Source organism: Melospiza georgiana, chromosome 16, assembly GCF_028018845.1.
Source record: "Melospiza georgiana isolate bMelGeo1 chromosome 16, bMelGeo1.pri, whole genome shotgun sequence".
Classification (NCBI taxonomy): Eukaryota; Metazoa; Chordata; class Aves; order Passeriformes; family Passerellidae; genus Melospiza; species Melospiza georgiana.
In genome coordinates this window covers 16,253,435-16,495,275 of record NC_080445.1, presented here as the reverse complement: position 1 = coordinate 16,495,275, position 241,841 = coordinate 16,253,435, and the positions used below count along the sequence as shown (strand labels likewise).

At 44.0% G+C, this 241,841-nt stretch overlaps 7 protein-coding genes and 1 pseudogene across 11 annotated transcripts; 3 read left to right on the top strand and 5 right to left on the bottom strand.

Moving 5' to 3' along the window:
• Window positions 1–20,040: 20,040 nt before the first annotated feature.
• On the top strand, window positions 20,041–30,920 carry LOC131090276 (major facilitator superfamily domain-containing protein 1-like; annotated as a pseudogene).
• Window positions 30,921–32,825: 1,905 nt separating this feature from the next.
• On the bottom strand, window positions 32,826–45,979 carry JPT2 (Jupiter microtubule associated homolog 2). The gene is made up of 5 exons (XM_058035487.1): window positions 45,910–45,979; window positions 39,913–40,061; window positions 39,318–39,460; window positions 37,019–37,064; window positions 32,826–36,263 (listed from the first exon to the last, which is right to left on the bottom strand). Exons 1-5 carry the CDS (start codon window positions 45,951–45,953, stop codon window positions 36,079–36,081), a joined length of 567 nt encoding a protein of 188 aa, XP_057891470.1. The 5' UTR covers window positions 45,954–45,979; the 3' UTR covers window positions 32,826–36,078.
• Window positions 45,980–50,640: 4,661 nt separating this feature from the next.
• Window positions 50,641–99,763, bottom strand: CRAMP1 (cramped chromatin regulator homolog 1). 3 transcript variants are annotated; one of them, XR_009115306.1, is made up of 22 exons: window positions 99,481–99,763; window positions 96,937–97,286; window positions 87,758–87,951; window positions 86,169–86,322; window positions 83,217–83,300; window positions 80,729–80,777; window positions 72,611–72,696; window positions 71,783–71,906; window positions 70,623–70,704; window positions 68,300–69,559; window positions 65,934–66,108; window positions 63,596–63,777; window positions 62,860–62,934; window positions 61,561–61,642; window positions 60,769–60,873; window positions 59,952–60,130; window positions 59,345–59,413; window positions 57,816–58,050; window positions 57,332–57,496; window positions 56,531–56,676; window positions 53,647–54,215; window positions 50,641–51,829 (listed from the first exon to the last, which is right to left on the bottom strand). XR_009115306.1 is itself a non-coding variant. In XM_058035485.1 (21 exons), the coding sequence occupies exons 2-21, from the start codon at window positions 97,283–97,285 to the stop codon at window positions 54,051–54,053; spliced, it is 3,960 nt and encodes a 1,319-aa protein (XP_057891468.1). In that variant the 5' UTR covers window position 97,286; window positions 99,481–99,763; the 3' UTR covers window positions 52,793–54,050. The 3 variants fall into 3 exon arrangements, 2 of the variants coding, with proteins under 2 accessions (XP_057891468.1, XP_057891469.1); XM_058035485.1 differs by lacking the exon at window positions 50,641–51,829 and having other exon boundaries at window positions 52,793–54,215; XM_058035486.1 differs by lacking the exon at window positions 50,641–51,829 and having other exon boundaries at window positions 52,793–54,215; window positions 87,758–87,948.
• Window positions 99,764–105,115: 5,352 nt separating this feature from the next.
• Window positions 105,116–189,807, top strand: IFT140 (intraflagellar transport 140). Of its 2 annotated transcripts, XM_058035914.1 has the most exons (30): window positions 105,116–105,241; window positions 109,677–109,852; window positions 110,966–111,187; window positions 114,540–114,661; window positions 115,330–115,472; window positions 119,124–119,299; window positions 122,331–122,422; window positions 123,548–123,654; window positions 124,809–124,957; window positions 132,107–132,310; window positions 132,711–132,783; window positions 133,905–133,996; window positions 134,792–134,919; window positions 136,427–136,544; window positions 136,976–137,103; window positions 140,719–140,866; window positions 142,428–142,559; window positions 144,418–144,614; window positions 179,613–179,790; window positions 181,969–182,159; window positions 183,172–183,267; window positions 183,617–183,749; window positions 183,839–183,982; window positions 184,362–184,490; window positions 184,685–184,867; window positions 185,558–185,764; window positions 185,925–186,137; window positions 186,217–186,383; window positions 187,354–187,495; window positions 188,035–189,807. In XM_058035914.1, the coding sequence occupies exons 2-30, from the start codon at window positions 109,706–109,708 to the stop codon at window positions 188,233–188,235; spliced, it is 4,362 nt and encodes a 1,453-aa protein (XP_057891897.1). In that variant the 5' UTR covers window positions 105,116–105,241; window positions 109,677–109,705; the 3' UTR covers window positions 188,236–189,807. The 2 variants fall into 2 exon arrangements, with proteins under 2 accessions (XP_057891897.1, XP_057891898.1); XM_058035915.1 differs by lacking the exons at window positions 105,116–105,241; window positions 109,677–109,852; window positions 114,540–114,661 and having other exon boundaries at window positions 111,104–111,187; window positions 188,035–189,806.
• Window positions 144,916–172,298, bottom strand: TMEM204 (transmembrane protein 204). Its single transcript, XM_058035919.1, has 3 exons — window positions 171,634–172,298; window positions 158,711–158,866; window positions 144,916–147,051 (listed from the first exon to the last, which is right to left on the bottom strand). The coding sequence occupies exons 1-3, from the start codon at window positions 171,911–171,913 to the stop codon at window positions 146,807–146,809; spliced, it is 681 nt and encodes a 226-aa protein (XP_057891902.1). The 5' UTR covers window positions 171,914–172,298; the 3' UTR covers window positions 144,916–146,806.
• An 18-nt stretch (window positions 189,808–189,825) lies between the features above and the next one.
• TELO2 (telomere maintenance 2) lies at window positions 189,826–207,955 on the bottom strand. 2 transcript variants are annotated; one of them, XM_058035917.1, is made up of 20 exons: window positions 207,633–207,955; window positions 206,968–207,245; window positions 206,407–206,475; window positions 205,321–205,468; window positions 204,839–204,941; window positions 204,032–204,100; window positions 203,037–203,178; window positions 201,682–201,818; window positions 200,879–200,967; window positions 199,516–199,626; window positions 198,662–198,747; window positions 198,316–198,413; window positions 197,310–197,426; window positions 196,284–196,355; window positions 195,575–195,745; window positions 194,841–194,932; window positions 194,174–194,273; window positions 193,611–193,675; window positions 192,898–193,013; window positions 189,826–189,929 (listed from the first exon to the last, which is right to left on the bottom strand). In XM_058035917.1, the coding sequence occupies exons 1-20, from the start codon at window positions 207,953–207,955 to the stop codon at window positions 189,826–189,828; spliced, it is 2,490 nt and encodes an 829-aa protein (XP_057891900.1). The 2 variants fall into 2 exon arrangements, with proteins under 2 accessions (XP_057891900.1, XP_057891901.1); XM_058035918.1 differs by lacking the exon at window positions 207,633–207,955 and having other exon boundaries at window positions 199,516–199,623; window positions 206,968–207,334.
• A 164-nt stretch (window positions 207,956–208,119) lies between these two features.
• Window positions 208,120–216,699, bottom strand: RNPS1 (RNA binding protein with serine rich domain 1). The gene is made up of 7 exons (XM_058035858.1): window positions 216,657–216,699; window positions 213,396–213,551; window positions 212,928–213,119; window positions 211,683–211,785; window positions 210,990–211,143; window positions 210,390–210,531; window positions 208,120–209,194 (listed from the first exon to the last, which is right to left on the bottom strand). Coding segments are annotated over exons 1-7 (855 nt in total). The 5' UTR covers window positions 216,659–216,699; the 3' UTR covers window positions 208,120–209,088.
• An 11,265-nt stretch (window positions 216,700–227,964) lies between these two features.
• On the top strand, window positions 227,965–230,403 carry LOC131090495 (uncharacterized). The gene is made up of 3 exons (XM_058035905.1): window positions 227,965–228,571; window positions 228,703–228,875; window positions 229,600–230,403. Exons 1-3 carry the CDS (start codon window positions 228,196–228,198, stop codon window positions 229,975–229,977), a joined length of 927 nt encoding a protein of 308 aa, XP_057891888.1. The 5' UTR covers window positions 227,965–228,195; the 3' UTR covers window positions 229,978–230,403.
• The last annotated feature ends 11,438 nt before the right edge of the window (window positions 230,404–241,841 follow it).

Below are 241,841 nucleotides of genomic sequence, written 5' to 3'. Positions count from 1 at the left end.
AAAGTTGGCAAGCAAAATATTTGCTTATTCTACCTTTTTGGGGTTTTATTGCATCTAGCATAGGAGTTTATCTAAGATTGAAGTTGTTAGTTGCTTAGCACTAAAAGCAAACTAAAAACTGACTGTGCTATACATATGCAATTGTGTTATGGCTGTAAGGGTGCTTTGCTGAAGAGCTTACCTTTCCAAGTAGGCAAAGTAAAGGCACAAGGAGTGAGAAATGGATAGGAACAGAGACTATGCAAGGAAAATCAGGATTCTTTTGTAATAACCATATGATCTCCAATTAACTACTGGGGTTTTTTCCCTTAGACAGGTGGAACTTTGCTTTGTGAAAGAGTAAGTATTTTTAGGTGTCTTGGTGTAGAAATTCTCAGTTCAGTCAAAGAAAGAACAGAGATAACTTCTACCAGACTGAACCTGGTAATCTTAGTGGAAAAAATTTAAACAATTATTATTTCTCTTTCTGTAGCCATTGTTTATAGATATTTTCCAGAGTGTGCTATTCATAGTTCACCAATAGTGTGAGATGTTTCTACTTTGAGACCAATCAAGTACCACCTTAGTGAGTCACATTATAAAAAGACATGCTACTTTCATTAAACGCTTTTGCCTTCTGATCCACCTGAAGACTGGAGTTTTCTTTCCATCCCTGACTCAACAGCCTCATCTTGGTTTGAAAGACAGGTATCTGCCAAGGAAGGTGGGAACCTCCCTTGGAATAGAAAATGTGACTCCCTTACCTCCAAATTATTATAACTCTGAAAAGCCCCCCTGAAAGGGGCTTTTAGGAAAAGGTATGATAAAAGGAATAACGGTTCTTTACTAGTAGATATATATATGTATGTAAAACAAGGCAAACAATTATCAACAATGGCAGCAACAACAAACCAGAAACCCACCCACAGCCTTGTCTCAGCTGCAGGCGCCTTCCCCCTTTGGTGCAGTTCCGGTCACAGCCAGCAGGGGCACTGGTGGCTCCTGGCCTGGCAGGGCGAGTGCGGTAATTACCCCGCGGCTGCAGGGGGCGCTGTGGCGTGAGCTCAGCCGCTTCTCCGCGCGGTGACGGCAACTCACCTGGTGGAGCAGAGAGAAAAGGGGCTTTGTTTGCAAACCCACAGGGGCAGCCAGTCCCAGTGCCCCTCCAGGCGGGGAAATGGGCTGCAGCGGCAGAGGTGGGCGCCCAGGCTGACAAACAAGATGTAGCAGAAAACCCTAGCTTTAGCACGAGCTGCAAGCATTGGATGGACGCGGCTTGTTGGGTTAGGGTGCAGCAAGAAAGCCCGAGGCAGCGGCAGCTAGCAGTGGGCTGGGCAGCAGCAGCTGGGCTTCTCTGTAGCAGCGGCCCCACACACCCAGAAGACACACCCTTGGGGAAGAGGGAAGGGTTTAGGGTTCTGGGTTTTCCCTGGCAGTAATAGGTTTTCCCTATTACCAAGTAGATGGTAATGGTCCTTTCCAGTCAGATCAGGTATTACTAAGGTCCCAGTTCAATGGCTGCTCTTGGGAGCAGAGGCTCACCCACAGTAAGGAAGAAAGCAGTAATGGGCTGGACTCCACAGTGACAGCAAATTACCCTATGGTAGCAGCAGCTCAACTGTTCCTCTCTGATCCCTAGAGCAGAAAAAAAAGCCAAGCCCAGCCCCCTGACCCCCCAGTAAAATGTCTCCAGCTACCTTTGCCCTTCCCAAGACAAAAGCCGCCCCCCCCTGCCCCCCGCTGTCTGCAGCGAGCTGCAGCCCTTCCCCCACCTTGGGCACTTCTTTTGTCTATCTTGAGTGCTGGTCATTATTATCTCTTAGGCAACAGATGGGAGAAAATTCCCTGAGGGGGGAAAAAATCCTAACATTAGGTTGCTACTTTGATGGCACACAAAAAACGAAAATATGATCGTGTTTTTAGTACCTAGAATACACCTTCAATTAGTACTGAGCTGAAATTCAAGGTGTTGTTTCAACAGCAAAAGATGGACCACAGTAACATAGGACAGTTGTGGTAGAGGAAGAATTTATGAAAACTGGGTTTTATGTGAGAAACAGAGTTCACTTTCTAATTTTTTTTAAGTTTAATACAAGATAAAAGAAGAATTCAGTGCTGGGGTGTTTTTGGCCAAAGACCACACTGGTAGCTTAAAATCATGTTCTCTATATACAGTTACATTGCTGGGGTTACATGTATATTCATTATGTTATAGATGAGTGAATGGTTGACTCTCACAATTAAGGGGTGAACATTATATGTATGTTAAAAGAAGTTTTATAAATGTATAGATATGTTTACTGCAATGTGCTCCCTCCCCCCACTATGTGTTATCACGGGATGGTTTTGGTAATCTGGGGGTTTGGGAGGCTTGGCTTGTTACTATGGCTGCACCTGCCCTCCAATCAGAATGTAAGAAAGCAACCTCTGCCACTGGACAGCAAGGTAGGAGTTGACTGACAAGGATCTAGGAGAGGCTGGCAAAAATAAAGGCAAAATCAATCACATGGTCTTTCCCTCACCCACCCTAGTATCCCCCCGGAGGTCTCTTCCTGAGTTACCCCTCCCCTCGCCACTCCTCACTGGCATCCCATTGGCTGTGGACCTCCTCCTCCAAACCCCATTCCCCCAGGTATAAAAGTCTCCACGCCCTCTTTCTCACCTGGGGAGTCACCAGAGCCTGAGGTGTCTCCTAGCAAGTCACTAAACAGAGGATGTCCGTCCCCGCGGGGAGAAGAGCCCTTCCCGTCTTTTGCTTTCATCTGTGTAAGATCGTGTGGGCTACAGTCAATAGCTAGTCAGAGTGGACCCACACAGCCCGTCCGAGCCACGGTCTTACAGAATACAATCCTGTTGGTCAGGGTGTTGGCAGCAGTCCAGTTGGATTGGTGGCCGCAATCCTCCTGGAATGGCAGATGCGGTTATGTTGGAGCAGTGATCCTGTAGAAAGGGTGTAGTCTTCCTCTGAAGATCCAGTGGGAAAGATGGCTGTTCCTCTGGGAATCCAGTGGAGAGACTGACTGTTCTGTCCCAAATCCCAGATTATATCCAGGTGGGGATGCTTATCCCTGGATGGAGCATCTCACAGTGGGCTGTTATCATTCTCTGAGTCATGGTGGGTCCATTAAACAGGAATGGAGAGAGTTATCTCTGAGTCATGGATAAAGGCATTGATAGGCCCATTAACAGCAGATAAGGAAAAAAACAATGCCCCTCCTGGTTTCAACAGCTCCTGAGGATGGGAATAGAATACATCTTAATATTGTAACCTAGGATATGCTGGTTTTCCTTATTTAGTCCTTTTGTTGCATTTTTCCTAAGGTTGAATAAACCTTTTAAAATTTTTAAAGTGAGCAGTTGTTTCTCACAATTAGTTTATACATTATTAAACATTCCTTTGATTTTTTTATGTTCCAGGAACTATTGTTTTGTTTTAACCTCTGACTTGTCTGCAGGATATTCTGTAGATCAGGTCTGTATATTTTATTTCTTCCTGTAGTTCCTTCCTGTTGTTTCACACTCCCTGATAGCACAGAGTCAATAAATCTTTCCTGGATGCTTATGCTCTGTTTTTTTTAACTGTTATCATTTGAAGAGGCCAGTCCGCAGATGTAAGAAACAGAATTGATTTATACCTTTCTCTGACTTAGTTACATAAAAGTATTTTAGTCTCTATTTTAACATTTTGCTAAAGCCTACAATATATTTATCACATTACTATTCATATGAACTATACAGTGCATATGTTAGAAACAGGACCATGCTCCCAGTACTAAAAGTGATTTCAGCATTTATTATAATAAAAAGGCTTAAAGCAAGGGGCCTGCAGGCCGAGCAGGAGTGTTTCCATCGAGGATGCTGCAGCGCCGGCGCTGGGGCTCCTTGAGCAGTGATGTCCCCGATGTTCCAGGTAGAGCGGCACAGATACAGGGGGTCAGAAGCCCCTTCTTCTCCTGGTTTTTGTCCCTTTGGATTGGTTTCTTTTTGGATCCTTCATTTGCATGAAGTTTGAAGGCACTTGATTGGCCCATTACAGTTCTGTCCAGGCTGGCTCGTTTCACTTGGGCGGTGGTGCACTTTACTTAGGTGTATTATGGTACATTGAGTAGCATATTTCTTATAACTACCCTTTTAACCCCTTTTATCATAACCAAACTAACAGTACATGCTTAACAATTATTAACTATTTTACGGCAGTTTTTAACCTATTTTTGACACATGCATAAACTGACAGATTGTACTATTTAACTACTACTATTTAAAGTAGTTAAAAGTAAGTATAAGTTGTACTGTATCAAAATACTTGTGATGCAAAAAGCTAATCTATGAATGTGAAAACCAATATTATATTATCATCTATAATATTTACAAGTAATTATTCTTGTTTAAAAATACATGGACAGCAGGAACTACTTGTGCTTTCTTTCAATAAGGCAGTAGTATCTGGAGGGGTGACTGACAAGCTTTAGCTACTAGGATAGGAGTGTATAAAACCTTTTTTAAAAGGTTTATTTCTGTCTAGAATAAGAACTGGTTAGTGGCATTCCTATTTAAAATTTTAAAAGGAGTTTGTGATTTGGCTTCAAATTGTCAGGAAAATTCATGCACAAACACCAGAGGTTTATGTCCAAAAAGGAGACAGAGGAGTCCTGTAACTTTATTTGAATAAAGGGAGAGGTTATGGGGCATTTCCCCTGGGGTTTCTCAGTATTTGGAGGACACAGCCTCCTTTTTATCCTCATTTCCTGGCCGCATGTCACTCTTTCTTTCCCCATTGGCTGAAGTACTTCACAGGTACAGACTTTCTGAAACGCCCAATACCTGGAACACCTAATACATAAGATCCTCTTCTAATGTACAACCCCCTCCCCCCCCTTTGTCTTTTTCTTGTGTCACTCAGTGGAATTCTTTACAGAATTTATGGTTCTTCACATTGTTTCTTTCATCTCTCAGTATTCAATTTGATTTATCAGCAGACCTGCAGTTTGTTTGTAAAGACAAATCTCTCATTTCATTTATCAATCAGTGGAATCCTTCCCATTGTTTCTTTTATCTCTTAGTATCTAGTTTATTTACCAGCAGATCTACATTTTGTTTGTAAAGACAAGTCCCTCATTCCTTTCAAATAGTTTAATGAAGTTCAGAAGCTTATTCCATATTTGTTAAGGTCAGGAATACCCATTGTGGTAGTTTTACAAAACCTCATTTGTCAAGTAATTTCTGAACTGTGACTGGTGGTGACTGGTGCTTTGGCCAGGGAATGTGTGTCATACAGATTGTCAGCCTTTATTTTTCAATAGACAACCTGCCATGTATCTTGGAAACCTTTACCAGTATGTCCTCCTTTAAAGTTTTAATTTTTAGTTTACAGCCACAGGGCGTAAGCAGTTGACCAACAGTTAACTCATGTAACCATGAGTAAACTAGTGAGTCAGCAAATATTAATCACAAGACTAAGAAGCAGGATGCACCTTAGCTTTGTTAAGATAAGAGAAACAAAATGTACCTTGTTAAGATAAAATGAACAAAACCTGTTGAAACTGGCATAGAAAACGTGTAACCAGCCAGCAAAGGACGGGGGGTGCTTCAGAAAGGTGAAGAGCACAAAGTGAGGAAGACTGCCAGTCTTTGGCAGAACAACCCGAGGAAGGCCTAGAGCCTTCTTCAATGCAACCACCAGAGTACACTGTGCTTCTGTGTCACATATGCTAATGATACTAATAACTTCTGAGAATTGATTTGTATAACCACTCCTATTGCAAGGAATGTAATGAATATGCATGACATTTAACCATAGATTATGCTGTGTAAAAGTGCTGGGTTAGCATGTTAGGAGGAGCGATCCCCCACATACTCACCTCACTGAGTCAGTCTCTGAGGTGACTCTTAGCTCAGCTTTGGAGTGAATCAGGAGCTATCTCAAATCAGACATCATCCGTGTTAGGTACTTAGAGACCACAGACTCTACTATTTCTGTTTGTTCTGTTCTTGTCTGACTGCAGACTCCGTGTAGTTGTCTACATTATTATAGAGTTCTATTAATTAAATGAGCTGAAAAAAAAAAGATAAAACTATGGGTTGGAAACATTCACAACCAGGAAATTTTTGTATAGACTAGCTGTGTCCATCTATCATCACTTGGCAAACAATACTCTTGTTAGTCAAAATGTAATTATTGGCTTCAGTGTATCATTTTGCTTTCTCTAACCAACAGAGAAACAGGTGAATATGCTGGTGTGTTCCCTCTAATCCTTTATATTGCTTCAGTGTAGCAAGTGGCACTGGAATAAGTGTGCACAATAAACAAAATAAAAACATATTCAACCAGGCAAGACTGTGAAAATACTAAGCAGGATCTTAGGCTGCTGCTCCCTGTTCAACACTAATGTTACATCAAGGAGGTGTTTGGAAGTTTCTGATAGCACTGTACCCAATGCTTCAGTGTGCAGAGGATGGGGAAGGGAAAGGGAACAGAAAATAGGGGAAGGGGAAGGGAAAGGGGAAGGGAAAGAGAAAGGGAAAGGGAAGCAGAAGGGGAAGTCAGGCCTTGTAGGGAAGGCTCAGGAGAGGTTTTGTTTAGTGTTCACAAAACATTAATGAAAGCAACTTTCATTCTGGGTGAAGGCCCCAAGATCCACAAACATGGATTTCTGTATCCCTGAAAGCAACTCCAACTCTTTCTTCATACTCTATTTTATTTAACTTCATTAAAGAACATAAGAAAGCAGAGGTGAATTCACTATAAGCAGTGTGATTCTGTATTTGAAATGCTTCAGATGGTTATATTTTTTACAATATTTTGATCAAAACACAGATTTATAAACTTTGCTGTAACGTTTTTAATCATATGATTTGATGAAGGTTGAAGTACCCTGCTCATTTCTGTGCAGAGGTGGTTTGGCAACAGAAAAGTTTTTTTCTCCCCTGCCTTCTGGACAATGTTAAAAATGGCATCTTTGCCTAAAGCAAATGCCTTTTGCCACAGTCCCCCAAATTAGCACGTATCCCGTTACCTTTTGATCTGTAACAATAAACTGCTGGACTTGTGCACTACCTACCTTGTCCCCAACACTCACAGCTGAAGGTCCCCTGAGAGGTCTGTCATCTGTCAGGAAATGATGGTTGAGTGGTGCAGCATTGTGCTAATTGCCAAACCTTAAGTGAAGTGGGATCTACTCCGAGGAAGTGTAGAACAGAGAGGTCCTGTGTTCCAGCCTTGTATTCCACTAATTCTCATTGCTGTGTTATTGATATCAAAGTGTGCTTTGCAGGGAAGGTGATAATAACATTCACAGTGGATATAAACATCACAAGTGCATACAAAAGTGTAAGTTCAGAGTTGGTTTCTTTCTATTAACTTGCATGCAAGCTTTATTAATTTTTTTATGCATATTAAAACAATGAGTAGACCTTGAACTGAAGGTAAACAAGATTTCCTGAATGAGGCTGTAATATATGTTGGGAAATAATTCATGCTATAAAAGAAAGTATTTTATAAAGATTGTGAAATCCAAACAAGTCTCTGACCACAAGCAGCCCAAGAGGCAGACGTCTATTCAAATTCCAAAATTCCTGAAGGACAGGAGAACAATCGGCAGTTAATTTATTAATAGATGCACCCAGCCGATGATCACTGTTATCCCGAGAGCCATCGGAAGATGCCTAAGAGCGATCATCGCCCTGTTGCTAATCGATCAGGATAGCCAAAGTCCTCAGAAAGATACATGTGAATACGCGACTTCCCGGGATTCGATCAACGATGGCTATCAACCAGGAAACGGCGATTGTCCAGCTCTGCACAGTGAAAGAACCAACTACGAATATGCAGAGTTACAAAAGAAACTGGGACTCTTCCGCCTCGGGCGCAATAAACTGTATAAAACATCCCCGCTAGAAGCGGCTCTTGTGAACGGGGAAGGGTCCCATGCGATAGAGGGGGGATCCAGGTTCACCCAGCGCTGAACCCAGGCTCGACGCTGTCTCTTTGGCTGTGGTGGATTTGAGGACCATATTTTGGTCGCAGAAAAAGATAAATAAATCTTTTCGCATTTTTGATAATTTGGCTTTTGATTGATCATTTATAACAAGGCCAAGATGTTCTAACCTGCTGATCTTACACATTTTACTCCCTGCCCTATACAGTATAGAGTGGACAGAAAAAGCAAGCTATGTTATACATAAACTGTAGCCTCTGCTAGGACAGGTATCTCATGTTAAACTAAGAAAGAGCTAAAAAATGTAGTAAAAGATGCAGAAATGCTGGCTGCTTCTAAAATGTTTTGTAGCAGCCCTTCTGCACCCAATAGCGTTCCATCCAGTGAGAGACAGAAAGATGAATGGAGTAGGATAGGAGATAGCCAGTATTACTGTTGTGTATATATTCAGTACCCACACGCTGCTTTCTTTCTCCTGTCCTGGACTCCAACCCCTGCCCCACTTTTCCTGCTGTACTCTCAGCCTACAAGCTGCAGGGGCAGACAGGCCTGGCTGAGGACAATTTCTTCAAGCAGGAAGGTGCAGCTGCACGCACCTTCACACACCAGTGGCTCAAAAATTTACAGCAACATCCCCATGTATTTCATTGCTTTGTACAAAGCAATATGTCTTGGATTAGAGACAAGTTTAAGAGAAAATGCTCTGGAATTGATGAAGGTTGAAGTGTTTTCTTCAGTGTTTCCTCTGAAGAAAACGGTTTCAGCAATTTCTTCCCACAAATAAGAAATTAATGTTAATGGATGAAAGCGGGGAAAGACAGCCATTTACTGACAAACCAAGTGTTCACATGGCACTGGGAAAAAAGTGAATAAATACTAGATATTGAATTGTCAGAACCATACCACACCCACACTGGGGGGAAAAAAGGAAAAAAAACCCCAACGCTTAAAAAAAAAAAAAAAGCCACAAAAACAAACAAAAACAAAAAAAAAAAAAAAAAAGAAAAAAATAAACCAAGAAATAAGCCACGGCTGATCACATGGTGGGGAAGAGGAAGAAAAATGGCGAAAAATGGCTTTTGTCTCAGGGAAGAAAAAAACCAAGTTCACGCCGCAGTTCGAGAAAAAACATATAGGAACCTGGTGCATCTCTGGTCTCCTCTTTCCAGCACGTGAAGCTGGCGGATTTCGGGTTCTTTCGTCCGCTGGGTCGGCTTTCCTGAGGTCTGGGCCGGGACGGACTGGCCATTCGGCTCGCCCGCTTCTCTCGTCGGTAGTCCTCTCTGACCAAACCAAACCGAACAGGTCAGGAGAAAAATAAAGGCTGCCAAGGGATTGTTGCCACAGTCTCCAAGGCCGGGGCAAGGGAAAAACTTTTCTGCCTAGGCTAACAAAAAAAAAAAAAAAGAAAAACAAGCTGACCGAGCTACTAAGCAACAAAAAGAGCTGATATGATATATTCCACTTGATTGGCCAGTTAATAAAAAATATTTTTCTCACACACCGTTCTTGAGAAGAACAGGAAAACAAGGTGGAAAAACACTACCTGCAGATTGTTTATACTAACAAGTTATCACATTGTTACAGCTTCCTAAAAATTCTCACAAGCCCCTGTGAGAAACAATTGTCATTTCTCTCTCCCTGACCAGCTGGCGTCCACATATGGCAATAAAGGGTGTAGGACAAGTACCAAAGAGTGAAGTTGCCTTTATTAGACACTCAGCAAAAAGGGAAATGTGACAAGAACAAAGAATATAATTAACTAACAGGTCTGCTTAACTCAGTGCCATAGTAAATCCATAGTAAGTTTGTGTCTGTGCTGAACCTGTGGAAGCCATGGTCTCTAAGCTAGTTGGGATGAACTACAGCAAGTGGAGCAGCAATGCCAGGGAAGGGGATTTATTAATTACATGAAAGAGAGCTCTCACAACAGCAGGACATCACAGGAAAAAATACACCGAAGCTCACAAACACACACCAACACCCAGACACTGAAGCGCACAAGCGCACACCAACATGGGGTTTCCTGCCACTGTGAACACTTCTCCTTCCTGCTATTTGTTCCATGCTTTGGGATTTTCCTCCCTTTCAGCCCCGAAGTCAGCAGCACATATCGCTGACAAGCCTCTGACAGCAGCGGCAGTGAAGGGAGATCTGGCAGCAGAATATTCCCTGGGGACCCTGCGAGCCTGAGAGGAGACACAGGCTGGTCAGTGAGAACAACACACAGCCATTACACAGCCATTAGAAGGACATGGCAAAATATGTTGAACTACTACATAATAACCCTCCTGCTGACTCTCTTTTCAGAGGAAACACACATTTTTTTGCAAAATTAAGTATAACACCTGAAAAAATAAAATTTCTCTCCTATCTGAAAACCTTATCTATACTACAGCTGTACTTTAACCTGACTATTCATGACTGAAGAGAATTTTTCTTTTCAAAAAGGTTTAATACATGTCACAAACCAAATCTTGCTGTTTTCTCTCATGTAAAGTAATCCCTTGGAAACAGAATGCAAATAATGACATATGCTTCAATAAGTTAAATGTTAAAGGACTGTTTATAACACTTGAGAAATCCCTGAGACTGAGAGCTTGTTGATAGAAAATCCAGATAAACAAGAAGACGCATATACCAGGAGAGATTTCCTGTTTTCAGATAGAAAATTAAATCTATTACATCAGAAAAAAAACTGGCACAAGAGGATCAGGGGCAGGAGATGACTTGATACTACTTCCAGGGACTTTTCTGTAAAACTTACATTAAAATTACAATTCTCTGCATAGGTTGTTATGAGAGGACTAAAACCAGGACTTCCAAGAGCTCTAGAAAATAAAAAAAGTGCTACCATTTTGCAATAAATTTGCAGCCAAGGCAAAATGTTATTATGATATATTTATGGATGCACAAGTGAAGGAACAAGGTAATAGTTCAAATGAAAATCAGAAGGACTGAGCATCTATAAATTCAAGTTAATTATTAAGATGACTGGGATTTGACAGAGCATAAGAGGCCCAATAACCAGGAGACAATACTAAACTCGTATATACCCTTACAAGGTAGAACCTAAGGTAAATATTGAGTAAACCAGCTTCTGACAAACATGCTCCAGGATTTACAAGCCATCATGGATCCTCCTCCTCAAAGGGTTTCTTCAAGGATGATTTCCATAGATTATGTTCAAAATTTCTGTCTTACTTGTCAGCTAATTTATTTTTCTTAACAAATATTAGTCTTCTTCCTTGAAGCAATAATGGAAGAAGAATGCTAGTCTCTATCTGGTTTGGTCTGGTTCTTGTGCCTTAATTGCTGTGAGTAGATGAGGTTTCTGATGCGCTGTTGGTTCTTTGGTTTTAATTTTTTTGCTCTCCTTCCTCTATTTCCCTTGTAAAAGTCCACACCTCATCCCCTCCATAAGGGCTTGTTACTAGATACAGGATGGAAATAGCAACACTGATGGAAAATACTATTGTTCAAGGTTCAGAGTGACATCCCAAATGGTGTCTGGATCATAGGTTTTTAATCAGTCATGTCTATTAGATCTGGTTATCTCTTGGGAAGTTCTCACAACAGCACAGACACCAGAGTTGCTGACGTGTGGATTCAGGAAGAAGTATTAAACCTGGCCATGTTGAGAAAATTAATGGATTAAGCACCTGAAATATTTTTATGCGTGTCCCTTTCCTCACTAAAAACAGCCTAGAGATTCTTCTGGACACAGGGTAGCCTGAATCTGTACAAACATTGATGCAACCATTACAAATCTCTCATGAGTATCTGACCTCTCCATCACTATTCATATATATATCCTATATCCTCATTCTCACTAAGGGCTTAGAAAGCAAACCCACTACCAATCTATATTCCAGGTCACTTAGGGGCTGGTGCTAAAAAGGAGGAAAAATAGTAAAATTCAAAAACTAAGTTAATTCTACACAAGAAATTCACGCAGCCTGTTATCCAAGGATTGAAAGGAGGGAGAGGGCAATATGTCATAAATGTGAAAAAAAAAATAATATTTACATAGATATAACATGGAACATTATGCAATATATATAATGATAGATACTCCCATATACACATACAATATATACAGAAAATATTTCTAAAATGTAGATATAGATATAGATGATATTGATAGATATAGCTATAGCTATAGATGATTGTCATGGTTTGAAGCTGGCACAATGCCAGTGCCCCCATGAAAATAGATGCTGCCTGGTGTCTGCTGTAAGATGTGACCCGGAATAGAGCAAAACAGGCTCCAACTTAGGAATAAAGAAAAAAAAAAACTTTATTAACCTGCAACTATATGTAAAAAGAAACACACACAGAACTCAGAATGAAAACCTTCTAAAAACATTCCTCCTCCCCCACCAAATTTCCAGTACATCACAATAGGACAAAACCTTGGATTCTCAATTCAGGTACCACCCCTCAGATCACCAACTCAGTCCATCTCCACCCTTCAGATAATCAATTCTCAGTTCATCAAGAAGAGAGGAGTCCCTCTTGTGCCATAGGCTTCCTCAGGAAACACAGTTGACTTCTTGTGTTTCCATGTCACATGTGGCACCACCTGGAGATCCTTTGCCATCGTGACATCTTTCTTCCATGTCCAGTGCTCTCACCACTGCACATGGACCAGGGCTGCTTCTGGGGTTTCCCTTTTGAAGGATGATTTGCCCAGTTCCAAAAAGAGCATAGTCTGTCACTTTTGGGACACCTGTCTCCCCCACATTTCACCCCCTGGGGCCGAGGTGTCTCAAGAACAGAGATCTTTTTCTTCCCTGAAGATGGAGGGCACCACCACCCTCCTCACCCGTTGTCTCTGTTCATGCACTCCGTTACATAACATCACTGCACTCTCTTGGCTCCAAGCCATTGCCTCCCCCTAACTGAAGTCTCTGTGTCACAGGAAAAAATGTTTCTGTCCATGGCTATACAAGAAAAGTCCAGTCAAAGGCCACTCCATCACCTCCTCCCACCTAGGATTCTTCTCAACTTCTCTCAGACATCTTTCACTTGCACAAACTTGCATCACACTAGCCCATTTCCTCCTATTTCATCTTTATCTTCTCATTCAGCCCTAAAAGGATCAGCATTTTGTGAGGTTTCCATCATCCAAGAATATTGGAATATGATCCCAATATTACCAGGTAGATTGTGCCTGAGCTTGTCTGACCCTTGCTGCTGGCCAAAGGCAGCAACTGTGGTATTTCACCCCAGAGACACCTTTGGCTGGCTGGAGGTTGCAGCTGGGACCTGAAACAAGTCCAGGCTTGTAGAAACTCAGTTTTGTCACAGACATCTTTTGTGAAAAATCCTTTCTTTAGGATTTTTCCTCCTTCTGGGAAGCTGAGGCCCCAGAAAGAGAATGTAAACAATGGTTATCTGCTGCTGTGGAATGTAACAGGTGCACCTGTGATTGGCCCATGTTCCATGTTTACAATTAAGGGCCAATCAAAGACCAAGCTTTCTCTGGGACAGATCAGAGAGATCCTTTTGTTTATTCATTCCTTTTTCTATTCTTAGCTTAGCAGCTTCTGAACTTTTGTCTCTATTCCTTTTAGTATAGTCTTAATGTATTATATATCATAAATTAATAAATCCAGCCTTCTGATCATGAGATCAAGATTCTCATCTGTCTCTTCACCCCTGAGGAACCCTTGCAAGCCCTGTAACACAGTTTACCTCAGGTGGAAGGCTTCAGGCGATGGTGAAGAGGAAAAGAGAGCGGATTCTGTCGGAGGGTTTATATCCAGAGTTTATTCTATGGTCACAGACATCTGAATCTTTAGGTAACAGCTCCAACAGAATCGTGAGCACATGGCCTGAGTGACTTTTTAAGCTCAGGGACAGGGAGAGGGAAGGGACAGGTGAACCACCAACCAGGTGGGAAGGGGAGGGTCTCAGGGGACAAGGGACACATAGATCGGCCAATGACCCCCAGGCCTGAATTGCATCCTTTGAACTTGACCAGACACGATGGCCTTGCTGGAATGTTAAAACTGATTGACAGAACTCACTCAGCAACGGGGCGAGGGGGAAGGGAGAGGGGTATTGCCACACCTGGGAAGGGACTGGGAAGTTTAAAGCAGGAAATTGCAACACACTGCAACACAAGAAAAGGATTAAAATCTCAGGCTCTGCCTGTCCAGAGCTCCCATGCTGCCCTGCCGTGCACCTTCTCACCGCACCCCCTGCTTCTCCTTCTCGGCCATGCTGCCCGCACAAGATATCAAATTTTGAGGCGGCACAATCACAGGCACAGGCTCTCTCTCTCTCTGGGGGGGCTGCCCGGTGCCTCTCAGTGCTCCTCCACCCTTCCATCCTCAGGGCCCTTCGCCTCCCCTCTCTGTCCAAGGCCCGGCTCCCCTCACCCGGCCGCATGGCTTCCCCTGCCCGCCCAGCCTGGGCAGCTCTGAACCTCTCACCCACCGCAACCAAGAGAGCTTCTCCTGGGCTTTAACCCCCTGTGTGCTCAGAGGCGTATCCATGTCCTCAGGGGCCACACCAGGTGCCAATATTCAAATCTTAGCACCTATTGGTTTGACCACAGCATCCCAAAAAACTCACTTCCTTTTTAAACCAGGACACTCCACCCTTCTCCTCTGAGAACACACAATTCCAAAATTATTATCAAAATTACATGAAACACACTTCTACTTATATCGCTAGATTTTCACTATCAATCCACCTTAAACTAATACATGCTTTGCTCTTATTCCTCTTTGATCCCATCTCACAGTTGTATCTTATCACTTGCCCAAAATTCGATTCCTGGTCATGGGAACCAAAAATGTCATGGTTGGATGCTGGCACAATGCCAGTTTCCCCATGAAAATATATGCTCCCTGGTGCCTGCTGTGAGATGTGATCATCTCGCATCATGTTCAGCAAGTAAGCTGGGGAGGAGGTTTTTCCAAGGTATCCATGGTGATCATTGCCTGGGACCAGTTGGACATAAGTCTGTTGATGGTCAGTGATTGCTTGTGCACCACTTGGTGTGGGTTTTCCCTTCATTTTTGTTCCCTTTCACTTATTTATATTCTGCATCACAACTTACAAATTTTGTGGGTTTTTTTCCTCACTTTTGCCCTCTTGCCCTTTGCCTTGGTTTGAAAAGACAGGTGTCTGCTAAGGAAGGCAGGAGCCTCTCTTGAAATGGAAAATGTCAACCACCTCCCTCCGAATTGTTATAATTTTGAAATTAAGGGGCTCTCAGGCAAGGATATGGGAGTAGGAATAACAGTTCTGTATTAGGGAAAATAAAAATGCAGTAATACAGAACAACACTGACAAGAGTCAGAACAGGACCTGGCACCCTGTGGTGTTGGCACCATCCAGGGTGGTGGCACAGTCCCATTCAGTGGCGGCTGCAGCCCTCCTGCAGTGCCAGCTGTGGTTCTGTTGGAGCAGGGATCCTGCACAAGGGGGGAGTTTTCCTCTGAAGGTCCAGGGATGCTGTAGATTACCCTGGTCTTCCTCTGGGAATCCAGTGGGAAAAGGCTGCTGTGGTTTTCCAAATGTCAGATTCTATCCAGGTGGGAATGCTTGGCTCCTCCCCCTGGGAGGAGCATCTCCCAATGGGATGATGGAATCATTTTATCAGCCATGCAGTGAGACTCAATGGCCCATTAACAGAAGATATCTCCTGGAGGCAGGGTGGGTCTGGAAGAGGTAAAGAAAACTGCCCCACCTGGTTTTAACAGGTGGCCCAATTAACAGAAGATAACTGCCCCACCTCTGACAGATGGCAATAAAATACACACTCCCAGCCACATCTTGCATTTGCAACTTAAGACACCCTTCCAGTTCTCATCTCCATCCCACTGGGATGCATGAGCAGGTGACTGCATGTCAGGGGCTCTGTCTGCCCAGCACAGCTGGGTAAGGACATGGGTTGGCAGCATGAAGCATCCTCCTCACATAAGACAAGAACGCTGTTTCTGCATCCTCCACACCTGCAGATCAAGGAAGGGGGAAATCATAGGGTAGGCCAAAATAAAAACTACACGACTGCAGAACTAATGTCTAAAGCAACAGCATTTATAAAAATAGACTTTTAGGATTCCTTGTAGATTGACTCTTCACAAGTCAGTTACTCCTAAAATTATTCTTGAACTATTTTCAGTAGATATTATTGAAAAACTTTTGTTTAACATCACATTTCCTTCTGTGTGTGAATCTTTGATCCACTGACACAAGTGAGTGGGAAGAAACTCCTGAGTTCGCAAACCTGCTGCCAGCCATGAGGGACAGACTGCCATGTCATAATCTTGCTCATGTATTTCCCAAGGTCTGTTTAAGACCAGGTAACGCACTGGTCTGCAAAGATGTCATTGAGGGTTTGCCTTATTGATGGCTCTTTATGCCTCATTTGGCTAGGAAATCCTCTTCAAATGGAAAGAGAAATATACTTGCCCTTTCAATCATATATGGGCTTGGAGTGTGGAATGCATTGTTTTCCCTTGTCATTGGCATGCTCCCGTGATAATGAAGAACCTCTAATTAACACTTGGCTGGTTTCTATCAATTCATTCGTGCTATTCCTTCAGAGAGCTCTTCTCTGTGTCTTAAATAAAGTGTTGGGAGGCTGCAGGTCGAGCTGGGCCCCCTGCACCCACGGCCCAACTGGGGCTTGGCGGGACCCACCGGAGGGACGTGATGGGAGGGTGAGGAGGATCCCCTCTACCTCAGCCTCTTACAGGTTTGCCATACTGCTCTTCAACCACCTTCTCACCAGCAGTTCCAGGGCATGAATGCCAAGGGTTGGTTTTGGGGGTACGTGTTTGGCCTCTGTCCAGGCCATGTGAAAAGGGCTGAACCAGCGAAACAGAGGCATTGGCAGCGGAGTTTCCAAACCTTTTCCTGTGGTGTCGCTACCAGAGTCACGTTCCAGGGTTTTACCTCCCAGATGCTGGGGGTGAGCAGTTGTTACAGGCATATCCACTGTGGAGATGCATGAGCCACGGCAAGCTGGGAGGGGTTTGAGCTTTCTCTGCTGCCAGGATAACTGGGAATGTAACACCTGCCCTTGCTCAATGGTTGTCAGCTCCCCATCTCCACACTAAAAAATGCCAATCAGGACTTTGCACCACTGCATGTAGGAGACCCATAGCATTGACCATAATTACCTGCCCTGGGCTGGCAGACAGTGGTCAAGAAGAGGCACTGGAGGTAGGGCACAAGAAAAACTTTCCTCAGTCTCCAGATACAACTCCTGGTACTGCAAGGCATCACTTCACGTTTGCTGACCCAGAGACAGAGATGTGCAGGGGGATTGGAGGATGACTCTATCTTGTAAAAACTAGTTACAGCCTTAGATGATGGAAAATGCTATTGTTCAAGGTTCAAACCCACATTCTTGCAGATTGTTGGGATTTCTGTAGAGATGCCAGAGTGCCAAAGCTTAGTTTCTGAACGTCTGACAGATTCTTATTTGACTCATTTTCCTGTCATGTCTGCATTTAGTTCCATGTCTCCTGAGAGGATTTGCCTCACATGTGCTGTCTTCTGGCAGGTCAGTGTCTGTAGATGGAGAGTCACCATCCTATTCTCTGTGTGTCTCAGTAGCCAGGGCAAAATAACTACAGCTTGCAAGTTGGTTGTTTTTTCTTTTTAATTTGAATGCAGTCAATCCTTAATATTCAGACAGTGAACTCCAGGCTAAATTAGGTGCAGTTTGTTATGGCAAACATGAGCTTGACCCCTGAAAAATAGGTCAGTATTATGTCACATTTTGCAACCTAGGTAAGTTTATGGGGTAGTAAAACTAAGCCATATTTTTCTGTTACTTGTACTGTGCAAACAGAATTTTTATCTGTTGACAATTTCGACATATTTTTACTCTAGTGAGTTTAGCCTCTCCCTGTCACACACCAGTGGTACCACAGTAGCTGGAGCAGATGAGATGAATACTTGCAGTGAAATACTTCATTCTAGAGAGCTGCTTCCTTGCATCCTCAGATATTTCCGCTGCAGCAGATCTGAAGGGTTATGAATACAATGGCCATATAAAAAAACACCTAATTAAAATCATATTTATCTTGTGCTTATTTGAGATGTTTAGCTTGTGCCTGCTGGTATGAAGACCCAGAGCTCATCTTTTAATGCAGATGGATTTTCAGTAGCTGGAAGATCATAGCAGGGGTTTTCCTGATCATATGGTGTTGAGGAGATGTTGCTTTTCAGTAGCTGTGTTGGTTTTGAACAGAATGGTTTTTTTGGTAGTTTTTTTTGGGGGGGGGGGCACAGAGGTGGCTTCTGCTGGAAGTTTCCACCAAGCCCAGCAGAGCCAATCCCTGATGGCTCTGAAGATGGACATGCTGCTGGCCAAGGCTGGGCCAATGCGAGATGATGATAACGGCTCTGTGATAACAAATATTTAGGAAAAAAAAATCAAAACAAAGTGGGGCACAGTTTTCTAGCCAGAGAAGAGGAGGAGGTGAGAACATGTGAGGGGAACACCAAGGTCATTTGAGAAGGAGGGGAAAGGAGGTGCTCCAGGTGCTGGAGCTGAGATTCCTCTGCAGGCAGTGGTGAAGTAGATTGTCACCCTGCAGCCTGTGGGGGTCCATGGGGGATGCAGATCCACCCACACACTGTGGGGATCCAGGGGGATGCAGAGATCCACCCACAGCCTGTGGGGGTCCATGGGGATGCAGATCCACCCACAGCCCGTGGGGGTCCATGGGGATGCAGAGATCCACCCACAGCCTGTGGGGGTCCAGGGGGATGCAGATCCACCCACAGCCTGTGGGGATCCAGGGGGATGCAGATCCACCCACAGCCCTTGGGGTCCATGGGGATGCAGATCCACCCACAGCCCGTGGGGGTCCATGGGGATGCAGAGATCCACGCACAGCCCATGGGGATCCAGGGGGATGCAGATCCACCTGCAGCCTGTGTGGGAGGTGCCCAGGCCAGAGCAGGTGGGTACTGGTGGAGGCTGTGAGCCCCTTGCAGACCTGGTGGAGAGAGGGGGCCCTTGCTTCCAGGCTGGAGCAGCCTATCCTGGGAGGAGTGCACCCCGTGGAAGAGTGACCCACACTGCAGCAGTTTGGGGACACTGTGTGTCTGTGGGAGGGGCTCATGTTGCAGCAGATTGCAGGGAGCTGCTGCTTGGAACCACAGAGACTGGAACCACACTGCAGAATTCATGGAGAACTGACTCATGTGGGAGGGACCCCACAGCATTGCAGGGCAAGGACCCCTCTCCCTGAGCAGTGGAAGAAAACCTGGGGTGATGAACTGACCAAACCCTCCAGGCCCTGTCTTGTTGCACTGTTGGCGGGAAGGAGGGAGGGGTTGGGGGAAAAACGTGTTTTTAAGGGCTTAATTTACTTCTCATTCTTCTCATCTGATTTTGTTAGGAATAAATTCAATTTGTACCTCTAAGCTGAGCCTGTTTTGCTTTTGGAGTGTTTTTTTCCCCAGTCCTTAACTCATGAAGCCTTCATTACATTTTTCTCTCCTCTGGCCAGCTGGGGCAGGGGAGGGTGAGTGAGCGACTTTGGTGGTTGCCTGGCATTTGGCCAGCATCAAACAACAACAGTAGTTAACGCTATTAAATCATGCCAAGTCTACCAGTTTCCTACTCTTCAGCAAATGCTTTAGAACTATGAATTAATGCAGACTAACACTAAGTTTCATATTTACATGTTGCTTAAAACTTTATACTATGTAACAAGGAGTCAGATCAAGGTGAACTATAGCCAAGAAACGAAGGGATCAGATAAAGCCGATGGTGGAGTTTCCTGGCTTTGCTTCTGGACTGAAATGTGCATAAAAGTGCTGAGCTACTGCTGCCACTGCCACAAGAAGGGAAAGGGAAGCTGCACTGTGCCATTGGCCAGTCACTTCCCATTTGACAAGGGCTGGCTTTCAGGGAGAAGACACAAGCCCCCTAATGGCTGATTGGTCATGGAAGTGGGAAATGAGCAGACAAAATAGAAATCTAGCAGGGAAGAACTTCATTTTTAAAGACATACATGAGTTTTTGTCTGTATCTGCACCTCACAAATGCTTTGTGATTTGTGCAGAACCTGACCTCAATGGAACTTACCATAACAGCATCAGGTGTAATTGCACAGTGGACTGTGTGGAAGGCTTGTGAATGACTCCAGCTCAGTAAAACCTGCCATGGGCAATCTATGCTTGGATGTGAGTCACTTTGCTCTAGCTTTGGGAGTGGGTGTTTTGATAGTTGCTTCCAGGCAGTGAGACGTACATTTCTGTTCTGGTTTTCTCCTAGAAATGCAGTGATGGTTATTCTGGCTGGATACCTGATTGATAAAGTGGGAAATTGCTGTCAATTCTGGGATTCAATTAATTTATTCTTGTACTGAAGTGGAATGTCAGGCTGCCCTTTCAATGCATTCAAATAATTCAAAGGGATGATTAAAGCTTCCACTGTACTAACACCACAGAGGTGGGAAGGGTAAGGACAGCTTTGTGTGTGGATGAGATGGTCAGCTAAGCAACTGAGACATTCATCTTTTGACCACTGACTTAGGCTGAATTGACACAGCATGGCAGTAACCACACTTTTTGCTGACACAGACGTGACAGAGACTAGTATTGCATGTTTTTGATGGGACAAACTGATAAAGCAGGATTCTGCTCCCAGCTCTGGCATTTGCTCTGGTGTTTGCTGAAAGCTAAGACTTCCGGCAGATGCAGTCACACTTTTTCTGTCTCATTCTGCTGTGTCTTAAGTTGCAAATGCAAGATGTGGCTGGGAGTGTGTATTTTATTGCCATCTGTCAGAGGTGGGGCAGTTATCTTCTGTTAATTGGGCCACCTGTTAAAACCAGGTGGGGCAGTTTTCTTTACCTCTTCCAGACCCACCCTGCCTCCAGGAGATATCTTCTGTTAATGGGCCATTGAGTCTCACTGCATGGCTGATAAAATGATTCCATCATCCCATTGGGAGATGCTCCTCCCAGGGGGAGGAGCCAAGCATTCCCACCTGGATAGAATCTGACATTTGGAAAACCACAGCAGCCTTTTCCCACTGGATTCCCAGAGGAAGACCAGGGTAATCTACAGCATCCCTGGACCTTCAGAGGAAAACTCCCCCCTTGTGCAGGATCCCTGCTCCAACAGAACCACAGCTGGCACTGCAGGAGGGCTGCAGCCGCCACTGAATGGGACTGTGCCACCACCCTGGATGGTGCCAACACCACAGGGTGCCAGGTCCTGTTCTGACTCTTGTCAGTGTTGTTCTGTATTACTGCATTTTTATTTTCCCTAATACAGAACTGTTATTCCTACTCCCATATCCTTGCCTGAGAGCCCCTTAATTTCAAAATTATAACAATTCAGAGGGAGGTGGTTGACATTTTCCATTACAAGAGAGGCTCCTGCCCTCCTTAGCAGACACCTGTCTTTTCAAACCAAGACATGCTGTTAAAGAGGGAGTCGGGGATGATTTTTTTGGATAGATTTCTCAGACGAAAATAAAGAGCAAACGGGACAATATTTTATCTGAGAACCGTTTATTGGTAAAGGAGTGTTCCTACTGAAGGGGATAGAAACGCGAGCAGAGAGGGGAAAAGAGAGACGGAGAGAGAAACAGAAGACAGGGACAGTGTTACCGTAGGAACCTCAGCGCTCTGTCAGCATCAGCATGGCAAACGGCGCTGCGTGTCGCAAGCCACAGCGAGCTGCGTGGCTCTAGTGGCGGCTTGGCACCGCTTTCCAAGCGGCAGCGTGCCTCCGGCATCGGCTGCAAGCACAGCGAGCCTCGCCGGCTCCTGTGAGAGGCCGGGCGCAAACCGGCTCCTGCTGGCCGCTGCGGGTCGGGGCTGCGGGGGATGCGGCCGCAGCTGGGTGAAGGAAACACAGCGGGGGCGGCGGAGCGAGAGGTCAGCGTGGGGATGAGCTGGTGCGCGGAAATGGTGAAGCAAGGCAAAGCAGGTGTGGACAGGGAAGCAGGACCACCAGGACGAAAAACTGAGGAGGGAAGGGCCAAACCAACAGTACAGGCGAGCCCCCACTTCCTCCAAGAAACCCACAGAATAAAGGCTCTCGTTGTGTCGCAGTTAACTGCTTTTATTCGCTAAAGCTCCTCCCCATAGCCCGATTTCCTGGGCATTCTTCCCAGGCATCCGGGCATTTCTCCCACCCGCGAGTGCCGGGGAGGGGGATGTCGCTCCCAGGCCGGTCGTGGAAGCCTCCCCTGCCCCGAGTGGCCGGGCAAAGCCTGCCCGGGGGCAGGGCTGCCAGCACACCTACAGCCTTCACAGGAATCTTCCATGTGTGCAACATTTGTTGAGGCATAAATAAAATCCACATTAGTCCTTCTCACTCGGTATCACAGAGGTAAATGTCTTAGGAGAGAGAGGCACAGACGAGATCATGTTCTCTAGGTCATAGCCTGCAATGGAGCTCAGGGCAGAGTCAGAGCCTACAGAGTTCAGAGTTCTCTTAAGAGTCCCCTGCCTAAGTTCCCACCACTGAAAATATCATTATTTTGATGATTGCCAACTCATTTAATAAAGAGACCAGTCTTTACAAAATTGAAAGTGGTGAGTAAACTGATACAGTTTATTGGTGTGTTTTGAGGTTCTTTAGCTTTTTGACACAGAATGCCTTTGTCCTGACTTATGCATTTCTGTTGAGGTTTGTGCATTTTTTGTTTCTTCCTAGATTTTACTTTCTTCCTAGATGTTACTTTCTCTTTTGTCACTGTGCTGGGATCCCTCATGTTTGCTTTAGGCTTGCACTTCAAGGGCTTGCCATACCTCCTCCCAATGATGTTCATGGCTCTTTGGTTTGGAAATGGGTCACTTAGTAGTAAGGAATTCACATATACATATTTTCATATTTACATTTTGTAACATATGTTATAAAAGAATTCATGCTTAAGGGGAGAATGTATATATAATAAAAATTGTAAAATACTCTGACGAGCCTCTGACCACGAGCAGCCTGGAGACAGATAACTACATTGGAATTACGAAACTCCTGGAGGCAGCAGGAGAACAATCCTTTGTCTACTAATGAAAGAACTGGCCAGCATGGAGATGGACTTTCTCTGGAGCCATCAGGGAACACCCAAGGGTGAGCATTGCTTGGTAGATATCATCAATCAAGATAACCAAAGTCGCCAAGGAACATACCTCTGAATACACGACTTTCCCTGACATGATCAGCACCTGCCACTACTCAGGAAACAGCGATTGTCTGGCCCTGCACAGTGCAAGAAACCTTCTTACATAAGCGGGGTTACAAAAGAAATCAGGGCACCTCTGCCTCAGGCATGAAAAACTGTATAAAACAGCCCCGCTGGAAACAGCATTCATGAACAGAGGGATATCCGATGGGATAGAGGTCGGATCCAGGTACACCCAGCACCGATCCCGGGCTCAGCGCTCTCTCTTTGGCTGTGGTTTTTGAGGCTCAGCGCTCTCTCTTTGGCTGTGGTTTTTGAGGACCGTATTTTGGTTGCGAAGATAAAAATCTTTCACATTTATTAATTTGGATTTCTGGCTGATCATTTATAATACATCTTATGAAAGGGTCATGATACATTTTTGCCTTCTAGACCCTTGTCCTACCAGTTGGCTTCACTTCCTCTTCCCCAGTGACTTTTGTTGTTGGCAGACCACTGCTCCTTGATTTAATGAGTGCTGAAATGTTTAATTCTTCCCATCTAACAAGTTTGTCCTTCTCTCAAGGGTGGGCACTGACATGTGATTTCTCTGCCTTTGAAATTATTTTTGCTTGCCTTTATAGGATGGCTAAGTTCACCTCCCATGCCCCTGCATGATTTAGTACAAATGGACTGTGAGGCGAGCACATAACTTCTCTGGCACATGCCTCCTCTTGGCATGTGTAGACCAGCTTCCAGCGTGAGCTCTCCAGCTTGAGAGAGCTCTTGCTTCTGTGCCATGCTGTTGGTCAAGCCTGTCTGTTCAAGAGAGGATTTTTCTCTTAGGTAAGTTGCACAGAATTGTTACCACAACTTTCTGGTTCAAGGGGAAGGAGCCGGCACTGGCATTTGGATTGAATCTCTCTCCAGTCTTGGGAGTGTCTTCAATTTCTTCACCCAGAATTTTGAGACAAAATTTGGAATGCAGTGGACACTCCTTTAGTGTTTTCTAGACCCAGGCCAGCTTGCTTTGTCCAATGATTAAAAGAACCTGAAAGAGGTAGTGAGGTAAACCGGAAGTGGCACATGATTTTCCAGTTTTTCCTGTTGCTTTCTATGTGCAATGAGTGGTGTTTTCTGCACTGATGCCAGAAAACCCGCTCTAACTCTCTAGTGTCAGCCTGACAGTTTTATTTTCTTGACATATTTTAACATCTGCAGTCACAGATGGTCAGTACTTAATATAGGAGTACTCCCATGGAATAGAAACTTCAGAGTGAAAGAGACAGGAATGAAATGTGTTTGTTCTTCTGTACTGTGCCCAGCAGAACCTGCTGATTCTGCAGCAGTGTCTGTACTGGTCCCAGCAAAAGATGTCTTGCACATGGCTGATTGAAACCACATGTTTAAATTACTGTGAGAAGACCCTTAATTGCATATTTCTTAGTGTGAATCTGTTCTAGGGCTTGTATCTTTAAAAGATTGAGCTTCTCTCCTTCTTTTGGTGCAGTGAGATGACATCTGTCTCAAGTGGAAGGGTTAAACAGCACATGAGTAGTCTACTGGAATGGTGATGTTAGGGAGACTTGCTTCAGTGATTAGAGAAGTGCAATAATTGAAAAGTGTTATTTACAAAACAAGGCAGTATAAGCCACCATCCAGAGAAAAGAGATGAATGTCTTGCAGAAGTTGAAACTGATTAGTGTCCTCTGATTCCAGCTCTCTGAGAAAGCTGTGGTGGGCACGGGATGTCACATCTTGTTTGACATTTAGTTTTGTGCTCAGGCAGCATTTGCAAGCACAGCACAGTACTTCTGTCAATACTTCTGTGTCAATATTTCTGTCAGTGAAGGGGTCAATACATCAGATAAAGTGTGCATTCATCTCAGAAGCTGTTTCAGAAAACAAAATGTGTAAAGAACTCATTCTGAGAAGAACATCTGCAGCAGATGACCATTGTAAAACTTGCTTTGGTATAGGCAGCATAACCAGACTCACTACTCTGGAGCTGCCTGTGCTCACAGACCAGACTGCTGGGGCAACTGCAGCAGGTCAAACCAATGAAGAGGTACAGCCTGGCTTCCTGTGCAGCCATGATATGCCTCCCCTGCTCTGGGGACCAGAGAAGTTTCCCAATGCTTTTATCTTGGCTTTATTGCATAGTTCTGCTGCAGGTCAGGAGCATTCTAGCCATAGGCCAGCTGAGCTCTGTCTGAGAGACTGGTGGCTTTAGCCTCGCTGGCCTCAGGCAGTCCTGCAGCCATGGGAGCTCAGCGGACAGAGCTCAGGGATTGTGACAGGGTGGTACAAGGTGAAGGGTCCTACTCTGTTTTAAGAGAATCCAGGCTTAGCAGTTATGGAGAATTCCGCATTTTACATGCAGTGGGTTTTGTCATTCAGTGTTCTCCACTCCCAGGAATTTCCAACACCTCTTGTTTTTCCCAGGGAGCCTCCTCTGTGTGCTGGGGCTTGTTTCAGCCCTTACAGTCAGCGTACTTGATAAAGTGGGTAGCTGGGCTCGGATGGTGTTATCCAGCAAGAATCCAAAAAAGTGGTAGGTGTTTTTTTTTCCATCTCTATCCTGGAAATCCCAGGTACAGGAGCACTGCCACCGGAGTGTAGGGAAGGCTGCAGCAACAGGAGCCAGTCCTAACCAGGAGAGGGCATTCGTACCCCTCGGTTCAACCCTGCAGAGCAGCGCTGAGATCGCATCTGTGAGCCACCAGCCCAGAGCTCCCTGCCGAGAGCCTTCCAGAGCTCAGGGAGTGCTCAGAATGGCAGCAGCTTTCTGACCCAGTTACTTTCTGACTGTAGGTGGCTCAGAGGAGCGTTCTGCTGGCCTCCCTCTGAACTGCTTTCTGGCTCACAGGATCCAGGATAGCAAATAGCTAATCTGGGCAGTACTGGTCCCTTGCCAGCCCTTATCTTCAATTCCTCCTTGCATTCTGTCTAGGAACAAGCATTACAAGCAACTTTGGTCTGCAATTTTTATGCACTTTGATCTATTAGATGGCTTCCCTCTCATGACAATACTCTCAACTGGTTTCTGTAGTTGTGTTGTGACTCCTGTTCATACTGTACCTTTCCGCTGTGTTTCTCTTAAGGGTGTGCAGTGGACTCTTAACAGATCCTGCTCAAAGCAGTCTCTTGCTGCCAGAACCTTCATAAAAATAAGAAATCTTTTTTGTTTTCTTTACTGGATAGTGTTACAGAAGGAATGTTTTAGAGTCAGTACACCTCAAATTTCACTTAGAGGTATATGAGCTGCCTTTTATTTCCCTTTAACCTGTTGTTACTTAATCTCTTGTGCCCTTCAGTGGCTTGCAGAAAGTGGCAAGGGTGTGAAGCTGGGCTATTTTCTTGGGGAGTGAGGGCACATCTTGTCTTTGCAGCAGATTCAGGACATACAGCACCTTCCCCTTCCCTTCCAGCTCCTGGCCCTCACCATCGTGTTCTTCTAAAACGGCATCTTCCCCTTTGTGGCAGACACCAGGTACTGTTCCATGGCTGTGGCCCACTGACTGACATGAGCCAACAGAGCTTTGCAAGCCTCAATTTTGGAGTGACTGGGAAATATAGGGGTAATAGGCTTGTTCCTTCCACTCGTGAAATGTGGAGAAACATGCCTTTGACACCTAAAGGTTTGAGGGTTCTTTGACCTTTCTTTCCCTTCATAGATGAGAGAAGCTTCTGAAAGACTGCAAAAATACCTTAAAGGAAAATGATTCACCCAATATTTAAAGCTTCAAACACTGCCAAAGGAGGATCAGAAGGATTTGGGAGAAGGGAAGGAAATACTCAATTTAAAAATCAGCCCATAGACATTTCACCTTTGTGACAGACAAGCAAAGTGGGTTCTCTTGAGCTGGGTGGGGTGTCAACATCACAGGCCTGGGGCAGCTCTGCCCTGCAGTTGCTGCACTCTGCTATGTCTGGAATATAACTGGGCTTGTTCAGCCTGGGTTTGTACAAGAGGAAGCCTCTGTATCTGGTGAAAGCTTCAGACTTCCTTTTTAATGCCTGCCTTTGCTTAAAAGCAAGCAGCAACCTGGATACCTAAATTAAGACTCCTGCTTCTGTCCTGGGGCTCTGCCACAGACTTGTTTTGCTGCTTTGTTGCGCTTTGTGGATGATGTAGCAGCTTCTGTCACATTGTGAGGATGAACTTTTGTATTAGGTAAGGCCTGAAGTAAAAAAAAATATAATTATTTTGGTAGTATTTCATTAGTGATTTGAAAAAGGCCACTGTGAAATCAGGAGGGAAGAAATGTCATCAGCATGACAACTGATGGGAAGCAGCCATATAGATAGCCAAATCAAATTAAAGTAGATACAAGATGTTTAAATAAACCTCAGTGAATGACTGTAAATTCTATAAAGAATTTGAGGAAGTTTAATGAAATTTCTGCATGTCCCTAACAAAACTGAAAGGCTTCTTTTGACAGTTTTTTGTTGTTGTTGTTTTTTTTTTTTTTTTTTTTTCTGTAACCAGGTCTTCCTAAAGGAATTTCCTGTGCAATTCCTAGTATTTCTTGAATGCAGATGTTCAATATTTTTTCTTGCTGCTAGATTATTTTTAAACCATGGTCCTGCCCCTCAGCATTCACCCCCTTGAACTGATAAGGCTTTTAGCCTCTTAAAAGAGGACGTCAAAACTTCATGTATCATGGACAAGCAATGGCACACTGCTGCTGTGAGCTGTGTTGAAATAGGAAACACGTGCTCCACTTTCACCTGCAGTTTCACTCTGCACTTGCAGAAGTGTCTTGAAAGTGTCTGAAAATACCAGCTCCTCTGTGGTGTGTATTAATTAAAAAGAAAGTAAACCATCAAAGGCTTGGCACTACAAACCAGAGAGAATCAAGCTTATTTACAAGTCCTCTCATTCAAACCCTTCCTGCCCATATGCTTGTGCTCAAACTTACTTTCTATCAGAAAATAACCAGATCAAGACTACTAATTATTTTATTTTCTTGGCTTCATTTTATTTTTAGCAAGTTTATCCAGGATAAATATTCTGGTTAAAATCAGCAGGCAGCTGCTTATATTTTTGGGGCAGTATATGAAAGCTCCCTCATTCTCTCTCCAGCAGTTGCCGTATTAATTGTGAGTACCCAAAACATGAAGCACTCACTGATAACTTTTTCCTGATTTTTTGAAATGTCCACTACAGCCCCCTCAAACAGAATTTCACCTGTTGGGGCTAGACAAAGAGTCCTTTACATCCTTGCAAACTGCAAGACACACCTTAACCTGACTTAAATTACAAGAAGTAACATTTGGAAATTTTTACCTCTGTCCTGTAATTGTGCTATGGTAGCATCAACCCATGGTATTGGGCTGTATGTTTTGGGAAGTCTGAGATGGAAACAGAAAGGACTGGGATAAGCTTTGCAAGTAGATCGGAAAGGACAATTTGCATGCAATCAGGCCCTGTTTTGTCACAGCTTCCATTCCTAATTTCCATAATTATCATGGTATAATGTTTTCCCTTCCCCTTTGTTAAAACCTGGGGTTTCGCTTGAGTACCGGACACCTAGTAACGCTTCAGTCTCAGTTCAGAGGTGTGCAAGAGGTAGAACAGCTGCTCTGCTACACTGCCAACAGCCAGGACATGCCATGTCACTGCCATGCCTGCCAGCCCACTCTGCACAGCCCCGTGTGCCACTGGGACCTAGGGGAAACAGGGCCCCCTGGAAGAGGCTCTCTGTTCATTCCCTTCACCAGGACTATGTTGGACTGAGAGGTGTCCTTGCTGTTGTCCGTGCCATGCTGACTCTGCCAGTCTTTGCTCTCCAGGCATTCACATCTGTGCCCCTACTGGTCTCTACCATCTGGCTGGGGATCACTTACTCCTTTGCTACTGGGAGTTCCCAACTGTAGCTGGGTCAACACTCCTACACCTGGATGGCATATTACTGCTGCCCTGGTTTCCTGCTGAGCAGGTTTCACAGCCACAGTTTGAAGTTACTGACTCTGCAAGCCTTAATAAGTCATCTTTGCTTAGTAAACAAATCACCCTAAAGAATCAACATGAAGCAGAAGGCAGAGCATAGAGCAAACAGAGTTTGAACATCTCCATGGATGGAGATTCTGCAGCCTCTCTGGGCCACCTGTTCCAGTGTCTGAGCCCTTGCAGGAAAAATGTATGTCCTTGTGTTCAGATGGAATTCTGTGTGGTTTCCCTTGTGCCCATTGCCTCCTGTCCAGAGCAGAGTCTGGCCCCTCATCCTTTCTTCCTCCCAGCAGGTACTTGAGCACACTGGTCAGATCTCCCAGAATCTTCTTGAGCAGCCCCAGTTCCCTCAGCCCCTCCTCCTGTGACAGATGCTTCAGTCAGTCCCTTTATCACCTTTGTGGCCCATCACTGCACTCCCTAAATCACATCTGTCTTGTACTAGGGAGGCCAAAGCTGCACCCAGTGCTCCATGTAAGGCCTCATCAGTATTTTAACACAGCTGGCAAGTCAGACTCCTGCTAGATGGTGGCTTCAAAATATCCTTAGGCCTCCAGTTGCTGCACTACTCTTCAGTGCTGAAATCCTGCACTTGCATTTTTTCAGAGGAAAAATCTCATGATGAATTTCCAGCTGTAACTATGAAAAACCACATGCAGCAGGGCTGTAAAGGAACATTGGGGACTTGCAAACAGAAGAAAATATGTGTTTAGAACTGATTTGTATGTTAATACCTTGGCTTAAATGCAGTGACTTCAGCCTGGTCTGCTGAAGCCATCAAATTTCTTAGTTTATGCCATGTGATGCAGCAGCTAAATGCAAAGGGGGTTGGTGCTGTGACAACTGCTGGGATAACCGCTCAAAGTCCTGTACTTACTCCTTCACGGGAGAAGCTCACTCAAAAGCCAGCCACTCCTGTTTGACATCCCACATCTACCTCCAAATTACTAGAAAAGAAATCCCAGTCTTCTGTTTTGAAGAAGAGTTGACATACTTTCCTTAAAGTCTGCCAATGGTTAACAAGATTCTAATTGGTGTGGCACCAAAACCTCAGTGCCTGCTCTGCTGGGTGTCACTGGGAAGCATTCCTGTCCCTCTCCTGTGTTCACTGCCTATATAGAGAACTTCTGTTGGCTAGAGAGGGTTTTATAGAAACCATCGAGCAAAGATCCTTGCACTTGCTTACAAAAGCCCTGTCACAGAATCTGAAGATGTAGGGACATCCTGGTGACCTTTGGTCTCTTGCACAAAGACCATCTTCAAGGTGGGACGACTCTACTGGAGCCTCTCACAGGCAGAGTTCTTCTGGACAGACTGCTCCTGTCTTTCAGCTCAGATGGATAAAGCTCAAAGCTGACATAAGAGTAGGGAGGGAGATGATGACCCTTCCTTGAACAGTACCTGCTCACCTCTACTGGGCACACTGACTGCTTAATCTTACTAAGCTGATGACCAGGAAGCCACCTTCACTTTGCTGGTCTTCCCCATTTTTACTGGACACCTGCAGCTGGGATACCAGAGCTCAGCTCTAAGCTTTCAAAAAGGCAATTGCAAGGCTCTCATACTTTGATTGAGCTTGTCATGGAAATTAAAGGGTGGCATGCATAGAGGTCAACATGCTGCAAGAAGTGGAAGGAAACAATCAGGGTTTTTTTAGTTTAACATTTGTAGTGTCGCACTGATCATAATTATGGGTAACTGAAACCCCCTTACACTGTCCCAAACCTTACACAAGCTGGGCCTTAACATTTAAGCTGCACATACTCTCTGGCAGAACATTCTTCTTGCCAAAGACACAGTGGATTGAGACTCATAAAATACAGACTGAAGCCTGAAAGTGGATATTAGTTCAGGTAGTTCACACTTGGACGTGTGCTGCCCTTCATGTCCAAGTGCATGCTCCCAGCAGCCAGGAGGTTAAACATTGATACAGTAGAGCACACATTTATGTAAGTCTGTGGGACAAGACAGTGGAGAAAAAGCCATCATTTTTATGATATTCATGAAGAACCTGGCATAATGTTAAGTTCCCGTTACCTCCACAGGCCCCTGTGCTTCGGACACACCTGGACACAGAGCGAGCTGTGGTTTTGGCTTAAGTGGCACACAGCACACACCCAAGCAGCAGCAGAGGAGGGGTCACAGAGAAGCCAAAGGCAGCAACAGATACTATTTCAAATATCCATATACGTAGGGGGGAGGAGGAAAGCATTGGGTAAGAATCAGAAGGCAGCTGGACCTAGAGAGGCTGGTAAGTAAAGCAAATTCCTGCATTCTTGCTGGCTATGGAGAGTATTTTGATCTGCTTGAGGAAGAAGAGGTTGTCCTGCTAGCAATACAAAGAACTTGAAAGAAAGGGAAAACCAATTCAAGATGAGACTGTCTTAATTCCCAGAAGCAAGATGAAACTACAAAAGTGATCAGGACTACTAATTTAGCCCAATAATTTAAATCTGCCTATTCCTGCTCACCAACTACTTTCAAAGGGAGGAGTGGTGACTGGGCATAGCCTAGGCAGCCAGCTTAGCCTGATGGGAGGCTTCTAGCATCAGTTTTTGGCCAGCAATGAATTGTTACCCAGTCCACTTCTTGCACAGCTGATAAGCAGTAATGACAGAAACATTATGACCAAATCTCCTCCCGGTCAGGATGCTGTGACTTGTCTTTGCTCCTTAAGAAACAATGGAAAATTCCAGCTTCAATGACATTTAATCCATCACCCTTTCCACAGGGAAGTGATACAGCAGAGCTTCAAGCTGAAATTCAACAAGAGACACATCAGGGGCTTGGACAAATCACTGGGTGGCCAGCTCCACCACAAAGTCACCCAGATAGCCAAGACACTTGGACATCCATACACCACTGTGATCATATTGTACATAAGCAACTCTGACAGCCTTCCAGGGAACATACTACAGCAGTTACTCATTTAGTGCTTAAGTAACTATCTCCACACATCACTACTTTGTGTATCTTCTCTCACTAGACAAGCCCCAAGAACGAACTTTGGATATTCCAAGTCTGATTAGCCAGTATAAATAATTCAAAAAACTCACAGTAATGCTGCTTAAAACACCAACGGAGAGGATACTGATCTTCCTCATTGAGAGTGCAATGCAGGATGTGATGCAACAGAGGGACAGTATCAGACCATGCTTGCTTAAAAGGTTTTGTACAGTAGCCAGAAATCTTCACAGGGAAAAACATGCATGATCTGGGTTAACTGGCACACATGGGGATCAGGAGTGATGACACACTGCAGCTGGGCAGTTCACTAGAGCCTGAGGACAGACATGGTGACATATTTAGGGACTAAGCAACACATATGCCTAGAACCACACACTATTCATGAAAGCATGCAAGCCATCCTTTAACCACTTCCTAGGCTAAGCTCACTATGGACACCATACTTTTCCTTTCCAGACTGAAGCAGCAACTCTGATAACATTCTGTCCCAAGTTACAAACCAGTAGTTTCAGGGAAAGCCATGAAGTAACATACACAGCTGCAAACTGGAGCTATACTGCAGTCTACTGTTGGCTGCAGCTCAAAGGAAAAACAGTACTTCATTGCTAATGTGCTATCTAGAGAGGACATTGCCACATTCCCATGCTACGCAGATCCCACCTGTTGCAGTGTCATTTCAGGGTTTACCTCAGAAACCCGGGTCCCTCCCCTGAAAATTCCCTGCCAGGTGTGTCAATCATCCTTCCTTTCCCCACCCTGACCCCTGCCAAGCACTGTCCCTCGATCCTGGAATTCCACAGGGACCTCGAGTGATTGGCAGATTCAAAGCATGCCCTGTACCCCTGGGGGGGCATTGGGCCATCCATGGGTCCTTTGTCCCTTAAGACCTCCTCACACGTACCTGGTTGGTGGCTTCCTACCCCTTCCCTCCCCCTCTCCCCCCGGGTAAAAGGGCAGGCAACCATGCACTCCGGGAGTTCTGTTGGAGCTGTTGCTGCACTCAGAGGCCTGTGGGCCAGAAAAAACACTCTGGATTGAAACCCTCCATCAGAACTGACTCCTTTCCTTCACCATCGCCCTAAAGCTTCTCCATCAGAGGTAACCCTAAAGAGCACACCCTCTTATGGGAGGAAGCTCCATCCCGCAGCCACCAGAGCCCTGGCATGCCTGGACTTGTCTCCATGTGCCCAGGTGTAACACCCAGCCAGCCAAAAGTGTCTCTGGGTAGAAAGACCACAGTTGCTGCTATTTGGTTCAGCAGCAATGGCCAGACAAGCTAAGGCACGGCCCGTTCAGCAATATTGGTAAAAATACCAATACCCACCCAAACTGTACATGCTTCAGAGGAGAGTTCTGAACTGTAAATGGCCAAACACAGAAGTCACTGTAGAAATGAGGGCTGGCCCAGAGGCTGTGAGAGCATCACAGCCTGGAAGTTCAGGGATGAATGCCACAGACACAACATCCCGGCTGAGAGGCCACTGTGTCCAGCTCACCCAGAATTACAATATCAGTAGCTGGAGTTCCCTCCTCTGTCAGCCAAGGCAGTCTGGCACATGAAGGGTGTTTTATGCACTCACTAGAAACACACAAGTGAGGGTATGACTTCTCCACATAAAGAATATCCCTCACTCAAGGGGAATTACTATGTTTTTTCTACAAATAGCCTTAATTATTTAAAATATTTGAATATTTATTCTATTTACAATATTGCTGAAGAACATAACAGAAGCCCAGCAGGGAACAGAACATCATGGAATGATGCCCACAAAAAGGCATTAAACTGAGCTCTTGCTACTGTACTACCCCCTCCCCAGGGATAAGAGGTGTCTGTCTCATGGGCAGCCTTGGGCTGGATGTCACAGCTCCTGAGCACAGTCCCATGTACAGAAGGCCTGAAAACATACGTGCAATTTTTCCCATTTCGGACCATAAAATTCACCAGTGCATCTATGGTGAAATACAGTACTGACCAATTTATAAAAGCAGGCATCTGTAGCACACAATAAAGTAACAAAATACTTGTTTATTGGTAACTGCACGTTCTGTCATTTGATTTCCAATCCCCTTCTGCCCCAGAGAAATGCTCAGATCAATCTTACATGAAGAATTGAAAACATTGTTTCCATTTCAAAGAAAGAAATACAACAAATTTAACATAGTTTAACTAATTTAAGGCCTAGTTAAAATTTGCTCTTTAAAGGACAGGCACTGAAGCCAATGCACATTAGGTACTAAATATTTCCTACACCAGTTTGCTCTGGTGTAGGAAGCAGCTTCTGGTTGCTTTTCTATATGACAGCTTCCTGTCAAGCACTGGAACAAGGAACTGAAATGGCTAATGTGTCTGAGACTCAGACAGAGGCTGGAGAGCACAGACTCAGGAAGAGGGGCTAAGAAATACATATTGGGAAGTAACATATGTTCATTCCAGGGCTGCAGTTTGAACTACTGCCTTGTTTTCCTGGGGGAAAATTAACAGGCAGCTCCAAACCAATCTGAAAGGTACAAAGGCATTTGAATCCCTACTTGCCATGGCTGTTTCTATCCCAGCACTGCCCCTATGTTTCTCTATTTGAAAAGGCAGCTAAGTCTTAAAGCAGTCACCCACAGCTGCTGGCACAAGGGAGCTGAGCAGCCTAGGAAGCATTACAATCACAGAACGGTTTAGCACCTGGCCCAGCATCCCATCTCAACGGCAGCAGGTCTCAGGGAATGTGGGCAAGAACAGCAGTGGATATACACAATAAGGCCACTTGTTCTTTGGTGTACCTGAACAACGCCTGTTTTGATATGTCAGATTTAAAAGATCAGTATTCAATATATTTAAGAGAAAGCACCTAGAGATAACACTCATATATCAAAGCTCTGGATATGATAATAAAATCCATTCAGAGAACAAATCCTCCCCCAAAAACATCTGTGCAAAACATCTTCCAAACATGATTTATGACAAATTTTAGTAATACAAACCTTCTGTTTGTGCTGGCTTTGATTTTCCAACTAAGGTAATCAAAATCAACTACAATTCACATAGCTGGGGAGAACTCACATAGTTTTCCCAACAAAAATCTGAGACAGTCAAAGGCAAAGATAAGGCTGATGCAAGACAGAAGAATTGACTAACAGACTCAGCACAGGCAAAACCAACAGGAAATTCACTGTGGTGGAGACAGGAGAACTGTCCTGGTTTCCACAGGGAGCCAAGTGAAAACCTGTGAAAGCCCTTTCTACAAAGGCTGGGTCAGAGAGACCTGGCTGACACCTCAGCATATGCTCCATGGTAAACTTCCAAGTTGCCTCTGTTCAAAGAGTACCATAAAGCTATTGTTTGCATCCACATTTTTACCAGAAAACATACAAGCACTCAACTGGAAGCACCTACACGAAACAGCAAGTTGGACTGCCACATGTGAAGAACTAGTTACAGTAATCAGCAAATTACTAAAAGCATCCAAAAGACCTGAATACCTAGGCAGGGGAAGACCACAATCTTTACAAATATATGATTGTTTAGGAGTATAAAAGAAACTTTCAACATATTTTGTCCTTATATCAGCAATCATGTGCTGCAAGCAAGAAAGAAGAAAAAGAAGCAATAACTGAAGACACTCTGAACCATGTCAGCACTACCTGTTCCAGCGGAACACATTTACAGTCACACGACTGCAAGTCAGCTCACGCTGGAAGCTGCATCCCATTGCCCAGGGGAAAGCTCAGCCTACCTGCCGTACTCCAGAATCTTCAAATGTGACCTTCAGGCCCCTTCCCATTCACAGTGTTAGATGTGTTGACTGTATGGAAGCCCGATTCTGCAAGAGCGTCCTGAGGCACAAGCTAGCTAGTTATGTTCTTACCTAACAGTCTGAGGAACTCACCACTAAGTAGCACTAATTATTCACGAAGTTACACTAATGTCTGGCTCTGCCACCCACCCAGGCAGGCCAGTACTCACATCTCCCACAAAGCACCCATTCCCTCCCCAGCCTTTCCTCCCAAATCTCCAGATTCCTACGTACTCCAACATAACCCTCATTCATCTGCCTAAGAATCTATTCACAAGCAATAGTGTATTAACTGACCTCACCGCCACAGACAAGAGTTTCTCCATTAGTGACAGTGACATGATGACCCTAATAGAATGCAATGCTGGATTTCCCCCCTGGTGGATTGAGGACTTTGTTGTGTGAGCGTGGCCTTGGTCCTAGTCGGGGTTCGTGATTGTCCATCTTGGGTTCTGGCTCCTTGCGTTGCTCCTCTTTGCCCAGAGCTTTTTTCTCGCCTCTGTCTTCCAGGTATGGTTTAGTATTTTCTGTAGCTACATTAAAGAAAACATAATAGATCATCAGATCACTCACTATTCTGTAGTGCACAAAGTGCCTCATCCTCTGTCGCTGCATTTTTCCCACATCTCCCATCCACAGCACGCCCAGGTTTCTCATTACCTGTTCAGTTTTCCTGAAGGAAACATGTAGTAAGAAAAGAATTTCACTTTTCACAATTACTCCTCTCTTCTTTCAGCAATCTTTCTAATATTTCATATCCTTTCTAAGGATATAAAGACTGAGCAATACACCTTCAGAATTATTTTGGCAGTTGCAGGCAACTAAGAGATACAATGTACCAAATAATCTTTTCATACTGAGCTTGAAAGCAGGGATCCCATAATTCTTTAACAGTTAGTTTAGCAATAATAAATTTTGTCAGCCAGCTGTTTATTATTTACAACTACAGAAAGCCAAAATTAGCCATTTGAAGGAGATGGCAAGAGAGGAAGTGGTAATCTGATGTTTTGCCATATGCAGATTCCATACATATTTGTATATACACACACATGGTATCAAGCAAAGTCTAAACGTAGAGACACAGAGTATCACAACTCACACCTGTCCCCTCCTCAATAAGAGGAAGAGAACCATTTCCCTGAGACAAACAATTAGATTTCTGATTAAACTTTTCAGTCATATTATCCTAAAAACATGAGGCTAGGCTAATGTTTAAGCAGAAGGACAAGAAACTTCCTCATAGCTTATCTTCCCAAGGAGAACAAAGAAAAGAATTTCTCTTGCTGACCTTCTAGCTTCTTTGGGATTTCCTCTTCTTTTAAGACAATGTGATCCTGCAAAGAAATCAAAAACTATCTTAGTGTATTATTGTTCTCAAACAGCAAGTCTGCCACAAAATCCTTCTGGAAATTTTGCTTAATTTTTAAGTTTATAGATCACTGATCAAATAAAAGCAAGCTGTGTGCAGCCCTTCATCCCTTCCACTTCTACAGAACCCCAAAAGCAGGGGAACAAATCTTCTATGTTATGGCAAGATGCACATCTCAGACAATTCACTGAAACATAAATGAAGAGGCTACATTAAATCATCAAAATGTAAGCACAGCAGTAGAGTGTGAACTGCCAGACAATTTTAGAGGCCTTCCCCAACCTTAAGGATTCATTGATTTTAAGATCAGGAATTACCCTTCTTGTCAAGTATCTGCTATCACACAGGACAAGCTGATACAGCAAATATAATACAAACAGCCCTATTTGTATGCAGCAATTCCTGTCTTCACCAAGTACCCCAACAGTCAGGTAATAATCAAAACTTTTTAAGACCATTTCCCCAACAATCTGAACTGACTGTTGGAAATACACAGCCACACTTCAGAAAAGTGTGTTTTCCCAGACATGAAAATCAACTCCCATGTCTTCTTTCCAGCTCACTACCTCCCACAATTCCAATGCTCTAATTAATAACATAAATTCCACAATGGTGTCTTCCATTTAGTCAGGAATTAATGGGAATTAAAGTTACATTTCTAAAAAAGTAGCTAAAAAGAAAGTGCAACCATCCCAATAAAGGGGTACAGAGAAGCAAAGCAAAGCCCTCTCCTACACCAACAGCAGTACTCCTGTCAAAACCTAGATCCCAATCTTATTTTTCCTCCTCATCTTTTCATATGGCCCCAGATATTACTCAGAACATGCAAAAAAAAGAAAGCACTCTACCAACACCTTAAATTTAAGGGGAAAAAAACAAAGACAAGAAAGGTAAATTGGACTGATCCTCTTTTCCTAAGCTTCAGGAAAAACTAGACACATTGCGTTTTCAGCACAACGACAATTTCTGTCCTGGTTCCAGTCAGTACAGGGTTAATTTTTGCAGTAGCCAGTGAGGGCATGGCAGGGACCTGAAGCTTATTCTAGACCACATCATGTGCAGGGTGTGGGGTGGGCACTGGTGGCTGAGCAGCTGGGGTAGAGCTGTGTTCCACGCGGCAAGGCCCCGCGTGTGAACTGTTCATCCTTCCTGTACGCTCCATTAGTAATTTTGTTGCTGTTACTGTTCTTTTCTTACCTCATTGCTCTTTCCAGTAAATTGTTCATATAGCAACCCATGATTTCACCTTCTACCTCCAATTTCCCCCCAGGGGGGCGGGGGAAGGGGGAGGGGAGCATGAGTGGTGCACGTTTCAGAGTGTTTTCAGTGGGAGCACTAAACTGGGGAATACCATTCCTAAACCACAGCAGTTTCATAGAATGTTAAATTTCCATGTTATTTGATGTGCCAGAAACATTATCACCCCGATAGCTACTCACTTATTAGTACTTAGAGTAGGGGCAGCAGGTTGTAAATCTGCATATAGGGCACTTAAATACAGTAACTGGTAACATATCCTGCTTTTTCCAAACACAGATGTGGTCATAACTACAAGTAACTATTACACATCCAAGCTTTAAGATCAAAACTCAACTGTATAATCTATGTATAACAACTCTAACACTATAATAAGAGACACTTTTATCTATCTTGTACAAATCAAGTATCTGCTGGGCCTAACACCACTGATCTTGAAGTTCAGTTTTTTACTGTTGATCACTGCAAGCCTACTCTGCTGAAGTGCTTTTAAGGTGACTGTAGATACATGTATTTAAGAGAGCTGAAGTGCATAGCCAGGCCTCACAAAGGTTTATGACTGTAGCTCACCAACTTCCCAAGTCTGCATCAAGATCACATCTGCTAAAATGCAGAATAAGGAGAAATATTTTCTCCCTATCCAGTTTAAATGCCTCCTGGCTCTGTCAAGAGCTCTAGTTGTACCTCACTTACAAGAAAGATAAAAGGCTTTTTCCTTTTCTTTTTTTTTTTTTTTGAATGCACATCCATAGTCTAATTAATACTTTCACAACAAACTGCAGAGATCTGATACACCCAAAATAACAAGTTATCAAAAAGACTTTGGGAATAACTGTCTAACTCAAAGTCACTCCATGCACATTCAGTTCTGTTCTTAGGGAGAGCACAGGCATATGACAGAGCACGACAGGACCCTGGAGCAGCTTGCTGCTTGATCTGACAGCAACAGAAGTACAAATACCTTGGGTTTGTTTGGGTGTGCTCGCACAATGCTAGGAGAGACAGGAGACCCAAAGATGTCGCTTGTCTTCCCACCAGGTGGATTCAAGCGTGGACGAGGCTGAGCAGAACTAGAGTCCTCAAAAATGCCACTTTCTTTTCCTCCTGCAAGGCAGTTGTTAAGACTTTTTTTCTAGATTATTTTTATCACATTATATTAAAAAAAATATATAAAAATTGAAGGACTTGTACAACCCTGCTGCCTAGGGACTTAGTCCTATTTGCCTAGTTGAAATCCTTTGTTACAATTCACTGGCAGGTCTCAAACTGAGTAACTGCTGACAACTCTACAGTACGAAACGGTTTCCTTTCATCATTTCTTAGAATCTCAATTTGGAAAGAATTAAGACTTGAATAACGTGCTAAAAAGTCTGTGAATGCAAATCACTGAAATATTAATATATCCAGAAGTTTGAAGAGATTTGTTGTTCAAACCTACTCGGTATGTAAGAATGCAACATAAAAAGACAGATCCCAGTGCTCCAGTTTAGGAGCACAAAACCATTCTATGCTGCAATTCAGAGGCCAGTCACAGAGAAGGAGGGGGCAGCTTTTACCTGGAGGGTTTGTTCTTTTTGGAATGTTCTGAGGTTTTTCTGATGCTCCAAAGATATCGGATGCCATCCGGTGTGGCCTGCTTGAAGAAGACACTTCTTCTGTACTCCCAAAGAGATTACTAGAATCTCCCCCTGGGGGTTTCAATACCCTATATGACAGAATAAGAAACAAGATATGAAAGTTCATTTAAAATTTATAGCATTCAAAATATTTGATACTCCCTTCCCATTCTCTCCTTGTATGTAACTATCCTAATTTTAATTTATTTTAGGTAATTCTACTATATCCATGAAGTATCTACATTTCAAGAGCTGTTTTAATATTCTTAAGTTCAGCACAAATAATGCCAACCTCCTGGTCAATCAACTTGATCATTAAGGTATCTATGATTAGGTGGAATGATCCTAACAGTGCCACCTACACAAATGGCTACACTATCTGTGGTGTTCCAGAAGTAACAGAGATTATGATGGCTAGGATTTTAAAAATAACCATTAGAGAATCAGACTTTGTGCTAAACTGCATATACCAACTTTGAATCTGTGATACAATTCATACCCACTGACTTTTAAATAAAGGCAGACATTTCACAACTACTAAAAAATTTGCTAGTCTCAACCATCAGTTATCATAATAGCTGCTGTAGTTTAGAATGGAGAGACAGAATACCAAAAAGTCAATTATTTAGCAGTCAAGCTGCAAATCCATTAAAACTAAAGCTTTGCACCAGAGGATATCAAATGGATCTGCAGAAAAATTGGAGCTTACAGGAGAAATCATCTGACTTCTTGAAAACTTACCAAAAGTCATTTGGTTATCCTTCAGTAGTAATTCCATAGTTAATGCCTAAGTTTTGTTCAACATTTGCTGGTGCTTCAGTAGTAATTCCATAGTTAATGCCTAAGTCTTGTTCAACACACTACAGGTCCCTCCCCAAAAAGGAACCAAATTACTATTGGGAGTAGAATCAGTGGAAATCAATTGGAAAAATAATTGGAAAATTAACAGAAAAAGCACAGGAAAGAGATTAATACCTAAATATGGCTGAAAGAAGTTCAGCACAAAAAAAAAAAGGCCTAGGAGTGCTGGTGGACAATGGCTGAACATGAGCTGAGTGTGCCCAGGTGGGCAAGAAGGCCAATGACATCCTGGCCTGTGCCAGGACCAGGACAGCAACCTCTGCTGGGCACTGGTGAGGCACCTCAAACCGTGGGGGCAGTTTTGGGGCCATCGTGACAATAAAGACTTTAAGTGGCTGGAGCATATCCATAAAAGAGAATGGAGCTGGGGACAGCTCTGGATGAGGAGCAACTCAGGAGAACGTACTGGCTGCGCACAACGCCCTGACGGGAGACTGCAGCCAGGGGGATTTGGGCACTGACGCCAGGGATGTGAGGAACAGCCCCAAGCTGTGCCAGGAGAGGGCACACCGGACATCAGGAGGAATTTCTTCACAGGAAGAGATGTTGAACATTGGAATGGGCTGCCCTGGGCAGTGGTAGAGTCACCATCCCTGGAGGTGCTCACAAAATGACTCAATGTGGCACTTAATGCTCTGGTCTAGCTGACAAGTAATCAAAGGTTGAACTCCATGATCTCAGAGGCCTTATCCAACCTTAAGGATTCTGGGATTCTGTATTAAAAATAATTTTTACAGTTACATCTACCAATTACCCACAGTGTTAGCAGCTGAACAAAGGTAGCAGCTCAATTACACTACTTCTAATCTTAACCCTTGATCTAGAACCTAAAGTAACCTTTGCTTTTAAACCAAGAGAACAGTTATAAATTGCAAGATCTTGATCCCATTCTACTTGAACAATTCAGATATAAGTAAATTATTACAACCCCTCCTCTCCCTAGCCCTGTGACAGCAAAATGTCATCACAGGTGAGCTACATCAAGTATAAAATGAGGAACCTCTTGGTGCCAAGATCTACTGCAGTTTAAGATTTAATTTCACAAAAGTAGAGATATTTGGCTGCTCTGTCAGAAAATGAGCTTAGTGTGCATTTCAGATCTCAAGATGCAGAATGCAGTTTTAGGCCTTTTAGGGGGGAGAAAAAAGTTCTTCTTTTAGTCTGGAAACAGTTTATATACACAGCACTAGCCTCGGAGGGGCTGCCTTTGCTGGCCAATTTCAATATTTTAATTCTTAGTACAATTGTGGACTTAATACACACTTTTAGCTTAAGGAGTAACTAGAACTGCAGCAGACAGGACAACTCCTTGTCCAAAGCACAGGTTAGATCATACAAAGCTTATTTATTTACAATTTAGTGTCCAATAGACTACAGATCCAACTAGCCTCTGTGCTCTCCACGTATTTTAGAAGACTTAAACCCACAATTAAAGCAGACATTGTATAGGTAAATTATGTATTTCAAACATTCACAATGCTTCACCATGAGACAGTTTAAGTACTTAAAGCAGGGAGACAAAGAAAAGGGAACTCTACAAATAAGTAGTTTGGGAAGGAGTCTCTGTTAAAGTGGACTCCTCTCACATAATTTAAATTATTTTTTACTTTACCTATTCTTTCCAGCTATTTTTAAACTGCATTTCGTCCTTCTTGCATTCCAACTACAATAAGTATACCAGCAAAGAGACTGAAAGGAAGTAAAAAGCTGTTTATTATTTATTAAAGCCCAGATTAATTCAATTTACCACACTGTTTGCTTAACACATGCCTACAAGCATAGGAGGGAATAATAAAATAACTACATTCAGATTCTTTAAAAGAAAAATAGCCAGTCATAAGAATCAAATTACTTCTCATCCTTATAATGGGTTTTAAGAGCTATTGCAGAAAGAAATTCTAGAGAAAATCCATTTTAAGATTAAAAGTCTTGATAACTCAGTAAAGAAACTTCATCAAAATAAATCCACCAATTAATCTTACACTGTCCTTTCATTTTCAGCTTAGTAGCCACACTATGAAAACCCTACTGTTGAATAATTGACCAGAGGCATCACTGGTGGTACTTACAAGGTAGAAATCAGCACAAGCACCTTTTCTGCCAGCACCACACAAAATGATGTCCTGACTCTACATACACAAAGTGGATTTACCATCTCAATTTCAAGAACTTCGTAATGCTGGGAACCTTCCTTCCAAGCATTACATAAACTTTCAGTGTCACCAGGTTAATAAAATTTGAACTAATACAAAGTCAGATAACTAAGTAATTTACAGGAATTACCAAAAATAACCTTGAAGTACAGCAACAAAGTCTGTCGGCTGATGCTAACAAGAGGAGAGGGCTTTGCACTTGCTTCCTCCAACCAAATATGTGGGAGACTACAATTTTCTTTCTGTGCAGCCTCTAGAGCACTGCTGGCCTCCCTGTACTACGTACTCAGTTCTAGAGCAGTGAGACATGCAGGTCCCCTACACCAAGTAAGAAAATCAGACTTCACCTGTAAATCCTACCAAAGGAAAACAGCATGCTAAACTCAGTTAGCCAAGATGACCAGCTCCAACAGAGTACACAGAAATTTAACATATAATTTAACATATGTACAGTAACATATGTTAAATTATATGTTAAAAAACTTCAGTTAAAATATGTTTAAAAACTTTAGATTATACTTTATAGTCATTTTAGTTTACATCAGTATTATGCCAGTTTATACAGAGACATTTTTGTTTCTTGTAGCCAGGTATGTTGGGTCTTTATTCCTTTGGAAAGGTACTGCTTTATTCTTTCAAATCATGAAAAAACAACCCTTTGTCTTCTACAAAATCTAAATCTGCCTCTCTCTCCCTCCCCTCCAGCAGACCAGAAGTTTGTGAACTCCTCTAAAACAGCTAAATCAAGAGCCCTATTCTGCAATATTTGTCCCACTAGTTGCTTTGTTCTCTTCTGGCAGATTTGAAGAATTTTAATTAGTTTTTCTGGTATTTTATTTTTTATATCCCCTACATTTTAAAACACTTGAATTTGATTGCCCTTTCCTCATTAAGCCTTTCAGCCAACCTATAGAAGGTTTATTCATTACTTCAAGACACCCGCTACATAATTGTTTTTAATCCTGCCTGAAAGTTAACCACTGAAGTTTTACCAGTCTTTAGACTGTTCTAATACAGCAGATAAGTGCTGCATTATATATAAGAGACTGGCAGAAAGCAGGAACTGCAGGCCCTAAAACAAGACCAGAGGTCCTGGGGTGGTTCTGCTGTGGGATCAATGGAGATCCACGGCTCGTTAACCAGCTCCCTCACATACAAACAGCAAGCTGTTTTATGCAACCATGATCTTGAGCTGAAAGCCCCAAGAGCGCTGCAGTGGCCCCGACAGGAGCAGAGGAACATGAGCATTACATTTCCAAGATGGTTGAATTTACCATTGTCAGCTCTTTGCAGTGGTTGTGAAACTGCTCATACACGGGACAAATCGAGTGCATTAATACACTGCGTCTTTATAGCACAACAGCAGAATGAGACAACTCTGCCCTGTTTTGCTTTTAGAAGCTCTTAGACATGTAGTACCATGTTTTACTTTGAAAAAGCAAAACTTGCTTAAAAATACAGAGTGTCATTGTTGAAGTTTGAAAAAATAAAACTAGGCAGTTAATTCGATTCAGCAAACTAGTTGCTTGCTCTATCACTGTACATATTTAAAGGATCACTAGAAACACATTTCACTGGACAATTAAGTGAAAGCTTTCACTTAAAATCTTCTTAGCCTAATTTATTTCTAACAGTAATACCCCTGTACTATGAAGTTCTCAAAACGCAAACACGTGTTTAGAATTTTCTAGGCATGATTTTCACACTAGGAAGACGTTTTTTCCCCACTTTCACAGCTGCTGGTGGTTGCTGCTGGGATTTTGAATAAGGCTCAGATTTAAAAAGAGCAACTTCTACGTACCAAGAACTGCAAAAGGATTTGGATTCTCGCTAAACAAAGTTTTTGTTCAGGGAATGAGTAAGCCGTGTCTTCAAACCAGGTACCTTTACCCTTGATGGCACAGGCCATGAGTCGATATAGTAAATGCCTCAGAGACCACGCTGCAAACCCGCTAAGGAAGTTCCTGCGGTGCTGCCAGTCTCTGGTACAGGCTCCAGCCTGCTCTCAGGCACCACAAACACACCCCGACACGGCAACAGGAGGAAGCTGTAAGGCCACCTCTGCTCGCTGCTAACTAACACGTTGCAATGGTCTGCCTGGAAACCCAATTTATGCGTTAAACGTAGTTTCAAAATTATTATGAAAACAGACCTCAGAGACTACACCAAGGACAGAGCATCCTCAAAAGTCTTCTAAAACCATGTTACAGCTTGGACCTACTGGAATACTAGAAAACTTACAGCGTTCTTGGACAATTTCGAAACCCTTCCTCCTTCCCCACGCGACAGCCTCGCACATGGATTAATCACTGCACTCACGCACTGCAGTATTCAGGGTAACTGCCCTCCTCCAAACAAAGCAATATGTTTCAACTTCGTAGGGCGAAAAACAAGCCGACATCTGTAGGCGTTCGTGCACAGAGAGTAGCTGGGGCCCCTCGCTCCCCGTGAGTAGAAACACGGCGGGAGAAGGCGCTCCCCAGCGCTGGGCCCTTCTCTCCGCGCCAGAGTCCCTGCAGCAGCTCTGGGGTCGGGCCGGGAGCGGCAACCGTGGGTGCCCCGCCCGGCCCTGGGGCTCTCCTGGCGCGCCCGGGGCAGCACCAACGGGAGCGCAGTGCGGCCGCTCCCCGCCCAGCCCCCGGGGCGCGGGACAAGCAAACCGAGGGACCGCGAAGGCGCCAGCCGCGCACTAGCTTCTATCCGGCGGTACGGCAGGAAGGGGGCTCCGCTTCCTCCCGCCGCGGCCAAGAGGTCCCTCGGGGGAGCCCGATCTCCTCGGTCAGTACACTACATCCCCGACCCAACCCCCTCTGCCCCTGGAGTCTGCACCTCCCGCGCTCGAACAAAGCCCCGCCAAGGGCTCCGCGACGCCGTACGACTCTTCCCCCCGGCCCGCCCTGCTGAGCGTCCTCCACCGCCCCACCTGGAGCTCGGCTTGGCCGGCTCGGCCTCAGCGCCCTGGAACATGGTGGCACTCAGCAGCTTCGCTCCGCAGCCCCGCTCCAACAGCGCCGCGGGGAGGCCGGCCTCCCCGCCTTGCCCGACTATTGGCCGATTTAGCTGCCCATCATGACGAGCAGCCTATCGAAGGCAGTTAAGTCGCTCGAGATCCTGCCTGTTCGGCCAGCCTCGCAGAGGGAGGGAAGCTTAAAGGGACCCGCGTCGGCGCTTATCCTTGATGCCTTCCATTGGTTGCTCTGCCCGTCCGTCAGAGGAAACTGCACAGCCATTGGCTGGAGGAAGGGCGGGGCGAGCAGCGGGAGTGTATTTAATGCAACGGGGTGGGGCTAGGGGGTGTGGGCTGCAGTAGCGGAGAGGGGTTTGCTTCGTGCTTCAGCCTTCCCGGCGAGACTTTTTGTGGGTTTCACCTCGAAATGGCGGTGCAACGCAGAAAACAGAAGGAAGATCATAGTATGGAATAATCTCAAGGAGGACTTCGTAACCTGCTGCCCTACACAGCGTTTCCGAGTTCGAGGATAGCCGAGCGGCACGCCCTGAGCCCTGCCCGCAGCCGGCAGCCCCTCAGGCGCAGGGGGAGGGTTTCAGTGCGGGAGATCGAAGCCGCTCCAGTGAGCGCGGGCGACCCGGGCAAGCGAACAGGACATGGATCGGGAAGGGCGCTGCCGCGCAGGCAGTTTGCTCAGTTTTCTGGTCATCACGGTTGCTGAGAGAACTCAAATATATGGTGCCCGCTCAGCAGGGAACTGAGTCCCCTAAACTCACCAAAAAAGATGCAGTCTCAGACTGAAGTCCCAAAAAAACCATGCAAAAACCCCATATAGCTAACCAGGCTTCAGGCTGTAGCCAATGGCTGAGCCTGTCAGTGAACTGTATCAGTGATGGGCGGCTGCAGTGAAGCGATACGCGGAATAAACTCCACAAGCAGATGTAGTTATGAAGTGGGTATGTATGTCAGCGCCTGGCACAAGCGAGACAGCTGTCGTGAGAACTTGTGCCCCGAGCCTCGGGCTGTCCCACATCTTTATTCACAAAGGTGTTCCATATGCAATACATTGCACAACTTTGCCATGCATATTCAACCCCTGGCCCCGCCTGTTCTCGCCTCCCATGGCAATCAGATCCACGCCCTTCTGGGCACGCCTTGTTTGCTGTGGTGGTCGCACGGGGGTCTCTGGTTGTCTCTGAGGCTGAAGATTGTGGTCTTCCTCAGGACTGAACTTCGGAACTTTTCTCCTTTGCGCATGCGCTTTTGGTTTCTTGGTGCTTATCTGAGTAATCTGTCGGCCTTGATTAGCTTGGAGACAGAGGAGTTCCTTTATCTGGGCTTTTAGTATCTCTTGGTCTTCTCTAGTATTTTTCTGTATGCAAGAAACTTAAGAAATTTGCATTTTCCTATGCCCTTTGCACCACGGCAGAGGTTTCTTAAGTAAAAAGGCTAAAATTCAACATATAGTTCTACAGGCTAAACTTTAAATACTTAATTCATATTGCTAATTCAAGTGAACTCCAAAAATCTCTATTTCAGCATCAGATAAGACCAAGTGGATGACCTGTCCAGCCTGGTAGTAGAGCTACAAGACAAACTAGAAAGGCTGAGAAGTATTAGAAAATCAGAGAGAGACATAGACTGGTGGGACCATGGCCTTCCTAAGACAGGAGCATCCAAAAGAAAGGAGATCCTCTATCCATCCTCCAGCAAAGAGCAGGCACCAGTTGGGAAGTGAGAAGCAAGTGGAGGGCAATCCATACTCAGGGAAGCAAGCAAAGTTCTTCTTTGCCCACCTTGCTTTTCCCTCACAATACCCTCATCACAGGCAAACCCAAGAAAAGTGGGTTGGATGAGTGGACAGTGGGATGGATTGAGAACGGCCTGCGTGGCAGATCCCAGAGGCTCGTGATCAGTAGTAGAGTAAGGTTGGAGACCTGTCACTAGTGGTGTCCCCCAGGGTTCTCTGCTGGGCTCAGTGTTGTATAACTTTATCAGTGATTGGATGAAAGAGCAGATGTGTCCTCAGCAAGTTCACTGCTGATACAAAGGAGTGGCTGATATTTCAGAGGGTTTTGCAGGCCTTCAGAGGGACCTCAACAGCTTAGGGAGGTGGGTAGAGAAGAACCTTCTGAAATTCAACAAGGGGAAACGCAGGTCTTGCACCTGTGGAGGAACAGCCCTGGTCACCAGTACAGGCTGGGAGCCAACCCACTTGACAGCAGTGCTGCAGAGTAGGATCTGGGTGTCCTGGTGCACAGCTATCTGTCCCTGACCAGCTGTGTGTCTTGGGGCCAAAAAGGGCAATATTGTCCAGGGCTTAGAAAGAGTATTGCCAGCAGGTTGAGGGAGATGATCCTGCCCCTCAACTCCTGGTGAAGCCACATTTGGAGCATTGTGTACACATCTGGCCCCCTCAGTACAAGAGAGACATGGAGTGCCTTGAGCACTATCAGAGTGCAATTAAGTTGGTCAAGGGCCTGGAGAATCTCTCTAATGAGAAAAGGCTGAGGGAGTTGACCTTGAGAAGAGATGGCTGAGAGGGGACCTTATTAATGTGTATGAGATGTGTACCCATCTAAATGTGTAATGTGTACCCATCTAAAAGGTGGGTAGTGAGAGGATGGACCAGGCTATTCTTTTTGGTGTCAGCTAGTAAATCAAGGGGCAAAGGCACCAACTGATGCCCAGGAAGTTCCATGCAAACATGAGGAAGAACTTCTTCACTGTGCAGTATCTTGTTTTGCTAATAATTTTTCAGACTCATTTCTTTTGTTTTTACAGTCTTAAATTTTGGTCATTAAGGGCAAAATTAGCTAAATTGTGAGAAGGATTCAGTTGCAGCTTTGACAAAAGGTGGAAAAGACATAAAGGTCTTTTATACTGACAAAAGCTCACAACCAGTGGAGGGGTGAAGCTGCACAGAAAGAGCTCAAACTTGGTCATAGCCCAATTTTCTCAGTAAACAAGCAGGAGAGATAACTATGCACTTTTTAGATGGGAAGGAAGTATCAAAATAATACTAATAAAACTTATGTTGAACTTTTTAGAACATTCTTCATTTCTGATCAATTATACACTTGTACTTTCTCAGTGCAACATTAAAGCTGCCTTTTTGTATGTCCTAGACACCAAAATCGTAAAAGTGTACAAAAAGGAGTTAGTTACTGACCTAGATCACAGGAACTTCAGGCCTTGAGCCCAACTTGCCCAAAGCAGGCTGTGCTAGCTCAGCCCACCTTTCTATGGGCTTTAGTTAGTTTTATCTTGGAAAGCTCTGAAGATAGACTACGCAACCCTATCAGGGCTTCCTGTCCTTGAGTGTCCTAGGGTGAAAAGCTGTTTCTGGTAGTGGCTGCATAAAACATGATGGCCTGAATGCAACCTCCACAGCCAAGTCTCTGCTTATCTGAAACTCTGAATAGGGGAAAAAAAAAATAAAACCCCCAAGGTATACACTATCATTTTTATTGTACCTTCTTGGTGGTGGTTGGAATTTTTTTGGTGGTTGTCTTGTTTGTTATTCTCTCTTTCTTCCCCTTGTTTCTGGTGCCCATGGCCCAAGACAGGCCATTCATGATAACCAGCCCTCTGGTTTGCCACATTTCTGAAGCTCAGCATGAGCAGACACTACTGAGAATGGAAGGTATAAAGCAAAAACAATCCTACCAAAATTTTCTCTGATCATGGTGAGAAGCATCAAAATTCTGGGATGGGAGATGCCAATGGGAGTTAGGCAACTGATTTCACTGCAATTAAATCACCCTGAAAGACTTGGCCTTATGGAAAAATCTTAACTCCCACCCCCAACAAGGACATGATCATGTAAATAAAGCTTAAATGAAAAAAAATCGGAGAGGACATGAACAGCAAGGAATACACTGGACACAAGTTAGACCAAGTATTAGTATGTATTTATGCACAAGAATAAAAACAGCTTTACAAGTTGAATTGGAAATTTAAACAGAAGAAGTTTAACAGCTTTTGTATATTATATTAAATAACCAAAACACCTTTTTCCAAAATTGGTAAAGAATAAATAATATAATTTACAGTATGGTACAAAAAATAATCAGTAAGGACAGGCATTTTGCTTTATACATACACTATATAGGTATATTTATAATCTATAAAACAAATTCACATCTCAAACAAGCCAGAAACCTTAGATGATATGGCTTAACTATTATTAAAAGAAACAGCATTACATTCTGCTGCCAGAACCGTAAGCTCTAAAGCAGTTATCATGTTCAATAATTAATGATAACTTATTGCCGTAGTGCTTGCCAAGGTTTCACTTAGGTAACATTTACAACTTGCTGTGAAATTAACAGACTGAAAGGTTTGAAAAGGTTAAAAAAAAGTGCAGTACTTTCCTTATAAATGCATCTGAAGTCTGAGCGTAGAAAACAAAATGCAACTGAATTTCCACTCTGGGATCTGCTGTCAGTAAAAGAGATGTCTTTATAAGTTAGATTTGAATCATGCCATTTAATTCAATTTAAAAATACAGAGGGTGTCAAAAAAAGGCTTAACAATGATATATGAAAAATAATTACTATTCCTATGCTTAGTAGATTTAGGGATGCAGTATAAAATGGATTGTATGAGTGATCAGAATGCAACACCCTGTACAGATCTCTGTCAATGTGTGCACACACACCTGGGTGGATCCAGCCTTGTGCTATGGTACTGCTCTGCAGACACCCAACCTTCTGTCATTTACCTTGTCAGCTACTCACAACTGCCTTATGGTCACTGAGAGGGAAAAGCCTAGAGCAGTTAATCCTAGACCTGGAGACTGTTAGTGTCCCTTAGTCCTCTCCAACACCTCACACTGCTCCAGGAAGGTACTAACCTAATGAAGTCACAAATGATACTGTGTGCAATTCAGTGTTACTTGCTTGGATGTCTGCTTAGCCTGACATTGTCCCTCATTTAGATTTTGTTACTGTTGTTGGGGAAGCTGAAATAATTAAAATTGAAGAAATTTTGAGTATTACCACCTTCCCGGCCATCTGTGCACGTGTGTGTGTGTGTGTGTGTGTACACCACCTCCTTAGCAGTCTCAGGCACAAACTGATGATGACCACTATTGTAAAGGACATTCACCTAAAATCTAGAGCTGGTCTGATCAGAAATGTGTTTAAACGGCCTTTCATATAGTAAGGGTAACAGATACTGCATCAATTCAGAACTACCACAATGATCTTAATTATTCTTAAGTTCTTCCCTTTTCCTCAAAGGGCTTTATTCTTAAAAAGCAGTTTGTAATGCATTACATTTCTGAAATCAAACTCTGCTTCATAATGCCAACTTTTAAGGGGCTGACGCCAAACACTTCTAACCCAACCTTCTGAGTGTTGAACTGATTTCTGTCATTTATACTCTGTTATTACTGGGTGGTTCAAGCCCACTTGCAAAGGTTCAGGGTATTAGAAGTTTTCTGATGTCACGGCATCATCAAAAACAGCCACCTGTTCTGCCTTCATTCTGCAGCTGGGTCCTTCCCCCTGGGTATGCTGAGGCAAGGCAGCTGACAGCTCCTTGTATCGCAGGCAAAAAGCCTTCATGGATTAGGATGAAGTGCTCTGCTCTCCACTCCTGCAGCAGGTACAGCAAAACTGGTCTTTATTCTAGGCAACTTCAGAGCCAAACCCAGTGTCATATCCACTGTCTTACCAGCATCAGTAGGGAAGATGAAAAGTTTGTCAAGTTACAAATACACTGGAGACCCTGACGTTACTTTTGCAGTATTTAGAAGTTTAAGAATGAGAGTTCAGATTTCTTTTTAGACAGTACTTGATTAGAATGTAACACATTTCCTCCTGCACGTTCTGTAATCCACAGCCATAGTAGGTGCCTTCTACTTTTGTCCTGCAAATCTGAAGGATTTCTGGAGACACAGCATATAGAATAATCAGCATTAGTAATGTAGGAACCCAAAACCAAGAAGGAACAATCTGGGAAAGTCCAAACCATAACACAGCTAAATTATAAGTAAAACTGAAAAGTTTTAGTGGGCATGACTCCTGAGAGTAACAGGTGTCTTCTCCATACCAAGGCAGAATGCTCAGAACAAAACAGGCCCCAGCATTCATTTCTGTGACAGCCTTCAACTTTTCCTATTCCAGGTTTATGTGATTTTCTGACAATTCAATCAGAATTCTCAAACTAGGCTCTGTGTGCATCAGAAAACTTGTTCAATTTTCTCCTAATGACATAAAACACAAGACCAACTCTGTAGAAGCTAAAAATCATTTGCCTAATGCAGAGTGAAGGGACTGGGCAAACAGCAGTCAGTGCATTGTGAGCAAGTTACAATAGACTCCCAGTCAAAGAAATGCCTCCTATGAGTAGCTAAAGGCAGGCAGAACTACATCCACCAAGTATAGTGCAAGTTAGGAAATGAACCCATGATAACAGCCTATGGGATGGAGAAGGTTTGTTTGTTCATTATTAACACAAGGTTGAGGTGTATACAGGAGCAGCCCCTTGGAAAAGTTCAGATCTACTCACACCAGCCAAGGAATATCCTCTAACGAGAGGAGAGGAGAGGAGAGGAGAGGAGAGGAGAGGAGAGGAGAGGAGAGGAGAGGAGAGGAGAGGAGAGGAGAGGAGAGGAGAGGAGAGGAGAGGAGAGGAGAGGAGAGGAGAGGAGAGGAGAGGAGAGGAGAGGAGAGGAGAGGAGAGGAGAGGAGAGGAGAGGAGAGGAGAGGAGAGGAGAGGAGAGGAGAGGAGAGGAGAGGAGAGGAGAGGAGAGGAGAGGAGAGGAGAGGAGAGGAGAGGAGAGGAGAGGAGAGGAGAGGAGAGGAGAGGAGAGGAGAGGAGAGGAGAGGAGAGGAGAGGAGAGGAGAGGAGAGGAGAGGAGAGGAGAGGAGAGGAGGATTAACTATTAACTTGCTATCCTGTTGAACCTCCTGGAATCAGTATCTGGGTTTTTCCTACAGTAAAACACAACATTAAATGCGCAGGGATTTCAAAGAGGGAGTGCCAAATCCACTCATGCCTGGGAGTGACTGTAATGAAGAATGATGGTGAGGTACTACAGAGCACCCAGAGTTTACAGAAGAAAGAGGAAGCAGGGAAGGACTAAGGGATTAAGCTAGGACTTGACACTTCTCTTCATAACACAAAACTGATCTCAACTGCTTTAGCATTAACCTAGTATTTGTTCCTACACATTACCATATTCTTTCTTATTTCCTCTCCCAGGTAAATCCTCAGTTTTTGTGAAGATGGCAATATTTACATGTTTCCAGCAAAGCCAAGACTAATTATGAAAGAGTTTTCCTAGCATAAGCTCTTTTGCCATGTTTCCAGACCTAAAAAGCAAGTGTTCTTCAGGGAGAGCAATAAAGCACTCTTTCACTCACAGGGTGAACTGTGCAATGTGCTGAAGAATCTCAAAGGTTAAGAATATGAGTGCAGTCAGGGTGATGATGATGATTGCGATGTGATGGGGTTAAAAGTAGGGGATCCAAGCAGCATGGGAGGAGGGCAGAACAGAGCTTCCCTACCAAACAAGCAAGCAGGTGTGAGCCCCACTGGAATGGTCAAAGAGCCAAAGGAACAGAGTGGTCTGTAGGAACATAGCATCGAGGAGCGGCAGTGCCCTGAACAGAGTGCAAGAACTTCAGTTTGACTGAATGGTAAGAAAGCTGCCAACTAGGACGTGTCAAGATACACAATGGTTCCCCTACGCACACCTACCCTTATCCTCCACAGCTTTCATGGAGATCAGAAGGCATGGCATTTTGATCACTACGCAAACAATAATTCATAAACAGGAGCTTGTGGCACTTGAGATGCTTGAGCTGCTTGCTTAGGCTATTCCAAAGTACAAGTCCAGGACTGTCCCACAAACCTGCAATCATACATTGCTGATGCAGGGACACACTATCTTCTGTAACGTTATTCCATGTTCTGTTGTTGCCAGCATATTGCACATTCCAGGACTTGCAAGTATTTCTTCAGACCTTTGAAACCAATGCTTCTCTGTTAGAAAGAAGCACACAGGACAGGGACAACTCAGACTCAGCTGCTCCCTCATCAAGTTCCAGCTCTGCAAGCTCCAACTTAGCTGAACAGTCTGCACCAGCCTGCTGGTCATTTCCTTACTGTGACAGATCCCCAGTCGGGGGACCACCACCTCCTCCATCAAACAGGATCTCCCTGCGAGTGGGCTCAGGTATGGACAGCTCCTGGGCAAGGTCATTAAAGCGAGATATGTAATCTATGCTGTTCTCATTCATCATGCAAGCCAGCTGGGAATCCACCACCTGGAAGAGACAAGGAGAGAAGAGATGAGCTACATGTCAGTGGCAATTTCATGGAATAACTGAGGTTGGAAGGGACATCCTGGGAGCATTTTATCCAACCATCTCACTTGAGCAGGGTCAGCTTAGAACAGGCTGCCCTGGATCTTGGCAGGTGTTGAATTATCCCCATGCACAGACATTCCAAAACTCTCTGGGTATCCTGTTTCCATGCCTCATTACCTCAAAACAGATCTCTTGTCTTCAGGTGGAATTTACTGTGTTTCAAATTTTGCTTGCAGCCTCTCATTCTGAGAAGTGTCTCGCTTCCTTCCCAGCCTCTCCTCATATGAAAGAGACACTTTATCTCACTTGACCTGAGTTAGAGAACAGCTCTTCTCATCCACAACTAAATGGAAGCTTCTAAAAAGCCTAACCACCTATAGTCTCAATGGATCTTACCTGCTCCAATTTAGCATTAAGGTGCACAGGTAGATGATCTAAAGATATTACCTCTGCCACAAGAGCTGCTCACCTGTGCATAACATGGAGGCTTACCTCATTTTCTTCTAAAGGGAGTTGGTAATACTGAGGGCTCCAATGTAATTTCAAAACCATGCAAATAAATTATACTTCTTTAATTAGAACACACCTTGACAACTTCTTACCACCAAGCAAACAGAATCTTCATATTTATGTGAGAAGTGGATCTGTGTTTCAGGTCTGAAGCTGCCAATGTCACACTAAATCAGCATAACTTGCTGCAGCTCCTGGTTACATGGTCTGTACAGAACCTCCTTATCCAAATCCAAAGGGGAGTAGAGAAATGACACATTCCTTCCATAAGGGAAAGTCCCCAAGAAATTACAAGTTATGTGATGTTGTAATGAGTTTAATAACTAAACTGTGTGATAACTGAGACTGGAAGGGATCTGAACAGGCCTCTAATTCAACCACCTGCTCAAAGCAGATTCACCTATAAGGACAGACCAGCTCACTTGGAGCTTTATTGATGTGAGCCCTGGAAAGCTCTGAAGACAGTCACTGCATAACATTTCTGGGAAACTTGTTTCCTTGCCTGCCTATTGTCGAAGTGAAGTTTTCTATAGATAAAGCAGAACCTTTCTCAGTTCAGCTTTTGCTTGTTTCTCCCACCTCCCATCACCATTTTGTAAAGGGCTTGCTACATCTTCTAATGACCCTACTGCAGGCATTGGCAGGCAGCAAGGCCCCTCCCATCCTGAAGCCTTTTCTATGCTGAACAAGTCTAGACATCACCCTTTCTTCACCACCTGATTCTCCTGGTAAACCTCAGCTGAGCTTGCTCTGGTTAAACTCTCTCTCCTATATACTGGATATTCAAAACTGGTGACAATATTCTAGGCATGATCTCACAGCAGACAGACACCACTGCTCTACAGAGTAGAGCAGGTTAATAATAATTTTGTTCAATATCCTGGCCATGCTCCTGTTAAAAACAGCTCATGAGATCATTCACCTTTGGTTCCACACTTTTGGTTCCACACCTTTGGATCCACCCTGGATCACGCTCAGCTCACGTCTGAGGTACAGCAGAGACGCTTCCCAGGCAGCCAATACCCAGCTGATACTGCTGTGGGGTTATTCCTTAGTCCCTTCCTAGGGCAGGACTTTGCATTTTCTTTGCTAAGCTGCATAATGTTCCTGCAGCTCATTCTTCCTGTCTGTACCTCTGAAAGGGAGCTCTGTCCTTGAGTGTGTCACAGCCTTAAAAACTGCTGGGCTTCATTCTACCCCTTCAGAAGAGTTCAAAACAAAGGGATACCTCTGCCAACAGAGACAAGTAATTCAGCAGCACAGAACCTTCTTCCATCCTCTCAAGTGACTTGTTATTAGCCACGTCCTACTTCTTCCTTCTGGACCTATCTATTTTTTCCTACCAGGTTTCCAACTGTATTGTAGCTGCGTCACTATTAATCTTGCTCTTATCTTTGGCACTTTCAGTCTTGCTCTACAAAGCAGGACACACACAACAGAATGATTGAATTTTTCTCTGTCAGAACAAAGGTATGTCCAACAGATGAATATTACCTCCCTCAGCAAAAAGAACCTGGGTTGAAGGCACTTACAGCAGTGAGAAGGTGAGCTTCTCACACCAGCTCTGGGGTCGGGTAATTGCCCTCAGATAATTTTACATCTTTCTGTTGTGACTGTAATTCTTCTCTACTGAGCTGAAGTGCAGGCATCAAAGCCCCTCTGCATTTGAAGTATCTCAGGAAGGTCTGAGGTTCAGTACCCAGTAACTGTAACTTCCAACACCTCAAGAGGAAGCAGACTCTGAGTGCAATTTGCTGACATACCTCTGCCACGTCTGCCAGGGACCGCGACACAAAGGAGTCCCGTGAGTTTCCATCCAGCAGGCTGGGTCCCAGCAAGGAGGTGCCACTGGTGTTCCCAGCTGGAGTTGGTAACATTTTTCGTCCCTTCTCTGGGGAGATGAAACTTGCTACAAAGAAAAGGCACATCAGTAAGTCACTGCACTGAGTGTTCTTAACTGGGAGGATAAAAAAGAAGGTCAAGGAAATTCAAAATGGAGGACAGATATCCATTTCTTCCATCTTTTAAAAATTATATGTTGCCAGCATTGATACCACACTGCTAAGAGTAAGAAGACTTATTACAGTGGCTCCATGAATTATTAATTTAAAAAAAACTCTCAACAGCTAAACCTCAACCAAACCCAGTGAGTGATCTCATGTCTTTGAAATAGTACTTATCAAGCACACAACCAAGTCTGTTCTTCCACCAGAAGAGCCAAAGACATCTGTTCATTTTGGCACAACAGTCCAAATGTCTCACCCTAACTGATGAGTCAGGCTCCAAACAGATAACATGGAAGTGCCAAAGAATTACTTGTCCCAAGCTATGGGCCCCAATCTAGCAATAGGATCTTTTCAGGAACAGACTTGTAAAGAGAGAGAAAATGTACTCAAGGCAACACCATGGAAATGAAAGCAAGAAGTATTTGGAATAATTCTACAAATGTCCTACTGGGTTTACAATTTTTCAAAGGATTCACTTCTGTTAAACAATGTTGGGATTTTTTTTTTGTTAACAGGAAAACGTTTTTTAGTTGCACTTCTCTGTATCTGGACACTTACAGAACAAGCTGCTGAGGGAGGAGTCTGTGGAGTCATTGGGGTACCACTGGGGATCATGGGTGGGAGATGCAATCCAGTTCTGCTGAGGACTACTGGATGGGGATGGAAGACTTTTGGAGCTGTCACTGCCATTCAGCTTTGCAGGAGAGAGAGAAACACCTTCACCTGTAAGCCGATGTCGGGGATCACGAATTCAGTCAATATGGTAAAATTACAGGACACTGCAACAATTTTTGTTTAGAAAGGAAAAAAAACCCCAAACAACAACAACAACCTCCCCCTGCCCCATATTTGCTAGAAAATAAAGGTCAGGCACAGAATTTTATTTCCAACAGATATTTGGAAACAAACAAACAAACAAAAAACAAACCCACAAAAACCTCATAACCCAAGAACTCCTTCCTGGAAAAGTTTCTGCTGCTATGTAAGATGTCAGGAATTTTTTTAAAGTTGATAGGCAGACTTTAGCTAGTCTTAGACTTACTGTATTGGCCAGAGCTAATGGCTATTTCAATGATGGAATCACTGATCTGAGTGGCAGGTTCGCCTTGGGAAAGCACATCCTCAGGTGGTCCAGGCAGGGAAATATCCAAGAGAGCAGAAACATTGGGAGGAGAGAGCCGAGTACTGGAAGCTTCTGATGAGGGAAGAGGAGGGGTGGACAGACCATTCTGGAGAGAAGTCTTGGCCAGTTCTGGCATAGAAAGGACTGATGCACCCTGTTACAAAAATGGAATTAAGTGTTCATAAATTTATTAAGAACTCAGGAAACTAAAAAGGCACATTTTGGCTCCTGAGTATCAGATTACAACCAGGCTTCTAGGGGAAAAAACCCAGTAGATATTATGCCTAAATTAGAAGAATATACTATTTATATAATAAATCTGTATTATTTTAATGAAAAGTACCTGTAAGCATAAACAAACATGCTTCAGCCCATATCCTGCCAAATAATCTGAAAAAATATGAATCTGTAACATTCCAAAGACAGCCTACATAACAGAACAAGCATAATCTTAAAATTAACATAGTTCTGATATATCTACAAGACAGCTCCCAATAAATATGTATTAATTTGACTTTGTGTAGGCAAAACCCTTTAACTTCTGGAAGGGAATACACAATATTTTAAACTGGTAACTCACATTTATTCACTTTTTACAGCCAGACTTTCCAAAATTCAACTGATCTTTAAGGAGTCTCATTACCAGTACCTCATAGTAGAACTAAAGCTTTTTTTTGATGCAGTGTATACACAGCTGTCGTAACAGCAAGAACCAGAACCCAAGGCCCCATTACCATAATAAATGCCTCATAGGTTCATGTCCTAACATCTTTAAAAATCCTTATCTCCTTTATGCTCTTCAATCAAACTATTTTTTTCACATGCAGGCATCACAGTGAGCATGGAAAGTGCCTCCACTGAAGAAGAGACTGTATTCTGAGGCCTAAAAATCCAGCACCAGGTCCTGGATCCCAGTGGAGAAAGAATCTGGGGACAGGATGACAACACTCCTACAATAGTGCCATCACAGTCACTCTTTAAGTATCTACCTATGTCTCACTGGATCCTGTAAAATGAACAGTGAGTTTCTGGAAAGGATGCTGACATTACAATCACAATTTTAGTCCTAATAATTCTCCTTTAGCTACATGGAGGCAGCAGGACTGCAAACTGCTGAAATGAACCCTTGTGATGTCTAAAATATGCACATAGATAGAGCAGAGTGATTATAAACTCCTCCACTCTATTAAGAGATATGTAAAGCTTGTTTGTCCCTCACAGGTCAGGGACTGTCAGCGTCACTTTGATTTTAGGGAATGGCACACACACATATTTAAGCAGCTTTCCTAAATTTCTTTAAACTTCTTCAGATGCTAAGGATTTCATTTCCACTAGAAACCAGTGGTGCACAATTACCTGGGAGTACAGAGTTTTAACCAGCAATACCAGTGGTATTTTCACAGAACATTGCCCATTCCAGAGCACTGTTCCCTCAGCATGCACCGTACCTGGAAGCCATCCTGCTCGGGCCGGGTGGGCAGGCTGATGTACGGCACCCGGCACGCTGAGGCTGAGCCCTGCAAGCACAACAGAAACCACGTGAGTGACCAGCTGGGGAGGGAAGAGATAAAGGCCTATTACCATTCATCTGTGCTCTTCATATATCTCATGTCCTTCAAAATGGTACATCAACTCCCTCAGAACATGACATGGACTAACATGTGTCTGGGTCTCAATGAAAGAAACAGCAAGGAGAAATTAGTGTTTCCATTCCAAATACAATCCCAAAAAGTCCATGTTTTTCCCCAGATTCCCTCCTGAATTTCTGAAATGCCATCCTTTTTTATCAAGCGAGATTTCTGGATTGCCAAGTTCAATGCTCTACCAGCTGCAACCCATTTTACAGGAAGGAAATTCATTCAATGAGATGATGCTTTGATCCCTCAACCCCAAATACACAGCACACAACACAGACTGGGTCTGCCATGACAGCAGTGTCTAACAGCAAGCCCCAGGAGAAAGCTCACTGAGGAATCATAATAATACAGCTTTCTTATACAATGAAAGAACAAGACAGTTAAGCTCTTGAAAAAAGCTTGTTTAAGAGCCTCTGACCTCCACAGTGGTGATGGAGCCTCCATTCTGATGTGCTGCTGCTGGCTCCTGCCCTGTCACTACTGTGGGCACTGCATCCGGTGACAATGAAGACACACCTGGCAAACCATCTGCATCCAGGACAGGCATGGGACTACCAGGGATAATGCCAGCACTTTTAGCTGCCAAGTCAATAGCACCTTGGGTGAGACAAAACACCAAAAAACATATTGCAAGCTTCTTCTTCACTTTGTTATGATTCTCTAAAAGATGATTTTTTTAAACTTACCCAGAGTCAAAACTGCACCTATGTAAAAAAGCAGCAATGGTAATGATCTGATCATCTGGGTCAGCTGCTTCTCTGCACCAAGTGTAACACTGCTTTTAGCTAAAATGTTTGACTTTTCTGCCCTGTTCCAACCTCTTACTAGGTATATCAAAATAGCTGAGAAACATCCCAGTTCCCCTTCCATTCTTCTATTTTTTTTTTTTGTCCTCCAAATTGCTAAGTAATTATGCAATTTCCAGAAATTTTCTATGGGTTACTAGAGGAGGTCTAGAAACAAAAGAGCCTTATTTTGTTATCTTGCCTCTGATTAGACTCTGTGTAAAAATTGTAGGTTGTTGTAAAGGTCAACCTCACCCAGACTTTTTAAAATTCACTTCAAACATCTGAATGTCTTCTCATCTCAAAAGAATTCTCTAGGTAAAACATAGACGCAGTCACTGTTTTAACCTCATTAATTGTTCTAATTATAGAACCCACTCTCTACTGTGAGACAGTACCTGCCTGGAAGACACCAGCATGGGTTTTATTGCAGAATTCAGAATTACTTACTAGACAGATGGTTGGTGGCCTGTGTTGGAAGAACTTTGGGCACAATTGGACGAGAAACAGCAGCTTTAGTCAGTGAGGACTGGATTGGCCGAAATGAACCTCTCCCTGGGGGGAAGCATTAATACCTGTCAGGCAAATGAAATCTAACACCTTTAAAGCAGAACACAACACAATTCAATGGAAGCAAATAAATTCTAAACAGCAGCAAGCTGCAGGAATGCAAGTAGTGGAGATGATGGAATAGCACTAAAATAGTGATGTGAGCTAAGCAGTGTCTTGCCACGGACACGCAACAGCGAGCGCTGCTGTGCTACTGGAGCTGCTCTCATACTGTCAGTGAAGACAACCCTTCAGGCCTCATGCTGCTTTTCATGGGGATCACCTTACTACCACTGTATTCAAGAGTGTACCAGCAGAAAAGGACATATGGGCAGTATATTGCTTTTGCTGTATAAAATTTAGACAGTATCCCAGGTACTAGGCTAAGTCCAATATAAAATCTAGACAAATTATTACACCCTACAGAACAAAAATTCCTATCTAAGTATTTTATTCCAAATTTCGCCTTCCTGTTGAGAACTCCTTGCTCTTCTGTGATTTCAATCTTGGGAAATTGAAGAAAAAAATTTTATAAAAAGCACAACTTGCTTCACAATGACCCAGGAGAGTAATTCCATCATCCTGAAGGCTAGTGACACTGTTATTTCAAAAGAGTATTTTCTTCTTTTTAGAAATTACCTCTTTATGCAGTTTTAAGGGACACTTTTCAGTTTGTAGAAGTGCTAGACTCACCTGTAATGGATGAGTTGGATAAGATAGAAAAGGAACAGACATGCTGGGACGGATTTCCAGACGGTCTAGGGAGCAGTGTTCTCTATGTGAGAGAAACAATAAACCAGAACAGATTTAAACACAGAGAGTAACACTCATTGTGTAAGTTGCAGGAATTTACAAGACCTTCCAGAATAGCAGAGTATTTCTGTAGCATTACTATCATGCACCAGACACAGCAATGTGATCAGTGCGCTCTTGAGAAAAAAGCTGCAGAAAGAAATGATGAGTTTTCTCTGTGAACTACTAAAACAAAGTATTTCCATATGGAAAATTCTCAGAGAAAGGATGATTAGAACTACAATCCTCTCTGATTATACTTGCAGTGATTTACAAATCTCTCTCTTAAAGTGATTTTAAGCATGGTACCTAGTCTGTGTACAAACTGATCTGCCCTTAAAATTCAGCAAGTGTAGATGAGCGAGACAGCTGTGTGTGCTTGGGAGCTCTTAAAACACATGAAACTGCCCAGATCTGAAGATGTCAGGATCAAAAATAGTCCAGGGGTAATTTCTGCATCCCCTACTCTTATACAAAACAGAAGAGAAAAAAATGGTATAGTGACACTTGTGAACTTTGTTTTCCCCAGGTTACTATTAATCAGGTTTCAGATTTCTTTTTTCTCACCTGCCTCTGGTGTCCCTGTCACATGTGCTTTTTCCCAGGGTTAACAGAGCAATCTGAAGGAGGGTAATACCTGTCTGTCACCAAAGCACCACAATAATCGGCCATTCCTTCCATACATCTTTTTCCAAGTCCCATTTTCCCCCAAGAATCATTGTTCTTTCAGCATGTGTTATGGCTTATTTCACTACAGAAGCTTATATCCACCACAGTTTAACAGCCACTACTGAGCAGGAAGCAGGAAAAGGATATAAAGGAAAATTTTGTAGTTAAGAGGACTGCCAGCTCCAACACTGCCAGCACAGGACAGTACAGGGACAACACTGCCTACGCCTCAGTGCCAGAAGGCCCAGGTAGCAGAACCTGCTTCCAGGTTTCAAAAGCCTCTTCCAGAGGCTTTTTTATTTCTCCAAACTACCTTAGGCACTGGACTTCCACTGTTGTTGATATTCTTCATACAGGGAATGTAACATGGCGAGTTACACTAGAGACTGAAGTGTTTATTCCTTCATAATTTCAGCTTTATATTTCCAGTGGATGCATGAGGGAAATTCAGGGGTTTTTTTGTTATGTACAAACTACTACAGCCTTACTGATCCTCAGGGAGCAAAACAGGCATTTACACTTTGCTCTGACCTGTACTACCAGTGGCTTCCGCAAGTGCCTGTTCCGCAGCTTCCTGGGCTTCGGAAGGAAGAAGTCCGACTGCATCTGGACAACAACAGGAAATGCATTACAAGTATTTTAAGCATCCAGAAACAGAATAAATTATATCCCCCAAATTCTTATTTTTGATAAAGATGATTTAAGAATTAACCAGAATAATATGTTTTGTTTCAGATAGCACAATATCCTTCCTGCTAGAGTCAGAATATTTTCCACCAAGGATGTATTTTTTCTTCTTTTTTTATGGAGATAAAGCTTTGTCCCAAAAAGCCATTTCATTACCAACTACTTCAGCTTCCTACAAAATTCTTACTGAGATTGTGTACATAAAAATTAGAATTTGACTTATGTACAGCAATGAGGCTATGTTAAAAATAGCTACACATCAGAAGGGGATAAGTTTTTTGCTAAATCTAGCACATATATTTGCTGGAGCAACTTAATTAGACAGCAAGTAAGTGTCATCAAGCTGTGGGATGGTATTCAGATTTGAATTACCTGAATTATCCGAACAGGTAATGTCACTTCATTACACAGTTAAAATCTCACTCAGCTCATTTAATACAATGTTAAACTTAAACATGATAAGAAGCACGGCTTCACAAGGCAGCCCATACTTTCTGAGGAATTCAGCATCCCTGTGATACCTCCTGGAAGCTGGCTCATGCACACTGTGCTGCATTTTCTGTTCAGTCCTCTCACTTACACTGATGGTGTCCAGGTGCTGCCGGAAGGTCAGCTCTGCTTCCTTGCTAGGCAGGAACAGTTTCCCATGGCGGCTATTGGGGGGCAAGGTTGTAGGGACTGCAAACAGCCCACTGTCGGCTTCCGTGCTCCCAGAACTTGAAGGACTAGCCACCAAGAGAGGTCTAGGGAGGTTTCTCAAACCTAGAATATTTTAACAGCAATTTAAATTAAATAAAGTGAAAACAAATAGAAATAACTCTTTAGTAGCTGAAGGGTCGTAGAGAGCTGGGACTTAAGGATTCGGGCTTTGTCACCAGCTGTTTCCAAAATCAGGAATATTTCCATATTTCAGTTGTCCCACCTGCAAACTGACAGTATTTACCTGCTATGAACACCACTAATATTCACTTGCTTTGAATTCTTGGAAGTACGGGAGTCAATGTAATTGTACACTACTGAAAAACTAGAATTGAAGCCCTATTTTCAGCCCCACATAGGCTGTGATAATCAGTTTATCTGTTCAGCTGGTAGGCATACCTGAGGGCCTATCCCAGTAAACAAACTATATCTACCATTTCTTATGTAGGGGAAGATAATACAAACACAGAGCCATTTTACAGTGTTTATGATTTATTTACACACCGCTTCTCTCCCTATAGTAATTTGAAGTGGAATCCCAATAATATCAATCTGGTGATGGAGCGGAGATCAATTTACCAAAGACCTTCCCAAAGACAGTCTGTCTTCAAAATACATCTGGCACAGTGAAATAATGGTAACTTGTCTGAGTGAAACTCCTCTATTTATGTTTAAGTTTAAAAAAAATGTGGTAGGATTTCCTTCTGCACACAGCCAGCTTGGATGAAAGCCAGCATTGTTGGCCTGTCACTCTGAGGTAGCCAAGATCCACACAGGTGCTTACCAGCACCAGTTAACCCAGTTAACCTGCTCCTGGGTTCACTGCTTCTCAGAGCAGGGGTGTGAAAAGGACTGCCTAAAAATCACAACTGGGCCCAGTAATCCCAGCACCATCACAAACTTTCCTGAAGGCATAAACATTTGGTGGCAAATGCAACTGGGCTGAAGCACAGAACCAAAATTCTTGGCCTGCATGGCTGCAGGTTACAGCAGCCATACCTCCTATTAAAGAAAAGGCAGTTCATAATCATTCTCTATCTTATAATCATAGAATCACACAACTGATTTGGGTCGGAAGAGACCTTGAAGCTCATCTCATTCCACCCTCTGTCATGGGCAGGGACAACTTCACTATCCCAGGTTGCTCCAAGCCCCATCCAACCTGGTCTTGAACATTGCCAGGCATCCGGGGCAGACACAACTTCTCTGGGCAACCTGTGCCAGGGCCTCACCACCCTCACAGGGAAGAATTTCTTCCTAATATTTAATTTAAACCTATAGTGGAGATGGCACAGAAAATTTTCAGTAAATATTTATCAACAGATTTTACACTGGGCATTTACTTGCCTGTTTTGTAAGCTGATATTCTCTTGAGATCTCACACCTTGTGCCAGTCAGCATGTACTGGTTCAGGCTGGGAGGGGGTCAATTTTCTTCAGTGGCAGTTTTGGATTTGCGTTGCAAACAGTGCTCATAACTCAGAGATGCTTTAGTTACTCCTGAGCAGGACTTACACTGGTCAAGGCCTTTGCTGCTCCTCACCCCACACTGCCAGTGAGGGGGCACAGCCAGGACAGCTGATCCCAGCTGACCACAGTGATATCCCACACCATGGGGGGGTCATGCTTAGCATAAGGAGCTGGGGAAAGAAGGAGGAATGGGGTGGACATTCAGAGTGACAACATTTGCCTTCCCAAGTTACTGTTACATATGATGCAGCCCTGCTGTCTTGTGGATGGTTGAACACCTGCCTGCCCAGGGGAAGCAGGGAACAAATTCCTTGCTCTGCTTTGCATGCACAGCATTTGCTTTCCCTAATAAACTGTTTTTATTTCAAACCACGAGTTCTCTCAGTTTTACTCTTTCAGTTCTCCCCCATTCCACCAGAGGGGAGTAACTAAGCAGCTGCATGGGGCTGAGTTGCTGTCTGGGACAAAACCACGACACAGCTCCCAAAAAACCCCAAGCATCTTCTCTAAGAGTGACCAAGGAAAGTTCTTCTGGATTGTGAACTGCATTACTGATGTGCATTGTTATTCAAGATTCAAAGCAGCACTGGACTTAGGCCAATTCTAAAGCAAATTAGCACACACCGATGTTCTCAGACAGTGAAGTTCCTAAGAAATATTTCTTCCAGTGTTTTATCTCTGGGAAGTTCTCATTATGGTGTGAGGTATTAGTGAGTTGATTTCATCAAGTGGATTTTTAGGAATACTCACCTGAGGAGCTGGAAGCAGCACCAGGAGAAAAAGTCTTGTTGCGAAGGGCAGACTGGTTCCGTGCGCAGCCGGGGCTCCTGGCGTTGACGGCAATCACCTTCCCCGGGGGAGTCAGGGCCTGCTCCTCCTGAGTAGGCTTTATGGGTGACGTGGCAATAGAGCTCATCTCGGGCATCTGAAAATGCACATTAAATGAACATTTTGTGCTGGTACAACAAATGTATTGTGAAACTCACTGTACTTAGGAAGACTTAAAATCTGACATGCTACAACACCTTAAAGTACTGTAAGCAGTATCTCCTAGTGGGCATGAGGGGCAGCTGAAATTACCTTCCTGCCCACTTAGCATTGTTGGATGTCACCAATTCAATACATTAATTTATGTTACAATTGTGTTGACACTCAACAAGCTTAACACAACATGCTGGATCACCGTGGGATAGAAAGAAAGAGAAAAAAACAGTGTTGGTTTTAATTCAGTGCAAAGCTATTTTTCATAAACTCCATAGAGAGGGCTGCTCTGGTGAGAGCAGACAAAAACATTTTAATTCTCTCTTAATTCTACTCAAGTAGAGTTTTGAATTTTTCCCTTCTCTTTCACACTGTAACACAGCACTAACAAGAGACACATGCGCATCGATAATTTTACAGGCCTATCCAGTTGTTTCATTAAGTTATTTAAACTGTCTTCTAGAAAACCCTCCCTTTTAAATTAATTTTAAGCAATCACAGGCTTAAAATTACACCCACTGCTCAACTGCAATGCCACTTCAGAGTTTATTTTATGCTGATGATTTTCATTTAAAGAATGAACCACAGCACAGCTGGCTGGTTTGGCTGTCACAGATTATCTGGAGAAAACAGCAGGCATGCATCAATCCTTCCTCTTAAAATATCCTGTGGCAAAAATACCATAGTTCCTGTCATTATTTGATGAAATGCAACTTTCAAGACATCTATAGTGCTTTCAGTGAGGCTGTAAATATCTTCCTGGCCTTTGCAATATCAGTGCCACAATGTTCATGTTTCAAGGAGAATGTTTTTCTGAAAAACAGTGAAAATAAAGTGGTATTTGACAAATTAAAGGTTGTGTTCCTTTTTTTTTTTTTTTTTTTTGCTGGAATGTACAATATAGTATATATCCTTAAAGAGCTCCTTTATTGTTCATTAGTGCTATAAGACAGCCAAGAGTGTGAAAGTGACAGAAAAACACATGCAAATCCTAACTGCTGGTTCCTCCCCCACTCTTCAATTCCTCTCCCCCCAGGTCTCAGGGATGTCCTTCTTTATAGTTTGTGATTGTTTCATCATGTCATGCCTAGCTGTCACCTGTGTCACCAGAAGTAAAAGTAGATGCCAAAGAGGAGACAGCAGCCCAGATCTGTGAGATGTCAGACCTTAGGCCTTTGCAGTTTAAACAAGGTCTATATCTGGAGCTGCATCTGAACAAAGATGGGTTTAAATTTATAAAATCCTTCATTCCATGTCTGTAGAATCAGAATCAAAAGGAACTTTGAGTGGAGTTAAATCACCAACAAGCAAGGATTAAAGAACTCTGTGTTCGGGAACACTGATACATTTGCATCCTGGGTGGAACAGAATCTTTAGCTCATCAGAGGCCTTTGAGTAAATCTGCTAAACTCTGTGTCTTTTTAAAAGATGTTTTACTAAGTTTCAATTGGCTGCACTAGGGGGAATTGGCTGCCCAGGTATCATTGGGGCAAATCTTAAATACAGGTTTACAAAGCACAAGAAGGAAAGCAAGTTCATTCCCTAAGGTCTGCCTAAGGACTGGGACTGTTGAACAGCTATCCTGAAGTCTGGGAACTTTTACACAAATCAACTGAGACAGGCACAGTTCTATTGACTCTGCTGTTCTGAAGAAATACTTTCTTTTCACTCTCACACTGTGTAATTTGAATAAATATTGAAAATCAATGCAGTTTTCATGTGCAATAATAATCTCATCCAGGCTCCATTTCCCACAAAAGGTTGGATTAGATGATCTTCCAAGGCCCCTTCCAACCTGGGCTGTTTTAAGGGCTGTTCTCTCACAAATCTGAGAGAGAACAGAAGGCACCTCACCTCAGAACTGATCTTTTAAGTAATCCTGTTAAATGTTCACTGGAACACCAATGAGACTCACAGCAAACTAGAAGCTAAAAGGCAGTGTAAAAAGCATATTAAAGCAAAGTCCACTCTGTAGCCAGCTGTCATGTGTGGTGGTTTTTGTATAATTTAAACACAGGAATCTCCAAAGCTCTTGACATGGCTAGTTACCAATTTATTGCGAATGCACAACTGGGCAATTATTCCCCAAATGAAACTCGAGTTTAGCATCTGGAGCATGAACAAGAGCCACTTACTGGTTTGGGATTGACTTCAGTAGAGATGAGTCTCAGAAGGCAATTCAAGAGTCTCTGCTTGTGCAAGGTAGAGCATGCAGGGACAGCACTTGACTCAGATACCTGCTCTCTAGCATGCTGGGTTTTTGGCTCCAAGACAGCCAACCAGTCATATTCCAGCTGCAGCTTGTTCGGTTTGCCCATCATGAGGTAGACTTCAGCCAGTGTAAGGCTCTCAGAGGTTCGCAGACTCCATCCTTCTTCTCTAACTTGTTGGGAGAGCCGACTTGGGTCATCCTTGAGAGACTTTGTACTGGATTGTCCCTGAGGTGGAGGTGGAAACGAGGAGCCCAGCTTCTCTTGAGAATCCTCCATTACTGCATCCGTGATATCCTTGGTACAAGCATCAAGCTGCTGGCCCTGGCTGTGGCTCGCCTGAGTTTCATATCTGCTGCTGCCAGGGGAAGCCACACCACCTCTCAGTAGCTGGGAACAAGAGTCAGAGGTTTCTGCACTCCTCCTGCTTGGAAAAGCCACTGGAGAAGCATTACCAGCTGCTGAAGCAGAGTCTTGCCCGTGCAGTTTGTTTGTGCAGGAACATTTCTCTGGGACAATTAGGTCCTGGCAGGACTTCATGTACCGTGGGAATGGATCAAGCAGAGAGAGCTCCTCCACATCAGGGATCCTGCTGCAAGCACACTCTGTGCTGCACGAAGGTAGCACACCTGCCTGGTCACTAGCCAGGGCCTCCCTGCCCTCCATGCAGGGGGCCACTGAGCTCAGCTTTTCCTGGTGCCCTCCTGGATCCTGAAGTCCAGAAGGTGGTTTCTGGAGGGAATTAGTGATGCCAAGATTTGAGGCTACTCCTTCCACCAGGACGGGCTCTGAGGCACCATCTTCAGTGCTTGCAGAAACTTCATTTGTAGGCTGCAAGGTTCTGCTGGGCTCTGTAGTGCTTTCTCCCCTTCCCACACCCTTACCTTCCATCCCCCGCAGGTATTTCAGCTGTCCCCTTGCTGTCCCCTGACCACTCTGTATCCCAAGGATTTGGGCAGGGGGGAGTAAGTGAGAGTCTTTTGCGTTCTGTTTGCATTTGCCCGTTTCCTGCCAATGCACGGTACAGAAGGCCTTGGAATGGACCACTCTGGCTACCCCAGGCAGTGGAGTGATGGTACAGTTTTCCCCTGGAAAGAGATGGAGCATCACTTTCTCCTCTGAGAAGCTGCCTCTTGTTTCTGAGTCTCTGGAGTCTCGACGTTGCTGTTCTTCAAGTGTTTTACGCTAAAAAAAGATGTGTCAAAGAATGTAACAGTCATCTGTCCCTTCCAAAAAAGCACCTGGGAGCCTATTTTGCAAGTTAAAAAAAAAAAAAAAAGAAAATAAAAGAAAACCTAGCTGATTGAGGATATGTTCTCTATTTGCACAGATTATAGTGAAGACAACTATAATCAGAAATTAGGTTCTTTGTGGTGATAAAGACTGCAGTGAAGACCTGCTACAAGCCCAAATACAATTCCAAACAAAAGTACCTCCCTGTTTCACACACCACTGTAATTGTAAAAAAACAACAAACCCAATCAACAAACCCCAACAAAACCAAGCAAAACCTCTAACACTGCACAGCAAAGCAGCCTCTCATGAGTGCAGCAAACTCCACCTTACACACTCTGACATCCTTCAGAGTTTCAAGTGCTGTGCCTCTGCTTCTTCCAGGCTCGCAAATTAAACAGAAAAGCCTGAATGAAAGGCCAAAGAAGTGGATAAAACCTACAAGTCAGAAGGACTAGGTTCAGAATGGAACAGTTGCTAACTCACAAATCTTTCTATTGCATGGATCAAATTTCAGAGGCAGGGACACCCTGAACACTGTATGGCTCAGACAGTGCAGATATACATTGCAGGTAGCAGCAGCTACCTCAACAAGAAGCTTAAGCCTATATTGGTGAAACTGCACAAAGTGCAAAGATCTGTCCTTAATCTCTTGGCTGAAACTGGAAACAGAATAGTCAGTTATTATCCAGGCTGTACTGGGGTCACCCAGTGATAATGAACCAGACTAAGATCACAGTGTGAGGAAACTAAATAAAGTCAGGAACATAATTTTTTCTTAACTACCTTTTATGGGATCATAACAGAGAAGAGTTGAGGTAAAAGCAGAACACTACGGGATCTCTCACAAAAGCTTCCACTAGTGATGCTAAGACTTTATCTATGTCTTTACTAAGCAGGGACTGGTATATTTATGAAGTAGATTCACTTTTACAATGCAAAACTGAACTTGGAATAGGAAGTGAACTTCTCCCAGGACACAGCACGTGGAACAGACTGAGCAGGAAAAGGATACAACCCGCACTTCATGTAGAGCCCACTTCTGCTTCAGGAACTCAAGGAGGCTGGAGACCTTCCGATGTAACTCCACGATCATCCTGTACGCAAGAGAAGCAGAGCGAGGGAACAGAGAATAACTGTCAGCAGGAGCTCCAAGTCCTAACCTTGATGCTAGAAGGGGAATTAAGGAATAAACTGGCATTCTATAATGCCAGCACAAAGAACACTCCCAAGCGCTAAGAAAAACAGCCACAACAAAAAACATACGTTATCCCACAACTTTAGAATTTCGGTTAACTCACAACTGTGACAACTCAAACATTCTAAAAGCCTGTTAGATAAACCTGACTGCCATGATTCAAGAAACTATTTTTTTTCAGACAGAAGAAGATAGGAAAAGATGGCAGGACTTAACTGAACTGCAAAAGTGCAGGCAAAGCATGAAGCAACTACATAAAGTATAAAAAGAAAGAGAAAATGACAAACATTAACTTTTTGAAAGCATTTTACTAAATAAACCTAATGCAGAGAAGAGAATGGATATTTTTATCATGATCTTTGGTCACTACACTGAAGTGTTGCATTTGAAACAACATTCAACATCACAGAGGTCTCCCGTTTCCTGTTCCAAGTTCTGGACTAGATGTAAGGACCAGGATGAACAGCCACTGATGACACTGAACAGCTGCAACAGCAGTGTTTTTCAAGGGAGAAACTACAAACACTTTCCATGCTATTTTAATCATTGGGTACAGGTGAAACGTTCAGAGCCTTGGTGCAGGCACCTCTGACCAGTGCGTATATTCCCTTGTCTCTGTCAATGGTACATGCAATACAGATTTTAGTAGAACCAAGGCTACTATCACCATTTTACTTGCCCTCTGCTCTGACATTAAGTGGCACAAACTGTACTCATCTCCAAAGCTAGTAGCTCCTTCATTACTCAAATTACAAGATATAAAGAACAATAGTAATCTAATTTTCCCATGTGATAACTCATGTTTACAAACCACGCACTGGTTAGACAAAGGCTTCAGACTAAGTACACTTAGGACAACTGCATTATCATGGATGAACTGCCCAACTGGCAAAGAGGATGAAGAAAGAAAGAGGAAGAGGCGAGGATGCTGCTCATCTATTTCCCTATTCTGAGCACCACAATCAGTTCTCCATTACCTAAGCCGTGGGTTCTGGGCAAGACTCTGTACTCGAGCCCATGCATGGTTATTCCGTGGCTGCAACTCCACAGGGACCTTGAGGGGAAGTCGTACTGGCTTTTGGTCCTCTTCATCACTCACACCTGAATGGAGATGAAGTACAAAGGGTCAAAGCAAGGACAACTTAGTTGTCAGACAACTCCTGTCATACAGGACAACTGTATGCTCAGTTACACAATACAAAAGATCAGACACCACCATCACCTATAGACAACTTGAGGAGCTCAGCTTCACCAGTGGAGCCCACTTCCTTAATTACCTTTTGTTTCAGTATGTTCTTATCCTTGGACACTGCAGTGGTACTGGGGATTCCAGTTGAGCAAGCAGTGTCAAAAATCAGACCTCTAGAAACTTTGAGCAAGTACAGTATTTCAGACCTTTGAACAGCCTGATTCTACTTACTTGAGAACAAGGAAGTCAACAAAAAATCCAAAATGAAATCATACACAGCTGTATAGGAGAAAGTAAAAAATTTGAAAATGTTCAATGCTAAACACTATACTACTGCTGATTCACTAGCACCTTCACATACAGTGAAAGCAGCAGTGAACTGGTCTGGTGTAGATATTTCCTTTTCAACTTAGCTGGTGAGAAAACTGCATGAGTCCTGAAGTTACTGGGGTTACACAAGCTAACAGGCCAAGACAGAATGCCATGCCCAGGACAAACATGCAACAGCACAAATTTCCCTGCCAGTGATGGACACACCAGAACAAGCCTGCTCACTTTCTATGATGCTTCCAGCCATCTTCTAGAACACCCTCATGTTCCAGCATCTTTTACTCACCATCTGGATCACAGAGTTTCTTCAAAGCCCTGCACATGGGAGCTTTGATACGCAGGTTTCTGCCCTTGTAACGAACAGTTGTAGCCCTGGATATATGAAAAGAGAAGTACTTAGAGGAACCAGTAACAATAGTATGTGAATACAGACCTATCCATCTTAGGCCCTGTCCTCTTCACCATCCTCATATATAACTTGGACACAGGACTGGAAAGGATACTAAGCAAGTCTGCAGATGATACAAAATTGGGAGAAGCAGTAGACTCCCATGAAGGCAGGGAGGCCCTACAGAGAGAGCTTAACAAATTAGAGGACCGGCCAATCACCAACCATGTGAAGTTCAACAAGGGAAAGTGCCAGATTGTGCACCTGGGATGGGGCGACCTTGGATGTATGGACAGACTGGGGAATGAGATGCTGGGGAGCAGTGCTGCAGAAAGGACGTGGGAGTCTGGTCGAGGGCCAGTTGGAGCTGAGTCACCAGTGCCCTGGAGCCAAGAGGGAAACCCTTGTTCTGAGGGTACCAGGTCCAGCATTGCCAGCCGGGCTGGGAGGGGATTGTCCCACCCTGCTTTGCACTGGAGTGGCCTCACCTTGAGTATTGTGTGCAGTTTTAATCACTACCATATAATAAAGATATTAAGCTATTAGAGAATGTCCAAACGAGGACAATGAAAATGGTGAAGGGGGAGCCATATGAGGACTGGCTGAGGGCACTTGGTCTGTTCAGCCTGGAGAAAAGGAGACCGAAGGGAGACCACCTCGCAACTGCAACTTCCTCATGAGGAAAAAAGAAGGGGCAGACACCAATATTTTCTCTGTGCTGGTCACTGGTGACAGGACCCAAGGAAATGGTCTGAAGTTGTGTCAGGGCAGGTGTAGGCTGGATATTAGAAAAAGCTTCTTCCTCCAGTGCTTGGGCACTGAACAGGCTCCCCAGGGCAATGGTCACAGCACCAACCCTGACAGAGATCAAGAAGCATCAAGACAATGCTCTCAGTCACAGTGTGACTCTTAGGGATGGTGCTGTGCAAGGCTGGAAGCTGACCTTGATGACCCCTGTCCCTTCCAACTCAGCTTATTCTGTGATCAGGACAGGGACACAGAGCAAAACACCATCATGGCTATAGGAATGAATACAGAAATGTAAGGGTCTGTAGTGCAAGTTCATGGAGCATTCAGTTCTTCCTATCACCTTATTTTTCATTGTGGAAGCGCTACTCTTGTGACTCTCCTCTTCCAGACTTTCATTAAACACTTGGTTGTCCACCCAGGGAGGGACTTCTGTTTTATAAGTGGACCAGGATCATGTTACTTTGGTTCAAGAGTACCCTCACAGACAGCTGCTCCATAAAAGACAAGTGGTTTTGATTTAGTCTTCCCTTTATACTTATGACTCTTAATTATAGGAAGAAAGAGTCTGAAGTCCTTGCAGTCTTTCATTAGGAAATATGATCACCATATCTGGTGCAGACATGAGGTCTAAGAGCTTGTGCAAAAACCTAAACAAAGTAACTTTTTACAGTATGATTTCACTGCTTTAGTTTCAGTATCACTTTAGCAGTTTCAAAGATCCTTAAAAGTCAGAGATCATTTTTGTTTCACACCATGAAACTACTTGATTTCTTCACTCCATCAGTCCTGTTTCCTTTGTAGGGACTTAAAGGGCAATTTGAGCCTAATCAAATTACCAGTGGCAGTATTACTACCTAATACTCGAAGCAGATCAGCTGGCATAGAAGCAGCAGGACTGAATGCAAATCCTTGTAGTAAAACAAAATAAATTATAAAGAATATTCCTATGCTGTAAGTAAAACACCATCATGCAGGAAGAGCAGTTGTCTACAGTGCTAGGAGGAAAATCTGGAAAAGGGCAGCAGAAGTGGAGGCAGACCTGAGAAGATGGAGCTGATGGGGTGAGCAACTCAAAAGTTTCAGTTACTGAACTGTGACTTTCTATAGATTTGGAATATCCCTGGGCTGGAAGGGCAGATTTCTTATCAGCATAATTCTTGGAAAAAAGAATTGTTTGAAGACAGTTGGTCCCACCAAGTCCAACAGTGTAAAGTCTCCGTCAGGGTTTTCCAGTGAAAAGACTTAGAGAAGGACACAGAAACCCTTGCAGGTATCTAATCAATAAGTTAAGAAAAGTTAAAACCTCGTCCTGGGCACCTCAGCCTTAGCATGAGACTCCATATCCTCTTCTATTTATCCTTATATTAAAGTGTAGATATGATTTTATCAGAAAATCGGCATTTTGCACAATGATCCTCTTCCCTATTTGTAATCTGTTTTAATACAGCAAATTCTTTTCACTACTTGTGCAAGCTGAGACTCTCCTCCTTGATTTTAGCTAATGCAATTCTTAATTATCAAATCTGCCCTTGAAGCATGTTAGTAAGGAGTCAAAAATGGCATTATTATTATCATCATCATCATCATCATCATAATTATTATTTTGACAGTTAGTACAAGTAAGAAGAGGTTTGGGGAGAGAAACATTTTTTATATTAACTGATATAACTATATAAATCAATCAAGTTCTGTGGAAATTGTTCCATCACATGAGTGGCAAGTTATTGAAACAAGGGCCTGGCTGCTCAGAAGGCCCAGAAGGTTTGATCTGCCTAGAACAGCTGAGCCAATTGATCTAAGAAAAAAGAAGTGCTCTTGTTCATTTTTGTATTTCCTATTTCTGTTCAAGAGCCCAGCAAGTTGGTCATAAAGCATTTATTGTTGAGTCAGACTTCCTGGTAGTTGTTCACGCTCCATTTGTCTGCCACCTGTACAGGTGGACCTTGGGCTGCAGGTATCCACCACCTGTTACCATGGAGCACCTTATAAATGAATCAGCATTACAAACTCCTGAATGCATCTCTATCTGTGCTTCAAAGGGCAGAGAGATGAGCAAAAAACAACCAACCCAACCAAAACCTACGATAAAAGCCAGAAAAGAAGTGTGAAAAATATAAGTAAATTATGGAAAAGATATTATTTGAAAAAAAAACAAAAACAACAAACCAACAAAACACTAGGAGGAAAACACATTGGAGGAAACCAAACAACTGCAAACCTGCTGATACCTATATGGAGAAGCAGGAACCACTGTCTTCCAAGCATGAGGGGGAATAGCACAGTTCAGAAGTCAGCAAGCAAAGTATACCATTCAGTAAATGAAGAGACATTTACTTTCATGTTCTGTCACAAATGTGACAAAACATTAAAGACTTCCCATGCAAGTTTTTACCCTGCCACTACAGCACTCTTCCACAACAACAGTGATCAATGTTATTTCCATGGTTCCTTTGCACACACTTTAGAATATCCCAGCTCCCCACATTCAGGTGTTCTGCTTCCCCTAATTCCCTTTTCCATTAGGCACACTTAGCTTCAAGCAATCTAGGACAGAGTCTAAAGAATAACTTGTTATCAAATTGATATAAAAGCAGATACATTTAGACATGATAATTTTCTAATTGAAATCTGTAGCAGGGAGGCTGAAAGAAGACTATTTCTACAAATTTAGGAGAGAGTACAGTAGAACAGTCAGTCTGCAACAGAACTACTTTTAGCTTCAAAATCCCTTTTTTCTTCTGTTATCTAGATCCTGGATGTCTCCAAATGCAGAAAAGGGTAAGTCTTAAAAAAAGTCACTCTACTGACTATGCATTCAGAATTACCTGTCTGACTTGACACCAACAGCATAACCTGCCTACTTAAAATGGTTTGGTTCATATACTATTTTTTTCAGTATACTAAAATGGTTTGGTTTATATATTTTTTTTTCAGTATGAACTGTTATTTTATGATCAAGATTTTTAGAGAGTTACAGATTTCCCCTCAGCATGCCAAAGAGCTTTCCCAAGGAACTGGAAGACAGTGAAGAATCACTCTTATCCTACATAAAGTACATTCAGAATCTGAACCAGACAGAACAACTAATGCCTTTTAATGGTTTCTGCCTTTCTTACCTTGTGTTATAAAGAGCCTCTCAAGTCGGGGGGTAAAGCCACATAGACTACAAGACACTGAAGAGTGCTCTGCTTAACTGGTGCACCATTACAATACTTCTTTAATTAAGTGTTTTTTATGGTTTGGTTGGTTTTGGTTTTTTTTTTAACTTACCCAAAATTTCTACATATTTACAAAGATATCAAGGAAATATTTTTATTCATTCCTATGTAGTTTTTTATTAAATGTAAAGGGTGTTGCAAAACCTAAGTTAAGTAATAATGCTTCCCTCCTAAAAATGAAACAAAACAACAAACCTTCAGTTTATTTAAATTAGTTACTGAGCAGTTCTGCTATACCACTATACATCCTTTTTTTCTTGTTATACATCCAATGACATAATAAATGTGTAGTAAAATTAAAATGCTGTAACAAAAATCTTAGCACAAAGGACTGGACAGAGAGTGGTCCTGTCTTTCAGCAGCTAGAGCAGGCCAGCGTTGCCCTAAGTATGCTGAACTACTCAGAACAGTTACAGAAGCTGACAGAATAATTCTTAGCTTCCCCTTACATTTATAAAGATGTAAACTGTGATCTATTTTCTGCAAGATTCCCCATTTATTCAACAAGTCCTGTACCACTGGCTGTTGACTAGCCTCATTTGCCTGTTTCTGACATTCTGAAGCCAAGTAAGAGATGTACAACAGGCAAACAGGGATGCATCACACAGAGACTTTGCTGGTACTTACCAGGGTCAGCTGACAACTGGAGTTGTCAGGCATGCCTTAGTATGCATGACCTGGGTTATAAGCTCAACTAGGAAGCTTTTACATATGGTTTTCTTATGAGTCCCTGACAGGGTAATTTGTTTTTCCACACTCCAAGAGATTAGTACAGAAACAAGAGATGCAAAACAAGCATTGAATTAGAGCATGCAACTCCAGGGTCAGGAGTTGTGCTGCAAATAAATTGCCAGGTAGCTCCTCAGAACCTTTCTTGACTTTTCTTACCAATTAAATGAAGAGAATGTTTACCAACTTAAGGAGCAGACCATCAAAATAATGCATGTTCACATTCCCCATTTTTAATCACTTTGGGCTCACTTTTACTGCTTTCCTCAGTGACAAGCCTTACAAAGTGCATTGCATTCAGAAGAAGAGTGTCACACTTGAAAGAAACATGTTAGCAACTGGAGAAAGAGCTGATTACAAAGAGGGAAGAGGCTCATAGAATTGTACCATCACTGAGCAAGATGAGAAGTTGAACCAACTGAGGTACATGCAATGTGTTTGCTTCTGGGAGCTATGAGGCTGCCCTGCACATGCAGGTGGTGCAGACATCCAGGTGGTAATGAAGACACAGTTTGCTCTTCTTCAGCTGATGAGGTTCACCACCAAATGGGGTAAGGGATGCAGGAGAAAAAGGGAAACAAAAATGGGCCTCCCAGATGTAGACAAAAAGCCTTTGCTAAAGCAACTGGTTAATGTTACGTCCACTCTAATTTTGGTGCAGAAGATTAGCATAAATACTTCCAAATGCAAAGACTCCTCTTCCCAAAATGGCTTGTTACAAGACTGGCTTTCATGAAGTAAACACCTAGACTTCACAGGAATTACTAGCCCTCATTAACAATTAATTAGAAGAACTAAAGCCTGAATCATGCAAAGTGATAGACTGATACTACAGCTCACTAAACATCATCAGGCTCATTTGCTATGCTTCAGTTTGTTTGGATAACCCAGTATAAGAAAGGCACTCTAGTATAGCACAGAGTGACTAAGCAAACTGCTGATACTCTGAACCTTAGAGATATTCAGGGAACTACAGATGAAGGCTCATCCCAGGTTTACTTTAACTGGTAAGTCAAATTTAAAGAGGTAATTCACTTTAAGAATAATGCCGTTGAACATACTGTTAATATTTTCCTAATTGTACAAAACCCAAACCACATGGGAATTTCTCTTCTAATTTAAAACCTTGCAGTTAACAGAAGAATGAACAAGTGATTCAAGTATCACACTGAAGACCATCAACACAAGCACACTGTACAAACAGCATCTCCCAAGAGAGGAAAGATTGTTCAACTCCTAAGAAATTAATCTGGGAATTCCATTTGAGAACACAAGAAAGGGAGAACACCAAATATCCGTATTTTCAAGGTAAAGTCAAAAGACTGCAGCTGCTGAGGGGGCAAACTTCTGCTCCTGTCTACAGTCAACTTCATCAATGACTTGCCTACTACAGTGAACACCGTAAAAGCAAGAATGTTGTGGGATCTCAGCACCTCAGGATGAGGGTGCAGAGCAACCAAGACCACCCTTGGGGGGCTCGGGAGTCCTGGAATGTTGCCAGAAGTGTCTGGTGACAGGACTTTGATCCTACACAGGAGATGACACCTGTATGAGGATGGGAGGATTTCACTGGGTGAATGGTGAAGGGATAAGTTAATTAAGGTGTAGAACACAGGGTTTAGGATTTCTGTACAGGGGGGTCTAAAGAAGTAAGATGGAGGAATTGGGGTGTGTCCTGTCCTTCTTCTTCTTCTTCTTGGCCTCCATCTTCTGTGGTGATGGTGGCACTTTGGGATTGGTCTTTACTAGAAGTGCACCGGTTAATAAGAGTAGAAGGTATTGGAGAAAAATCATAAATATTGTACACGTAACTTTGGATATAAAGATAAGTGACCGCCCCGGAGGCTGGGGAGTGTGCCCATGGCTGACTGCTGTGCAGACCTCTGTTGGGCTGAAAGAAAATCTTTTAGATAAACAATTAATAAACACCAAGACCGAAACAAGATCAGAAGTCTCTCCTCGTCCTTTGAAGCGCCGGGCTGCCCAAGGTCACTCTGGGCCTTTCCAGGTCTTTGAAACAGCCGAGAAACCGAGCAAGTGGCATCCCTGAGCTATCTTCGGACATAAAACAGCCGGGAAGAGAAACCGACAACCAGCAAACATAAATCAACCATAAAACAGAAGAGAAAAAAGAAAAATGAAATCGGACAGAATGTAAAAGGTAAAAGCATATCTGTAACAGACAGAAAATAATGATTTTTCAAATCACTTTTAAAGATGGGGTCAAGGAGACATCAATGCCTCCTAAGTGACCACATGCCTTGTCCTTTCAAAGAGATTTCACTTTAAAAGACATAAATTCTAAAAGATGAACTACTTTGGAAAAATTGATGCACAAATCAGGTACGCCCTCATTTATAATAATACACAACTTCTAATCCCTTCTGTATTCTAGGAGGGCTTCGAATCATAGACTGCAACCTCAAATCCCACAACACTCTTTAGAAGCGAAAGAAAACACTTGCTCTTAATGTTACTGGAGGGCTGAGGCCTCCAATGTACTGAAGGGTCATTTCAGGTCTGAAAGTCAGGACTTGTGAGCCCTGCCGAGGTAGAATGGTTTGGACATGAACCCTCACTGCAAGAAGGACATTAAGGGGCTGGAATTTGTGCAGAGATGGGAATGGAGCTGGGGAAGGGTCTGGAGCACAAGTCTGATGAGGAGCAGCTGAGCAAACTGCGGGGGCTCAGCCTGGAGCAAAGGAGGCTCAGGGGGGCCCTTGTGGCTCTGCACAGCTCCTGACAGGAGGGTGCAGTCAGGTGGGGGTCAGGCTCTGCTCCCAGGGAACAAGGAACAGGACAAGAAGAAACAGCCTCAAGCTGTGCCTGGGGAGGTTTAGATGGGATACTGGGAAAATTTCTGCACTGAAAGTGTGGTCAGGCAGTGGAACAGGCTTCCCAGAGCAGTGGTGGAGTGACCATCCCTGAAGAGATTTAAAAGACCTATGGATGTGACACTTTGGGACAGGAGTTAGTGCTGGAAGGGCTGAGGTAATGGTTGGACTTGATGATCTTGGATTCCAACCCAAATAATTCTATGATTTCCCTGAGTGAATCTACATGGTTAAGTGCTGTAGCTTCTGTAAAGAATTCCCATTTAATTATTTTATTAAACTTAACTCATAATTTCTTATTATTAACAATTAATGGCTTCATGGAAAAGGTGAGAAATAATAATATTCCTAATACAAAACAAACTAAGAATGGAAAACATCAAACTTCTGTTCTTGAAAATTAAAAAATGCCCCAAACTTTGGATGATCAATACAACATCCAACAGAACAACACAGTTTTATGAGTGTCAGAAGTTCTTACTTACCCGGCTTGAATGAGCTCATTGAGTTTAGCTGCGTTCTTGTCATCCATACCTTTCCAGTAAATGAGATAACACAGTGAATTAGGATTTACACTGTTAAACCCATGGCCTTCTCTGTGTCCTATTGGGTTTCCAAAGCTATTACATTTTATTCTCACATAGGATTAACGTGCATAAATTTGCTGTAACATAGTTCTTCTGGAAAGTTTGTATTTTCATAACATGCAAGCTTTACATGGTCCTTGCCACAAAAATTACTTTTTACATATGGATTAAATAATCCTAGTTTAGGTACTACAGCCATCTTTGAACATTGGGCTTTAATCTGACACTGGGTTATTAAAAAGCAAAGCTTCTTCCTGCTCAGTCTCTGTTCCTAAGGCAGCAAGGCAGAATGAAATAGCACCCTAGTACTTTACAAGAGTAAATAAAAATAATAAAATGCACATGCAACCCTCACTTTTTCGTATGCATTACAGAGCATGTTTTTAGACAGAAATTTTGGTAACTCCATTTATATGACAGTTAGGCCTAGATCTATTCACTGAACAATTAACCTCCCTCTGGCAATGCTAAAAGTATTTCTGGAGTGTTTTCGTGTCTCAATAGCTCTCAGTAAGTCTTCTCCATTTATGAGGCTGTGAATACCACAAGAGGAAAAAAAGAGGGGGGAGAAGGAAGAAACTGCTTTTCTATAGAGTAGACCTGTTATAAATGGGTGTACAGTCCTGCATTTTGAGTACATTTGGTCTTGGAGACAAAAATTTTCTAAGTGATAGTGAGTAAAGTATGTAGCCAAGTCCCAAAGTTCTATAAAGACAGAGCAGAGAGGCTGCAGGCATTGCCATGGTGACCGTGTGAAATCTTACTCCCAGTCATAGCAAGAAGGGTCTGCTTGTAAAAGAAATGTGGGTACAGGAAAGAAACACTAACACTGATCTCTGCTGACAGTGCAATGTGCCTTGCTTCTGCACCTGCTTTGTCATCAAACAGCTCAAAATTGCTTCTCCAAGTTGAGCACTGCTTCTCCAATTAACACACTAGAGATCTTTAAACAAACAGAATAAAATCAGTATGAACATTCACAACAGTCTCGTTCATCACCTGTTATGACAGCATTCCCAGGTAAGGGAATAGCATAGCTAAAAACCTTTCCCAAAATCCCATAATCCTTTTAGGAATTGTACTTGTTCACTCATGAACACTTTCATGTCCATTTCACCTTACAAGTAGTACGACTTCACAAAGAAGTGAAGGCATTTTGATGGTTCTCCATGTCCCACAAATTAAACAAAGCAGGTAGAAGATGCACTATGATGTAACACTGTGCAAAAAGCCTGGGGACAAATGAAAAAATACACGGATAAAAAGGTGCATGCACACGAACTGGCACATGTTTCTCTGCCCATTCTTCAAGGCAATCATGTCACAGCTCTCTCTGGTCTGGAAGCCATGAAAACCATAGGAACCATGTCCTGGGGCTCATCCCCCCAGTATGGACAGTAGGGTAAGGTAGGGATCATCTATTCTACTCAGGTGAAATTCCACCTGCAGCTCTGGGGGTCCCAGCATATGAAGTACCTAAAGAAAGCTTAGGAAAAAAAACCAAGGAAAGACTTCTCAGCAGGGCCTGGAGAGACAGGACAAACGTTGATGGTCTTAAACCACAGGAAGACTTTTTATTATGAATGTGGAGAGGCCCTGGCACAGGTTGCCCAAATAAGCTGTGGGTGTCCCATCCCTGGAAATGTTAAAGGCCAGGTTGAATAGGGGTTGGAGCAACCTGGTCTAGTAGAAAGTACCCCTGCCCATGGCAGGGGGTTGGGATAAGATAGTCTTTAAGGTCCCTTCCAATCCAAACCACTCTGTAGTTCTGAGAGCCTAAGCTCAGGTATGTTGCTAATGCAGTTAATCAACTGCCAGCAAACAGCAGAGCATTATTATGGCACATACTCCTCCATCTTCACTCACTGACATGGACAAAACCGGACTCTGGGACTGACAAGGTCAGAACCCATCTTGCTTAGGCAGTGAAGTTATTTCCAATTCTGATTTGTGCCTTTTCATCTTCAGGGTACAGTGAGCAAACATTTAGAGAAAAACTTGGAAAAATACACCATCCCAGATTTTGACTGCATGGGCACAAATAATTCTGGGTGTAAGTAGTATCATTTACACCCTTAATTGCTTAGGTTTCAATAATAACAGAATAGATCATCTAAGCTTTGAGTATGTTTTCCTGTCACCTGTGGGCAATACATGCACAGCATTTTGCAGAGAGATAAAACTAAAGAAATCTAGCAAAGTGGACTAATGCAATAGACTAAGGAAGGTCTGTAAAACTAAAAATGTATTTAATGAAGAAATAACACCACAGATTACAGCAACAGTCAAGAACTTAATAGTGGAACTGAACTAGACACTGCCAACCTCAAGGGTAGTAACTTCTGATTCTAGAATGTAAAAATAACCTGAAGTCATTCATACTCACATCCCCCGATCTTTTTCCTTAGTTCCCCATAGCAGATTAAGCCATACAGCTCCAGGGAAGATTTTTTCAGCCCTTGAGAAAACACTAGAAAGCAGAAGAGGTGTCAGTGAGATGCAGGTTGCAGATACGCACAGCTACATTGTAAATGCTCATTTCAACACTATAAAGGAGAGGATCTGTATTTTCAATTATGAGACAAATCACAAACGCAAAATTAAGTTCTGGTTCAAGAAACACTATAATGGGACTGGTTCACCAACTTTCTTTTTATGGCATTTTTTTTAGATTACAGGAAAACAAACTCCATGGAATTTAAACAAATATGCAACTGCTCAATATGCAAAATAAAGCCAATTCATAATAAAGCTAGGTCCAGTATCAATTGTTTACAAATTCTAAGGGAAATGTCCAGATGCCCCCAAGCAAATGCATACAGAACAATTTCACATGAAAATTCAGGGGTAGGTTTGTATTTTCCAGATGACAGATTTTTTGGGCGCACAAACACATCCTAAGAGATTTGACGCAAATTCTAGATTCTAAATTTTTACACAAAAAATTGATGGCATTTTATTCAACTTCGCAAGGGGTTTTTTTTGTCCTTTCTCTTCAACACACAAGATGCAGACATTAATGCTAATAGACCTAAAGATCTATGATAGCAAGGACAGTCTTGTGATTTACAAACCAAGTGAAAATATTTATTCTTGTCTATTCATCAAAACTTTAGTTCTCTTTGATCCCAAAATGCAAGCACACGTATTTCTACTAATATTAAACCTAATCAAACTACTGCACTGACTGTTAAAATTCCTTCAGACAATGAGATTCTGGACCCCAACGACACAGATACATAACTGATTTTTATTTTAAAAATTCTTCCATACTGTGTTCACTGCAACACTGGCTTTTAAACAAAATACTAATGGCTTCATCTTAAACTGCTGCCTTGTTTGGAAAAAAGAACTCCCAAATACACCTTGTGCCAGGTTGTTGAGATACTCAAGTCCTCCTTTAGGTAACCTAAGCCCAGGAACACAAAAGTTCATAAAGAACTACATATTCACAGTATAGTATGTACCATCACACATAGTATGATACTAAGTACATAAGCTTGTACACTAGCTTGCATTCCTTCAGCTTCTTTCTAGTCATATCCGTTTCTCCATAATGACTTACTTTTAATAACTCATTATTTTTAATTTTTAGTGAGGTTTAGCAAGACCAAGTGCTGGGTCTTGCACTTTGGTCAAAACCTCCTGCAGCACTACGGACTGGGGACAGAGTGGCTGGATAATGGCCAAGCAGAAAGGGACCTGAGGGTGCTGACTGAACATGAGCCAGCAGTGTGCCCAAGAAGACCAATGGCTCCTGGCCTGGATCAGAAATGCTGTGGCCAGCAGGACAAGGGCAGTGATTCTTCCCTTGTACTCAGCACTGGTTGGGCCACACCTTGAGTGTTGTGTCCAGTTCTGGGCCCCCCCAATTTAGGAAGGATGTTGAGATGCTCAGATGTGTTCAGAGAAGGGCAGCGAAGGGTCTGGAACACAAGTTCTGTAAAGAGTGGCTGAGGGAGTTGGGTTGTTTAGCCTGGAGAAAAGGAGGCTCAGGAGAGACCTCATCATTTTCCACAACTCCCTGAAAGGAGGGTGTAGCCACGTGGGGGGTCAATCTCTTCTCTAACACACTGAGTCACAGAATGAGAGGACACAGCCTTAACCTGCATCAGAGGAGCTCTAGGACAGAAATTAAGAAGTTCTTCACAGAAAAGATGACTGAGCATTGGAATGGGCTGCCCAGGGAGGTGGTGGAGTCACTGTCTCGGGAAGTGTTTAAGAAAAGACTGGATGTGGCACTTGGTGCCATGGTCTACTTGACAAGGTGGTCATAGGTTGGACTTGATGATCTCAAAGGTCTTTTCCATCCTAGTTGATTCTGATGAAGAGATTGTATTTCACACTAGCTTTTTCATTCCTTTAACTTCTTTCCACATCCATTTCTCCCTGAAGAGTTATTTTTAACTTGAGAGGCTTTGGCCACAGACTACAGATGAATTTACTATCCAAAATTTTGCTGATATTCAGGAGTTATTCAAAGACCAAAAAATTCAACCACCACAAATTTATGCATCTTAGAATAGACCATCAGAATGACCAGAAAACTCTGGAGACTATTACTTAATTACAAGCTAATGGGAGAAATTACATTTTTGACACCCTAAAGTCAGAACAACTCAATCTTACTAAACTAAAATCTGGTCACTCTGAAATACATTTCTTTAGCCTGTTATTCAGATTAGGCCACCCACAGACTAAGCTGAATCCTCTCTGCCCATTCCTAAATAGTATGGATTTGATAAAAATCCATTTTAAATTAAAATGTTACTGTTATAAAACACCACCATCTGACTTCCTAATTTTGTTTTCATTAAACCACTTGCAGAAGGAGGGAAAAGAATGGGAAGGGGAATATGGCACTGGGAATCATAAGTTATTGAACCCATGGTACCATTTCAAAGTTCTTTAAAGTGGGAGCAAATATGCCACCATTTAAACTTGTATTGGACTGTGATTTGTTTCTACGTTCCCCCAAGAATTGCAATGTGGTGCTGGGTCAGTGTGCTCGATGGAGCCATGCCTGATTAATGTCTAAGCAGTTCTTGAAGGTGTGTTCCTGACAATACAAAAACATTTCCTTGAACCTGGTTTTCCCCCAAGTATTAACAGAAGGATCTGCATTTACTATGGTGTGGTGAATTCACAGAACAATAGTGATATAAACATCAGGCTTTGGAAAGCATTTTTCACAAAACATGAACCTTGATAGGGCCATGCTAATGAAAACAAGAAGTGAGACACTGTGAACTCCCTGTTCCTCCTCAGTATTTATTTCCTCACCTCTAAAAGGCAGGACTGCAACCCTTGCACCAAGCCCATTTTGGTGCATACTAACCATTATCAAAGTCAATGTACTTGGAGATCTTGTGCCAGGTGCGGTAGTAGAAGTGCCGGACCTGCTCCTTGTTCTTCACCATGCTTGCTGGTTTGCCTTTCTTCTTGTATTTCAGGGCAATGTTGTTCTGGATAGCTTCAAAATCCTTCCCATGCTGAAGAAAGAATAAATCAAATAGAAATACTCAAATCCAAACTTGGATCTTGCTGTAAGTCAAGTCAAACAACGTGAGGGGCTTTGGGGTTCTTCGTGGGAAATTGAACTTCAATGGTCATAAACAAAATTTTTGGGGACCAGATCTCAACTGTGAAAGAATGACACTGGCTTCCTTTGTTTTATATAAAATGCAATATGGATACCAAATTAATTACTTTCCAATTTCTTTAGCTGTTTCAAAATAAAAACAGTAAGTTGCTATGAAATTGAAAAAATCACCCAACTTTACTGACAAATGTGTTAAGTAGCAGGACTAAAAACACTGATTTTCTCCCTGAGCATTCTTTACTTTCCTCTGCATTCCCCCCACCACTTCTGACTAGAGTAAATGAAAAACATACTATATTTACCATCTGCAGTTTTATTTACAGTACATTTCATGTTACTGTTACTAGGAGTAAAAAGTTTGAGTTTCAAAGGTCTTGATTTTATACACATTAACTCCTGCTACCACAAAATTTTTGTATTCGGAAAAGGTTGGAACTGATTTCAACACAAAGTATGAAAATCTTTTCTGAAAGGCAGTGCCACAAAATGAATGGTAGGAGGGACTGAACAAACTGAGTCTTGGATCCACCTTAAAACAATTTTTTAAAAAATTTGCTTCACTATTCAAAAAAAATCAGTGAAATGGCTTAAAAATTACTTGCTTCCCAGGAACACTACTGCAATTCAGAGGAGTTAAAAAAAACACTGTTTAAGTGTTCCGTTTGTCCACAAAATATATGCATTTGATACCATACCTATGATGAAAAAAAAAAATTCAAAAAGATGCACACGTGCAAAGAAAACTCCCCATCACTGCTTTTTTTACATTTGGCATGCAGTTTCAAAACAGATAAGCTGTTGAAATCATCACAGGAACAGGACGAGCAGGGATCCACCATATAAAACACAAGAGACAGAAGATAAGATGATATAAGTTCTTGTCTCTCGGCCCAAGGACTGAACTGACTCTAGCCTCTTCAGGGCCAAAGATTAAACACAATTCTCTTCAGAACAGAGCAACTTTTCTTGTTTGGTATTATAACAGAGCAAGTGTGTTGCTTTTGAAAGTTCAGACAGGGACATAATTTAATTATTTTTTCATTTGAAACAGAACCATAATTAAATAACAACTGAACTTACTATAAACATTTATTAATAAAACTCAGAAATCTTTCCTGTGTATTTAAAGGGAAAAAAAAAGAAACTTGACACTTTTGACATGTAGCTCTGACAGACAGTTGTTTTACAGCCCCATGTATGGCCCTACAAATGCTCATCTGTAAGTGGCCTTCTGCTCCTGCCAATCTCACCCTAATCAACCCTCTTTAGGAATATCCAGACTCTAACCAAAGCCATCTATGTCTTTTATTTTCTTCTACATGTACCTCATACAGTCCCTCAAAGAAAGTATTCTTGTCCTCCGTGCTCCATGACTCCCACTGCCGTCGCACTTTCTTCCCTTCTTCCTTCTCTCCTGTCGAGGAACCCAGGTTCCTTGCTGCTGACTTGGAATTCCCAGCAGGATTGCTGGGAGGAATTCCTGATGTGCCACAAGGTGCAGCCCCTCCATTATCTGCTGCTGTAAAAAACCATGACCAGAGTGAATATTAAACCAACAAGAGGATTCATGGATAGAGGTAAGGGAGTAACTCAGAATTTTCTCCTTTTTCACTTGACATACAATGGGCAAATAACAAGGTTCATTTTAAAGGAATAAAATCTCAAAGCACAAAAAATGAGGGGAAGATTTCAATGGGTTATTTTTTTATTTCCAGAAGTATCACAAATAAGCAGGAATGTACCACAGCAGCCTCTACCAGGTAACCCTTGCTGATGCTTATATGCTGCTGAGCTCTGCAGTCACTGCCCTGCAGGCAGGGGGACCCCCTGAGCAGTGCTGAGCAGGGAGCTGACCAATGGAGCAAAGTGATGTCCATGAGGAAAATAGGCAGAACGGTGACATCCTTGTCTTTGGTTTGATCCTGCTGCCTCCGGAATAACTGCGGAGAGGGAAGGATTGAGAGATGTGGACTTTAGTTCACCACACAATGACAGATGAGCATTTCCACAATCTGATCCACAGTGTATGATCCTCAGGGCTCCACCTCTGACATGGCCCATCTAGTAAAACTTCAGCTATCCAGAGGACAGCAAGTCTCAACCCATTCTCCTTTCCCAAATCCTGCTGTGGCTTTCAGAAAAAGGCACAGAGGTATAATCTTGATTGTCCCTTTGTCAGTTATCAGCATCCAAAAAACATGGAAAAAGAGCTATGAAGAAATGAGAATAATGCTGGATAAAACTAAGAGAATTTGCTGTTTACTCAAGTAGGGACCTGGAAAGAAAACAGGACAATACACCATGCGTAGTTTGACACTATATATCAGAGTGCTAATCCAGAAACTAAGGTAAACTCCCCAAAATGCACTCTTTATTTTTTTTTTGTAAGAATATAAACATTCCCAGTAACTTATATTTCCAAAATAAATTATCTTCAACTTTATTTTAAAAAATTGTTTAGGATTTGACAGCCCTTATCGATGCAGACGTACTTAATAAAGCAGAAGTCCTTTAACAATAAACTTTCATTGCTTATTTATAAAGAATGCTCCTTACACTTTCCTTACACTATTCTCCAGTTATTGGCCTTTACATTTTGTGTTTTACCTCATGATAAAATTGCTTGCCTTAGCTTATTTGTTTATGCACCCAGTTTGTACAGTACAGTGGTCCCAATCGGTTTCCCTAACTTTTATATATATCAACATAATTCTCTCTTTCATATTTAGGCTTAAAACGTTAGTTATCTTTTCTCAACTTCATGAAGCAGGGATTTTACCTGACAAAGCCACTGTTTATATACATACATACATACATATATATCTCATTCAAGAATCCAGAGATCCCACTTTCACAATTCTAACAGTATTTTTTTAAAGTATCAGAAGAATCAGCTGTTACAGGCCCACCATGCTTTAGAGATTTAAAGACTTGTATGTAAATCTTAACAAGTCAGTTGTAATTTGAAAGTAATTCCTTTGGGCAACAAAATAATATTTTTTCCAAATCCTAGAGAAGGTGGTTTGCACAAGTAATGGAGAATATTTTGATTTCAAACTTGGAAGAGAATAGGATGTGTGAAAGCACATTTTTTTCATGCATACAATAAATATTTACTTGATATAAAATGTGATATTGTGACTATTTCGGAGTTAATGTTTCTTCTATTTCTAGGGATGACTATTTGCCTCTTTTGAAAAAATTACTGTCTACCACGGGGAAGCATACAAGGCAAAACATGAAAAACCATTAGACATACAGAATAAAATGCATTTATAAACAGCTTCTCAAATAAACAGCTTCTTTACTTCCTAAAGTCTTCAGCCACTAATAAAATAATTGAAATTTAATCCATTTAATTCTGGCACTCGTGAGGTAAATCCTTTAAAAAAAGAAAACCACAAGAAAAAAACTGATCACTTTTACCGATGGCTGAGAAGAAACCCAACACAGACAGAACTGACACTTCCTCATTCTGCAAATGTGAGATTGGAATATCATAATTTGCACAGTAATGAAATACAAATCTTTGGTCAAGAAGGGGAGAAGTCAAACAAGTCAGTCCCCAAACTCAATCTCCAATCTCCTGTTGCTACCAGCTCCCAACACAGATGATGTCCTTTATCAGAAGACAGGTACAGGATTTCAGGCCAGAGTTACTATTCTTATCACAGATCCGTAACTACTGAGAAATCCTTCAGAGGAAGAACAAACGCAGGATTTGGGGATTTCATTTGTGTGCTGGGCAGTTGGTTTTTGTCTGGAGTTTCTGGGGGAGTTTTTCTTTTTGTTTAATACTTACTCAAGCAAATAAAATCCTAAGTAAGTTGCTTGAAGAACAGATCTTATCAAGGATTTTCTAAAGATTGTTCAGTACACTTGGTACACAAAGTTTTCCTTACTAAAAAGCATAAGAAGCTAAAGTGTCAGTGAAGATTTTATGCTCTCATTAGAATTTAAAGTTCAGTTTATGTTCATTTATATTTTAGTGGTAGGTAAACAACGGACTGAAGAGTTCTAACGGACATGCTGAGGACTCCATTAATTCAACTTCTACAAAGAACACGTAGTTCCTAATTGATCATTTGTTCTTTTATGCACACTTACTATTCCACAAGACAAACTGTAGTCCTGGGAATTTTATGAGAATCTTTTTTGTTTAAAACTCTTTTATAAATGACCATCCAGACAATTGTTCAGAGTATTGTATATGAAGATGTAAAAACCTGAATATTCTGTCACCTCTACAGAGCTCTTACGTGTCATTCAATTGTTTCAGGAACAAAGGCATTTGTTCTATCATTCCTTGGCATAAACTTTCTTACTGCTGTGCATGCTAATGTTGATCATGAGGTTATCCCAATCCACCTTAGAGTATACTGAACCTTGGTATGGCGATGGAATGTACTATATTCTAAAAAAAATAACTATAGACCAGTTCAGGATAAAAGGCAAAAACAAGACCAGTCATACATTAATAAATTACCCCCCATAAATTCATTACTTCAGTCTTACTGTATGCAATTCTTGTAACATACAGAACAGCTAATGAGCTTTCATCCCCTCACTAATGACTGACGATTCTATTATTAATTCCCAGTAATGGATGATTTAAAACTTCATCAATGCATTAAAACAAGGAGATCCCCTGAGGCCAGCTATACCATCACTGCTTCAGAATGCTGGGGAGAAGGAGGGGACTCACTCTTAACAACCTGCTGAGGTGTTTGTTCAATGTGAAATCATTCATAGAAAAGACAAGACAAAGACAAGCTGGACATTCTCCCACTGCCTACTCATCTTTCATCTCCCAGCCAGTGCCCCAGACATCCACATCATTACAGCTGTAACAACTCCTTCCCTTTGCTCCAGGTATACCAGAGCACCAGCACTTGTGTACAAGGTACAAGGCCATCATTTGGATATGACTGCCAGCATTTTCCCTCAGCCTTCAACACAGTTTGCAAAGACTCCAGGTTTTTGTACTCAGTATTTGAACTGCAATGCCCAACAAAATCATGGGTCAGAACACCAGTGTTCCAGAGAAACTTACTCCTTCCTTTTGTCCGGTGTTGTTACCCATCTACATGTCCCATTATTAGAACATCATTTATCTGTGACTGGCATACTGCCATATCAAACTACATTCCCATGGAAAAAGCTGTCTCTGTAGTTCAAAGCAAAACATAAACACTTGCAAAAATTTATATAAAGATGTTTAAAAACTGCAGTTTCAGAATCTGATATGAAAATGACAAACAATGGAATACATGTTTATAATAGCAAACACTGACAGTATTAGGATCTCATACTGACTACTGCCACAACTTCTTCCTTCTAGGTAGCATCTCAGAATTTGCCTTTCAGTCTTCCACTGACAGCTCTTACAGGCCAGCTGATTTGTATCTTCTGTGACAGACTGCACACACACAGAAGCTGGAATCCCCAGAGTAAATTCTCACTATATACACCCTTGTATCCCAACATACAGGCTGGATTATAGGCTTAGCTCACACCATCTTAACTTCTCCAGGAGTCACCAGTCACTGTAGGTGGAGCATTCATTTGGGAATATCTCTATAAACAAGATGGGGCATTCACATTCTTGCTTGCTGCAGTTCAAATACCAAATGCAAGGACTAACTCACTCCCCAAAGGGTGGGATGCAAATGTCAACCTGTAACAGACAAGTTCCCCACAAGTCAAGCTTCATCTTGCTAACTTTGTAACTAGAAAGGAAGTTTCCACCCTGCCTCCACAGGACACAGCATGGACACCTGAGAAGGGCAAGTCTAGAACAGCTTATGTCTTATGGCAGGGTTATGCCATGAAGTGTTCTTGTTGTGAATTAACATCCAGAGTTTGAAACACAGACTCAGAATATTCTGAGTTGGAAGGGACCCACAAGGATTATGGAGTCCACTCTTACATGAATGGCCTATACAGGAACTGAACCTGCGACCATGGCATTCTCAATACCATGCTCTAACCAACTCAGCTAATCTCAGGCTCAACTCCTAACTGTCCTACACAGACAATGGCAACCTGTCTTCTCCTGACTGCTAATAGTTAGAAAATTAGAGATAGCTGAATGTGCTAAAAGTATACGGAGTGTCAATTGTCAACCTGAGCCTTCTAACAAACCTATACTGAAGGTTTGCTTCTCTCTCCGGACAGTATCTGTTTAGTACACAATGTATCAAAGGCAGCACAATCTGAGCTAACACAGAAGAGCAATAAAAAAACCCTCATGGTTTATTATACATTTGGTCACTCCTCCATCTCCTGTAAATCACTATTCTCTTGCTCTTCCTGAAGAAAACACCCATAACACTCAAAATACAGTTCCACTTAACACTGTGGCCATGCAGCCTTGCAGGCAGGCATCTGTCAGAGCTCAGTACTGACTGCAGAGAGAGAGAAAATCCTCCTCTCGTGCCATGGGATGAGATACTGTGGAGTCCTGGTCCTGAGCCACTGCAAAAGGGAGGGAGGGAGAACTGTGTAAATGGGATGGCAAAGAATGACTCACGTCAGGGCAGCATAGAAGGAAGAGGTGCTAAGTGCAAGTGAGAGGGACAGAATTAAGGAGAATGTCAGAACAATGGACTGTGCCAGTAGGTTTTAAACTTGGTTCATGTCTCAGTGAAATAATGCTGGAGGAGTCACATCTCAAATGATGGTTACAATATATTCTGCAACACATGAACTCAGGAAGTTACAATAGAACACACTGTAAGCACATACATCAGGTTTTTTAGTATCTACATCCTCTCTACAGAAGACAGTAGTTGATTTAACCCACATGCTACCAAACACAAAACTTTGGCACGCTGAAACAAACCAGACTGCTTTTTAGCAAGTTCTATACCATGCCAAAAGATGGAACACTTTAATTCAACTAAGTTTTCAGCAAATAAGTCCTTTTACAAAAAAGAACTGATTATTACCTCAAAACTAACACAAATACTTGTTTGAGACATTCTACACATTTTAGGAATAAATCCAGAACAGCATGAAAGACATCTTCAAGCTTCAGCTCATCACCATTAGGCTAGTCCTCCTGACTTCATTCTTCATTCAGAAAATGGATAAAAACACGAAAATGGCAATACTCTACTCTAGTTCAAGCTGCATCTACAGCACATTGTGGCCATGTATTCTGATATGCCTTTTACCAACGTGGTCACAACACACACACACACACACACACACACATATTCCATCCACCCTGGCTTCATGGACCAAAGCCTCAAAACACACCTCAACACCTGTGCTCAGCAACCATGTGGCATACTGGTGTTTGAGAAGCAAACTCTCAAAAATGCCTCTTTTTCAGCAACCTTAACTTGGTCTGCATCTCCTGCCTCAACAGACCTCTCTGATTGGAACTCCCCCAATAAACTGTCTCAACACCACTAGTCCTTCAAGTTTCTGCTATGGTTTCATGCAAGTTACTTGACTTCCTTTCAAACCTTCATGCTTTAAAAGTCATCCATCAGTTGAGGTGTAGACTACAACCTTGAAAATACAATTAAAAGATGATGAACAGAGTATGATAATTATAAAAAAAAGGCAGAGATTCAAATATTTGTGCAGAAAATTTGATAAACCTTCGCACAATTCCAAATGAATTGGCTCCTGAAGTGAAATAGTTTCCAAACTGTATTTTACTGTACTACTTCCTATGTAATTTCTGCCCTAAACTCAAAAGTGCACCTCAGTACATAAAAGGCAAGAGGCAGGATTCAAAGATGCAATTAAAGAGTACATCAGGGCAATCTGACTATTAGCAGCATGTTTACACACTCCACGAGGCAGAACTTGGGAATTATTATGAGCAAACTTCCCAGAACCACAGTAAGATAAAGTTGAAAAGTCAGCAGCTGCTGAGTGGGCACACTCTTTTCACAGTTTACAGCCAAGTTTATCAATAATTTGTCTGCTACAATTAAGGGCCCTAAAAGCATGAATGTCAAAAGTAAAAAGTAATTTACAATACATAGAAAAAAAAATACTACTTTCAAAACTTTTCTGGAGACAAACCATCCCCTGCTGAGCAACCACAATTTGAAAGAAAGTAAGTGCATTGATCACACTCCTTAAAAATTGGGAAGTGAGAGTCTTCCTTTCAGAATACAGAGGTTCTAGAAGTAGAATCACTTCAATTAAATCTTAAGGGTTACACAGCATTATTGAATGCCTATGACAAAAACAAGTTTCTGGTTTCACTGGACCAAGCATAGGCGTGGTCTGGTCACTCCAGTTGGCCACTGTCAGAGTTACTCGTGCAGCCATCACCTTGACTTTGACATAAAGAATGCAAAAGCTTTCAGGTTCAGAGCTGATGCACTCCAGCTTTTCATCATTTTTATTCTTACAGACGGAGGAGAAAGTTAGTGGGACATCTAAATGAAAGGATTTAAGTCCAATCTTTATTAGTCATCTCCACCTTTCCATTCATTCCCTATCAGAAGCTGGCTCTGTGAGACACTTCGCTCAGAACACAGAGCACTGAATTCTGATCACAAGGCATTCCACTAGGGAGAATTTAGACAAGCCTGGAAAACCTCTCATTAGGCATCTGTGAACATAAAGAGCTCAAATTAGAAAGATCCCGCTCCATGGCTCTGTTCTCCAAAATCTAACAATTATAATCTCCACCATATCAGAAAATCCAATCAATTGGACACATTCACACCAAATCTGGCAAGGCAGAGCTGTGGCTGGTCTTAAAATTGAAAAAGTGAAAGCACAGTCATAATTCTAGCACAGTCACTCCTGATGAATTTAAGAAGTTCTCCCAAACCTGACAACATAGTACAGTGATTGCAAGCACTATCCATGACTACTGAATTAATATTTTCTGCTCTGTATGTAATTTTCTTATGTTTCTTTTGGAATCTGAATTGCAAAAGTGAATGAAATTTCTTTTCCTATTGTCTGGATATTCTTAGTTAAAAATTATTCTGCTGCTCTGGAATTGGAAAAAAATGTTCATGTACAAACACGAATATACACTTACACAAACACACGTACTTGTTCACACATGTATGGACTTCCAAATCAATGGAATAATTTCAAATGGACATATTCAACTTGTGAATCACAGACAAGACATATTTCAAAGAAACACCTCCTCACATCCAATACTATTTACAATCCTGGAATTAATTATACATAGACAAAGCTAAACACTCCTGGGTATTCCATTTGTTTGTTTATTTGGTTTCATGCAACTGGAAGAAAAATCACATAGGCCTTTCTGTTCCGTCCTCTACCACCACACAGAGCTTTCATTTAACATTGAAGAGATTAAAGAGGACTTACTAAGGTATTTAGAAATTCTTTAGTCAACTATACCAAGTGTCAAGCAACTGAGTTCAAGAACCTTTTTCTGATATAACAATAACTAAACTATCCCAATTTGCACTGCTTTTTTAGTGCAACACAAAACGATCATAACTGTAATGCTTACTTAATGCCCAGCATGTGCACACTCCTGAGATGGACAAGAGGGAGGTAACCTCCAAGACAAATTTATGCAACATGGAATTATACTTCAATTTAGCAGACAACAGTAAATTTCATTATTTTAAATGTTGATGCAATCTTTGAGTGCTGTTTTTCTCAAAAATTAACAGAAAATAACACTTGAGTTCTTTAGCACATGATATCCAAAATTAGGCTCAAGTACAGCTCAACTGCAGTGCTGAGATGTCATCAGTCACTGCTGAGCACACACAATAGCACCAAAATACTTAAATATCCCTGCTGCCTCCCAGCTATTCAAGTTAGAAACAGCACCAAAAAAAAAAGTCAAATTCTTGTCTCCAATGCTAAGTGGAAAAGCAGGTGTATGCATGTCTGTACCTACAGACCTTCAAATGTATACAAACCAATCTTAATAAAAATTCAAATCATATAGATGCTCAAACTGTTGTGAAACAGGACTCCCAATACCTTAGAAACAAATATGCCAATATGTGTATTTCATTGCTGTTTCCAAAATAATTATTTGGATAATAAAAATAACTGGGGGAAACCACCAATGTCTTGTGGGTGGGATTTTTTTTCCCTATGTTAACTAGCACCCAGTGAATATTTTGTTACTATCCAAGAACAGAATTCAGAGTGCAGCCACTTGATTACACAGCTAGCTAGAGTCTGCCCTAATAAAAATAGAGGAATTTCCCAACACTAAAGAGAGATGAAATAAAGACATTAAAGATTTGCTTCAATAATGTAGAATTTTTCCCTCCTCCACATAAATATCCAGACCCTCCATTTCTGGAAGTGCAGAGGACAGTGGGCAGCAGAGAAGCTGAAGCCTTGGGACACAAAGAAGATTTCAGCCATGAGAAACAAGCCCCGAAACACCTTCCCAAAACCAAACAAAAGATGGCATCTACAGAAAGAGAATGACATCCTACAGCCCCACAGGTGCCTCCCCTCTTTGCCATCCCCCTTCCCTGCATGTTTTTAGGGTGTCAAAACACAGTACCTTTGCCTTTCCCGGCAGTGCTGCTGCCTACCGAGGAGGATGCCTGGGAATCCTTCTTCAGTCTCTTGCTCTGAGGTCTGACACTGGACCTGAGAAAATGATGCTGGTCCTGGCTCTGGGAGGGCTGGAGAGAGGCAGGGGCCGGTGACAAGCTGGGGTTCGGTGGGGAGCTGCTGGTAGTGTTGCTGTTAATGATCTTCTCTTCTTTCTTTGTGCTGCTGCTGCCTGGAGCTGCCTCTCCTCCTCCTCCTGCCCCTTCTTCTTCCAGGGACTCTTCATCTGCTCCTGCTCTCTTGCCCAGCTTTTTCACCCCTTCCTCCCCACTGCTCTCTCCCAGTTTCACTGTCATCCTGCAGGGGAGGAGAGGGAGAAAAGAGGGGGGGAACACAGTCAGCCCAGGGAGCCCCCCGGGGAGGCAGAGAAACCCCTGGGCTGAGAGGGGAGAAGTTTAGCTGCAGAAATTCCTCTCAACATGGCCGCCGTTGTTTGTTACTAAATCCCCCTTCGTTTGCTGTCCCGACCCAACAACCTGTGCCGAGGTGGGAGGGGGAAAGCCCCGCCACAACCCCTCCCAAACCGGCCCAAACGGCAGCCAGGGGCCCCCGGTAGCCCCCCGTCTCTGTCCCGGAGGGCTCCGGGCCGCCTTTGGCCGAGAAATCGCCCGGCCAAACTCGGGCGTGTGGCAGCGCTCGCCAGCGCCGAAGGAGCGGTAGCCGCTGGGCCGGCGGAGCAGAGCAGAGCAGAGCGGGGAGTGCTGCTCCCCCATCCCACCCCATCCCACCGCACCCCTCCGCGGCTCCCGGGCCCAGGGCTCTCCTCTCTCCTCACCGCGGAGCCGCAGCCCGGCCCGCCGCGGGGGGGGGATCCATGCTCCTGGATGCGGCGGCGGCTTCTCCTCCTCTGTGTGTGTGTGTCTGGGGCTGGGACTGGCCGAGGCTCCCGAGGTTCCCGCTCCCCTCCGCCCCCACCCCGCACCTCCCCGCGCTCCTTTCCGCCGGGCAGCCCCGACCCCGCCGCCCCCGCCGACGGCAGCACCGTGGGCCGGGTCTGTTCTGTCACCGGGAACGGCCAGGGACTGGCTCCCCGGGCCAGCACCCCTGCCTGCCGCCTCTGCTGGGAGAAAATTAATACCACCCCATTTTTTCTCCTTTTTTAATATTTTTTTTTTTCCAATTTGGAGGTCAATAAACTTCAGATGCACCTACAGCGGTTGCGCACCCTTGCCTCGTTGCTCCTGACCACGCAGAGACCCTGGCCAAGCAGGGCAGCCCTGAAGCCTTGTGCCAAGGGAGCATCCCTGGGCCTTCAAAGGCATCTGTCAACTTTCAGACCTGACATTGGGACCAGTTGCTGGGATGACTACTTCTTGTGCTGACTTCACAAATCCTCTCAATTCTGAAGGCTTTTTTCAAATACTTGGAACAAAATGTCAGATATGGACACAAGCTTAAAGCATTAAATCACATTATCTGTTAAAACCCAACAACTGCTTTAGTTTTTCCTAAAGAGTGTAAAAATATTACTGACAGCGTATCTAAAAGAAGTCAACTTCCAAGAAAGAACCAGTTCAAACCAAGGAGCACTTGGGATGCAGCTACCTTGACACTAAGGCAGGAGCCACCACCCAATTTCCCTCTAAAAGATAACAAACAAGAAAAGATATCCAACAAGAGGTGGAAATTCTGAATATGACAAACACTGGAATCACTACAGATTAGGCTGACACCAGGATAACAAGGTTCAAATTAACGAAAATGCATCAACATGATATGGCATACAAATTCATCAAGTTACTGCTTAAGAGTGGTATTCCTACTATTAAAATTATATTTTTCCGTCTAATTTTCAGCTAAAACACTGAATCCATCCAGAACTGTGTTGGGCAATGTTTCGCTCCTTGAAAACACCCAATAAACTGTTCTGAACTGTGGATCTAAGCTCACACTGAAATTTGGTTATTTAGTCACCCGACAGGTCCTTAGTTACAGACTGGTTCTTCACTCACCAAAACTTAGCGTTTCTACTTATTTTGAGGACAGAAACATTTAATTCTAACAGCTTGTGCTCAAAAACTTTGCATAAGCAAGGCTTAAATAATTTCAAGCTTGGTTTTATTGCTGGAAATTAAACGATGCACCCACCCACTGGCCCCCAACAATTAGGAGAGGGGAAACGAAGACACACTCCTTGGGGACAGCTCTTACAGGACCCGAGTAGCACACCCCAGGATCTGCCCCACTTCTCAGCTGCTGGCTCCTTCCAGCATTCTGCCTAAGCCGGGCAGTTTCCCCGTTATAGCTGCTTTCTCCTTTCGTTTTCACCTTCTTCCTCCTTTCCCCTTTTCTCCTAAACTAAAAATTTCTTCAGCCTAGCTGCTTTAGTCGCCTACACCCTCGTGGCCGTCCCTCCGCTGCCTCCCGTAAGAGCCGCAGAGCCGCGTTCCCCAAGCGCGGCCGGCCCGGAGGGGCCAAGCGGGGCCGGGCCGGTCTCCCCAGGGCCGGGTGAGTCCCGCCCCGCAGGTTCCATCCCCCGCCCCTGCCTCACCTGCCGCATCAATGCCGTCACGCAGCCTCCGCGCTCCGGCTCCTCCGCCGGCGGCTGCCTCGGCTACTCCGGCACCCACAGCTCCAGGCACCTCCGAGCTGCGCCCACACCCGCCAGCTCCGGAGGCGGCCGGCGCGGAGCCCAGCGGCCCTCCCAGTTTTGCTGGCGGCGGCAGCCCCGTTCGTGGCGGTGGGGCCGACCTCTTCCCCGGGCTACTCCGAATCCCAGCCGCGGTCCCAGCGCCGCCAGGCTCGGCCGGGCTCGGGACCGCGCTGGGCTCGGGCCGGGCTGGGGCTGCGGCGGTTCCGGTTCCTCCTCACCCTGCCCGGGCCGGGGGCGGGGCCGCGGCGCGCGGGCCCAGCTGAGAGCGCCGGCGCTCCCCGCCCCCCAAGCAACGCGCCCCATTGGCCGGGGGCGAGCGGGAGCGAGGCGGGGGCGGGGCCACGGCCCCAGCGCGAGCCAAACAAAGCGCGGCGCGGGGCGCGTGACGACAGCTCCGCGCGGAGGAAGAGGCGGTGGCGCGTGTCAGCTAGGCGTGGATCGAACCCCGAGATCTGGCCGCTGATTGGCTGAAAGAAAAGCCAATGGAGAGCCATCTAGCCGAGCCCTTTGGAGCGGGCCCGGGTCCATTGCTCAGGGAGCGGGTGGTTCGTGTGCGGCGCAGTGCTCGCGGCCGCCGCGCGGGGGCGCTGCAGCTCCGCCCGGGGCTCTCCGCAGGCCCGCGGAGCCGGGGCTCGCTGCCCGCTGACACCGGACCCGCGCACGTAACGCTTGTGAAAATGCATGTATTTTATGATTGGCTTTTCGCAAATATTAAAATGAATATTATATGTGTTGTATTAGAAAATAATGCTGTATTAATTTTCTTAAGTACTGTGTTAAATATAGTTTTAGGTTATAAAAATTGTTAAAATAGAAACGATGCTGTGTAAGATGCTTTGTTGAACAGAAAGGGCTTGCAGCGAGACAGCAGCCACACGACACCTAGATCTTTCAGAAAAAGGGAATGTATTGCCTTCTCATCAGAAGAAACAAACTTCTTCCCGGCTTGGAGGCGCTGTTAGGATTAGAAGGAAGAAGCTGACACTGAGCAGACAGAATCCTGTGTTTGAATGGAATTTATGCATCATGTATGAAGTGTATGAATATGCAACGGGCTATTGTTCTTAAGAGTTAATCCTTTGTTAACGGGTGTCCTTTTTTGGGCTCGTGATGCCCAGAAAAAGGTACCCGGACGTCCGTAACTCTTTGTTTTTATTGTCTCATATTGTCTTAATTCAATTTGTCCAAATTGTTATTACTCTAATTGTGTTACTATTTTTATAACCATTTTCTTACTGTTAAACTTTAAAAATGTTAAAAACAAGTGATTGGCGTTTTTCACACCGCTGACTCGCTCCCTTCGCCGGGACCCCCAGGAAAGCCGAGGGGCCGCTCTCCCTGGGGCAACTGGGACGTTCATGGGCTGCATTTGCTGCTGGGCGTTCTTCTTTTCGCAGCGGGTGCTCCTTGATGTGGACTGATACTTCTATGTGGTGAATTCACGTTAACAGCTAAGCAGGATAATTTAAAAAAATCTTATAACTGATGCTGCATGAGACACTTTTTCCTTAATAACGTGTTTGTGGAAAGAGTATTAGATCATTCTCTCTTTTGAATCTTTATAATTTTCATAGCAGGAAAGGGTGCCTTAGTCCTCTTCCAAGGAAAATCTTTGTAAGCTTAGAAATAAAGTCATAAGTAGTTAAACCTCATGGTGGTGTCCAAATGCTGGAAAATTTGGCTCCCTTGGAGTATGTTGCAAGTAATTATCTATGATGGTAGAAACGTAACATCTCTTGAGCACTGTGTTATCACCTGTAAATACGCCGTAAAGTGTATTTGTCAGTAACCAAGTGGACTGCTCTAAATGGAATTTGTTAAAAAAAGTTTGTCTCCAGTGCCGAGCTTTGCGTTTAAATCTACATCTTAATTGTTTGGGTTTTTTTAAAGAAAATATTTTCCAATTTTGTTATAATCTTGCACAAGATCATGTAGTTTATTTTTTCTCCTTGGCCACAACCAAATTCAGCAATACTGTTAGGAAATGGATTCTGCATCTCCACTACCATTGTGATAAATAGCTATGATTCGTGCTGATAAAAATTGAAACAGTAATCAATATTGATACAGTAATTAATATTTGAGAATAATAAATAGTTAAAAAGTTGTAATGCCAAAGAAGAGAGGGAAGGGAGGGGCTCCACCCCCCCTTTCTCAGCATATGTTTTCAAGGATCACAAGAAAGAAGCTGAAGATACAGTTGCTAAAAATGAGCAAGAACCCGGTTGGGTCCCAAGAAAATGTTAATTATAAGGGACTTATTGCCTTGATATGTAGATGCAGTGATACATTAGTCTTAGCTTACATTGTACTGGCTTGGTGTGCATGTGTAACCCAAAAGTGAATTAAAAAACAACGAAGAAGACTACAGAGCCTTCATCAGTGACGACCCCCAAAGACTTGTGCGACCACCAAACCAAGTGATGGCGCATGCGTGATAAAAGTAGTAATGAAGGCAGAGACAGAAAAGTGACTAACCGAAAATAGGAAGAAATAGAATTGACACATAGCATATAAAAGGCATATATGCTTTTTAAAAAGCATATATGTTTTACTTAACAAGCTTGTACGTGAAGTAGCAAAAGTCATTGAACTCACCCCTCCGTACCCCGCAGTTGTTTTTGCTTATGCGCTATTATTAGAACCAAATTATCCCTTATTTTAATAGAATTATATTGTATCCAATTTTATATTTTTTATTTTAACTATTCAATTAAAATTGTTACTACTTTTAATATTGTTTAACTTTTTTATGATAAGATAATTAAGCAAACATAACACCATGTATTTCCATAGTGCTTTGCAGAGAGATGTGCAGTTATGTTCAGCTCTCCAGATGAAGGTTTCCATTCTCTGTATGTAAATAACTTTCCATGCTTGAATGGCCTCATTGCCTCCAGCGGACTGTTAAGGGGTGAAATTGCTCATGTGTCTAAATGTTTGTGAGAGAAAAGCTGACTGGAAAGGAGTTGGACAAGAGCTGAGAGGCAGGGGGTAGGGTGAGACGCCAAAAGACACTTGAGCTTCCATTTGTTCAATTTTGATCATGGCCCTTCCTCGCAATTCTGGTTTTACAGACCTGCCCAGCTACAAAATGCAAACAATCTTCCAGTGTTTCTTTTCATGGTTTTCTAGGCCAGGCAAGAACATTAACTTGGATTTGTCCCACATCCTGTGTATTTTAAAGTATGAATAACAAATTGCATTTTGACTAGAAAATAGAGCAAGCAATGCAGAACTGTTCAGCAGAAGGACAAAGTTAATACTTTACATTTGTTATTTTTTTAAAATTTTGAATCTAATGTGCATGATCATTGCAAATTATAACATGGAAGTACTTTTTTCAAAGATCCTAGGTGTAAAAGTCACCAATATAGTGAATGTTCTGTATTTTCCTTTTAGATTACTTAGAAGCTAGCAGATTTCATTAATAATTTATTTATTCTTAAAAGGCTCTGAAATTGTTTATTCTGGCAGACAATAATGGATGATCTTTGCGTTTCTAAAGCAGTTCTTTCCCGTGCATATAAGAGGATTTAAATGGAAGGACAGACTGCTATTGTTAATCCCATATTGCTTACAGAATAAGGAAGCACCTAGTCATGCAACTTTTGTTTTCTTCTTGGGGTGTGAGGTCAAGCCCTTAGGGGAAGGGAGGAAATGGGCTGTGAGCAACTGCACTACTGCAGCCAGTCCTGGGACTTAAGGGATTTGGAGCTGTGTCTTTTATGATACCGGGGACTTGGAACTAAATGATTTTTAAAGCCTCTTTCAACCCAAACCAATCTGTGGTTATGTGACTTTATGAGTAGAAGGGAAGATGTTAAGATCCTAGGAGTCCACATTCACTTGTCTATTTATCATAGAAACAGGGCTTCTCTGTTGAATATTGAAGGGCAGGAAAACTTAATTCCCAGCTAAGCCTGCACAAGTAGGAATATGTAATTTAGTTATTGGGAAAAATATTGTGCAACATTGAAACCAGCCAATTCTGAGAGCTGCAAAGTGTTCACTTGAACAGAGACTCAAGTGGGTTGTTTAGACTATTTTTATTCCAGCCCAGAAAGGGATGACAGACTAGATGATTTTTTGAAGTTTCAGCTGGGTGTATGTTTTTGACTTGAGTGTATCATGTAGTTGCAGTAGTTTCCACGACAACTTGGTTATCTAAGACAGCAAGGCATCTGCACGTGGTCTGCTCAAATCCTCAACTTCTAATCTGGTGAACTCAAGGCTACAGTGAGAACAATTGGCTGGGCAGAGGCAAGGGATGAATTTCTGACTCGGGGATTGGCATCTGAGTGAGCCAACTGGGCTATTGCATGTTCAAGGAATCCACCACGAAGAGATGCCATAAATGATTGTTACAGCTGATGCCTTGTAGAGAGAGAAGATATAAAACTCCAGTAAACAGGACTTTGTCAGTTCTGCTGCTCTGGTCTATGGGAGTTGCTGACATGTAACAAGGTCTAAAGCCAGTGTTTTGCCTCTCTACCTGAATGTTGCCCATAATTCTACAGATATACAGTGTGTTTCAATGTACTGTGTGTCTTTCCCTGTGTACTTTTTTTCTACTTGCTACCAAATCAGAGGGTTTTTTTTTTATTTATTTTGTGGGGTGTTTTTTGGTTTTTTTTTGTGCTGTTGTTGTTTTTTTGTGTTTGTTTGTTTTTGTTTTTTTTTTTTTTTTCTTTCACAAGAGTCCCTGCGTATTTGGGAAAGGAAACTTATAAACACCACATAAATGACACATTACACATGGCCAGTCAACCTCGAAATATACAGGAGCTGCTTGTTGTAGCTGTACCAGGTGTGGCTGCTTTTCATCAGCTTGCACAGAAGTGTTGTGACTTCAGAGGAATTACAAATGACTATGGGTAGGACAGTGCTGTGAGGATTCGGTCTTGAATTTTTTCAGCCCTTTTGAAGGTGTTAGGCAGGCCTGGCTCTGAGGGCTGGCTGCAGGCCCGATGGGGGCGGGAGCCAGCCATGGAGCTGGGCTGTACCTGGTGCTGAGGGGTGTGGGGTGGCAGGAGGGCTTTACGGGTTGTCTTCATTTGAAAGACATAGTCGTTAAGTTAAAAGCTTTCCCCCCCAAAACTCTGAAAGAGCCGCTGAGCTCCGGGCGGTACACTTCAATATGGTTACGATATGCATTTCTATATCGCGGAGGTTCAGCTGGGTCACACTCCGTCACAGCAGGTGCTTGATAGCGTTGGGGATCGGGAGGGTTTGGGGAAGGATCTCGATTCTCAGGACGGCGGCACAGTCCACCACCTGCGCTAGAAAATACTCCTCACAGGCCAAGCCACCAAACCTTGAAGACGCCTCTGAGACCGTCGGGGACAGCGCAGCGGGACGGCCGCCGAACGCGCTGTGCTCGTCAATTTCCGCCACTCTTCGTGTGCCGCCGAATGGCTTCGGCCGTTCCCGTCACTCCTCGGCTCGACTCGGCTATTTCCGCTCCCGACTCTCCCCGTTGTCGGGGTAACGCAAAGCATCGCGGAGTGCGGCCTGCGGCGGGGCCGGTGAGCGCGGCGGCGGGGGAGAGCGGGGAGAGCGGGCTCTACCCGCAGCAGCCCGCGGCCTGTCGGCCGGCTCTTCATGGTTGTATCTGGGCCCGGCCCGCGACAGAGGGGTTGATCGCGGTCAGCCGGAGGTAAGGGGCGCTTGAGCTGCTGGCGGCGGGGGCGGCCGAATCCACCCGCGGGCGAGAATGTGGTGGCGCGGCCCGCGTGTTTGTCTTCTCGGAGCCGTGGAGTTTGTGGAGCCCCTTGTTCTGTGCCGGCAAGTGGCGATCATGGCCCGGACGGGGGACACGCGCAGGGTTCGGTCCGCTCCGGGAGCTGCCCACGGCAGCAGCAGCCTGGGCTCTGCCTGGCACACGCTCCCCTCCCCTTCTCCCTCTGTGCGGGTGCGGGATTCAACCGGGTTTTTGCTTCATCTGTTTTACTGGTTAGAAAAGATTGTACATAGTCATTAGCCATCTTTTTGTAGCACAGAGCAGTTTTGTATTATCTTTTTTTTTTTTTTTTTTTTTTTCCCTGGCGCTGGCTCTTTTAAACAATTTCAAATTTTACAACCAGCATTTCTCATAGGTAGAGGTTAAAGGAAGGGCCTTTGCTTTGGGAGCCTTGCCAGAGAATCTTGTTAAGGCAACTTGGACAGAGACCCCTTTCACCATTTGTGTGGTGACTGGGGGGCCGATGAGTCCCCAGCTCCACAGGTACAGCAAACCGAGTTGCTGTCAACCTCGATGAAATGTGCTGATAACACTGTGACAGAACATAAAAGCAGCTTTTTAAGCACTGTCCCCAAAGACAGAATAGCATTTTTTTTTTCCTGATCTTTGATATTATTTTGTGAAATATGTGCCGGTGTTCTGGCTCGCTGCTGTCATTTGCAGTCGTTGATGTTGTCTGCAGTGTAGTGCAATGTTGTCTGTAGGGTGCAGTTGCAGTGCAAGCCGCAGGTTGAGCTTTGGGTGGCCAGAGCAAGAGGCTGTGAACTGCTGACTGCATAACGCAGGGCATGGGGACCTGTGGCCCAGCCAGGGACACTCAGAGGCACTCAGCAGCAGCTGACAACCCCCAGACCTTCCCTGCCCTTAAACTGAAAGGGTGTGTAAGCCCGGGGGATCCTTTGTTTGACATTCCTCCTTGGAATTACCAGTTTGAGCTGTAATTTTGTTATTGCGCCAAAATGAAATTATTTTAATGATCCAGACATCTGAGACTGCTATGAGAAGGCTATGGTTGGGCTGGTAAGGAAAGCTGGTTTGACTGTGGAGGTGTAGCTGCACAGGGGCCTTGGTCCCCGCTCAGGCGGTGTGAGAGTGATTGCCAGGGTGGCTTCTGGATGGCTGGACAAGGAAGTTGTCTTAAAAAGAACTTTATGGGGTCTTGTAAGAAAGATGGATACAGACTTCTTACCAGGGCGTGTACTGACAGGATGAAGAACTAATGGTTTCAACCGGCAGAAGAAGTTTTATTGTGAGAAGAAAAGTTTTATTGTGAAGGTGCTGAGGCTCTGGCACAGGTTGCCCAGAGAAGCTGTGGCTGCCCTCAGATCCCTGAAGTGTCCAAGGCCAGGTTGGACAGGGTTTGGAGCAGCCTGGGAGAGTGTGAGGAGTCTCTGCCCATGGCAGGGGTTGGAACTGGATGAGCTTAAGGTCCCTTCCAAACCATGCTGAGATTCCATGAGGTCTAACCATTGCCTGTGGGCTGTTTCAAAAGTGTCTGTCAGATGTATCTAATTTGATCTTTGAGATCAAGTGTGGGAGCTTGTTCATGTTCTATTCTAAAATACAAAATGGTTAACTTTTTCAGAAATTTTTTTTTTTTGAAACCTTGGAAAAATAGAACATGCCGGATAGTTTGTCGAGGTGGTGTTACTTGGTTTTCTTTTTATTTTTTGAAGACTTTTTTGAAGAGACAGCTGTCAAAGCTACAATTTAAATACATGAGCTAGTAGTAATCATGTGAGTAATGAACAATCACAGCAAGAAAATGAATACTGGTTCAATTATTTTTACACCATTGAGTAATCCACTTATGTAAGCCATTTATTTATTTGTGTGTAGCAGTCTGCTGCGCAGCCCTGTGTAGTTACTCTGATGGTGAAGAGTATTTTATATTTGGGGTTGTCCATAATTTACGCAACAGTATCACTAAGTCTTGTTTTAGTAAGTGCCAGTCTGCCATTTTAAATTTACACAGTTTTGGTTGAAAATTTTTTCTTGCTGTCTGTTAATTCCAAAAGTTAAATTAATGAATTGAACAAGAGATGCAGTTTGGAAGCTTGATAAACTTACTTCTGTCATTGAATGGGACTGAAATATCTGAATAATAATAAGTAATATTAATAAATACAGATTCAAGGAACAACTAAAAGTAGAAAATGGTGTCTATAGAGAAGACATTACAGCTGTATGGCTTGATAAAACTGTTATTTTATATGAAATGTAGCTTTGTTTTCATTTAGGCATCTTACATTTTTGTTTTAATCTGAAGGGAAATTCTTTATTATTTCAAATTTTGAGCCCATCTAAAGCTTATAGTCAAATATGGACTAAATCCTTCCTCTCTTAGAGGAAAATGAAACAGATAAAATAAGGAGTAAAGTAGTAGTATGGGCACAGAATTCTGGAACAGTACTGTAGATGTAAGAAAACTTTTAAATTACATGAAATCAATATGAAAAACACTCCAAATTTTATTTGAATGGTTGTTAGTTGTTTTTTGGGTTTTTTTGAGTGGTGATAAAACTGGACCATGCAATGCCACTTTGGGAATGCTGAGGATTTTGAAGGATTGTACAGATAAAAGTGCGTGGATCTTGTGGAAAGGTGAAATGGTTTGTCCTTAGGGTGACTGCTCTTGTCTGCTCTCATATCCAGTAGTTGATGTTGTTCCTTGTATGTGTCAGTGGCAAGATACAGAACTCCCAATTTACTGAACAGAGTTGCCCACCTTTCTAAATTAAGTGCCTGGCAAATTAGTTATTTGAGGCACTGACAGAAGATTTAAAGAAAAGAGACTTTAAGAGTCTGTTGATGCCCATTTTACATGCTGGTGGCTCACTGCTGTGCATGTGTGTACCTGTGGATTCTGAACTCATGGTTTACCTGTGCAGAAGAAAACATCTCTTCCCCTTAAATGTCACAGAAGTCTTTTAAACATTTCATGCTTGGGGGCTTTTTTGTGTGTATGTTCATTTGTGTTGTTTTCTTGGGGATCTTGTTTTGTTTTTCACCGGGTCCTGGCAGGATTCTGCAGCTGGGGAGGAGTAATCCCATGGACGAGTCCAGGTTGGGGACTGCCCTGCTAGGCAGCATCCCTGTGGAGAAGGACCTGGGGGTCACCAGCTGTCCTTGACCAGCTGTGTGCCCTGGGGCCACGATGGTGGATGCTGGGGTGGATGAGGAAAGGCATTGTTAGTGGGCTGGGGAGGGGATCCTGCCCCTCTGTTCAGCCCTGGTGAAGCACATCTGGAGCACTGTGTCCAGTTCTGGGAGCTGGGCCTGTTGAGCCTTGAGAAGAGACAGCTGAGAGGGGACCTCATCCCTGTCTGACCTCATCCCTGTCTGTCAGTGTCTGCAGGAAAAGCTCAGGAGAATGGACCAGGCTGTGCTCCATGGGGCTCAGCAGTGGCTCTAGAGGCAATGGGCAGAAACTGGAACATGGGAAGTTTCATCTAAATATCTTTACTCTGTGGCTGATTAGCACTGAATAGGCTGCCCCAGAGAGGATGTGAAGTCTCCCTCATTGGGGATATCCAGAATTGTCTGGTCACAATCCTATGCCATGTGCTCTGGGAAGACGTTGCTTGTGCAGGGAGGCTGGGCCAGTTGACCCACGGAACTCTATGACTCACTGATTATTTGAGGAATTTGAGGTGTTTCGGTCCAGCTGGTTTTGTTTTGAAACTGAGCTGACTGGATCCCGTGACACAAATCCAAAGACCATTTCTGTGTATAAATTATTACAAATTATTACTGATGCCCTTGATTTCTGACCCACAACACTGAAAAGGGTTTTGTTCTCATGTTCTTTACTGTGCAACATCAGCACTTACTTTTTTCATTCAAATGTTGGTAACAGTTCCAATATCAATAGCAGGTAGTGTGATTTCAACAGTACAAGCTCCACAGTGGTGACAACTGTTGAAACTTACTTTGAAAGCAGAGACATGAGACTTAACATAAAAGAGTTCAGTTTGTACATTAATTAACATCTTTGGATATGAAGCTGCTGGAAGTAGCTTTCTGGTAAATACTGAGATATTTCAGAGTCCTTTGAAGTAGGCCAGCACAAGGCACTGGTGAGAGACTTGGTACTGGCTTATGCACTCTGGGACTCTACAGAGTGGGAGGTTCAATGTTTCTCCATTTATTTTTAAATGCCACTCTGACATTGTCATGTCATGTAGTATATGCAACAAGATAATGCTGTAGTTTTATTTTCCCTCTTGTTTTAACCCGTATATATGTCATTATGTACAGTGCATAAATTCAATATAAATAGCATATATGTAGTGTATATGTATTGTCTGCATAAGCAAACCTGATAGAGATGTTTTTATTCCTTGTACAGGTGTGCAGTCTGAGACAGCTCCTGTTTTTATGGCTGTGTACGTGGATAATCGAACAGATGCTCCTGATTCTGTTGCCTCCCCTTCCCATATAGCATGGCACCCACTTCATCCACTCCTGGCAGTTGCTTCTATCAGCACAGCAGGTGGGGGCTGTGTGGATATCTACCTGGAACAGGTGAGAAATCAACAACTTTGCTTTTGCTCTCGATGCAGAGTCACAGAATTGCAGGATGGTTTAGATTGGAAGGGACCTTTAGGATCATCTTGTCCCAGCCACTTGCCGTGCGCAGGGACGCATTCCATAGACCAAGTTGCTCTGAGCCCCATCCAGCCTGGCCTTGAACACTTCCAGAGACGTGAGATGTGTGAGAAGTCACACAGCTTCTCTCAGCAACCTTTATCATTGTTCTAATTTAAAACTTCACATTTTTAATCTCTGTTTTTGCAGGCTTACATATCCTCCTGAAATATCTCTGGGTTTTAATTACTGTCTGTGTCCTGTGCTATATGGAACATGACAGATTCATCAGCCACTCATTATATGTATTTTTAAAAAGATCTTCATAAATTAAATTGATCTTTCTTTTGAAATTTGATGTTTGCAGTCTATAAGTCTTGTTTGTGATGATTACTGATTAGGTTTTTCTTCTCATAGTGTGAGATTTTCAGACTTGTATGTAAATGAACACATGCTGCTGCTGCTTTTTAACTCTTAAGTGAGTAGAACATACTAAGAAATGGAAACTGAAAAAATCACTCTACCACCTCAAGACTGAACTGGTTTTCTGCCTGTAGACAGATATTTCTTTTGCATACTCTAACTTTTACATGAGAGCCTTGTGTAAGACTTTGGTTTGCATAATTTTAGAGAAGCAGCACTAAAAGTATCTAAGTCTGCAGCAGACTTACTGAAACATCTCTCTTAATACAATAGCCTATAAAATGTGTACATTTCAAAGTGTATTCTGAAAAATTGTTTTCCAAGTTTAAAAAACGGAAAAAGAAATACTTAGAGAGGTTAAATGATTTGCGTGAAATATTCTCGTGAACCATGCCTAAAGGAGGATCTGCCTTTAAGGGCTGTTGAAGCATTAGATTATTCTATGTCCTTAGTGATGTGCTTTGTTCTTTTTAATTAGCTGGAACTTTTTTTTACTTTGAAATATGCTTGAAGCCTTCTTATATCCTTTATATGGGAGAGAAAGCTTGATATTGACTGGGCTATGAATTGGAAGGTTTGGTTGCTGAGTTTCCACTGGACTGAGCTCACACTGATTTTTGTTTGCAGGGAGAACATGTGCCTGATTGCCATGCTGAGAGAAGCTTTCAGGTCACATTACTTGCCTGGCACCCTTCCAGACCCATTCTGGCATCAGGATGGGAGACAGGAGGAGTTCTGATACTGAACAAACAAGACAAGGAGCAGCACACTGTACCCCCAAATCACAGCGCCAAAATCACAGTCCTGAGCTGGAGTACAAGTGGTACCTGCCTTGTGTCTGGGGATGCAGTGAGTAGCTGAAATGCCATATGGGTTTGATGTGGAACACAGTCTTGGAAGCTCTGTAATAGGAAAGGATCATGGAAAGGAGATCAATGGGGAAGGGAGACTTGTGTGGGAGGGAAATTTCTTTTCCTTAGGTACAATTAAGGAAAACTGATAGGGAATAAAATAAAGTCATAGTGTTTTAATTTTTTCTACAATATTATTCTACAATTAAAAAATTGCCATTCTATAATTTTTTCTTTAAATAAAATTGTGTTGGATCTCAGTGAGTGCTGAGCATTGATGAAGGTTTAAGGCTATTTCATGGATGGAGTAATTGAGGTATAGACCATTTGAATTCTTTTGCTCCTGTCCATGCACAAGTTTTAGGGCAGACTCAAGAATAGCTTTTGAGAAACAAATTCCAGCTACAACATATTCATCCATTCTGAGTGCAGAGCAGTGCTCACAGGAAACCCATGTTAATCTCTCTTTTTCTGGTTTTATGAATGCCTTAGTATTGTCTCCTATTGATTGTATTGGGAAATGTGACACACTATTTCTTGATGAACTGGTTCCCCTTTTACATAGTGAAGTGAGAAAGTAGCTATTGAATATTCAAGATTAAGTATTCATAGAAGATTCTGATTTTGCCAGTTCCTGAGTCAGCAAATGAAGAAAAAATGCATTATTTTGCCTGATTCAAACTTGAGCTTGCCCAAGAATTTCAATTCTGCTCTTACCTATATGTTAGAATTCCCAATGTTCTTATTGGGAGGAAAGGTTATTTTTATTCATTGTTTGTAAAGTTCTGCTGCTACATTTGACAGAAATGCAGAAATTCAAAATTGAGTAAAAAGAGAATTTATCATCTTCTTTTTTAGAAAAGAGAAAGTTCTTCCCAGGCAAAAGATGGACACATCTCAGTGTAGCTGAGGCCTTAATCATAATGACCCAATACATTGATATAGACAGAACTTACAAATACTTTTCAAATTTATTTCAAACCGGTGTCACTATGCTGTGCTCTGAGGTGTAGCACAGATATACTTCATTTCTTACATATTATCCAATAGTTTATATGTTTATTTTTAATATTTTTCCCATGAGGGTTTATTTTTAGGAAACTTCCATTAGGTGAGCACTGCCAGGATCATGTTCTGCTTATATTAGAGGAAATTCTTTAGAAATAAGATAAATATTTGGATCCTGATTAAGTTTCTGTTTCAGCTAGAGGCTGATTGGGCACTGGAAAGGCTCCCCAGGGAAAGCTCAGAGCTGCAAGGCTTCCAGAGCTCCAGGAGCCTTTGGACAAGCACTCGGGCACAGGGTGGGATTGTTGGGTTGTCTGTGCAGGCCAAGAGTTGGGCTTGATGATCTGTGTGAGTCACTTCCAGCTGAGCATATTCTATGATTCTACCTTCACTAGGATTTCTGTCATTGTACATGCTGAAATGCAATAAAATTATTTGAAAATAACTTCATAAAGTTGGAATAGGATACTGTGAAAATCAGAAGCTTTTATTTTGTTTTAAGTAAAAAGAACATGAGTGATTTCCACGTTTTGATCACACAGAGGATCTAGGTGCTTTCTATAATGAAAGCCTATTTGTAAGGCAAATTGCTTTCATACCAAGTAACTAAAGCTTTATGTTTTTAAAAATTATTGAGAAGTTACAGGATGGAATCAGAGAATATCTCCATTTGGAAAGGACATTTAGATAGATGATAAGGTCAATGTCCTGTGTCCTGTAAAAATATCATTTGAAAACAGATGAGTTCTGCATCCTTTCCAGTGTTACTTAGGAGAGGTTGTGAGCCTTTTTTGTTTCCAATCTCCTGTGCTTCTAACTAAGAATTGAGATTGTGCAAGTCGGTTATCTGGATACAGGCTGGAATATCTAGAAGGAGGTGGAATGAAGGTCAGCAGCTTTAGAAAGCTGCAGGCTTTTCCTCCAGCTTATGAATGGTGCAGGTGATTTTAGTTGGGGTCCTTGGAAATTTGTGGCATATAAAGCTGATGGAAGAGTGAGAGGAGGAACCAACAAGGTTGGTTCATAGGATCCTGTGATGTTCAGAGGTAACTAGCAAACATTTTATGAACTGCAAGTATCCTCTTGGGACAGGAGTACAGCAGTGTCACAGTTGCACAGCTGAGTGGCATTCTTTAACCTGCAGACACATAGCACTTAATAAACAGTTTTGGACAGTATAACTATTGCCATCTTACCGTTAAGAAGAAGTTAGAAGTTTGACTCTTAGGAAAAACAGAAGGAAATGTTGCTTTGGAAGGCCTCAGCTGCATCTTGTGTGGCTTCTAGTTAGAATTGTGAAGAATAAGTGACCATTGCTGCCACTTCCAGGAAAAGGATGATACTTCATTGAAAACAATAAATAAAAATAGAGCAAATTCTAATACCACTTTATGGTTCTCTATCTTAATGAAATAAAATGAGATTGAATTTGATATTGAAAATTGTTGCTGGGTTTTTTTATGTAGTGCTTACATGGAAGGTTCCTAAATGCAATTTGGTTTCATAAATACTAGCATAACAACAACAATAAATAATCTTCTTCGCATTCCAACTGTGAGGATATACTGTAAATCAGTTTGTTGGAATTTGTCTCCACACTTTTTAGTCGCCAGGGGTTAGTTGCTCCTGAGCTGCCACTGCAGGGTGTGAGTTATGTCAGCACCTGTGCCAGGCTCAAGGGCTGGCCTGTGTTGACCACAGAGTTAATTAGCTAATCAGACTTCCTTTCTTTAGCATATATGATTTTTCTAGTTACTAGATTATTTTTCTAAAAGTAAGTTCTTGATTTTTCTAAAAGTAAGCTCTTGAATGTCTGCTCCGAAAGAGGAGGAAAGCTCCAGAAATTAAAAAATTCTGCCCTTAGTCTTTCTACACCCTGTGACTTTACATGCTCATCTACATCAGTTTTGTATACACTTACTGAGGGATGCATATGCTCTGCTATCCTGTATTTTAATTGCTAAAAAATAAGCTATCAGACTACTTTCAAGAAAGAATGTGGAAAGGACATTATCAAGACAAATATTTACGTCTGCTGCTTGCAGAAGAAAACTAAGACTGTTCCATGTAATTGCTCTGGCAGTGTGATTTAACTAAAAAAGGATAGGGCCAATAAGCTTTTTTTAGATAATTTGATTTTAAGGGAGCAAATAATATAATGTTAAAGATAGCTTTGATTCCCTGTGGCTTAGTTTTAAGTGGGCGTAATTGTATGTGTCAACTAAACAAAAGGCAGGGTGTTGCTCCATCAATAAAACATTTATTTTTATGTGCAGTGATTAGCTTGAGTCTGAATTCTCATCTGTGTGCAAAGGGTAATGAATTAACTTGTCTTTTTCTAGCACGGTGTCTTGTGTCTGTGGAAAATGGACCATCGGGGCAGAGTGCAGGGTCCTGCCCTGGTTAAGCAGGAGTATGGGAAATGCTTGTGGCACTGTGTCTTTTGGCCACCCCCTCCTAGTGAGTGAGTATTGGCCCCATCAGAGCTCTGATAGACCAAGTCTTTGTCTTGTTCCACAGAAAGAAAGTCCTACCCGCAAATAGACTATTTAAAAATATATAAAAATGTTCTTTTCCTAACTGCTCTATACTTCCAAGCTCTTCTCCCGCTCTGATAGCTGGCTCTGTGTCCTGTGTGCAGTAACTGCTCTTCTTTCTCTTCTCCACATCGTCTGTTGGTTGCTGTTGACTCTTCTGTCTTAGTTCTTCTAATTAGCAATATTGCTGATTGTGGAAAGCCATAAACACACTGGAAACACAATTATCTTTATATTCTTGTCAAAAATAATTAAAAGTCATTTCTTAAACATTATTATTTTTTTCCTGTCCAAGAAAGAAATAGGAAGCAGCTGTAGTGAAAAATAATAGTTCTCCTTGTCTGGGCTTTTCTGTTTCACATATCTGAAAAAATAATGATGTGTTTTGTGAAAAATGTGAAATAATGCAAGTGAAAACTAATATTGAAATTTTGTTTTGTATTTTTTTGAGTCCGCCCTTTTTCAATCAGTGTATGAAATATTTGTTCTCTTTATACAATATGCTTTATTAACTTCTCATTCATTCTTTGAGACTGAACCTACAGTTATGAACTGTAGAACCTAAGAATTAGGAATGAAGTATTTCTCTTTTCAGGGACTTTGTACAGCTGGCAAAAGCAGCTGTGAGTGGTGATGAGAAAGCCTTGGATATGTTTAACTGGAAGAAAGCTGGAATAGGACCACCTCTGAAAACAGCAGTCCAGGAAGGACTCTCCTTCTTTATCACTTTGGCAGATGGTAAGAGCAAAACCACTTTTCCATTTGGCTGGGAAGTTGTTTCCTTAGAGCTTCAAAATAGCCCAGTGCATGATAGTCTTGGGGTATATTCATATATCCCTCATATTCATATATTCAATAGGGTAGAGTCTTCTATAGGAGTTGTAGAATGTTTGGTAAGAAATGAATAAAACTACTGAAATCTTATCTTCAGGATGGTTTTGTTCACAAGGGTACCAGAGGTACTGGATTAGTCAGGTTCCAAAGAAGTGAGTATGAGGAAAACAATCTCTAACACACAAGTGTAGATAAAATTAGCTTTTGTGCAAAGCTTCAAAATAATGCACGTGTTCTTTTTTCTATAAATAGGCAAATTCTGCTAAAGCATACGTCTTAAATTCTCAATTTTCTTTTCAATTTTTTCTCATGCTTTGAAATGATGCTTTAGTCTTACAGACCAACAAAAAGTCTGAGAATCTGTTTTGTTTAGTTTGCTGCCTAATAGTGTTTCTTCTCTGTATTTTCCTCTTCCTTGCCTTTTACTCTTCCCTGTCTTTTCCTATCCTTTTTAGTCTTCTGGGTACTAGTTTCCTCTAAGCTAACTTTCTTCCCACCCCAAATTTTTTTGTGATGCCATCTCTCTGTAATTTGCTCTCTCTGAACTGGAGCCAAAATGTGTGTGAGAAGTTGCATAATGGGTGTTTCTGGTAGGTGATTCGAGTCATCCTGTTGATTCAAATGTTAACTGTTCTGAAAACGTTTCAGTTATGCTGAATACAATTTGATTCAGTGTTGTACCAAAATTGACACCCCTTGTTTACACCAGCACGGCTTGCAGGAGGGGCATGGGCCAGCTGCGTGGTTGGTTTGCAGTGTACCTTCTTTTAATGTGTGAATACAAGCCTCTTTACTAGAAGGGTACCATTTAAATGGAAAATGGACACAAGGTGCTTCATAAAGATACAGGGAGAGAAGCTTTAGGAAGCTGTGCCCATTCCGTCCTCACCTTCAAAGCCGCTGTTGTGATGGTGCAGAGCCCCATCTAGGGACAGGCTGTGTGTCCTGCAGGTGCTGTCCTGGGCTTGGGCCTCTGCCTCGGGTTGAGACAAGTCAGGAGGAAACGTCCGGAAAGGGGAATCTCCTCTGAAAAAAAGGCCGGTTTATGGCACAGCCTCTTCCCATCAGACGAAAGGAATTTATTGGAGAAAAGGGAAAAAACCTGTTTATTTAACACAGAGAGTGCATGCCGGCACGGGAACAAGAATGAATAATATTAGATATGAAAACCTTCTCGCTGTGGAGAAAGCTGGTGGATTTGAGAGTCCTGCTTGGCTTCTCCCGAGGTCTGGAGCCGGGTGTCCCTGCAGCCTCCCCCCTCTGGGCTGCGGCGTGGGACTCCCAGTGATGGCCTGGTGTTCTGGGCTGGAGCAAAGCCGAACAGTTCCAGAAGAAGAAGCCACAGTCCCGGGAAAAACTTCTTGACTCAGCTAACTTATAAAGCTAGCTACAAGCAAAAGAATGTAATTCTCTTCTCTCCTGAGAAAGAGCGGGGGAGAGTCTGTGTTTGAACACAAACTGATGAAAGAATTCCCCTGGCTTCTCCCCCTCTCTCAGACCTAGCTTAAAGTTACAGAACCTGTGTCTGGGCATAAAGTAGATGATAAGGGATACAGTATTATAAAGTCACCCCAAGACAGCCTCCTTGTCATACTTCTCAAATTTCAATCAAATGATACTGTCTGACTGTTCCTTGTGAGCAGCTTCATTGCTTGGGTTGGTTTGAGTGTATGTGTTTTGGACTCAGTTTTTAATCTAGTAATGATCTGCTCTAACTCACAAATGTCCTGAGAAGAACTTGGAGGTGTTGGTGAGTGAGAGCTGGACATACCCCAGTTGTGTGTGCTGGCTCCCAGAAATACCCTGTGTGCTGGGCTGATCCCACAGTATGGGCAGCAGGGGAGGGGGTGATTTTGCACCTCAGCCCCACTCAGGTGAGACCCCACCTGCAGAGTTGCCTCCAGCTCTGGGGTTATCAACACAGGGGTGACATGGAGCTGTTGGAATGAGTCTGGAGGAGGCCATGTAGATACTTCATGGACTGGAGCCCCTCTGCTCTAGAGTTAGGCTGGGAGAACCTGGAGAAGAGAAGGCTTCAGGGAGAGCTCAGAGCCCCTTGCAGTGCTTAAAGGGGCTCCAGGAGAGCTGGAGAGGGACTTTGGAGGGCTTGCAGGGACAGGACAAGGGAACGGCTTCCCACTCCCAGAGGACATGGTTAGATGGGATATTGGGAAGGAATTGTTCCCTGTGAGAGTGCTGAGGCCCTGGCCCAGGGTGCCCAGAGAAGCTGTGGCTGCCCCTGGATCCCTGGAAGCGTTCAAGGCCAGGCTGGATGAGGCTTGGAGCAACCTGGACTAATGGGAGGTGTCCCTGCCCATGGCAAGAGGATTAAAAAGAGATTCATTTTTAAAGTTCCTTCAAAACCAAAATGTCCTGTGATTTAAGAAGATGAGGATATCTATGCAGGGTTTTATTGCAGGGAGAAAATAAAGCAGTGGGACAGGACTTGGATCAGCCATAGAGTGGCCACAGGCCCAGCACAGTGAGCACCCCTGTGCTGGATGCTGCTGGGGCACCTGGATTCTGGGCCTCTCATGACAAGAAAGACCTTACGGGGCTAGAGTGTGTCCAGAGAAGGGAACAGAGCTGGAATAGGGTCTGGAGCACAAGTCTGATGAGGAACAGCTGAGGGAGCTGGGGGGGCTCAGCTTGGAGAAAAGGAAGCTCAGGGAGGACCTTCTGGCTCTGCACAGCTCCCTGATGTTCAGGCAGGTGGGGATTTGGGCTCTGCTCCTAGGGAGCAGGGAGCAGGACAAGGGGAAACAGCTTCAAGTTGTGCCAGGGGAGGGCAGACTGGTGGAAGGAATTTCTTTGCAGGAAGGGTTGTTAGGCATGGGAATGGGCTGCCCTGGGCAGTGGTAGAGTGATGATCCCAGGAAGTGTTCAAAAATGACTAGATGTGGCACTTCACTGTATGGTTATTGGGTGTGGTGCTACTTGGTCAAAGGTTGGACTTGATGATTTTGGAGGTCTTTTCCACCCTTAATGATTCTGTGATTCTATTATTATAGAGTAGTACAACTTAATGACATTATAATGGCTTTTAAAATGTTGATGGGTGCATTAGTTACCAATGTCAGTGTTTTTAGAAAAACACTGTCCCATTTGCCAGTCAAATTATGGATTAAAGCTGAATTTGGTGTGTGGTGCAGTGTTTCCTAAGCAATGAAGAACTTCAGGTCTGCAGTTTTCCATCATCTCAACTATGCTGTAAATTGAACCAATTCTTAGCTGCCATTCTTCTTTCACAGATTTTTTTTCTCAGACTGAAGGTTTCAGATGCTGTCATTCATACAGAAAGTTTATTTGCAGTTTAAAATTATTTAAAGTATTCCCCTTTGGATCTTGTAAATGGGGAAAAATATGCTTTGGTTTATTGCTCTGGTCAGCTATTGTACTGTCTATCCTGAGAAGAACTAGAAAATGAAAGAATTTTTGTTATTTTTACATTTTCAGCACTTGAGGAATGTTTTATTAAGGTAGAGAGCATCAGCTTTGGCTTTTGTAGCTAAAAGATGTCAACTAAAATCTGCACCTGATTTATTTGTCCTTCAGGTTCTGTGCACTATGTGAATGAGAAAGGGAAGACAAGGCAGGTATTGTCTACGGACAGTCTGGTCCGAAAGCTCCTGTTGCTGGAGGAAAGAGATGTTTTACTTGTAATAACAGAGACTCTGCAGTTGTCTTTACATGCAGTTTCTCCCGAGGGAGAAGCAGAAGAGCTCATGAAGGTAAGAGTCATACTACAGGATAAAGTTGCAATATTTATTCTTTATAAGTTTGTTTCGTTTTTTGATTATTGCTATTTTGCTTCCAAATGAATCAGCTCTCATATTTGTTTCTCAGATAATATGTTGATGAGGAAGCAAAAATAGCTTATCTAAAAGTGGAATAGAATGATGTGGTACTGAACTTGGAAAGATGGTTTTCATCTTTTCTTCCTGTTTTTTCATAGTTCTTTTCATTTTGACCCTATCTTAATTCTTTTACACTTACTTTCAGTTTCTTAGTGAATTACAGAAAAATTGGAAATTCCAGTTGTCCTGGTTGCAGAGGTGGGGGGTGCTTAGCACCATGTAGGTGCAGCTAAGTTATTCTATACCACCTATATCATCACTGTTTTCGTGGAGAAAACACACACACGCCATTAAGTGGGCACCATTCTGCCTTGCTCTCTCTCATGGGGAGGTTGTCAGCATCAGCCCTGCAGACTCTGTCTTCTGCCCCTGCCATCCACCCTGTTCTGTTTTCCCTGAGACACTATAGGATATGGTGCTGAAAGGAAAGCAGCAGAACACAGAACTGATGTATGTTGAATGGCAGCACTAATGGGGAGACCGTGGGCAGGGGGCAGGGAAGGCCCCCAGTCCAGCCCAAGGGAGTCCAGCCAAGCCCAGTCGAGCCAAGCCCATTCCAGCTAAGCCAGGCCAAAAGGAGTGCAGCAGAACTTCTGGGAAGTGGCAGCAACCTGTAGGATCAACGCCCAGTATGGCAGAGCAGTAGAAGCAACGGTGCAGGCATTTGTGTGGAACTGAGCCTAGCAGGGCATCCATCTTGGATGACCCAGTTTTGGGGAGGGTCTGTTTGCTGTTGTTTTTTGTTGTCTTGGTCTGGGAGGGGCGGGAAGCCTCTTGCCACACTGCCTTTGTTTGCGACAGCATGTGGGAGCCTGGGGAAGTCATGTGGACACAACCTATGGGGACCACCATTTTGGTTTTGGTCTCAGCAGCCACATAAAATTAATTTTTTGTGGCTGAAGCACTTTCTGGTTTTGGATATTTTTTTAAATTCATATTGCTGTTTCTTATTCCATTGCTTTTTGCTCTCAGTAAATTATCTCAATCCATATTCTCTGCGCGTCTCCCTCCCTTACCAGAAGGGGCAGGAGAAGGCCCATAGCTTATTTGGCATTTAATTTTTTGCTGGTGTTAAGCCACCACATTTAATTGGTGCCCAAGGTAAGACTCAAGAGGATTGAGATAACTTTGATCTAAGCATTTGTGTTTTAGGTAGAGAGCTCCCTGGTTCTAGTGTTTCTTGGTCTGTTCATGTTGGTATGATACCTAACCCTGCATATGCTCCCATATATGCACCATGTATCCACCACAGTGATCTGTTTCACTGTGACCTGGGAAGCATGCCCTCATTGATATGTCTAATAGGTTTCCTCTGTCCAGTGTATGCCATGTTAAGATTTAGGACAGAGATTTGTAGGGAAGTTGTCCACAAACATGTCCTGGGATGGATAGTCATTAGTGGTGTGGCATGTAGGAGAAAATGGGCCAGCTTTTGAAAGAGTACTCCTGGTTCGGAAGTTCACCCCGGAACAACTACAGGGCCCTGATAAAGTGTTTGAAAGAGAATTGCTGTGGCTGTTCCAGAGAGGTGCAACCATGTGCTGCACCGTGGCTACTATTTATTGGACACTGCTTGTTTTTATGCAGCACCCTCAAAGGGAGGAGGAGGAAAGCAAAGCAGCAGGCACTATGGCCATTCAAACTGCAGCTTACCCACAAGAGCAACCTGTGCTAAGAGCAGTTGCCTGTATTCAGAAGAAGAAATCCAAGACCAAATCAGTTCATGTAGTGAGTGATGAAAAGGAAGCAGGGCCTTCACAACAGGAGGAAGAGACAGGGCCAGAGATAATCACCCAAACCCTATCCCTGAGTGACCTGTGAGCCATGCAGAAGGATTTCTCACTCCAGTCAGGTGAGCCCCTGGTGATCTGGGTGCTCTGATACTGGGCTGTCGTGGCCCGTGATATGAAATTAGATGGTAGTGACACTTTGCAACTGGGATCCATGTCCTGGCATGCAAGTATTGACCACAGGATTGGGAAAGGACCAGAAACTCTCAGCCTCTGGACGCAACTCCTGTCAAATGTGAGAGAAAGGTTTCCTTGGAAAGATGACCTTTTAGTGCACTGAGACAAGTGGAACACTATGGAGCAAGGTATCTGGTACCTGAGAGAATTAGCTGTGCTGGAGATAATATTTTTAAATAATGAGCAATTCCTTACTAATCCAGACAATATCCAGTGTTCGCAAAACACATAGCAGAAATTCTTACTGAGTGTGCTGATGTCATATGCCAACTCATTGGGAGTGATGTTATGGAAAGAAGGAGAACAAAACGTGGACTATTTGGTTACCAAACCTCAGATATATGAAGAAACTATCTCCACCCCATTATGGCCCCATGTCTCCTCAGTGGAAAGACTGACAGAGGATCTCCAGAAATTAAAAGAGGAAATTAAAGAGAAAATGTCTCACACCCTGGCCTCTGCTATTACAAAATGCTGCTTGTTGGTAGACCCCAAACCTTTACTTTTCTAAGATTTTTTTTCTTTTTATCCACGACAGAAAAACACTGGACACGTGTATTACAGCAGTGTCCACTTCTTATTGATCATTACTTATGTTTGACTAGAAGTAAGATTTGGAATTTCACATTTTAAAGCAATCTTTATTAAATTCTAAGAGAAGTTCTAGTGCAAAAGTAAAATACTGCTCCTTATCTACTTAATTAACCCACTCCAGGATTTCTTCTGTTAAATTTATACATTGCAGTCTTGATGCATTTTATGGTGATCATTGTCAGAATCATCTGAATTCACTGTCTGAATATGTCTGAATTAACAGATAGGTCTAGTTATTTTCATATTTTTACTGTTTAGCCAAACTGTGCAGTTCAGATGCTCAGTGTCCTTCAGTGTGCTCCTCTGACCTTCTGTAAATGTGTTTATTTGCTAATGGTTAACAGGTGAAGTTGAGTGGGAAGACTGGTCATTCTGCAGACATGATTCTAGTAGACCATAGCCTGGTTGTTACAGCACTAGGTGAGACAGTCATCAGGTAAGAATGAAAGTTGTTCTGGCTGCCCCTGAGAAGGGCCAGCTAAAAGGTACAGTCTGCAATGAACTGAGTGTTTTGCTGAAATGTTGGTTGGGGGTTTTTTACCAATAATGAAAAAATCCCAACATTTCCTAATTTTGTTTGTAAAAATAAGTAGAGAAATTAAATGAATTTTTTTTCTCAAGGACAGAAACTAATTTGGTATGGCTTGCTTTCTCTCTAGGTATTTTATTTTGTCAGGCAGTGCTACCTATTCTGTTCCCTCCTTGAGTGCTGTTACTGGTTTATTCTGAAAATAAATCCGGGTTGGGGTTTTGCATGAAAGTGCAGCCCCTTTGCCATTCTTGCCTATGTTACTTTCTGATCCTTAGGATACTCATGGCATCAGCAACCAGAAAGAAATTGCTTACTTTTCAGGACATTTATTTTACTGTAATATAAGACAGGTATTTAAATTACTTATTTCCCTAATCCTTCAAAGTGTGTTGCTTTGCCTTGCTGTTATGTTACTGTGTTCTGTAGTTTTACCTTTTTTGCAATGTTATCTACCTTGTCTTTACTATGACCTGCTCTACCCGTTCCTCTAACCTTTGGGAGAGTGGGAGTGTTCCATTAATATCAGTATTTCCCTTTATTGAGCCTCTGTCTGCTACTATCAGACAGAATCTTTTGTTCATTTTGTGAGAATGCAATAAAGACCAAGTATCAAGAAGGAATAGCTTCATGGCAGTATTTAGTTGTAGAAAATAAATCTGGAATCCAAAGGACTACTGACTAACACAGGAATATTCTTAAAATAGAGGAGAAGCATAATTAGGGAGGAAGAAAATTGCAACTGGCCCTCACTTCTTTCATTTTTTTTAAAGCTGCACTTGCTTCTGACTTCTTTCTTCCTAGGAGAATATCCCAAAACATGCTGCAGATTAAAAACTCAAAGGAAGAGGAGGAGATTGTTAAGGAATTCACACTCCCCAGGCAGCTTCTGACAATTTAATTTTAAAAATTAAATGATCTAGGTATTGTGGAAATAGTAAGTTAATGCCATGTACAGCATCCTATTGACTGGGTTTGGCAAGACACTTGGAATGAAAAGCATTTTTAACACTCTTGTTTTGTGTGCCTTAGGTTCTGGGATTTGGATCAAGATGAGAACTATGTGCTCTCCCTAGATATGCAATTTGGCTTTGAGGGGGGAGAATGTATTAACTGTGTCTCTTACTGCAGTGCTAAAGGTGAGAAATAACGTGGCAGCTGTGATCTCTGGTGCCAGACCTTGTCAAACCTCAGCCTTCCATGCCCTGTAATAATTTCAGTATGTTTGTCTTGTGACTGAGGATCTCAGTGGTAGTATGTGATATTGAAGATTTTAGTTTGGATCGGAAATATGCCTTGAAAGGTGCAGGGAAATAATTCAGTACTCTTGGACTCACTGTGGAGCTGTCTTGTGGCATATGAGCTGGATTCCCTTTGACACCAGTACCCCTGGAGTGCCCCTAATGAGCTCCAACATGTTTTGGGCATTCCGTCTACAAGGCTGCACTGCAGCTAATGCAGAATAGAGCTTAGTGAGAATAGAGCTTATGTATTGTGTATGTGCCTGGTCCTTACAACAGATCCTTTCTACAGACCTGCTCCTGGGCACCACCTTGTTTGCTAGCGTAGGCACAGCTGATATCTGCTGCAGTGCTTTTCAGTGGTTGGTTGCCCAAAGTGACTACAAAACTAGCTATTTAAAAATAAACACAGGCCATTGGAGGAATGGCTGAGACTGGGGGCTGCATGCATGGAGCAGCTTCCTCATGAGAGGCGGATCTGACCTCTGGATTTTGTGAGCAGTGACAGGACCCAAAGGAACAGCCATAGCTGTGTCCAGCCAGGGGAGGGTTAGACTGCATATCAAAAGTTTCTCCCCCCAGAGGGTGGTCAGGCACTGAGCAGGAAGTGGGGACAACCCCAAGGCTGCCAGAGGTAAAGAAGTTTTTGGACAGCACTCTCGGGCATATATTGGGATTGCTGGTACTGTCCTGTGCAAGGCCAGGAGCTGGATTGGATGACCCTTGGGGACTCTTCCAGCTCTGGATATTCAATAGTTCTGTATTTTAAGAAAAGATTAAAATGAAGTAATTGTCTGATGCATTTAAAAAATCACTTCATCTGGTAGCTTAGAAGATGCACCTTACCATGTGGAACTTCTCCCATTGTTTCTTCAGAAAAGTTCTCCAGTGCAGGACTAGGATATTGGTTTGCAGTGAGGAGAGAAATGCTGCTGCTAGGAAGTGACTTCTCAGTACCCAAGAACCAGAGCTTGCTGCCTGTTACGTTGTGTAATGTGGGTTTGTTTTTCTGAAGCCCAAGATGAAATGCCTGAAATGTTTGTGAATGGCAGGTATCTTGGCAGCTGGAACCAGCAAGGGGAGAGTAGCAATGTGGAAGAAAGCAGCAGGATCTCATCAGAGCACATGGGCTTCAGAAGGCAAGGAGAAGTGGAAGTTCCAGGCATCTACAGAACTTGAAGGAAATGTCACTCAGATAAAGGTAAAAAAAGGAAAGAGCCTCCTTGAATGTTAGTGGACTTCACAAACCTTAGATGAAAAGACCATCTTTGTGAAACCAGTGAACATGATCTCTATCATATGGGTATGTGTTCCAGCAGAGGCTGGTCCTCCTTCAGAAGTAGGAGGAAAACCCCTGAGAATCAAGTAACTTTTAAAATTGGATGGGCAGAAATACTCCCTGTTTGTAGCTAGTCTCTCCATCATATGGCTCGCTGGCAAAACCTTTGGATTCAGCTCCCTGAAATTATTTTCTGGGAAAAAAAGGATTATCAGGAATGTCAATTTTACTTAAATTTATTAAAAAGACAAGAAAATCTGACTAAATGAATGATTTTATTAGTTAATGGTTTTTTTCTATTGTCACTTTTTCAGTGTCACTTTTTCACAACTACCATCTCACTGGTAGTTCTGAAAATAAAAATATATATTTACAACCAAATATTCTTCGGTGAGATGTGCCATCTAGAAAGGAATACTGTATATTTTAACATATTGTCTGTTAAATGTCGGGATGCGGCATTTTTATTTATTTGGAATATTTTGTCACAATGAGGTTAAATATTGTCATTCTATGCCTAATAGCATTTTGATATGCTCAGAAGAGAAATGCTGAGTGTAACAATCATAAATTTAAATTGAAAAAGTTTTATATTAATGAACAGCTTTTTTTTTTTTTGCCACCAGCATTCTGCTAAAAAGGTAAAGCTTGTGCTTTAGGTTCTCCAACATCTTTGGTTGTTGTGTTTTATACCATATTATTAGGTTTTTTCAATTTTTGAGTGTTTCTGTTATACTTTACATCATTCTGTTGCTGTGCTTCATATGTGAGAACAATTCCCATTATTTTTATAAGGAAAGAAAATCAAATATATCTGGTGACTTTCAAGAGAAAGTAATTTTATATTTGCTATTATTCTGTTTTCTCATAAGAGTGGAAAGTATTTTAAAAGCAATGGTATTCGCTTGCTCTGTGTTGGTATGGAGTGAGGGTCTGTAACACCATTCTACTTACAAAGTTAAAACAGAAGTGCTGTGAAAATGGAGAATCCAAGTGTTTTATTAACAAGCTTCAGTAACAAAAGATCCAGGATATAGGAAATAAAGTGTTCTGTAAGTATCTCGTACATCTCCTAATAGACACAGGTGATTGTGTCAGCTTTCCCATTCAAGCCTTTTCCAGGTAACAGGATATGGAGCACTGTCCAGAAATAGCACATCCCCTGCAGCCCCTGTAACTACACTGAAGGGGAAATTGGTCATTGGGCTTTTTTATTGTTTTTTGTTTTTTGTTTCTTCTGGGGTTTTTTTTGTTTTTTTTTTTTTTTTTTTTTTTTTTTTTTGTTTTTTGTTTTTTTTTTTTTTTTTTTTTCTTTTTTTTTTTTTTTTTTTTCTAGTAAAGAACTGTTATTCCTTTTCCCGTATTTTTTTCTTGGAAGCTCTGTATTTTTGAACTTATAATAATTTGGAGGGAGGGGGCCAGCTTTCCATTTCAGGAAGGTTCCTGCCTTCCTTGGCAAGCATATATCTTTTAAACCAGGACGTTAATTGGTGACCAGTGTGGGGCTCAAGGGCATTGAGAGGAAAGGGTGAAAAGAGAATACTAATTCTTGAGTAACCCATTTGTGTCCTGGATGTAGAAACCTTGTTGGGCAGCACCGTGTGGTCTAGCCTACCCTGGTTTGGTTGGCATGTGATCATGGCTATGTTTTTCCTGTTTGCAGGTCATTTGTTCAAACTTGGGTCCTATAACTTAGGCCATTGTGGCTGTTACCCTGTTTGTAGAATGATTCAATAAGGTGAGGAATTCAGTGCTCATAAACTTCTTCTGAAATGTGGGCACAAGGCTATATAACTATCACACATGAGGTCTGGATCTTTGGGATTTCCTTAATCATGCTACCTATTGAGAGGAAGCAACACAGGAGGGAGTTTTCTCCCAACCCTTCACCCACTTCTTTGGGCCTACAACAACAGCTTCTGAAGAGTTAAATTTCCCTTAGAAGTTAAAGATATTTTCTTTTAATGTTTTTATTCAGTGAGATCCATTCACCATTCAGAGACAGAGTGAGGTTACCTTGTGTAGTTGCCTCAAAACCTGCCACAGAGTTTGGGGACACTGTCCAGCAAAACCACTGCAGTCAGAGGTAAAGGTGGATAGCACAGTAGTGAAACAAACAGATGTTACAAATGTTCAGGTTCCAGCTAAACCACAGGGGCAGCCACAGCCAGCAGCAGCAGTCGGCCCTTTGCAGTGAGGAAGGATAAACCAATTAGGTGTGCCCAGCTCATGATGTTGCAGAACCAGGGCCCTCAAAGCCAGCAGAGGAGCCTGAGATCATCACTGAGTCCCTGTTGCTTGACAGTCTCTGCAGTCTGTGAAAAGACATTACGTGATTAGGGGGTGAGGCTTTTTTGGCTTGGTTGATTGAAGTTTGGGACGTTACACGTACAGGCATGCAACTTGATGGTACCAAAACAAGACTTTAGGGACCCTTGGCCAAGGGTATGACCATTGAGCAGGCGTTTGTGAGGGAGTCAGGACCCCTTTCTTTCTGGGAGTGGCTTCTAGCAAATGTAAGAGAGATTTGTTTACAGGGTCGGACTGCAGGAGCGCCATCATAAAAAGCCATGCAAGACCATGGAGGAAGGATCCAATGCCTGAGAGAAATGGCAGTGTTGGAGATACTTCTTGGGAGGAATGGACAACATGATAATGACCCTAACGAGGTCAGGTGCACAGTGCAAATGTGGTGGAGTCTGGCACATCAGGGGCCATGTGAATACTCCAGTTTAATGGCAAACATGCATCTCAGGGGCAACCAAGAGACAATGGGCTCTGTAGCAAGCAAACTTAGGAACTACGAGAGTAGGGTCCAAGACCCACATCTCTGCTGTAGAGACATTGGTTGAGTCTCAAGGATGATAATAAGAAATTCAGGGAGAGATGCTTACCTGTAGCACCAGTGCAAATCAGAGTCCTTGAAGTCATAGTCAGATGCCCTCCAGAGAGAGACAGCGGGTATACTTTACAAACTGACTTAAGATATTTCCTACTCAACCATGAAGAGGACATGAGATGGTGGGACAGGAAACCTGTGTCCTGGCACCCTGAATACAAGAACTGAAGGAGAAAGGAAAAGGGAAGTCAATGAGAGTGAGTGCGGTGCCAGTTTCCCATGGGCAAGTATCTGACCTGCTGGAAGATACCTCCCATATGTATTCACAAGGACTGGTATTAGAGGGGTCCTGCCTCTAGCCAGGTAGGGGCACCAGGGGACCACCATGTCTACTGGACTATGTGGATATGATGGCCTGGCACGCAAAACCCACAAGAGTGCAAGGCTTTAGTTGACACTGGTGCTCAATGTATGTTAATGCCACCAGGATGTGTGGGGTCAGAAACAGTCTCCATTTCTGATGTTACAGGGGGTTCTCAAGAGCTGAGGTTGTTGGAAGCTGAAGTGAGCTTGACTGGGAACGACTGGCAGAAGCACCCCATTGTAACTGACCCAGATACCCCACGTATTCTGGGCATTGACTACATTAAGAACGGATACTTTAAAGACACAAGAGGACATTGATGAGGTTTTGGAATTGCTGCTGTGGAGACAGAAAGAACTAAGCAGCTAAACACCTTGCCTGGACTCAGAAAATTCTTCTGTGGTTAGGACTTTTGAAGGTAGCAAACAAGTACCAATTGCCACCTCCACAGTGCATCGCCAGCAGTATCAAAAAATCAAGATGCCATGATACCCATTCACAAGATGGTCCATGAGCTGGAGAGCCAAGGAGTGTTCAGCAAGGCCCACTTGCCCTTTGGCTCCATTGGGCCTGTGTGGAAGTCTGATGGGGAATGGAGATTGATAGTGGACTATTGTGGCTTGAATGAAGTTACACCATCACTGAGTGTTGCTGTGCTGGTCATGCTGGAGCTCCAGTATGAGCTGGAGTCCAAGGCAGCAAAGTGGTACGCCGCTATAGACATTGCTAATGTGTTTTTCTTCATTCCTCTGGCAGCAGAGGGCAGGCCTTAGTTTGTCTTCACATGGAGGGGTGTGCAGTACACCTGGAACTGACTGCCCAGAGGTGGAAACACAGCCCCATCATCTGCCGTGGACTGATTCAGGCTGCTCTGGAGAAGGATGAGACTCCTGAACATCTGTAATACGTTGATGACATCATCACACGTGGCAACAAGGCAGCAGAATTCTTTGAGAAAGGAGAAAAGATCATCCAGATTCTCTTGAAAGCTGATTTTGTCATCCAAAAGACTAAGGTCAAAGGACCTGCTCGAGAGATCCAGTTCCTAGGGATGAAGTGACAATACGGATGGCGCGATACTCACCGAGGTCATCAACAAGATCACAGCAATGTCTCCACTGACAGAAGGAGACTGCGTTTCCAGAAGGAAACACAAGCTTTCCGAGGTGGCATAAGTTTCTCCAGAATTTGCATCCTGGGGTACAGTCAGTTTGTGAGCCCTCTTTACCTGGTCACTCACAAGAAGAACAGTTTCCACTGGGGCCCTGAACAGCAGCAAGCCTTTGCACAGATCAAGCAGGAGATCGCTCATGGAGTGGCCCTTGGCCCAGTCAGGACAGGACCAGAGGTGAAGAACAGCTCCACTCTGCAGCTGGATACAGTGGCTTGTCCTGGAGCCTTTGGCAGAAGGTGCCTGGGGAGACTCTGGGCCAGCCACTGGGATTCTGAAGCCAAAGTTACAGGGGATTCAAAGCCAACTACACCCCAAGAGAGGAGATCCTGTTAGCCTGTGAAGGAGTTCAGGCTGCCTCAGAGGTGATTGGCATGGAGGCACAACTTCTCCTGCTACCCTGACTGCTAGCGCTGACTGGTGGATGTTAAAATAAAAGGTTCCCTCTACCCATCACGCCATTGATGCTACGTGAAGTCAATTGCCTTGCTTATACAGTGTGCCTGTATTGGAAACCCAGATCACCCTGGGATCTTGGAAATAATTATGAATTGGCCTCAAGGTGAGGATTTTGTTCTGACAGATGAAGAGCAGAAATAGGTGATGTAAGCCGAGGAAACTCCACCATACAATCAACTGCCAACTGAGAAACAAGCTACACTCTTTTCAGTAATGATTCCTGTCACATTGTAGGAATGAACTGAAAATGGAGCCCCATGTGATAAGTTACAGAAGGTACCAAAGGAGAAGGTAGGTCAAGCCAGTTTGTGCAACTCAAAGGCATCCAGTTGGCCCTGGACATTGCTGAATGAGAGAAGTGGCCAAAGAATTACTTTTATACTGACTTTTGGGGATTGACATATGCTCCATGGGGGTGGCTGGACAGATGGAAAAAGATCAACTGGCAGTGTAGAGGAAAACCAGTCGGGACTTGCTGAAGAGTGGCAAGACATTGCCATTTGAGTGGAGAAGCTACCTGTGAAAGTGTGTCATGTGGATACCCATGTCCCCAAGTATCAGGCTAATGAGGAAGTGGAAAATGAACAGGTGGATCAGGCTGCAGAAATTGAGATGTCACAGATAGATTTGGACTCACAACTCAAGGAAGAGCTGTTCCTAGCTGGATGGACCACGATGCCTCAGGCTGTCAGGGCAGAGGTGCCACCTTATAAGGGGCATGAGACTCAGAAGTGGATCTAACTGTGGACAGCATCTCCCAGGTAATCCATGGTAGTGGAATGTGCACTGCCATCAAACAGGCCAAGCAGGTGAAGCCCCTATGGTATGGTAGGTGGTGATCCAGTATAAGTATGGGGAGGCAGAACAATTACATCACACTGCCTCAAACCTGCCAGGGCAAGAGCTACATGCTCACAACGGTAGAAGGCACCACTGGATGGTTGGAAACCTACCCTGTGCCTCACACTACTGCCTGAAACACCATCCTGGGCCTTGAAAAGCAGGTCCTTTAGAGGCATGGTACCTCTGAGAGGATTGAGTCAGACAATGGGACTCATTTCAAGAACTTTTTATTAAACACCTGGGCTAGAGAACATGGTATTTAGTGGGCATACCACATTCCTTACCCTGCAGCATCTCCTGGGGAAATTGAGCACTGCAATGGACTGCTAAAAACAACATTGAAGACAACATGAGGTAGGACCTTCATGCAGTGGGATCTGCACTGAGCAAAGGCTACAGGGTTAGTTAACACAGACGTTCCACTAAGCGAGCTGGCCCTGCCCCATCTGAACCCCTGTGTACCGCAGATGGTGATAAGATTCTAGTGGTACATATGAGAGGTATGTTAGGAAAGACTTACTTGGATGAATTCTGCCCTAAGCAAAGACAAAGACATTTGTCAGGTTGTCTTTGCTCAGGGACATGGTTGCACTTACTAGGTGGTGCAGAAACATACCTCAAAGGGACCTTGTTTTGGGGTGAACTGTCTGACGTTGTACCTGTATCCATATCTGCATGTATATATGTATATAATTAGGATAATGCATGAATGTCTATAGTTAAAAAGTGTAAGTTCAATGTAACATGTTGGTATGGGAAAAAAATTTGGGGTGGATAATGTTGGGGGTTAAGTTTTCTCAAAGGAATTGCTTCCCATTTGTTGTCTTCCTGAGGCTGCCGTTAGCCCTGGGGAGGCTCAGGGCTCACCTCGGAGCATCCCCTGGAGCCACGGGGGAGCCGCTCAGACCCTCTGCCTCGCCCCATGGCGCCCCCCACTGGATGGGATCATAACTGCAGCCAAGGGGAAATGGCTTGACTGGTGGGAAAACTTACGGGTTTTTTCTTTGTTGTTTTTTGTTTGTTCTGTTTTATAGATATATATTTTTTAGTAAAGAACTGTTATTCCTTTTCCCATATTTTTTCCTGGAAGCCTTGTGTTTGTGAAGTTATAATAATTTGGAGGGAGGGTGCCATCTTTCTGTTCCAGGAAGGTTCTGGAAGACGTCCTGGCAGACACACGTCTTTTAAACCAGTACACTGGATAGCAAGCATAATAGTTTGAATCTGTCATATTTCCCAGTCATTCCCTATAGTTTGTATTTAGATGGTAGGACTTTGCATATATATGAAAATATTTATTCTGTCCTTTCCCATGTTACTTCTCTTGTGACACTGCTGTGACAATTCAAGACTAGAGATAAAATTGTGTGGTTTTTCTTTTCCCATTATATACAGTGGGGGTCCCGAAAAAACCTGCTGGCAGTGAACAACATCAGCTCTGTGGTGATCCTCAGTGAGCAGGCCATGTTGGCACACTTTCATCAGCAGGTGGCCGTGGTACAGGTGTCTCCCAACCTCTTCAATGTGACGATCTTCAGCACAGGAGCCACTCACAGCCTTCGTGTTGACATGAATGCTAGTGGAGTCTTTGCTACTCAGGTTAATTTGTTTGGGGTTTTTTTGTTGTTGTTTTTTATTTGCCTAATCAGTACCCCGGTTAGGTTTATCAAGACCAAACTTCCTAAGTCTTTAAGATAAGTATTTTTTCTTAATATTCATCATAGTGTGTTATGAAGGTATTGTTGCAACAGTAGCAATGGTGCTGCAGTGGAGCTGGTTTTTTCTAAGATAGAACAGGGACTCAGAAATGCTCTAGGGTGCTCACCAGAACCCAGAGAACCTCTGGGTTGCTAAAAGCCTCCCAACCCAATGTCCAGAGGAACTAGTAACTGGTGGCTATTGTAGGGGAGTTCTTGCCATGTTACTGCATGAATTCCTGCATGCTTCCAGAAGGAACTAAAAATATATGTTTATTTGGTGTTTTGTTTGTTTGTTTTAGGATGCTGTAGTATTCTGGAATGGGAAACAAGTGGCTGTCTTTGAGTGCTCAGGAGATACCTTCAGAAGTGCAGGTAGGACTTAAAACATTGGTCAGAGTCTGAATGCTTCTTTTCTTCCAAAGTTATACATTCATTCATGGTAGCTGATGCACTGTAAGCATGGAATCAAAGAATGGTTTGGGTTGGAAGGGACTTCAAAGCACATCTTGTTCCAACCCCCCTGTCATGGGCCGGGACACCTTCTTCTGGACTGGAAAAACCCTCAGGGCTAGAGAAAGCATTTATATGATGTAGCTAAATTACATTATAGAGGGCCTTGCACAAAACACCATGTGAGGCTAGAACAACTTCTTTTTATAATTTTTAAGTAAACCATTGATTTGATCAAGAAGACCAATTTTTTCCTGCTTTTGTAGCTGTTGGTCCTGTTGCTTTTACAGATAAGACATGGCAATGACTATTGAACGCTTTTCCACTTTGCTTGAGAGAAAGTGTAATCAAAGGGTCTGGGAAAGAGGCTTCGTGTCCCAGCTCTCAAGAGAAGTTATCCCATAAATTGCTCTGTACAGTAGAGTAAATTAGGTTTTTAAATGATTAATTCTCCCTAAATATTTCTGCCTCGAGAAATAAGTGGTGTAGAATTCCATCAATTCCATCCTAAATCTTGAGATTTGTCTTTTAAGAATCATTAAGTGTTTTCTGCTTGTCTATATTTACTGATATATTTTATAACTTTTCCATGCTGAATCATTGCTTTATTACCACCGAGGTCCTAACAGTCTACACCACTTCTGAAGTTATTGCAGAGCCACTGTTCTGGCAGAGATTCTGTTATCTCTCTTCAGTAGCAGTTCACTGAAGGGAAAAGTGAATTCTCTTACCAGAACCTCACACTGCACTTTTTTTTTTCTTTCTTTCTTTCCCTCCCTGTATCAACTCCTTGCCCTTCCTTTCTCACTTGTTTCCATGGACAGAGTGTACCAACACCTGTTTATAATGGGAACCCCAGCTTTTAAATGTAGTGGCAGTATGGAAGAAGGCTAAAACACCAAGGAGCTGGGATTCAATAGTGACTGACAGATTGAAAAAGAGATTTGGTGCAAGATAGTGGAAATTGTGTGCTATATGTTACTTGTTTTTTCTTTTTACAGAACATATTTATCGTAATGATGACTTTGTTGTGATTGTTTCAGGCTCTTTCCTTTGTGACTCTCCAGTTCTGTGTGTTCATGGAGAAAATCTGTACACAGTGGAGCCATATCGGATCCAGGTCCGCACCTGGCAGGTAAGGACTGAGAAAACCATGAAGGGATAAAAAGACCTTGTTGTTTTCAAAGATTGGTGTTAGAGCTTAAAAGTAATGTGCATGATCTTCCTAAGTCTATTAACTTTTCCTTGTCATAATACAATACTCAAAATATATTTTGAGTATTTCAGCAGAAAGATCTTTGACATTTTGTGTTCTTTTAAAAGTCTGCCTCTCTGAACACTACTGCAGTGTAACTAATAAGTATTTATAGACTTTTAAACGATCTAAATTGCATGCAGGTTGAGATACATATATACTTTCAGGAAGATGACAGTACTGAATATTCTCACAAGATAATGAAAAATATCACTTGCACATTTTGTGTGAACATTTGCAGCCTCTGCTAGTCTATGAGAACCAAAAAGAGCAATCTATTTATCAGAGTTCTGCGATACATAATTTTATTTAGGAAGCAAATATTATATTTTAGAATGGATGTGATTCATCACATAAATATAATGTATTTGTTTTTACAGCTATATATTTAAGGACCTTCAGGGACTTGATATTTCTGTATGTCTTTCACTTGGTAAAGGTTGTGTTACTAAAGAGGAAATTATTGCAGAAGGATGCCTTTAAATTTAGACTTTTTTTGAGGTTATGTATATACCTGAAACCCAGATTGAATTTGTGTGTATGTTTCTCCAATTTGCTTGGAGTGATTAATCTAACAGAGAAGTTCAGCAATTTGTGACTCAACTTGGTGACAAAATAAGTCCCTTCTAGTGAGGCCGTGGCCACACAAACCTGGTGTTACCCATTTCTTGCCAGGGCACAGTTAAACAGCTGCTCGTGTTCTCTGAAGCAGAGGGGAATCCGTGCCTCCTGGATGTCTGTGGGAATTTCCTGGCTGTGGGAACTGATTTGGCTCACTTGAAAATCTTTGATCTCTCACGCAGGTATTAATAAGGCTTTAAAAATAATCTGTTTATACTTAAGTGTGTATTTTGTGGGGAATCTTTAGCTGGTTTTGATTTGATGAAAAGCAGCAGTCCCTTTGAATCTTGAGACAATACATGCAGCTTCGTGAACTGATGGCGTATTTCCAAAGCAAGGGAGGAACCATGGAATTATTAGGCAAGTCATGGATTGATGAGGATGATGATTATTATTTTAAAAAGAGGATACCATGAGGGATATTTGAGTGCATTTTAAAGTGTGTGGAGAATTTATGGATGATCGAGCTAAGGATGTCCCATTTCTTTTGGTATCTTGAACAAGATTTGAATCTCAAAAGAGCTGAAATAAAGCCAGGTCTTGTATTTCCTCATAAATCAGGAAACTTGTTGCAATGAGTCTATGGAGAAAGTGAACCTAGAACTGTGGAGAACTCTGTTCTTTCTCCTGTTTAGGTTAAGGAGTTTACCTGACTTTGTTCAAAGGTTGCTGTACTCTCATACTGACAAACATGAAAAAGATACTGCCATGACGTTCATTTTGAAAATGTAGCTGCTGATGACAAACATAATTTTGAAAAGCTTAAAAACCTGAAGAGTGAAACAGATTCTGTTCTTCTTTGCGTGCTGTCACCAGAGGAATGCTAAAATCTAGTTAGTTGCCATCTGGAAACTACTTGGGTTGAGATCACACACATTCCACCTGGGACAGTTTGAAGGTTATTAGATTTGGGCAGGTTGTAACTAGCATAAATATTGTATTATGATGTTTGATAGTGAGAAAAAATAGATTTACTTATGCATGCTATGATAAATTTTTGCACTTGGTACTGAAAATACCCTTTCTCAAATTATGACACTTTAATTTCAGGGCACTGTAATTGGCTGAGAACAAATGTTATTTTTATAGAATCAAACATGTTTTTTTCATGAGATTGTATTATAGCTCTAAATTGCTGTCACTTCAAATTACTGTCACTTTTTGTTTGTTACTGTCATTCTTTTGTTTCATGAGATTTTTCCTCTTTGTTGCTGACTGATTTCTGGGTTTTTATCTATAACAGCAATAATATATTATTTGAGATAATAAAATATATAAATGTGCCCTGCTAATGACATTTCTTTACTTCTGCTGCACTCTGTGTTTTCCATACATAGAACTTTTATGTGAATGGACTCTATTCCAAATTCATGGTACTGTTCAGGTTATTTCTGTAGGAAAATTAGGCCTCTGAATTGAGAATTATCTTCAGATGTTCTTGCTGTATAGCCATGTTTTGGGAATCCTGTAGAAACACTGACATTTATTCTTGCTGATTCATTGAGAAAGAGTGTCTGTTAACTTAGTCCTGAAAGAAAGGCAGTGGCAGCAATCCTCTGGAGAGGAAGTGGGAGTCTGGGGCAGTTGTGTCATACAGTCAAAATAGTTTGTTTTTAAAAGTCTTACCCATAATTTGCTAAATTGCCAGTTGCTTGCCACCATGTAATTGAAGTTTATTCCTTCCCACAGAGAGGCAAAAGTGCACTGCAACAGCAAGAGTTTATCCAAGCTGCTTCCTGGCCACGGAGACATTTTGTCTGTGAAGTGCAATGCTAATGGCAGCAAAGTCAGCATCCTTGTCAGCAGGGTGAGGCACAGCTCTTCACTCAGTGTCTGGAACTTTTCTACTGGTTCATAGGCTGGTGTGGGTCAAGATTACTGAGGACGCAAGAATCACTTCTCAGAAATAAACCTGCCTGGTCCAGGCGGTGAATTGAGTCATATAATGAAGTGTCATGTCCCAGCATTATTTAAGATCTCTTAAGGCTTTGTTCTGTGTTGAAATTCAGAAAAGGAATATTTTAGTTACAAAAGCTGCTTTGTAGCATTTTAAAAGAAATCCAAGGCTGGCTTGTTGGAATAGAAAAAGAACTAGAAATTTTCTGGTATTTCTTAGTAAGAATGACCTCATGTGATTACTAATAAAGAAAGCTGAGGGCATGAAGCATATGGGATAAACTTACCTAATTCTTCTTTTTGACTGCATGCTCCAGCACCCTTTGTTTTCCTTTCTTGTAGGTGGATGGGAACATTGATTCCAAGATCTGTTTCTATGATGTTGAAATGGACCAAGTTACGCTCTTTGATTTCAAGGCTGAACAGGGAGATGGTAGAGAGAACCTTTCTGCTGGACAAAGCATTGGCAAGTAAGGAGCTTTTGCTTCAAGAAGCATTAATGGTGGATTTAAGATGGAAATCTGCCATGTTGAGACAAGCACACCCTGATTCTGACATTCCTCTGTCTTGGGAAGGAGTTTGTATGAATTTAATTATTTATTTCTAAAGAACTAATTAACACTGAATTGTATGTCCGTCAAGCTGCATCCCTATCTATTCCAATAATCTGAGCTAGGGAATGCCATGGTTTGACATTGGCCAAACGCGAGGCAGCCATTCGCTTACCCTTGTCTTTAAAGTTGGGCAGAGAGGAGGGAAGAAAAAAAGGAATTAACAGAGGGTTCATGAGTTGAGATAATGACTGGGAGAAGAACACTCTTAAGGGCAAAATGGGTTTAAATTTAAAGGTATAAAGTATATTTATTATTAACAGAGTCAGAGGAGGATCATGAGAAGTAAAATAAGCCCTTAAAACAGCTCTTTTCCCATGGTGCTGGTGCTATTGAACACCTCTCTCCACGTAGGGCAGCAGGAATGGGGAAGCTGCCCCTGCCTTTCTGCCTGTGGTGCTGCTGGCCAGGGGTGGCCAGGCAGGCAAGGCTCACCTTGGGCTGTGCCAGCATGGTGGCCACCCTGGCGCCTCCCCACTCCAGGGGGAAAACTGCATGTGCTCTGTTCTGATTCTGTCCTTAAACACGTTATCACAGAGGCATTACCAACCTCTCTAATTGGGCCAGCAGCATGTCCATCTTCAGAGCCATCAGAGATTGGCTCTGTCAGATATGGTGGAAGCTTCTAGCAGCTTCTCACAGAAGCTACCCCTGAGGTGCATGCCCTGCCCTGCAGCCAGTCACCAGACTATGCCATACCAACACACCCGAAAGCAAGCTCAAAATAAGCAGTAGGTAGTTCTTCAGCCAACATGCAGCTGAGCCAAGGAACTCGTTGCAAAGTCAGTAGAGAAGATGAAGGAAGTGCTTGTGGAGGTACTGGACAAATTCATAGAAGAGAAATTCAGGGGGAGCTACTAGCACTTTGGAAGCCATATCAGGCTAGAGATCTCTGAGGAGAGAATGATTTGGTGTTGGGGGTTTTATACAGAGGTATTACATGATTGGACTCAGGATCCAGATCTTTAAATTTAAAAAAAATCTTGGAAAGCTACCCTTCCTTGAAGACTTTACATAATAGGGAACTGAGAAGAGGACATTCTGAAGATCCTTGTAGGAATAAAGGTATTTTTAAAATATAATAAAAATTGAGTTTGTGTGTGTAAAAACTCATGACATGTCTTTAGAGCTTTAGATGCCTTTCTGTCCGTGCAAACTGTGCTTGTAGGAAGTGCATTAGAAATCCTAGGAGCACAATGCAGTGAAGTGGGAACACTTGTGAAAGTATGGTGTAATATTAGAGAACAAATTCCCATTTGATTTTACAATAATTTTTCTGACTGTATTTTTCTTAAGAGAAACCAACATTGGAACATGTGGATTACTTTTTTAGCTACTATCAGCTATGGGTATTACAAGCAAAGAAAAGGAATTACTCTCCTTACCACTGAAAGCCAGAAGAAACTACCCAGCTCATCAAAAACTAAGGCAAATGCAAATCTGGGGCCTTACATCCTGGTTAGTTATGGAGTAGTGTTGTCAAGAGTTAAGTGAGGAAGTTGTTTCCAAGTGCAGTATCTTGTGTAGCCCAACAGAAGCCAACCCAAGCCAGGAATGCTGTTTTACTGTTTGAGGGTTAAATACTGTCTGTGTGAATAATCCATTTATCTGTGCATCCTTTTGAAGCATCTTCAAACTCAGCAGAAAGTGATAATAATCTACACCTCTTCTGCTTCTCTTCCCACCTCCTGAGGCAAAATCTAAACACTCCCAGGTTTTTTTACACAAATTCTTTTTTTGATTTGCAATTTACTGATTTTGAATTCCATAGCAGGGAGAGGACTTATGCCATTTCTGCACCTCTTTGAATGTCTCTTTCAATTTGCCCTCTAGCCCTACTCCAATCCTCCCCACAACTTTCACATTTCAGTGGTGACAGCAAGTGAGGAAATACTTAAATGGTGTCTTTGGTTTTTCTTTTAAATAATTTGACATTTTTTTCAGAAGAATGAATACTAAGCCATTGCTAAAATAGTGTCATTCTGTATGTCTGGAGTCCTGACATAGCTGGCACTGAAGTAGTATTGAAATGCCCAAATGAGGCAGTAAGATGTTATTATTTTAACTGCTGACAGAGACTGGCTTTCCCAAGTGTTCTGGTTCAGGGCAAATTTGGGAGAGAACCCCCAAAGGGTCTGCTGTAGAAAAGCAGATTCAACTGGCCCTTCTCCCCCACTGGTTTGGGAGAAAATACCTCCTTGGAGAAAAGTGGAAAAACCTGTTTATTAAACAATAAAACCTAAGCAATATTACACAATAAAACCCCTTGTTGCTCCAAAAGAGATGACAAACTGAGAAAGCCCCTCCCTGGGTTGCAGTTCAGCTCGCTCAGGCTCTGATCAGTCCCTCAGTGCTGGAATTGTCGCAGGCCAGGCCCGGCCCGGTGGCCACAGGTGCAGCTGCCAGTGCTCTCCTGGGTGTTCAGTCCAGAGCAGTTTCAAAAGGTCCAAAGAAAAGGGAAAAAAGAAAAAAACCCACAGTCCAGGGAACTTCTTTGCCTCAGCTAGCTAAAACTAACTAAAAGCAAAGGAGAGCTCTGTCCCGCTGTCTGTTCATCCACAGACAACACAGTCAGGAGCAGGAATGTGGAGGAGTGAGTGCAGTGTCTGAAAACAAACTGCAGTTTCTTCTCTCCCCCCTTCACTGTCTGCAACAAGTCTTAAAGGTGCAAAACTTATTATTCAGCATAAACAGAACAAGACTACTGGGGATAAAAGCATCATATAGTCAACCCAGGACACCAAGGCTGCAGGGGAAGTCGTTGTGCTGTTCCACAGTGCCTTAGAATTCTTGACATGCAGTAGTCAGGTGGTGGTTGATCTCTTCTCCCAGGTAACAATCGATAGGATGAGAGGAAATGGCCTCAAGTTGTGCCAGTAAAGATTTAGATTGGGTATTAGGGAAAATTTCTTCAGGTGGAATTGTCAGGCACTGGAACAGGCTGGCCATGACAATGGTGGGAACGCTTCCTTCCTGGGAAGTGTTCAAAAAGTGTACGAACGTGGCACTCTGGGACATGGTTTAGGGTCAGTGTGGTGGTGCTGCTGGGTGCGTGGTTGGGCTTGGTGATTTTAGAGGGCTCTTCCAATCTTAATGATTCCATGGTTTGAAGACAGAGCTGAGGTAACCCCTGTGTTACAGCAGCAGGCACTGAGGTAGATGTTCAAGGGTTTCTGTAGGAGCTGCAATCCCAGGGCAGGCAGATTTTGAGTACCTGTTTTTATAGGTGGTACCAACTTTTTTTCTACCGAAATGCTTTATGTCCTGTCACCACTCTCAGTGTAACAAACCAAACTAGAAGTGTCCTTGCCATGTGTAAAATGTTAGGAGTCAGGAAAATGTATCTGGTTAATGTTCTAATACAGACTATAAATAACTGAGAATGATCCCTTGGCTTTATTTACACTCATGCAATGACTGGGCTGGAATTACTTTGTCTCCCTTTCTACATTTTTTTTTTTTGTCTCTTGGTAGGTTTGCAGTGGAGTATCCAGAGTTGCACAGTCACATCCCTGCTTGCCATTTCTGGGACCAGAGTGAACCAAGACTTTTTGTATGTGAAGTAATTCCCGAAACAGGCCTCCAACCTCCAGACCAAAAGAAAATCCAGGCTGAGGGCAAAGTATGGTCTTTTTTATTTGTTTTATCTTGTTTTACATGGAGTTCTCCCTGTCCAAGTAGTAAATCCTTTGTGCTTCATTAAAGATGTAAGAGTGGGTAGTATATATTACTACATGCAAAAATGAGTAGTGACCCCTGTGTTTGCTGTCTGTGCTTTGGGCAGTCCCTCTATGGCAGCTGTCTGACTTGGGCCAAGCTTGCATACAGTGAAGAAGAAAAAAAGGGGATTTCTTTAGCTGTGATAGAATTTTGGGAATGACCATAATGCAAGCTTCTGTCTGGACTGCAGTTTTTCAGGTGACATTATTGGGTGGATGGATAATCTAGAAGTTTGTAACTTAAAAAATTGCTAATCTTGAGTACACTTAAGCAGCAAGAATTAACTTGATAGATTAACAGGGACACTACTGTTAAGGTGAACAGAGAAATATGCTCTTCTACCCAGTCCCTCCCACTTCTGCTTTTCTAGAAAGATATTGTGCTTTTTTATGGACTTCCCAAATTATCTGTTATGGTCTTTTTTACATTAGAAAAAGATTTCATTTTTATTCATCAACAATTATCTAATGAAAGATTTCTTTCATCATACAAACAATTCCTCCTTTCTTCTCCTGCTCTTCTACTTGTAGTGCTCCTTACCACTTTGTTTGTACAGGACTGCCTATCCTGCATAAACATTGCATTGATTTGACACATCCATTTTAACTTCAAGTTTTTTTATTTGTGCCTTATTTTAACTAATCTTATAAAATTAGATATAGAAAGCTCTTTTTGTCTTTTGTTGGTTAAAATCAACCATGAAGAATCATGAAAAGATCAAAGTAAAAAGGAGAAATCGGATAGGGATGTTTCAAAAGGCCTGGCTAAGGTCTTCTAGCAAAGATAAGAACAATTGAACCTAATATTACTCAAGTAAAAAACTTAAAAATTCTTGGCTTCTAAGTAAAGTTGAAAAAAAAGATATAAAAGGAATGCAACTTTTTGCCCCTTATTCAACAAAACATTTTACTGTCTGCTTATGCCTTAGTAAATGACAAGTCTGATTAACTTCTGCTGGAAATAAATGTTATTTTAATTTGACTCAGGTCAATACTTAAACTGTTAGAGGAACTATTTTTGCATGGATGACATATTTCCTGGGAACTCAAAGCAGCCAGTGAGCTGATAAACTTACAATGGGAATAATATAGTGTTTTTTTTAAAAAATAGTTTTTAAGGCCCCTTCCAACCAAACCCATTCTGTGATTCTCTTATTCTGTGATTCTGTTTCTTTGCCCTGAGCCTGATCTCTCGGAGAGATGCCTGAAGCAGCCATCTGTGCCAGGGGCTTTTCTCTTTCTGGTGGGTGAAGCTGCTTGCAGAGGTGGAGCAGTCTGGAATGCAGAGCAAGGTGCTGCTGCTTGCTGCAGGGAGGAAGAGTGTGGCTCTGCCCTCCCAGCAGCTGTGTCTGAATGTAGAGGTCATGCTATTGTCAAGAGAAGCTTCTGCCAAGTGAATATGGAAAATAAAAATAAAAAGAAGGACATTGCAGCATAAAAATAGTGCTTCGCTTCCCTTTCCAGATGGATGTTTGGATTATATCATTCTTCAGCACTGAAGAGCATGGCCTCTTGCTGCAGGACAGCTTTCCATTGCCTTCATCCTACCAGCTTCTTCTTGGCATAGAGGTGCCACATTATTACTTTGCAAAAAAGGTGAGGTAATCTCTAAGAATTCTTTCCCTCCCAAAAATTCAGACTTTCCACTGTACAGGGATCAAATTTAACCAAATTGAGTCTGGGATAGGTAGAGCTATTCCAATGGCAGGGGATGCATCACATGTAGAAATGGCATAAAGATAATTCTGATGCAGATGAACTTGACAGAATTGTGGAATTTGTAGTGAGATGGCTTTTTATGGGTATTGTAAACTGAATGTGATGTACAAGTGTACAAGAAACAGGAATTACCAGGTAATGCAATTGAAAAAGGGATGTGGAAAAAACTCTGCTTTATCTGGTCACTGTGTTTATTGCAAGTACAAGAGGGGTGTGTGTGTGAGATTTATTTAGGCCATATGACAGGACATTTCATACTGGCTTTGGCAGAAGCATCCTACTTCCTTGCAGGAATACCTAAGGGAGCAAAATAGTCATCTTGCACCATCAACAAGTGCCTGTGTACTGCCAATGCCAAGAGTGCAGGCTCTAAATTCTAAAACTTGATTTCAATCCAAAATTGTTTGCATCTCAGGTAAATAATACCCTACATAATTCCGTGCATACTAGGTGAGCTGCAGCCTTTCACCTACAAATTGGTTTCTGGTGAAGTTCTGACCTGGGTTTCCTGGTGCTTCTGAGGATGAGGATTGCTCTGTTCCTGTCTTGTAGGGGGAGTGCAACAGAGCCCATTTACTATACTAATGTATTTAGTTTTGTAAAATCTCCAGGAAATTAATATGAAGGAGATTTTCTAATCTCTACTTGTGTAGTTTGGGAGCACTGTTAGACAGGGAGAATGTATCTACTTATTATGTTCAGATTCAGAACAGCACTTTGCAATTCATTTTCTTCAAAGCACTGTCTGTTGTCAGTCTTCCTGTGCAGACTGAGCTTTTAGTGTTATACTGTGTTTTGCTTTCCTTTTTCCTTTAAATTGAAGGATGAAATGTGATATGCTGCATTTTCCAATCTTTCCTTTTAACATTTCTCCATCATTTCTCATGTTATTTTACTTTGATATTGTTTCTTTTTTTTTTTGACTTTGTATGGATTGTTGCTGCCATTAGTTGTGTTTTCGAAGGGGATGTATCTATAAACCTGTAAGTATCTGCACTGCTTTGGTGCTCTTCCTTCATCCTCTGCTCCTCTCTTGCTTCCATTTTCTTGGTAGACGGTTGTCTCTTTCTGATGATGTCACTTTTTACATAGCTTGTATTCATTTGGGAAACCTAATTTAGTAAAAGAGCAGAGTCTGCTGTAAATACAGTAAATCAAGTTGATACAACAAGCCTTGTTGACCAGGTTTCATTCCAGGGTTTCTCCTTATTCACCATAATGTCTTTACTGTCTTGGTTCCAAAAATTCCTCAAGTTCTAGTCAAACAGATTTGCACTTTTGATTTCTGTCTTCTACTTTACCCAGGACTTCCATTGTATTATAATATAATACAACTTTTATTAGCTTCTGTATGCCTTAAAATTTAGTTATCTTACGTAACTATCCGATTAGGGTAGAGTGTACATGGACTTTGGCATCCTTCATGACTCAGATGATCTTCCTCTGTGCCTGGCTTGGGAAAGTTTCCTTGTTACGCTCCAGACAGATCATTTGACATTGAGGATTGAGACTTTATTGGTTTTCTGCATAATGATTGATATTGATATTCTATGATATTCCATATTTTGTGACATTTTCTAGAAAGCTCTGAAACTTCGCGACTATTGATGCTATTGATTATGGTCCTGCAGATATAAAAAACTTAGACTGCAGTGGGAATAATACAATTAATTCCATGTACAAAGGAGTAAGTTTCAACCTGCTTGATACGTATGTGACAACCTTCTCCTTTTAGCTGGGAGAAGCTGAGAAGGGAGCATCAGAGTCTGGCTCAGGAACAGTCTCTCAGATGGCTGCAAGAAGACCCATGAGAGATTTCACTGGACTGGGAGACTGTGATAAGACCACCCAGGATGCCATGCTGAACTTCAGCTACTATCTCACTGCTGGAGACATGGACGAGGCCTTCAAATCCATCAAGCTGATAAAAAGGTATCAGAACTATTTGCATCTATTTCTTCATGGGTGCAGTTTATTTTTGTTAAAAGTTTGTATGAAGTGTAAATCCTCCTAGATTCTCCTTACCTTTTCCCTCTCTGATTTCATTCTCCCTTTCATTTTTAACCAGATGAAACATCTTTATCTCACAGATATTCTAAGCATTCTCTGCTCATTCTTTGTCTATAATACATTGTGGATTATTTTTTGCTAAAAGAGAAAGAATTACTGATAACCTGCAACCTTATGCTGTGTCTGAATAGCAAAAATGTCATCACTAGAAGAACCTTCACAATTTTATTTATACATCTAAAATAATCACATCAATACTGAGTGTTACAGATTTACCAACCCCATAGGTGATTTTTAAATTTACATGTACATTATTATAATATGGATATTGCAATATTAGAGGAAATAATATAATGTCTCTTAAATACTCAAATATTTTATTTTAAAAACACTGCATTTAATCATAACATATTATTTCTGGAATTCCTTTTTTTTCCAGAAAATTAATGCAGACAGATGAATACTAATCTTGGTTTTTACAAACCTACTGCTAGAAGGAACTCTTTTTCAGCTTTATGGTATTTCCCCTGACAGTCTAGAGCAGTGCAGTTGCTCTAGAGCATCAGTCTCTGTGGAGTGTTGCTCATTTGGAACATGGTGCAAAGCAGCAGTCAGGGTTGAGTTTCTTATCACATCCAAACTGAGTGCAGAACAGAATTCAAGAGCCAGCTTGATGATCACATTTTAACAAAGTGTAGAAATAGTGATAAAGAAGCAAAGCAGTTTATTCAGCTGGGAGCAAGACAGTAGTCCTAAGGAATTTCTAACACTCACAGCTCATGGTCCCTCAAACCTATCACCAATTTTGCTTAGAGCAGCATTCTGAGAGTACTTACACACCTGTCATTGCCTCAGGTTCCTGTATCCCACATATTCCTGCATAATAATTTTTGACGTGCTGTCTTTCTTTCTGAAAATTGTATGCATATGACTTTTATGAGGCCATGTGCTTCTCTGGGTAAGGCTTATAAACACTATACCTAATTCTAGAGGCATTACTTTTTCACTTCATTATCATATTAAGTTATCAGGCAGGTTGTTTTTAAATCTCAAAGTCCTGAAGTCCTGTATATTTGTCTTATTCTCCAGTCTGGGTGCTTGAGTGGCAGCTCTATTCTCCAATATTCCCTGTGTTATGTGGCTCTGAGCATTGCTGGGCAGAGCTGGTGTCCTGTCATAGCATTCTAATGCTACAGCAAATGTTATAACTAGCTGGAGAGAAAATAAACCAATTTGGGCTGGAATATTTCTTGTAATTATTCCCAACAATGTATTTTAATCACATATCTGATTCTTAGGGAGTTCTGGTAGCTTCCTGTGGATATTTTCCTTCAACGTAATATTGAAACATTTTTTCAGCAGCATTTGTGGCCTGTTCTAGCTGTGTACCCTTCTCATTTTTAATGTCTGTCTACGCATAAGACACTAGCAAACCTGTGTCTCAGGATACAAAAGAAATGTCTGAAAAAAATGCAACTTAATTCTTCTGCAATCCCTTTCCTTACATGAGAATAGTTAGAGTTGCTTTTGCTTTTTACTCTCTGGTCTGTTCTGGGACTGGGAGCAGGTGTTGCAGCTAATGAGAATCCGTTCCTTGTAGAGAGGTGAATGGAAGGACTAGAAGTCATGAAATTTGGACAGCTTTTAAACCCATCACTTTATCTATAGTGAGTTTTCTGCTTTTGCAGATTGCCTGTTAACTCCCAGGCTATTGTCATTGGTCTCCTATAGCTTTTTGTGTTATTTTTAAGGAACAGAAGAACTTGATGCAGACAGAGAAAATGTGTTTGGTTCCCTCTTTCCTGTATTCTCATTGCACACAATTGGTATCTTTTCCGGCTGACCCTGCTGCCATGCAGCCAACCCAACAATTCTGTGCTGTACAGCAGAAGGAGAGTGCAATATAGTATTTTATATATTTATATATATATATAAAATTATGTGTTTTATACATATGTATATAGATGGAGCCCATCTGAATAATGATTGAGGGCCTCTGCCCACACAAGTGAACATTGTGATGTCTTTCAACCCTTAAATTATAGCATATATTTATAGAAAATAACTCCAATGCAGATCTCCTTGGAGATCTTTCACCTTTCAAGTGTGCTCTTTCAGCACGGTGACTCGACATAGTCATTTTCCAAGCCCTGGCGAAAGCGCGCGGTCAGGGTGCGGCTGATGACGATGACGCGGGGCGCCATGCAGTCCTCGCGCCGGTGCAGGATGTTCCAGATGAGAATGGCAGCTGCCAGCGTGGCCAAGAGGCAGGCTCCGATGTTCAGGTAGCAGGACCACGAGAGGTTGGTGTACGGCCCGATGCGGTAGAACGTCACCAGTCCGATAACCAGAACAAAACCTGCGGACAGAATGGCAGAGTTACTTTGAATTTGGCAGAGTTACTCTCTTGAATTTCTGTAGTGGCAAAATGCCACAGAATCTCAACATTTACTGACTCACTCATAGGTCCCTACAGCCTTTCCATCCCTATTATGATGTGCTGGATGTGTTTTTGAAGGCATATTTGGGCCTCATGACACATTCAAAGAGAGTCCCTTAAACAGAGGCTCAATATTAAGTTTTAATCTGTTCACTCTAATTAAAATTTTCTACACCCACTGACTTGTATTTCACCTTGGGTTTTTTCTCCCAATCATTTGAATCACTTACACAGATGTCCTTTTTCTTCCTCCCATTGCCAAAAGAGAAAACAGCTGTATTAATGATGATAATAATAATAATTTCAAAATATCTTTTTTTCACAGTTTATACTCTTATTCTGAAATTTAAAATGTTTATTAAAGCAGGCAACTATGTAAATTGCAAAGATGATGAATAGCTAAATATCTTACAGAAATAATAAAAAGCATTGTATAGAAACTTAAAAAAAGGGAAGGTGAAATAAATGGAACTTTGTGGTCCTACTTTTTCCTGCTGGAAAAAGGTATTATGAGGCAGTAGTAATGCCATGTCTCCAGAAGCTCTTGACGGCAAAGTTTCTATTGTCCTCATAACTTTAGACACAGTACTAAGTTCCCTAAAAGGTAGGTAATATTAGAGTAATAACAGTGCACTTGTCCAGCATTCCCATTCAGATGTCACAAAGCGATTTGCAAAAAAAAACCTAAAGGAAAAAAATCTCAATCTCTTTGGTGGTTACATTACTGATGAATAATAGTAATGTTATTTCAGAACTGAGGTGGGGTAACTGTTCTAGTTATGCCAGAGACCCATGTTAGATCAAGGGGCAATATGCATCCCTTTACACTTCCTTTTTTATGTTACACCTGCCCATTCCTTGAAGAATGCATTGATAACCACATGATTACTTTTCTGCCCTCTGTTTATTGTATTATCAGAGAACCATACAATCCCAAGATGATTTGGGTTGGAAGGAACCTTAAAACTCATTGCATTCCACCCTCTGCCATGGACAGGGACACCTCCCGCTATCCCAGGTTTCCCCAAGGCCTGTCCAATCTGCCCTTGGACTCAGCTAGGGATGGGGCAGCCACATCTCTGGGCACCCTGTGCCAAAGCCTGCCCACCCTCACAGGGAAGACTTTCTTCTAATTTTTCATCTAAACCTGCTCTCTGACAGTTTGTCCCTCCATCCCTTGTCCCCAGTCCCTCACCAGCTCTCCTGGAGCCCCTTTAGGCACTGGAAGAGGCTCTGTGGTCTCCCTGGAGCCTTCTCCTCTTCTTGAGGCTGGACATTCACAGCTCTCTCAGCCTGACTCTGGAGCAGAGGGGCTCCAGCCTAGTCTCTCTTCCTGCACCTACTGTCAAACAAAACTACTTTTCAGCTTTTTAAAAGAAATTCATGGATGTAATCAGATTGAAACAAACAAAAAGAGGTAAATATGCCTCACTAACAAAAAAAAAAATTTCTCTCTGTTATCCTGCACACTTCCTTAACTGCCACCATAACAAAGGAATGTCACTGCCAAAATGACCCCTTCATGAAGGAAGACTGGAATAAATAAATATTCATGAACTGCCAGAACATATCTGGACACCATCTTCCAAAGTTCACGGGCAAGGAGAAGTCAAGAGCAAGTCCCAGTTGCTGCTTGCTTTTTTCTCAGTTAGCCACAGTGCCTGTGCCTGCAGACACTGTCCCCGTGGATACATGGCAATCGTGTGACCCCTGGCCCTGGTCCTTGATTTTCCATGAAAGAGCACATCCTGAGTGTGCATTGTATCAAGCTTTTTTCTTCAAAGAGTGCTAGTAATGCAGTGAAGATGGAAAAGACACAAGTTGCATACAGATAAAAAACACAGAAGAGGGAAATGACATACAAGTAGGAGGAAAAAAATCAATCATTACCTAAAGGTGTGACACTTGTACTATTCTGAGAGTCAGTAAAATGAAGGCTGAATCCGCCTCCTCATAATACAAACACTGAATGAATATTCCTTCAGGAGCTGTCTGGCATCCTTGGTTCTCTTGTGTCTACCTAGAAGGTGCTTTGTAACAGGTGGTGGCATGTCCAGAGAGGGTTTGCAGTGAAGCACTTCTCTCTCTGAGGACAAATAAGGAGAAATAGGTTCTTATGGGAGGAGTAGCTCTTTACTGCTCTTTCCCCACTCTGATGTTAAAAAAGCCTAATGTACTGTGGCTGGGTTTTAGGTTGTTGATACAGTTGTAAGGACACAGTCACTCCTTGGTTTTTTCAGTAAATCTGGTAGTTATTTTGTGGTTCAGCTTAGTTATAAATAAACAAGTTTTATTTGGAAAGAATATGGCCATGTGAAGTGCATTGAGTTGTAGAAATCACTGATCCATACAATAATGGTTTGCCATTGCAAATAAAATATTTTCCCTGCATTTCCAGTGTCAGTCTCCAAATTCAGTTTGTCCTGAGGCAGATGGTAGAGAGTGGGAGATTAGGTTCTGTTTTGTGAGTGAAGGTTTTTTAAACTTTCCTCTGAGATGGCTTGGTTCCCCATCTGTGGAGCCAGGATGATACAACTTCCTGTGTTTATTTTGTATTTCAGAGTATTGGGAGCAGAGCATGCTAGCTGTGATATGCTTATAAAGAATTTGGATGTCTACATCTTCCTTTAGGTCTTATAAGGATGATAGACACTGATACTGCTTTCCAATCCACTGTTCAATGGATGATAGATAGCCATTTTCTTATGAAGGTGGGAAAAGAAGAGGAAAGGCAATTCTTGCACCTCCTGCAGCTGAGTTGACCAGCTTCATCTCCTCGTGGTTTAAAATTGGCAGGAAGGAGGGTATTGATATAAATCAAGAAACCTATCTTACTTAGTTTGGCACATGAGAAGGCTTTATGTAATCAGTTTTCCTTTTCAGTTTTCCTTTCAGAACTTATTTTAAATTCATGCACACTTTCACAGGGAATCCATAAAGTGTTATTTTTTTTTTTTTTTTTTAAGTGTGAAGAAAATCATAAAACCTTAAGCAGGTAGAATTTTGAGCAGGAGCTGTTTGGACCAGTGACCACTCACAGGTGCCTCTAAGGGACAGTTATAAATATTAAGTGCCTACTTCCCACTATCTTGCAGTATTTTTTTGAGGCTCTCTTGGCAGAGAGACATGGGTTCAGGAATACCAATTACACTGAGTAAACCTAATGCTATGTTGTGTCTTGCAGCTTAATTCCCACTGTAGGAATATTTTCAATATTTAAAAGTTTTTCCAAATACCCAGCTTTTAATGAAATTATTTCACTTTCTTGCTTTTGTATTACTTATGGCAAATTACTGTCCTAAATGGCTTAACATCTCCGTGTTCTATCTGATGGGGCAGTTATCTACCAGGGAAAAGCACTAAGGCTTCCTTCCAGGACCCCAGATAGAACTATTTTTGCTAGGAGGACTATTTTCCTTCACAAGCCCTTTGCCTGATCCCTGCTCAGAGGAGCAGTCATGCAAGAGGCTTTATCTCCTTTCCCAGTTCTGTGCCCATGGCTGAGTGAGGTGGAGGGACTGGGTTTGAGAGCTCCCTGAACTGACAGATCACAGGAGCCAGTTGCCAGAGCTCTTGAGTGAAAATGTGCATTCTGCTTCAGATCCTTTGCTGTAGTTTAGAGAGGAACTGACATAAGAACAGACAAACACATCACAGAGGCAACAGAGGTGGAAGCACATTACAGTAGAGTTTATACAATTAATTTTACAGTTCTGCAAGAGTCACAGAATAGAAATGTAATTGAGAAAGTTATTTTCCAGCATTCTTATTTCATATTAGCATGGCTTGACGTGTAAATTATAAACGTAGGAACTCCAGAGCAAAGGCTGAAGAAATTGTAATAATCCAAAAAACTGAGTTTGCATAGGATGGTGCATTTCAAATTTTGATGAATGCTGCTTTTGTGAAGATGATGATGTGTGAAAACCCCAAGGTTTGCTTGAATGGATTTTGTCTGTAACAGCTTAATCAAACTTGGACTTTTTGAAGCAAAGTGTTCCAATGTGCTACATATGTTTTCCTTGCCTTAGAAGAGTCTTGTTGTCTTCTTGTACACTAGCCAAGAACTGGGGTGGAACATTTACTCTGTCCTCTAAATGACTGGGCAAAATTATGCAGTTCACATATTATACTATAACTATATTTGTGCCATATAATAGTTAGAAGTATGGCTATAAAAATTAACCTTTTTGTAAGAATAGTCTCCAAAGCTTACTGTGGTGATTTTCCCATTCAGATAGATATTTGCAACAATGTCTGAATTCAGTTTCAGTATTCCAATAAAACACCTAGAGGAAAACAGCTGGCTTCTCAGACTATTTCCCATAAAGAGCTCTACTCAAAATAACCAGAAAATTGCTCTCTTTGCCATCAGCATTCCTGAGCTAACAGTGTGAAATACAGGTTGACAAGGGTTGTAGAAGGGATATATTTCTTTAAATTTATTTATGAAAATATTGAACATTTTAATCTGATTTTGTTTCTTTTCTGTTTTGTAATGATGACAGGACTTTGAGATACATGGCTCAATTTCCCTGAATTAATTTAAATCCATAAATCAATTTCAGATAATTTTACTGTATATTGTCACAAGACTGCGCAGAGGCTACAACTTCACTAAAAATCCTGATGAGATTGAAGTGCTTTTTTTCCCCATTGAACTGCTGTTTATCTCTAGTTGTTTCCCATCTGCAGCAAAACAAGCTGGGAGGGGGTGGCTTTTCCGCTGGGGAAGGAAACAGATAACGAAGCCACTCAGAAGACTTTTGGTTGGAACAGTATTGACTGGTAGTGGGGGTGGGTTGGGAGAATGTTACTTTTTGAACTTACATTTCAGAACTGTATGCTGGATTTCCTGTTTGACTGAGGCAGAACTCTAATAGTCACTTTTTTATTTCTGTGATAGTTTGTTGATGTTTTTTTCTGACACCCCTGGATTCTTACTCTTCCTTTTTATTAGTATACTGATAGTGCATTTGAAGAAATACACATTGTTTTTTCTAGTTTACCAGAAAGTCTATATTGGGACTTATAATCCTCCTCTTTACAGCTTGTCCTGGAGGATGACTTTTGCTGTCATGAAAAGGGAGAAGGAGGAAAATAGAGCAGCCAGAGTGTTGAGAATACACTGCCTACGTTTGTGCAGAACTGCAAACAGAGAAGGGAAATATTTCACTCCTTTTCTGTGTACCCCATCAACTTTCACAGCGACTCTTTTAGCTGGGATGAGTCATATGCCTCAATGGGCTATTTGTAGGAGCTCAACTCTATTTATCAGCATGAGACAGATTCACAAAGTGATTCCTATAGGACTTATGCAAATTATTTATAAATACCTTTTCTTGTATCAGCTTGGCACAAAAGAAGTTTTTATAGTTGAAGGCAAATATGGGGCATCTGGAACAGTCATGTGCTCTTCATTGTAGCACCAGGCTGGATGATGCTTTGGTTTCTAACACCACAGGGAATTAGAGTGTGACTATTAGAGTCAAGTGACCTTTGAGGTTTCAGTTGTACATTAAGTACAATAATTTGTTTGAGATTGGGGGTTTTTTTGTTTTTTGTTTTGTTTAGTTCTAATTTAAAATTTCCTTCCAAAGATTTTGGTAGCATGTAACATCTTAGAATTAAACATGTGACTAGCACAGCTTCTCAGGGGCAATAAGACCCTTTTGTTGCTCACTTTTCTGAATTACAAGGGCTTTCCACTTGTGTTCTTTGAGCTTGTCAGTCCTTGTCCATCTACCTGATGAGAGATGTAGTCAGTGTAAGGCAGTGAATCCTATCTTATGTTGGAAATCTTTAACCAGTTTAGGTCTATTAACAGTGAACTGCTTTTGTTTGTTACTTTTTGGAGGTTTCCTTAGAAAGTATGCCAGTCTTTGAATGGAATGGTGAAAAGTATTCCCAGTGAACTAGGCAGAATTCCTCTTGGGCAGCTGTTTAAATAAGGAGGAATATGCAGACTCTCACACTTGATATCAACTGTTAGCATTGCTTGGCCTCTTGGGTTCTGAGGCAGCTGGAGCAAATTAAAGCTCTGCTTTAATGTAGTAGGCATCATATCAGGCACAGCTATGGGCTCCTGTCTGGAATAACCATGGAATGTTTTGGGTTCAAAGGAATCTTTTAAAACCACCTCTTTCCAATCCTCTTGCCAGAAGGCAGGAACACCTTCCACGATCCCATGTAGCTCCAAGCCCCACTCAGCCTGGCCTTGGACACTTCAGGGATCTGGGGGCAGACACATCTTCTCTGGGCACCGTGTACCAGGGCCTGCCCATCCTCACAGGGAAGACTTTCTTCCTAGCATGTAATATAAATCTTCCCCTTTCCAGCTTAAATCCATTCCCCTTGTCATTGCTGTCTGTCCATGTAAAAAGTCACTTTCTGTCTTTTGTTAAGCACCCTTTATGTACTGAAAAGCCATAATGTTTTCCCCAGAGCCTTCTCCTCTCCAGGTGAGCAGCCTGAGCTCTCCCAGCCTGGCTCCAGAGCAGAGGGGCTCCAACCCTTGGAGCATCTGTATCACCTCCTCTGGGCCCACTCCATAATAATAGGTCCTTGTCTGTCTCATGCTGAGGATCCCAGAGCTGCAGGTGGGGTCAGCCTGAGCAAAAATAGCTGTGCAGAGAGAAGTAGTTATTGACAGATGATATTTTTGGACATTTCAGCATCATCTTCTGCTTTTATTGTTCAAGTGCTCTGTTCTTCTCTGGATACATCAGAGGGTAAGAGCTGCTTAATTGGATCCAGCAAGGCAACTGGGTTTGAAACAGTTTTAGGAGACATCTCCATATATATATAATGTGCATGTTCATAAGCAATAAAGTGAATATTAGTGTTGAGATACTTCCTATCTCACACACTTTCCTCTGCAGTACACGTTCCTTATGCTTGCATATCCAAATTATATGTGTTAATATCCAAATTATATCTTTTAATAATTTTTTTTACCGTATTTCTGATCAGAATATGTGCCCTTGACATTGAGATGCTACAAGAATCTGCCTGCTGCTCTTATCAGAGTTTAGCCTTAAAGAATACAGGCAGATCTTCCTGCTGCAGCTATACCAGATGAGGAGTTCACCACACTTCTTGTGAGCTACCATCCCTCCCAGTTTGCTGGTTCAGCTGCTCCTGGGAACTATTTCCAACAAAATAAATAATATAGACATCCAGTTTTTAGATCTTTGCAGATATGCTTCCTTTTGCAAATGTGCGAAAACAAAATCACTTTATTGTGATATTTGTGGTCTGCATAAAGAATGGGGAAGTTTGGCACTGAGGGTGAAATAAAATTGACAAATAATGAAAACATTTAGCACAAATCAAGCAGTCAGATTCTCTATGTTTGCTATGACTTTTAGATTTTTAGGTTACTTAGAGCATTTCATTTACTTGCTTCCTTTTCAGGAAGTTTTAGGTTTACAGTTCCATAGAGTTCATCTTAGAACAGATCTGGCTTGAGGTTATATCATGAAGCAAAAAGGTGGAAGGAAGTAATACAGAACTCAGGATCACACTGCTATCAACAATATCTTCAGCCATGTTTTCCAGTGGCTGCTGTGCTGTTCTTTTCTACATAGATATTTTCTGGATATCAGCGAATCTAAAGTGGTTGGAGAAGATTATTCAAAAATTGTCTGATTTAATTTTAAGAGCACAGAAATTAGAGTATACCTGAGCTCAGCTTTTCCATGATGCATTGGGGGTCTGGAGTGAAACACTTTCATCTGAAAAACATGTTGGGCAAAGCTGGAATGCAATGCTTGAAATTCAGGAAAGATGAGACTAATTTATTTGGCTGTAAATGACAGGCTCAGTGGGAATATGAAACTTTTTAATCTTCAGGATGTTATGTATTAAAGTTATTTAATGCTGAAAACAGACTGGCAAAATATTAATCATGATTCAGGCTTATTGCAGTCTTGGACATTCAGAAACCAGGATGAGATGTAATGTAAATGATATTCTATCCCAGATTTTTCCTATTAAGTTTCTAGTATTTCTCTCTAAAGTCTGTGATAATCATCACTGGATAAGATCAAGACTTGGCTGGAGCCCCTTAAGGCCTGATCCTGTCTGGGAGGTTAATGTTTGTAGTAATTCAATATCCTCTGAAGTGCATTTTCTTCCCTGTGCTGTTAGTATGGATTTCCCTTTCCAACAGCCCTTCTGTTGGCTGTTATCCATCCTGTATTCAGCACATGGAGTTTGTAACAGGTCCTTGGAAAAAAACAGAAACCCCAAAACCCTCTAGAGGAAAATTTCTGAGCGTTGACACAAAATTCCATGTAAAACGCTGGTTCCATTTTCACTAGGAACCTTTTCCAAAGCAAACAGATCACTTCCCTGTTAACAGGGAGGTGTGAGGCTCTGGAGCTTTGGAGCTGTGTGAATCCCATTGCTGTCCCAGACAGCATTGCTGTTTCCTCTCTTCTTTGCTTCCTGGGGCTTGATTTTGTGTCAGAGGTCCATCCTTTTTGAATGACTGTCAAATGCTTGTGAAGGTGGCAGAAGTGAGGAAGTGGTGGAGTCTGGAGCCTGCAAGCTCTAGTGGATCTAAGATCATTGATTTGAGCTTGTGATAGACTTTGGAGATAATACCTAGCACTCTTAGTTTTGCAAGCCAGCAAGGACTTTTGTTCAGGCCATGGGAAACTGTAATGAAATCCACACAGTTTCAGTTGAGTAAAAACAAGAAAATTGTGGGTTGAACCTTTCCCCATAACACAAGATTTCAGTCTACCAGTGACCACTGTGTTCTCTTCAGCACTTGTTGGCATATTCCAGGATGAAAGGTAGAGATCAAGGAGAAATTGGAATTAGAGGGAATATGATTCAAGATAATTTCTGAAATTACTGAAAGGATGAGGAACTGCAGAACAATTCTTCAGATTATTTGGGTTTTGAAAAGGAAAAAACAGAAGGTTGGTGCTCGTGTTCTTTCATTTGAAAGTGATGATATAAACAGAAGTTTCACAGCCAGTGCTACAGAAATGTTTAATAAGATCTAAGTTTGTTTATTCTTAAACATTACCTGCCCTTCTCACACAAATGATCTGTCTGACCTAAAGTACCTTGGCTTTAACTCCTCAAATGAAGCAGGAGAGAGCCTTGCAGGGGTTTCTCTTGGATTGTTTGCATGGGACAAATGCTTTTAAATACAAGTGTCATATTTACTGTTCTGAGGTTTTTGCTCCATACTGCTCCTTTTCTTTGAGAATGACTGAGAGGTTACTGTCTCAGAGTGGAGACTCAGAGCCTGACAATCACCTGTGGCTCATATGACGTGTGGTGGCCACTGTCTTCCCCTTCAATGTGGAACTCTCAGTCTCCAGATGCAGCAGCAGCCCTTCATCAGAGCAGTGGATTTGCTGAGCTTTCTCACTGCACATGGGTTTTGTCTGATTTCAAAGACACATAATCTATAATGTCCAAAATGCTATCCCCTGAGCCCAGTCCAGGGAGTTTAGTGAGTGCAAACTCCTGTTTAGTGAGCGCAAATTCCCACGGAATCAGCAGTTGATGTAACCCTTTTCTGGAAAACTAAGGTCTCCAAGAAGTCTTATTTTATATTGGGTTAGTGCAGATATGGCTTCTTCCCACTTTTTTCAAAAGTATGCATTCTAGAAGACTTTAGGTTCTGGATATCAGGAAGGAACTTGTTTAAACAGAAAGTTACAATGAGATAATGAGATGTAAAATGAATATCATGACTTCAAGGCAGAAAACCATCTGATGATGGTAAAGGAGAGTGTGGCATAATTGCAGAGGAGGCTGGGGAATGGAGCAGGGATAATCACTGTGTTATTTCTGCAGATTCACACAGCACAATGTCTGTCCTCATATCATCACAGGCTGCAGCTCCATCCCTTCATGTCTTTTGAACGCAGGCAGGCAGATTGACATAGGCTCCTTGATCCAAAAGCTTCTTCAGCCATTCTCATTAGTGTTTTGTTAATCATTCTGACTGTGGCTTTTCTCCCATGTCCCCTCCCAGCACTAGGGATTTCAAGGTTCAGCTTGCATAACAGGTAATAGCAGGCATTTCCTCCTCCTGTGTCGGGATATCCTGGCGCCCTTCAGTCTCTCTCTGACTGTGTTTAAAACAGACTCCAGCACAGGAAAAAAAAAAAAAGGCAAAAAAAAAGAGCTCAGTCTAAAATTAGCAGCCATGGTAGAAGAAAGACCCATGGCTGTCCCCTGTGCTGTTTGTCAATGAAACAACACATCCAAACAGGGCCAGAATGCATTTCCGCTCTGGAAAAACAGATCACGTTTGGAGAGGATGGGAGAGTACAGCAGGCATCACGCTGAAAGTCAGGGAGAACTATCCAGAAGGTATCTACAGTTACACAGACACAAAGGGGCTCTAGGGAGGGCTTTTATGGCAAGGTTTATATCTGTCTTTTGGAAGCACTGTCTCGTGCTTGAGGCACTTGCTGCACCTGGAAGATGGGTCGGGTGTTTTGAAGGTTACAGAACCTCTGCAGTCTCCTCCTACCATGTGGATTTCAGGTTCCTCATCCTTAGTATACCTAAAAAAAACCTAACTATTTTATTGCCATGAGACTGTGCTTAAATCACCTAGGCCAGATTCTGATCTTGTCTTTTTGAAAACCTGAGGTCTCCGTAGTTTTATGCCATTCTTAATACTTTGAGTTGTTAAAAGTCACAATTAAAACTTTAAATAAAGTGGTGTTGCTTTATTATAACCCTACATTCTTTACATTAAGAAAATATATATTGTGTGTGTGTGTGTGTGTGTGTGTATGTATGTATATATATATATATATAAACGTTGTATTTTTAATCTGATCTTGTAATCAGCTTGATTGTTACTCCATTAATGATAAGTTTCCTGCATGGATATCGTCTAGGATTGGATTCTTACTGTCATGAATGCTGAAGTTACTTACTTTATGTAATAATGAAAGGTGTTATTGCAGAATGTTTACACTTTGCTGCCACTGCTATCAAAATGGAATTGTGATAAACCCATTTCCTCTTTTCCTCATGCAGTTCTGTATACAGTCCATGAGAACTGCTGTGGGAATTTTATTTATAGCAGTCAGTGGTATGAATTGACTTTGGCTTTCTTTGCCGGATTGCAGATGTATGTTTGTCAAAATCCAGCTGGTGGTCATTGAGTAAAATTCAGTTAGCTAAAATAAAATAATCGTGTTTTCAACAAGGCTTCAAAAATTTGCCCAGCCCTTCCGCTCTGCCTTCTTGAGTTCCTTGAGTATATTTTGCCCTGCTAAATTGTGGGATTACTGTGTATCCAGTTTGTCTCTTATGTTTGCCTTCCTGGTTTCATAGGAAATAATAAAGGCTTAGGGTTTTTTTGGTTGCCAGAAGCTCATTATGATACATCCCAGTTAAAAGCTTCTGTTCAGGTACTGCAGAATCTCATGGGGAGAGCTTGTTGGAGACAATGAACTTGCTTTTAGACATAAGCCTTTTTGTTATGCTTTGTCACTTGAAGGTGTATAAAGTAAAAGAAACACTTTTCCACCTGGGTTTAGGAGAGACTGAGCTCTTTTCCATCAGTAGTAAGGAGTGGACTTACTGGCAAGCTGGAACACAGCAGCTATGGCCTCCTCCCACCACTGGGTATCCTGGGAGATGATGGGGAGCTCCATCAGCCCCAGCACGAAGAGGAGCTGGCCGGCAGTCAGAGCCACCGTGGCAATGAGGTTGCAGGCACGCATCATGTCAAACTGCACTAGGAAAACAGAGGCAGCAGAAAGTTACAATAGTATAAAATCATGAAAAAGAAAATCCTAATTGAGCAGAAGTATAAAGTTTGTCAGTCCACAGCAAACAATTCTTAGACAGCAGTCCCTTCTCCCAGCAGTCCCTTGTTCTAACTGCCTTTCTTGTGGTCTGATTAAGAAAGGATTTTCTTCAGGATATGTATTGATTCCTTCCTTTAGTTGCACAGCATCCCATAAGTATTGCTTCAGTGCATGGAACAAGCAGCTAATTTCCCAGACTGGCCCACTGGTGGTGCTGGAATTTTCTTCACTGAAGATTCTACCTAATTCATAGCCAGAGTTGTTTGGGGCAGGATTGATGTTTGTTTTTTGTGTGACACAGAGTGAAACAGAACCATAAATAGTTTTTCAAGATCCTAAAATAATAATCATTGCTAGAACACACCAATAACACCCTGAATTTCTTTTTCCCCTAGTCCTTCTGTATTGTCCTAAAAAACATCCTGTGGATTTTAATGCTTGGGTTTTACTGGTTTACAGAAGCATTGTAGAGAGGATTCTTAATTTTTACTTTTTAAATAATTTATTAGTCTTTGGGATACACTGCAAAGATCCTTGTATTTCCATCTGTGTAATGAGGGAGATGGTTGAAATGAAGATATCAAGGCTTGGCAGTTCTGAATGAGGTGTTAAGGCATAATCTGCATGTACAGGTAAAAAGCTAGTTTTTAAAATAGGGTGTGTGAGAGTGTGTGTGTGTGTTTAAATATATATATATATATAAATTTCATATATATCTAACAGTGAAGGTCTACTCCTGACCACCTGGCCAGGACAATGATAGTGATGAATTATAATACAGGAAATTAAGGGATATCTCTAGATCAGCTCCCCTGGGCCTTAAGAGTGATTTTAAGTTTCCAGACATCAACTGGGAATACCATACAACAGATACAAAGTGATTCACAGAGTTTCTGAAGCATGTTGAAGGTAACCTCGGGTGCAGGGACAGAAGGACCAACTCAAAAAGGTGCCCTCTGAGATGTGCAATTTGTAAAGAGAGACTTGTGGGCAAAGTGGTGGCCTCTTAATAGTGCAGGGACCAGCACTTCTAAAGCATAGGGAATCATGCAAGCAGGAAAGAAGGAGGGTCTGGCTGAGCAGGGATCTTCTTGAGCTGAAAAGGAAAGTGTGTAGGCCAGAGTCTGTACTGAACACCATGACAGGGAAGATGACAGACTCAAAATAAAACCGACGTTGAATGATGGCAGTATGCCCAGGGCCTGGTGACCAGGATGATGAAAGGCCTCGAGGGCAAGACACGCAAGGAGTGGCTGATATAATTTGGCCAGTTCAGCCAGGAGAAGAGAAGGCTGAAGGGCGACCCTGTTGTATTCTGCACCTTCCTCATAGTGGGGAGGTGCTGGTCTCTGTTGTCTGGTGCCAGGACCTGAGGGAGTGGCTGGAACTGTGTCAGGGCAGAGTTATGTTGGTTATTAGGAAAAGGTTCTTCCCCCAGAGGGTGGTTGGGCAGTGGAATAAGCTCCCCAGGGTAGTGGTCATGGCTCCAAGGCTGCCAGAGATGTGGTTTGTGTAGGATGCTCTTAGTGATCTAGTGTTTTAGTTTAAGGTAGTCCTGCAAGCAACAGGGAGCTGAACACAATGATGCTTGTAGGTCCCTTCCAACCTGAGATAATCTGTGATTCTCTATTAAAGAACAAATGCAGCAATGATTACACACACGGACATCCACAGTCTTGGCTAGAAACCTGATTAAAATGTGTCTCCCAGCTGGCTGCTGAATGGCTTATATCAACTGCAAAGTTGGGTACTTTTAGTCAGACTTCTTTCCTGCTTTTCCTGTTAACCTGATGGATGCCCTGTTTTTATCCTTTTCCTTCTTCTCTAGCATAAGGTGGGAGTTACAAATATCATTGTTCCACATTGCTTGCTAATGTGTCATTGCTATTGTGAAATAGAAGTTGCACTATGTGTAAGTTGGCATATACCAGAGAAAGACTCTGGAGCAGATTTTTTAGGAGTGCTTTAAGTTTGGTGGATGCACTGACCATCAGAAATTCGTTCCTGATCTTCCAGGGAGACTGCTAGGAAATGCAGAAAACAAACCTTGATATAAACAAGAGTAAATTTAATTGTGTTAATCATGACGTCTGACCTACTTTTGTGTTTACCCTTTATTTTCCCTTCATTGCCTGTCTTCAGGTTCCCGTGTTCTAAGTAGCAACTCATGATTTAATTAAAATGTAATAAAATACAGTATTGTATCTGAGGAGTTAGTTAAGAACCACAGTCCATTAAACTTCTTCCATTGAATAAAATATTAAGACGGTAACATACTAAGTATTTTTGGCTTCTCCTAGTGAGTTAATTTCTGATCAGTTACTCAGAAAATTTGTTCAAAGATTTTGTGTTTAACTTCTCAAGTTGCCCTTTTAGCATTGGCAGCATTTCCATCTCTTGCCATTTTGAATGCTAGCAGATCATGAAACACATTGGATGGATAACAGAATCACAGTCAGATGAGCTTTTTAAACACCAGTAAACTTTGAACATTCAGAGTTTCTATTTTTCCACTCAAATGGACTTCTATAATGCTATGAGCACCAGTGCTTGCTGAAGAGATAGTAATGACTTTCAAAGGAGAAGTGCCCAAAGTAAGAGCAGGTTTGCAACCATTATTAGTACTTTCATTTAGTGACAGAACTATCTGTAGCATCAAATTAAAAAATTGTTGCCATAATGGATTCTCTTGCCTTGCTTGTATATAGTATGCAGGAGCTCAAAAAAAAAAAAGCCTCTGTGTACAAATAACCTTTAAAAGTCTGAAGTTTATGCCAGAAATACATACTGGCCCCTGACAGAAATTAACACCGAATTTTTGCTTTTGCTCCTGTTTGTGACTTTTTTAACATTTAACTTAAAAAGTATTACAGACTTAAAGCTTTGCCACAGGTGATGTTATATCATGCATACTAAAAATAGTATGTTTCTGACTGTGAGTCAGTTGAACTTCAGATCAACTCAGTTGTATCTTTACAAAACAGTTATTTGATCATTGTCCTCTCCTGCAGCTGGAAGTGCATTGAATGGGTAACATGATCTCTGCTGCTGTTTGTAAGAACTCCACACTTAGGAATGTTTCTTGGCCCAATACACTACCACTATTCAGAGACCTGTGGAAATGCAGTGGGTGTTTTGTGTAGCTGCTCCTGTTAACCAGAAAGAAGGTTACGCATGGTCCATGGAACTGCAGCAGGCTGATGATTTGTAGAATAAGAAGGACGTAGCTGGTATGATTTCATTAAATGTGAAGAAAATTATGTTTATAGAATAAAGTATTACAACCTGAGTACCTTCCCATCTCTCACATGAGAGATGTTTATTCTAACAGGTTTAATGTATGATCTGTCATCTTTTGGTTTTGTTCTAGAATTGCAATTATTCCTCTTAAGGGAAAAAAGCAAACTTAATGCTCATTTTCAGGCTAAACAATTCTATGATTCTGGGATCATCAAGTCAAGCCGTGCCCTCAGCACTGCCAAGGCCCCCCCCCAATCATATCCCCAGGTGTCACATCCACACATTTGTTAAATCCCTCCAGGGATGGGGACTCCACCCCTACCTTGGGCAGACCGTCAATGATATATAACTCTTATAATAATGCATAAAGTCCATTCTTCTTGCAGTAGAGCTTGTTAATTGTATTCAGCCTGAAAATGTGAGGTGACTGTGCTTCCTTACTCACCATTGTGACTTTGCATGCTGTCAGCTCAGCACATTGTAATTGTATTTTGTATGTACACAACCCTAAGCTGAGCCTCTGCGCCAGCATCTCTGGCCTCTTTTTAGTGATGACAGCCAATGGACAGTGTAGATCAAGAAAGGGAATTGAGTGTGCAATGTTTAAGTATTTCTTCAGAGCTCAGCCCAATGCCGTTGAAGAGGGAAACCTTGTTGAGGAAGGCCAGGCCACAAAGCTGTTTTCCTGCTTGAATGATTGCTCAAACCAGGAATAAATATTTATAATATCTTATAAAACTGGCTGCAATATAGTTTTGGTAAAAGCTGTGAAATTGAGTATTTACCTTTGTGCTCTTTTACTCTATTTTAAATTATATGTACAGCAAAAATGCCTCAATAGCCAGCTTTAGTCTATTTTGATGAGTTTTCTATAGATTTAATAATTAGTACAAATTTAGGACCAGCTGTTCAGCTATTTCAGCTTCATTTATAGTAGCCATGATTCCAGTGTAACTTTTTGTGGCCACTCCAGACTTCATTAACTTTTGCGCTTTGTTTGTTAATGACAGTTAGTAAAACCAGATGGTCATAGTGGGTTTAGTATCTGCACAGTTACTGGTGGCATTTGTGTTAACCCCTCACTTCTAGAATCTATTGCCTAAGACTGTTCTGACATAGGTATTTTGGATATTCTTCTTTTCTTTTTTTTTTTTTTTTTTTTTTTTTTGTCAAACTCATTATTGTTAATGTCAGTCATCTCTTGAAATTTAACTGTGATGGAGCTCTCTGTGGCCAGAGGTGGATGTTTCCTGTAGCTAGAGGTCAATAATTCCAGCACAATAGACCTAGACACTGCAGGAAGTGTTCATTCCTTTGTGTGTGCATCTGACAGGTGAAAGAGGGAGGACAAGCCCTCCATCCATACCTTTTCACCTCCCTTAAGATGCAGCTTGGCTGTTGAGAGCTGGAAAGGATTGGAGCTGAATGGCTCCAAAAACTCTGCTCTAAGTATCTATTGTTCATCAGCATACAGTGCTAGTCTCTGCCTTTTTCCTTCTTGAAGCCCACTGTGGGCCCCATTTTCTCAGAGAAGCAGTTCATTCCTGGACAGGGCATCCAGCTGGGACTCTTGTCCAGCCAAGGGAATTGGCTTAATGAATTCTGCCTTCTTTAAAACAGGGATCAATCAAGAGTCAAACCCCAAACTCTAAGGATGAGACCAAGTCAGATTCCTTGTTGTTTTGCTCACTTCCTAAACCATCTCTATCCATCTGGATTAGAGATGTTAATTTGATTTTCTTATTTACAAGCAGCAATTTTGTTGTTTTGATCCATGACAGCCCCAGAACTGTTGGTGTTATGTTCCAGGATAGACCCAGGACAGTTTGCAGAAGTAGGTTAGTCATACTGGAGAGTAATTTGCAATGTTTTGGGATGATGAGGAAGAGTGGTCTCACTGGAAGATCACATTATGTTAATTGCTTAAAATGCAAGCATTTCTTCCCCTTTTCTTCTGCATTGAGGGAAAAAAACAGTTAAGTGGGAATTCAAGCATTTTAATGGTTAAGAAAAATGGCTCCAGATATTTTCATAGTAATCTAAAACTCCCCCTGGGAAAGACCCTCTTGATAAACAAAAATTTTAGTGCAAACTTTAATCCAGCTTCTGTGAGGAAATTATTAAGTATCCAGCCCTGAGAAGAAGCTAATGACCACACATTTATTCAGTGCATGGGGACAGTGAGGATTCCCAAGCATCTCTGTATGGCTTCACAATCTCCTGATGGCCTCTGAGATGCAGGGGCTGACTGGGAGTGTGCTGTTATCCCTGTCCACTGTGGGACACTAAATCTGTTGCATCTCAAAAATGGTACTTAAATTCTGAAATTGCTCTTAAACTCTTAACAATGCAGGATGGGTTATGCTCAGCTGAGGGATGGTGCCACCTTAGCTTGCTGTGAAGCTGATTGCATCTATGATCACATCCATTCTTTAAATCTCCTGAGGGATATTGCTTCTTAGTTTTGTAATGAACGGAATTTAAAAAAAAATATTCTATTGATGCTGTTTCCGATGGTTCTTGGATTTATTAATTACTTGGTGAATTATTGAGGACACATTCTCACATGTACTTGTTTGTCCTTTTAAGTGCTTCATGTTCATACATTACTTTATTCTGGAAAAGAGAATAAATGGTTGTGTTTCTGGACAGAGATTTCCAATTGATTATAGATGAAACTGGTAATGCTCCTTACACTTCAGTTGCTTCACTTACTTTTCTTAGAACCCTTTTTCCATTTCTTGTGACTGTGTTAGACTTCATCTTCTTTTATCTTCTGATAAAAATCTAACTAGATAAGTAATTAGGTTTTATCTAATATAATGAGAGATTCTAACTGAGCATGCCGTTTTCCTCTTAGAATTTGATGTTTTGCTGAGCTGTTATCCTGAGATAAAGAATGCATCATATTTTTCAGCCTTTTGGAGTAATTTTAAAAATCCACATTATAGGGACTTCAGAAATGCAAACCAAGTACCAAGATTAGGAAAAGCCAGAATAGTGTGCTTGAACTTAGATGGATGAAAGGCAACAGTCAGAAAGAGCAAAGCTTCTGTCTTGCTGACTCTTACTTATGGTCTTGCTGTTCAATAACCTGAGTTCTAACCTGGAGAGCTGGATTCAGTATTAATAAATAATTTTAGAAGAAATCTTTAAAATTAAAAAAAAAGCAACACTTCAGTCAAACTTTTGGCAATGAATCATGTGTTTCTTTTGTTCTGGATGACAGCAAAGGTGAGATGTCCTGAACAGTCTCTGCAGCTGCCATGGAAATCAGGTGAAGCTGTGCCTTGGACACCAAGAGAACTAAGAAAGTGCTCTTGGTGTCCAAGGTACAACTGCTCTTCATTTTACAACACAGGCATAGGAGCTCAGCATTTACTGTTAAAACAATTCTGAGATAATAGGGACAATAAATAGAACCACTGTAATTATCAGCATCATGCTGTGCCTCCCAAACCTGTGCTGTATTTAAGAAGCCTTTTAATTTAATTTCTTCTGTCAGTTTAAACATGTGGTATTTATATTGCTAAGCTCTTTGAGTATGAATTAGGAAATTTGTGGAAAAACTTAAAAAGTACTTGTGAAACAAACTAAGCCAAATGTTGGCAGTATCTCAGTGCACCTTTGCATGACTGTGTCACTGAGACCATGGGACGGTTTAAAGAGATGCTTATGTGATGGTCAGAATAGTCACTAATTTTTTTTAAAGTGAAACAGTTCTGGATTTCTTTTTTGCCTCATACCCATTCCACATGATTCTGTTGTTTGCAGGTCTTACTGACTTTGTCCTGAAAAAGGAAGTCTCGCCCACTCTTCTTAAAAAAATCTTTGCAAGTAGCCATAGAGCTTTCAGCAGCAGGAGCCTCAGTACATTCTGTTGCTGGATGAATATCTTAAAAATTATGAATGTGTGGATATTTCAAAAATTCTTTTGTTTTTTTCACCTCCTGGAAAACTTTCTGAAGCATGCAATTTATGCTTTTCTTTTGCTTAAAATATAGTAATTTAAGTAAGAGTTAAGGAAAAGGAATGAAGCAGGGAAAGCCCAATCTGGTTTTGCACAATTACAATAATGTTCTGATGTGACAAACTGGTGGAATCTTCCAAGCCTTTAGGTATTTTAGAACTCAACCATTCAGCTCATCTAAGTGTGAAACTTCAGATTTGAATATTTATTTTGAAAGGCAGACAGATCTTGTTGGGGAGAGTGTGGTTGGGGGGTGTTTTTTATAACAGCTTCACTTGTTACTTTTGAAGACATGGCTCCATTAACTGTTTTCAATATTAGCAAGTGCTTTTGGTTAAGTGATGGGCACAGCTATTTCTGATGAGATATTAGTTGTCAAGATATCATGATTTGCTTCTTTATAAATCTCAGCAGGCTATTCTGATAAATGCATTCATCTGAAATTTTCAAAAGCTCCAGAGCCATTTTCACTCATAATGCTTTAATTGATTTCAAAGTCTTGATGGCAAGAGTAACCAAGCTCCAATTGCTCTGACAATATTTCTGTGCAACACTTGTGGATGTACTGCATTGAAACATGTATTAGGTTCATTTTCCTGTCCCAAATCCCAAGGAGTTTTGCACTTTTCCAAAATGAGTACACAAAATTGCACCCTGACATTAAAATGAGTATTCACTCTAAATTGAGAAGCCATGTCTCTCAAAATTCATCTCTACTGGCCTCCATTATTAAATTAGTAGTGTCACTTATTTAAATGTTGCTCATATTTCAGATATTAGGATGGGAAATCACAAACCCTGAGCTGCCAGCTGCCCGTGCTGCCTCATCTCTGTGTCTATCATGCTATGTATATAATGTGTATAATTAGGTTTGTGGCTTTTTTTAATCTGATGGTAGTTCCTGTGTTCTCCAGATGCACTTTGCCTCCTTTCTGGGTTTCTATGTATGGAAATATAAATATATGTAGACAAGTAACATGTTTATAGCACACTCTGCTGCTTGACTCAGCCTAGCTTCCAGCCAGCCAAATTTCAGAGAAATTGGAAATTTTGTAGACATTGGAACTTCATGTAAATGCAGTGGACATGGACATTAAGGTGAATGGCTGCCTCTGTATCAAACCTCAGCTCCTCATTCCCACTCTGAGCAGCATCCTTCCTCAGCCAGCAAACGTCCCCGTGTCCAGGTGTGTGCAAACCATCACCTGCCCAGGCTGGAGAGGTGTTTACCTGATGTACTGTGGCAGTGATGTGGCTGCTCCTGATGCTGTGCCTCTCCCTGGCATCAATTATACTCCTTGGTAGAACTGCAATTCCCACAAGCAGTACAGCTCTGAGCATCAGAAGCTGAAACACACATCCTGCTGTTGCAATTTTCCTTATGTCTCTTGCAGCCCTGAAGGACCCAGTGAGGTTTTCTATCTTTTAAACCCCTCCCTATTCCTGAATTTCTACATTGTTCCTAATGTTCTTTACACAAGGAGGGACAAAGTGGGACCTTGGCTGATGAATAAATCCTCTCCCTGTGCCCATCCAGAGATAGCCTCAGAGCACAGCAGAACTTAAGGGTATATTTGACCTCTACAGTGTGGTTAAAAATATCTAAGATGATTTCAAGTAATCTAGTGTGTTCATGCAGTATTCCTGGCATGGTACTTGGTCAGGACCTAGGTGGCTTTGAGAAAGGCTGGTTCTGAGAGGCATCAGTGCTGGTGTAGCTGCGTGTTCTCACCACTCAGGGTAGCTCACGTGTCACTCTGTGGGGCCACATCTCTGCATGTGCTGCCCTTGCTTGCACGTGGCATGGGCACAAAGCTCAGTGTTGTTTACTCATGGCCTGCTGTCTTACTCCAGCTCTTATTGAGGCTATGAGGCTACTACCTCTGGGCTTTTCTGAAGCATAAAAAGATGCAGGCAAGAGCAAAATCCTCCAAAATTTTTCAACAGCTCTGAAACTGCAGCTCCATAATCTTTGTCAAATGTCTTTGACTACACTGAGGTGACAGGAGAGTTAGGCTACCTGGCCAGGTTTCCTAAAAGTGTTTGAAGAGGGGCTATACAACCTGAGTTCTCACTGAAGCGTTGAAGTTTGTATCATTCAGTGGTTTGTCTAGACTATAAAAGCTTATATGTACGTCCTCACAGCTGGGCTGATTCTCAACATAGGTGAAGGTTTCAGATCTGAGAGTTTATTACCACTAAAAAAGGAGCAATCTCAGTCCTCCTTACACTTTTATCACTCAGTGTTAGCAGCAGCACTTGTTGGACTCTGATACCACTGCTTAATCCAACGGAGAATATCCACCAAAAACCCTATCCCACCCCATGTCCAAAACTTCCACCCTAACCTGGGGATTCTTTTTGCTGTTAGTAATCTGAACCATCACAGAAGCTGTTCAGCATCACAGGGCGTTGAAAGAGAGGTGCAGGGCTGCACAGCAAGAGGGAGAAAGAGAAAGGTAGATAAAGAAAAGTGAAAGGAAGGGCCTGGGATCTCCATGTCCAGGAGCAGTGAGGTTTGAAGGACAGACTTGGAGTGCTTTCCCATGGAATCATTTGCCCATGCTTCTGATGCTGTGCCTTGCAGAAGTAGTTCACATTGCAATGTTTCATTTCCCTGTATTTTTAATATAATTTACCCCTGCCCCTGGCTTTCTTTTTGGGTTTTATTGACATTTCTAGGAAGAAATCCTTCTCTATGAGGTTGGTGAAGCCCTGGCACAGGGTGCCCAGAGAAGCTGTGGCTGCCTCTGGATCCCTGGAAGTGTTCAAGGCCAGGCTGGATGGAGCTTGGAGCAACCTGGGCTAGTGGAAGGTGTCCCTGCCCAGGGCAGGGGTTGGTATGCAATGGTCTTGAAGGTTCTTTCTAACCCAATCCATTCCATGATTCTGTGATTTCGATGGGAGAAAACAGCAGGCAGAGAAAGTCAGTGAAAAGCAGGTTCTAAGAATGTATTTCTCTTTGCCAGGGAGGAAGCCAGCTCATAGTAGTGTCTCTAGTTGGCTGTTAGATACATACTGCATGTACAGGAGTCTTAAGCATATGGACAAGCAAATTCCCAAAGAGTTTACAGTTTTTCTGTTGAACTGTGAGATAAATAGCTTGCTTCTCAAATATGTTTGTCTGTGTGAGTATATAAATACATTGTTTCACAGAAGCCAGACTGTGGCCTCTTTTGCACTGCTATTACCAGAACAGCTTTTCTGTATCGTTCTACAAATGGCATCCAAAATACTTTGTGGTATTTTCTTCCTTCATATAGTTCTTTTTAGATCAATGTATGTATATGCATACACACACACCCCTGCATGTCTGTGATTTATCTACAACTGACAGATGAAGGATTGCCATAGTATTGCTAAAATAATGTGTGATTTCTGATTAGAGAAATCCTTTAGGATGACAAATCCATGGATGCAAGATCAGGCTCATACCAACCATGTGTACATCCATGGAAACAAAATTGTCATAAAAATAAATGCCACAGTCGTGTTTCCTACTGGGTTTGTCATGACAGCTGCAGGGGAGGGATTTTCCTTTAAATGCTTTATCAAGATTCAGAATTGGCCTTTGCTTACTCTTTGCTTCCAGATTAAATAGAGAATGGATGCTTTACTCCTATACAGATCAAGTCTCTGGGCTTGAAAAGCCTCCTTTAAATTAGAATTTTAACAGTGATTGTCAGATAATTCTTCTGAGCATTCGACCATGCTATAATTATTACTTGGAAATTTTCAAATTTTCTGTCACATTATCCTACAGATACACATCAGAAAGTGCTGCCCAGATGGTTCTGCCATGCAGCTAATATCTCTCCTTGTTAGGTACCACACACTGCCTGGCCTGCACACAGCAAGAAATACAAGCTTGTGTGTTGAAAATGCTGCAGGAGCCAAATTCACTCTGCAGGAGCTCATTCCAGTGCTGAGTACATAACATATACTTTTACTATTTGTGAATGTTACACATGTTCTTCAGGTTAGAATATGGCTTATCAGTATTAACTGGGGAAGTGATCCCAGAGATGAAGCTGCAAAAACACATCAAGGAACTTCTCCCACAGTCTAATCCTTTTTATAGCCATTTATTTTTATAAAAAGTTCTTTCAGTTAGAAGTATTGAAAGGGTAAGGACTTTAAAACATTTGAGAAATTTTCTGGTTTTGATTTATGCAGCTCACTATTAGCAAATGTTCAAAAATGTTTCTGTATAATTTTACTGGAAAATATAATCTATAATGGGTCCACATTAAAACATTTTTAAAAGAAATTCCTCTAATATTTCTTTGGTTTCTCTCCAGAGAGATCTAAGAAATTCCAAGGACCAGTTTCTCTTTCTCCACATTTCAAACCATGAAAAAAATCTGGTTTGAAATAGTGTATGTTACAGATGCTGTAACATACCATCCCTCGGAGGTACCAGAGCTGGTTTTGAGCATCCTTGAAATCTTGGGAGAATCCTGTAGTCTTTTGGGGCATGGACTTTATAGCCATTTGTTCTGTTAAATTCCATGCCCTGAAGGGTGCAGTGGAAGCACTGATTCCCCTTGGAATGGCTGCTCACAGCCCAGCTGCTGGGAGTGGAGGGGGTTTAGGGGAGAAACCTCTTGGCACCAGGGTAGTTGTGGTCCCAGCCATGGTGTCTGCAGGTATTTTGGACAGTCTTTAAGGTCCCTTTCTACCCAAGCCTTTCTGTGATCCTGTTCCAGCACAGTTCTGCTCTGGGAGAGCAGGGTTGCACCATTAATGCTATGAATGTGATAGGTAAGGTTTATTATTTATTAATCAGTTCTGTAATTTTCATGTTATCCATTAATTTTCCCTAGCTCAGTGTAAGCTATTTGCATTCTTCAGATCCCACAATCTGTGAAAGTGCAAAATGAAAAATACAGCATGGGTAATGATTTTTGTAGTCACCAAGTTGTATATTAATTGTATTTTTTCACCAAGAAACATAGTTATACATTTTAAGACCTTTCTCAATTTTACATGTTTTTACCACAACTTTTTCTGATGTTTCTGCTCCTGACATTTCCAACCAAAGCAAATAGAACATGTCATTCATTGCAATACCTTTTTGGGTTTGGGTTTGTGGGTTTTTTTTTAGTTTTAGGGTATTCAGAGCAACTATGGTTGCTGTTGTATAGGGATATCTTATGACAGGAGCCCAGGAGGGAGAAGTGAGCCCAAGATGTCTCTGAACTTTGGGCTTACACTTCCTGGATAATTTTTTCAAAGCAGATCAATTCCTGAACTATATAAACCAGGCAGCACCATGCAGATGACGGTTTTGAGGGAGAATGAGGAGTTTAGTTCACTGGTGGACATCATACTCCTTAATTTCTGAAATTAATTTATTTGGGAATGAATGTGAAGAGATGCTAAGACAGATAGCATGATTTCAGGGTTAGGCCATTGAACTCCTGGGGACCCACATGCACCCTATTAGTTGTGCCTGCAGAGAAGATAAGAGGCTGCACTTACGTTTGACAGTGCTGCGTGACTCCTGGAAGCCAGCTGACTCTGAACCCCAGCCCAGGGCTTCGCACTCCTGCTCCTCTCCTTGCCCGTGCCTGGCACTGGTGCTCGCAGCCCCTCTGCTGCGCTCTGCCAGCCAGCACATCCTCCAGAGCCCCACACTGCGCTTGCGCCCGTCCTCCAGCGTTTGGTACACCCAGTTGGGGGTGAAGGCAGCCGCGTTGTTGAGGATGAGTGAGACCAGAGCTACCAACACAGCTGTGGCTACCAGTTTCTGGACAGTCATATCTGACTGTCAGCTTGCTGCCGGACTCTAATTGCAGACAACACGAGGTCCCAATCAGCTGCAGCACATTGAAATCGGGCTGGGAACCGGCGGCTGCGCTGGGTGTTACGGGGCGCTAGAGGACATCACCGTTCATTCTTGAAGTCAATTCCTGAGGGATTTCTGACCGAGGAAATGAGAATTTTGTGAGGTAGATAGGAGAATTCCATAAAATAAGAACACAAAGAAGCTTTGTTGTCCTTCCCAGCGTTGACTTATCCACCTTCTTGCACTTTGATAAGTAATGCCAGTCTTGTGGTGAACTGGATGACAGGGAGGTCCATTCCGTGTTGGATGGAGTGAATCCAGACAGAATCCAGTCTCAGAGCAGGAGAGCCTGAGCTGAGGTCGGATAGGATGCTCCCTGTAGCCTGCTGAGCGCTGGGTCCTCCAAGCCAACCCGTGCTGCTCCAAAAGCCTAGGTTTGGGTGCAAACTTCAGAATATCCTGCAAACGGTGACAGATATCATCCTCGCCAAGCCGAGCCAGAGGGGAATGCGGTCACCCCAAAGGTGATCTACAAGTCTGGAGTATCTCGAGGAGGTTGCTCTGCCCCGTCCCTCTCCGAAGAGCCGAGCTGTGAGTGCCGGGACGAGAACAGCCACTGCGGTGAGGAAAAGGCCCCCCCCACCTCCCCACCAAGAGGAAATGGCTGTTTTTTGTGGCTCGTTTTGGTGAACCTCAGGGCGTAGTCGACTGCAAAAAAAAAAAAAAAAAAAAAGAGCCACTGCCACGGCAGTCAAACATTAACAGGATGCGTTTCCTGAAAGGAAAAAACTATGGAGACTTCTAAAGTTGTCCCTCCTCCCCTCGGAGGGCCCCCTTCCCGCCTCACGCCTCCTCCCTCCCCTCGCCGCTGCCCCCAGCAGGGCTGCCGGGAGCTGCAGCGCCTCGGGGAGCCTGGGGAGCACGGCAGAGCTCCTCGGGAAAAGGAGAGAAGGAAATCCCAGCTTCAGCCCTCGGGCCATCAGCTCTGTGGAAGCGGATCGAGGAGAGGGATTTTGAAATACCTTTCACTAGAAGCAAAACATGATTGGGGTTCGCTGCTGCACAGCGCGACGGAAGCTCTGCGGGGCTGCGCTGATGTCCGCGTCCTCTCTGCACCATAGGAGGGACCATGACAGATAAATAAGAAGTATAAAATCTCGAGACTCTCAACCCGGTAACAACCCAATCTGGGGGTGTCTGCAGAGGCAGAGGGCAAGTGTTGGGGCGTGAGTGAGGTTGGGAGTCAGCGCATGGCGAGCCCAAGGCCCGGCGTGCTGGGCGCCGTGAGGGCTCCGCAGAGCCTCGAGGGAGGCTGCCCGCCCCGCTCGGTGCCCAGGCCGTGCAGGCCCCGCTGCTGTGTGGGATCGTCCTGCTGACAGCTCGGTACGGGCTGCGCTGCCACAGGGCGGGTGGCTTCTCTGATAAACCCGTTAACGAGAGTTCTGCGGGCATTCCAAACTGTTCTTGAACTTGGATGTTTCCAGAGCGGTCTTGCCCAGACTGGCGCTCCATACGGCTCTTTGCTGTTCCCATCGGCTGCCTCGGCAGCACCGGGAGGAGGACAGAGATTCTGGTGGGCACTGCCCTGCAGCCGGGTGGTACTGCCTGGGGTTATGCCCCTCCTGAGCTGAGCCTGGCACAGAGTTCAGGCTGCACAAACACCGCACGAGTGTAGCATTGCCTCGTACACACTGCACTCAAGGCACCGCATCCGCTCAGCTCTGAGACTGGCACTGACCTGCCTTGCCGGGCACCACCACACCTGAGGGGCTGGCACAGGATTTCACATGAGTAATCAGTCCATTAGATTACAAACTGATTTAATTTTATAGTGCCTCCATCTTACCAAGACAAGAGGCTTTGCCCCTGACCAACTGATCTGCCCTGACCCAATACACAGAAAGAAACTGGTCTGAAATTTTTTGCAAGGCAACATTTTCTTTTCAAGACTTGGTGAGAGAAGGGGGGGAATTCCAATAAAGCTGATATGCTCCTATAAATAGTTTTCAGGTACTGAAGTTGAATGTACTAGCCTGGCTATGAACTCAGTCCTCCTCTGTGTGCTCTGATAGTTTTTAATCTTTTAAACAAATTAAATACTTTGAGCATCTTCATCCCTTGAGAGCACTGTAGCATCTTTGGTTTCTCTTTTTCCCTGTAACTGATCATGTTTCTGTACATTTCTGGTTTTAGAACTTCCAGTATAAGCACACCAGTGTTTGCCATTCTTCAAATAAATTTTCTACCAGCAATGACTGTTTTTGCATATTTTAAAACCCTTGGATTACTTGTTATTATTATTCTGTGTTTATTTTGAGTCAGGCATTCAGCAGCAAGGCAGATGATGTTTACATGTAGATAATGCCAGGAGAGATTTACCTTTAGGGAAATGTCACACACCTGCTTCTGCCTCCCCCCATTTGATTTTTGTGATTTGATGATGTCTGAGTGTGTATTTTCAGGGGGGTCCAAGCTTCCTTCTCATGTAACAATAAAAACAATAGCAATTATATTTTACAAAGGCTGAACAAATCAGTCTAGTCATAGAATCATAAAGGTTGGAAAAGATCAAGTCCAACCACAAACTCATGTCCCCAAATGCTACATCCACACAGCTTTTAAATCATTCCAGGGATGGTGACTCCACCACTGCCCTGGGCAGCTGTGCCAGTGCCCAACCACTCTTTCCATGAAGAAATTTTCCCTAAAATCCAATTTAAATAGTATGGGAATCCTGATCCTTAATAAAAAACTGCCTTAGTGAATGCTTCTTTGCTGGCAAACAGGCAGCAGGATGTGCATTTCGCAGCACTCACAGCATTCTGTGGAGCACAGGGGTTTGTGTCATACAAGCCACATGGAGCAATCTCTTGGTGTTGGTTTGATGAGGGTAAACTTGGAACAAAGCTGTGTATTCAGTGGGATATTATAGATCCATTATGTGAAGCTGCTTTATCAAAATTGTATGTTTCATTCAGGGAAGAGTTTTTAGGAGTAGCCTCATCAGCTTTCAGTGTTTGGATCATACATGAAAAATGCTTGACTTTTCTTAGAGTAGCTCATATAATATCATTAACACTATCAAGAGTCTCATTGAACTGTTACAACTTTTCATGTATTACTTGAATTTCTTGTTGTCTTTTAGCCCCACGGAAGGTTATAACCAGGATCCCATAAAGGGATTTTATTTTAAAAGCATCAAACCTAATTTAGCTACATCAGCTAAAACCTCATTTTCTCAAGTCCTTAGAGTTTTCCAGTCTAGTGGAAGACATCCCTGCCCATGGCAGGGGTTTGGAAAAAGATGTTCTGTGATTATCTAGAATATAACATTATAGGATGCAACAATAATTTGTTATATATAATGTGTATTTTATAGGGTCCAGTTCGACAAAGTGGGACCCAAATTGAAAAGAGATTTTTTTTTAATCCTGATCAATGTTCATATTCCAAATATAGCCCATTAAATAGAGGGAGAAAAGGTTTTTCAGTGAGATGCTTCAGACATAAAAATCTCCAGCCCTTCTGAATAATATTCCATTTTTTCTTTAAACTTCAGTGCTTTAGGCAATGAAAAATATATGGGAACAGAAGGGTTTGTGAGGACTGTGGATGTTCCACAGAAAAACAGATGTGAAAGGTCAGATACAAAGCAAGGAAACTTTCATCAAATATGTGGTAAGATTTGTGTCCACTCTTAAGAGGCATCAGTGTGTGCTTCCCCAGTGCCTGGTGCTGTGGATGTGGCTGGAGCAGGGTGTCCCTCCCTGGTGGGAGCCTGGGGCTCCCAGGCTGCTGGGGATGCCTTCCCATGGCTCTGCTCCCACTGCTGCTGTGCCTGGGCTTCGTTACATTTCCAGCTTCAGCTGATGAAGTACAGATGTGAGAGGCTTTTCAGGGGGGCGAAAAGAGGAGGAGGGGAAGAACAGGAAATTCCTGGAGTCACAGTTGGGGGCAGGGAAAAATATTACTTGGCATTTTTATATGGACAGCAGGGCCAGGCCTGGAAAGTAGAGTTGCTGCCTTTTAGGGATGCATGGAGAGATTCAGCTTTCTTACTGCACTGGCAGCTGTTGGGAGATAAACTGTGGTTTTCCCTGGGATTTAAGTGAATCTGTTCTGCACCTCCTGTTTTTTGTTGCTTCACCAGACCCACATCCATCTGCCCACATTTCTGAGGGGCAGCATAACTTGCCCTGGTGCTGGAGGTGTGTGCCTGCCAGGGGAGGTTGTGCATCTCGTGGCTGAGGTTGGTGTTTGTGAAATGAAGAGAGAAATGGAAGTGGATTGTGGGTGCTGCCAGGATCCCCTCCCCTTCCCTCTCCATGTACCTCATCTGAGCACTGACCCTCTTGTGAAGGATGTGTCTACTGGAAAGAACCAGTGTCTGCTGCAGGTCCATGGGGACCATGGCTGCTGTTCTTGCCTGTGCAGCTGCTAAGCAAACCAAGTGGGGTGTGGGAACTGCTCTGGGCAGAGCAAGGCTGGATTCCTTGGGTAAAACATTCCTTCAGGGGTTTCGGCAGGGTGGAAGCAGGAGAAGGAATGGTCAGAGGGAGTCAGTGGTCTCACCTGCCACGGGTTCTTGTGCTAGTGAGCTGCTCTGATCACGTCTCTCAGAATCTTAGAATCATGGAATGGTTTGGGTTGAAAAAGACCTTGAGGACCGTCTAGCACCAACCCTCTGCCATGGGCAGGGACACCTTTCTTTGCTGTCCCTCTCATCTCTTGCTGTGGTCTCTGTGCTGGGTGAGTCCATGCAAGATGTGCTCTGCTGTGAACAGTCCCAAATTCAGTGTCTTTGGTGCAGTTTGAGCCTGGTGTGCTTATCCCCTGCCCAGCCAGGGTGGGAGAAGGCAGTGTCTGCTGGAATAAATCCCAACTGCAAAGCACATTGACTGCAGTTGTTTCTCCCTCTGTGTTTGTTGCTGCCTGCAGCATATCCATGGCTCAAAACTCTCAGGTTCATTTTGCAAATGGTTTGGAGTGTAGGAGAAAGAGTTGGGATGGCAGAACTCGAGCTCCTCAGGGCAGAGGTACCTGGGTGCCTGTGTGGCCCACAGGCAGGTGTGTGGGGCAAGAGCTCCCAAAGAGGAGTCCTAGGGGCAGGAGCTCCTGCTGAATTTTGACATTGGCAGGAGATGTTGCCATCCAGGAAAGCATAAAACAGCTGAGAGATGATGAGCAATATCTCCTAAATCCTGCTATGACTCTCTGCACGCTGTTATCTTCTAACTTGCTACTTTAAAATACACTGTGTAGTCTGTTTCCTCTCAAAAGTTTCCACTCCCTGTACTCTAAATAAGAATCTCATCTGCTCGCCTGTTTGAGCCCATGAACTCTCATCTTCCTGCATGGAGGGAGTTGAGAGCTGTCAGAGCTCTGAAAAAGAAAGACTTTTATTTCCTTTCAGAAATTCACTGTTAGTCAGCTTGACAAAGCCCAGCACAGACGTGTGTTCCTTCACCCCAAGCCAACTGGCTGTTGGCAGCTTCTTCTGGCACACTGCAGAGCTTGGGAAATGCACTTCTCCTCAAGTCTTGTGAAGAACAGCTGTGCCCAGGCACAGCCTCGAGCAGCTTTTCCTAAGGACAGAACTCAGATGGCTGTGTTGGTCAAAGCCAGGTGACCATAACTAACATCATGTTGATCATGTCAATGTTGTTTAAAGGTGTTTTTCCAACTTTTCCCAATTCCAGATAGAGATAGTGTCTGGAATAAAAGAGAAAACTGTTCCAACTTTTCAGAAATTAGGAATGTTACATCTGATGACACAAGGCAGCATTTTTGTATTGAGTGGTATTGGTTTCTGTCGGGCCCTTCCAGGTCTGAAATGACCATGCTTTATTTCAATATTCCTTTAGACTCCTTGGCTGGGGAGTTTGGACATGTGGGAGAAGAGCATGAGGAGGCTATGCTTGAATAGCACTCAGTTGTAAGAAAGGCGGCACTCAGACATGCATTTTTGCTTTTCTAAACCAGAAACACTTTTGATCTTTCTGAAATTTGTCCCTGATTTAACATTTTCATTCCTTTCTTATTTTTTCCATACCGTTTGTCTCAGTGAAGTCTGTACTACTTATATTGATTAATATCCGAAACCTTCATGTGAGTTGCACTGCAAGTAAAAGATGCTCTAAAATTCTTAACTAGATTACGCAAAGAATTTTTCCTGTGCCTTTTGTTAGTGTATGAGCACGTCATGGCTCACCTGTTCCACTGTTTCCCGGTTGGTCACTTTCTCCTGTGTATGCAGGGCTTTCTCACAGCCACTGGAAACAGAAAAACATTTTAATCATAGGAAAGCTGGAAGGGAATTTGTTGGCTGGTCATAAAGTGTCATTCTATTCTATTCTATTATTTTCTTATTTTTTCCTTGCTTTTAGAATTTAGATCTTTCCTTTGTGCTGTGTTGGTGCCTGAGAACTGCACAGACTGTACCACTGCTGAGGGTGACATAGAAAAAAAACCTTATTTTGAATGCTCATGGTTTTTATTAGTCAAACGTACTGCATGAAATTTTGAAGAGTCTCAAAAGTGAATAGAATCTGTGAAAATATTTGCTTGTCCCACGCTGTGATGGTCAGTTCTGTTGTGCTCCTTCTGCTAAGCAATTCTGCCAACCATTCCAGCTGGGAGCATGGTCCTCAGCCCATCCTGCTTTACCTGGGCAGGGGACTTTGCAGTGTTAACTCCAAGCTCATAGCCCTGACTTCTTGTTCTGAGCATTACAAAGCTTTTCTTTTTGTCTATTTATGCAAGTTTTAAATTAGAACATGGTTGTTAGGTAATTTTTCTACACATCATTCCCTATAACTGGGTACAACAATTGTACTCCCAGTAGTTGTTCAGTATTTAAACTACTCCAGACTGCAACAGGAGATTTCCAGTGTAGGTTAAAACGTTTTTGTAATTTAAATTTTGATTTCTGAACATCAGTGTGGGAGTTGTGACTGTCTACAGGTTGCAGCTACAGCAGGATAGGCACATGATAAATGTTTATATACATGCAAACATGGACTGGTTTGGGTTGGAAGGGACCTTAAAGACCATCTAGTTCTACCCACCCCTGCTTTGGGCAGAGATGCCCACCATTCCCAGGTTGCTCCAAGTCCCATCCAAACTGGCCTTGAATGTTTCCAGGGATGGGGCAGCCACAGCTGCTCTGGGCAACCTGTGCCAGGGCCTCCCCACCCTCATAGGAAAGAATTTCTTCCAATCTGAATCACCCCTTTTGCAATTTAAAGCCATTCCCCCTTGTCCTGTCCCTCTAAGCCCTCATCCCAACTCCCTCTCCAGCTCTCCTGGAGCTCCTTTAGGCACTGGAAGGTGCTCTTCAGTTCTCCTCAGAGCCTTCTCTTCTCCAGGCTGAACATCCCCAACTCTCTCAGCCTGTCTCCAGAGTAGATGTGTAATTGCTGTTGTTTAGACATTGGTGTAAATCAAAGTCCACAATATTTCCTTAAGGTTGGGGTCATTTAGCTCAAGAAGTGACCTTTGTGTGTGAGCCTGTTCTGTTCCTCTTTGATCTTGGCACAGCTGGAGTCTCTGTTATAGTCACCCCATTGCCAATGTACTGATGGTTTCCCCTTTCACACTCTCCCTCCTCACACCTCACTTGCCTTCCAGGTGACACAATAACAGCTCTCCTTTTCTCTCCTGTTTCCTGCAGTGAGGCTGTCTGGGAGAACATGGCTCGCATGTGTGTGAAGACTCAGAGGCTTGATGTTGCCAAAATTTGCCTGGGGCACATGGGTCATGCCAGAGGAGCCAAGGCACTGCGGGAGGCTGAGCAAGAGCCAGAGCAGAAGGCCAGGGTGGCTGTGCTGGCCATCCAGCTGGGCATGCTGGTAAATCCCACAGCCAAGCTATGAATGGTTTCTATCAGACTCTGAAAAATCACTCAGTGAAAGAAACTGCTAACTAAAGGAAACATATTTTAAAGATTGTTTTATGTGTGAAACATTTAACAAAAATCTGCTTTTTTGGGGCATAAGCCTCTTCCAAACTAGGTTTCACTGGATTTAAAAAAGGCTGTATTTTATTATAGTTAAAATGTTTCAACAAACATGTTTTAAGCTCTGATATGGAGCTCTGATATTTAAGTTCTGGTATGGAACACAAGTTCCAATTTGAACTTATTTGTTTCTAGAGTGAAAGGCTAGAGCTGTGTGCTGTCACAGAGTGAGGGCTGACCTGAGGTTGTTGAAGGAGTTCAGGGAAAATAGACTTTTCCTGTAGGGCTGGAGAGCTCTGGTCAGTCACATTCATTGCCTGTACTGTCCCAGGGATGCCTAGTCACCCAGATTTCTATCCTGACTTCTCCCACTGTGTGAGCAGGAACTTGGCTGCATCCAGCTCAGACAGAGGACAAGATCTGGTGGTTCCACCACCTGAAGCCCAACCTGGCAGCAGATACACCCCAGTGTGGACCTTGTGTCTCATGTCTGTCTTCATTCCCCTTGACTGCCAATAGAACTGAGATCTAAGTTGAATTTGAGGCCAGCATTGTCATATGGATTGAAAATTGACTGATGTTGGTTAGAGAGGAATTAGTATTTGACTAATTTAATACCTTTAGCAATGATCCATAAGAAAGCCAGAAATTTTTCATTTGGGAACCGTAAGAGATCCAGACATATGATCTGTCAGAGGGAAAAACTGAAAAAGAATTTATGAAATAACCCACAGTCTATAAGAAATACTGAATTAGATAAAAAATAGCAAGGTGCTATGACAGCAAAAATCAGTTTGGGGCCATGTTTGAGGAGATGCCAAATCCTGGGGCCTGGATTTGGTAACTCCTATCTGTGTATTCAGGGCAGCTACAGCTGGAATGATGACCTCCAGGCTTTAAGTATGTCATAAATAGTTGAAAAAATAGTTGATGAACTGGAAAAGCTTCAGACAAAACCAATGCAAATTTCTCCGCTCTTAGAAAGATTTCACAGAAAAGGAAGTCTTGAAAATGGTCAAATAGATAAAATTTGGCTTGAAAAGGTATTTTGTAATCTATAGTATGAGTATGAGAGAAAGAAAGAGACAGAGAGGAACTATTCTGAGTAAAAGGTAAGGAAAAAAGGAAAATTTAAACTAAATGTTTGTAAAGGCTTCCTGGCAGAGAAAACTATGAGGCTGAAAAGTGTCAGCACTGCTTCTCTTGGATATTTAGATCTGTTTGGAGAGGTGGAAGGTAACTGCAGCAAAACAAATGCAGTTCTACTGCTTTTTTCCATCTTGTACAGAGTCTTAGGGCAGGCATCTTCCTTTTCCACTTTCTGTGCTTTTTTAAATTTGAAACAATAAGAGACAAAAAGCATTTTTCTGTCTTGGACAGATAATCTTAATTTACTAAATATAGTGTTCAGCTGGACAGCAGTTGGGTGGAGCAGGAAAGTGCTCCTTCCACAGGAGTTAGAACCTCTCAGAGAATAAAAATAATAGTTCCAAATTTGCCCGCCCTTGCGTCAGCACCAGCAAAACCCTCCTGTTCTAATTCTGCAATAAATTACTAACATTTATTCCCAGGAATGGAGCTCAGTTGTCCACAAACAGCATTGCTACCTCTGAGATCTGCTGGGAGGCCACAGGGGTTCCCTGGCTTGCAACACCTTAATTCTCAAACCCTGAGTGCCAGGATCCTCTCCTAAGCCCCACCCCTGGGTGGGCAGCATGATCGGTAGCTGTACCCCCACCTAAGCATGTCTCCATTTTTGGTGATTCACACTCCTGATGACAGTATTTGATCATTGATGACTTGCTTGGGTCACTCCCCTGCCTCTCAGGCAATCCTGTACAATAAGTGTCAGGATCTGAATGCTTTCCTTATTTTTACATGACCATCCTGTTTCCCAAAAACATGCTATCCTAGGCCATGTATATTTAGTTGGTTAAACCCTGTGACCGATCGATTGTTGCTTTAATTGCATTGCAATGCCCTGCACTAATAAACTGCTCCGAGAATGCCGGTGTGGCTGACATGCAGCGTGGGCAGGGCTGACGGCATCTTGGGTGTTCCTCTCCCCCAGGAGGACGCAGAGCGGCTGTACAAGGATTGCAGACGCTATGACCTCTTGAACAAGTTCTACCAGGCCTCCAACCAGTGGCAGAAAGCCATCGAGACGGCCGAGGCTCACGACCGGGTTCACCTGCGCACCACCCACTACAACTACGCCAAGCACCTGGAGGCAACCGGGCAGCAGAGCCTGGCACTCACCCAGTAAGCAGCAGCTGGGCGTAAGCTGGGGGGGCTGGGAGCCTCTTTCTCCTGTGAAGATGGGTGAAGGAGGATGTTTGATCATGACCAGTAAAAATTAATTAAAGTCTTTTCCTGTTTCTGGTGCCTTCTATCTCATAGAGTGAAAGCATTCCCAGTGAAACCTCCCAGCACCCTCCCACGCAAATAATGTGTAGTGTCTTAAAAAGTCAAGAATCTGTCTGGGCCAGCAGAGAAAACCCACTCATATCCAGTCCTATGTTTGTCTCTGGAAGACCACTGCCATCTTTTCCTTCCTTTTCCATGAAAAAACCAATTATTTGCCTTTCCCCGAGAGTCCCAGACACAAATGGTGGAGCAGAATTGAGTTTGATTTGGTTGCTTCTGGTGGCTGATCCTCTCCTGTGACTGCCAAGTCCCATGACAAGTTAGGGGAGAGTATTTTTGATGTCTTGTATTTCTTGTTTGAGATCTTGTTTTTATATGAGTTTTCCAATATGAAAAGTTCCCATCATCATCATCATCCAATAAGGTCAATTCTGTTCAGAATCACAGCAGAACTCTGCTGTGCTCAGGCAGACCCACTGCTGGCCATGGTGGGCAGTGGGGTTAGGAGATGTGGGTGCTGGGGAAGGGCAGTGACCTCTCAGCAGTGGCAGAGGCTGATGCTGCAGTGGGTACAATGTGGAGCCTGGGCCATTTGTGACCTGTCCAGACAGGTGGGCTTGATGCTTGGGGAACTTTCTGGAATACTTCTTTGGGCCATCACTGGCACTTTTAAAGTATTTTGTGTGCTGTGAATATCACTCCTCCCTGATTCCAAGTGCCTGGCAGTACCACTGAACTTTTAATTTTTGATGGTGCTGGTGGACTGCAACTGGTCGTACAGTGAACTTATACAGCTGAAGTTGTTGCCAGTGTTGTCTGTTGTTTGGCTGGCAAACAAGATTAAATAGATTAATAGAGAGCTAATAAGGAGGCTGTCATCTCACATCTAATATGTTCTTCTCTACAGCTATGAAAAGTCAGACACACACAGGTTTGAGGTACCTCGAATGCTCTCTGAAGACTTACAAGCACTGGAGAACTACATCAACAAGATGAAAGACAAGTCAGTGCTATGCTTGTTCCTTCTACATGGGCTGTCAGATCTGACATACAATTTGTGATGAGTGCAAGGATGACAGAGTGTGAATCTTCTCAGTCTCATTCAGCCCCTGCCTTATCCACTATGACCCTCCAACAGCTTTTCAGGTTTACGCTGCACTTGCATAGTAACTGCCACATTGTTATCCAGGCTGACTTCTGGTATAGTGCAGATCTTGGGAGTGTCACACTTGGGTTGGGGTAAATCATGAACACACTAAGAAGTGTGTTAAGTCTTTAGTTCAAGCTCTCTAGCAGTGACAAACAGCATCTGTCATTTCTCATTGCTGCAGTTAATATTGTTGCTTTTCCAGGAGCCTGTGGAAGTGGTGGGCACAGTACTTGGAGAGCCAGTCAGACATGGAGTCCGCATTAAAATACTATGAACTGGCTCACGATTATTTTTCCCTAGTCCGTGTTCACTGCTTTCAAGGCAACATTGAGAAGGTAAGGCAGCCTGCTTCCACCTGCTTCCAGAGCTCTCAGTCCTGGGAGGAGCATGGACATGAAGTAAAGCTGTACAATTCCTTCTGCAGGCTGCTGAAATAGCAAATGAAACGGGGAATGGGGCAGCCTCCTATCACCTGGCACGCCAGTACGAGAGTCAGGAGGACATCAAGCAGGCCGTGCACTTCTACAGCCGGGCCCAGGCGTTCAACAACGCCATCCGCTTGTGCAAGGTACGCCGAGAGGCGCCGTGTGCCCGCACCAGCACAGCCTTCTGCCCTCTGGGAGTACAGGGTGTTTGTGCCTGTTGTGTCCCATGAGACACTGCCTGCTCTTGAACAGCCCATGATGAAGCTGCTCCTGGTTTCTGCTAAAGGGGGATCAATAAAGCCTTGGTGGTTTGGAAATGTATTTTCTTAAACAGCTCATCAGAAAATCCCTGAAAGAAATAATCATAATCAAAGCTGAAGATCACTTGGGTTGTAGAGGTTTTACACAGAAGGGGGTGAGAGTTTGGAACTATGGGACAGCATAAAGATACAGGCTTGTCAGAAGTTGGAATTACGAAATTTTTGTGTGCACACTCAGAGCCAAATCTTTGCTTCTGAACAGGCGAATAATTTAAATGATCAGCTGATGAACCTGGCTCTCCTGAGCTCACCAGAAGACATGATAGAGGCAGCCTGCTATTACGAGGAAAAGGGGGATCAAATGGACAGAGCTGTTATGTTATACCACAAGGTAAATGTTTTTTAGTAAAAACTCCCAAACTTTACTCTGAAGCAGTTCCTACAGCAGAGGAATTGTAAATCCGCTGTGGTCCTGCTTATTTGTAATTTTTTCATGGTGAGTAATTCTTTATTAAGCCAGGGTGTCCTGTGAACTGGCTCTGTAGTGCTCATTCTAGTTTTGAAGCCTCATTCCTAATTTTGCAGGCAGGACACTTCTCCAAAGCCCTGGAGCTGGCCTTCGCCACGCAGCAGTTCGGGGCCCTGCAGCTCATTGCTGAGGACCTGGATGAGAAATCCGACCCAGCCCTGCTCGCCCGCTGCTCCGGCTTCTTCATTGAACATGCTCAGTATGAGAAGGCAATGGAGCTGCTGCTCACAGCCAAGAAGGTGAGCTGAGCCCTCTGCTCCCCTCTGCACAGGTAAAGGAGCACAACAGGTGTGTACCTGCACACAGCCATTTATCTGTGCAGATAAACAGATACAAGAGACATTTGTAAAGTTTCAAGATTCCTCCTAAGCCAGTGATTCAGAGGCACTGGCAGCTCAGCCTTGCCAAAATGCTGGGCACCAGACCATTCTGTGCTCCCTCCTCTTTAACAAGCTCCTATGGCTGGCTTTCTTCTACACTTTGCAAGGGTACCATAGCCCTTTTCTGGACTACAAGCTTTTGTATAGCCTACTCAGAATTTGTTCCTATATGGGAAGTACCAAAATATTTAACAAAATTTTTCAATTTATTTGTATTTGCTGGAAACGTTACTATTGATCGTGCCTAACAAACCTGACTTTTATGTCTCTGAAAACCTCATGTTCAGCATCAAAATGGCTGAATCTTTATGGCACACTTGTGTGAGAGCAGTGTTGTCATGGAAGAACAAACATGTTCTTCTTAGCAAACAAATGGGACAGTGTGTGCCTGAACAGGGGCTGATGTTGACATGTAACTACAGCCCAGTTCCAGACAGAGCATCCTCAGATACTTGTGTTTCTAGCGGATTTCTGTAGGTTACTCCACAAGCAAATGTGAGGTATCATGGTAGTGTTTACAACATCTCATTATTCTCTTGCTCCCATCAGTACCACGAAGCTCTGCAGCTCTGCCTGGAGCAGAATCTAACCATCACCGAGGAGCTGGCTGAGAAGATGACAGTCTCCAAGGAATCCCAGGATCTCTCTGAGGAGTCCCGGAGAGAGCTGCTGGAGCAAATTGCTGACTGCTGCATGAGACAAGGCAACTACCACATTGCCACCAAGAAATACACACAAGCAGGAAACAAATTAAAGGTCAGCCTGGAGAGCCTCAAAATGAGGGTGTTTTGAAAAGTAAACCTTGAAGCAGACTTCCTACAGTAGCTACCCAGATGAAACTTCTGAGCCATCTTGATGGTGTTTTTGCATTTTGTATTTTCCCTCTCTCCCTCTGTGCCACTCTTTCCCTTGCCAGGCTATGAGGGCATTACTGAAATCTGGAGATACTGAGAAAATTATCTTCTTTGCGGGAGTTTCCAGACAGAGAGAAATTTATATCATGGCAGCCAACTACCTGCAGTCACTGGATTGGCGCAAGGACGCAAAGATTATTGCAAATATCATCAGCTTCTACACCAAAGGAGGAGCCCTTGACCTCCTGGCAGGTTTCTATGATGCATGTGCTCAGGTACTGCCCTTTCTATGGCTGCTGAAGGTGTTTGGTTTATTGGCTCTGGAGCAAGACCATCTGCTCTCTCCTCTTGCAGGTAGAAATCGATGAGTATCAGAACTATGAAAAAGCCCACAGAGCACTGGCAGAAGCATACAAGTGCCTTTCCAAAGCAAAGGTCAGAAGCCCTGTGGAACAAGAAAGCAAACTTGGTCAACTGCAGAGCAGGATGAGTCTGATGAAGCGGTTCATCCATGCTCAGAGGTGAGCTGCAGCATGGATACTACAGAAACTAAATGACAGAAATATCATACCAGAATAGAAGTTGTAACAGCACCTGAAGTTTAATAAGAAATTTGCAGCTTGCTGCAAAAAAAAAAAAAAAAAAAGCTGCTGATACATTTTTCTAGGAGGGAAATCAAAATGTGACTTTTAAAAGTGCATTTAAAATGTTGCAATAAAGATGGAAAGGTAACCTGAAAGAGAAGGATATAGACCAAGGGAGGTGTAGCCAGAAAGGTGATTATCATAAAATCACAGAATCACTGACTGGTTTGGGTGGGAAGGGACTTTAAAGACCTTCTTGTTCCAAAAGCCTGCCATAGGCAGGAACACCTTCCACTACCCCATGTTCTTCTAAGCTACATCCAACCTGGCCTTGAAAATTTCCAGGGATGGGGCAGCCACAGCTTCTATGGGCACCCTGTGCCAGGGCCTGCCCACCCTCCTAGGGAACAGTTCCTTCCCAATATCCCATCTAACCATGTCCTCTGTGAGTGGGAAGCCATTCCCTGTGTCCTGTCCCTCAGGGCCCTTGTCCCAAGTCCCTCTCCAGCTGTCCTGGAGCCCCTTTAAGCCCTGGAAGAGGCTCTGAGGTCTCCCTGGAGCCTTCTTTCCAGATCAACACCCCCAGCTCTCCCAGCCTGGCTCCAGAGGGGCTCCAGCCCTTGGAACACCTTCATGGTCTCCTCTGGACTTGCTTCAGCAACTCCATATCCTGCCTGTGCTGGAACCCCAGGGCTGGAGGGAACTCTGCAGGTGGGTGTCTCATCTGAGCAGGGCAGGCATCCCTTGCTGCCCACACTGGCCAATCAGCCCCAGGACAAGGGGCATTTCTGGGTTTTGTTTTGGCTTCTGTCTTGAAAACTTATGCAGCAAAAACTCTTCCCTGTCCTTGTCTGGAAAAGCTGAATGCTCTCCTTGGGCTGTGACACTTCCTTTTCCCCTTTCCTAGAGTTTACCCTGAAGACCCTAAAGAAGCAGTCAGGCAGTGTGAGCTGCTCCTGGCTGAACAGGACTTTGACAATGCCGTCCGGCATGGCGACGTCCTGGGATTTTTGGTTCAGCATTATGCACAAGTGGAGGAATTCCATACAGTAAGTAAAGTCTTAATTCTTCTAACCTACAGAAGCCATATTGTCCACTGGAACATCTTGGTGGAGCATGGCTCTCACACAGGAAGATGTTCCATGGTAGGAGCCTAAATATGCAGCAGGGTGAGGCACAGCTCAGGAACTTTACCTCTATTTTTCATTCTACGTGAGAAAAGGAAAGCTCACAGGACACAGAGGGTAAATGGTGGTAGAATCTTAACTATTCCCAGTAATTCAGTGAGAACAGAGGGCAAGTCTTGGTGCATGCCTCAGCAATGCCACCACACTGTGTTTGCTACCTGGCCAGAGAAAAAAACTGTAAAATGGCAGTTATTTGAGGGAACAGTGAATTGCTCCTTCATGGCAGATGTGCCAGACACCCCCTGAACAGGTCCAGTACTCTGATGAAACATGAGGGTGTCAAGTGCAAGTTCTCCAGGTGTGCTGATGAACTTCACTTTTAATGTGCAAAGTACAAGAAATGGTTTGCTGGGGCCCCTGTAGCAGTGCTCTCTGTGACACTGATCTCTGCATTCCTTTAGGCTTATCGCTACCTGGAAGAGATGCAGAAAAGAATTCCAGCCTCAAACCTGAGCTACTATGTGTCCCCACAGACCATGGAGGCTGTGCACCGAGGAGCTGGTGTTCCCATGAGCCAAGCCCAGGCCACAGCACACTCTGGCCATGGCAGCATGGACAACAGGGAGGAGGAAGAAGTGGCTGATGAAGTGGAGGACCCCTGACAATGATCATTTACCAAATGCAAAGCTGACTTGATTATCAGCTCATTTATTCCATCCTCATTAGGGGGGACCAGATCAATCATGCCATTGCCATACAGTTTTTTGGTTATTACCAAGAAATTTCTTTTTCCTGCTTGACTGTATAAGCAACAGTATTAGAGTTAATACGTTCTCTCAAGCACAGCATACAGCAATTCACATGTACATTCTATTAGAAAGCTGGTTTTAGTATTTTAATAAATTTGAGGCAGAAAAACCCAGTAAGAACTGCATATTGTAACTTCACTTTTTCTCAGTACAGAAGAGCTGAATAACTGAGATGGAAACTGTGAGTTGCCTTTCAAGTACAGCTGTGATCTGCTAAGGTGCAGATCTGTGATTCCTTAGAAGTGAGACCTTCTGAAACAATCCCCATTCCATTTGGGTAGGAGTTTGGTTAAAATCAAACTACCCTCTCCTGCAGGCTGAAGGCAGAGTTTCCCCAACAAAAGCTTCTCTGTTCAAATACATCAGAGGGTCATGTGGGCTAGAGCAACTCCTTACAGACATCTGGGGTAAACCTCACAGTCACAGAATGCCTGGGTTGGAAGGGATCTTGGATGCCCCCTAGTCCAATCTCTGCTCAAGCTTTCTTTCTTTCTTGCTTTGAAGCTCCTTCTCTTGCAGTTACATCAAGCCACTCTGTACTAGTCATATTTTTGGATGTCAGTTTCTTCCCTGGCACAAGCACGACTGAGAGAAGTGAAGCTCAACGTCAGAACCAAGGTTCTGCTCACCTCTCTGCCTGTCCCGTGCCCTGCCAAGGAGCAGTTACGGTCACTCACATTTCTTACCAACTAGCCCTTACACTTAGAATGATTTTTCTTTTTCATGTTTTGTGACTTGCTTTAAAACTTGGGGTGAACATGAAGTTTCTAAATTGCTTTCAGGGAAGAAGGTTTGGGGAGATTTTAAAGTCAAAATCTGAACATTATTTATTCTTTAGTAGAAACTTCTGTACTAAGATTATACAAAAAGAATTCCCTGTCTTATTCCTTCCTAGCCACAGTCCAGCTCTAGCTCAGGCTGTTGAAGTCTGGCATACTTTCAGCACTTCAGTGTAGTTATCCAGTGCTTGCATCCCATCAGCAGTGCCATATCTTCCACTCCTTCCAGCAGCAGACCAAGAGCTGGCTCCCCAAACTCCAGCTGCTCAGGGACGTAAGGGGCAGGTCATAGTGGCAAGCGGCCCTCCCCAGCCCTCCTGTGTTTTTGACAAGAAGGCTCTGTGAGATCTTCCGTGTATTTTCAGCTGAGTGCTCAGAGCTGCCAAGGTTATAAATAGCTGGGGTGGGGGCTGGGGGCGCGGGAGGATGGCAGCACTCGCCACCTTCCTGCATCTGTACACGCTGTACCGGATACCCAGAGCTCACTCAATTGGCCTCCACTACAAAGTCCAGATGTCAAGTCAGGCTCGCTGGCTTACAGCTCAGCACCCTTCCCCCTTCTTCCTCTCCTCCAGCCAGGTGACTGCTGAAGAGGCCCCAGCAGTGCCCAAATACATCCAGCTGGCAAGAGCACAAGGAAAAGGTCATTTCTGTTACCCTTCAGCTAGGAAGGAACAGCTTCAAGTTTCTTTTTCAGGTTCTCCATTAGCAGCAAGTTTTGCAGGGCCAGCCTTCTGCAGTCCCCATCGGGGTCTTTCTCCATCACATCTGCAAAAGAAGCAGCCACTGTTAATTGGAGAATGGGGAAAAGTGCCCTTAACAGTTCTCACTATTTTACTGACAATCACAGAACTAAACAACAGCATTTGCACCTATGGCTGGGCTTTGACATCGGGACTTGCAGGAACTGCATTAGGCCAGAAGGCAGAGATGTACAAACTTCATCATGTAAAGCAGCATGAGTTCAGCCAAGCCCTGACTGCCACATGGGGCAGTGCTCCAGTTTTGAGGGAGAAACAAACGGTCTGAAACATTGTAGAAACTGTCTGACCTTGGATCCCATGGAATAATCTCCATGCCAGAATTTGTACTTGTCATTTTGAGCTATACAAAAGTTTTGTATAGCTGAGCTACAAGTGTGAATGAAGTCTGCAGCTAGAAATCCACTTCTCCAAAGTCTAAAGTCTCCACTCTGCCATTCTTGCAATCTAAAATGGTCAGTGCTCCTTCCTGAATTTGGGGTCAGGATGCCAACAGGGAGAGAAGGCCCCAAGGTTCAGCATATTCTCCACTCTGAAAGACCAATTTTCTGATCAATGGGTTGCACACTTCCCACAGCACATAAGGGCAGCGTGAGGCTGTTCCCAGCAGCTGTTATTCCAGAGGCCCTTCATGGGCCTGCAAAGTAACAACCAGGATGCATGCAGGATGTCTGAGCAGGGGAGCCTGGAAGAGCAGGGAGCCTGTGTGAGGATATCCTGTACGCACGAGCCGTGTGCTGGGAGCCCGGCACTGTCAGCCCAAACACATGACTCATGTCACTGGAGCACAGCTATTTATAACCCAGGGAGAGCTGCACTCTGGTGCTTCCATACTCCCTCTGCAGAAAAGGAAGGTTACAAGGCAGATTGGAACAAGCTCAAAAGCTTAGAGTGCTGTTGGTGCTGTTTCTGTTCCATGAGCATGGACCTGGCACAGCTGGCACTGCATGGGAGGCACAAAGCATCTGAGTGTTCTGTTGGTCCTGACATAAACCTCACTTACCCATGACATAGATACAGAGAGCACTTGCAAGGGGTGGGGAACTCCCTCAAAGGCAGCTGCTGAGGAATCAAAGGGATCCTCAGGGAATGCCCTTTCCTAGGGCATTTCCTAGAAGCATTTAGGTATTCCCTTCCTCCCCCAGGAAGGATCAGGCTGCTCAACAGCATGGCAGCTAAGGGTAATGATGGACAAGTCCCAAGTGGATTCTAGTCTCTCTCCATAGCTGGTATGTCCCAAAGCATCCAGGGCAGACAGTGCCAGGGCTGCAGGCAACAGGCTGAAGGGACAACAGTTAGTCACAGGACACACTACAGCAGTTTGCAGAGGCCCGGATGTAACAACCAACTGAAAGAAGTCTGTGGATTTCTACTAAGCACTTCATGTGTAACATTTCCTATCTCACTGTTCATCACTGTGCTTTGGCCATGAGAGAAACACATGGGAGAAACAAAGATACTTTAAGCTAAAACCAAAGGGGATAAAAGGCATAGCAGCTGAGGCTCCCATGCAGGACACTTGTCATTTCCAGCTACAGCACAGCTAATACACAACTCCTCTTGCAAATCTTGTCTGGAAGAGTCATGAAGCAACAGCCAAGTCCATGAACTCAGACCTGTGATTCAGTCACAGAAGCAGGTCTCTAGTGCCAGACTTGACCTGTTGGAGCAGCAGGGAGGGCCCAGTACCTCCCTGTGAACTGTTTCCCCAACAGCCTTACAATAAATAGCAAAGGCACAGCCCAAGAAGCTGGTGTGTTTCAGAAAGCAGCTCTAGAAGCCCTTTAAATTGCACTTAAATTGCACCTGACCATATGTGAAGCTGAATTCTTTAAGGCTTCTGAACAACTCCTACAGCAGTTTTCCTTTCTCTGGTATACCCACAACAGTTATCTTACCCTGCTCTCATTCCCACCAGGAATAACCATGCAGCTTTCATGCTAAAGCATTAGATGAAAAGACAGGGCTATTACACTACCCATAAGCATGAGAAGATGCTACTATCTTGGTCATCCTCCTCTCCAAAATAACTCACAGAAAATGGATTATGCAAACCCTCATGCTGGAAATCCATTCCTGAAAGGCTTCGCTTGGTAACAGCAGTGTTAAATGCAGAGACAAGCAGATTCCTGAGAGCACACAGTGTCATGGGAAAAGTGAAGTCTTCAGCCCCACATGGCAGCTCTCTTCCGTTCAAAGGGCACAGAGCACCCCAACCTGCCAGGATCAGAGGCCTGCTGGGTCACTTTGCTTCCTGCTTGCTCCCTCTGGGAAGCGACTCACCGAAAGTGAGAATGGTGAAGGAAACCAGACCAGGGAATAACAAGAATCACCCTCACAACACAGTGAAGGCTTCAACATTAGTTGTTCTTTTCACTCCAGCTCTCTGCAGTACCTAAGCACTGATCTGTGCAGCTCCAGCCTGCCAGAACCCACAGACACAGTCTGTGTTGATGTAAGGTGTGCTGGGTACAGCATTTAAAGTAATTTGCTGTCTCCTGTAGCTTTTTCTTTCCATCAACAATAGGAAACTAGATGCTAGGCCATGCTCCTCTTCCTCCTGTTTGTAGCTCTAACACCCCATCATGAGCACACGGTGTAAACAGGCTGTAGAAGCTTTGTGTGTTCCTGCTGGCCAAAGTCACTGCCTGGGGGTAACAGGCAACGTGACAACACTTCCTGCAGCTTCATGAGGTGGGTGGTTGTCTGCTCAGATGGAGAAAGGGGGCACAGACTGTCTTTGGGGATTTTTCTAGGTGGCCTGTGAAGACAGTCACAGTCTGTAATGCCATACTCAGTTCTTGGCTTATGCCTCAGGTACCCCAGCCCTACATCTCTACAGCACACACGTGCTCTACTTGCTGATCATGCAGATCTCTGATGCACAATGCCAGGACATCACTGCTGCCATCACAATTAGAGATGCTGCACAAAGACTAACCAGAAAAGCACTGCTGTACCCCACCAGGTCCTACCTCCCAGCCAGGACTGAGTCTCCAACAGCTCTTCTGTCATGTCTGCCAGAATCCGTTCCGTAGGGACACTGAGGAGCAGGGAGGAGATACAGGACAAAAGGCCCTGGCGCACATACCTGTGGACAAGGACTGAACTGGTAATGCAGCTTTATGCTCTGCATTGACTTCCTCCCCTCAGGGGCTCTCCAGTTTCAAATGGCATGACAACTTTTGCCATATTCCTGCTGCTTAGGGGTGTAATCTTGCAGTGTGTCTCACATACAGAGCCCCTGCTGTGCTGTGCACAGGAGCCTAGCACAATTCAGAGTCCTGGACACACTTGAGAGCAAAACAGATATTGGATGTTTACAGACTTTTGGCTACAGGTCTTAATTCCTCTCCAAGATTGAATGCTGGAATTGAATCTAGAGTTTTCTGAGCTCCCTGAGTAAACACAGATGAAATTATCACATGGACAGGTAGTCAGGAAATTTGTCACCCTTTCTATAGGTAATGGCTGTACTGCCACACCAGAACACACCAGCGAAGTTCATATGTTGGGCTGACATTAAACACAGTCATAAGAACACACAGCTGGAGGAGAGCACAAAGTAAATGCATTAAGTCACTGACACTCAGAGCCAGATGCTCGTCTTGGACAAAGACAAACCATGACTGGAGGCTGGTTCACAGCTGATCTTTACAAATGAGAGTATACAACTACAGTAACTCACGAGTCCGTGTGGAAACGCAGTGCCCAAACAAATTCCAGCAGAGCCTTTCCCATTGCTGTCACTGCCTGCAAAAGAGGATTGTGACAGCAGCACTGAATACCATCCACATTGCCCTGCAGAACTGGGCCTCAAGACATACTGCTCATGGATCCTGAGCTGGAAGGAACCCACAAGGGTCAGGAATCCAACTCCTATCCTGCACAGGACATCCCAACAACCCCATCATGAGCTTGGGAGTGTTGTCCAAATGCTTGAACAAAGGTTTTTTTAAGATTAGATACAACTGAATTTATTTTACAGATGTGGAAACTTTGGCAGTAAAGTGAAATAATGTGCCCAATCCCCCCAAGAAGTTGACAAGAAGCAAAAGACAGTGCAGGGGTGGCTTGAATCCATGCCTATTTTCTGACTATTTCTTCCCAGCCCATTTCACAACTTCTCAGCCCACTCAACTCCAACTTGCTGCCAGTCTCAGTGCAGCAGGCCCTGAAGCACATGGCTAATCTGGAAGACACTCCAAGTTCCCAGGCTGGAAGTCACCCCTTCCCTCTGCCTTTCCTTACCACGGTGTTGACAGCCAAGTACATCAAAACTGCTAAAGTGTGAACCAGCCTTCCAAGGACTAAGTGATCTTCTCCCAGGAGATCAAATGTTGTTAAAGGCCTGCAAGTATAAGACACAGAGTTGTGTAGCATTGACAAGGATGATCAGTGCCTCTTTGGAACAGTCAGGAGGGTTATGAAGGGGGAGTTGTCCCCAAAAGCCTGAATCCCTACAACAACAGCCATTATATAGGCACTACTAGGTTAACAGAGATCAGAGCTGTTTGCTCTCATCTTTCCTCCCTGACCAGTATCTACCAGAGACGGAGCTAATTTGGTTCAAGACTGCAGCCTGAGCTCTGTGGTTTGTGTGAACCAGCCCACAGTAGAGGCTCAGATACTGGTGTGGTGCTGCCAGAATTACTTGTCGAGTACCTGCTGATGGATCTTCACTTCTGCAGGGTCCTACATACTCCTGCCCCACAAGATTTCAAAGGATAAGTCCAAGAGACCACAATCCACTCCTCCCCAAGCTTTGTGAAGGACCCAAGTGTCAGCGTGGTGTCACTGGGCTCCTGCACAGCTCCTGGGCTGTAGCCTGCTGCTTTGAGGCAAGCAGGACAAGCAGAAAGCTTCACTCTGGCCATTGCTATGTCCACATTCCACATCCTAAGGTGTTCACACTTACCTGTCAAAGTGCTGAATCAATGGGAAGAAGAAATATCCAGCAACGGAACTGAACTCGTTTGGGCAGGAAGCCAGTTCCACATGAGACTGACCCTGTCCAAGAGAAAAATGAAGTCTAGGCACAAGATACAGCATCCAGTTCTTCCCCTTCACTGGACACTGTCAAGACTACAGATTCCTTGCAGACAGCCCATCGTCAACTACTGCTTGTACACCTGTGGCTACCAGTTTCCCAACTGGATTGCTCACTTCCCATTTTGGATTTTCTCCACACCTAAACATTTCAATACAATATGCTTCAGTACTGCTCAGTTAGATGTAAGAACATGCAAAGGATAAAGGAGTTTTGGAAGGCAACTCTCCAGGCTGAACCACAGGGGAGTTCTGAAAACTAGGAAACTGGCATCAATTTATCTCCCTGGAAAATAGGAAGGCTGAGACAGTGTAGCCCAGAGGCAGCTAGTCTGATGGAGGCCCTGGGATTGTGAGGTGAAGTCACAGCTCCCTGCAGTGGCCACAAAAGCTCAGAACAAGCACAGAACAACAATTATCTCTCAAAGCCAGGTAAGGAATTTCAGGTTTGTCTTCCTCTCCCTGCTGGAGAGGGGAAATCCAAACTTTCCTTTGGACTGGGTCCACTTTCACAGGTATTTTGCTCTTTCCAGACAGAGCTTGCAGTAACTCCAAGTGTCCCTATTTCTGGTGGATTTTACATTAGTTTGCCTCTGGCCTCACCGTAACAAATCTCCGAGTCTTGCTTTTGATCCTCTCATCAACAATTCTTCTCCAGCCCTTAGAGCTCTCACTTTCTGGAAGGAGCTGGATACAAGGCTTTTGGACACCAGAATGTTTGGTCTTCCCATGGAATTTGGGACAGGACAGTTCCTGAGCTGCCAAAACCAATACCTAAATAAAACAGAGAGAGGTTCTGTTAAAAATGGGTAATTCCTAGGGAACAACAAAAGCATTCCCTGCATCCAAACTGACAGGAGCAACAAGGCAGAAAGGCACAACAGTTTCAGAGTGAAGAACAGCAGGAAATTGACCTCCAACAGCCACCTGGCTCTGAGATACTGACCAAGCACTTGGTCACTTAGCCCTGAAACAGAGCAGTGGCTCCTCCTTCAGACTCAAGCGTGGAAGGAGTCACAGACAGATCACTGTCCTTCAGAAGGAGAAGATAAAACAGACTGATGACGTAAAAGTAAACAGTGGCTTCTCCCAAGCAAATAAATGCCCAACACATGCTCTGCATTCTGTGGGGAGAGATCCCTGTGTGATGGAGTGTAGCAGGGTTAGGAATGAGAGGGGAATGCCACACACAAATAGTAATGTAAGAGATTCCCATGCCTCTGCCTTCTCCCATGAGGAATAAAAGGTAATCCCAATACACCTCAGCACCAGTGCAACAGACAGAAGGAAAGTGGGAAGTAAGAGCACTCACATCAAGGATGTCCATGCGCTGACGGAGACTGTAGTTCAGAGAGTAGAACTGGGAGGTCAAGTACTTTGCAACCTGTACAGAAAAATCAGGGCACAATGAGCACAGACCCATGCTAGAAAAAGCCTTCCCATTAACTCTAAAAGCATTTAATTTCACAGGTTCTGCTTCCTGTTAGGTAACAGCAAGCCTCCAAGAGATGGGAAGAAACACACAGTGCAAATGGGAAATTCAGACACTTTCACTTCTAGATTCTCCCAAAAAATCTAAATGACAGATGAGACTGCATCACTCTTCTCACCCTCCTATGCAGAGGTACCCAAACAAGCACCACAGCAGCTAGGAGACATCACTGTGGCCTTTCAGTACTTAAAGAACATTACAGGAAAGATGGACAGAGGCTTTTTACTGGGGCCTGGCTAGCATAAAAGATAAAGATGTTAAACTGGCAGAGAATAGATCTAGATTGGATATTAGGAAGGAATTCTTCCCTGTGAAGGTGCTGAGGCCCTGGCACAGGCTGCCCAGAGAAGCTGTGGCTGCCTCTGGATCCCTGGAAGTGTCCAAGGCCAGGCTGGACAGAGCTTGGAGCTACCTGGGGTAAAGGAAGGTGTCCCTGCCATGGCAGGGGGTTGGAATGAGATGGACTTTAAAGATCCTTTCCCATCTAAACCAGTCTGTGATTCCCTGATTACAGTCACCAGTCAGGTGTTTCTCTGTAGAAGCCCTCTGTGCCCCAGCTTCCCTTTATGTGAAACCCTTCAGTACAACAAGTTCTTATCTGATCTGCCTTTTCAGGTACAATCAAACCAAAGGCCTCCACAGAGTTCCTCTGTTTGACAGGGTGTTCTTTTTCCCACTGGTTCAGACATTCCTTGCAGATTCTTCAGGAGCATAAATGTTGTTAGACCTGAACTACCCGTTCAACCACCCAGACAGCTCCCTCTATCAAATGAGAAAGAGACTTCAGCTCCTTCAATTTTTGCCTGTGCTTCAACTGGAAAAAGGAAAATAGTAGGAGGAACTCACAGGTATTGGGTCTGTGGTTAAAACAGCTACTTGAGCTCTTTGACGGAGCTCCACAAAGCCTTCAATGCAGGTCTTCTCCTCCAGATGCAATAATATTTTTGCCAGCTCCACGCTAACCTGCTCCAAGTATGAAAAAAAGAATCAAAAGCCTGATGGTGTTTGGGCTTTTTCCTCATAGGAATTATGGACCACTTCTAATGGTCAAACAAAGACAAGGAGGTATTTTGTTTAGGCAACATGTCCATTCCTTAAGAGGGAGAGAAAACACATTAAGCCAAATGCCATCAGACTTATTTCCCAAAACCCTGAACAGATTCTCCACCTGCCAATTCTCTGTTCACATTTCACTGGGACTGTTTTGGAGAAGTAACAGCATTATGACATTGAATGAAGTCACTGTAACAGATGGGTTAAAGGGTAGAGCAGCACAGCCCTTCTCTTTCTCAGCTGGTGTCTCTGACACTTGCAAGTGCTCACTAGCAGCTGTGACAAGCACTCTTCACACACTGACCTTGTCCCACATTCCTCTCCCCTGAGCTTTTTATCTTGACCAGTACAACCCAATTACTCCCTCCACAAGACATTATGCTTGTACAAGTAAATAGGGAAGTGCATTTGATTTTGCCTCCATTTTCGCTGGGGAATAACAAATTGAATTTCAATTCAAAATACAAAATGGCTGCTCTGTAATCTCATTTTTTAGTGTTTTTCCTGCCCAGCATAAAGCATGAAGCTTCCTCACACTAGCAAACACTACTGGTATTATGTTTAATTTTGAGCACTGGAGACAGCAGGGTGCTGCCAGCACTTTTGCTGCTTCTCTGTTCCCCTGTGCCTCACCTTCAAGGCAACTATTTCCTTCTACTTCCAAGCTGAAAGCTTGTGAATGTGTGCCTTTAACCCAGTTACACATTAGCCAGGCCTTCTGCTCCACTGGCATGTTTAGTCTCCTCGTGACAGCAAAGGGCAATACAGCCCTCTTGTAACCTAGTTCATATTACTTCACCTCTCTTGTTGCTGCTGGATTCCTCCGAACCAAGCTCTCAAGTGCCTTGACTGTAGCTTCCCATTCGTCCACATCTTCAGATCTTGATCCAGTCAGAACTGAAATCAAAGGACAAACAGAAGTTATTAACAGAATGGCTGTGTTTGGGTACATACTCAAACTTCCTTCTGCCAATCATTTGTCTTGGTACAGACACTCAGCATGAGAAGCACTAGGAACTAAACTGAAATTACTCAAAAAATTCTATAGCTTCTTCAAATTAGATCAGAAAAAATAAACCCATGCAAGAGTTCACTGTCCCAAGTTCAGTAAGAAACAGATAAAGACTCAGCCCAAAATCTCCTACCTTCAATACAGTCTCGGATATACATAGGAGCCTTAAGTTTTAGCTCTTTATCCTCAGACATATCATAAGGGATGAGGTCATCATCACTGTAAAAGAATTAAAGGTAGGGCTTAGTTTATGGGTACAGATGTTCTTGCTTTACCCAGATAGCCAAACAAAGAGAAAGAACCAGTGGATACACTGTGGTAACCACATCACTCCTGTATCACTCAGCAGCACTGCTGAAGCCTGGCCTGAGGGAGAACCTTGGGAGTTCTAGGGCAAGAGCAGTTCTGTGATCAGATCTGGAACTGGATATCCTGGTCAAGGACAGGATACAGATGACCAAGAGACTAAAACTGACTCTTGAGATTTCATTATAGATTTATATTTTTATATATATATATATATACATTATATATACACATTATATATACACATATATATATACATATATATACGCATATATATACATACATACACATACATATATATATACATACATATATATATATAAAACACACACATACATATTAACATATATATACAAATATCTATATACATATATAGATATATTTCTTCATACAGTGACAGAATAAAGCAGGCCCACCATTAAAATGGGTAAATCCATCCACAATTTCCAAGAAATATATATTTAAGTCAAATGGAACAAATACAGCAGTTGCACACAACACAGGCCTTGCCTAATTTATTGACTATGCAATTTTCTACGCAAAGACCTGCTCTGCTGCAAACCACTCAGCTGAACAAGGTCAGAAATCACAACAATTGCCAAGAAATGCAGGTACTGACAGATCCTTTTCCCCCACATCTGCCATTTATTTCCCATTTCCTCCCTGTTTCTTGCCCCATACCTGTCAAGTTCAGCATCCGACTCCTCATCTGCCTTAACTGGGGCTGCTGTGTAGGAGTTCTCATTCCTCTCTGGCACCAAGGGCAGTGCAGCGCCTGCTTTCTCACTCCTGCTGTGAGGAACAAGAAATTTTAAAATGGATACAGTAATAGTTCTTACGAGGAAGAAACTACTCACCCTACCAACCCTCGCTGCCTAAATAGAACAGCAGATAATTATTCCTGCTGCAGTTTCACACCCAGCTTGGCTGACACAAAGTATGGGAAGGAGAATGGAGTAAGGGGAGAAAATAAGCAGAATCTTCTAACAGAAGAGCAATGGATTAAAAAAACTTAACTGGCTAGTTTGCTGTGTACCCCTGCACAATACCTGGGACTGCTAAGGAAAGACTCCAAAAACCAGATCACATTGACTTGCACCAGATTTGAAACTGTGAATGAAACTGAACTGAGAGTAGGTTTAGATTGGATAATTGGAAGAAATTCTTCCTTAGGATGGTGGGCAGGCCCTGGCACAAGCTGCCTAGAGAAGCTGTGGCTGCTCCTGGATCCCTGGAAGTATTCAAGGCCAGGTCGGACAGGGCTGGGAGCAACCTGCTCTTAACAGAAGGTGTGTGTCCCTGCCCACGGAAGGGTGTGAAATGGAAAGGACTTTAAGGTCTCTTCCAATCCAAACCATTCCATGACTTTTCAAAATTGGAAGAAAACATTTTTAACAATTTCTAGATCTTGCATAGGATGAATACACTAATTGAGAATATTTTTTCTGTCTCAATCCATTTCTGTGGACTTTGGCATTGTCCTTTCATCTCTCTAATTCTCAAAACCAGCCTCTAACAGCTGACTATGCTGATCATGCCCCTAAAATGGAAGCAATAAATCTTTTGTACTTCCCTGGAGGGCTGGACAGCTTCATCTGCTAATAACATAAAGTGCTTCACTCCAAAGCTGATCAAAAAGTGCTTCAAAGAGCCTCAGCAGATGCTCTGGGAGTTAAGAGCAGTCTTTAGCATGACAGACACAGCAGATTTTAGTCATGGGTGAATGGGCTGGGGGCATACAACACAAACACCAGCTTTCCAAGAAGCAAACAGAAATGATTGCAAACAGAAGCAAACAGAAATTTGATTGTACCAAAGGGCACACAAGACCCCAGTTTCACCACATGCAGCTATCAACAGGCAATTTCAATACACACTACCAATTGAATTATGAATGTAACTAAATCACATTGTAAGAAGGTGGTGCATTACGATGTTTAAGAATACATAAAACATCTTGAATACTGTACATGGTTCTTGTGTGTAATGGGAAAAAGGCATGGAGAAGGGCAAAAAGACAGCGTGAATAGTAGCAACAACTTACTCATTATCTGGAGGACTGGGGACAACACAGAATGATGGAGTCTGCACCAGAAGGGACTTCAATTCTCTTGTTTCATCGTCCTCTTCATACTAGACATTCAAAATAACTGTTGCTGCATTCTATTACTTACTGCAAATATGCCCAGCATTCAACATTTCACCCTTGTAATACACATGGACTAAATCATGAGCAGATGAACCCTCACCAATCCTGTTTCAATCCCTGTGCTGACAGCAGCAGGCAGCTGTAATCTTTGTCCTTATATTTGAGGTACCTGATGCCACCTTGTCTGAATGTTATTTCCATATTTCAAACATTTAATAAATGGCAATGTGACAGGAGGAATGTGGCAGGCTTTTAAAGAATTAATGTGATTTATTCAGATAAGTCACATAATTTCTACTGGAAAGAGCAGAGCAAATATCTCCATGTCAGACTTGAAAATCCCAGCTCAGAATGGATATTTCCACCATGTCAGGGACTGAATGCTCACCACTGCTTTAGGTTTGAAGCTCCCCTCAACTCCCACAAATCAGATTCTGATTCCCTCATGCAATAAGATAAACTTTAATTACCAAGTTTATCCTAACCTCTGCCAGTAGATTGCACTCCTGAGGTAACTCTCAGCCACCTGATCATTACATACAATTGGTTTTTGCAAACAGACTCTCTCTTTTTGAAGGTGTGACTGCCTCTCCTTATTTCCAGATAAAAAAGTGCTCTAATGCCCTGAATCATAGAGTTAAAGCTTTTACTTCCTCTAAGCCTAGCACAGCAGCCATAAGTTTCAGTAAAACCTTCACCTCAAACTTCAGGACAGGCCCCTCGGTGTTTATGCTCAAGCTGATGCTCTCTGCCACCACCATGCCCAGACGCCTCAGCTGGGGCAGACTGCTCTCCAAGTGGCATTTCACACCCTCCATCATGCTTGTCAGAAGCTCTGAAACAAACAACCAGCAAACAGTTGCATGTTTGAAATTCTGAAACAGAGACAGACACAGCCATCTTTAGTACTTCCCTGAGGGAAGTTTTACCCACTCACCACACAATAATGGATAGAAAGGGTCCCTGAACTGTGGCTTCCCTCTCTGCAGTGTCAGTGGTGCCCTTCAGCACCAGCACAAAGTCAACAAAACATCACAATATATTCTAAATTTCCAATATTTTGGTTTTCACTGAAACAAAAAAGGATGGTAAGTCAAGCCAATCTCTAGTTTGGCTTTAGAGCGTTTCAGAGTCACTTAAATAAATGTGATGTTTTGAGGACATTACAAGTTCTGACCACTACAAGAATCACATAGAGACAGATATTTGCCTAACTTTGGCTAAGCTCAACCAGGCAGGTAACACAAGTATTTCTCAGCCCTCAGGGAACACTGGTTGCCAGCTTCACCAGGCAGGCTTACTGCTGTTTGACTGACCTCCTTCATCTCAGACAGCTTCTATTTCCAACAGCTGTCAGACAAAAAACTGACTATAAAACTACAGAACTGGTAATACATATCAAGTCGCTTATTCACCTTATTAATTCTAGAATGAAACAGATGAGCAAGTCTTGAAGTGAATCTTCACATCCCCCATAAGTCACACACACATATAAGCAATTCTAGACATTTTACAGCTTTTTTTAAAAAATTTCAACAGAAACAGATAAGTTAGGCCAGGACCTCAGTGTGCTAGGCACTGGTTATGTGTGAGCACATAACCAGGTCCATGCCAGTGACCAACCTGCTCACTTCACACTGAGGAATGCCCATGGACTGTCAGACACCAAGCTAACAGATTTTTACCCCCAGTTACTTTCCCTGACTGTCTGGAGCTGCATCTGTGCTCTAAGGTTAAGCCTGTAAGTTACAAATCACACCATTCCTCTCACTAGTCCCAGAGTCAGTCCTTGTTTTCCTGCGACAAAAATTCTGGGTTTTTAAATCACAACTCAGCTAAGAACCATAAGGCAAAGACAGACCTCCTTCAATTCCATAACCTAAAGTTATGCACTTGGAATTCTCTCATATCAATGCTAAAGAGGACTCTGGCAGGTTACCCCATTTGCCAAGGTAAATATGGGACAATTCTGCTTATCCACAGATCAAAACAAGATATTTTTCTACACACTCTGCTAAAAAAAATCTAAGCCCCACTTCTCATATAGCCCCACCTTGTCTGCAGCTTGCAATTTCAGGCTCCTTCAGGTGGGAGAGGCAGATGAGGATGGCCTTGCTAATGTACAGCTGCTGCTCAGCTGGCGAGTGTTTCACAGCACTGCTGCTGCTCCAGGTCTCCAACAGGTCCTGCAGCACCTACACCAGAGAAATCAGGTTGGCCTGAAATGGATCTTTTCCTTCACAGAAGTAATTTTTGAAGCACATTTTTACTCTCCCTACAAAGAGGGAAAAAAATACAAATTTTGTATTTCAGAGCCCAAAACGTACTGTGTTTGACCACCCAAGAACTGCACTTTCAATTAAAATATGGTTAAATATAATGGTTTTTTTAATTTAAAAGCCATGTTTATTTCTCTTTAATAAATATTATATGCAAAGCATATAATGCAAAGTATTATTATCAAAACCCAGTATGATATTATAAGGTTTTATCTGAGTTTAGTCCAATTTTAGATAACTGTCAGTCCTTCCATATCATCTTAGAACATGTAAACAGTGAAAACAAATTTTGATAAAATGGTAAGGATTTCCAGATATTCAGATTTCATAAAATTTTCATCACACTGCTGACTTGAAGAGGCAGAATATCTGCCATTCCCACTGAGGAAAATATGTGTGAGAGAGAGTCTGAAACATCAACCATTTGGTAAACAGACAACTGTCACCAATTTGATCCCTTATTGCCATGTGCCCAGCCACATTAACAGGGCTACTGAGGAAGCTGAGAAGGACAGAGGACATGGGACATCTGTCAGAACCCAACCCTCACTAGTTTTGCTACATGGAAGACGACTGACCAATTAAATACGAAAAATTAATGCCAGCAGTGCAGAAAGCTTTGATTCATTGATCACAGCTCACTTGTGATATAGCTGGGCTTCCCTCACTCTCATGAACAGCAACCAGAAACCAGAACCCAAACTGTGCACCCCCAGACACACAGAATGTTCCCCATCAGACACCTCAGCAGCCACTCAGGGACCCTTACCCTGAGCAGCAAGGGGCGCCGGCCGCTGTCCAGGGCCAGGTAGCCAAGGAGGTTCTGCAGCACTGCTGTCTGCAAGGAAACCACAACTCCTGCTTCAACTGGTTATAAAGCTGTCATCCAGCAATGACAAGGGTCTGGTTTTATTTACTACATTAAACTTCATTCTAAGGCACTGGTTGACAACATTCAGAGATGGAAAAGTAAACAAATTTTAAAAAACAAGCAAGCACACATATGCAGTTGCTGATGAAATACATGGAAAATCATAACAGAAATACAGTACAGCTTTTTACCAACAAAACCAGCACAGTCCCAAGGCAAACATGGAACTCGTGAAGTCTAAAGAACAACTCTCACAACAGCATCACAAGCCACAGTATAGCTCCTAATAGCCCATGACAAACTTAGGTGCACAGGAGAAAACCCAACGGTCCTTATCTCATGTCTTTAATATAATTCTTATTCCCAAGGATTGATCCTGGCTGTTTCAATCTCCTCTTTCAGACTCTAGAATAATTTAATGCCTTCAGCTCCCCAAAATTCTGAAACTTTGTGCAAATAATCACTTGGTTCCAGAGGAGTACAGCCATTTCACTAATCACCATTAACCTTGAGAGAGCACATGAATCCCATGATTTAAAAGCCACTGTTCACCACTCCCACTCTGTTACAGCTGCACAAATGTGGGGAGACTGAGGACTCATTTTGGAATGCAGAGTTAAACCTTCCTCAGGCTCAGCTAAGAACTACATTGGTACCAGGGAAAACCTGGCACTACTACACTGCTGTTCCCCACAGAGTCCTCACCGTGTGGCCATATTGCAAGAGCAGCATCTTCTGTGCCACCACAAACTCAGCCTTCTTGTTCTTCACAACCAGGTTACCCAGCAATCTGGACAAGACCTCTGCCCTAACAAGACAAAAATAAAACATCAGGAATCCATGTTATTGCTGTCATGCTGCTCCTAATCACAGGAAAATCTGAGAGCAGCTATTTGCAACTAAGTCTCTAGAATACTTCTAAACTCAGACAGTGATCCAGTCATGGCAAAGAATGCTTTCACTTGTTTTTCTTGTTTTTCCACTGCATGTCAAAATGAACATACTCAAGAAATGGTGCAGGTCCTCCCTAAGAGGCAACAATCAACTACTTTATCCCTTGAGTCTTTTAGGAAATGGCAGTGTAAAAACCACCTACACAAACAGAGCACCTATCAGAGACCAATTCTGCAAGTATTTGTGACAATTCCAGCCCTTCCTGTGGATCAGGGAGAAAGCAGAGTTCTTACCCAGGTGCTCTCTGCACAAAACCAAGGACCACTGCTTCCATCCAGCGGTCTGGCACACATTCCACCAACTGCCAGCATATCCTCTGCCAGATGCAGTCTGACTTGGTGAGGTCTGTCAGGCGGGGCACCAAAACTCCCAGAATTTCCTCTGAAGCACAAGAGAAAACAGCAAAAACCCAGATGAGCAGGCTGATAGAATGGCATTTGAGACTAACCTGAGAATTTCAAGATCTTCACAACATGAAAAAAATACAATGTACAGTTTGAAGTTCTAAATTTTTCCTGCAGTACAAATACAACTAGAATCATGGAATCATTTAGGTTGGAAAATCTCTCTAAGACCATTGAGTCCAACTATAACCCAGCACTGCCAAGGCCAACACTAAACCATGTCCCCAAATGCCAGATCCACATGCCTTTTAACTCCCTCTATGGATTTAGTGACTCCACCACTACACTGGGCAGTCTGTTCCATGCCTGACCACGCTTTCTGCAAGGAAGTTTTCCTTAATATCTGATCTAAATCTCCCTGGCACAGTCTGAGGCCATCTCTTCTTGTCCTGTCCCTTGTTCCCATGGAGCAGAGCCTGACCCCCACCTGCAGCACCCTCCTGTCAGGGAGTTGTGGAGTGAGAAGGTTCCCCCTAAGACTTCTTTCCTCCACCCTGAGCCCCCCCAGCTGCTCCTCCTCTGACTGTGCTTCAGATCCTTCCCCAGCTCTGCTGCTCCTCTTTGTTCATGCTCAAAACAGAAATGGAGAACTGACTGGTAAGAACCACCCTAAGCAGCCTAAGGAACTGGCCAGAATTCCTCATCACAGTAAAGAGCCAGAAAATCTTCCTTCTTCTTCTTCCCCAGCCCTGTTAACTACTGCATTCAGTAGCTTTGAAGTTCTAAGCTCCCACAAGACATATCTACCAGACAAGCTGAGCAGCCTCAGAGAGCAGTCTGTGCAGCTCAGCTCAGAACAGCTCCAAATCAAATTGTTGGTCTCCCATTCCTTCCACTGATCATAACAGTCATCCTCCCATGCTAATACACTAAAACACTTTCCCCCTCTCCAAAAGAGCACAGTAAAACACTCACTTTGCCATCCATGAACACACACCTTCCCCAAGACATGAGAAACAAAAGAGATGGAGCAGTCCAAGCCACCTGGGATAAAACAGACATAAGCTTAAGTAAGCATGCCACTAGCATCCTCCAACCAACCTTCAGCAGGAGGTGCAGAGACTTCCAAAAGTGCTGCATTATGAAAACACACTGACATTTTCTCTTCAAGCATCATCTCTTCCTCCCTCCGCTACCTGCCTTCAGGCATAAACCAGCATTCAGTATTAAGTTACAGTGACAGGCAGAAGGCTAAAGCAACTCAGTTCCACTTTAATGTGATGGCATGGGTGGCAATGCCACTGGCTGATTCAGTATCACTCACATCTCCCAAACAATTCCTTTAGAACACACAAAGTGACCACAACAAAGTTTAGCAACAGAATATGCTGTTTAAATGCTTGGAATATTACAGCATTTGGTGGATTCCAAAAGGCCTCAGTTATCATCTGTATTTCAAGCAGCAGACATGAGGTCCATACCCAAAACACTTCTTCAGAAAACGACCTTACAGTACAGTCATCCTTGCAGCCTTACCCCGCAGAGAGTCAGAGATCTTCTCTAGCACCTGGAGAACTGCATCACCCAGCAGAGGGAAGTAGTTCTGTGGGAAGAACACTGGTGGGTTTTTCCCCAGGAGTTTATTGCTCACATGGTCGGGCAAACAGACGATCTTGTTGAGCAGGGTGCCCTGCAGTTCCAGGCAGCCTGCCTGTACCTGCGGCTGACAGACCTCCCACAGCAATGCTGACAGCCGGCCCTGCTGCAGGAACTGCTCCAGGACCTCAACTACCTCCCTCGGGTCGAGGCCAGAGCTGGAAGAAAATAACTGTAAGCTCCTGCCTCTTTTAAATGGTAAAAATAAGATTTGCATGCTACTGCTTTTCTATTGTGGTATCACTACTGAAATGCCTCTGTTTTGCTACACTGGATTAAAAAAAAAAAAAAAAGAAAAGAAAAAAGAAAAAAAAAAAGAAAAAAAAAGCGATTTTAATATCTTTTTATCTGCAGCTTCCTCGACTCCAAACATTCAGGACCTTCAACAAACACGACTGACAAAACTCTGTGTCGTGTCTGAAGGCACTCAGGGCGGGGTAAGGGCTGTCCGCACTCACGCACATCCCCGTCCCCCTGCGCACTCGAGCCCAGCTGAAAGGCACCCCCAGACACCCCCGCCCGCCTGCCCCGGGGAGCGGACTGACCCCGCAGAGCCAAGCGCCTCCAGCAACACGCAGAGGACAAGGCCGGGCGGGCCCTCCAGGAAACAGCACTGCCACAGGCCCTGGGGCCGCGCCGCGCCAGGCGCCCGGGCCAGCCTGCGCAGGAGGGCGCCGAACAGCGCCCGCTCCCGCTCCCCGAGCGCGGCTGGGCCGCCCGCTGCCGCCAGAGCGGCGCGTACCGCGCCCAGCGCCGCCACCAACCCCTCCCCAGCCCGGTCCAGAGCCGCCACGGCCTCCCGCAGGACGGACTCCAGCCCCAGATCGAGAGCGACTCCCGGCCCGGGGGGCGCCAGCGCCGCCGCCATGACACTGAGGGGAGCGCTCGGCGGCCCCGCTTCCGCCCGCCCTGCGCCGCAGCCAATGAGCGGCGCCAGCCCGCGGAAGGGGCATGAGCCCCGCCCCCCGAGCGGCCCCGCCCCCCGAGCGGCCCCGCCCCCCGCGCACCGCGAGGCAGCGAGGCGCACAGCCCTTCTCAACCCTACTGCTTTATTCAGAACTGCTTGTCCTACACAAGTACAAACACAACATGGGCCAAAAGGATACAAAGTTATACAAAACAAAACAAAAAAAATCTGTATAGTATCGACTGTACAACAGGTGGTAAATTCTTTGCCTTTCCCTGTGTGAACCCCAGTTAATCCAGGCAGCGTCATGGCTTCGAGCCTCCCTCTCTGCTTTGCAGTTTCCAAGGGGTTGGTGCTCAGTCACTCATTGGGGATTTGTAAAAGCAAGCTGTTTCACTGTAGGCGGAGTAGGAAGCTTTTACCAATACCCTCAACAAAAAGGTGAAAGAAATCACTTAAGGGGGCAGGTACAGAACATTTCTTAGGCTTTCCACTTCTCTATAGTGTCATGTTCGCTGGGCTGGACCATTGTTTCTGTGGTGATTGCCTGGTGTAAGCATTACAGAAAAGCTTACTCTGCAGAAACTAACCATCCAGGGGAACTGGAACAAAGCAATTTTGTATTGAATTAAGTCTCAGGCAGGTCTGGGCTCCAGCTGCCCTGATAAACTCTTGTGCTGGCATCTGGAGATCAAGGTATGTGGCTCACTGCCTTACTCACTGGGGTTCTGAACTAGCTCAAGATTTACATGCTGGTCTGTACAGCGTGCTAAACGTTTACAATCACCAAGCAGCAGCTGCTAACTGGAGAAAGACAGGCTGAAACATTTTTCCCTCCCTCTACCTGGAAAAGATGGTTTTTCAGCCTTTAAAATCAAAGCCATTTTTAAATAATTTCAATTCAATGCCAGGAATCCAGAAGCCTCACAGCAAAGGTTACTGGCCAGGAACTGGTGCTCTCTCTTCTTACACTGCCTTCGCTGCCAGGATTATCTCTCACTCCTCCTCACCCAGACTCATTATAAAAAAAAGGGACAATATTCCACCTGATGGGATTTAAGTTAAAAAGTAAAAAGCTGTCCAGTCCTTTTGCTTTATCTTGAGGAGTTGGAGCTGGAGCGGCTGCGGTGGCGCCTCCGCCCGGGAGAGCGGGATCGGGATCGCCGGCGAACGGGGGACCGGCGCCGAGGGGAGCGGGACCTGCCAGGGAATGAGGAGAAAGCTTCTGTTAGGAGACAGGTAACACGTTCAAGCAATTGGTCAGCTCAGCTACCAACTTCTTAAAAACACTTCCCTGCCTCCTGCCAAAATCCCTCACACACCATGGGAAAAGAGCTTGAGCAAAACACAGCTCCATAGAGGACACAGCCTGGCTATCCTCCCTCTGCTTAAGGAACCAGAAAAAATTATTAATACTTGAACAACAGACAAGAAACTTATCTTCTTCCTCAAGGAAAATGAACTCAGATCCTACGTCATCAGATCCTCCTTCACCTGAAGTAATCTTTGACTCCTGAAAGAGTGATATTCAGGGCAAGGATTTACCCAAATCCTTTCACATTACAAGCTCCTTAGAGGAAACTTACTCCAGAAGTAGTTCAGCTTCAACTTCTCAGTACTACAACCAACAGCCATATCAGTATAGTTACTGCTATGACAGAAGTTCCAGGCACAGAATACTAGCAGAGCTAACAGGACAGTAGAAGATGGAGTAGGAGAGATTACAAAGGAGGCAAACCTGCATCTGTGAGATCTCAGCAAAAGCTGAGCACCAAGAAGCCTCCTGGATCTTATGCCACAGTAACTACTGCTCATTTTTAAACCTTTGCTGAAAGTTGTTCAGCAATCAAGTTACTACTGACAAGTAAAATATTTTGAACACATGTAAACACCAAAGACTCAGAACTTACCTGAGCACAATCAGGCAGCTCCAAGTTGCACAACTGTCAGATCACACCTTAGGGCCAGTGTACTCCACTCACCTGACACAGGACTGCTTTTTGGTCATGTGCCCATTCAGAAATAAGGGAGGGAGGGAGGGAGGTATAAGGGCTTCCAAGAAAGAAGAAGCTGGCACAGCCTGCCACAAGTGTTCTGTCAGCCAAAGTCTGTTCCCATTTCATCTTCAAGCCTTTATGCAGAAGGCATTCCACAGAACAGGCTGGGAAGGGTGGGAAGGGTGAGACCTTTCCCAGAGACTGTGCTCAGGATGCAGACCAGAGCAGGCACCCTGGAGCTCATGAGTTAGGAACTGCAACCCAGGTTCAAGCAATGCCCAAGATGTGTTACTGTCACTTGCAGGGGAAAGGGAAGTCCAACAGGATTGTCCCCATGCCAAGTCTTCCAGCGATAACGAGTTGCTACTGAGAAAGAACAGCCTTGTCCCAGCTCTTACCTCCTCCTCATGCGAGGGGGGGACCTGCGCCACATGGGCGGCGGCGGCAGCATCCTCCTGGGGGGGCTGAAGCGTCTGGGCGGCGGCCGAGGCCGTGGTGCCAGCACAGCTGTGGCTGTGATCTCCTGACCGTCAATCTGGCCTTTGTAGGGCAGCACAGAAATAGGGAGAAGTAAGTATTTTTCAGCCTAACATATAGACATCATATCACTGCAACTCAATGCTTTGTCAGAAGCAACTGAAGTGGGATCAGCCCACGGAGCTCCACACCCTGCTCAGGGGCTGTTATGACATAGTCCTCACACCTACTAGACTTCTTTATCTAATCCCACCAAACTGCAGTTCAGATGTAAACCTGGAAAGGTTTTCATATAAGCTTAAAATTTTTTTTTCACTGTTTTGAAAAAAAGATTAGTTTTAATAGTTCTGTGGTTTCTTGGATCTGTCCTGAACCTCACAAAAGCTATTTGGGCTGAAAACTGACAGTACTTTATATCTGCTCACCAAAGACATCCCCATCACCTCTAACTCATTTTCTGATCAAATCCATCTACTCTGAAACTTTTAAAGCCCACAGGCTCCTTGCAGGTCAGTACCTACCTCCATCCATGTGTTTCAGGGCTTTCTCAGCATCATCTGGGTTTTCAAACTCCACATAAGCATAACCTTTGGAGAGGTGTGGGTTTAGCCTGTCAACTGGCATGTCAATCATTTTAATCTTTCCATAAGTGGAAAAAATTTCCATGATGTGATCCTGTAGAGAGAGAGAGAAAGAGACTGAGCCTTATTAACACAGAGCACACTCACCAGCCAGGCCTGGCTGGCCCAGAGCAGTAAATCCACAGCACCTTATTTTTTCAGCAGCCTAAACTTTTTACCCCTGAAGACCTTTAAACTATATTCTAGCAAAGACAACTCAAGCCAGACCAGCTCTCTGCAGATCCTTTATCAAGAACTGCCCAATATCCTTTATACCTCCAAGGCAATTTCAGTTGTTGTCCCAAATTCTATAGTTTTCTTCCTAGTAAAGCAGAATATAAGGTCTGAAATACTGACAAAACAGGCAGACTTCTTAGGCACTACAGTTTCTCAGAAGGCTTCATGGTATTTGACTCAGTAAAATCATATGAAAATTTTCCTCACTGATCAACGTGGACACAAAGAAACAATATCTAACAGCAACACCTTGGCAACTCACTAGTAACCAAGGTTCAGAGAGCTTTGAAAGAGCAACTCACACATTCTCATAGAAGAACACAAATGCTTGACTGCAAGGGAACATGCCATTATTACCTTTGTCACATTTCTAGTGAGCCTTCCAACATGCACTTTTGTGGGTCTGGGTGATGGGCTCCGCCTCTTCCTTTCCTTTTCATCTCTCTTGGGTGGTTTGGACCTGATTTGGACAACAGAAAACATTTACAGTTTTCAGGGAACATGCAGGACAAAACCTAAGCCAGTCATTATCACATGATCAAAAATACCATTTTTATTGAAGGGCATCTTTGTCCTGAAGAAGTTACAGTGTTGGGGTGATGGTGAGGGTGTTCCACTCAGAAACACCTCAGGACTTGCATTTGTCTGCTTTTGCTTTAGAACCTTTTGAAATTCGAAAACTTTTTTTTTTTGCAAATTTTTAACTTCACTGCAACTAGGGTAACAAACACAAAATTTAGCAAGCACTTCTATGAAGTTGAGGTCATAGCTAAAGCATTTCCCAGTTGTAAACACAAAAACATTCTTTGCCTCAACAACTGAAGAGGCAAAATAAGGTCACAGCATACCACAACCAGGCAATGAACAGATTCAACTATTTGCATTTCTATATCTTCCACTGACTACAGAGGTCAAAAAATGTAAACAAATCTATTTAAAATTAGCTGCATATCACAATGTCTTTGCAGTTAAAAAACAACTGAAATGAAACCTAAATTTTCTACATACGGTTTTTTTTTAATAGATTAATCTTTATGATTCTTCCTAATCTTAAAGTCCATCAATTACTGAAAACCCAGACAACCTTATGCAGATTTTTATCAGCCTTCATTGCCTTACACAAAGGAGAACTGTACAAACATTAAGATAGCTTGATTCCCATGTTACCCTTACAGGGGCTTCCTCTGCCCTCCTTCCTATTTTATTTTTCATAAATAAGAATATAAATATACATATGTACACATACATGCTGGTTTTAGCCCTGATTTTTCTGTTAGTCATGGCTGTAGTTTAGAGGAATTGAACAGCTTTACTCTGATCTAGACCCATACTACTAAGGAAACACTGATTAAAACCACCTCTAAAAAATGTAGTATCTAAAATTTTTAAACTACTAAAAATTAGGTTTTTAACCTATGTTCCTACAGCGTGTATGTTTGAATTCTAAGGAAACAAAGCACATCCATTCTAACAAAATTCACATCTCTAAGTTATGGAGAAAGCAAATGGGCTTCAGAGAACAGTCTGTTCTGATCACAATCTTGCATTCTACATGGAATTAATGTGACATGTGGCAATTCCTAGAAGACAAATGAAACTCACTTGGAGCGGGACCGTCGCCTGTTGTCATGCCGCCGTCGAGAAGGACTGGGAGAGCCAGAAGAGCTGCTCGAACTGGAACTGCGCGAGGTGCTGGAGCTCCCAGAGCGGCTGGAGGCAGATGAGGAACTTGAGCCACTGCTAGAACCAGTGCTGGAACTGGACCCTGAGCTGGAAGTTGAGCTGGAACGGGATCTTTTTCAAGGGGGAGAAGAATAACAATTAGTGGAATACCTAGAAAAACAATGGCTGAGAAACTTCGGACAGTTACAGAGAGTAACTGGGACTGAAACTCCACAGCTCACCAGATAACCAAAGAAATTCATACTTAAAATATAAACCCTCTCAAGTTAGACAAAAATCACACAGTGACTAACACAACACAAGCTTTCAACAGGCCCAAGACTACCACAAATAAAGGTACTGATTTCTGAAAATGCTGTCATTTGATGCTCCCATAAAAGTACCCACCTGGTACTGCTGCTCCCACTGGAGGCACTGCGTCTCTTGCGCGTTTTGTCGCGACCGCGATCCTTCTCACTCGATTCCTTGGCAGCTGCTTTGTCCTTGGACCGGTCCTTCGATTTCTCTTCTGACCTGTCCTTGCGCTTGGTTGGTGAGGGAGCCCTTCAACAACAAGTTGCAGAAAGCAAGCTTTTTAATTGCTTAATTAAAAAAATACATAGACAACAAAAGCCCCACACCCAAATATAGACCAGAACAGCAACAAAAACCACTGAACTTTGAATTTAACTCGGGATTACTGAAACTGTGGAGTTAAAGCATTAGGCAATTCCAGGTACTTTAGAAAAAGTTATAGCAAGCTCTTCTTTTTTAATCCTGGTAACTCCTTTTCCCCTTCAGAGATACCCATAGTGGCAGAATGGGCCTCGTGGCTCACATCTCACTTTTAACTCTTGGATTCAGAGAACCAGTTCTCTCTTTGCTCTCGATCCAAAAGGAGACAGATTTAACACCTCTATTTAGCACTGAAATGCTGGGCATTAGTTGACTTCCAGATGTTTACTATATGAGGGCTGCATCCATCACAAAATCTGCAACATCTACAAACATGTAACATTTTGATTATTCCATGGGGATTGCTTAAAATCAGCATTACAGACCTGTCTCTAATATTTTAATAACCTCTAAAGGAATATGACACCCTCAAGTACCAAGGAATTAAACATTCAGGGAATGAACAGAAGTGTGTTGGAGATGCCAGCCTTATCTGTAGTGGCACCCAACACGCACTGTAATAATGCAAGATGCTGGAAACATCTCCATCCCCACACAGGCAAACTGAGCGAACAAGAAAAAACCTTTGACAGCTTACAGCACCCAACAATCGTTTTGCTTCTGTGCTTCTGGTAAGCAATTACTTTATTCTCTGAACTGCAATTAAATGTATGGTTGGGAAGAGATTACTTCTGAACAGCCAAACTTGCTTTCCTGATTTTCAGGTTCACAGTTTTCCCTAATAAACCAACTGCAGGAAACAACACAAATGAATATTCACAAACCCAGCTCCCTGCAGAAACCAAGAACCACCCGTGGCCTTTCTGCATGGAGGACAGGAAACCCGCACCACAGGTGTGCCACTGGAGCAAGTTGCTGGGAAAGGAAAAGTCTCCTCTAGCACCAGTGGCAGGAAGAAAGCAGACTGTCCCATGGGCGTTGCAAAGGGAGCCAAGACAAGCAGACCCGTGTATGCCACTGAGCTTTAGGGCATTTCAATCCAGCTCTGTGCCTCTCCAGTGCAAGGTCTGAGGGGGATGCAGTTCATAAAGCTACTGCATGAGCCCAGCTGGGTGGCACAGAACAGACAGGTTCCTGGTTTCACAAGACCAGAAAACCTAAGATTTTCCTTTAATTAAATCACAGAATCACTGACTGGTTTGGGATGGTGTGAACCTTAAAACTCGTCACTTTTCAACACCCCAGCTATGGCCTTCGCTACACCAGGTTGCTCCAACCTGGCCTTGAGCACTTCAAGAGATGGGGGCTTCTCTGGGCACCCTGGGCCAGGACCTCACTACCCTCACAGGGAAGAATGTTTTTCTAATCTCTAATGTAAACCTGCCCTCTGTCAGTGGGAAGCCGTTCCCCCTTCTGGCACTCCAGGCCCTTGTAAAATGTCTCTCTCCATCTTTCTTGCAGGTTCACTTCAGGTACTGGAAGGCTGTAATTAGGTCACCCCAGAGCCCATTTTTCTTCTAAATATCCTATAGCCAGGTCTGGCTTATTTCTGCCTGCACATCAGCTCCTCCTGCACCCGTGCACTATCAAACTCATGATGTTATCAGCACACAAAACTGTTAGTACTCAAGAGTCAGATCTGGTTTTACCCCTTCTGGGAGAAAAGAGAAGAGGAAACAGAGATAAAGACCAGCATGTTTGCTGTTACCCAGCCTGCTGCTGAGGCAGGAAATAGAATCACATCATCAATTACATTGGAACAGACCTGTGAGACCATCAAGTCCATCTTCTGACCCAACACCACCATGTCAACTAGACCAGAGCACTAAGACTGGATGCAGCACGTTCTATGAACACCTCCAGGGACGGTGACTCCACGACCTCCCTGGGCATCCCCTTCCAGGGGCCCAATGGCCCTTTCTGTGAAGACATTCTTCCTTACCTGATCTAAACCTCCCCAGTGCATCTCAAGTCTGTGTCCTCTTGTCCTGTTGCCCATTGCCTGGGAGAAGAGCCTGACCCTCACCTGGATACAATCTCCTTTCAGGTTTCACTGCTTACTGCTCCTTGGGACAGGCACCTCCCAGGCAGATCAGCCACATGGCTTTGGAACATTCACCAAATGATGCACCGAATAAGCAGTCTCCAAACTAACTAGTGGTTTTAATCCTTTCTCAGGAATGCATCTGGCCAAACTCACTTTAGTTGGAAACCTCACCCTACCTTGTGGGCATTTTCACGTGCACAAGTTCAGGCATTCACTGGAAAATGTGGAAAGAATAAATCACAGTCCTCACACAAGGCTAAACAACACTGCATTTCTAAGTGACATACTTCTTCCGTACAATCAAAAATCTCTCACTCGCTAAAAAATAGCTGGTTTGGGGGCACCCACCCAAAACCAGAAAGTCTACAGAGCAATCGACACAAACTAAACGTCCATCTCACACACGCTTCTGCTTTAGCGACAGAATCTGCACACTCAGAGCAGCAGTTCTGTGGCAAAGGAAGCAAACTCGCTCGCCCTCAGGCTTCCCGTAGAGCTACAGGCGAGTCCTGTACTAACAGTCTGCTCCAGGTCCTCAGCTGCAAAGCGGCACAGTTCCTGGCGTGTGGAGGGTTCGGCGCCCGGCACTAGTCTGCCCTCTACGGCCGCTCGGCCCGCGGAGCGCGGGCAGCCAGATCCGCCCGCCGTGGGTCCGGTACAGCAGCCGCGGGGCTGGGGCCGCGAGATCAGCACAGCAACCCGTCCCAGGGGCCCGCACAACGCTCCTCCCGCAGGCCGGGCCGCGGCGGCGCCGACACCCGGGCCCAGCTCCCCGGCCGGCCCCGCCCCGGCCCTCCCTCCCCTGCCCTCCCCGCCTCCGGCCGCGGGAGGCCGCGGCTCCGAGGCCCCATCCCCGACCCTCGCGCCACCATCGCCCCTCGGCGGCCCCAGCGCGCTCCCCCCGGCGCCCCGCGCGGCGGAGGGGCCGGTCGGGCCGCGGCCCGGCCGGATGGACGCGGATGGCGCAGCCCCCGCCCCGCACTCACATCTCGGCCGCCGCCGCCGCTCCGCGCCCGTCGCGCGAGAGTGACGTGGACGGGCGGGAAGGGGCAGCGCCGGCGCGCGGCGATGGCGTCACAGCGTGGGGCGGGACGGGCGCAAGGGCCTGAGGCGAAGCGGGGCGGGCTGCGGCAGGGGCGCTGCTGCCCCAGCGCTGCGATAAAGGTTCCTGCAGACCCTGCCCTGCGTAGCAATGGCACTAGCGGCTGGGGCTTCAGCTCTGGGCTTTAAGAGCTTGACAGCCCAGTGGGCTGCAGCCCCCACGCGTGAATTCTGGTCCACTCTGTCTCAGGTGCAGGTTCACAGCACACCGATTCTGATCTGAGGTGGTGGCGGCTGTAGGGGCGGTACTACTATGAGGGGATTTGCTCTCTCAACTGCAAGAAAATGGGGAAGAGGCGAACGAAAGACTTAAGATGGAGCACCATACAGTGGCATTTCATGTCGTGGGACGGATATCCTCTCTCTCTCCCTGCCAAATGTGTTTGTGAACTTGAAATTTGCCACTGCAGACACTGAACCTCTGACCTTCTCACCACACTGGCTGCCTGACTTTTCACTTCAGATGAACAAAGCCAGAAGTGTATTTTGACCCCATCCCTAATGCAGGGCCTTGAAGGTGACAGATCTTTCTGAGAAGCAGGTGTGCTGATCAGCTTATGTGTACGGCCACAGGGACGTCTGTTAATTTCCTGATGACGGAAACTTCGCCTCTTGAATGCAGTGGAAGGATATGTCCTGTCTACCTCCATCACAGCACATGAGCAAGACCAGGGCAGGTGTCTGTAAATTCGTGTTTGGCAAGAAGAAAAACAGGCTTATTTTCTGTTCTGCTGCACAACCAAGGGGTATTACATATGACCTGGCATGGAACAGGTTCAGAAAACAAAGAAAATAAACAAAACCCCAAAGAAAGAAAAAAGGAAGTTGTTCTTCTGTCCGCAGCATCTTGTTAAAGGGCAGATTTCTCTCGCAGGAGATTTTGTAGTCTACTAAAAGTCTGCATGGGTTCAATGAGAAACTGCATTATGTGAAATGAGGACTATTAGTAGACTGTCATGATGAGCTTAGAATCATGGAATCATTTAGGTTGGAAAAGCCCTCTAAGATCATTGAGTGTAATTCCAATGCTATTCCCACTGTGCTGCCAAGGCCACCACTACACCACATCCCCAGATGCCATGTCTACGTATTTTTTTGAACACTTTCAGAGATTCTACCACTGTCCTGAGCAGCCTCTTCTAGTGCCTGACCACCCATTCTGCAAGGAGTATATCCCTAATATCTGTGAAAAACAAGGTTCACTTTCCTGGTAAAAATTAAAAAGTTTAATAAAAAGACAGTAGGAGACAGAAATAAAGCAAAGCATTAAAAAGGGCTGGGTGCTTGGCATTCAGCCAAGAGCACACTTATCTTCCGGGATACCCCTTAAATACCTTTTCCATCAGCCTGTTGCATATTCATAGACTCATGCATATTCGTATTTCTCCATAAACTAGTTTACCTATTCCAGGAACTATTTTTCATGGCCTCTGCTTGGGTTTGCCTTTTTAGAGCAGGCATGTTTCTTGGCTGTGGTTTTGGTCCCTTCTCTTTACCACTTCTACTTTGGGCCTTGGTCCATACTTTCTTCAGATGGCAGATGCTGATAGCCGGCATATCAATAGCAGGGGCCTCATGACATGTTCACTGGATGTTATCCCGACCAAACAGACAGTTCACTCCTAACTAAATCAGCTACCGCTACTACTATGTCTAAGTTTTTGTTAATAGCAGAAACAAAAGCAAAGTTATTTTAACGTTGCACATGTAGCATTCATCTTAATATTTGCAAAAAGCCAACAATATAATATGTATTTATAACATATCCAAATGAAACCACGGCGGGTGCAACATGAGGCCATTTCCCGTTATCCTGTCCCGCGTTCGCCGGGAGCAGAGCCTAATGCCCACCTGTCTGCACTCACAGAGTTCAACACTTTTTTCTGTCTCAGTTATGGCAAAGCCATAAAGGCTAGCTGATCCCAAAATCCTCCAAACCCTTATTCTCATAACAGCTGTCATCTCTCCGGGGGTGGGCAGGTAAGGTCACTGACCCAGCAGAGAAACAATAATACTGTAATAGAAGGTTTGCTGCCAGCTGTTAGCTGAAGCAGGTTCCCGCAGAGCTGGAGCCGCAGGGCCAGCCCAGGGCGGCGTGTGGGGACTCGGATCCACTTCCAGGGCTGCCATCAGCCGGCAGAACTGAGCCTTTGAGCCAAGCCTGAACGAGAGACATTTAACATCTCACTTGGGGGCACTAGCAGAGATGAGAACAGCTCAAAGCGCGTGTGTGCTTCAGTTTCAGAGCGAATGGCCCCGCTGTAGGCTCTGCCGGCAGCCCGGCTGGCACAGCGCAGCACCAGCCCCCGCAGGGATCGAGCTGGTGCTTCCAGGCCGGGAGGGCACCTGTAGGGACGGCAGCGCTGCCTCTTGTGAGGCTTCTCCTCCATCCTGTGGCACGGGTGTGACCAGCCACGCCTGGGCTGTGCTCCGGGACGGGACACACAGCTTTGTGCCCTGAGGTGACGCGGCTCCCATGGCCCGGGAGCGCGGCTGCCCCGAAAGGGTTACGAGGCGAGCTCCGCCCTTCCTGTACCATCGGTGTCCTCCTGGGTGACCTTCCCGGCAGCCCTTGCTGGCTCTGCCCCAACCAAACAAAGGCGACGGGAGGTTTTCAAACAGCCGCTTCCCTGAAAGTTGGCTGCGGTAGAGCTGGGCTGCGCTGGCACCTGGCTGGTGCCGGACACCGGAGAACGCGGCAGCGAGTTGGTGCCGTCGCCTGAGAGGACCCCGGCAGCCGTCGGGAGTCCCTGTACGTGGGTGTTCTGCCCATTTGCTTCCGTGCATTGAGCTGGTTTGGGCGCTGGGAGTGGCGTGGGGAAGGATGAGAGGAAGTCCCGGCAGTGGTGCGAGCACAGGGAGGGTGCGGCAGGACAGGGCTCCGGGGCCCGCGGCCGTGCGGAAGCTGGGTCGGTGCTGAGGTTCCATGTCGGAGCTGGGAGTGGCATGCCCGGTCTGAAGTGCTGTCCTCCAGCCACTTCTTGAACTCAGAAGCCTGGCCAGCAGTTTTCCAGCGAAGTGCAGATTCCTTTAGATACTGCCTATGTGTTGGTGGACGAGCAGGAGATGAAATAACAGAGCTGTGTGAGTGCTGCTTTTGACTCTTACTTCGGTGCTTTTCTGTCCCTTCTGTCCTGCACTCCCAGGCTTCTGCAGAGGACAGGCCATTTACAGCCACCTCCGCAGGGGAACTGCTCCGCTCCGGTGCCAGTGGGATTGGGGCACATTCTCTAAACGCTGCCTGGGGCTGAGGGCGCTTGTCCCGTGTGCTGTGCCGACTTGCAACTGGCGCTTCATTTGTCCTTCCTGGTAATTGGCTTTGCGTTGTGGTGGTGACTACAGAGGACTCTCCTTGAAGCCCCAGAGATCCAGGTGATCAGTGGGTCATTCTGCCCACAGCAACACTGGCATTTCTTTATCATGGTGAGGTATGAGCACCCTGTACCAGTCATTGCTTAGCATTTGTGGGGATTGCACTGCAGCACTGGCCCAGCCCACAGCCTCTGGATGCTGGTGTTTCCCTGTGCTGGGAGATCCACAGCCTCTGGATGCTGGTGTTTTCCTGTGCTGGGAGATCTTTGCCTCCTGTTCAGTCTGCCACTCCCGCACTTTTATGAGAGTAGGGGTGTGTGGCTCCAAAGGATACAGTCTGTGTGGCTTCCTTAGAGGAATTTTGCAGGGTGGGGCATTTGTCTTCTGAGGACTTGGAAACTTTTCGTCCAAATGTGTAGAAACAGCCTTAGCTGTCATTGTAGGGAGTTTCCAATGGCTGCATTGTTGAGTAGCTACGTAGATTTGGAATGAAAATAGGAGATTTTGGGATTTTTCTCTAATCAGCAGAAGGGTGTGAATTTAGCAATTTAGTTGAAATACTTACAGGTCTGTTAAGCCATCTGCCATAGTTTCTGAACAGCTGGCCCTCTGGAGGTCTAAGGCTATTGCAGTACATGCTGGTAGCTATGCCATGAACGGGTTTAGGACTTCGTAACTGTCTGCCCCTGGATGTGCCAGTGCATACATTTGTATATTTCAGGGCTTTTAGCTTAAAAACTGTGCCTTGATGCTCATTTTCCTGCAACACTCTTCTGTCCCCATGCTGTAGGAATATACCTGCTCAATGCTAAACTTAGGCAAACGTCCTGGTTTCACCACAAGGAATAAATACTATGTTACACTTTGCTGTGATTTATTTGTTTCCTATTCAGGCGTGTGAAAGACTAGAAATTCAAGGTGTGCTGGTGGCATAGCCAGTGCAGCTCTCTCTGCTGGAAGGGCTGTGTCTGTGCAGAGCAGTGACTCAGAGTACATAATGCTTTACAGAGAGGCACAGGTAAAGGCAGGACAGTGAGATACTTAGTATTTATTGTCCTTGTCTGAATACCAAAGTTCACCTTGATTAACTTGTTTAGTGTGAGGGCAAAGATAGATTTTGGAGCCAGAATGTGAAATCTAGCCTGCTCCTCTCCCACAGGCTCCAAGTGCCTTGTGAAAGAATCTTGTTCCTTCAAGCTGTGGTTCCACAGTTCTTAATATCATGTTTGGATGCTCCAAATAATTTCTTGATACATACCTGACCTTTACCAGACCCAGCATCACAGCCATGCTGAGTTTGTCAGACCAGGTAAAAATGTTGAGGGTGACCTCTGGGTTTTGGGCTGTGGGAGAGTTGATCCAGTGCAAAGCCTTTTGTTCCAGGCTATCAAAGTGTGATTTTATACAGTGTCTCTGCTCTGTGGTGTACGGCCTGAGACCCTTTCACAAATATGGGAGGATTTTCCAGTATTCCCGATGCTGTTCCCTTTCTCCCCTCAAAGGTGAGGTAACAATGCTAACAACACTAACACAGTGTTACCCTGTGTTCCTAAACATCCCAACACACTCCTCTTTATCTTTCCACTGTATCTCTATACCCTATTTCCCAATGAGCTCCAGGCTGTGGTAGCATTGTCTGAGGCAAGGCGAACTATGTGTACCATTGACCATTGTACTCACAATTTTCTTTTTGCAACCCCCAAAACTGTTAAAGACACTTTGTGGCGATCCAGCTTTCTTCAGTGTTCACATTCTGCAAATCTTAAGGTATAACCATAAATTTTTATGTTTTCCATATGAGGATCTGATTTTTAAAGTGTGGCCAGGCAGGAGTAGTTCCTCAATGTTCTGAAAGCACAGCCTAAACAAATGAAGCAGTTGCCAGAGCAGGTGATAGAGCAAACCAAGCTATGGGCTCTAAACAGCTCACTTCAAACCCTGGGCCAGACCCAACCCTTTCTCTCTGCCATTCTGATGTCTGAAGTACAACTTGATTAAAATCTTCTTCTGAGGTTATCCCTTCAGAGGGGAGCCAGCAAGGCTCAGGTAGCAGCAGCACCATCTAAATTCATCTGACCCATCACCTTTTGACAAAACCAGTAACAGAGCTGCTCCTTCACCAGTTTTACAAAGAAAGGGTAAGGTGCACAGGTAAGGTGGGATGCTGTCTCACTACACTCAGTACTGTTGGATAATGTTATTGCTTCCATAAGGCTTGGCAAATCCCACAGAAGAGTGGCACTGAGTAAAATTGCAGCCTAGGAGAAATGACCATTTTTTCCTGGCACAGATCTTTCTGCTTTGGCAACATTTCAGCATTGGACACCTAATACGGTGTTCATCTTTTTCTGGGCTAAGTTCCACTGAACCCCCTTGGGCGGCTCATTGCCATTCTTGGGGCTGTCCTGTGCAGGGCCAGGAGTTGGACAAAGAACTATCCATGTCCCTTCTGAGCTGTGCCAAGCAAGCCCTGGAACAGGACCTGGAGGGCAGGAAACCCAGTGGAGAATTGTACTCGCCATAGACACATGACTGTGTTCAGAGCACAGTTCTCTGCAGGGCGAGGATTTGTGCATCCATAGTAGACTCACTCCTTCCACAATTCCTTTGCTCTTGATACATTTCTTGCTGTCTGAATCTATATGTGAATCCCACGTAAACCAGCACTGTCTTCCCTGTGCTTCTGGGAGGTGTTTATAATAATTATTTTCCCCTCCAAGCTGATGCCAAGTGAAAAAGGTCTCGTCTTGCCAGGTTTTGCAGCAGCAATTCAGAACACTACAGGAAAGCAACAAAACTAAACAAGATGGATGAGTGTCTCTCCCCAGCTGCTTGCAGCTGCTCCAGCTTCCCAGGCTGTGCTGGGGGTCTGAGGAGGAGGTCTGGAAATCAGACACAAAAGAAAGACAAGACGAGAACCTTGTTGAGCTGTTTCTAATCACAAGGCCCAGATCTGGCAGATTGGCTTGTGTCTCCTTACAGGGTCCATGAGGATCAATCCCCTTTTGGCAACACTGAATCCATTGTAAATGAGGTGTGCTGTTTCCCATGGCTTGGTGAACCGGCCTTGCACTGTACAAGGAGCACTGAAAGGAAAGAGGCATAGCCACATCCAACTTTGTTCTTCATGATCTGACATGGACCTTCTTAGGGCAGGAGTATTTGCACTCTGTGCAGCACAGCAAGCCCTTAAGCTCAACAAGCTTTGGGATGTTAACAACATGAAGTGTCTGTTTTCAATTGCTGAGACCAGACAGTGAGCTGTATCTTCTTGATACAGCTCTTCTGCACCTTCATGCTCCCTGTGGGTCACAGCTTTTGCTTCTCTCCTTCCTCTCCTTCAATCACATCTGTTCTCAGCATCAGCAGTTTGTCTCTCTGGTGCAACCTGTTGCTCCACCTCTGTACCTGCTGCCTCATGACTTTGCTGCTCCTGAAATAGTGGAGGGGACCTTGTTGCTCTAAGACCATCTGTACCTGAATGCCTCCATGTCTCCAAGGCCATTCCATCTCATGGGCCAGGCTGGCCATGGGCATGCTGTGGTGCATTGAGACACCAGCCCCAGGGTAGCACAGCGACCTGTGCCATGTCTGCTGAAGGATTAACTCTTCCTTGCATCACCTCAGCATGAATTCTAGAAGCAGCTTTGCTTGTACCTGTGTATAAGGATAAAAACTGCCTGTGTCCCAGAGCAGCTGTGAGACAAAAGGGAGAAGTTAATCTTCCCAGACATGAGCCAGCTCCATGGTCACACAATGAATGTTTTATCTTGGGGAATTTGGCATTTAAAGCCAGGTAATCAGGGCCTCAGAAGAACTGTGGGAGAGACAGGTAGTAGTGGCTGGGGTGGATGTGTGTGCAGGCAGGTGAGGGAGCTCTACCCCAAGGACTTGCAGGATGGGGAAGGTCCTCTCTCTCAGGTTCACCTCCTGAAGTGGAGGCTTGCACAAGGGACAAGCTGTGCAGAGGAAGAGCCTGCTTGGCTTAAGGCTAGTGGTTACATCACTTGAATTGTAGGAAAACTGAATTCATGCTCTTCCTCTGTTTTAGACCTTAAATCCACTCTGCTCTGAAAGAAAGCCTGGAGCATGCTGTCTTCTTTCTCCTCCACTCTTGAGGCTGTTTCATTTTGTATGTAGTATTATCTGGGCCAGAGCATAGGGGACCTAAGGAAACAATTGTGATAGGAAGGCTGCTTCAGTCTCTAGGCTGTGTTTCTGTGGATATAGCTGCATGCAGAGTTATGGAATAGAGCATTATCAGCAGTAATACCAAGGTAAAGGGCCTTTCTCAGCCATAACTGAGTACATAAAGACTTCAGGCATTGCAAGCATTCAGCAGCAGCTAAAGAAAGGGTGGCTAATCTGAAATTTGGACAGACACCTAAATTGGCAGGCTGGAGTAAAATTCCTGTTGCAGGTGTGGTGGTGTAACAAGGCAGATGTGTATGTCCAGCTGGCTGTGTAAGGTCTCAGAAGCCAACCCACTAAAGGGAAAAACTTGTAGACTGTGGTGCTGCATGACAGACCTCTCTGATTGGAACTAAGTAAACTGAGTGATCCAGTTGCCACATCTTCCCCTGGGATCCTCATCCCACTGCAAAACACAAGGGGTGTGGGGGGAAGACACTTTGATACCACGAGGAGCCATTGCAGCTTGCAGGCTGCAGAATCTGGGTTTGCCAAAGGACTTGCAGCTGTGGCTGGAACAGTGTGACAGCCAGGGGGGCAGAGGCAAGCAGGATTTCAGAACAGTGGACTTTTATTGCCCACACTCAGCTCACAGCACCTGGTCTTTGTATGGAAATGCCAGCCAAGCCAACTTGTAGTGCTGCTCTATTTTAGAAGTAGCAAAGATTGAGTCAGTCCAGATGAGACTCTGTCAGGATTTTCTGGAGGAGATGAACCCTCTCTGTATTCCTGACATCCACAGAAAGGGAAAGCTTTAGAGCCAGAGGGTGAGCTCACACAATTGCTGTGAATTTTCTTACACAGATGTGCTCCCTTTTCCTATCCTCCTGCAAAACCACCACTGCAATTAGCTTTTCCCAAGTGGTGTAAGAAACTGTTAGAGGAAACATGTCACTCTCAGCCTGGTCCTGGAAAGCGAAGGGAACCTCATCAGTCACAGGTATAGGAAAATCCTTGAATCTTTCCCTCTCATTGAATTGATTTTTGTTTTTCCTTGTGCAAACATTATTGGAGAGTAACAAACACCTTGAAGGCCAGGTGAGTGTGAAGATCTCATCTCTCTTGTGAGTGTGTGAGTTGATAAGGTGTGTGCATAGCACAGGCTGCAGCTCCCTGGGGAAAATACCCTCTGGAGAGGGAGAAAGAGGAGAAGGTGATGGACTCAGTGTGGAAATGGGGAGCACATTTAGTACAAGAAAACTGTGAGTTTGCAGCAAGACCTGGGTAAATAAAGTTTGAAATAGAGATGGAGCCAGGCCCGGCTGTTGCAAGGGCTGACTGTGGGATCTTATGAGTTGGCCTTCCCGTAGTTGAAGGGAGCTTGCAAGGAACATGAGGAGATACTTTTTACAAGGCCATCTAGAGATAGGACAAGGGGGAATGGCTTCAAACTGTCAGAGAATAGGTTTAGATGAAATATTAGGAAGAAACTTCGCTGTGTGGGTGGTGAGGCCCTGGCACAGGTTGCCCAGAGAAGCTGTGGCTGCCCCTGGCAGTGTTCAAGGCCGGGTTGGACATGGCTTGGGTGAACCTGGGATAGTGAAAGGTGTCCCTGCCCATGGCAGGGGAGTGGAACAAGATGAGCTTTAAGGTCCCTTTCTACCCAAAGCATTCTGGATTTCTGTGTTTTATGGAATAGAGTCATGTTGTTTTCAGTGGTAATCCTTTTCCCCTACCTGACAGGGGCGGAGTCACTGCTGTGCACTTTGTCTGCCCTCAAGGGGTAAGTGGGCAGGGTTGGAGCTGGTTTTTGACCTGCACTTAGGCCTGCACTTGCCTCTTGCATCTCCTGCTCTCTTGCTGGATTCTGACCCCCAGATTGCTTTGCAGTGTCTTCTCTGAAATGGCTTTTCAGGTCTTGGTCTACCTCTGATCAGTAAATAGATATTTTTTTTTTAAAAAGACCTGCTGCAGAGGCAAGTGCAGTTCTTGAAGGATAAGGAGCTTGGGTGAAGCCTTGAGCATTGATGGTATCTCCATGCAGCTGCTCTCCATAGCCAAGCCCTACTGCCCTGGAGCCATCCTGGCCATACTCCTCATCCTGCTGATCCTCCAGCAAATGGAGGGTTCTGAGGGAACACTGTGAATTGGGAATACTGAGTTTATGTGGGATTAGCAGGACAGGGATGGTCTGTGCCTCTCGTGAACTTTCCCCAAGCCCAGGAAAGCAGGGCAGGGCAGTGGGATCTCAGTTGAGGACTGGGAAGGGCTGAATGGGATGAGCATGTGATGAAGGAGGGACCTGGGACATGGGGATGCTACACAAAGGGTGGAGAGGAAGCTGGAGGAGATGCAGTGTGGAGTTGGTGCTCCTCCAAGGTGGTCTCCTCATCCTCCCTGTGGAGGCTGGGTGAAGGCTGCAGCCGTGGCTGTTGGCTTTCCTGGCATTTATGTAAATGGTGTTTCTGTCACCAGCTGCTCAGATCAGCTCCCTCCAGTGTCCTCTGGCCATGTCTGGAGGCACCGTGGGAGGAGGGCAGAGTGTATTGCCAGGGCTCAAACACCTCATAGCTGTAGCTTTAAGGTGGTGGTCTCCTTGGAGCATCTTCCTTTGATGTGGGGAAGGTGGAGAATTTCTGACCTTTTGCTCTTGCTCTGCAATTGTACTGTCCACATCCAAGGATGTCTGGTATCCAATATCCAGTGCCGCAGCTCTTATCTACAAGGTCCCTAATGCACACAAGCAGGGCATGGAGTGGCCTCTTGACAGAAACAGAGCTGGATCAAAGTAGAGCCTACATCTCTGGAGCTAATGTGTCTTTCTTTTGCCATGGAACAAGTAAGATGCAGAGGGGCAAAACTCCTCTATCAAATTGACTCCAATTCTCCCTGAGGCTGATATCTAATAGTCTCTGTGCCTTCTTGGCCAACGTAACACATTACTGTCCTTTTTAAGATCCACGTGTACCTTGGGAAATATGGTTTGGAAAAGGTTCCTATACATCATCTGCTTGGCAGCAGCCAACTTAAGGTAGTCTCTAATCAGAAGTGTTTTGCTGCCTTCTGGGAATTCCTGGAAGATATTTATTTTAGTGAAGTGAAACCTAAAAGCATGTCCTTTAGGGAGCAGCTGCAGCACTGAGGGTCCAAGAAATGCCTGCAGATTAAGGAATTTGGTAGAAAGTGGAAAATACTCTCCACCATAGTTGTGCAAACACATACATGTGCATGGATAGACATATATAGGTATATCCCTGTGTGGTACAGGCACGTACCTGGTGTGAGAGGGGAAGCACAGGAAGTGCAGCCATTATATTTATAGTTGTGCCTTCTTTATGAGTGTATCAGTCGGTGCATGTGCTTCTCCCAAAGGTACAGGACGGTGTCATCTCCAGACCCAAGGGTGGGCTCTGCAGCACCAGAAACACATGGAGTTTCTACAGTTCTGCTTGCTGTGACCTTCTGGGCCACCAGGGAAACGCAATGGAGTCCTGCCAGCTTCGCGCGACGAACCATCACTTGCCAGGACTCTCTCCAGGCTTCCTGAGACACTGAGTTGCTGCTTGAGGTCCTGACTGCTTCTGATTCCTCACTGTGCTGCTGGCAGGGTGGGATTGATGTCCACTTTGGGACACTGGGCAGAGCCAAGCCCATCGCCATCCTCTGTGCCTTTGGCAGACTGGGGGACCAAGCTGGATCCCTCTCTCTAAAGGGGTTCCAGGTGAGCAAGGGACAGGCTTGGGGCTGTCCACATTCACTCTGGTGGGAAGAGCCACCTCCTTCACCCTTTCCACTTGGGAACTGTGTCACTGCTGGGGATGGCACCACATGGACACAGAGCAAGGGTCAGCAGCCTGGCAGTGAGGCACTAGCTGAGCCTGAGCACTGCCCCAGGGCACAGAGCTGCCCGGGGGTGCCAGCATCCCAGCACAGACGCACTCCGGGGATGTAGGTGCAGGGCGCGGGAGGAGCTCCGGCACGATGGGCCGGCTGGACGACCATGCCAAGAGGAGAATCGTGGAGCTGCGCAGGGCCGGGCTGAGCTTCCGCAAGATCAAGAAGGTGCTGGAGCTGGATGACATCCGAGTGACGCCGCAGGCCGTGTACCTCTTCCTCAAGAGGAAGAGTGTGGAGCCGGGGTCAGCAGCAGCTGGCTGGGATGGGGACCAGCCCTGGCAGGGGCACGAGGCTGAGCTCCCCAGGCTGCTGGGCACCCAGCACCCTGCACTGCCCACCGGGGATCCTGTGGGCAGCCAGGACACCAAGGAAGGCATCCAGATTGTCAGCGTGGCCTCACTCTGCAAGGATGGTGGGCAGCTTGGGGACACTTTGGCTATGGGGCTGGCCCCTGGGAATGGTAAGGCCTGGCCCCACTGGGGTTTACCATGGCCACTTCCTGGCACTGCTGGGCTCATGAAAGGGCCCTATTCCCCACTGGAGACCCTCCAAGCGTCTTTTTTTGAGGTATTTCTCTCTCTGTTGTTGCAGGTGATGACAGCTCCACAGGCACAGCCCTGGCTCCAGGGACTGCTCTGAGGGGCCTTGCCCCCCTGCCCCAGACACTGCCCAGCCGAGGGCAGCTGGTCACACCTCCCACCCAGAACTCAGCTCTGATGGTGAAAAAGAAGACAGTGGACAGGGCTGTCCTTCTGCAGAAAAAGGTAGGATGGCAGGATGAGAGAGTCCATGTGCTCCAGCCAGGAGCTGCTGCCATCCGGCCAGCCCTGCACAGAACCCTGCTGTGTCTACATCATGTGTTGGGGCAGGCTTCTGAGGGTGAAAGGCTTCCAGAGTGCCCCCAACCTCTGCTATCTGCGCTCTCCAGCAATGCTAACCCCAGCACTTGGCAAATATATCTGGGAAGCCCCTCTGGGTGGGGGTGAGGCTGTGCACCCACCCGCCTCCAGCCAGCACCCACTGCTGGCCATGGAGATGCCAGTCACGCCATGCTTGGCCTCCAACTGGCAGCTCCAAAACCTGTTTTTAAGGCTTGGTGCCAGTACCATCTCAGGAAGTTCTACCAGCCACCCAAGGCTATAAAGCAAAATCCAGGGTATGTTGTTTCTGTCCGTGCAGAGCAAACACAAGCCTGGCATCAGCATGGGCAGCCCCACTGCTGTACAGTGGCACTCACCAGGATGGATCAGCATCTGCTAACAACATGGTGCACCAGGGGCTCTGATGGAGCAGCAGCTTAGGGGCTGGGTGGGGCTGAAGAGCAGCACATGGTGAGATCTAGAGGTCTGCAGCAAGGTGATGTCTTTCTCTGAGAGCTCTTCTCCGAGCCTTGTAGCTAAGTGCAGAATGAATCCCATGTTAAATGCCCTTGAACAGGCAGCTGATAATATTTCACATTCCCTTCTCTCCTGCCTCCCACTATTCCAGGTCAAAGATGCCAGCACTCAGACTGCCTTGCCAGACTCTGTAGGTCTGGGCAATCACAGCCTTGCTTGCAGCGGAGCAGTGCCCCCCGCTGCTCCCAGCTGCCCTGCCATCACTGAGAAGCTGGATGCTGTGCAGCTGGAGGTGCAGAAGCTGAGCCAGGCCCTGCATGCGGTGCTGGAGCGGCAGTGCCACCTGGAGCGCCAGCAGGAGCAGCAGCAGCGGCTGCAGCAGGAGGTGCTGGTGACACTGCAGCAGCTCAGCTCCACCGTGAGCCACAGCACTGTGCCTGCCACCCAGCCCTGTGGGCCCTTCAGCAGCGTGGCCGAGCCCTCGCCCAGCATGCCAAACTTCAGCCAGTTCAAGATGGAGCTGATCTGAGCTCCCACAAGGCCTGTGTGTGCCAGCAGTCCTGGGCTAATGGAGCCAGGAGGAAGAACCATCTCCCAGAGGCTGCCCAAGGATTACATGCAGCGCCCAGCAGATAAGGTTCCTCCCTGGTGCCTCATCTTCCCAGCCCTGCTGACTGGAAGGGGCTGCCTGGCACAAGAGGCTGGACGGTGGAAGGCTGAGGCCTTGCTCCTCACGTGCTGCTGATCCTGGCTGGCACTGGGGCTGGCTGGGGCCCATGGACCTCTGGAGAATGCAGTTGCCTGCAAGGAGAAGATGCAGCTAACATGGACACAGCAGGGAGGTGGGGCTCCAGGGATACAGGGTGCTACCTTCTCTTATGGGTCAATGCCACAATGATCAATCTTGCCCTTCCCTCCACAGGAGCTTGTTCAGTAAAAATCTGTCTACGCCACAGTGCAGAACCAGTGTGGGATCAGTATCTGTGTATTCCCTACCCCTCACCCAGCCAGTGAGCAGGCTGGAACTGTCTGGGTCCTATCACCATGCATGGAACTGCACAGGGTGCAGCAACCCATGAGGTGAGACCAGTGCTCCACACACAGTGTTGCTGGAGCCTGGTATCATTTGCTGCACCATTAGGGATAGATCAGACTTGTAGGAAACAATCTTTTACTGAGCAGATTCCAGCCTCCTCACCCCACAGATCTAGAGTCTGGTACTGCTGCTGCCCACTGTCTGGTGAGATATGGGCAGGACTGTAGCAGTAAGAGTTACACCTGGGCAGGAGCTGATTACCTGGGTGTTTAGCTCTCCTCTAACTGGTTTTCCTGGGCAGGATACCCTCCTGGTTGTGATCCCCAGTTGCACGGGCTCTCCCTAGGGCAGGCTGCTGGTGGTGCAGTGCTGCTCTAGCCGAGCAGGTCATGATGCTGAGAACCCCCTACCCAGCACCAGAAGGGCCCAGAGGAGGCTGATGGGCCCTCGCTGAGCAGTGGAGTGCAGGAGGACCACAGACTGGCTTTGGCTGCCAGCAGGGAAGGTCTGATAGGGGTGGCCTTGGCTCAGCAGCCAGTAGTGAATCCCGAGAGGAGGCAGAGCACGTGTCCTTCCTGCACATCAGCCAAGCAGCTTCTGTCTGCGCGGGCACACGCTCGGCACAGCCTGTGCCTGGGAGAAGTTCCCAGCCTGTTTCTGAGGGCTCTTTGAGTCAAAGGTCAAAATTAAGAAGGGTAAAAACCAAAGGAAGTGTTTGTACATAGACACACACACGGAGCTGTATGCACGGGCACAGGTGTAGATGCGTGTGGCAGGGCTGTGCAGCAGCCCCAGAGCCTGGGGGAGCTGGACACCTGCTCTGCTGCCCCAGACACATTGCTGGCCCCAGGGCTGTCAGATCCAGCTGTGCCCAGGGGAACTGGAAGTCTGCTGCCATCTGCCTGCAGTCACTCGTTTGGATGTTGGTGTAATTTTCGGGATGTCTGAAAAGCAACAGATGAAAAAAAACACATGATCAGTTGCTCTGCTCTTTTGCACAAGGCAGCTAATCTGCACCTCAGGTTTGACAAGAAGAGGCTGGATGATCAGCACTCAGCCGGCACAGTTTCCTAATGTCTCTGTTAACATTTCAGAGAAAAAGAGAAGCACAACAACTGCTATTCCCTGGCACGTGTACTTAAAACCACGCTGGTTTCTGAAAGAGCTTCCCTAAATCTGACTTGGGCTATTTCTTAAATTATTAAAAAAAAAAAAGAATATATATATATATATATATATATATATATATATATACTCGGTTTTCTATTCCCCAAATGTATTCTAAGAACCTTCCTCATTTCTAACTCTTGCACATCAGCCCTTTATCCAGTGCTAAAAAAAACCCAGCAAAAATTAATAACAACAAATCACTTGGGCTGCTTAAATAACCTATCCACCATAACATTTATTTCAGACAGACGTACAGCCTGAGTGTTCAGCTGCTGTTTGCCTCCCAACCACATTAGGGAACACCAAGTTAGTATTTAATGTGGTGTCATGTTATAACACGGAAAGTGTTTCCCACCAAGGTCATCCTAAGGTGTCTGTCATTTCCATCCTGCTCCAAGGAAGAGCTCTTCCCTGTGGCCACAGCATCATCTGTTGTGTGCCACATGCCTTCAGCTTTCTGCTCTCCCACCACAGCATGCTGTCAGTACCACTGATGGCCCTTACACTGCACCTGCTGCCATTCCCAGCATCATCCAGGATTTACTGGTGTTATCTCAGCCTCCTGCAGTCTGCTCTGACAGAAACAGAGGCTTTGTGAAAAGGAAGGGACTTCACTTCAGGGATGAGGAGCAGCATGTTGAACAGTCTGAAGGCAGTGTAGGTGTTTAGCTGAGTAAAGGAGCAGGTCTCTGTGCAGCAGTTACAGAGAGGAGGCCCTGGGGAAGGAGAGGGTGGGGGATACACAGCAGATACAACGGTGGTTTCTCACCTTTTGATGAAATAAAAAGCCAGGCCAACAAAAAAATAACAGGAGCAGGAGAGATCCCATAACAAACAGGGAAATTTCCCAGCCCTGGAAGGAAGCTGAGGGAGCAAAGCAGAGAGCAGGCATTTACAGCCTTGACCTTTCCCAGCATGGGGGAGCCCCAGGAGGTCACACAATCAGAGTCAGAGAATGTGTTGGATTGGGCCAGGTTGGGTTGGATTGAATTGAAAGGAACCTTTAAAGGCAACCTAGTCCAATCCCCTGCCATGGACAGGAACGTCTTCCACTATCCTAGGTTGCTCCAAGCCCTACCCAACCTGGTCTAGAACATTTCAGGGATGAGGCACCTACAGTTTCTCTGGGCAACAATAGGTTGGGCTGTCTCAGCTTCCCACTCTTTTCCCCCTGCTACAGATTTGTGACATCCCACCTCTGGACAGTTCCAGCCAGTAGCTGCTCCCAGCAATTGAGCCTCTGTGGGAGCAACAGGTCCAGAAGCAAGGGCCTCCCCAGTGAAGCCCAGTGGCTTGCCCACATGTGCCCTCTCCTGTAGAGATGTCACCTGACCCTGGTCCCAGCCCTGCTCACTGTGCTGGAAGCAGAGCCCCTCCTACTTACCACCACTGTGTGACAGGAATGGCATACTTTTGGGGGTGACACACTCAGGACTGGTTTTCAGAACTGTCCCATCCATGGAGAAGGGATGGGGGCTGGCCAGGAATCCCTGGAGACAGGTTTTGATGGATTGCTCCTGCTCTGGCTGCAGACCCCACACCTGGCCCCAGACCTTCATCAGTGAACCCACATATTTCATGTTAAGCTCTGCCAAGAAACAACAGTGCATTTTGGGTGGTCAGAAACCCTCTGGTGTCAGGGATCACACTGCTCCCATGACTTTGTGCCCTCCTGCTCCCATGCTCTTCACCTTTCTCCCCCCCACTGCTCTGAAATCATGCTGCCATGCTCCATCACAGGTAACTTGAGCACATGCTCAATCTTTCTTTTGGTGACAAAAAGGATTTGAGGTTGTCATCCCACCCAAGAGAATACTTTTTACTACACTTTGTATCTCTACCCACTGCTCAGAATTGACTGAAATTGTTCAACTGGTCAAAAAGGCATTTGGGCTAGGGAGTGTCCTGGTTTAAAAAGGAAGTGAGATTTTTGGGATGCTGTGGTCAAACCAATAGGTGCTCAGATTTGAATATTGGCACCTGGCGTGGCCCCTGAGGACATGGATACGCCTCTGAGCACACAGGGGGTTAAAGCCCAGGAGAAGCTCTCTTGGTTGCGGTGGGTGAGAGGTTCAGAGCTGCCCAGGCTGGGCGGGCAGGGGAAGCCATGCGGCCGGGTGAGGGGAGCCGGGCCTTGGACAGAGAGGGGAGGCGAAGGGCCCTGAGGATGGAAGGGTGGAGGAGCACTGAGAGGCACCGGGCAGCCCCCCCAGAGAGAGAGAGAGCCTGTGCCTGTGATTGTGCCGCCTCAAAATTTGATATCTTGTGCAGGCTGAGAAAGAGAAGAGGGTGCGGCGAAGAGGAGCCTGGCAGCCTTAAGAGAGTTCTGAGCAGGCAGAGCCTGAGATTTTAACCCTTTTCTTAGATAATAGAAACCTTGCAAATGCTGATCCCCCTAGAGCTGAATGAGAAGAGAGATAGAGATGAAATAAGAAGAAATGAGCCAGTGTGATGAAAGTTTGTGCAAGTGAAAGATGCCCAAGGAAGATAAGAAAAATCCTAAGTAAGAAGAGATGATAGAGTAGCATTTAGCTGGACTTGTCTTGTATAGCCATGGACAGAACAATTTTTCAGTGATGTTATCCTCATAAAATCACTGCACTCTCTTGGCTCCAAGCCATTGCCTCAATTTAAAGGGAGGGAATGGTTTGGAGCCAAGAGAGTGCAGTGATGTGATGTGAAGGAGTGAATGAACAGAGATGATGGGTGAGGAGGGTGGTGGTGCCCTCGATCTTCAGGGAAGAAGATCTCTGTTCTTGAGACCCCTCGGCCCCAAGAGGTGAATTGGAAGAACAGAAATGTCCTGAAAGTGAGAGACTGTGCTTTTTTTAGAAATGGGCAAAGCATCCTTAAAAGAAAAACCCTAAAAGCAGCTCTGGTCCATGTGCAGTGGTGAGAGCACTGGGCATGTGTTGTGGTTTCACTGACAGGAAGTAGGTTATTTTTTGGGATATGCTGTGGTTACCAATGGGTGCTCAGATTTTAGTATTGGCACCTGATGTAGCCACTGAAGTTTGGACGCACCTCTGAGAACACACAGGGGTTAAAAGCAAAGCTGCTCCCCAGGGAAGCCCTCTTGGGACTTTGGAGGCAAAGAGGTCGGATCTCCTAGCCCGGGAGGAGAAGGGGGGAGTGTGGTGAGAAGGTGCCTGGCAGGGCAGTGTGGGAGTTCCAGAGCTCTGGGACAGGCAGAGACTGAAATTTTTAACCCTTTTCTTGCATGATAGAAACCTTGCAAAATGCTGACCCTCCTGGAGCTGAATGAGAAGAGAGATAAGAGATGAGATAAGAGGGGAAGTGCAGAAAACTCTTGAGTGGGGACAGAGATAACGGAGTGGCCTTTTGGCTGGACTTTTCTTGTGTGGCCATAGACGGAACCATTTTTTTTTTCCTGGGACACAGAGAAAGCATTTAGGGGGAGACAGTGCCTCAGAACCAGGAGGGTTCAATGTGGGTACCCCTCAGCCCCAGGGGGTGCAAAAATTTGGGGGGGACAGATGTCCTGAAGGAGAGACTGTGCCTTTCTTTTTGGAGTGAGACAAGGCATCCTTGAAAGACAACCCTAGAAGCAGCTCTGGTCCGTGCACAGTGGTGAGAGCACTGGGCATGGAAGGAAGGTGTCACAATGGCAAAGGATTTTCCTGGCGGTGCTGAGTGACATGGAAACACACAAGGTTTCAGTGTATTTCCAGGGGAAGCCTGTGGTGCAAGAAGGACTCCTCTCCTCTCCTCTTGATGAACTGAAGATTGAGAATTCTGAAGGGTGGTGCCGGACTGAGAGTTAGTGATTTTGGGGGAATGTATTGCATTGGGAAATTTGGTGGGGGGGGGGGGGGGGGAGGAGGAAAATGCTTTTGTAAGGTTTTTTTCATTTTCCTTGTGTTTTTTTTTTTTTTTTTTCTTTTCTTGTAGTTTAGTTAATAAAGTTTTCTTTATTTCTAAGTAGGAGCCTGCTTTGCTTATTCCTGGTCACATCTCACGGCAGACACCAGGAAGAGGGTATTCTCATGGGGGCACTGGCATTGTGCCAGGGTCAAACCATGACAATGACCTTTAAGGTCCTTCCCAACCCAAACCATTCAGGGATTCACTGGAATGTTTTCCACATTGGCATCTCTCAAGGGAGGACTTTTGCTCCAGTGCTCTCACAGCTTTAAGTTCTCTCAGCATGAGACAGATGAGCTGTACAAAGACAGGACTAGAAGCTGGGACATTTTTATAAGCTTCTGCCCCAAATCTGAAGTGGTCAAATCAAATCAGCTTCTCACAGGATGCTCAGCATGGAGTCACTTTAAAAATGCCTTTTAGGATGATTAAAGTACAGTCACACAGTGTCATTGAGTGGAATGAAGGAAAACCTTCCCCAAACTGCTTGAGACATCTTAACAACGCCTCATCAGAAAATTATGTCAAAGCCTATCTCCAGTCACCTCCTTGACTAGTATCAGTCTTGAAGAATAGTTAAACATAATCCTTACAATTTTCCTGCTTAGTCTGACAACTAGTTATGTTTTCACATTGCTTTCCATGCCCCCCTCCCCTTAATCATTAACTGTTCACAGCCCAGCTCATTCAGAGGGGAAATTAGAGCACCTTTCTTGGGGAAAAAGCAGAGCTGAAGTAGACAATCAGATCTTTTACAAGTGGTGTGAGAATATTCAGTGCAGTTTGAATTTTAAGGAGTTCAACTGTTTATAAAAAGTTTCAGTTGTCAAAGTACTTTTATGGGAACCAGATTTGTCCAGGAAAACTGTACTCCCAGAAATCATGAGTCAGGGAGTTACACAAGACATTCACAGAGCCAGCATCCCCAGAATCTTCTTTTGAGGTGCCCAAAATAACAAAATATTTCTTCCTTCTCTGGTGGCCTGGAAGAAATTGAGAGCACTGAGAGGAAGTTCAGAGGGCAGCTACAAGGGCAGCTACACACAGGTGGCACACGTGTGACCTGTGCTTGCAGCTGGTGCCATGGAAGTAAAGCCCTTGTGGTTTTCCTAGGAGTATGTGCATTTGCTGCACCATGTTGCACACAGGGAAGGGAGAGACTTCCAGGAGATGTGACACAGCCAGGGGTGATGGTAGGGTGGCTGCAGGGCTGAGAGCAGAACTGCATCTTCCTAAGAGGCAAAGAAAATATGGGCTGGGGACCTCCATCAGGTCCCTAACCTGGGGCTCTGGTCTACCACGGCCACACCACCTCCTCTGGTTTGCCCTGAAACTGCCTCCTGCCTCTTCTTGCTGCCCCTTAGCACTTGTGCCAGGTGGAAGAGTAAGAAATCCAGCCCTGTTCATTTTCATTGGGCTGCTCACATCTCTAAAACCTCTGCCAGGGCCCTCCTCAGCTTTTCGTTTTCTGGGTGTTCAAAGTTATTTCTTCTGTGGAAGCGTTTCCACAGCACTACCCATCCTGGCTGACTTGTCTGAATGCCTCCAATCCTAACACATCCTTTTTGAGATTGGTATATTGAACCACACAAGGCACAGTTAAACATCCAAGCAAACCATGAATTTATAGAGGCATAAAAGCTGTCCTCCATTCTTTCCTCTTCACCTAATAATTTCTGATCTTCACTTTGCTTTATATAATTACTTTTTCAATAATTTCTAACACTGGTTTTGCTTTTTTATTTGCCACTGAGTTCTGGGTCACATGAGTGGTCAACATCCACTCATCAGTCCTTACCTGGGGCTTTGCTTTGTGCTGGGCTGATCAGGAGGAGTCAATCTAGGGAGCTCTGGCCGTAGTCACCCCCAGTGAAATAATGTCTTTGGTCCATCAGTCAGCACCAAGACAACGTCCCTCAGCATGGTGGAGTGGGGCCCTGGAGGTCTCTGAACTCACATGTGCCAGAAGAAGCCGAGGGAAGGACCTCCCTGATCAGGACAGCAGAGGAGCTCAGCTCAGCAGCCAGGATGCAGTGGCTGTCCCTGCCTGGTGTTGGAAGATCCACTGAGAATCTTTCCCACAGCACCTCTCCATTGACTCAGCCCTCTCAGTGGGCTCCTCCAGGAAAGCCAGGGGCCAGCACCCTGGCAGGAGTGTCTGCTCTGTCTGTCTGTCTGTCTTCTTAGTCTTATGGAGCAGGGCATCTACCAGTCCATAGCTCACGATGCTCATGCCCTCTCTGTAGTTCCTTTTCCATAGTAGAGAGCAACGGTACCAGGGCTGTTCTGGATGGGGTTGTGAGGGATAACCAGGGCAGGGTTCAGGGAAGAGGAACCAATGAGAGGGAACCTCTTGCTGTCAGTGACTTTGCCCTGGAGGTTCAGCACCCTTGGCTCCCGTTGCCATTGCACAGGAGCAGGCAGTGCCCATCCAGGTGGGCTGTTTGCCCACTGGTGTGAGAGAGCTCCACAAATTCAGCAGTGTCCACTCCTGGGATGTTTGCATTGACTCCATTGATCAGGAGGGTGTGCTCAGTTTCCTGGCCCCTGGTGGCTTTTATGAGATTTTGAGCAGCACCTTTGGAAAAGCAGAGCTACAGAAGTACCATGAATCCAATGTGCCTGGTAACTCCCCTGATGAAGGATGGGATTTTTGTTACAGTTCAAGTCCAGAGAGAGAGCCTGTTCCTCTCACAGCTGCTGGCAGAGCACAGCAGGAAGATACCACAGGCTGTGCAGGACAAGTACATGAATACCTGGGTGTTCCCTGGCAGAGGCACTGGCAGAGGCAGGCACTCTTCTTCATGGAGTTTAGGTTTGCCAAAGAAAACATCAATCCCGCACAGACCTGAAGGGTATGGCTTAAACAAGAGAATTCCCTGCTCAGGTCCTTTAAACAGTGGGGGGAGGGTATGGGAAGAAAGAATTGTGTTAGGAAACATAGAAACACACCAGTGACATTTAACAGCCTTAAAGCCCCATAATTTCCCCTCCATGTTTCCTCAGAGGTTTATCAAGATGCAATGGGGCAAACCCAGAAGTCTGCAGTGCTCAATGCCCTGAGACTTGTGTGAACAATGGAAATTTTAGACACTAGTGTTTATAGTTACTTCCCTGAGTCAAATTTATTCCATGGAAATTAACACGAAGTGGCACAAAGATGATAGTAACAGTAAATAGTAAAGATGATTGTTCATCAAGATGAGGGTGGAGAAGGAGAATACAGAAGGTGGATTCCTGTCACATGACAGAGCAGGTCCACTGACTTCCCCACCAAACAACCCAGCTGCAGCTACTGCTGATGGCAAGGCTGCAGAATATGCAGTGGGGATGAACCTGGAATTTAAGTTGTTTGGGAAAATAGTGAGATTTGTCTTCTCATTTCCAGAGTTCTTCCTCCAAACATCTGTATCATCACCTGCTGAGTTTTGGTGACCTCCCTGCAGCGCTTGGCCAGTAGAGATCAAACCTGGGGCAGGTTCCAGCCCATGCAACAGCACCAGCACAGTGAGAACCTTCCTGCAATGCAGGGCCACTTCCACGTGAGCGGGACAGATCAGGAATGCACCCAATCCTCCTGCTGCTCAAAATCAGGGCTGCAGACCACAGCAGCCCGAAGGTGTGGACACCTGTGATGGTTTCTAGGAGAGTGCCGGCTGCAGAGGGACACAGCATTGCGTCCTTCAGCTGTGGCTGCAAACGCCCAGGCTGTGAGCGAGCCTGCGGCCCCTTGTCATCTTGTCATGGCCAGCTGAGCTGAGGCCTGGGCTGCTGTTTCCTCACCAACGTGAGGGCTCAGCAGTAACTCCAGAGAATGAAGCTGACAGAAATTCCACAGAAGAGCAGGCCCTGATGGAGAGATGCTCCTGAGCAACCTTGGAATGCTCTGCCCCACAGCCCTTTGAGTGGCTGCTCTCAGAGCACAGTGCACGGGGAAGCCCCTCCACCACACACCTGCTCCCCTACGGACCCAGCCCAGGGCTGTTCTCCCTTCCAGGCGCAGTTCTTGACCAAAATCACCATCAACATCCCCCTCTGGCAGGCTCTTGCTCCTGCCCAGTCTTCAAAGGAAAAGGAACTGGATCAGATTCTCTCCCCAAATCTACACCCACAAAGTGCCAAATTCCCACCACCCTTTGCTGTTTCGGTTAGAAGTAGGAAGAAAACAGGAGGAACACACAGGTTGTGCTCCTATCCAGGGCTGGGCGTGGGACAGAAGGAAACCCATGAGGAATGGGAGAAACAGCAAGATAAAAAATGCACGAATGCCCCACAGCTGGGCAGGCTGGAAGGGCAGGGGCGCCGAGAGGAGGGGGCAGCGGCCGAAGGGGATGAGAAGGAACGGGGACAGGATGGGATGGACGGGAGGAGCTCCGGGGGTCGCTCAGCCCCTGCCCCCTCCCCACCGGCCGCTGCCGCCCCGGGGCCGCTCCGGGAGGCGGCGAACGGGGAGGGGTCACGGGCTCCGTTCCCACAGTCAGTTCATTCGTCTCCGTGTCCCGGGAGATCTCGCTCTGGCTTTTCCCAGCTCTGTTCCTGAGGTGGGAATAGATGGACGGACGAGGGGATGCGCTCCTGCAAAACCAATTGCATCCCAGCTGCGTGCCTGAGCACCAGGGCAGGATCACCCTCTGCTCCACTCTGGTGAATTTTCACCAGCAGAGCTGCTTCTAGCTCTGGAGTCCCAACGTCAGAAGGATGTGGAGAGGGGGAGACAGATACAGAAAACCAGAAACTACTGCAAGGGCAGGCTGGCATGACCCAGGAATTCCTTCTGATAAAAAGGAACTAGCAGCAAATGTCACTCGGAACCCATAAAAATGAATATGTATGAGCCTATTGTGAAACTGTATGCATATATATTTGAGAGAGAGATAAAAAGAGACCTGAAGTTCTCAGAGGTACGCATGTCTTTTTTTGAGGAGAGCAATCTCTGTTCAGCGCTGTAATAAACATACTGGCTTTACAACTTTCACAAAGTTGTGGGGCACTTTTCTCCACAAAACAATGCCAAAATTGCCCCTGTGCTCAGTCTGGCTGGGAGGTGGATCTGCAGGGCAGGGCAGCTCTGGGCCATGCAGGCCCCAGGAGGAAAGCTGCAGGTCTCACTGCTTGGTGGGGTCCGTGTCTGCTGGGTGGGCTGGGCACAGTTATGGCTGTGCTCCCCAACCTCCAGGGCAAGCAGGACTCAGAGAGCTGAGCATGTACAGCCCTGCCAAACCTTCAACCTCTTCACTAGGACAACACATCTCACTGCTGGAATGTGTATCCTACCTGTGTTCTGAACAAGCTGTGCCAGTCAGGCTGTTAAAAACAGGAAATCCAGGAAAATACTGTACAACGGAAGATTTTTCCCATGACAGAAATACCCCCTCAGCAGAGGAAGCTGCTTTGTTGAGGTGATGGGGTGGAAGATCTTATTGTGGGGAGATCAGAGATGGCTGATTCTGAGTGCACAGGGAAAAGTAGGATCACCTGTTGGTGCTGCTGAAGCTGGGGGACACTGGAGGGACCTATGCAGGAGCAGCCAGAGCAGAACCATCTCCAGCAAAGCCCCTGGGGCTGTTTGGCCAAGTGTGTGTCCAGCATGGTGCACTGTGCCCTGCCCACACTCTTACCCTTGACATGTGGGGTGTCACTGCTGGGCTCAGGAGATGGCAGGGATGGGCTCGGGCCCCACGGTGACGGCACCGCCCTGAGCCTGCCGGGGCTGGGTGCTCGGCTGTGGGTGCTCCCCGCGGCTCAGCAGCACCAAGGGTGCGGAGGGTATGGCCGTGTCACATTGGATGGTCAGCTTTGACCGTGGGTGCCTCCTCCTGCTGCTGGGGTGCCACGGCAGAGCTGCAGGTGGCACACGGCACAGGACAGGGGGGGAGCTCCGCTCAGGAAGGGGTGTGGGCACAGAGCTTAGTGTTTATTAGCTTTGATCCAAACATTTTGTACAAGCAATGAGCCCACTCTGCTGCACATGCAGATGCCGAGGACACACATTCCCCGAGGTCCCGCCCTGCAGGTACGGGATGATTTCGTGCTGTGGCTGCTCTGCACTGCAGACCCCTCAGTCAGCGAGCCCGAGGAGCGCTGCTCTGGCTGCCCACAGCACAGCACCGGGGGCTGCTGGCCTGTCCCCTGCGGGCTCTGACAGCTGGGCAGGGGGTGCACAGTGAGGGGCTGAGGTGTGAGGCCCCAGTGGGGCTTTACAGCCACCGCCAGGAGATGCTCCCAGCCCGGGATCGGCTGTCAGGGCCCGGACGGCCCGCAGGGACAGCGGCGCATGAGCTGCAGCCTTCCCTTGTTCCTGT

What these genes read in the sequence shown, in the direction of transcription:
- CRAMP1 (XM_058035485.1), bottom strand. Translation starts at nt 97,285, where the DNA reads ATGACAGTGAAACTGGGAGAGAGCAGTGGGGAGGAAGGGGTGAAAAAG. An exon ending in GCTCCATCACCACTGTGGAG is followed by an intron (nt 59,414 to 59,951) that starts GTCAGAGGCTCT and finishes TTGTGCTTGCAG; the next exon opens with GGCTCAGCCTCAGCGTGCCG. An exon ending in CCGAGCAGGATGGCTTCCAG is followed by an intron (nt 58,051 to 59,344) that starts GTACGGTGCATG and finishes TTTTTGTAACAG; the next exon opens with GGTGCATCAGTCCTTTCTAT.
- TMEM204 (XM_058035919.1), bottom strand. Translation starts at nt 171,913, where the DNA reads ATGACTGTCCAGAAACTGGTAGCCACAGCTGTGTTGGTAGCTCTGGTC. An exon ending in GTCACGCAGCACTGTCAAAC is followed by an intron (nt 158,867 to 171,633) that starts GTAAGTGCAGCC and finishes CTGTTTTCCTAG; the next exon opens with TGCAGTTTGACATGATGCGT. An exon ending in TGCTGTGTTCCAGCTTGCCA is followed by an intron (nt 147,052 to 158,710) that starts GTAAGTCCACTC and finishes TTCTGTCCGCAG; the next exon opens with GTTTTGTTCTGGTTATCGGA.
- JPT2 (XM_058035487.1), bottom strand. Translation starts at nt 45,953, where the DNA reads ATGTTCCAGGGCGCTGAGGCCGAGCCGGCCAAGCCGAGCTCCAG. An exon ending in CACACCCAAACAAACCCAAG is followed by an intron (nt 37,065 to 39,317) that starts GTATTTGTACTT and finishes ATTTCTTTGCAG; the next exon opens with GATCACATTGTCTTAAAAGA. An exon ending in AATCCCAAAGAAGCTAGAAG is followed by an intron (nt 36,264 to 37,018) that starts GTCAGCAAGAGA and finishes TCTTTAATGTAG; the next exon opens with CTACAGAAAATACTAAACCA.
- IFT140 (XM_058035914.1), top strand. Translation starts at nt 109,706, where the DNA reads ATGGCTGTGTACGTGGATAATCGAACAGATGCTCCTGATTCTGTTGCC. An exon ending in GTGGAGTCTTTGCTACTCAG is followed by an intron (nt 132,311 to 132,710) that starts GTTAATTTGTTT and finishes TGTTTGTTTTAG; the next exon opens with GATGCTGTAGTATTCTGGAA. An exon ending in CGGTTCATCCATGCTCAGAG is followed by an intron (nt 186,384 to 187,353) that starts GTGAGCTGCAGC and finishes CCCCTTTCCTAG; the next exon opens with AGTTTACCCTGAAGACCCTA.
- TELO2 (XM_058035917.1), bottom strand. Translation starts at nt 207,955, where the DNA reads ATGGCGGCGGCGCTGGCGCCCCCCGGGCCGGGAGTCGCTCTCGATCTG. An exon ending in GATCTCTGACTCTCTGCGGG is followed by an intron (nt 206,476 to 206,967) that starts GTAAGGCTGCAA and finishes GTTTTATCCCAG; the next exon opens with GTGGCTTGGACTGCTCCATC. An exon ending in AGACTCGGAGATTTGTTACG is followed by an intron (nt 194,933 to 195,574) that starts GTGAGGCCAGAG and finishes TCTCTTGGACAG; the next exon opens with GGTCAGTCTCATGTGGAACT.
- LOC131090495 (XM_058035905.1), top strand. Translation starts at nt 228,196, where the DNA reads ATGGGCCGGCTGGACGACCATGCCAAGAGGAGAATCGTGGAGCTGCGC. An exon ending in GGGGCTGGCCCCTGGGAATG is followed by an intron (nt 228,572 to 228,702) that starts GTAAGGCCTGGC and finishes CTGTTGTTGCAG; the next exon opens with GTGATGACAGCTCCACAGGC. An exon ending in CTGTCCTTCTGCAGAAAAAG is followed by an intron (nt 228,876 to 229,599) that starts GTAGGATGGCAG and finishes CCACTATTCCAG; the next exon opens with GTCAAAGATGCCAGCACTCA.
- RNPS1 (XM_058035858.1), bottom strand. An exon ending in AGGCGACGGTCCCGCTCCAA is followed by an intron (nt 211,786 to 212,927) that starts GTGAGTTTCATT and finishes TGTCCAAATCAG; the next exon opens with GTCCAAACCACCCAAGAGAG. An exon ending in CCTGAAACACATGGATGGAG is followed by an intron (nt 210,532 to 210,989) that starts GTAGGTACTGAC and finishes TGCCCTACAAAG; the next exon opens with GCCAGATTGACGGTCAGGAG.